Source organism: Sebastes umbrosus, chromosome 3 (genome assembly GCF_015220745.1).
Source record: "Sebastes umbrosus isolate fSebUmb1 chromosome 3, fSebUmb1.pri, whole genome shotgun sequence".
Classification (NCBI taxonomy): domain Eukaryota; kingdom Metazoa; phylum Chordata; class Actinopteri; order Perciformes; family Sebastidae; genus Sebastes; species Sebastes umbrosus.
In genome coordinates, this window is record NC_051271.1 from 10,863,892 (window position 1) to 11,138,162 (window position 274,271).

Consider the following 274,271-nt stretch of genomic DNA (forward strand, 5'->3'; position numbering starts at 1 on the left):
TAACCAAACTACCACAGTTTTAGACACAAAGGACACACGGTGTAATTAACTAACTAACTGACAGTGATTCAGTGATGTTGCTAGGTACGCGTCTCTGACGCATTAAAATCCGAAAGGACGCAGGAAACTCACTATCAACGCGTCCAGGTGACACACCCTATTTTTCCCCTGATAATGCTGCATTGTGAACAACAAATCTGAGTTAACATCATAGAAATAAACAAAAGTACGGAAGCCTTGAGAGGCAAGTGAGAAAGAAAAAAAAACTTCTGTTGATCTTAACTCCTGTTTATGATTTAAGAACAGGTGAGAAAAGGTTTTGCCAGGATAATCTTTTTAAGTTCCTTTTTTTTCATCTGTGAAACAGGTAGGAGAAAAAAAGTTTTCCAGGATTTTCTAAGTTGGGAAGAAAAAAAAAGAAAAACGTGTATATTTGAATATTTTCTACTAATACTATTTTAATACTTGTTTTTAGAAATATTACAAAAAAGCCCACATCAACAAAAATATGTAGGCTATTAATTAGCCCCTATTTTCTGGGTTGCCGAAGCATCACCCTAATAGTTAATAAGTAGATAGAGTTATCGTCAATTACTCCACCTTAAATTCATGAGGGAAAGTTGAAAAGACTATTCAGGTTTTTGGGGAATAACCTACAACATCATTTAGAGAAATAAAGTTTTTCTTTTAAGTGTGATATGCATAGCTTAATCTCAAAAACATATGTAGTTTCTGTGTGAGTGTATGAACACAATGATTGGTAGTGGAATTAACTGCGATGTAAGGGGTACCAGCTAAAATCTTGCCAATAGGGCACCAAATTGGTCAGGGTCGGCTCTGAAGCTGACTCGGGTTGTTAAGACAGCAGGGATGAAAGTAGGTCGCCAACAAAAGCCATTTGATGACCTCTACAGCACAGCTGTACATGGAAAGCCCTGTCAATCATTCAGTGACAAAACACATCCTCTCCACTCTGAGTTTGAGTTGCTCCCCTCAGGGCGATGCTGTAGAGAATACGCCTGGCAAAGAAAAATATCTACAAGGGATCTTTTTTCCCAAATGCGATTAATGTGGTCAACAAACTACAGTAAACATAAGAGTGTAGTCTGTACACTATGAATGCAATGACTGTGGTACAATTGAGCGATCTTTGTTCTGTTAATCTGATGGTTTTATCTTGTGGACATGTTTTGTGTTTATATTTTTCTGAGTCAGACCAAAGACAATTTTCCTGCCTTAGCTGGACAATAAAGTTTATTCTATTCTATGGGAATTGTAATTGTTTCAGTCACTATGTAAAGTCTGTTTTGTGGACCTCTGGAAGAACAGCTGATGCAATTCTGTAGCTCATGAGGATCCTAATAAACTAAACTGAACTTACCAATAAATATATATAAAAAGATAAAGTACGAGTGGGATATTTGGACACTTTAATATGATTATTATTCATATTTATGATATAGAATCGGATGCTGTTTATAGACAATTACAGTGTGATGCTTATTCTTAATCAGTCCTTCAGTTGACAGTTGAGGTAAGTAAGGTGTTATAAAGTATGACCCAAGTTATCCGAGCATATTGGAGCAGTGAGCCTTAGTTGATTTTGTTGGCAGATGAAAGTGCTCAGAGAGAAAATAAAAACAGTTGTTAGTCTACGCATAGCTGATCAGGTTTGAATTTCTCCCCAACAGTGTGTAGGTCTCATTCTGTCTTCTGTGAAACAAGACAGCATCATTCATATAGTCATAGCTGCTGTTGCACAAGTATTTTATTCATTAAATAAATAAACATAGCTTATTAAGCTTACATAGCCTCCACAGACTTTTACCTTACACCTCTATGACGGAAGTCTTGGACCCACAAGTCAAATGATGGACTTCCCTCTTGAATATTAAACAAACAGAAATGAGCTGCTGGCCTCTCGGGTGATTTAGATTTAGGTCTAAGTACCGATGGTTCCACTGTCAACTGAAGGACTGATTAAGAGTAAGCATTGCACTGTAATTGCAATATTCCAATATTCAATAAACAACATTCAATTCTATATCATAAATAGGAATAATAACCACATTCATTTAAATTGCCATAATCAAAATGCATCAAAAGAAAGAGAAATCATTAAATCTACAAAATGATCCTATTCCCTTAGTGTACAAATATCATACATTTTTTGTTGTTGTTTTAATCTTTATTGGTAAGTTTATTTTGATTAGTTTTGTGTTTGTGATAAATGTTTCACATAATTTCCGACTCAATTATTTTTTTATATCACATTTGATTTGTATAGGTTTTTGTAAATACTGTAAAGTTTTCAGATTTGGGATTTTATTTGTTTAATTTTCCAATACATTTTCAACATTCATGGATATAACCATAATTATAACCAAATAACGGCAAACATGAGTTTAACACTATAATTTGAAAAAATATATTTATATTGGAGACCCATTCAAACGCCCACCTGTGGGTCCCGGGGACTCACTACATTAAACATCAACATCACAGTGATTTTATTTTATTGACTTCAGTTTTGACTTATGTGTTTGCTTACAGAGAATCACCTATTTCCTTTGTGTGAAAGATCATAACTAAAAATAAATAAATACAATATAGTAAAGACATAACTGTCCATTTCCTTCACATGTTGTTTTGTTGTCTTAATAAATGTTGCTGACCTGAATCTTAATGGCCTCGCTATTAAAAGTAAAAGCCCTCTTGTTTATTGTTCCACATGAATCAGGTTCATTTAACTGTAGACCCCACTATTCCTCAACGCCCCCAGGATAAAGGTGACTTTGTGTATTTCATTTTTTGGGGTGTGCTCATAAATACGTGAAACACAATGGTCAAAAGCACTGACTTTATGAAGCTGAAGTTAATACATGGAATATGCAGTTAATCTGAACCTTTTAGTGTTTTCTTGGCGTACAGAAAGTATATTTATATGTTGAAACCTCCGACCAACCGCATGAAGTCACTTCTATATGAACTCCACATTACAGCGCAGCACATCGATCAGTTGAGAACAGGTATGAACAACGTTAAACAGTTTTCTTCTATTGTACATAATTTGCGAGGTGTCTTATTATCAGTTTCAGGCAGGAACATCTCAGAGAAAGTGTGCCACCTGTCACACGATGTGTTTCTCTCCTTTTTTGCTCACTTCCCTTGCTCCGCTGTGCCTCTGTGCTTTCCCACCCTCCCGAGCACAACAGCGGAATTACCACTTTGATCTTCTCACCTCGCGTCTCGGAAAGCACTCATTTTGTTCGAAAGATATTATTTAAATTTGATTGTATTTCAAACGTAATGTCAAAGTGTTATTTGTGTACTTCACAAAGTTACAAGTGCGATATGCCGTTGATGTGCTAAGGTTGTCATGCGAAGATGACAGCTAACTGGTTTGGTACTTTTTATATGTATATAGGTGAGGCATCGGGGACACTAGTCAGATACAGCGCATATACACAGACACAATGCTGCGCAACAGTGAATGCTGTAGGGAGGAGAGAAAAATGACTGATTGCTTAATTCTTTTTATCAGAGAAATTTTAGAGAGAGAGAAAGCGGGAGAAGAGAAGAGAAGCTGTCATCTCTCCTCTGCTGGTGACGGGATATAAATAGCAAGTAGGTTCTCTTAAAAGTCGAGATGAAAACATATGCTTTGTTTCCAGTGCGTAGCTGTAACGCGGCTTTGAAACCTGAAGCCGGGAGAAGACGCTCCTTCATGTCTCCCCTCAGTAAGCCAGAGAATAACGAACAAGAAGAAGGCTCCTCTGAAATGCCTGACCTAATATTTGACAGATAGTCAAGATGTATGTATCCAGGGACCAAAAAAGCAGATTTAAGGGAAAGATGAGCTCATATTGTATTTTATTGTAAAATTTTATTAGGTTTCTGTATCTCAAGCGCAACTTTCGAAAGGGAAACCATCTCCTTTCTTCTTCTATTATCAGAGGAAATTCCGGTACATAATCATTTATGCTGCCGTGTACTTGTGCGAAACCTGGTTAAGATAAAAATTATAGTGGAAAATGTCCTGTATACTCCACATGAAGAATGTTAATACTTCATAAGTGATGAGTATTGCGAGTATGCATCACAACTACGACATAAGATTTCCTCACTTGCTCAGAGGTACCCAAAGGCTGATTGACAACCTATCCGGTGCTCCCTATCCCAACTCAGACTGTGCGGTGTGTATGATCTGTCAAAAGTAGGGGGAACCCTCTCAAAAAGAACGAGCTGGTGGAGGACGTAATGAGGCATTATATTCATGAGATCCACCAGAGTTTTCTTATCATACTCCCTGTTGTGTAATTGACTAATCAACATCATCCAAAGTACACAGTCTTTGTTCTCTGGCTAATGCATTCTGATGGGTTCAAAGGCATGGAAAACAGAGACTGAGCAAGTGAGAGAGCACACATGTGAGTGTGTGTGTCTGTGTGCACCGGCATGTGTCAGGAGACCAATTACATTTCCGAGTTGTACTTCAAATGAGGCCCACCGAATCACTGCCCTTCCCTGATTTGGCTCCTGCAAAAATTAGAGCAAACCTTAGCTATACACACCCATGCATGCATACACACACACACACACACACACACACACACACGCACGTATTTTGTCTATACTGTTACATAAGGTCTTTTCCCTGCGATGGCAGCTGCTTTGCTTAGCAGGTGAGGATGTAACAAAAATATTGATTTTGGACAAACAAATAGCTACCGACTCACTGACGCGGCAGAACTGGCAAGTAAACAGAATAAAAAATACCAATATTGATTCTAACAAACAAATAGCCACCGACTGACTGACACGGGCACAGCTTGTAAGTAAACAACATGGCATGATTCAAATTTGAAATGGAGGAGGCGTACCTCAACAGTTTGTCATGTGTCGATTTAGATTTGCTGACTAATCTTCCCTCCATCGCTTTTCGAAAGGCTCAAAGTGCCTCAACTCTCTTTGGAGGTAATCTCACAGCAAGTAATCTTTAAGATGCATGAGCATGGAGGGAGAAAGCCCCTGGTTTCAAAGCACATATACATGCATAAATATACATGCTGTTGGAACATAAACCAACAGTGTATCCATGCATCCATTAATCCTTGGTAGTGAGTAATCCCAGTGTGTTTATGTACAGGGGCTAATCTCCCTCTCTACTGCTAGGGGACTGAGACTCCCACCCGCAGGTAAGCCTCATTCCCATACCTCGGCCACAACCGCTAATCCCACTTCCAGATACAGAGGAGATGAGCTAGAGAGAGAGCTTATGTGCAGTTGTGTCAGTTAGTTTGCATGACTGGCAAGTAGACACCACATTAAATTCATGATCGAATGGTTGCTGACTAATTTCTGTCAGCAGGTCAGGACCTGGGTGTTACCCAGATTCACCTCTAAACGTGCGTACTGTGACTAAAAACAATTGTGTCTACTTTTAAATCTAGTTAATATGAAACATACTGTATGTGAAAAGGTTTTGGTTTCCATCTTGTTGTTTATGCTATGAAAAATAAATAAAAAATCGGCTGTCAAAAGCTGTCAAAGAAAGTGCCAGTGTTGCTTACCCAATCAGAAAAAGTGGACTGAAACTTATTCTAAAACAAACTTTCAGAATTCAAACTGATGTCACATCTGCTTGTGCATTTAATTGATTGTGAGAATTTAAGTTTCCTGTAAAGTTAGGTGAGGATATATTTAAATTATAGAGAATATATTCTGCATAATTTTTTTTTTTTTTGTTGATTATATCACCGTTATCCATTTCAACCATATCTAACACCCCTTTTCTTAACTACCAATCTACCTGAAATGACATAAACATGATCAAATTTAATTTAGGTGTTAAAGAAACACTTAACAAAACCATACAGCCAACTTAATAGAAGTAAAATATAGAAATTAAACTATGAAAAAACTAATATTATAGAAAAATCAAACAACTATAACCATAATAGAAGATATTCACTACATACTGTATATCTGCCAAAGAAGTTATGTTATTTTGTCTGTCGTCTGTTTGTTGGCATATCACTGATCGCTATATGCAGATTCGGCATTCATGTGCAGAATCTGTAGGCAACAGTACAGGATTTTGGTATTCTGGTTCCCGTTTGTAGTCCGAGTAGTATTGATCGATCACATCTTTGGTTGAATGCAGGTAAACAGTCTGTGTGGAAAGCAAAAGAGGCGGAAATGCAATCTGGGAACACACCTGCTATCGTCTGACGATGATTTACCTTTTTATTGGTTTAAAATGAGCTCAATCTGGCTACTTCTGAAACAATACAGTCGTACATGTCGTCTCTGAACTCCAACTCCAGTCTTGTGTCTCCAGTCGTTCATCAGACTGTAAACAATAAGCAGCGCACGGAAAAGGAAGTCTTGCCCCGGATATCGGCTGGCTACATCAGAACCCTAGAAAAATAGCCCCTTATCCCCAGAGGCTTCTCTGTCGTCAGAGTGATAGCCGATGTGTTCTGAGATTGGCGTATCACAAAAACTTGTCAACAGATTTAAATAAAATTGTGCTAGACCATGGTCCAAAGAAGAAAGGATGAATTTATGCTGCAAATTTGTTAAGAATTAATTCTGGCTTTACTTGTTTTTACTTCACTAATACATGTAGAGGGGTTCCAACACGTTCTCATTCCAAGTCCAGTCACATACTGACACTTTGTCAGACCCCACGGCGTCACTTTTCGCTCACAGTAAACACATATACTTAATGTTGTGAATTAAACAAAAATTGTTTAGGATTAGGTAGCAAAACCACTTAGTTAGGTTCAGCTGATTGTAAAGTCACGCGATTGTGACACGATTGTAAACACACGGAACATGAACAGCGGTCTCCTGGATGAAAGCCTTGTGTTTGTAGGACCCATCCACCTCCCCTCCCGCCTTGTGTGCCTCTTTCGCTCTTTGAACTATGTCACCACAACACTTTCCCTGTGAGTTTACTGTTGCCGTGGCTGGGTTTACATTGTAGTTAATGGAAAGCCCGGTGAATCGCATACCGGGTGCTAAAAGGGTGCCTTATGCAGTGGTATCGAACACAGACGGCCGTGACAAAGCGTCAGTATTTGACGCCCTGGGGATTAGAACCGGCTGTAAGTTCTTATTTCTCTTGCCCTCCCTCCAGGGAAGAGGTCAGAGGTTAAGGTCAGACACAGAAAAGCCTGCAGCTGGTATACAGTAGGCCTTCGTGGTATTTCTTGCCCGGGGACATTTCAGCAGGGCGCATGTTTACTGTCAGTGGCCCCTGAACCTGGGTCCTCCAGGTGAAGGTTGTTACTGTAGCTACTTCTCTTATGTATCATATTTGAATACTGTTTTACCACTTTTACATCTTATTTTCATACCTTTTTTGCATCTTGAGCTGTAATTAATTAGTGTTCAATGTCTTCACTCTTAATGGAAATTTAATAGAAGATGGTCTATAAGGTATTATCATAATTATAATAAGCTTATAGAGATGGTTTATAGTTCATAGGTTTGCAGTCACAGTGGGTTTTTAGTCTTATCTTCTGTAAATCGTGTTCTCTTCCCTGAAACTGAATGATTGTATTTACTTGAAGTTTGCAAAGATTCATTTGGTTGTCAGGTTCTTTCTTTTTTGTTCACTTCCATGGCGATGCAGCCCCGCTGTGGGCTGTCAGCCATAAATTATGGTCATGGACACTATAGATGGTCTGTGCCTGTCAAGTTTGCATGTAAATGATGGTTAGTTTGTTGTCGAATCACACACTTGCATGCAAATTACAGTTGACTTAGTGGTGGCAGCGCATTGTCTAATCGCACGCTTTAATGCAAACAAATTTAAATGAAGTAAAATCACAATTTGCTTGTCATTCACACACACATACACACACATACACACACACACACACCAGTCACAGTGAGCCAGCGTGCGAGGTGCTGACCATCAGGACTACCACACTTTGACAATTGACAGGAAGAGCTGGGGGTCAAACCACCACAGCTAAAGTGACCTTTTGGTAAAACATATATTATTATTACATATTCGTAATAATATTGTATTTTTTTTTTTTTTTACAATTTACAGAAACAGTTCGACTTGTATAAAGAACTGTATGTTGTTCATTGTTGCTTTTTATATATGTATCTATTTTTCACCTATATACACCTGCATGTATATATCAGTTATGTTTATGTTTGCCAATCCTCGTTCAGCTCTGTTGTCCTTGTTTTTAGCTGTATGTCTATTTCTATCTTCCTGAAAACTGTTCTTGGAACTGAAACTGGAACTAAAAACCAGTCAAAATTCCTTGCACACATACTTGGCAAATAAAGCTGATTCTGATATTCCAGCAAAACACAACAAAAAACGTCTCTCTTTTTGTACGTGTATTCATGGCACTATGACTATACTAAAAGCAAAACAAATCTCCCTCTGGGGTATTAATTAGTAATAATAATATGTCCAAGTTGATGCCAGACAACGAGAGAGACAGAGAGGCCAGCCTTCCTGACTCTAGAGGCCCCGAGGTCTCTGACCTATTTCTGCCTCGGAGTAGCTGTTTCATCACAAGCAGACACCAGCCACTGCACCTGGATGGTGCACGTGTGTGTGTGTGTGTGTGTGTGTGTGTGTGTGTGTGTAGATGCACCCTGTGTCTCTCAGGTATTACTGCACAGCTCTGTTTGGTGCCCGCTGTCGTGAATACACACTCACACCCTCCTATCTTCTTTCTCCACTCTCCTTCTTTTCATGGAGCAGCATTTTCCCACCACACACACACACACACACACACGTTCCTTTCTCAATCTCTCTCAGGTGCTGCCCGCTGCGATGTCCAGTGCTGAGTGTTGCTGTATCTGCGTTCACAGCAGGACATGCGCACACGCGCGCACACTCACACGAACCCACACACACACCCACACAGATCCTGTTACACTAAATGTGTTCACAGCAGGGTAAACCTGATTCAAACAGCTCGCGAGAAGGTCTAATGATTGATGATAAGACCGGAATATCCGCAGCCACAGCAAAATCACACAAACAGGTTATCTGGGACCTCCAGGCACTGAGCTGCTTTCACATGGCAGTGGAAGAGGGGCTCGGGATCATTAGCCCACACACACGTGCACACACACACGCACACACACACACACACACACACACACACACACACACACACACACACACAGAGGTCTGTAACACCCCTCAATCCACATCCACATGCATGTACCAATAGACCTGGGCACAGAATTATGCACAAATGCCTGTACATGCCAGCGGATTCTCATGTGCACACACACCAACTCACACTCTGCTGCTGCCTCTTTTTCTCTCTCCCTTTCTCTCGTGTACTTTGAGACAACTTTCTGCTGAACTGCTGAGGAGGCAGGCAGGTAAGCAGGCACATCAGCAGTGGGGCAGAGGTGCTGTTAGTCTGATGAGCAGTAAAGCTGTCTAGAACACCAGAATAGCTATGAGGAGCTGCATTTGCTCTCATGTTTACCAACCTAAAAATCCACTCCGCCTCAGAACTTTCTCCTTTATGCTACAGCGTTATTAACATCTCCGGCGCGTGCAGTTCAACCTTCAAAAGCATGTAATGTGCAGTATGCGATGGTGTCAAAACCTCACTAAATGTCACACATCTTTCTGCAGTGTTAGGACTGTATTTGTTGTTGTGTTCTAGCATGATGAAGGTGTTGCTCCTGTACCAACAGTGTGATTGGAGTCTTTCCCACTGACGTAAGCCGGAGAGGAGTATTCTCATACAGAACAATGATGTAATGGACTGTGAAGGTACTAGTCAGGCTCCTTCTTTTCGCTCCCTCCTCCTCTCTGTCTCACTGTTTCACCCTCCCTCCCTCCCTCCCTCACTGTTCCCATCTCTACGTTTTTTTTTTCTTCCTCTTGGCAGGCTACTCCTTCTACTCCTCTGGGATCATTGAATTAAAACCCAACAGCTCCCTCGCTCGGTCACAAAAGCAAACTGCATCCTGAGACGTGGTTGCATGCTCCCCACTGCGTCTCCATCTCTCCATCTCCTTCAGTAAGTACGGTGCACACTCCTCCTCCTCCCTCTCTCCTCCATTTGCCTTGATGTTATCCCGCTCAGTCGCCGCTCTACGATACCCAGGTCGGTCCTTGAATGGTTTTGTCAGACACTTTCTAGACACAGACAGCTCTTTTGTCACATTAACTGTCAGAAACGTGAAACATTTATTAGACTCAAGTTCCCACTAAGGAGTCCCATACTAGTGCTCCTCCTCCCGTTCTTCTCTACTTTCCTTGTTCGCTGCCTTCATCAAAGGAGAACCACCAGCTCGGTCGGCTCCGGGGAGACACCACAACGTGGCAGACGAAACCTCCCAGCTCTCTACTCTACTTGACCATCCCAGTGTGAGGAGGAAAAACATATGCGCACGTAAATTCAATAATAGCAGCGCTGTTCCATCTGCACACACGAAGACGCACAGTCCAGCCTTCTTGAGTGTCTGTGGCAGGCCCTCCTTGACTTCCCATGTTACAAAGGGCTAGAACTACCACACAAATACACACACACATACATACACAAACAGTATGCATTTCTCTTTTGGAATGAATCCACTATTAAGACAACTGCTGTCATCTTCTTTCCAAGAAAACTGCAAAAGCAAAACGGCAGAAGAAACAAACACACACATACAAAAAAACAAATGCTCACACACACACACACTGCCACTATATATATATATACTATAAATACACACACATGCACAAATACCAAAGTGCAACAGGGGTTTTGAGAGAGGAAGCCCACAACATAAATATCCAATTACCAAACACATCAAACGCACAGAGGATGAAATATTGATAACTTCGAGACATTTATGTAATCCACAATGGTGCCTTATATAAGTGTTCCACTTTACAAGGAGAAACAGAAATGTGCAGGGAGGTATTGTTTTCTATTTTTTTTTTTTTTTACATCACAGAAAAAGAAAGAAACTGTTGTATGCTGGCAGACAATAGTGTGAGCATATGAGAGTAGTGGTTGAAAGCAGTGGGACAAATGGGCTCCCTCTCTAGCTCCCTCTCTAGCTCTCTCACATTAAGTGCTCCCATATAAGAATACATGCATACAAACACCTACTGTATAGCTAACATGCAACAGTGAGGCACGGTTACAGATCTGTCCCTGCGAAATCTTAACATATCATTATCATGTTATCTAAACACCACAAATGGAAATGAAAGCAAAACGAGTGATGACTTATCCGCTTCATTCTGGTGTTGGATGTACATTCATGAGGGGGAGTGACTGGGATGTCTTATTTGGCACTTCATATGCGGCTGTCAATCGCTCAGTGATAAAGGCTGTTCCAAGCATATGGAGCTGACGGGGGAGGTTTTTTGGGCTTCTGTATCCACTGCTCTGCTTTGAGCTGCAGATCATAGAGCCTTTGCAAAGCCATAAACAAGCAAGGGAAATATGGATTCTCTCTAATTAATTGTAAATTGTCGCTGCTTGAAGAGAGGATGCTGACTGATGTGTGCATGTAGAGTATGTGTTATCATGTGTGAGAGGAAACGAGAGGGGAAAAACAGAGAGGGGAAGACTGAATAATTTGACTTAACTTTCGTTGCCTTATCAACAAGCCACTCTTCATGGTTTTTCCTTTGAAACTGCTGTTCCCCACTAAGGCCGAATAAATTAGAACTCTAAATAGGAATAATAATGAGAGCATACATTATTTCTGTTGTTGGTACTGGTTGATGTTGTTGTTGTTTGTGTCGGCAGGAAGGCTCAGATCTCCATATATGCAAAAAAAGGTAACTTCTCTGCATGTTTTATAAGTTTGGAGGATCATTTTAATGGTGACCCAAAAAGATGTCCTAGATATTTGGGGAACATCCTTTTGAAAAATTCCTGAAACTACAGACGGAGAGACAGATAGCACAGAGGGGAAGAGAGAGAAGAGGAGGAAAGACAGAGAGAAGAGAGTAGAGGGAGAGTAGAGATAAAATGGAACGTCTTCCTGTATTGTGAATGACGCATCATTTCAAACAGCTCTCTGCTGAATCAATCATAAACACAGTTATCACTACAAAACCTCTTTTTTATTTTCAAATGTTTAAGTACTCAATGTGTTTGAGATTACTATGACTATGCCGTCATTATCAACGCCCATTTAAAGCTGATAGCCCCCCCTGCTGGCCTCTGGCAACGACCTCAACCTCAATAGTCTCTCACCCCCAGTGGGATGGTTTAACCAGCCCGTCCTCGGGGGAATCCCCACTGCCATTTTTTAAAACTGTTCCATTACTCTGGAAACTCAAGTGGTCTTTTGTGCGATCGACCCCTTCGATGTCTAATGCACACTCAAGAGACAAATCTTACCCAGAATCCACTATGAGCTTTCGCCAATGCCTCATATTGCACAACTGAAGATCAAGTGAGACACCTATGAGTAAACAAGTTGCTAATTCAGAGCTGCAATGATTAATCGTGTAATTGATTACTTGTCAAATGTTAAATTAATCACCAACTATTTTGATTGATTACTCGGTTTGAGTGCTGTTGAAGCAAAAAAAAAGTCTAAATTCCAGCTTCTTAAATGTGAATGTTTTCTGGTTTCTTTACTCCTCTATTACAGTAAACTGAATATCTTTGAGTTGTGGACAAAACAAGACATTTGTGGACGTCGTCTTGGACTTTGTGAAACACTGATCGACATTTTCACAATTTTCTGACATTTTATAGACCAAACAACTAATCGATTAATCGAGAAAATAATCGTCAGATTAATCGACAATGAAAATAATCGTTAATTGCAGCCATATGCTAATTTGTCCAACGTACCCACAATTTTCTTACTGTTCTTAATTATTAGGGCAAGTGGGTTCCATTTAAAATTCAATGCTCCCTTAGACCTTGCTCCTTCGCTCTGAAAATCGGTTCTATATAGTGCTATGTGTTACCCACAGGAACTGAAAAAGTACAAAAATATTATACTCCATTAAAAGCATTGTTACTTTAAAGACATTTTACTCAAGTAAAAGTTATTGTGTAGAAATGCATTTGGATAAAAGCAAAAAAATAATTGCATTAAATGTCAGCGCAGTGGAACAACATGAACCAACGTGACCCCTTATGTCCAAACCACCAATAAATTCCACTTCGACAGAGGGCAGCCTGCACATACAACTAATTATCAATTATAAATATACAACAGAAACCCTCAGTATAGCCTTACTAGAAGTAACCAGACAAGAGACAATTAAAACAAAAATGACGACAATAGATAGAAAATCTATGGACATCCCGGCAGGTGCAACAAGCGACTTTTAACTGCATACATTAAATAACCTGACACTTCTTATAGAATCAACAGCAGAATAAAACATCACCAAAGAGCCGTATAAACAACATAAATTCAACAGAATACTTCTCCGACTTGCTACTCACTCACAGGTACTACCTGGAGGCGAAAACCGTGCAGCGCATTCCCAAACATCAATACTGCTTCAAATAACACTGCAACCTAAAAAAAACAATATGTTAACATCAGTACTGATTTATTGATATTTCTTTTCTCGTCTTTATTTGCATATTTGGTATTGAGGTAATTCAAAAGTAACAGAAAGTAATCAAGTTACGTTACTTTAATATTGTGATACTTTGATACGTTTACTGACTAAATGTTTTAACAGGTAATTAGTAATTGTAACGGAATACATTTTTAAAGTAACCCTCCCAACTCTGCTTGCATGTGGCACGTGTAAAAACTGCAAAGGTGATTACTTTCCTTGCCTGTAGATGGTGCACATTAGCATGTCTACATCTGTTAAAAATGTTGTCATGATTGCCAATTCCTTCGTTATGCAACAGACTGCAACATGACAAAAGAGGGTATAAAGTACAAAATTTTGAAAAGAAAAACATTTGGAAGTCTACTTGTTCCTCATTTAAGTCTTAACTTGATAGGATGAAAGAAAATGTTTTGCTCAAATCACCGATGGAGCGTCACCTTAAAGCTGCAGTGGGTAGAAATGGAGCAAATATGATTTAAAAAAAAGTTATTTTTATAAAACGGTCATTATATTCTGACAGAAGTGCATGAGACAGATAATCTGAAAAAAATCATGTGCCTCTGTGTCCTCCGGTCTCCTAATGGCATCTGCAAGATTTCACACACTGGAGGAAAACCACCAATCAGAGCCGAGCTGGAGTCTTCCATCAATCACTCGCAAACTCCGATCAAACGGTCAAACTAGGCAGCGCTGATCAAATATGAATCAATATTCTGTTACTGTAACGCCTATTTCTCGCCTTAAATGTTTTCAGAAACATCTTGTAGTGTACTGTTTAGCTGTAAAATTAGAAAGTTTGTGACCCGGCAGCCATGTTGAGATCAGTTGAGGAAATACCAAGCACCGCCCACCAGCCGGAGCACAGCCAATAGGAACGCTCTCTCTGAAATGACCCGTGATTGAACAAAGTCTCCTGCCACGGCCTAGATTTTCTAAAACCTGAAAACAGAGCCATGAGGAGGTGCAGAAGTCCAGTTTTCTCTCAGAACACTTGAATTACAACATGCTGAAAGGTTATTATGGAATTTTTGCCCAATGATGTTAAAAACGTTCTGCCTACTGAAGTTTTAAACGGTGTGTAATGCCTGTAAATGCAAGTGTTCAAAGTGATTAGATGTGCATTATTTGTCAGTAGTTAGTGTTGGTGAGTTTGGACAGTGGACCAGGCTAGGGTAGAGGTTAGTGTTGGTTACTCACCTCCACCGCCCTCTTTTCATGGAGAGCACATCTGAAATACCAACATTGACATGTGAAATACAGACAGCAACTCCTATGGCCTCCCAGCGCTGCACAGCAGGCTGCTCCTCTCAGCTCTAAACATAGACCAGATCAGAAGCTACACAACCATCTACCAGCTTTGCTGTCACAATGACCATCTTGGTTTATTAAATGGCATGTAATTCCACCACTTAGGTGCTTTGGGAAAACCCATTACTTAGAGAGAGACGGTTGCGTTTACTGATGGTTTCTATATAGAAATATATGATTTAAGTTTGTTCCTACGTATCCTAATTAAATAAAGAAAGCACTTGAATGAAAGTATTTGTTTTAAAAAAAGTTTAAAAGCTAACGATAAACGCTAAAGAGTTGTGTGTGAAACTCACTTTAATTCAGCTTTCCAGTACTGTACAGTGTGTATACTAGTAAGTGTTCCTGAGTTTGTGTGCGATTGTATAGAGTATGTGTGTGTGTGTGTGTTGAGATATAGAGGTAAAGAGTGTAAAGGGGCCGCACGTACTATGTGTATGTAGACAATATACAGTATGCATCATTGTAATAATCCCCCTCTCCAGCCCAGTCACAAGCCAAGTATGAAGTGCTACTGCCTGGTAGCACAAAGCACAATGTGAAGCTCATGTGACTGTATTAACCTTTCAGTCCTAATCTCCTGCAGTCACGAATGAGAGAAAGCAAGAGAGAGAGAGAGAAAGAGAACAGAAAATATAAAGTAAGAGAGATTTCAAAAGAAAGCAACAAAAGTAAGCAGGGAAGAAAACAATTGAGATATGTTTGGTTGTTCCTCTGAAGCCCTCAAGACTCAGTTTCTATCTATGGTTTGTTTTGAGACGGAGAACAGAGACTCTTGATATACAGAAGTGCAGATTTGGCACTGAATTGTCAAATAAATCGAATTGAAGCCGAGATCACTGCGCAACACCCCCCGTGGCTTCAAAAGCAACGCAAAGACCACAGAGAATAACACTGACATGTTCTTATACCAACACTGACAGCAAAAAAGTCTCTGTTATTTCCGTAGTTAGTTTTATAGCTCGGAGCAGACTGTCAGTGTTCCTGCTGAGGGGCCAGCCAGATAATAAGCTGGCGGGTCTAGGAATCTCATTGGCTCCATGACACAAGTTTATAGTTTTGTCACGCTGGTCTTTTGGCATGAGAGTCAATGGAGCCTTTGGTCAGGATCAGCTGATTTCATTGAAAGGGAAGTTACATGAAAGCTTCCCAGAGGGGCTACTATTTATGGGCAGATCACAGGGAAACAATGTATGTGATGTAAAGGAGAAAGATATCAGACAGATGTCTAGACGGAATTGATATCTTTATTACACATCTCTGAAGCATTAACCTTTGTTTCCCACTGACATGGCCATCAATGAATAGAGCTATTTATGTTAAGTACAGTGGAAACCGCTTATAGTTTGTGGACTACCATATAGAAGCCTTGGGTTCAGTATTTTGGCCATAGCCATATTGGTATTTGGCAATAGCCTTGTTGTTTTTTCTGCAACCAGAAGTGACACAAAGGGCGTAGCTAAGCACAACCGAATGCTGAATAAGACATTTTTAGGTGACCAAAGAGGTTACCATTAACTTTCATTAACTGAAAACACACTGTGAAAGGGTTAAAGTTGTAAGAGGAAAACACGGACAACGCCGTGGTAGTGACATGTCAATCACAAAGTAGCCACGCCCTAATGCATACCCCGCTTTACTGTCTATTTTACTCTTAATGGCGATAGAGGAAGGGTCACAAAGATCATTAGGATTCATGTGGGAATCATCAGTTTTACGGCAATTCATTCAATAGTTGTTGAGATGGTTCAATCTGGACCACTGTGGTGAACCAAGACTCACAAAGCGAGCGTACAAAAAAACACAATCATAAACTTCATTGTATTTTTCAATGGACAAATTTGTGATTGCAAAACACATATGCTCAATTTCATGCTGCATCCACGCAGACAATTTAAACACTTCAGTCCAAGTGCTTTTTGTGTATACACTTGGGATGTGTCAATGATGCTAACCTGGATATGAATATAAATAAACTGCTGCACATAAACTCAGCTGGGGATTTTTCATTGCCTCCAGCGATACACTGGGGCTGACACTGTACCATTTACAGATACATCCCAATTAAAGTAACACCTACTTCCAATTTCCGTGTACTCCTACACTAACCATGCCACTGTGAGACTGAACAGGGACACGCTAGACATCCATATAACAATATTTGTGTTGCATAACATGATAGACATGGATGTCTTTGTTAGATAACCTAATAGTTGGAAACCATGAGGCCTCGCTGTGCCATTCTAACCCTTGCTATGCGCACAAGACTGGTGACATAGAAGTATAGTGTTATAGTAGAAAGAAAGGCCAAGTGATTAATAAAAACACCTGTAACACACACATAAGGGAAGGCATTTCACTAACACTAACTCAAGAGAATACACATTTTTTTGTCCGGTGCATTGTGATGGTATTATGAACTTTTGCTTACAGTATTTCTGTGCAGATCTACTTCCTCTAACTCTATGTCAAGCCCTGATGGGAGCATCACTCACGCCCCAAACTCACAGCCCACCTATAATTGCTCCTCCAGAGTTCACTGTGTGTGTGACATGCCGCCCAAGCTTCACCACAGCCCGTGTAAGGGTCTTAAAAGCATTTAACACTGAAGTGCTACTTTACCCCCACCAAAAAAATCCCATAGAGACACCTGGCGGTACGAAGACACCTCGGGGTGGCAATATTTAACATGGCGATGTTCGTTTTTTCACCCTCCCTCCTTTCAGCGTCACCTACAAGCATTACCCTCCCAATTTACTGTCCAACCGTCCAGAGTATACACACTTGTTGTACGTCTTAGCGCTGGTGTACATGCTCACGCTTTACATTTGAGCAAGATTGAAAGAACGAAAGGAAGTAAAGAGAGTTTTCCTCGGAGAGTCTGGGGATTGTTTTGGAGGATATTTTTGTATGTTTTCTCTGACAACATGGAGTACTGCTTTTTGAAAGGATTCCTAGTGGTTTTGTTGATACAACACAGCACATCTGAAGGTAAGGTGGCATTATGCAAATAGGTTTGATTATCTATGTCATTATCTTTGTATTTTGATGAAAAGAGTAACACCTACACACTGACACCAAATAGACTTGCACCTACACGTGAGGTGCGTACAACCATAACTGATCCTTCTGTCTTTGTAGTTTGAATCAATGAATAATGACATAATCAACCAATAACCAGTAAGGATACAGAATGCTGCTATGTTTCTCATGAAGTGATTTGCAGGGATTATGGTGCCACATATGGCATCCCTCCATAACTATAATCCTTGGACCTGTTCCTTCATCATCAGTATCAATATAACACACACCACTGATCATATATTCCAGATTTGTCTGATGTTTACAGCTGCTGCAAAACACCAAAAATATGTGATAATATCTCCCTAGGTCTGTCTACCTCCATCCAATCCTCCACAGCGGTCACCCTGCATGATGGCCAGGCCTTACCCCAGGAACCAGAGCTGCCCCCTGCAGAGGTGGTACCCGTGGTGGCCCCCCCTAGCCTGAAGGAGGTGCAGCAGGCCGTGCAGGAGGCCTCGGAGCAGGTAGAGGGTCGTGGAGCTGAGGAAGTGCTGAAGGAGCTGCTGGAGAGGGTGATGGAAGCAGCTCTGGGGCAGGTGGAAGGAGGAGGTGAAGCGAGAGCAGATGAGGCAGCAGTGCAGGAGGCGGTAGGGGAAGATGCCCTCGGGGCAGAGAAAGGAGAGACTGAAACTGACACAGAGGCAGAGGTGTTGGAGCAGGCAGTGGAGGAGGAGGAAGAGGTGGAGGGTGAAGTTATGGGCACCGAGGGGGGATATGCTGGCGTTGGAGAGGAGCAGGAGGTAGCAGAGGTGGATGCATTTGAAGATGTAGCCGAGGAGGGCAAAGGAGTTGTCGAGGGGGAGGGGGAGACTGCGGCTGGGTCTGTGGAGGAGACCACAGCAGGTGTAAAAAATGGAGGCAGCGAGGCAGAGGGAGTGGAGGTTATCGATGAGTCTCCAGACACCGGAGTCAGCCAGGGGATTGTGGAGGAAACTGTAGCTGCTTTGGAAGAGACAGGAGGGTATTTAGCAGTGGAGGAGGCCGGGGTGGAGGACAGCGAGGAGCAGGTCGTGTTGTCAGAAGATAAAGGGGCATCAGAAACACAGGAGGTGGAGGAAACTCCAGCTGCTGTGAAGGTGGCAGTAGGTGGAGAGCCGGAGCAGGAGATCGTGTTAGAGTCTGACCCTCGCGTGGCGGTGGCTGACGTGGAACAAATAGGGGATGTATGGGGAAATGAAGAAACTCAGGTAGATGAAATAGAAGGTGAGGCGATTGTTCCGCATTCTGATAATTACGAGATAGAGACCACACAAACTGTAGTAGGAGAGCCAGTAGAGGAGGAGGAGGAGGAGGTAAACATAGTGAAGGACGCCGAAGGACCGGATGTAGAGGACGAACAAGGCCATTTAGTGGTGGAGGGAGGGGCTGCTGAGGAGGTAGAAGCAGAAGGTGCAGAAGAGGGGGAAGCAGAAGGGGGTAAAGGACAGAGTGTCATCAAGGAAGAGTCAGTGGCATTGGTGAATGAGGGGGGCGACCAACAAGCAGGAGAAGAGGAGCAGATTGCCTTGGAGCCCTCACATGGCAGTGAAAAGGAGGATCAAGGTGAGACAAGGGTACTCTTTGGAAGATGGCACAAAAAAATTAGGCTTCAGCGCGGTGGTCTGAGACTGGCACCATGTCCCGTTCAACCTACGAACAAACTCAAAATTCATTCCATACACATATCCAATTCTTCTTGTCGACTTTCTTCCCACTTTATTAATAAGCTCCATATTTTGGCTGCCCCATTCCACTTCACTTCCAGTACATCCTTATCTAATAACTATCTGAAATGTTGAATATGTAAAACCTGTTCATAATTTGGGTCACAAAACCCTAAAACGGCACTGGTATTTGTCTTTAAATGTTCAGTTGCATTAGACTCAGCAGCTTTAGTTAAGCTTGCATTGTTTGCATCTTAACCTACTTTAAGAGAGGAAAGCTCTTAAATGAAGATTATAAGCCCCTTTAATACACTTTACAATAATATTGGTTACCAGCCCATGTTCTGAAAAACTGAGGCAAAACATTCAACATTAGCTGCTCTGGTTGGTTTTCAACAAGCTTTAGGAAGAAAGAAAAAAATATTTACTGACACGAACATTAATCATTTATCAGTCGAGACTTCTAAAACTCTCTTAAAGCCCAATCGTTAATGTAACGCATGCAGAAAGACTGGTATGTTAAATACACATTCTGCACTGTAAGGATACTGTGAGTGAGCTTACAAATGCATACAAATCATGCACCAACTTCCAATCTCAGCTGCAGCACATCTATGCATTATTCTACATTCCATAGGCCCACTCGACAAACCCTAAACCTTGACCTCTTGGCTTCATTTTCATGTGTGTGTCACATACCAAACCCCCCCTTCTAGAAGTGTTGGTGATCTCTGCCCCGGAGCCGGAGGACGGAGATGAAGTCCCCATAGAGCAGAGCTCCGAGAACCCGGAGGCTCCCACCCCCAGCCCATCCCTAGGTGGGGTGGAGACCGGAGAAAACACCCTCGGTGATGAGAAATCCAACAACGGCAATGAGATCATCACCCCTACTGACGACCTTTTGCCACGTGACCCCGTTGTGGCCAAACCTACGCTGGATAATTTTGTGAAGGATGTTGTAGCTGAACCCCCTCAGGCAGAAGGGGAGGAACCAGGAGAGGCCAATGAGCTGGTGGAAGATTCGCCCCGAAACACAGGTAAAATGGAATGGAAAAAGAAAAATGTGAGGGGGAACTGAACTTTAAAATTAAAAATAATACATGCTGTTCTCAAGTGCAATTTCAGGACTTGCGTATCCGGCTATAAATGCTGTTGGGTGTATACTAGAGCAGATTTTCTGCAGCTTAAAACTTGGGTAGAATAAAGAAGATGAAAACAGATCATCATCGTGATTCTGCCAGCAAAATATGCAGATGGCCAAGTTGATGTTGTTCCATTTGAATAAACAGTGGAGCAGGCTAACTACACACTGACTGGTGGGGGAAGACCAGAAAGTTGGGACCATCCTGTCACAATGAATGCTATTTACTGCCTCACTAAAATGTCTGAGAAGTATTTCCTTTATACTGTTTCTATGCATCACATACACGCCCCTTGGAGCTGACATAATTTAAAACAGCTGAAAGGTAGATTGTGTAAAATGACATGACAATAGAAAAACAGGTATTTTCTTTTTTTTCCTGGAAAACTGTAAGTGAAAGTGAGGTAAAAATAGATGTCTATAGCTTCCTTTATGTGCAGGGACAGTTGATTTAGTTGTAGCAAAGTGTAGTGTGCATCAGATGTCATGTTTCTTCCCCTTCTGCCCTCCCTTTTTTTGCTCTCCCTCTGCCTTAATGTATCCGTTCAGAGACAAGTGAGCTGGGCCTGGAGGCATGGAAGATTGGGGCTATTTCTGCTGCAGCCTTCTTGGTTTTGGAGACCGTTATCATCATCATCTATATCCTCAAATGTCGTAAGAAAAACAGGTAGGTAGCACCGGAGTCTGTGCACTTAATCTCAAGGAACACACAAAAAAGCTATCTCACAGCCCATCATTTTCTGGTGGACTGAAAGTACAATCCAAATGTCCTTCACTTAATACTACTCAACTTCTAGCCAATATCATTTCCTGCAGCCTGTCATCCACTAACATAGTTTGGGAAGGCTGAGCTACTTCATACATCCAACAGCCTCGTAGAAAAATAGATTTTCATTACAACCCTAATCTTACCGTACTGTAGTGTGACTTTTTGTTCTAGCTCGGTAAAACAGGCTCTTTACTTTTTATGAATGGTAATCAAAATAATACTTAGTCTACATTCGCACCACCAACCATATCCCAGTGCTTCTCCTCTAATAGCCGAAATAAGCCATCTGATTGCTAGCTGTAGTACCAACAGCGCTACAATCACAGATGGGACTTACAGCAGTGCTGGTACATGATTGCTTCTGATGTTGCCCAAGCTGCAGCTAACATTTCCACAGTGATAGATGATGGCATGAGGAGACGGTGCCCAGTATTGGTTCAGTATTTTCTCTCACAAAAAGAGAGAATGGCCTTTCAACAGTAATATCCTGTAATACTATTTTTATTACTGGCCCAATGCAGTATGTAGTTAATTTGTAGACGGGCAAGAGCCAGCAACAACAGTAATATCTGAGATTTTTGTGTGTTTGTTTGTGTATATGCAGTACCCCGGCCCTACAGCGGGCATGTGAGGAAGGGTGTGTTGAACCGGAGGCAGCGACGGGAGGCGACTGCAATGACGACACACTTCCTGCAGGCAATGGGGACGCTCAACAGTATGTTCACATATAAACATCTATCCAACATCTACAGTGGTTACATAGATATAGATACATGCAGATGGATTATAAATTAAAGGCGCTATATACGACGTTCAGAACCACTAGATGTCGCAATAGAGCACCGGTATCTCAGACCAAAACAAATGGGCGCGTTGCAATGAGATAAACAACAGAATTATGTCACCCTTTTGTGACCAATGTCAAACGATGTGCTATGTACACTGGGCAAGCAAGAGGATGTACATCTTGGCTATTATTTCGTTGGCTGGAATATTGATTTTTACAGTTATTTTAGTGACATTAGTAACAGATTCAGCTTGGCAAGGAGCTATTTCTTCCATCTGCTGAATGACCTAAATCCATGTAACGTGGCTTAGCTTGCTAGCTATCCTGCTAGTAACCTAAAACATAAAGTAAAATATGCTTTAGGTAGCTTGATGGGTTTTAATTGAATGCTTGGGACACTGCTAGCAAACGGCTATGACTACAGTAGCCTATATAAGAAGGTGTATTCTTTGGTGGTGATAAATCTGGAAGGTCGCCTTCAGCGGAACGCTTCAAACTGCATCCTGCCATCTCGCTTTTACAATGCAGTGTGGGAGGTCACTCTCTTAGTCTCTTTATAAATGCAGGGAGGGCCAACAGTTTCAAAGGGAGTGTGACTTCATTCTCTGCTCAGGAAACCATTACTCCACTATATCTTTACATAGCAAATAGTTGTTTGCTGCTACATTAATGTTTAAAATCTCTTATATAGCTCCTTTAAAAGGGAGAAACAACAGCTTAAACAGTCTCTTGGGCCACCACAAGCTGCCAGAACAGTTTCAATGCTCTTTGACATCGATTTTCCAATATTTGGAGGGATGGACACCATTCTTCCAAAAGATATTTCCTCATTTGCTGTTTTGATGATGGTGGTGGAGAGCACTGTCTAACATATCAGTCTAAAATCTCCAGTTTCAGTGGCCCCTTGTGCCATTCTTTTATTCTTTTTACATGTGCTGAATAAAAAACTGAAACTTAAAGGAACAGTACATTTACGGGATCTAACCTAACCCTAACCCAGGGCAGAAATGGAATATAATGTTAATAAGTATGTTTTCTTTAGTCTGTAATCACCAGAAAATAAGAATCATTGTGTTTTTGCTACCTTAGAATGAGACGTTTATATCTACATACGTAGACCGGGTCGTCTCCACGGAGCCGGCCGCCGTGTTTCTACGGTAGCACAGAACGGACAAACCAAACACTGGCTCTAGATATGGCCATTCGCGTTTTCTTGTCAACCACCATAGTTCTCCTACACATGGGAGAGTTTCAGCTGGTTGCAATCTACAACTTTGCAAAATGACGACAGATCCTAAACACTAAACCTTTAAGGTAAAAATCAGACGAAACATCTGCATACTAAAGGATCTCTAAACACTGCTATGCTGGATTGACTGGGCGCTGTGAGTACAGCATGCAGGTCTTTTGTCTGATTTAACTAATTTCAAGGTTTCATTTCCAGGTTTTCATGATCTCACTGAGCTCCTAGAGACTTATTTTCTGCTACCACCAAACTGACTTCTGCAGTATCAGTTGTCACCAACACTAGCCGGATGTCAGGCTTGCCCATTGTCAGCCGACTGAATGTTGTACATTGACCTGCAAACATGTGGTTCATATGAACCACCGTTGTGTGCTTCTCAGCTGATTCCCTCCTTAAGCTATGCGCTCAGGAGGCTGCTCACTGGGTCACATGAGAGTGTGAGTCCCGTGAACCCAAAGCATTACTGGTTAATACCACTATTCTTCCTAATCAGTCTAGCAGGCTTGGATCAATAATAAGCTAAAGGTGTGTGTGTGTGCGTGAGGAGTGACCATGTGAAAATACGGGGTGAGGATGTATGTGTAAAAAATGGGAAAGAACAAGACAGAGATTGAGAGGGTCTGTGCAAAGAAACAAAACTTATGTGCCCACATAAAGTTGTGTGTGCGTGCAAGAAACAGAAATCTGATGTGTGCCTCGCACAGACGATAACAAAGCAATGCTGAATTATTTAACAGTCAACAGAGTCATCTTGAAATGTGTCCTTGTTAAGAGATTTTATAGCAGCAGTGACAATCCAGTTGTCATTGAAAGATGGAATCACTAAAAAGGCTGCTAACAAACAACAAAAGTCACTTTTAGAATACTATCTAAGAGTCACAAATTTAGCAGCAGTATCATATACTCAACAATAAAGGCATAAAGTGCAGCTCCTTGTACACACAAGGATGCCAGAAGCCACAGTACAAAGTAAGCAAACTCAGTGAGTGCAGATGAACTGCGGAAGCCGGTCGTGTACATTTCAGAACCTGAAATCTTCTTCTTTAGCTTGATGTCTTTCTGCATATGCATTTCCAAAATGAAGGTGACCGTGGTTCGTAAGCACGTAAATGGTTGTAACAGAAGCCAAAGATATCAGTATTCAGACACTCTAAATTTTAATATATGCTCCCTCAGAATTCTATTGAACTTGGTATACAGCATTTGCAAAGGCAAAATGGTGGTTTTGCATCATGCAATCTAGCCATTTGGAAAGCAGAAAGGCAGGGTCTTTGGAGGAGGGGGTTTGAAATGGGAAATATTGGACATTTAGCAGGACTAATAATTGAAAATAAAGAAATGTGAGATCCACAAGTTAATTTAATTAAAATGTCTATATCTCCTCCTATCTCCTACCTCCTAAGTGATTGGTTGTTTTAGTAATGTGCCTTAAAGTTCTGCACTGGCCTAAATTTAAGACCAAAAACGGGCCGCTTCTTTGAGACAAGAACTGTCTCCAACTGACTGAACCAGTGCTTCCAAATTTGATGCAATTGATGAAATTTGATCGACCCCGACCTAGGAATCAAAGCTACTGTATATTTGTGCTTTATTTTATCCATTTCTGACCATTAACTTACCAAACTAAATTAGCAACACTGGCCTCTTTCCCTCTTCCCTCTCTCTATATGCAACACATTGGGTGTACATGCATTGATGCAGACAATTGTTACAGAAAGGAGATGGAAAAAAAGTGAACTTTCTTAATAAAACACATTTGAAAACAACAAAACCCAAACACGATCCGAGCCCAAAGCTATATATAACAAACCTGTCCCTAACCAAGCCACTTGGCCACTTAAGGTTCCGGCATGTTGCCGAATGCTATCGTGCACCATGCCAGATTACAGCAGAGGACCACAATGCATTCTGGGTAAGATGCAGCCCTTCAGCGTACATGATTTATACATCTGGAATGACACTTAAGATGGCGCTTTGGATACCCTTGAGGGCGAATCAACCAGGGCATTTTAAAACGCATGCAGCACTTTTAGAAATTCTTCCATCCAGGACACTGTCACCTGCAATTATTCAATAATGTCAACGGATCTATTTATATCTGGGTGTGTCATTACCTCCCAGCGTATCTCCTTCCACCACAGTTTGCAAGCTTCTCCATCTGGTGCGTCATTAAATAAACAGACCTTGCGGTGGAAATATTAGCATTCGCTCGCAGCGTATTCAACAGCAGTTCAACAGCCATTATGAAAACACCAAATTAAGTTGTGTGTGTATTTTACTGGTACCCCAGGTGTCCCATCAAACTGAGCCTGTCTTTGTTCTCATGTAAAGCAAAACCTATTTTATCCCCACTTGTGTCAAAAAGCCTCTATTGCGTGCACTCGGTCAATGAGTATTCCTGCTATCAAACAGCCCCGCTGTGCTATTTACTCAACTGTTCAATGGCTGACACACTGTCCTCTCTAACAGGATAGCAGCACTTGACCCATCTGATGTTGCTTCAACCCTGGTCCAAAACAAACAGCAGCACGAAGAGGAGCATGCGATAGCCATGTCCGACCTCCCTCCCAGCTCCGCAGAGGAGTCGGCCAACACTGGACCAAGACCAGACTCCTCACAAGACTTCAGGACTTCCATTCTCTAGGGGATCCAAATGATTTTGTCTGTTCCTACTGTATCTAAATAAAACCCAAAAAGCCACTCTCCATCCCTGCACCCAATCCCAATTCACCCAGACACCCAATGAACTACCCTAAATTCTCAAACCCTAACCAACCCAACACAGACTGCCTTGGATTCTAACTGAAATAACTACTGTATATGTAACACATTTGTATTTGGTGTTTATGACTGTATGCCTGTCTGAGTGTAAATTGAGAGAAAGAGATACAGTCACACATTTGGCATGTGTGAATGTAGGAGTGTGTGTGTTAACAGGTGAGCACACTTGTGGGAATGAGTGAACAGGAAGAGCATGTTTTAAAATACTCTGTGCATGTATGAGAGTGTGAGAGAGTGTGTACATGGGATGAAGGTGTTATGAGTCTAGTTTGATGTAAGCTCTTTAGGCTAGAATGAAATTGTTAAGAAATGTTTTTCATACTGACCTCATCAGTCATGCTGTACAAAGCTGATGTTGAAAACAATGTAAAAGGGGCAGTGGGTATATTCACAAAGAGTTTCACAGCTGCACAGTCTCATTAAAATGTACAACACTAGCCAACTAGCCATTGAAAAAAAAAAGATTTTTCATTATTATTGACATGACGTTTAAAACTTGATTTGATTTTTATTCTACATAACTCCTGGACTTTGTATCATCATTTGTGATTTGAACAGTACCAAATTAAAATGATAATGTTGAATTTGTGCTTTCGTTCTTACATCCTAAGCATGGATTTTTATTCTGTACTCTGCAGTTACTCCACAGTTTGAACATGTTGAGAATTTGAGCACACGCATTAAGTAATTAGAGGGAACAAATGACGGATTTGTGCGCACAAATGATCAAGAACCCCCCCCCAGACACCTGACTGCCTCCGCAGATACCAAACCATCATCATGTTGTTCAAGTTCCCATTTGAATCTTTTATTGTGCGAGTGACCACACAGACTGGCGTCATTTGGGTTATGATCACAAGGCATATGAATGAGTGCTTGAAAAAGCACTTGAACCCTCAAGTGTATCCATGTGTACTGTGTGTGTTCTCTATGTGTATGTGTGTGTGCGTGTGCTTACACGAGCTCCGGAGAGGTCTGGTCATGCGCTCGATAGCTATTTAAGCCAGGAGACTGAAATGGGCCGACTCTTGGGGGGCTACAGTTCTGCAGAAAGAGAGGAGCAGCATGCACAATCAGAGGTAGGGGAAACACATTACACTGACTCTTTTTCACATAATGAACTGTAGAATGCAATAAGTGTGAATGATTGCTTCAGCTCCATTTACAAACTGAAAGTGGATATGAGACTAATGTACAATTAAGCTATTGGCAAAACTAAAGAACGAAAAACCAAGTTTGGTTTCAGATGAGGATATACAACAGATTGCCACATAACAGCCCATGTTGCACTGGCTGCATATTATGATTGAGTAGTAGCATTAAATCATTCATAATACACAGTATCTCTACGGAAGTGCAACATGTAAAACACTTTTTTCCCAGTTTTTTTTTTTAGTTTTTTTAATTGGTAACTTTTCTTCAGTGGTTTCTATCAAAAATAATTGCTGCTGCCAACCTATTAGTCACTCCCTTCCTTCATTCCCAATCAACAAGCTTCAAAAGACAAGCAAATCTAACGACAAAAAAGGTTGTAGCAAATCATCTCTCTGCCGTCTGTTGTTGAAAGCATTTCTGAACTTGTAAGAGTTGAAAGCTAATGGCTTTGTGAATTATGAATAATGACTCACACTGCCTGCAGGGGCGTGTAAGAAGTGAAGTTTCGGAATAATGTTAAGACAATTGGCTTTAACAAGAGAACACAAACCGAGTGAGTTGTTCTTGAGCGTAATTGAAGTGTATGTCTGCAGCGCATTGGATTTTTTTTTGTCTTCAATTTACCAAAATGTGTGCTGGGAAAGGCTCCAGCCCCCCTTACAACCCTGAACACGATAAGTGGTTTAGAAAGAGATGGATGGATGTGTAACAACAACTCTCAACATGTAAAATGTGTCTACTCTCTTTGTGTTTCTAAAAGTACTGACCTACTTTATTCTTACCTAATTCTCCCAGCTAACTCACTTCATGTACCTAAAATATGCCTTTCCTTTTCTCTGTACTTTGGTAGTGTATGGAGAGTGGGTCTCCTGGTGGTGACCCTGTGTGTCACCCGAACGCTGGCCCAGTTCCCCCGGGAGTGCGTCACCCCTGCGGGGCTTCAGAGTGGCCAGTGCTGCCCGTCGCCTACAGGGGCGGCGGGGGACGAGTGTGGCTCCAGCACGGGAAGAGGGCAGTGTGTGGCCATCGCGGCAGACAGCCGGCGCCACGGACCCCAGTACCCTTATGCTGGGCGTGATGACAGAGAGCGGTGGCCGCTGAGGTTTTTCAACCGCACTTGCCAATGTAATGGGAATTTCAGTGGCTATAACTGTGGGCAGTGTCGACACGGGCTGACTGGACCAAACTGCGATCAGAGGATCTCTGTGGGTAAGAGAATGGATGCTGTCTAAACTCGGCATTGGCAACTTAAAAATTCTATCTCTGACTGTACCCTTTAAGATCTCAGTGGGCCTCAAAGACGTAGGAAAATTCAACAGACGAGGGAATGAGGGCAGCATTTATTGTTCGGGAAAGGCAATGTGTTAATTTTTAATAACATTTTTCTTTCCCCCTCTCTTCCTTCGTTCCTCCCACACCCCAACAACCCCTCATTCTCTCTCTCTCTTCCTGCCCTTCTGTCTTCCTTCACCCCATTAACCTCGCTCCAGTAAGGAGGAATATCATGCAGATGAGCACAGCTGACAAGCAGGCATTTGTGAACGCTTTGGACCAAGCTAAGAGGACCGTCCACCCTGACCTGGTCATCTGCACACGGAGGTACATATACATATATATATATATAAATATATATATATATATATATATACGTATTGTAATATTAAAATCATTCTGTATGGGCTTGATTATGAGAAAATTGATTTAATGAAGTAATTTGAAAGGGAAGATTGCGGAACAGACAGCCGAGCTTTGCACAAAGACCTGCGGGCTCCATCTAGCTGAGTCTGGCAGTTGAAAGCTCCGTAATATAGCTATGGGTGAACCCATGCTGCGTTTTGAAAATTATCAGTAAAATCGTAAAATTTCTCGTGGCAGCTTTCTGCTTAAGCAGCAGGTGGAAGTGCAAATTATCAGTTTAGGCAGGAAAAAAGGGATTTATAATCTTCTAAGTAACAGTACATAAATCTGTGAGTGACCTCCTTCTAAGTCAGTTGAGGATTATAGTAGATTAATTTTTGAAACAATTCTCAGCTGCAGGTAAAATAACCCTTTTAACCTCCTAATAAAAAAAATAAATGTCTCCTGTATTAATGGGCACGCCCACGAACTCAGCTACAGGCCTTATATTTCAACCCCCCGCCCTCGGCAGCAACACACTGAAAGAAAATGTACATGCAGTGCTTACCAATTTATAGTGCAACTAAAAGCGTATATTCTCTCATAGCAAATCAGTTTCTGCATTGTAAAACGAGAGGATAAACAGGCTATTTGAGAACAGTGTGTAGGAAAAAAAAAAACAAGGTGACATTTATCCTGCTGCTCCTCTCATCTATAGGTACCAGGAGGTGTATGGGCCCGATGGCAACACCCCGCAGTTCGAGAACATCACCATTTACAACTACTTTGTCTGGAGCCACTACTACTCTGTCAGTAAAACCTACCTGGGGCCGGGCCAGACCAGCTTTGGAGGCGTAGACTTCTCCCACGAGGGCCCCGGCTTTGTCACCTGGCACCGTTTTCATCTGCTGCAACTGGAGAGAGACATGCAGGTGAGAAGAGGGTAGGAAGGGAGGGAGAGAATGGGGGGATAAGGAAAGGGAAAAGGAAAAGGAAAAGGAGAAGGAGAGGTGGCTTTTGGGCTGACGGAGTGATATGAAGGAAGTGAGGATGAGAGAAAGGATGATAGGGAGGAGGAAGGAAAGGGTGTGGGGATTTGAGGTGATGGAGACAGAGCGGAAAGCTATTTGGGAGGAGAAAGGGGGCACAGGGAGAGAGGAGGACAGAGAAAAGAGAATCATATTAATGTAGAAAATGGTAAGAAGATGAGGGAAGAAGTGAAAAAATGGAATGAAAGTACAAAGACAGTGGAATACAAGGAAGGAAGGAGATTAAATGGCATGAAACAATTCGTGGAAAATTATATTTTTTAAAGCGAAAGTATCTATTGATCCACTTCTTTTGTTCCCTCTATGCAGGACATGCTGGGCGACCAAACCTTCGCCCTGCCCTACTGGAACTTTGCCATCGGAGGCAGCGAGTGCGACATCTGCACCGACGACCTGCTCGGAGCCAGGAGCTCCTTCGACATCAGCTCCATCAGCTCCAACTCCGTGTTCTCCCAGTGGAGGGTCATCTGCGAGAGCGTGGAAGACTACGACACTTTGGGCACCGTGTGCAACAGTAAGGGCAGTCGCAGAAACACACACACACACACACACACAAACACACTACACCGCACTGTGCAGGGGAGCGGCGTTGATATACAGCGTAGTCTCAGCTGCATCAGAAAAGAGGGCAAAGAGCTCATAAAGAGAGCATGTAGAACATAAGCTGCTATAAATAATACCTCAGTGCTGTTGTGCCACATTCGATATCGCTCGCTATTACTACAGTTTGTTTGAAACTAACAACTTCCTCTGAGTTGCTGCATCCAAAGTAAAACTGGATTTTGAAACGTTTATTTTTCACAGAGCCTAATTTCTCTATGGCAGACATCAGAACATACAGTGTTTCAAGTGTTAATTCCCAATGGGTCGAGCGGTTTAGACTAGAATAAGGCAACTCTGTGTAACACTGTAAGCTAGACTTTACGTGATCAGATTTGCAGGGATTGGATCTCATTCCACGCTGGCACCAGATTACAACCCTAAATCTACTTTTGCTTTACTTTTCAAATTCATACAATCATTTTTTTTTCATGTGGTATTGTGGAATAATAGAAGAATGTCAATCCTCTTTTAGCGTAGTGCTCTACTACAAATGCATTAAAGGGGAGAGGTCCTTTTTGAATAACTGCCTATGTATAAGAAAAAAAAGCGGAGGGAATTCGGTAACAGGTAGAACATGTGAGTGGCCAACGTGTGAGCGATCTGTCTCATTAATCCCCTTAGAGAGTCATGACAGGCCTGGTATTTCCTGCATCAACAAGCAACATCTCCTTAAATGGGTTAGGGGTGGGGGTGGCGGTTGGGGGGGGGTTGCCTCATTTGTGCGTGTGCTTGTTGAAGACAGAAATCTAGCAGTCTACTGGTTCCTTTGATCTGAGGGAATAATCTTCAAACAGACAGACAACTCAGTTATGTAGCCTTCTGTTTATGTGCTCGTGTGTGTGTGTGTGTGTGTGTGTGTTTGTGTGTGTGTGGGAGAGAAAGTACAAAAAAAAGAAAGAAAGAGAGAAAGAGATCATGCATGAGAGAAGAAAAAAAAGAAACTTGTGTTCAGTCACAGAGCTCCCACTCCCTACTGTTGACTTTTAGTGAATAATTAAAAAAGAAAACTGCCATCCTGTCATGTTAAAGACTGATCAAACTAGTCTAGTCGAGAATTAGAAAGCATTTCAATAATGCAACATGTCTAATCATCTGTCTTTCCACCTCTGTGGGGACTGCCGGCCTGAATCTGAACTACAATGCCCCAAAAAAACTATATTGTTCAAGTTATCTTTTTTGAGTGCAGATGAGTTAGATAATATCATCCCTGACCTTGGGTTTTGTCTTCATCACCCAGGCTCAGAGACCAGCCCCATCCAGAGGAACCCTGCAGGCAACGTGGCGCGGCCCATGGTGCAGAAGCTGCCAGAGCCCCAGGACGTGCTGGACTGTCTGGAGCTCAACGCCTTCGACACGCCGCCTTACTACTCCACCTCCTCCGAGAGCTTCAGGAACACCATTGAAGGTGCGCGGTTATGTGTCACGGGTTAGATTTAACATCCTCCCCATCAACTAGTGGAGGATATTCAGGTTTAGTCGAGCTGCTGAAGTACTGTGTGACTTCACAGATACACAAACAATAGACCATCCACTCACATATGGTTAGCTCCACCAACGCAGCATTTGTTGTTCCTAATTTTGGCAAATCAGAGCTCTGATTTATTGGCTTTGTTGTTTCATACTTTCTAGGCTACAGCGCCCCGCAGGGGATGTACGACCCAGTGGTCCGCAGCCTCCACAACTTGGCTCACCTCTTCCTCAACGGGACGGGCGGGCAGACTCACCTCTCGCCCAACGATCCCATCTTCGTCCTGCTGCACACATTCACCGACGCCATCTTCGACGAGTGGCTCGGCAGGCACCAGCCAGGTACTGATCTAGATGCAGATACAGAAGAAACTCACTCAGAAGGAAGAATAGATATGGATAAGCTTATGTTTTCTCACCCTGCAGGTGCAATAGTTTACCCCGAAGAGAACGCTCCTATTGGGCACAACCGGAGATTCAACATGGTTCCTTTTTGGCCTCCTGTCACCAACGCGGAGATGTTTGTCTCTGCCCCAGAAAACCTGGGATACTCCTATGAGGTCCAGTGGCCGGGTAAGTAGCAGACACACACATGCACACCAACACACACCTAATGCCCCTTTGTGACCTTCCCCCTCCTCTTCCACAGCTCGTGCCTACACCCTGTCTGAGATCATAACCATCGCCATTGTCGCGGCGGTGCTGGTGGTGGCAGTGGTGGGTGGCGTCATCGCCTGTGCCGTGCGCGCCCGCTCCTACCGCTCAGCCGAGGCCCTGGAGCCGCTGCTGGGAGAGACTTTCCGACGCTACTCAGGGGACGACCGGAGGTTGGACAAATCGCAGTCTGTTGTCTAAAACCTCACGCCTTTCTAGAGAGGCCTTAACAATTTTCAAGTGTTTGTTTTTGCTTTTTTTTTTTATTCCCCTACTTCTTCTAATAAAGTTGAACTGGTTTTGAACCCAGAGTCTTGAGCGTCTGTGTCAAATTATTTGCTATAAATTGTAGGGCTGACAAGAATCCGGCGGATCTTTTAGTTTGACACATACAGAGCAGATCAGACTGCAGCCTGGAGGTCAGACTGCCTGGAGCAGCTCAGCTTCTAATGAACGGGCAAATTGCTGTTGGTAGGGAGACAATATAGAGGACTATTTCTCTCGCCTATAGTGTCCCTATTTCAGCTCCCAAAATGCAGACAAAGGTCATCTATCTGTAAGATCAATGGCAACTGTCCTATTAGGGTTTGATGTTCCTATTCCATTCATTCAGCATTCAATCCAGGCCCATTACTCTGTGAGTAATATGCTGTTAGTGTATGGTATGAACAGACAGGTCTCAATACTAGGGGCCTTTGCTGCAGGCGTAAATGTGCTTGTCTGAAGCCTGAGGCAAACCAGCAAACCACTTAGATGTGATGTTGCTTCTCACTGGATGAGTCACATCAAGTCCATGCACATGTCCACGTGCTCATAACAGCACACACACCGCCCTCATGTGGAGATAACAACACATTACTGCCAAAGCATGAGACAACTCACTTTACAAGTCATATAGGCTACTTCCCCCCCACAGTAGTCATATATTAAACTCATATATTATAGAATAAGAGCTGCATGTAGGGAATAAGGTCAGAAAAAGAAAAACTGTAAGCATTTGGACATGTATTATGTGTTGTACTTGTGATAGCTCGATATAAATAAGGCCTTCCTACCAATTTACTTTAAACTCCTGATGGAATGTCAACAAAGTAAATTAGTACACCATTAATTACGATAAATGTCACTATGAAGCTGTGACATACCTGAGAAACAGTATTCATGCTTGTTTTAGTGGTGAAATCCTGCAGAGGAGCAGAAGGTCGGAGAAGATGCACACCTGTTAGTGACGACTTCTGAGTTAAGACAGGTCCTGTTTCGACACAGTTCTTGCAAGCAGGCCTGTACACGAGTTTGGCTCAATTCTGCTATTTTTCTTTTTACATTTTTTCCCATAAACCGTGTCTTTCCTTCATTAAAACTGATGTACTGTAATGTAGGGTAGTTTCTGAAGTGCACAATGCATAAAGAATGAATGCGTCCTGTGTCCTGTTAGGACCTTTTTCATCTGCAGCAGGGCAAGGCCACGTTGAAATTGCGGCCACCTGCCCCTCCTACGTCATTACGCACAAAAACGTACTATTTAAGATCCGAAGTTGTAATCACCTGACCAACATACTGTACCCAATACGATCAAACAGAAACAACATCATCCAACTATTTTCAGACTCAGACATTAAGAAATGGAGATCTAAATACATCACTTACCCTGTAAAGCCCCAAGACAAAAGAAGTCCATTTCAAAATAATGTTTAATATTTATCCATCCAATGAATTGCTAAGACTGAGATTTAATGCTGATCACCATAACTGCAACTTTTGTGAGACTTTGTGAGATTGAAACTACTGATCATCTGTTTTTCCACTGTATATATTCTGCGGCATTCTGGGAAGATTTGCAGGACCGGCTGTCAACCAAAATCCAACTACTTGCTCCTCTCAGAAGATATTGTGTTTGGTATTAACACGAAGGACAATAAGAATGACTTGATATTGAACAATCTGATACTGCTGGCAATTTTTTTCATCCATGCATCCAAATGGAGGAAAGTGCAACCTCTATTTTCCGTTTTCAAAAGCAACCTTGTGGACAATCATCCCAGTGCTTTAAGACTAATGAAAGGCCAACATGCAAAGTGTCTCCTCAGAGCTTATGAAGAACTGAACATACTGTATATGATGATGACCCCTAGAGCTACTATGGAAGAGTGCAGTCTTATTATTATTTATTTATTTATGCATTTCTTTTTTGTTCCTTGAATTATTTTCTACCCCCTCTTTTATTTTTGTTATTATATATATATATTTTTTATAATTTAAGTTATCTTTCCTATCCAATTGTGCCTTGTATGTTCGAAGTATTGAGTTTAGATTGCAATGCCTTCATGTTTGTAAATTAATTTTCTTCAATAAAAAAAAAAGATCCCATGTTGCCAGGTCTGTAGGCTGTAGCTAACATTGAGGACAGACAGATCCCACGTTGCCAGGTCTGTAGGTTGTAGCTACATTTTGGACAGAGAGGTCATGTCCTTGTATGTTTTTCTGAGTATAAAGTTATGCCAAGAAGTACTCAGATGTTTTACTTAAGTAAAAGTAGAAATACCATACTACATTTCAAGTAAAAGTCTTGAAATCAAAACGATACTTAGGCCTAAGTATTATCAGCAAAATGCAATTAAAGTATGAAAAGTAAAAGTAGTCATTATGCAGAATGGCTCCTTTCATTAGGATATATTATCATAGAATATATTGTTCTGTTTTTTATTAATAAGGAATACACCTAAGAACTTTTTAATGTTGTAGCTCGTCAACGTAGAGCCAATTTGATACTTTTATATGCTACTACTGGGTAGGTTAGAAGTACAGTAATGTGTCATATCATATAATCTGATCATTTAAAAAGTAACTAGTAACTTAAGTGTCAAGTAAATGTAGTGGAGTAAAAAGTATAATATTTATCTGAAATGTTATGAAGTAGAAGTGGAAAGTAGCATAAATGGAAATTATCAAGTAAAGTATGTAAAAAAAAATAGTGACATAGTGACATTTGAAATGGGAGATACCAATGTATTTTAGAAATAAGTGTCTTAAATTAACTTTGCGAGATACACCTGTTTTTTTTAATGAATTAAGAATTTCACACAAGAAATGAATGAATCAAAGAGGAAAAAGATATCAAAATTAATGGAGAAATCCTCAGCGGTTTTAAAACTCCTAACCGGATGATGTGGCATGTCATGCAGTGGTTTCTCTGCTTTAACTGCATGACGGTGTCTAATTATTTCTTGCTCCGGGCAATGCCACTGAATAAAACGGCGTGACACAAGCATGAATACTTCTCTGCACCAAATTTCCCATCAGTCCAGCTCATTTGCTTGTGACAGCCAAGACTTATAGTGGGAAATGAGAGCTGGTGGCACCTAAATGTTTAATTTACTGTAAACCTACAGTATGTACAGTGGCTACAGTAAGTCTCCCTGTCGGGATATTTTTATGTTTCTTTAAGGAAAGCAAAATTTTGAGACTCAGCACTGAACTGAATTGCTTAGGAATGGCATTTTTGCAGTGCATGCTGGTATCCTGAAAAATAATCTCATGGGGAATGGATGGAAAAGAGGAAGAGAGATTTATTTTGGATCCACCATTAGTTGGCTGTTCTCTCTGTACCAGCAGGTTACACTGACAGCAAAAAGACAATCCTGTCTGTGGATTCATCAATATGGGTAGATGTGACAGTCACACACGGAACAATCATTTGGCCACTGCTACCCTCCCGAGAGAGAGAGGATCATTAGTGCCTTTCATGACAAGTGGGCTCTCATGGAAGTCCTCTTATTCTCCACTGCAGAAAAATGCAGCCTCAGTGGATATAGGCCCCGCTGTAGGTTTTCTATATGATGGAAAAGAGGGTGAGAAGGGTCAAGTGGTGGAAAAGTTCCCGTTGCCTGTGGCCTGCTGACATATTCTTTATAAATGTTTGAGGAAGAGTGAATATGAGCCTGGTTGTGAAAACCAACAGATCAGTTTTTCTTGCTTGATGAAAGAGGAGAGAGGGAGATGTCAGTGCATCTCGACTCTCACAGGAGTTGTATGGAAATCCATTGAAGCTCGCATGATAAAAATGCAGTATTAAAAAAATATATAGATTTGTTTTTATATGCCAAACAAGTAGCAGATATAAAGCTTTTATCTTTCACAAAATAAGAACCATTATATTGTTGGAAACATTGCGGTTAAATGCACAAAACGCATTTAGCCATTTCCTCATCTTAAAACCCTCTCCACGCCAGCCTTTAGGCAAAGCAATTGTTCATCTGGAGAAGGATAAACCAGGCTGCGATGGCTGGGTTTCAATAAAGCTTGCAATGTGAACAGATGGCTTTGATTAATGCGGAGGCTCCAGACAGGATCTCCCTAGACGCCTCCTATTTCCTAAATGAGACATTTGTGTGCAAATGTATTGTTTGTCATGTTGTCACCAGTAAGTCCAGTAATTAAAGTGAAAGTTCTGTGCTTTTACTAAAAAAAAAAAAAAATGGCACAGGTCTCCCTTGGTGTTACTCTGACTCAGGTACTAACTTTAGATTCATTTCTTCAGCTTTCTCTACAATGTTGTACTCCTCTCCTCACTGGTGGAAAGTAACTAAGTACATTTACTCAAGTACTGTACTTAAAGGAACAGTTTGTAACATTTTGGGGGGAGGTGGGGAGGTGTATTAGCAGAAATGAAATATAATATTCTTATGTTTTCATTTGTTTATAATCACCTGAAACTAAGAATCGTTGTATTTTCGTTTGCGTAGAACGAGTCCTTCATGTCAACATAGGGATCGGTTTCTCTCCATGGTGTCTGCCATGTTGCTCTGCTGTTTCTACAGTAGCCCAGAACGGACAAACCAAACACAGGCGGCTCTAGCAAAGGCCTTTCGCGTTTTTACGTTACCTGAAGGCCACCGTAGTCCTCCGACACGCTTGTGAAACTGCGGTAACGTGAGCCGGAGAGTGTAAAACCGTGGTACCACCAGCTGCCGTCTGATTTCCGTTGCTCCTAAAGTAGCGTTATTATGGTAAGGATGACCTCTGAGCGAGTTAAACGGCATTACCACGGTTTTGCACTCCGCGGCTCACGTTAGCGCAATCTTGGAAAGGGAGGAGTGAGAAGGAGGGGTACTCAGTTGGTTGCAGTCTACAACCACACCACTAGATGTCGCCAAACCCTACACACTGTACCTTTAAGCACAATTTTTAAGTACTTGTCCTTTACTTGAGTATTTCCGTTTTCTGCTACTTTATACTTTACTCCACTCGCAAATATTGCACTTTTTACTTCAACACATTTATTTGATAGTTACTTTGCAGATTGAGATTAATGATACAAAATATAATCAGCAAATAAATTATGATGAATTATTACCTATTGTATTGTACTTCTACACTGTGGTATTGCTACTTTTACTGAAGTAAAAGACCTGAGTACCTCTTCCACCACTGTCTCTCCTGTTGTCGCTCTAGTACCTATACCCTACAGTATGTGATTTAGTGCTGCCCTGTCACTCCATGATGTACTGTGTAACACACACTTCACTAAACCTGAGTGATCGTGAATATGTATTCATGTTTGACAAAGACAGAGAGAAAGAGCAAGAGACAGAGACAAAGAGCATCGCCACGACAATAAAACACCCCCGAGGCAAAATTCAGTTCACTGGCTTAGAAATAGATGCAAAAATATGCAAAAAATTAAAAAAATCTTGCATCTATTCTTAAAAAATGGAACTGCAGGCACAGACGTCCTCATTAAACAGTTCAGGAATCTCAGATTATATCAAATACTTATTTGCTTTCTGGTCTGCATCTGTGGGATTTTGAAGTCAAACAAAGTTCTTATTATCCCACACAGTATTATTCAAGAGAGGCATCATAAAGCATCAAGACAGATGTATGTGTTGCTGTCATCGCTCATTAAAACATGACAATATTTAAGGTGACTGCTTGTCATTATACACAGACTGGTGCGTCAGGAAGGAAGGAAGCAGAACAATAGAAGTCTTGAACTATGCAAAGTTTTGTATACCAAACTCTAACAAATGAACATTTAATATGATCACTTACAGTACATTCAGTTATACAATGTTACACAATCGCAAAGGACTACTGACATAAATGAAATCAAATGAACGACTGTGAGGAAAGCATAAATATCAGAGTATAAATAAATCCATATAAAACAGGTACTAGGTTTCTAAATAAAGATTGCATATTCCACTATAACAATACTTCCTAAAGACAACTGATCAAGTTATAGATTATGAAAGCAGTAATAAATAATAAATAAATCACACTGATATTTAAAGTATTAAAGAAATGTAAAGTACATTGATTATTCAAGCAATCATGACACACTTTTTTTATTAGAATGTGAGAACGAAGGTAAAACAGTCTTCTAAAGCAAAATGTCCTAAAAGCTTATTGCCATACAAAAGATTGGCAGAAGCACTTGGCATGTTTTGGGTCCTAGGAGTTGATCGCAGTAGTTAACTCTGAATGAACAGCAGCCAGACGGTAGTAAATACATGTGACATGTATTGAGCAATGCTACTATTGTATGATGTATATCAACGCGTAATTATATTATAAATACCTTGAACTGGATAACTAAGACACAATATATCACAATCAGTTGGCTTATTTAATATATGCCTTTGGTGCTTTGATTTCTATGAGCATCACTTCTACAGTATGGTAACTTTAAAAATACTCTGTTTGTATGAATACAGATATATCCATTACTAAGATGTGAAGATTCGTATAACATAAACACATTAGTTCTGATAACACCTTCATAGGAATATGAGTTAATATTGGGAAAACTGTGCATGTAAAAGGGTAACTTCAGTATTTTTCAACCTGGACCCTATTTCCTCATGTTTTTGTGTCTAAGAGACTAATGGGGACAACAATTTCTGACATGGGTCCAGTATTGAGGGAGAGCGCTGTAGATGGCTGCCGCCATTGGTGCAATTGGGGCAAGCTTGCACCGTCATTTATGTCCACTAAAAGTGCAGTTTTGCAACCAACAGTCTCAGATTGTTATTATAAGTGTCTGACATTATGGAAAGAGTCTCGCTCAAGCCTGTTTTGAAATCTGGCAAGGTGACGTGTTGCCAGAAGACAACGGTGGAACAGTTGAATACATCCATGGTGGAAACGCGAGTGCCAGCCGGGCAGAGTTTGTTGTGTTGGAGTACAGAAAGCGTAGCTTAGTGCTATCTAAAATATTTTCAATGTCATGGCTGAATATTTAGATGATTTTGACAATGTGGATGTGATCTTTGAATTCGATGGCCACCCGTATTTATTTGAGTCAGAGTATACGGATATTCAGATTTCACAACGAGACTTCTCCTTGAGCGTGACTTGGACACAATAACAAACAGACCAGATCAAGTGAAAGGTAAGAAAAACGTTTCACTTCTCTGTAGCGACATTTCCATAATTTTGACAGACACGTATAATAATAATCTGAGCCTGTCAGCGGCAAAAGCAAGCACTTTTAGTGGACGTAACGTTACACTGACACTGATCACTTGCCCTAGCAGCGTTCTCCCTCAGTACTGGATTGTTGTCCCCAAAAGTCACTTAGATACAAAATTTGGACAAAATAGGGTGCGGGTTGAAATAAACCGTTACCCTTTAACACACCTAGTTGCAGTTAGAGGTAGCTTCCCCGAACTAAATTCAGATAACTAACAGTATCTACTCCTCTTATGATTTTTAACAAAACTATATCACTTTAACTGTCCACATTTGCCTTCTCAGGTGTGTGTGAGGCAGTGCTACGGGAGGCAGCTACATTACTTCACTACTTTGCTACTTTGTAAAAACATAATGTCAATCGGACACAATGGGCTGCGTCTCAAGAGAGTACCGTTAGGACTACAGTTCCCTTGGTCTTCTTGAGGATGTCCACGGCTTCAGCGTGAGTCACACCCTCCAGACAATGTCCATTCACGGCAATGATCTGATCTCCACCCTTCAGCCTGCCGTCCTCTATGGCCGCCCCCTGCAGAGGACAAAGACTAGTCAGTCACCATGCGCAGATCAGAGATCACAATCTGTTTACACCATTAGACCTATGTACTGTACACACAAAAGTCAAAATGAAAGGAAATGTCACAACTGATAACACTGAAATAAAATGTCTTTATAAATTAAATTCTGTTAAACATATCATATATAAATTAGATGTTTAACTTGATACATTGCTGGATGATGTATTAACAATAGAATTATTACTGTAGGATTTATTAGAGATGTGTCAGGACTTTTGAAATTTATCATATATGTATGTCAATTTTGGTTATTTCCCAATGTCTTAATGGTTAGTTGGGTTTATTTATTTATTTATAATTAATTTAATGTTCTTTAATTTTTTGTTTTTTATTTATTTCAAATGTTTTATTTACTTATTTGTAATTGATTATTTTAAGGTATTTATTTAGTATTTTTTAACTTTATTTAGATTTACATAATTTTATTTATTTACTTATTATTATTATTATTTAATATCTGACTTCCGTGGTTTTTGCTATTATTATTTTCTTGTGTAGTGGATATAGTTCTTGTGTTCTTGTCTCTTACTGTATATGATGAACACAGTATAACTGAACAACATGCTTTTCTGAGATTAGATCTCTGAACCAGGATCCCCATGACAGATCTCTGCCAGGAGGACGTTCACTCACCTTGTTGAAGATCGTTTTGATGTAGATGGGCAGGTCTCCATGAGGGCTGCTGAACCCTCCTACGATGCTGAAGCCCAGACCTGAGGAGCCTCTCTCTAGAGTGATGGTCTTATATGTGCGAGCACTGCGGGAATAGGATGTAAAACAATAGAAGTATGTTGCTGGTCGTGTTAGTGCTGCACTAGCTCTGCTCTATACCGTGTGTTTGTTTATGAAAGAAGTGTCTCATCTCACCAGGACGGACAATAGGTGAGAAAAGAGAGGTGACTTTCTAATGTGCTGTATGGTTAAATGTGATGAACTATTACAGAGTTTTGAGTGTCATATTCAAGAACACAATTTCTCAACCTTCTTGAATAATAAATGAATTAGGTTACAAATAATTACTTTTACAAGTAATTAATGTACTTCTTTCAATTAACCATTTCCTTGATTAAAATGTCAGTCAGTTTCTGAAGTTTTATAGCACATTCAAATGTATTATTTAGTTTGATAAGCTGTCATAAAAACCCTGTGTTATTTTCACAATGAATTGACACAAAGAAATTGACATTTTTAGCTGAAATTGCCTGGAAAAAAAAGTATTGAAAACAAAGCAAAATTCAAATCATGGGAAATATTCTGTCTTAGTGGCTGCACTTTCTCATTATTGTCAAGGGAACCGGGGTTTGCCATTGTCCTCATTCGGTGAATAAACCAGGAGGGAACCAAAGTAATATCATGAAGTACAACAGCAGGAGACTGTCAGGAAACTGATTCTTACCAGAGGTTGTTGTGAAAGCGGGGCAGGCTGCTGGGCTGGCCTGACGACCGCGCATGCACATCATTGTGCTCCTTTGTGCTGCACCCACCTGAACCCGCTGTCACCTACACACACACACACACACACACACACACACACACAATTTGACACTAATCTGATATCCCACTGCTGTTATAACACAGCCATGCCTGTCCCAATGTTAATACAGTGGAGTACAAATATAAAACCTTCTGATGTTTTTTTTTTTTACACACAATGTACTTGTCAAGAACTGAAATTCAGCTCCTTACAAACACCTCTTTTTCTCTCTTGCAACAAAAGTCTTTGCAGAGGCTTATTAACATGAAGACAAACAGCTAAATCAGTGTCAGAGTTACAAATTACAGTGTAGTGTTCACCAGCAAAACACTGATAACGAGGGGAATGACTGAAACTATCTCATTTTTATTCCTTGTTAAAGACTGGTTTAATGTATGTAATTATGTCTCGGAGAGTTTTATGAAAGTAATAATGACCTAGAGAGGAAGCAGGGTACGGTTCATTGAACAAAAAGTTGCTGACATTATCGCAACGTTGTGCCTCGTGGGCATTATACATTAACTACTGTTATGTCTCACTGTGACATTACCTGCAGACTGATGGGTCCGGTGGTGTTGTTCAGCATGTCTCCCGCTTGGACGTGAGTCATTCCCTCCATGGACACGTCATTGATACTGAGGATCCTGTCTCCTGTCTGATGGACACACGCAAACTTGTACTTCTACAGTAAATTTGCGAGAACATTTTATTGACTTGCGGAACATTCATTCCCTTGAGACATACCCTAATTTTAACCAACACCGCTACATAACTAACCCCAACCCTTCCCCAACCTTTAAATAAAGTCCTCCTTTCTTTTTGGGGGCTTTTAGTGAGCTACTATTCCTAATCTTGGAATGGCCTCTATATATATACTGAATGTATTCCTGATTTTTATAGTCTGTACTATACATTTTGTGTTTTGTACAGTACGTCTGTCTTTACGATGGCTTTGTCATGGCCGTCGGCGTGTGATACCAACGCACAGGGCACCCTTTAGCGGTGGCATGAAACGCACCGGGGCTTTCAATGAACTACAATGTAAACTGATCCGCGGCAACAGTAAATGCTCATAGATAGTGTTGTGGTGACGTAGTTTGAAGAGCGAAAGAGACACACAGGTTGGGCGCTGTACAAACTTTTTTAAGCTCAACTATGTTGTTTTTTCCTAAACCTAACTAAGTGGTTTTGTTGCCTGAACCTAAGCAAGTGTTTTTGTTTAATACACAACATTAAGCATGTGTTTACTGCGACCGGAAAGTGACGCCGAGGGGTCTGCCAAAGCGTCAGTATGTGACGAGTTGGGATGAGAACGTGTTGCACAGACATATGGTGTGACATTTTTAAACCCTGAGAAAAACATAATTCAAATCTTAACCCTAAAATCAAGTCATGTCACTTAAATGAACGTTTAACCCTGGTGAGGACTGACTTTTTGTCCTCAGACAGGAGGTGACATCTTACAATGTGATGATAACAGATCTGCCCCCCCCCGCACATTATGAATCCATAATACACAGACAGGCACACAGACATCGGCACTCACTCCCCACCTGTAATTGCTGCGTTTTGGCAGCCAGTCCATTGGTATCCATGGCAGCAATAAAAAGAGGTACGTTGTCATGGGGACTGCCCACTCCTCCTGCTACACTGATGCCCAGGGAGCCACATGGACCCTGTGGTGATACACACACACACACACACACACACACACACACACACACACACACACACACACACACACACACACACACACACACACGCGCACACACATTGTAGACCCTGTTAGACAGTACTGATGACTCACAAGGCAGATTCTGCACATGAGATAAACAGCTAATGTTATGTAAGCCCGGGGTCCAACCAGGTAAGGAGGATATATCTATATCTAATTTAGAGTTTGTCATTTGAAGTAAAAGAACAAAAGCTCTCAGGGGTCACAGCCAAATACCGACTTTCTGAAAATATACATAAAATGTTGAAAGTCGGTTTCTCCGAGACAGTATTGGGCACTAATAAAGAGAATTATTTATTATTATTTCACGATTTTATGCCTTACCTTTTGTATTATTACTTTTCTGGTCTCAGGGTAGTCTGGAAATGCTGTGGGAGAAGAAAGAGATGTGAGATCTGTTTGCATAATCAGCTTGAAGATGTTAACAGCACTCTCTCCACTCAAAGTAAATTGGATATGTATGCGTATATAGGTATGTATGTATGTATGTATGTATGTATGTATGTATGTATATGTGTGTGTGTGTGTGTGTGTGTGTATATATATACAGTATATACATATATATTTATGTGTATATGTAAATATACACATATAAATGTATGTGTATACTCTCTCTCTATATATATATGTGTATATATGTATGTGTATATACATTCTGTATATACATATACACATGTATATACATACATATACATGCATACATTTATATATATATAGATGCATATATATATACTGTATATATAAACACACACATATATAAATATATATATATAAATATACACATACACATATACATACATACATATATATATAGATATATATACAGAGAGCGAGAGAAAGAGAGAGAACAGGAGGGCGACTCACAGTAGCTCCCTGTCTTGTTATCTGTCTCCCTCTGGTGGCTGAAGGTAGCATCACATTCACTTGAGTGGGTCAGGGTGGAGCAGTCAGAGTCTTCGCTCTGGATGAAACACAACTTAAAGTACTCCTAGTTTCACAAAGTACTATTGTTAAAATACTGCAAACGAGCAATAGTTGAATTACAGAAAACAGTGAAATTACTGAGCTGATTCAGTCTGGACTCTCAATACAATACAGATCGTAGCTAAATCCAAAACAGGCAAATTCAACACCTGATGACATCATACATTTTCTTTGATAGCCTGTCATGGATTAGACACAGACATCAGTTTACCTGGCTCTGCTGTGAGTACTGTAGCCCAGCTTTAAACCGAGCCAACTCCAGGAGGACCGCTCCGCTGCAACTCTGAGAGCAAAGTGAGACATCTTGCATAAGATGATGAATCTGTAAAAAACAAAAAACGTATAACCCCCTACTAATTTGTTTATGGACTTGGTATGTGTAAGTGTGAATGTGTCCGACCTGCAGAAGTTTGTGTGCATGTTCCTGTGATGCTGCACGGACATCCTCCCCGTTGATTGACAGAATCTGGTCACCTAGCAGCAACCTGCCATCTGAATCCGCTACGCCTCCTTTGATGATATCTGACACAAAGATGCCCGTGTCATTACTGTTGAAAGAAAACTGAGGTCAAAAACGGTGTCTGTTCCGCACTCGTAGACTGAATTATGTGACCTGTACTCCTGCTGTTTTGCATAACGTCACACTCGATTGTGCAAATTATGCATCTATCACCTCTCTTTTTTATAATAACGATCCCTGTTGCTACAGACTCCCTGACCTCTGAGTGAAAGCCTCAGAAGTCTCCTCTTCTGATACTTACCTTTAGTACTGTTGTTGTGAAGGTAATTTCATTATAATACACCCTATACAAAACACTTCAAAAGACTCTATAGTACGGTTAATAATTGTTTTTTTCTCTCTGAAATTGGTAATTTAATAAAAGAGCGAAAAAATTTCAAAAATGCGTTGAAAAAAAGATCAACTTCAAACATTTATAAAAGCAAATAATACCATCCGATACTACATCAAAAAGAAGAAGAAATTGTAGATATGAATTTGGATATGAATTTTTTTCTTATCAAATGAAGGTAGATAACGGGGCTTGAAGTCTGTTTGATATTTTGAAATGAAGAACTCTCTCTTCATTCTCCTTTCTGTGTGAATGATGAACTTCAGTTCTGCTTCTTGTGTGTTTGTGCAGCCTGTCCTCTTTCCAAGTTACGTGGTGGAGAGGAGGTTGTGTGGCTCTAGCTGTTTGGCAACACCTGGAAGTTGCTTTACATGCTCCCGGATCCATTTTCTTTATTTATGTTCACATTTTGTCATACAGATTATCATGGATCTCTCCTCAGTTGCTCTCCCTGAGGTTTCGTCCATTTTTCCCCATTAAAGGGGATTTTGTTTGGGGAGTTTTTTTCTTATCCGAAGAAAGTTCAGAGGCTTTATCAATAGGTGTACATTAAAAGTACATTGTGGGCCATCTGATCAGCCGTAAACCAGGTGACAGAATATTGGCAAGTTTTATTTTTAACTGAAACATCAACATGATGAATCCTTCCTGTTTAAGTCCAATTGTTTCTGGATTTGCTGACTATAAAAACATTGCCACATTCTAGCAAAACCGCCATGCTGGAAAAAGCAAATGTCAACTGACTAACGAACCAACTAAAAGTGGATTCAGGTTAAATTTGATAAGAGAGAAATAGGCCATACATGTGCTTAATCACTTGTTTTTTTATATAGGTGCAAGAGTTGAATGGTGGTGTGTTTGCACTTACAGTATGTCACATATGAGAATGGTGATGATGACGTTACACTGCTTGTTGACGTCATCATCAACCTCTTCCATTGGCTTACAGTTGCCAGGCAAATTTGCGTTGACTGTTTTCTAAACTAATATCTCATAGCAGAGCTGGCCTTGTAAGATCCAGGCCGGCTTTAGGAGGCTACGTCTACAATGAACTTGAACTACAATGTCCCACGTCATTTAACCTATGGTACAGTCAAATCTGGTAAACTTTGATGTTCCTCATTTGTTAAACAACATCATGAATATACCTCTTCCCCACAGTGGTGAAACCCAGCCCCTCTCCAGGACGAGGCCTCAGCTCCAGGCTGAAGACGTCCCACAGGTCTTCCTCCCTGTAGGCCTCTTGGTGCCTGTAGACGCACAGGCGAATACGCTGGGTGGTGAGCCGCAGCACGCCAATGGCCTCGTCGTGAGTGGCCAGTCGCAGGTCTATACCGTTTACCTGGGAGGAAGTGAGAGAGATGCAGGAGGTTAGTAGTAACTGTATTTGTTTATCACAAACAGCAGATGGATTTTACAACAACTAATGACTAAGGAGTGCGTTATCGTGATTAACGGCTACATTGAGGGCCATGGCATCAAACTACAAGCAAGTTATTGCTTTGAACAATCAATGTTTTGCATGATTTTTGCACCATTATGTGCATTTCACCATCAGATTGTCTTATGACAAAATGTCTTAACCTGTCCCCTCATTGGCATCGGAACATCTTGCCAAAGGAATGCAGTTTAAACTTAGCCGACTGGCTACCACTGGCACATTTACAGAAATGTTGACTAATGTGTGTTGTCCTAACAAATAAAACAAATTTAAATAGAACAGCATTTACAATATGTTATATTGTTTAAATGGAGATACGTGGCATTCACTGGACAGTAATGCCATAAAGATATAAGCCTTGACTTTAATTTTGATCACCGAAATGAAACAATAAATAATTAAATTAGTTTTATTTTGTTGCATTATGCTTTATGATATAACTATAATGGAATGCCATCTAATCACAACCGATTTGGATGAACACTAAACACTGTCTCTGATTCAGCCAAATGAATAGATAAAGTTATGTTTGTGTGTCTATAATAATACCTCTAATATCTGGTCTCCAGCCTGTATCCTCCCGTCTCTCTGTGCTGCTCCTCCATCATTTATTTCATGGATTATTACTGCCCCCTAGTGGAAGAAACACAAAACACTTATTATTACAGATAATCCAATCCAGCTAAATTTAAATTAGCATTGAACTACTTAGTATTTCACAATACATCATCACCACTTTCACTGGCAATGCCTGAGAAGATGCATTGTATTGTGAAGGAAACATAAACCCATATTGTCAAATTATTTAGGATTATTAAGGACTGATAAAATGATGATTGATGTGTGTTAAATTAAATGTTGATATCAAATATCAATTGACTGCTCTCACCAGCAGAGTGTCACACCCTCCTACAATGCTGAGGCCCAGGCCTACACTTCCTTTACAAAACTCGATTGTGGTTTCTCTGCCAGCCACGACTGGGCAGCTCAGGAGGTCAGGAGATGTGGGAGCTGCTCCGAGCAAATCAGAGCACCCGCTGGGAGAGGTCTGCGTGGCATTGAGTGATGAAGAGGAGGAGACAGGGATGGAAGCAGGAGAGAGAGGGCAGGGATGGGAAAGAGATGTCGGGGGAGGTAGAGGAAAAGAAGAGGAGAGACTCTCACGGCTGATGGAGAGATTGACAGTGACCCGGTGTTTGAGGATCAAACTGGACACCTGAATACAGAGAAGACAGGTGAGTCATAAATCATTAAATCAGCTTGACCTTGTGTGTGTCTGTGTGTGTGTGTGTACCTGGGATATTGACAGTCCTGACAAAGGTTCATCACCCACTGCTATGATTATGTCTCCAACCTTTATCCTTGCGTCCTGCACCCAGACAGAAACATGAATAAAAAATGGAAGATAAGCAAAAAAAAATGTATGAAAGTGAATGCAACAGAAGGATAGAGAGGAAGTGAGATTAAAAATCAAACACAGCCTCTGGACAAATATCTGAATAACTGCTGCCCGGGGCCCTACATGAAAGCTTATCAGTAAATGACGACATCACTTTAAAACACGGCAACCATCATCTCAACGTTACTATAAATAGTTTAAATATTACCAGGAATACCAAGAGATTAGAGCAGTTCACAGCCGTGAGTATCGTAATGTAATGTGATGCTCATTCATGCCTCTTTTTCACGATTGATTATTATTGATTGCCAAAGTTACAGTCAGGCCATTGAGGCTCGTTAGATGCAGATTAAATTATGTGCAACCTGAAATAATTCTAAAGTCTGTGATGAAGCCTGAAATCACTGAGACGACACTGCTCATAAGAAAAAAACTAAAAACAGAGTACACAGAGAATAATCTAAAAAAAGTATATGTTATTCAGGAATTTATTCTGGACACTTTCGTGAGGTTATGATCAAATGCAGTGGTGGAATGTAACGAAGTACATTTAATCAACTACTTGTACTTTGCTTGAGTATTACCATTTTATGCTACAGTAGTTTATACTTCAACTCAAATACATCTCAGAGGTAAATATTGTACTTTTTACTCCACTTCCCTTTTGGGTAACACTTTATAACCATCATTAATAAATGGTAAATGAATAGTTAATTCAACATTAGTTAATAGTTGTTCTACTGTTAACAAACAATTAACTGATAATTAATAATGTTTACTTATTATTAGTGATGCTATAATTGATGTTATTTTATTACTAGTTTGTGTATTATGAAATAATTAGTTCATAAATTATATATTGTGTCATAGCTGATGATAACAATTACATTAGTAAAATATTAATTAACCGTTTATTGATGCACACATTATAGCATGTTATATACTATATTAAGTATTAGTTAATGATTACGAAATAATTTGTAAACATTTAAGAAATTGTTTGTAAAACATCTATAAACTTAACATAGATAGATGGACCAGAAACCAATTATTAACCATTGATAAAGTATCAACTATCTATCTAAATACTTTTTTTAGATGCTTTACAAAGTATTTATTATCCATTTAACAGGGTATTATAATCACCAATTGTAACTTTATAATAGCCATCTAAATAATGTTTTATAGACAGTTTACAAACCAATTATTAACCACTAACAATGTGTTACCAACATCTGGTCCATCTATTTATGTAATGCTTATATATGTTTTACAAGCTATTTTTTGATGGTTTGCAAATTATTTAGTAATCATTTACAAATACTTAGTATAGTATATAAAATGTCATACTGTGTGGAACAATTAACTGTTAAAATAACATAAATTATAGCATTACTAATAATACGTAAACATTATCATCATTTCATTGTTTGTTAATAGTAAAATAACTATTAACCAAAGTTTAATTAACTATATTTCCCTCTATTAATGATGGTGATTATAAAGTGTTTTTGTTTTTGATGAAGATGTTGAAGGTTATGATGGTGCTACTGATGATGTCACACCTTACTGGCAGTGCCGTGCTGGATCAGGGACCTGACCACCGCTCCTTCCTTGGACTCCCCCTGTGCCAGGCAGAGGCCAAGACCTGTGTGATCCTGGAGGGAGAAAAAAAACAAGAGTTAGTGAAGCAAATAGCTAATATCATATTTACAACGATGTGGGTAGGTCATCATATTCTCTCTAGTATCGAGACGTGTTTTTGCTACAATAAGAGTCTGCTATCACTCAACCGGTTTGCTTGAGCTGTGCAGCTGGAGAACTGACAACGGTTAATGCCAAGATTTACTGAAGGTATTTCACCTGAGGTAGGATGATGTGCTGGATGTCTCTGGATAATCCTCCACGCTCGGCAGAGTCCGTCTGGGAGTCGACTGTGTCCTCGCTCTCTGTTGTGGATCCCTGTGCCGTTTGACCTGCTTTATTCCTAGTAAAACAAAACCAAAGCTGATATAATCATCAAAAACAACCTATACTGTATATCCTGTGTTGTTTAAAGTTTAGGAGAACTGCAAATACAAGCAGAAAATTACCTGATGAGAATGATCTTGACTTTAGACGGAGCGTTATTGATGATAGTCGAGGCGTTTTGGTGACTCCGGCCGTACAAGATCTGACCGTTGATCTGAGAGAAAAATCACGTTACTGTCTCCTCACCAAACCTTTCCTTTATCTCATCCACCTCCACATAAATCTGCCATATTCTTCTGACTCCCCCTCTCAGCCGTCAGCCTCTCCTCTTCCTCATCATCTCTATTACACGGTTGCTCATCGCGAGAAAAACCAGCCCAGCACCAACCATCCTTCAAATGGTAATTTGTCTGATAAATCTACTGTGCAGGCACTCGACGCTCTCTACTCATCCATGCCTCCAACCCACAACCCACTGCTCTCTCTCTGCTGCTCTCAATTTTGACTCTGATATTTTGTCTCTCTCTAGGACTCCAACCCTTCTTGCCTCCCTAAAAACTCTCCCATCTGTTAATCTCAACCCTCCTGACTGATTGACCCTTTCTGTTCCCATTCCTCCTTACCTCTAGTAGCTCGTCTCCAACCCGGATCCTCCCGTCTAAACCAGCAGGTCCTTGAGGGTCTATGTCCGCCACGTGGACACTCATGCGGGCCCTGGAACCGTCCTTGTTCCCCGAGAGGCCGATTCCCAGGCCGTGAGCAGCAGGGTCCTTCTCCAGCTCAATCATATGGAGCTTCCCAGACAGGCTGCCATAACGCTGAAGCATCTTTTCTAGGAGAGACAAGAGTTAACAAGGAGGATATGACGGGTGAGCCAGAAAAAAAGTGTGGACTGCTACATGTTATGACTGACACTTCATGTGGAGAGGAAGCATTAAACCCCGGAGGAACTCGTGCGAGTGTGTGATGCCGCAATTTGTCTGTGTGCCTGTCTGTATCTATTTACATTGTCGTCTCCAACTAAATCTCAGCCTGTAGATTGAACAATTATCATTAACATGTTGGTTATTTACAGACAACACTTAGTAGGTTAAGTGTTTCAATCAAGTATGTATAGAAGTCTGGAAAGCAATATCCGGACACTGTGTACCCGTATGTGTCGGTCTGATGGTATACAGGCTTTTTAGAAAAATCTGCTCTCAAAATGTTTTATGATGAGTAAAAAAAATGTATTCAACACATTTGTTAGACCTCAAGGATACACACAATGCATTTCGATGAGCAATACTGAATGTAAACAGAATTACGCTGTTTGTTTATAAGAAAACTCCACAGGGTGCTTTTAATACCATAAGTGCATAAAGCAAACCAAAGCGGTATTGCGGAGGTGTGAAAGACTCTAATTAGCATATGAATAACAGTGAAACCGCCTCGCTCCGGCATTGAATGAAACCTCTTGGTGGCTTTCAAATAACGGACCTTTAAATACCAAAATTGTGATCATTCAAAGTATAATTTCAGAATGTGTGTGAGATGACATTTTTATTTGAGTATTACAGCTTTTTCTTTTTGTAATGGAAGTGTGTAGCACAAAGTCTCTCTGGGCCAGAGGGCATCACGTGATCTGCACTGTGTGAAGGTGGCCGCTCCACTAAAATCGCCACACAGCTCCTTATCCTGGGGGGCTTTAAAGGATCCCTGTGTGAGTCTGTGTGAAGTTTTTATGGTGCAGACTTACTCCTGCCAGTATCGCCCTCGTCTCCAGCTGCCGCTGTGATTGGTGTTGCGACGGTTATGGGGCTTCTCCTATCTGTTCTATTGGATGTCGGCGAAGGTACCTTGGGAGAAGTTTTGCATTATTGAACAGGCAGAGTTGGAGATGCCTCAGGGGTCCTTCAGGCATGAGTTGGACTACCCCTGAGGCTTGTTCAGTGTGCTTGATGTAGCAGTTGGGAAAACTGACGAACAGGGTGAATTAATGAACACAGTTTTAATGTCAGCTAAAAATAACATGAAAGATGACCAGAATCATGCATTATTTTGTAACCAACTTACAAGTGTATGGAAAAATAACTTCAAAAGAATGCACACTGTCTATTTAGGGAGTTATGCATCTCCACCAAAGAGAAAAACAAAGGGTTTAAACAAACAAGGTAGCTGCAAGGGACTTTGAACTACAAGGGTTCTATCTACAAATATGCACGTTAATTAAGTTTTTGGAAGTTGGCTTAGTGCAAATGCTAATGCAAGGCTGCTTTTAAGATGCTGCATACCCATGATAACACACGCAAACACACGCACACAACCGATGTACCAACCTTAAAGGGGGTGGGAGTGAAGGGGTTTGTAGGGGAGACACTAAGGAACAGACTGAGAGTCTCTGCTTCCTACGATCATGAGGGGAAACACAGATATAGTCCTATAACACAGCAATCTACCTCTCAAAAAAAACCTTCAAACCTCCTTCATGCTTTTTAGAAAACCATGTAGGTGTTAATGACTCATCCCTCCATATATATAATATAGTGTATATACATCACATTCTCTATACGCTACAGCCATACACAGCCAAACATCAGGAACTGTGTGGGAACAGAAACTGAGAAAATGATTTCACAGCTTGTCATCTGTGTAGCTTTGCAGGGCGGTACACACACACACACACACACACACACGCACACACACACACACACACACACACACACACACACATATATATATATATATAATTTGATATACTATACAATCTAAGGATGCACCGATTCCAAAACAGTTATCAGATATCAGGCCGATAAGGATTCAAATAGCTGGGTATCGCTGTAAATGGGGACGATCAATTAAATTCCATGTTTATATACTGTCCAAATTATATGGTAGAATTTGAATTCCTGTTAAGTTTTGACCTGTTTGTTGTTGCATTAAAAAGGTTTACACTTCTTGTAATTCCTGTTAATTTTGAAGATTTTTTTTACCTAGATGCTGGTGTACATGGATGTATAAATTAATTTGTTCATTCCTATATGAGTTGCTCAGTGGCGCATGAAGCCAAAATGGCTCAACTGCCGAGTGCTAAAGTACCCAGATCATCCGGCAATCTTCAGCATCCATTTGGCCCATAGAGCAGGCGCAGTAGCGTTTTCTTTAACCCCACCTCCCAGCCCTCGATCCAGCCTCGATCTGGAGCTCATTCACATGAACGGATGAAGGGAAATAACTCTGGATTCGGCTAAGAGTGCATTTTACAACTTTTAGGACCTAATGATTTAAATAAGGGCTATTCAAGTGTTCATACTCGGAAGCTGATTTACCTAAAAAAAAAAAATTATCCGCTGATTTACGGACGTCTCTTTCACAATGTAAGTCTATGGGAAAAAGTATTTTTGGGCCCGATGGCATCACGTGACTGACACGGAAGTTGCAATATCGCCGTTTGGCCTTTATGAAAATTTGCTTCACAATAACAATTCAGTAAGTTTATATTTTTGTATTTATTTATTACATTTTGTTTTAAGTTAGGAAAACAATGTTTAAGTCAAGCCTGATGTTTCCTTGCACATAAAAGAATGATCCCAGTCACTTCCACACAGTGAGGCATACAGCTTATTAATTAAACACTGGTATTGGATCGGTACTCGGTATCGGCCGATACCTAAAACCCAGGTATCGCTATCGCGTCATAAAAAGTCAGATCGGTGCATCCCTAATCATTATCTCAAAGCTGGAGTCTCTTTTTAAGAGCAAACAGCAGTGTGAAGCTCAAAGTATCTAGTAGAACAGTGTTACCTTGCTGCTGTGTGAGTTAGACTGCGGTGTTGGAGTTAGTCTCTCATGGTTGGTAAGCATAGGGGACTGTGGGCGAAACAAAAGGTGCAGAGAAGGAGGATAAACATCTATATAAATGTGAAACGTACCGCAGATGCTTCAAATGATGCATCCAGTATATACTAGATATCTGTCAAAGATAACTTTGTTCAATATGCTTTATATCCAGAGGACATCACACTGTAATGCTACAAACTCCCACGCTAAAACACTGCTGAAACTTCTGATGGAGTTGTCCAACAGAATATACACTGCACCTTTGCTTTGCATTTGCTGAGTATTGAGATTCAGTGCGAAATAATCTGGGGCATCAAGGGACTCGAACGCTACACAATGTAATGTATGCATACCTGGTTATACATTGCACAATGTATTTGTAAGCCAGTAGAAATGTGCTATTTTTCGGGCTGTTTTCTGCAGTACCTGAGATCTGTGTTGTCCAGACTGGACCAGGAAGATCACAGAGTCTCCGGCCCTGCGGATGGCCTCCACCGCCTGCTCATGGCTGGCATCTCGTAGGTCCACACCGCACACCTTGGCCGAGTCAACACACACACAAAGCAAATATTGAACCAAATGACATTAGGCTGATCCTGTGAAATTACCTGAAAAAGCAAGGAGTCGCAATCATGTGATAATTTACACCATAGTCTGCAGTGACCTAATACAGCCACAGATATTAAAGAGATGGCTACCTTGGTGGAAACAATGTGGCAAAATCTGATGTCTAATGATAAGTTTTCTAATATCTAATGGTCAAATAGTGCCAAAAAAAATGTTTCACGAGTTCTTTTGTCACAGATTTTAGATTAAATGAATCTCTTTTAACAGATTTTGCCATTATTGTAATTCAAATATACTGCACATAAGATATTTGTAGGCAAGACACAGTAAGGTGAATTGCCCAATTACAGTTTGCGCTAGTTTGTATGAGGAACTATTGCACCTAAAACACCTGTGTGTGTCTGTGTGTGTGTGTATGTCTGTGTGTGTGTGTGTGGCATGGAGGGGGTACAATTGCATTGCATTGTGCAATCCTGTATTGCATAACGACATTAAGGCTGAACAGTGGACCTGCAGTATGTAATGGGTTGGAGTGAATAGCATGTTATGGTTATTTAGGCAACAGGATTGTTCATTACTGTAACACATTATCATCAAATCATCATCTTTCTATACAACAGATGCCGCAATGCACGTACAGCCACAATACACACACAGTGTACATTATACAAGGTATGAACACGTGCAGCAAACACACACTACTTTTCAGTCTCTCTACCACTCACAGACTCTTATACAGTATATAAACACACACACACACACATACACACACACACACACCTCTAGTATCCTGTCTCCAGTCCGGAGGGTGCCATTATGTGCTGCCGGGCTGTCGGGGCTGATGTGCTTGATGAAGACTCCCCTCATCATCTCTCCACTGCTCAGTCTCCGGCCCATGCCTCTGCCTCCCATTATGCTGATACCCAGGGACTGGCCCGGCGCTCGAGTCAGCCGCACACTGGAACACAAAGCAGGATACAAGGAACATCCACACACACACATCGTAGAGCTGAAAATCCTCCTTACGCCATGGGTATGATGAATACATGTTCTCTGTGTTGCCTGATGAGGACCTACTTGGTATGAAACATTACTTCAGAAATGCACAAGAAGGAGAATTAATCCAATGGGCATGCTTTTTTATATTTCTTTCAGCCTCTTTCCGCTGCTTAGGGCTTCGGATAAGTCTCAAAACAATAGAATATTATACCTGCCAGGGAGACACACACACAGAAGCTGGTCTTTGCATGCATGCATGCAGTGCGGCTTATGTGATTTATCCAAGCGGGATGCAGTCATAAATGCGATAAATACAGGTTGTGAAAACAGTCGGTTTCTCTGGGCCTAAGAAATGTGAGCGTGTTGAGTCTGCGCTGTGCTGCTCTCCCCCTGCTGTGAACATAACCTGAGCACACTAGGATTTTGCTAAGCCTCTTCTGGCAGAGAGAGGATGAAGGGCATGATGGGCAGGGGTTTGAAAAAAGAAAGGGCAGAAAAAATGGAAAATCTGAATAAAATCTTAAGGGCATTGTTACACTGATTCACTAACCTTCTAGGTTGATCCCAAGAAACTGTGGTATGAGAATGAAGCTCCTCTTGTCCTTCATTTTTACCGTGCACCTCCAGCTGTGGTACTTTCCCATCTGCGCTACTCTGGTCCTTTTTCGACTCAACAATCTCTCCAACTTCTTTTCCGTTCTCCTTCTTCTTGTGAGCGAGAGACTTTGGAATCTGCCAACTGATGGCGAAAAAACATGCAAACAGAAATAATATCAATGTATGATGTTGAATGGAAAACCTGATGATTATGTATAGTCATCAGTGGGTCCCAACCTGGGGTCCGGGGCCCCCTTTGGGGGGCACCAAAGATCACAGGGGGAGCGCCAGGATTTGTCTAGTCTGACATTGTCAAACTTAGGTTTGCTCATATATAACTAACCATAATAACACACTTATTGGATAGTTTATACAAAAGTCTGTATATAACTAACTTTGTATGTAACTTTTTAAAAATATGTATTTTTTTGCTACTTAGTAGCAAAATCTAACGAAATATTCTGCTTCAATCCATATTTGTTGGAGTTTAGCCTTTCAAAAACAACATCAGTGGGAGGCCCACACCTGCATTAACGGGGCAGTCTAGCAGCAATCTAACAACACCATAAATTACATTCATTTAACCACAATAAAAAAACATCTATTTCTTATTATTAATTAAGTCATTACAAAAAAAAAAGATATAATCTATCTGCATTCATTTGGCGAATCCATCAGGATGTCATCACTTTATTTATGTTGACAAAACTGACAAGTTTTATTCATTAAAGAAAGATGATGTACATCATAGTCCAAATGTCATAATTTTCCTCAGGAGTTTAATCAATAAGTCTATTTAAAGAAAATTAACTGGCAATCATCTTTTAATCGCTGAAGTCAATTATCAATATGAAATGCCAAATATTTCTTCATTCTAGCTTCTCAGATGTGAGGATTTGATGCTTTTCTCTGTTTTCTGTCATTGTAAATTGAATGTCTTTGGGTTTCATAATTCAATTTTCATAATTAAAATTAAAAGATAATCTACAGATGAATCCTTAGTGAAAATAAGCGTTAATTGTGGCTCTTCCTCTGTGAGTTCAGTAGCATTCGCCTACATAACACTCACAGAACGGCTGCGGATAACAAGGTATCTTGGCGTACTTTGTTATTTTTTTTCTGACACACTGTGACACATGGCCAATAGCGATTTATATTGGCAGGCCTTGAGAAGTTACACTGCTTTAAGTGCAAATAGACCCGAAAAATACACATTTTCTGCCAGCGAGGTCACAGTAAGGTAGTGTCTTTACAGTATGTGTGTGTGTGTGTGTGTGTGTGTGTATATATCTACACAGTATCTCTGTATATATACACGGTATATGTGTATGTGTATGTGTGTGTGTGTGAGTGTGAAAGAAAGAGGTAGAGAAGGAGAGAGAATTTTTCATGAATATATTTAACGGTGGAGGGCTGTAATAAGCCCATGGAGGTGAGTGATAGTGGTGCTATCTGCGCAGCAGGAGCCTATAGCCAGTTCAGTTACAGAAGAGGGCAGAACAAATGGTTCCACCAGTGCTGAAAGAGAGCGGCCAGGAGAGGGGGGATAGGACCAAGCCAGGGAGGAGAGGGAAAATGAGGTAAAGGGAAAAAGACCAGAGAGAGAGAGAAAGAGAGAGAGAGAGATGAGAGACAGATGGAGACACAAAGAGTCAAGACAGAAGTATAGCAGAGGAAGAGACAAAGACAACGTACTGAAAGATAAGAGTGAAGAAAAGGCTGCGGAGAGAAATGGGAGTGAGGGAGGGAGGAGGCAAGAAGATGGAGCGAAAGCAGGGATAGACAGAAGCGAAACAATTCATTTTCGCTGACAGTCAGCACTGAGATCCATAAGCGAACAGCTAAATATAACTCAGAGATTCAACATTCAGAGAAGCTTTTGCCTTTACCACAGAGAAGAATGGAGAGGAGAAAATACGGACTGGAAGAGACTCAAACTGAGCTGGTGGCACACTGAGACACATTGTTTCCTTCATGGATACGGTTAATTAAAGTGTCATATAATAATTAGTAGGACTTAAGCTGCTGGGTAACTGAATTGTGTGATGTGTTGCAGTAATAAAACCCTAGTCTGCTGTAAAAACAAAAAGCCTGAGGGTTAAGACACAGAACCCACAACAGGCAGAATGTATAGAGTGTATTTCATAGTCCGAATCCTCTGCAGCAAACATATCAACATGTAATAAAGCTGGAGCCTTGAAGTCTAATAAACCCTGAGACAGGTTTATCTTGCACTCTGGGGCCTGAGTAGGGATTAGGTGGCCATAAATATTAGGCTGAGACCTCTGGGTCTTACATTACCTTGAGTCTGGGGCCGGGGTGATGGTAGGGACTAGGCCTCTGAATGGAGCTTTGGATGAAGCAGCGGCTCTGACTACCTCTGGATCTGGAGCTGCGGCTTTAAATTTGACTGAGGCAGAGGGTTTGAGGATGGATGAAGCTGGATCTGGAGCTGCAGCTCTGACTGGACCGGGGGATCTGGACGGTTCTGGAGAAGGAGTCAGTGGGGTAGGCGAGGAAGAGGCGCTGTCTGCTCCGATGGATGCCAGAGGGGGTAAACACAGACGGGTACGGTGGTCATCCACCTGATGGGCTGGGACATAGGTTATGCTGGGGGGTAGGGGGAATGTGGGAAAAGAAGCGTAGGGGCGGGGTGAAAACATTTGAAATGTTATTATGATTTCCCATCACTCTGTTTTCACATCTGCACATTTATTTAACTTTCAGCACCAAACAATGACTAATAGGATGACAAGGAACGAGACAAATGGCATGGCACTCAGTGAATGGTTTCTATACAGGACAGATGGATTATTACAGTATGTCAGTCAGTGAAGGAGGGAATAATGAAACGTTATGGTTTAAAGGAACAGTCTGACATTTTAGAAGATTCTCTTATTCACTTTCTTATTGAGAGCTAGATGAGATGAGCATATTTTAAAAAATGTCAAATTCTTATCTGTTTGGTAGTTAATATCTAAAAAAATGGTTTAAGTTAACTCCATGTAGTCAGACCAATCATGAGGCGATTTGATTTTGGTGACAATCTGGATTTCACATTTACATCATTATACAGTTTTTATCCATAGATTGTGTATAAAGATGGACGTCATGACAGCTCCCCAAAAGTGAAGCCAAGATATTTTGATTGCCCCCTGGTGGCTGGCTGCGGTATAGGTCATAAGTCCCGCCCCCTCCATGTTAGCAGATGGGACATGGGCCAAACTAAGAAGTCAAAGTACACATCAATGCATTTTTCCCAAAGATGGTTTCTGTCATTTCAGGTAGTTCTTATCACGCTGATGTATGTTCAAGTGTTCTGATAAGTTTGGTTTTAATTAGTTATTTGATGCTATAAAAAGGAGGTGAGACATCATGATTGACAGCTGCTCTGAGTGAAGTAATCGCAAAGCCAGAGGCTCGGGAATTGTACGAGAAAGGAGATGTAACTTTAACTTTCCTTAACCATCATGAGTCTGTGTAATAGAACATGCGCCAATTTGATCATAAATGTAGTTATAGAGATATTATGGTTAGTTGTTGTGTCTTTCTAGCCAAAAAGCTACCGTGGTGCTAATGTAGCAGCTAGGTGGCTCACGCTAGCAAGCTGCGGCCGTGCTCGACTCGTGATTGGCTTGGGCGGGTGTATGGGCGGGACCTCGATACAGCCCCCCCCCAAACACTACTGAGCGGACTCTGGCTCCAAATGATGTCAAAATCTCAATAAGGGAGCGCCCGCATCCGTATATTTTGGCTTCACTTTTGTACAGTGGGAGGAAGTGGAGACGCGTCCATCTATACATACACTCTATATTTTTAACCATAACAACTATGCACCAATTAATAAGAGAAGGGAAAGCTGAAAGCACCTGAGGCGGTGTTTAATAATGCAAAATAATTCTAATCATCATTAGTAATCAATTAGCAATTAATAATGCACTTGTTTCTTTATATATCGCAGACCTGAAAAACAATCAATAAACAACCACTTACTTTAAGGCTGCTGTCTTACATGTCAAATGTGTTTAAGTGCTCTGTATGTATAGCATAGACACCGTATATGTAGAATTTCTGAAACACAACATTTATAATAAAGAATGTGTTTTGCATAAGCAGGGATCTATTTAAGCTCTAACGTAAACACTGTCATTTAAATAAAGTGTCAAGGACGTCATTAAAGCCCCCCCACCCCCACCCCCGTCTTCCAACTTCCATTCTTGTGTGACGCTACCAGCAGACATGCTGTTTGAATCCGCCGAAAGAGCCAGTTCCTCTCATGGTGGCAGATTGAATATGGAGGTCTTCCACGCTAAGCTGTTGTGACTGAGCCATGTGGACAGCCTGTCGTGTCTCAACAGAGGCGGTTTGATAGTGACAAGCCCTCACCCTTCTATGTCTGTCTTATTCTGAGGCTGCCAAAGCAACTCATCTGCCTCCACTCTCTGTTAGTTTGTCTGCAGTGCTGTCAGGAGGAGGCAGTAAGAGCATGTGTGTGCGGCTGATAGGGAAAGACAGAATGCATGTGTATGTGTGTGTGTGTATTGTGGTGTGCATCTATGAGAGGCTCCTTAAAACACTCTTTTATTCAGAAGCGCACTGTTCAAGGTGAGATGAGCGATGAATTATTCAGAGATATTTCCCATAGCAGGAAAAAGGTGTTTTTGGAGGTTATACCATTGAAAGGCTGTGTATGTGTGTGCGTTAGTGTGTGTGTGTGTGTGCCTGTAAAACCAAAAGGGAGAGAGAGAAAGAGACAGCGAGGTTGAGAGCGAGTGAGTGGGTGTTTTGCAGGGCAGCACGGTGGTGGAGGTGGGGCACTTTTCCAATCAGCCAAACAAGCATTGTCAAATGTGGAGCCATAACTGCTGATGTTAGAACAAGTAATAATTTACCCAATTTCCCCTCAGGCAATCTTTAAAATTTCATCATCTAATCTAATTTAACATGACTGCAGCGCCTCAGTCAACTATGACTGCAGTGTCAAAAACAAGGTGGTAATGGAGATCCAAAGCGAGACAAGATCGTAAAATACATGATGATGCAGTGAAAGTGATGTTTGTGACTGCGGCGGGCACAGATTTATGTTTATGATATACATATACTCACTCATTCGAGTCACACAGACTGTCAAGATCTGCATGGGTAGATCTAGAAAATGTGAGCAGTATTCAATTACTTTTTTCCTCAGTGGTTGATTGTTCTCTAACTGCATACCCAAAGGACCTTTCTACATTCCCTCTAAACTAAGAACTAAAAAGGCTTTCTCGTTTTTCAAGCAAAGACGTGTTCAAACTACGACATGAGGGAAAGTGCTTATGAATGTAATATAAATAACTAACTGCCTAGAATCAGATTTAAATGTGCTACACATGTGTCCTACTTTGATGCTGTTACTGTAATGTTGTGTTTAAGTGCCCACTGAGCCTATTTTCAGGTCCCAAAGTTCTTACGACTCCAGATAGATGTTATGTGTTACATTTTAGCCAGCTACATTATTGCCTAGGTTGCAATTGAGCGATGTGCAGTTGTGTACACTTTCATACAAGTTTTTTAAAGGGCACATATCATGCTCATTTCCAGGTTGATACTTGTATTTTGGGTTTCTACTAGAACATGTTTACATGCTTTAATGTTCAAAAAACACATTATTTTTCTCATACTGTCTGTCTGAATATACCTGTATTCACCCTCTGTCTGAAACTCTCCATTTTAGAGCCTGTCTCTTTAAGCCCCCCTCCAGAAAAAGCCCAGTCTGCTCTGATTGGCTTGCGAGAAAGAATATGGTGCACCTTTGCAGAGGTAGTTCTCAAGCCGTTGGCGGAGATGCTCAGATGGGCGATATATTCTAATGATTCTGCATGTGAAAGGGAGCTTAAAAGGGATTACATACAGATCTAGTTATCCCATGTATTTTGTGCCAGGGGGGCTGCAGCACACCTGTGGCACAGTTAGAAATGCATTGGATTAAGAGGATCATCATATATGTGTGTGTAGGGGGATGGGAATCAAATCTGTTCTTCTAATTACCTTTGAAAGCAGTTCACTTCTTGTGATGGCTTAATGATAGTTTCTTAGTACAAATTCCCACTAATAAATGTGAGACCCTAAATATAAAACAATAACAAATATTTAGAATAGGGCAAGTTACAACCCCTGTTAAGATTAACTCACTATTCTAGAGATACTGAAGCCCCAGTCATGATGTGTTTTCTGTGTGTAATGTAGAGTTTTAGGTAACACTTCATTTTACATGTTGGCAAATTTCATGATAATTAGCAAGTAACCTATTTTCTTTGGAATTATTGCCAAATTACCCAACTATCTACCTCAAAATTGATTGAAAATGACTTTATTATAAACATTATTTAATAATTATATGCTGAAATAGCATATAATCGTTAAAATAAAGCCCGTAGGTTTGAGAAGCAGCTGTGCGCTGCTCTTCATCAAAAACCAAAACTAATAGAAGACACTTCTGATCAGGCCAAATCTCACCATTGTGTGACTTACTGTCTACACAAATGTAACCTGGTAGCTGATGTAATGATTCAGGGAGTTTTTTAAAGAAATTTAAAATAAGTTATTTGCTAATTATTATCGATTTACCAGCAGACATGGAAATAAAGCATATTAATGAACTTTGTATTCTTTTCCTGGTAATGTATTAAATAAATTACCAGCTATTGGGAAATAGCGGAATATAATTATTAAATTATGTTTATAATAAAGTAATTTTTGATACATTTTGATGTAAATATTGAGGTAATTTGGCAGTAATCCCAAAGAAATTTTATTTTCATTATTAACACCATAATAAAATGTGTTCCATATAATTAAACTCACTGTTTTGTGAGTTTCCTGTATACAGGCGTTTTCACTTATTGTGCTCCTTCTGAAGACTACGTGGACATGTACAGTAAAATCTGTGCTTGATCTAAATCTCTCGGACCCTCTTATTGGTTTTATCACACCTATTAGGGTTGGAGAGTTACACCGCCATCATTTACCTTTGTGATGTCGCATAAATCAAACAAAGTTCTGCCCAACTTCAGCCTGAGCAGACGTCTAATAAGCCAGAATAAGTGTGCATTCTGATATATCACAATAGGAAAAGCACAGATGAACAATTCACAATGAAATTAATGATGGCCAACTTCTATCTAGTTGCTTTTGTCACACTGTCATGACTTACTGGGACACGAGAATGAAGCCATCGTTCATGTTATTAGTAACAACTATGCTTTTACTATCATGACCATGACAGAGAAAAAGGCCTTGTAACAGCACTGCATACAGTAAAAACTCCCCATACTAATTATGTTAGAATTATGTTTTTGCTTTTAATTGTTTTGCAAAAAACAAAAAAAACAACTACAGAAATTCTGTCCTGCCACTGTCAAAATTAGCAAAACAAGCTGCTGTGACTGTACTTGATGATGTTCTGTGGCGCGTCAGAGGTCAGAGGTCGTTCTCTACAGCAATTAAGAAATGTGAAGCAGCACTTGAGCCATTGTAAAGAGGGTGACGCACACAGTGTTGAATACAGACTGAGGATTATTGAAAACTGGTGATTCAGTGATTCAGAGTGAAGAGAGAAAACTTTAAAATGTCCGTAAGGGTTGTGTGAGCAACATCATAATGTATTTATGTGTGTATTTTTCTTTACCCTGACTTGATCTTGTATTCTTTTCTTTCTTTTTGTGATGTACAGTATCAGTAAGCATCACCTGTTGTTGTTTTCAGCCCAGAAGAAAGCCCTCTACATATTGTACTAATGCTGTTGGACAGCGACTGGCTCCTCACCTTATCTCTGGCCCTATGACAGAGTGTCTGCGGAGCGTGGCTCTGGCCCTGGCGTTGGTCAGATTGGAAGTAGGCTCTCCGTTGATGGCCAAGATGGCGTCCCCCACCCCCAGCCTGCCATCCTGGCTAACAGAGCCCCCCTGGACCACACTGCGCACCAGCATGCCTGAGCCGTCCTTGATAGCACTCACCGACATCCCTGCCAACACGTAAACACACGTACACACACGCACACACAAACACACACATGGGCACAGGTGAGAGGAGGGTTGGCTATAAGGCTGCTTTGAATGCATGCCAAACAGACAGACAGTCGCCCAAACAAACACCTGACAGTGGCATAATCAGCATAATCAAGACAGACACTGGGCAGATTAGCACACAAACATGGCTACACATGCTTGACATTTACACGGCATCATCCCTCACAGTCACAATCACACACACTCACACCCACATAGGGCAAAGGGCACAGGTGGCACAGGGGTAACAAATGCCAGTCGCATCAACACCTGACTTTGGCATTATCAAACCGGACGCTAGGCGGATTACACAAACACTTCATTAATGCAAACAGGCAGAAGCAGGTAAATCGGGCGTCACACACACACATACGCGCACACTTTGTGCACACGCGTACACACGCGTACACACACTGTAGACGGGGAAGACAACAAATGAGGAAGTCTAGTCTGCGGCGCCTGCATGTTATCTAATGGAGGACTACGCACATCCACAACACTATGGTCGTACATAATTTGAAGTTGGTCAAAGAAATGACTTTGTGCTTATTTTTGATCAAATAAATAGTTTATTGTTTTTTGGTGTTACATTCAAATTACAATACAATCATAGTGCCTGGAATACAGTCGACTGGAGACACAGCTACCGACGCTGACAAGACAAACAGAAGTCACACATTTCAAAGACATGAGAGGAAGTCTGAAGTATTAATGATGAATGTCTCAGAGGGTGTTACTGTAAGTTACTCTAACACTGCATCAAAATACATTTTTCTATAACAAACTGCTGCAAAAACTTTTAATAATAATGAAAATTTCCATATGAAAACCTATTTGTTTTGATCTCAACAAAACGTATTTATGGTACCACAAACGTACAGTTAAGTGCAATAAATTCACACCATTCATGAATAAACAAAGACTTCTAACCAGGCTGCATATATTCATGTTTTTAGACGAGCAAGGCAAAAAAAAAAGACCTCATTATAATCCATTAAACCTTCTCCTTTAACAAACTGCTCTTGAAAGCCATACAGTCCTTGTAGTGCAAACCAACCATACGCTGTACGTACTGTACATGTCTCATCATCTCCAAAATTGGGCATTTAGTCAAAGTTGCACAATGGATAGAATTGTACATGGCACCTAATAATAGAACGAATGTAAAGTAGTGCAAATAGATATTGAACTACAATATTATTGCTCATAAAAGTTCTCCAGTATTCGGTCCTTACAGATACAGATCATAACTCAGCCCAAGCTGGAGCTTTTGCCTCAAATTCAAATACATTTAAATTCACCAAAAAAACACAGAACATCTGTAAACCCTCCACATTTGGATATCCAGAAAACCTTGCTACATTAAATATCTCAGCAAGAAGACCTACAATATTTGAAACAGATGAAAACCAAAGAATGCAGTGACACACAGACTGTAGGTTATGACCTTGATTTTCTCTACCTATGAACATTTACATAATTTTAAACTTTCACACACACACACAAGTAGTGCGGTGCCTTATTAGAGCATGTTGCCAGAATACAAATGAGTTTGTTTCTTTCTGCTTTACACAGTGCCCTGAGATGAAAGTGAAGGAGCGCCTTATACCCTGTTGCTTCCTCCCTGTCATGTTTGAATAACCAATGTACTCGCAACACTGGAGAATAAAAACTAGGGCTGTCAAAGTTAACACGATAATAACGCATTAACGCAAATCCGTTTTAATGCCACTCATTTCTATAACGCAATCGATCTTTTGGAGGCTGTATCGGGCTCAGTTTTAAAGCTAGAGTGGAGATACTGGTATCATATGAAATTAGAAAACCTAAGGAATCCATGTCATGTTAGCTTATTGCGAAGGAGGATAAATAACGCTCCAAACTTGCGCTAAGTTTTGGCGAGGAAAAACTGGCATTGCCATTTTCAAAGGGGTCCCTTGACCTCTGACCTCAAGATATGTGAATGAAAATGGGTTCTATGGGTACCCACGAGTCTCCCCTTTACAGACATGCCCACTTTATGATAATCACATGCAGTTTGGGGCAAGTCATAGTCAAGTCAACAGACTGACACACTTGACAGCTGTTGTTGCCTGTTGGGCTGCAGTTTGCCATGTTATGATTTGAGCATATTTTCTATGCTAAATGCAGTACCTGTGAGGGTTTCTGGACAATATTTGTCATTGTTTTGTGTTGTTAATTGATTTCCATTAATAAATATATACATATATTTGCATAAAGCAAGCATTTTTGTCCACTCCCATGTGGGAAAGAGTATTAAATACTTGACAAATCTCCCTTTAAAGCTGACGTAGGCGAGATTGGAGCAATTCTTTTTATAAAACGGTCGCTATATTGTGACAGTAGTACATGAAACAGGAAACCTGAAAAAAATCATGTGCCTCTGTGTCCTCCGGTGTCCTCCGGTGCTCCTAACAGCATCTGCAAGATTTCACAGACCGGGGGAAAACAAGCAGTCAGAGCTGATCTGGGATCTGCTGTCCAGCTACCGTCTATGAGATCTGACTGTCAATCACTCGCGAACTCCGATCAAGCGGTCAAACTAGGCAGCACTGATCAAATATGAATCAATATTATGTTACGTTTATGCCTATTTCTCGCCTCAAATGTTTTCACAATCATCTTGTAGTGTACTGTTTAGCTGTAAAATGAGAAAGTTTGTGACCCGGCCGCCATGTTGAGATCTCTTAGGGAATACCAAGCACCGCTTACATGACCGGAGCACCGCCAATAGGAACGCTTTCTCTCTAGATTTTTTAAAGCCTGAAAACAGAGCCATGAGGAGGTGCAGAGGTCTAGTTTTCTCTCAGAACACTTGAATTACAATATGCTGAAAGGTTATTATGGAATTTTTTGCCCAAGATGCCAAAAAATGTTGCCTACTGAAGCTTTAAGGTTCATTTTGAACAGATAAAAAATGTGCGATTAATTTGCGATTAATCATAGACAATCATGTGATTAACTGCGATTAAATATTTTAATCGAATGACAGCCCTTGTAAAAACGTTTATATAGATCAGCATTCAAATTAATATTACTCATTGGTTTTAATATTTCCTTCTTAATATTATTTCAGATTACTTCAACCATTCATGCATCCCCATACTAGCCTCTCGGACAAACACACACACACACACACACACACACACGCACGCATGCACACATGCACACATGCACACGCACACACACAGTCATCATCTCCCCTCTCAGGTACGAGGAGTACATCACTTCACCACTCCTCTTCAGGGCAGTCGTCATCACCACCGCTTATTAGCGTCATTATCGCCATGCCAGCGACGTACACACACCAAGACACCATCACCATGAGAAAGACGGAGAACATACCAAGGCTACGGTTGCCCCGGACAACAGTGATTGTCCTCTCAAAGCTGGTGCGGGGGGGCAGAGGCGGCGCTTGCTGCCTGCCGTCGTCCTCCATGATGTCGAAACGATGCCGCAGCCGGTTTTCCTATGAGAGAGACAACAGGGGGCATGAGTGACTAAGAGCATGAAGATGGGGTGACTAACACACAACTATTGGATGGCATGTCATGAAATGTTCTACCGAGTCCTGGTACCCAAAGGATAAATTCTAATGACTGTGGTGATCCTCTGACTTTTCTTCTAGCTCTACATGTTCGCCACGTAAGACGATAAGCATCAGCTTGTTAGCATTGTCATTGTAAGCATGTTAGCATACTGATGTTAACATCGGATCTAACTATAAATCCAGCCTGTCTGTGTCCGTCTGTGTGTCCTTCGTGTATCCCAAGAACTGTTCATCCGATCTACTTCACACTTGGTAGGTGTATTGCTGGGGACCCAAGGGAGTGCTGTGTCAAATTTGGTGCAATTTGGACATGTGACATGTAGAACACGCGATGAGTGTTTCTCGACAACACTGCAAGCAGCAATACAGGGAGCCAAGCAATCAGCGAGCCACGTGCCCCGAACGGGCACTGCACTAGTGTATCTCAAAGTGTATCGCAACGCACCATCTCTGGACAGCTTCAAAAGACTTCTCAAAACCCACCTCTTCATCAAGGCCTATGGCCGCTAGCTACTGCTATGTTCCGTTTGTTGTGTTTATTTATGTCTTTGTTAAGTGTCCTTGGGTTTCTTGAAAGGCGCTATATAAATCCAAGTTATTATTATTATTATTATTATTGTGTGTAAGGTTAGCCTCACAGAGCATGGCTGTAGAGTAGACTCTTGTTTTATCAAGATAGTTCACTCTGATCCTCAAATATCAACCTAATGGGGGCGCTGGAGGAAATTCATCTGATATTTGGGGAGGTATTTCATGTGTTGAGACATTTCAGTCTGGATCAAAGTGGTGGACCAACTGACCAACTGACCAACTGACCAACTGACCAACTGACCGACCGACAAACAGACAATGCCATCCCAAGAGCCATGCTACCTTTGCAGATTTCCAACAACACAAGCTTTGGTGCACATTACCTGGAGCAAATCTTACAACTTTGAGAAAAGTAACCCATACTGCAAAGATAACCTGGCACTAAAGTCCTGAGCTGCTATCATCACATCCAATCAGATATCTGATGTGACAAATATGATTTCAAACAACTGCTAACTCTCCGGGGCGAGGGCCTTTGGAGTAATTCTGAGATGTAAAACATGCAGAAAGGTAGACTTCTTCGGTCCCCCCGGGCACTTCACAAAGAAAAAGGGCAACGAGGAGATCGTCTTTGAACCTTCACAGAAAAGTACAAGCAGCACTGAAGTTCTGAAGCTACCTTTGCAACAAGCCTGTCTTTGATGAGAACACACTGACACTTGCTGCTCTGGGTCTCTTTGTGTGTGTGTACGTGTGGGATACATTAAGGCAGCGCTGCGTGCCCTTGTGCTAGACCAGGTGCCAATGTCGTGCATGCAGTAAGCACTTTTCATTGAGAGGCAATTGTTGGTAATTAAGCAAAAGCGAGAACAAAAGGCTGCCTCAATAGGATTGAGTTGAGGCCACAATGGAGGAACAAGTCTTTGACACTGAGCACTTTCTCTATACCTGATCCAGTGATACTGATACAGCCGCCTCTAAGCTCCCCGCTATAGAACGTGAACAGAGAGAACAAACACTGTCACCGTAATCTCCTTCAGAGCAGCTAAAATGGCTACCCACAGAATCTCAGGTGTGCATGGTAATGAGCAATGCTCTCTGTGTGATGGACTACAAGATGCAGACTGCTGCATTGTTACTGTAACTTCCGCTGCAAAGTTTCCTGCTGAGAAAATGCTCATTTGCAAGAATCCTGTTAGGTGATTATACAACATACGAGTGAGTTTATATTTATGAAGCAAATAGCATATTAAACTTTGTGACAGTTCTATTAATTTCAGATCTATGTTCTGCACACAGTATACACAGAACTGGTGCTGTAAACAAATAAATGGAAAAACTCTGCACCTAACCTAACTATCTGTCAGGCCAAATATAAGAGACAAACTCTGCCCTTTACTCTCCTCCGGACAAAAGTTACATTAGTTTTCTAAACCACAAAAAGTTAGTAGAAAGTATGCACACATAGCTGTTCAGCAATATCAATACATATATATATTGTTTTACTTATGTTCATTTTGTGTTGTATGACATACCGTTGTAGCGTAACACGGCTGGACGATGCTGTTGTCCTCAAAGTTGAAAGTGTTTCTGTTAGCCTCAGCTAGCAGGCTGATCTGAGCGTGGCTGTCAGTGTCATCGCAGGAAGCCCGCAAGCTCCTCTCTGAGATGGGCGTTAAGCCGCCACACAGTTCCAGCTGAGAATACAAAATCCCAAAATTGAAATCAAGGAGTTTGAAAGAAAAAAAACGGTCTACTATGTGCTTAGAAGTGAGTAAATTCACATGGAAGCAAACAGGCTAAAGGAGGTGACTGTAAACTAGACACCCTCTTCTCCTCTCTCCCCTTCTCTCTCCATCTGTAGTGTGGTCGAGCATTGTGTTCATCTCTCAGCCGCATTAAAAATTCAGACGGGCCTGTAACTGGACTCTCTGTTGCTTGTTACTAAGCCACAGTCCACAACAAAAAAAGGAGAAGAAATGCTGTACTCTCAAGAAAAAACACTTTTAAGTAATTGTCTTGCATATCTGTGGAAATAAATGTCTTGTTTTAAGAGTTTATTAATATAAAATATCATTTTAGTAAAGAATCCTGAAAAAAGAATCCGCTTTTAAAGGATATCATGATGTACAGTGTACTGTATGACAATATAAAAGTGTCTACTGTCAGACCCTTTGCCATACAGTACCATTTATACCATGGTGTGAATCCATTTGATAACTTTGAGTGTATTAGTCCATTTAATAAACAGGAATTCCTTGAAGCAGTGGAGAATTCATATAGAAGCACCTTCAATTGTTGGTTTTTAATTGGCTGTATTAGCAAAAAAACTGATATTTCTGTCATGTTATTTTATCACTAAACCATTTCTCATTTGATTTACTTTGCAACATAAAATAATATATATCATATAAGCCACTTCTAGTTGTGCTGATTATAATCTTTTGGGGAAAAAAATTCTGTCAAAACAAAATAAACTAAATTAACTCAAATGCACTACATAAAAAAATTAAATGTACTCCCTCCTCATTAAAATAAATTAGGTATTTAAATCTACATCTCTTTACATACCGGCAGTGGTTTGGCAACTCCAACGCGGACAGGGCCGTAGCCGGTGGACTTCAGGACGTGCACAGCATAATCCAGGCTGGAGCCTTCCAGCTCACTTTCATTAACGAACACGAGTCGGTCTCCAGGCAGCAGGCGACCATCCAGATCTGCTACGCCTCCAGGCACCAAGGACCGGATTACCAGGACTGTTTTAGTGGCATCTTCTGGATCCTAGAGTTATACATAAGGATGGACAATTTGAGGTAAATTAGATACATTGTGAACTGTATGCAAGATGAATGCAGGTATACAACAGAATAAAAGGGAACAGTGTAAAAGATGTGTTTTTAATAATAATTTTAGAGCACTTAGCACACATTTACTGTATACAGAATACAAGAAGTCCACAAGCTACTCTATTTTCTTCACCCTATCCAAACCGACACTGATATTCTTAGACTGCAGCCTATTCCAGTCTGTTCTATTTGTAGAAAGGCTCAGGGGCATGTCTCTGACCTGGTAGTCCAGGATACTGAAGCCCAGTCCCGACTCGCCTTTCTCCAGCTCGACCACCTGAGCCTCTCTCTCCCACATGGCCAGAGGAGGTGACATGGGGGGCACGCCACGCTTGGTGATGTCCTCAGCTGTAGGACAGGGGATGACACAACCCTGGTCCAACTGGGACCAGCAGAGAGGACAGAGAGGACACAGGGAAGGAGGTTGATTTACAAGAGAAGAGAAGAGCATTTTTGAGTGTCATTTCAAATGCAGAGGATGTGTAACAGATGTGGTTTATACTGGGGGAATAGATTTAAACACTCATCCCATCTTTCATCAATGTGTGCCCTCACCTTGTCATTGAACTCAGCCAGCAGCTCTTTCAGGGTGAGATGAGCATCATCGTCATCTTCCTCATCACTGTCGGGAATCGCAGGGGGTACAACGTGAGAGCACACCAGGCAAACACGCTTCGGCAGCTCCTTCAGAATATTGACCACTTCCTTATGTGTCTCTCCAATGAGAGGGATCCCATTCACCTGCCAGGAAGATACATAATATACATATACAGTATTTCTAAAATAGATATGGTCAGTGATTGGCTGAGTCATGCTTTTTAGCTTTTGAAAAATAACTGAGCAAACACAGCTGTGCTGACTATGAGAGTCTGTCTGTAACTCTCTTCCTGTGACTGTGTGTTTATGAGTGTTCATGACTAAATCTGCCCTAAAAGTTTATATTTTTAGTGATATTGCAGTTTGCGGTGTTGAGGAGCAATTAGTGGCCACAGCACATCGATTCACAGCAAGAACAATTAAAGCTGCGAGCGGTAACTAAACCGAGCGAGGCTCATTTAAAAAACAGAGCTGAACAATGGCGTTGCCACGCAGACGTCGTCTGGGGGAGATCAAAGGGTTGAGCTGCGACACAGATGTTTGATTGTACATTCAGAGACACGAACGGCATGAGCCGATTCGCTGTATTTTCTATATCGGCAAGCAAAGCTACTGTACACTGTCCGAGAGTTCATCAGAGTGCTCGTCGTGATGAATGCGCGTGGGTGCGTGAACTTGCCCCGGTGGAGGAGGAGGAGGGCAAGCTCTCCTTCTACAGTAAATGCACAGAGGCACACATACTCACACCCACCGTCTTAGGTTGTACTTGAAATTGTGTGGTGTTTATTGGTGCTGTTTCAGATAAACACTGATCAGCCATAACATTAGGACAGCATGGGCACCCTGAACGATCTGTGGCTACGCAGCCCCATACGCAAAGCTCATCTATTGGATCGGACAACACGGACAGTCTTCGCTCCCCACGTGCATCAATGAGCCCGTTGCCGGTTCACCAGTTTTTCTTCCTTGTCCTGACCACTGCAGACCGGGAACATCCCACAAGAGCTGCAGTTTTGGAAATACTCTGACCCAGTCGCATAGCCATCACAATTTGGCCCTTGTCAAAGTCGTCCCACATCATTACGCTTGCCCACTTTTTCTGCTTCCAACACAAAGTTCAAAGTTCAAAATGTTCACTTGCTGTCTAACTTATCCGACCCACTGCCAGGCGCCATTGTAACAAGATAATCAATGTTATTTACTTCACCTGTCAGTGGTCTTAATGTTATGGCTGATTGGTGTATGTGGAATTCTTTAAAATGCGATATGCCTCCAATTCCAGGTTATTCTAACCCCTTTAAAGAACACGCTATCATCGCTAACTGCTTGAATGAAAGAAACACATGACATGACAAAACACATGAAAAATGAAGAATAACTTTTTGTAAGATATCATAAGATCCGCTGTATGAGGATACATTAACCACAGATGTGTCAAAACAAACACAGATCATATCTTATTCCTCTTTACATGATCTCATAGCTTTATCAAATGGCTAAGGGGTGAGTTGCAGAGCAGTCGGTTACCTCCAATATCTGGTCTCCCGTGGAGATCTTGCCGTTTTGGCCAACGGGCCCCTCAGGTAAGACGGAGCACAAGTAGTGATGTCCCGCCCGAGCTTCCAGACTGATGCCGAGGCCGCTCGTCTCACCGAAACGCTCCAGCTGACACACCTAAAAGAAGAAAACGAAAGAAAGAAAATTAAAAGAAGTAAAGTTTGGTAGGTAAGAAAGGTGTGGAGGGTAGGTGTAGGCATCACACTGTGAAGCATAGACTGTATATAAAGATGGACGACATGACAGCTCCCCAAAAGTGAAGCCAAAACATCTCGATCGCCCCCTGGTGGCTGGCTGCGGTATAGGTCATAAATCCCGCCCCCTCCATGTTAACGGATGGGACATGAGTCAAACAAACAAAATTTTTCCCAAAGCTGGTTTCTGTCATTTTAGGTAGTTCTTATCACGCTGATATTTGTTCAAGTGTTCATTTTTCTTATAAGTTTGGTTTTAATTAGTTATTTGATGCTATAAAAAGGGATGAGACGTCATGATTGACAGCTGTGATTGACAGCTGCTACTACTACGCAGACTCTGGCTCCAAATGATGTAAAAATCGCAAGACGGCAGCTCCTGTATCCCGGATATTTTGGCTTCATTTTTATACAGTGGAGACACGTCGTCCATCTATATATACAGTCTACGCTGTGAAGTAGGTGGCTTTTCCTTCTTTGAATGGGCAATTACACGTTAATAAAATAATACTAATAGTTTTAGACAGCTTTTTTCTATGCACATCATATTGAATGCTAATTTTAATTACGTACAATAACTTCATATCGCTGTCCGACTGCATGCTGCCACCTCTTCCTCAGGTTTTCCTCCTCAGCCGGCGCCAGTTTCACACCTGTAAAATGTGCACAAGGACAATCACCCTCGTCTCACATACACACACATTCCCACTCACATTGTTCCTAGCTCTAGGTGATCCAATCAATACAGAATGGGATCCCATATGAAAACATCACTTCGGCTGTTTTATAGAGAGAAAACAACATAACTCTTCTTGTGGCAAAGCAGGATGTCAACCGCAACCACTCAGACAGGCACGCCCACTCCACAGGCAACACAAGTACACATATTCACACCCACCATCTCATGATTTCTTGGCAAACCACTGTTTTTCTCGTTCATCTATTAAAGCCTCACAGCAATCAGGGCTTATTTGGCTGTGCTCTCTAATCAAGCCTAAAAATCCTTGTCTAAATAAAGGCATACATGCAGGCGGGGCGTGAGACAAATCAACTGGAATGAGCTGAATGAGTTGGATAAACACATGACTGAACAACACTATAAATAGACTCCCATCAAAGAGCATGCTTCGCTGACACATTGCTGCTCCCGGAGTCGAATCAGCGTATCCGGCTTAGTCCCATGATCCAGTTCCAGACTGCAGTGCAGCATGGGAAAGGGAAGAGCTTACCGTTTCTGGAATTGTGTCGGGGACGTCCGTTGGCATACGCCGCTCGCCGGGAGATTTCACGCAGCGAGCAGATTCCTGGGAGATGGGGAATACACACGTTTTGAGCACACATGCAGGGATCTAAACACATGTGCACACAAATTCCCAGCAAGCATAGCTCTAGTTTGAACAGTTAATTCATTCATGATTTAACCAGACAGGGCAGGTAGCACCTGTGGATGATTACTTGCATATTAAGTTTATGTTAGTGCACGTTGTCAAATTACATGTTCTCCATTTGCTCAGTTACTTCGAAACCAATCCCCTTATTATGATGCCGCTGAGCCAATATGTTCCCATCTCTCATCACAAAGCACCTGTCTCTTGAATCTTGTTGAGGCCCCGTCTGTAGGGATTCCCCTCGTTGAAGCTGTGGGAGTGTCGGAGGGGCTGCAGGGGAGGAACCGGAGGCAGGATGTGACTCAGACGGACCGCCTTCCTCAGCAGCTTCAGTCTGACCAGAGGACTCGTCCTCCTCAGCACTTCCATTGCACGCTGCTCACTGCAGCCCTGCAGGCTCACCCCATCCACCTGAGGGACGGGACCAGAGAGGTATCAGCAGGGGAGTAGGATGAAAGCACAGTTACGATGGAGACAGAAGCAACATTTTTGTGGATGGAGTGGACGGTATGTGCAGCTAAATTAAATGGGAAAGTAAAAAGAAATCAATAGCAATCAAAAATAAAAAAAAAACAGAGCAGAATGGAAAGCACAGGTAAAAACAGGAGATGATGAAGAGATGGATGGAGGTAAAAGTAAAACTAGAAGAATTCCCCTTCATCAGCTTAAAAGGACCCTAATTGGTTTGTATAGAACTACTAAAAGTTGCAAACGGTGCAGATTTCAAGATGCTGAAATCGTAAAGATTCAGCAGAGAATATATTTGAGACAACAAGGTATTTGTCTTCAGTGGGCGCAATAAAAAAGAAGCCATCTGTTGTGTTTTTAGTGGAACTCACAGACAGGATGATGTCTCCGATGTTGATGCGTCCATCTTGATCGACAGTGCTGCCTTTCACTATGCTCTTCACTATCACACCGGCGCTGTAGACTGAGGAAAGCAAGATGAATTAAAGGAAAACTTAGCATTGATTGGGGAAAACGTAGCCTCAAACTCACACATCAATAATGCTTTACATTTTATGATTATTTATTATTCATTTAAATTATTATTTTCAAAGTTTGTTTCCCTTCAAATTGAATTGTGATAATGATAATTAGCTAATTTTGCACAAAGTTAAAACATGGTAGATGTTATTACCTGAGTTTAGGTCACCTATGTAGCTAGATATGGTGAATCCCAGCCCCCGACTGTTCTTAGTGAACTGCACACTGAACTCGTAGTCGTCATTCAAGTCATTGAGCTGGAAAGAAGTGCAGACAGTAAAACAACCTATGAACACTTTTTGGGAGTTACGGGAATACTGTTTTATACATTTCATGTCACCGATAAGCCAAATATTTTACATCAAATAACACACCTTGCCGTCCAAGCTGTCCTGGCTGAGGACAGGAGAGGAGAGGAATTTGTCCTTGATAATATCCCTGGCGATGAGCAGTTTCACTTTGGTGCCAGCATTTCGCAGTACCTGGGTCAGGTGGTCATTTGTGAACGGATGAAAAGTGATAGTGTGAGACGATTTCAGTAATAACATAAATAACAAAAAATGAAAAATGTGTTAAGAGACAGCTGCCCTAGAAAGACAGTTTGGCCTACAGTAGATTAGCCCCGTTTGTGACCGTCTCACCCACTGTATGGAAATAACTTTCTACGGGCTAACAGTGGATACACACAGTGACCGGGTCTTAGCTGTTATTTAAACACACATTATCATTACAGATGAAGACTCACCTGTGCAACCTGCTCGCTGTTCATGCCCGCCAGATCTGTATCTCCGATGCGCAGGATTTGATCTCCGCTACGCAGCCGCTTATCCTGGGGAGCCCCATTACAACGAAAACATTTAGTGTGAACTGTTAAAATCTTTAAGTATATTCTGCAGATTCTCCTAAACACACTTCACTTAAATACAACATTTGAGTATGTAGATTTCATTCATCAATAAGGAAGGAATAGATGGGGATTATTGCCTTCCTTGTTGAGAGTTAGATTGGTAGAATGATAGCACTCTGATTTCTGTCCATTAAATATGAAGCCACAGCCAGTAGACAGATGGCTACGTTGGAAATCACATACTATGCACTACATACCCAATATGTGAACGCGTACAACATACTTTTGTGTGAATAAACAGTAGTGTGTATCTTTTTGGACACACTAAGCAGTAATTTACGTCGTCACTTCCTGAGAACCTCCTTGCTAGTTGGAGACGCGTAACCATGGTAACCCGTGCCAACCCGTGCCAACCTCATGTGACCGAAACAACAGTTTGTGAGAATCAAAGTCTGAATTAATTTAAAAACTATATAACGCATACAAAAGTGAAATCTTATACTTTACACGTATACTGAAGCGTTATTGACGTTACGGAGCTGTCCGTCAACGTCTGTTATGAACGTTGTCGTCACTACCGCATTGCATTGTGGGATATTTATGCCGCCGTAGTGTCCAGCGTTGCATACTGTAATAGTTCACTGGAAATAGTATACAATTCTCGTACTACTAGTTTCATACTAAGGTTTTGGACATACTAATAATCTCAAATACTGTTTTAGCGTACTAAATAGGATGTCAGTTTAGAATTTGGAACGCAACCAGTTATCTTAGCTTAGATTAGTTATTCCTTTAACTGGCTATTGATAGTTTGGGAATGCAGTTGATTGGCAGGTGGTTTTACCCGTCCGGCAGCTCCACCAGGAAGGATGGTCTTGACCATGACTCCTGTGCTCCTCCCACCGATGATGCCAAAACCAAGCCCTTTCCCATCATTGATCAGCTCTATCATCTCCACGTGACGCCTCTAACATGGCAGAGGGTAGAAGAAGAGGGAGGGAGACCGACATAAGAGGGAGAGAGAAAATAAATTGAATTAAGGTGAGACACCCCAGGCAACAACGCTGTTTTCCAAGCACTGGTCAATTTTGAGATTTTGCCACCATAACATGTCTTCTCTCAGACTAGTGGAAAGAAAACATCCAAAATACACATTTAGGTGTTTATGTTACTACTTCGTCTATTTGCGTCTGTAGATTTCTTCTAAATTCACCAAAAGTTAGCATTAGATAATGCATATGTTGCATATATAAACATAACATTTCTGAAAACTATATAAAATAATTGTGTTAATGTAAGTAATCAACTGGAGAAGCTTCATGGTGATATCTATTAGTTATTTTTATACCCTATTCCCCTGTAGTGTATTCAAAATGTATGGAATTTTACAATTCATCTCTTTAAAGGCTGTTTGCTCAGAGTTTTTTTTCTCAGACTCTGAGCCAGAAATCTCCACTTCAGTAGCACTTACATCCACCAAACTTTCCAGTTCCATTCCTAATGATATTCTGAAGGCTTTTACTGAGGGCTTTGTCCATATATCATTCATAGCCGGATTTATAGAACATTTTATTCCTAAAAACACGGCCAAAATGGATTTTTTTATGACTGTTGACAATATTTTCTGATTTACGGAGTGATAAAAAGAGATATCCAAAATCCCCTCTGTAAAAACCTTTGACTCTGTGTCAACAAAATGAAACAAGAATTTTGAACCTGGCTTTATTCAATGTTCAGATTGCTGTTCTAGATATTTCTGTAAATTAGCACTTATCTGTAAGATAATGCATATTTAAACATACGCTTTCAGAAAACTTGTAATACAAAAAATAAGTGTCTTAATGTAAATAATCAACTGGGGAAGTTTCATGGTAAAATCTATTAGTTTATTTGTATTACCCTCTTCACATGGGGTGTCGCCCCTTAATAAACAGGTATATGAAAAAAAAACATTAACAGGTCGGAGTACTAAACATGTTTGATTCCCTTGTTTATCTACATCCACAGACACACATCTACCATCTCTACAGTAACACCTCACATTACAGCCAACTGTACCTCGTGAGCAATAGCAGACAGGTTTCTCCCCATCGACATGGTGCGGGAGATTCGAGGGGGAGTGCAGTACTAAAAAATAAATGTCATTGTGTAAAACAAAAGCAAACCTGAGATGACATCGAGTTAGCTGCGCTGCCTGTTACGATCAGCTGAACCCCTCAGACAATGTAATATCCAATTGTGCTGGAGTTTTATAACGTAATATTCTCAAATGTAAAAAGTGACATTTGGAAGGGTGAACAAAAAAAAAATATTTGGTTGGTTCATGAACTTTAAGAATAATTTGCTTCCTAAATGACGTCTCATTTACGAGGGGTATTTTACGTACTTGTGACTCAGTGTGGATGCAGTTCTCTGAATAGATTTCTGAGAAAGACAGATCCTGCGAGCCCAGAGAAGAGATGCTGTCGTCCCTGTGGATGTTTTTGCTGGGCCTCCGGTTCTCCATGGCCCAGGTGTAGGAGTCACTGTGGCTCAGCGTCTTTAGGCCCAGCATCAAGCCCTGGCAGGGGCCACAGTTCATGGACACCGATTTGGAAATCTTCCCCTGGTAGGATATAGAGAGAGCAATAAGGGGATGGATAGATATCACACGGTGAGATGGGGGGATAAAAGTGTAAAAATGGAGAGGGTGCAAGTAAAAACGATGGATTGGGTGGGATTGAGAGAGAGAGTAGATGAATGAGAGAAGGATTGAGCGGAGAAAGAAAGATTGGGAGGGAAATGGATGAGGGAGATAAAGAGATGGGGAAGGGGATTGATAGAGAGGTGGAGACATTAATTGAAGCAAGGAGATACGGAGAGAGAGAGGAATAGGATGACGGAGTGATAGAGGGAAATGGAAAGGATAAAGAAATTGAGAAAGGAGGGCATTGTGAAACAATGAGGAAAGATGTGGGAGGAAGGGGGGGAAATGTGTGTGAGCCAAAAGTACAGAAAGATAGGTTTAAAATGGAGCAGAGAGGGAAAAGATAGGAGAGCGGTAACACAAGGATGTGAGATAAAGGCTTCTGTTCAATACCACATAAGCACAAAACTGTTCCCTTTTGTCTTTTAGGTGTTATGTTTCAAAGAGAAGAGGGGAGTTTCGGTGGATGCTTATTTCTGATCTGCATGCTATTCCACTCTAACAACACCTGTTGAGATAGCAGTAGTAGAATAAAAGACAGCACACTATCACAATACTAAACTTCACACTGCTTTGATTTGCACTTCTTAATTCTTAACACTATATATAAAAAAGTGTGGATTTATAAGAAACTTGAACGAACAAAAACTGTGTCAGTGTCTGTCCTGATAAAAATCCAGAAGCCGCTGATGTGATCCAGTGCCAGGTTTTCCTGGAATGCAGAGATGCTAAATGGCTACAGGCTCACACCGCACAAAGCTAATGTAATCATCCTTGTGTGTGTAGACTTACAGGGTTAGCGTATTACAGTGCACCAAAACAGGCAATTACATGATCATTACTGCCGACAGCAGTGGTGGAGGGAGTACTCAGATCTTTTACTTATATGTACAAGTAGAAATATGCTGTTACAAGTAAAAGTCATGTATTCAAAATTTGACTTAAGTAAAAATATACAAAAGTATTAGCATCAAAATATACTTAAAGTACCAAAAGTACACATTATGAAGAATGGCCCATTTTAGAATAATGTATATTATTGTATTAGAAGTATTGATGCAGTCATGTGTCACTTTAATACAGAGTGTTCTCATTCACTGTTGGTATGTATAACCTAGGAAAAATAGTGTACTGTAATTCGTATATAACCCACGTAATTGTGAGCCAGGACGTGCAGGGCTGCCTCTAAAGAAGTCAGGTGATGTAGTGTAAAGAGTGATAAAGTCAGCATATAGGGAGGAGGTCGAGGTGGATAGACAAGTCAAACAAACACAGGACTTTCACCCAGAAGGCCGCTGTTTGTGTCCCATGTGAAACCGGAGTACTTATTTTACGTAACAAGCACAACCTTTTCCTAAACCTAAACCAAGTAGTTTTGCTGCTTAAACAACATAATTTTTTTTTCGTAAGATATCATACGAACCGTTGTATGAGGATATGTATATTTCAATTACAGTACTTTATATACTGCAAGGTAGCTTGTGAATTAACCCCAAGGAATCAATAAAATCTTATCTTAACCTATAATAATGCATCATAATTTATTTGATTATACTTTGTATCATTAATCTCAATCTGCAAAGTAATTAGTAACTTAAAAGCTACAACGAGGAACTTTCATATTGTCTTGATTTTGGCAGTCCATGTGGACAAAAGCCTTAGTGTTTCTGAGCACCAGAGTCCCTTTAGAAAACCTCTCATTTTACCGCAGCAGGGTGTGACAGTCTGCCCCTCTCTCAATCCTGATTCTGGTTACCCCATGCCTCCCTTCCCTCCAGTGGGCCCAGCAATACGGCCTGGACCCCCAGCAGTATGGTATCAGTGTTGGCTCCCAGCGGGTTCTGGGTCTGTCTGTGGCATGCTGGTTGCTGTTAGAGGCCCCCGCTGGAGTCTGAGCTGAAGGAATTTCTAGTGAACCAGCGTGACGTAAATCGTTTCTTCTGACTTCGCGGGGGAATTTGACCCGATGACAGGCATTAAGAATAACTATATAGAAATAGCCAATATTCTCGCTGACAATCTCGTTGTAGCTCAAAATACATAGAGGCATCTGTATTAGTTTAAAGTTCCTTGTGGTATCTTTGAGTTATCAAATAAATGTAGGAGAAATAAGTATATTGTTTGCCTCTGATATGTAGGAGTAGAAACATAAAGTATCAGAAAATGAAAACACTTAAGTAAAGTACTTACTTAAGTATGGTACTTTAGAAAATGTACTTAGTGACTTCCACCACTGGCTGACAGATAAGTCAGGGGTGTGTGTGGGCTACGATGAAGCAGAAAAAAAACTTATGACAATCTTCCAGATGACTTCTGCAAACTCCTCAACCTCATATATAGCCACTTCTTCCTCCCTCTCTCTCTCTCTCTCTCCCTCTCTCTCTCTCTTTCTCAGGGCTTTAGTGGTAAGCTTAGGTAAGCTGATTATTCATCCAGTTTGGTCCGTGCATTCAGTATTTTGGGAACGATTCCGGCTCCTTCCCCACCATTCAATATACACCAAACACCCACGCAGTCGTGCTCGCGCTGTACCTTTGCCGGGGGCTTCCGCTGAGCTTGCTGTAAGCTGAGTATATGATGGAACAGGGGACTCTGCAGGACGGTCTTTAGCAGGGAGAGTTTCTCCTGCGTGGGGGCCTCTCCTCTCTCCTTTAGTTTGGCTTGCAGTCTCTCCACAGCTTCCAAGGCACGCTGAGCATCTGCACAGAAATCGTACATCATTTGTGTCATTCGGGAACGGGGATTTCTCCACATGTTGTAGCAGCAGCTGCTGTCTGACCCCGACACAAACCCAGACCTCTGATAATAAGCTAGGAAATGTCAATATACTTAATAGGGACCGGTGGGAAGATAAAGATTTCTTTCAGCATGACTTTGTTAAAATACAACATCTGTGTTTGGAGTCCAGAATGACTTCCTCTGTCAGCACTGATCCACAGTGTGATAAGTATTAAAAACAGTTGTGTTTTGGAAGATTGAGTGAACAGGAACTGTGATTGTCTGGAAAAATATCCCTGAACCATGGCTGCTAGAACGTGAACTCTTTCCAACTCTTCTCAATCTCCTGGCAAAGTTTCAATCTGCAAATTTTGGGTCAAACCCTAGGCAAAATGTTCCTTAAGATAGTATTATGTGCTGTCCATTCTGCAACACTGAAAGGCAAAAGCTGAAACGTTACATCAGGTCATAACGCCCTTGTTTATCAAGTGGCGCTGGAGCTAATGAGCACCAGCCACAACTGCAGTAATTGTAAGTGGCAGAAGGTTAAGACCCTGTAAACTCTTCACCACCAAGTTTTGACTACCGACCAGACTGCGAGTCCTGTGCCACCTGCGCACGTTGTCTGGCTCCAGCAACCATCCCTGACACCTTAATTGTAAGCCTCTGACCACGGCTGAGGAGGCCAGTGTTACCGAGGTTACTGGAACGTGTTTGGCTTTAAACAGCACTCTACTCTACTGTACATCTGCAGCTCACTTACCCATGATTTCCATCCTATACACTTGACAGGTTGTTTGGATGAATGGCGTCTTCTTTGTGACTCCCTGTCTCAGTTACATGTCATTCTTTCTCTGTTTGGCACCTGAAACATGAATAACAACAAAGGTTTGACCTTGTACAGATAGAATATTTTTTTCCATTTCAGTGACAGTGTGGAGGTTGACAGTGTGGATTAAAAGCACCAAGGTGAGGTTTCTCCTTGAAGATACCTCTATACAATTATAGCAGAATGTTTTTTTTAGTCTCCCCCAAAGGAATAATTAGTGCACCAATTTATATTTTTTCTGTATAGCATGTATCATTTCACCTCTACATCCTCTCTCTTTAGTTCTGTGCCATGCTTGTTTGCAAGCGCCTTGCTTGTCAACTAATGCTCTTTAGCAGGATTTAAATCTCCTCCAAAAGGCTTTATCATCAGCCAGTGACGGTAATTAACAGCGACACATGGCCTCCCGACCATTCCGACTCGAGGGGAAGCCTGTATAACATCAAAAGCATGATACCAATGACATGATTTGATTTGCAAAACGATGGGCTGGAAATGACAACGTCTCATGTGAAATCTAATTAGAGGGCATTGATAGGCGCACTACTTCTATATGCCCTTCACGGCACACCTAATTAAATCTATATGTTATACCTGTTGATATGAAATACTGATGAGCATCAGAATAAAAAAAAAAAAAAATCACTACATATTTACAGCAATTATCCACGCAGGCCTATTAGGCTACTAATTTGATATGTAATCAACAAGACAGTCTGTTAATGCTTTTAGAAATGACCCGGGGTGCATTAGACCCACTGTGACGAACAGACGGACAGAAAGAAAGAAGAGCCTCCTCTCACCTCCATTGCAGCGCCGGTGGGCTATCAACAGGTCCACCACTGAGCTCCCAGCAAACAGACACATCCACCTCCTCCACCACCTCCACCTCCAGCAGTCAATCTACCAGTGCCGAAAACCAAACACTGACACTTTTCCTGATGGGACAGGTCATAACAGCTTGTCTTAGATAAAGGCAAGACATCAAGAAGCAAAGCTGCGCGCTTTATTTTCCCAGCATTGTGTCCTCGCGGCTTGTGAGCGCCTCGCGCGCAGTGCGCATGTCACCCTCTGATCTTCAGGCGCACTATAGGGCTCATCCTCAACCAGCCTCGAGGTAATCCTGCTGGCTGTAAGACATTTCACTGGGACACTGTGTAAATAACACTTATGGATATTGTGGTGACTTCAACACTCAAAGTTGGCCTACACAGTTCCTGCCCCACAACTGCCTTTATGAAATCATTAAAAACATTAATGCTTCAGTAGGCAGAAAGGTTTTTTGTATCATTGGGCAAAAATTCCATAATAACCTTTCAGGATTTTGTAATTCAGACAAAATTAGACTTCTGCACCTCCTTATGGTTCTGTTTTCAGGCTTTGAAAAAATCGAGAGACTTTGACCAATCACAGGTCATTTCAGAGAGAGAGAGTGTTCCTATTGGCTGGGCTCCGGCTGGTGGGCGGTGCTTGGTATTTCCTCAACTGATCTCAACATGGCTGCCAGGTCACAAACTCATTTTACAGCTAAACAGTACACTATAAGATGTTTCTGAAAACAATTGAGGCTAGAAATAGGCATTACAGTAACAGAATATTGATACATATTTGATCAGCGCTGTGTAGTTTGACCGTTTGATCGCAAGTGATTGACAGCTGCTCAGAGACAGCAGGCTCCAGATCAGCTCTGAATGGTTGTTTTCCTCTGGTCTGTGAAATCCTGCAGATGCCATTAGGAGGACACAGGAGGACACCGGAGGACACCAGAGGACACAGAGGCACATGATCTTTTTTCAGATTACCTGTCTCATGCACTATACTGTCAGGATATAGTGACCGTTTTATAAAAATAAACCTTTTTTAATCATATTTGCTCCAATTCTACACACTGCTGTTTTAAAAAATTATAGAAAAAACATGTGTCAAAGAATGTGAGTATATATGTCATAAGAATAAGTTATTAAATATGCTACTATATAAATATTAAAATATCAAGTTTCCACACAAAGACTTAAGTCTGAACCTCATAATACGCATGCCTGGAAGTAGGTTGCCATGGAAGGATATTATACACTTTGATTTAATTTATATATTTATTTATTTATTAGGCATTCATTGATTTACGCATATGGCCTGGGGTGAAACACAACATATTTTTAAATTCAATTAAGAGGCTAATTTATATGTAAGATTGTGGGTTTTTATTCTAATAGGCCAAAAATTTCCATTGCTGCTATGAATTTGTAATTTTCCACAGTAGACTCAAATCGCTTTAGGTTGAATTATTACAGTCCACCTTTTTATTTCTGGCTTTCTTATCCCCAAACTGGAGTCCAGGGACCATAAGAAGTCATTGAATGGGTTCCGGGAGGTTGCAAGTATAGCCTTAAAGGTCCCATATTATAAAAAAGTGAGATTTTCATGTTTCTTTTATTATAAAGCAGGCCTAAGTCGTATATAAATACTGTAGAAGTATTGAAACGCTCAATCCACAGAGAAATACACGCAGCCCGTATTCAGAAACTGAGCGTTTGAAACAAGCCGTTAGGATTTCTGTGCATTTGTGATGTCACAAATATACAATATTTACACCCTTTACACAGATTTAAACGTAAACATTCCAAATGTGTCCCAGTTTATTCCTGGTTGCAGTGTATGTAAATGACATCAGCTGACAGGAAGTAAACATGGACCCAAACTGTTGCCTATAAACGCAATTCTGTTGCAATTTCGTCACAATTTCGTCGAAATGCACTAAAACGGAGCGTTTCAGACAGAGGGTAAATACAGGCATATTCAGGCCAACAGTATGAGGAAAATAAAGTTTTTTTTAACATTACAGCATGTAAATATGTTCTAGTAGAAACACAAAATACAAGTATGAACCTGAAAATGAGCATGATATGGGACCTTTAATGAGGACTGTAACTTTATTTTTTATCCCCTTTTATTTAGCTGAGAATAAGACAATGAATGGAACTATTACAGTTGACACCCAAAAGGCACAATTACGCAATCATACCTGTTTAACAACAAAAAGCACCTCTGAGTTGTTGCTTCTTCTTGAGTCAATGTCATACACATCCAGGGTGGTGGTGGGTCTTGTGCTGGCAGTTTCTGTTAAAACAAGACACAAACCAAGGTCACAACTTGTCTTTCAAGTAATATTAATAAAAAAGCATCTATTAATAAGAAAAGCATCTGCAGATGGACCTGAGTGAGCTGTGGCAAGTGAGCCCCGAACACAAAAACAGTCAGGCCTTTATACTAATACAAAACACACAGATAAGTGCAAAGAAGAGAAAAATAGAAAGTGTATCATTACGTCAACACAGAACAGACAACAGAAGAGACAGATTGTAAAGTGAATCATTATCATTACGTCAGCACAGAACAGACAACAGAGCATCACAAGACATAACAAGTACTTCAGAACTGCTGTTTACAGTCACAGAAGATAAAACTGTCACTGGGTCACTGTTTTAATGCTTATGGTGATAAGATCTACTAACTGTGAGGCCCTGAGATTCTCTAAAGGTACATGGTTAACTTTTGCCTACTCAGATATGAACATTTCCATCACAGTCTCATGTGAAAAGTTTCTGGGAACCCCTGTGTGTGTCTTCACACGGCAGGTGGAGCCCTCGCTCCAGAGATTTAGGAGCCAGATCCAGTTCCACGTTTTCCACCAGACACCCCCAACTCCATCTCTCTCTCTCTCTCTCTCTCTCTCTGCATCCCCCAGGCAGGAATCATCACCCCCTCCTCTCCTCTCCTCTCCTCTCCTCCTCTCCTCTCCTCTCCTCCACCGCAACGCAACGCAACGCTCCTTTTCGCCGGGCTGCGCTCGATCAACCGAGCATCCACCACCGCGCCTCCAAATTGGTTTGTCATTTCTGACCCCTCTCTCTCTCTCTCTCTCTTTCTCTCTCTCTCTCTGTGTGTGTGTGTGTGTGTGTGTGTGTTGACCACGGTCCTCTGCTCCGCTGCGCTCTCTCTGCTCTGCGCCTGTGGACTTCGTTCAGAAGTCAGTAAGAACATAAAGGCAGCCGGGAAAGATAAAGCGAGAGAGGGAGGGAGGGAGGATACAGACAGACGGATAGAGAGAGAGAGAGAGAGAGAGAGAGAGAGAGAGAGAGATACGCCTCTGTCCTCCTCCTCCTCCTCCAGCTCTCCTCTGGACTCACAGTGCGTTTGGACGGACGCGGTAAAGCCTGAGCGCTCATCAGGATACTAAGCACGCAGCTATTTGGTTTATTATCCCCATCTCCATCCTCTCTTTCTTTCGGTAACATTGATGCGCGTTTTTTTTTTTTTTTTTTTTTTTTTTCTCAGCAAGAACTATATAACCACAGAGCCGAGGAGCCAAGCAGTGACATTATTTATCGACTGGAGGAAGATATATATATATATATATTTCTATCCAACATCCAACATCAACGCTCTGTGGACTGGATGAGAGAGAGAGAGCGCAGTAAAGGCTTATTATCCCTGACTCCTCTGTGCGCTGGATGTGGAGCCGCCTATATGCGCCTCTATACCGCTGCTGCTGCTGCTGCGCCTGCTGAGACGGTAAGAAAGACCCTGCACTCTTTTCTCCACGCACACATGATGATGATTTCGCTGGTTAAAGCTCTTGGCTGTGCGTGTGTCAACCGTCACTGACCTGCTCTGAAAGCTATATATACGACCAGCAGTGCTGACTTTGGTTCTCACGGATGCCCATGGGAATGTGGCCTGCGATTATTGGACTTTAACTGGCCCTAATGGACGGAGATGTAATATATAGTTTGCGTATAATTTGTCCAGATGATGGTGATGGTCCAGCAGCGACTTGTGGCTGGATGGGCGTCGCTCGGATGCTGAGATGTCGCTATAAGGCGAAGTAATATGATACCTATTATACCTCCAAAAGAATCAATGCCATCCTATTATCCCAGGCCAGGGTATACACATGATTATTATTCTGTGGCCGCGTGGATCTGCCTCACTGCAGGGTGCAGTGACAAATCACACAGCTTTTGGCATGATGGATGACAGATAGACTAGAGTGTTTCACCACAACCCCCCTCCTCCTTCTCCTGTTTTATATGGCTGTCATTTGAGTGTATTGGAATGCAGTTAGCTTATTGTGTATATACTGTGCCGGTCTGTGCTGCAGTCTCAAATCCAGAGCAAAAAATCCAGCTCCTGTGGAAGAAAAGGAGAGTATCAGGCAGGCCAGCCAGTGTGCACCCCCCCACCACCACCACCAGGATACTCAATCATGCGGATCCATGAGTGAAAGCTATGGCTCTTATTTACAGAGGAGGCAGATGACCTTGATGTGCTGCTGAAAAAACTACTGAAGGTTGCACAGTTCTTCGATCTTGACCCAAAGTGAAAAGAGCATCTCGCTTTCAGATGTGTGTGTGATCATATGGATGTGCAGTAAGCCTCTTTTTGTGCCTCCATACTGATGATGAATTATATGATTCATCACAAGTGGCCTGCCTTCACAAATAAATGCACACATCTGGCAAAGCAAAGCACCCCTCAATAGTCTCTAATTTGCCGTCTGCGTCTGCTTATAGGTGCCCCCCCCAGGGGTGGATTAAGGTGGTCAGGAGCCCCTATAGGCTATATACTCTTTGTGCGGGGCCCTTTTCTCATCATGTCATGTGTAAAAGTGTGCTAGGAATATTACTCGGCCCACAGGTACACATTCGCAGAGCATGCACACACACATCGAGACACACTCTAAGCCCTGAAATATCTAATATCTGGCAATTTAGGGATTTTCTTTAGTAGATCTTGGTCACGGTGGTGTTTCAGCCGTTGTGCTTTTTTTGTGCCCCGTGATCATATTTTCTTTCTGACATATTGCCGCTATTCTGTCCAGTAGCAGTGACGAAGCTTCATTTTTAAATGTTTCTTATGGGCCAATAGGGGTCAAGGTTGTTCTTTTTTTCTCTGAAGTACATTTAAATAATTAAAAATAATCTGGCCAATCTGGGGCCCTTGCAAACACGGAGCCCCCTAGGCTGCAGCCCATAGACCAGCCGGTGCATTAATCCACCCCAGGCTGCATGGCCCCCTTTTTTTTTAATCTCTACTCTCAACATCCAGCAAATATATAGTGTGCAAACTGTGTGTATAGAGCTCAATGTTCAGTAACATGTGACATAAAGGCTGGTTGTTGTAGGCACTATAGGGCTGGAGTGGTTGACAATGTGTTGACTCATCCGTCAGGTGCTGCAGGTAAGAAAAGTGACTCCCCTGAGCAGGTGGGAAAACGGTCAGTGTAGGCAGTTATCTGTGTGTGTATGTGTGTGTGTGTGTGTGTGTGTTGGAGAAATCTGACATAGATTTGCTTCGCTGCCATTTTGCCAGCATCTGTTAAAAGCACGGACCTGTCTCCAAGGAGATTATTATGTTTGTGGATGGGATGAATATCACTAAGTCATCTGTTATCGGTGCATCTGTTTGCGTCTAAGTGATCCTACACTTTCTTATTATAGTTATTTGTTTTAAAGATCCCCAAAACAATCTTGTAGTTTTGCTGTATTGTTTGTAGTCAGTGGTTGTAGGTATCTGACAAGTTGATTATTTGTGGAGAAAAATGTAGCCTCAATAGTATTTGTGTTTTCCTGTCCAAAACGCACATCTGCTACAGTGGGTGTTTACTTTTTCTGACAGGCTCGGATAGCCTCTCCGGAGAGCCACGGGATGTCTGTCAGACATCCCACCATGAACGCACGGTGTGTCAAAGAGCATCTTGGGTCACGTTAAGCAATGACACCCACACAGCACTGATGCCGTCAAAAGCACCTGAAGCTGCATAATGTGCAACAGCAGCAATCAAACATTCTGCTGACAGCAGGTCTATATGTCCTCCTTTAATTAGGTCACCGATTCATTTCGCTTGTTATGATGCACAAGAAGGAAAAAGCTCCTCGTTGGGGGAGATCTAGGGTGCGCATTACGATGGCTAATTTGAATTGTTCTGGCTGATTGACCGAGGGCTGACTTTTCTTTGTTTAGAGCTGTTGATGTAACACAATATTTGGTTTGGATTCGGACGTCTCCAAAAAAAATATCTGACCCTGCAGTGGGAGCAGCCTGGGATTTAAATAAGGGATCATATATTAAACATCGAGATAATGAAAATATAACTTGGCAGACAACGAGATCCACAATAACAGACACATATATACACACACTCGTATATTAAGACAAGCAGGCGTATAATCAGTTCTGGAACAAGTGTGACTGCTTGTTGCTGCAGTCTCTATTTCCATCGTCAAGGGTTACAAGAGAGTCCAACGTCAACACGTGTGCAATTAATTCTGTTTAGTGGGCACACAGAACCTAAGGGCTGATTTCCCCAGAACCATTTTAACAAGCGTTTCCTAAAGAATTTGCACTTCCTGGGATCCACTCCTCTATTTAGTTAATTTATGCACAGCGAGGTAAAGGTTTGTGTGTCAGAGAGCCTTGTAGATAAACAGAAGGTGGTGTTTATTGTGCTCGCCGAGACAACCAACCTTCCCGCATAAATAAATTGTCACTCTTGTGGATTAAGCCGCGAGGAAAAACCAAAACAAACCTTAAAGCTGCAATAATAATAGGAAGTTTCTATGGAAGCAGAGCTGCTGATTTTTGACGGTTTCCTAATGCGACGGTGATTCACATCCCCCGTCTCAAACCCTGCTTTGTGTGCCGAGTTTAACCTCATTCAAAAAGCCTTTTCCTGCGCTAGATGACATCTCTCTCCCGTATTGAAATAATGAGGCCAGATCCGTGCCCGTCTTCCTCATCCACCTAAAGCACTCGGTCATGTGTTAACACATCCTTCCTCCTTCCCTCAAAGAATGACCCTGGCTCTCATGCGTTTTTTCCACCATCGACTGGAGCTATCGGCTCAGTTCACCTCTCTTAATGTGTGAAGCTTGCCTCCGATATCATTCAACCCTATTAGAGGTTCAGACTGCGCAGTTACTTTGCTACCTGATTAGCTGTGTGCTTAGGAAAGGGGAAAACCAGTAGCAGACGACTGGCTGTCAGATCTCAGGGCATTCACTGACTCATTGCTCCTATGGCCTCGACTAGAATAGCCCTCCAGAGATAGATGTCTTACTCTGCCTAAATATGGAACTGTTGGAAGGCTTTCTGCTCCAACCACCACAGCCTATTATCTGTCTGCATTTTGGGGCCGATCGGAGGAAATGTTCACTGACTGCTCGCGCCGTCTGTTAACTGGGCTGTTTGTGTGTATCGCTGTGAAAGTGATACATGTTGTAATCCCGCTCAATGATTATTGCATTGTTTAGCAGCGAGTTGTAATCATACTATTAAACAACATTAGCAGCGCTGTGATGCTAAATCAGCGACGGCTCTGAATGAATGTGCAGGTCAAAAAAAAAGAAAGATGTTCCAGAGATGGTTCACTGTAGCCCACTGGCATGGGATTAAATCTAATAATTAGAGCTGGAACAGATAGTTTAGATTAGTGGACTGACAGAAAATTAATCAACAGTACTTTGATAAGCGATTCATTAAGTAATTCTTAAAGCAAAAAACATTACCTAGTCCCAGCTTCTAAATTAAATATGCTGCTTTTTGGGGCTGATTTGATAGTGAAATTGAATATATTTGGGTTTTGAAGTGTTTCGAAGATTTCACCTTTAGGAAACCGTGATGGTAATTTTTCACAAATGTCTGATAATAATAATTCTAATACAGTAATTAGGGCTGCAAGTGACGATTATTTTCATTGTCGATTATTCTGATGATTATTTTCTCGATTAATCGATTAGTTGTTTGGTCTATAAAATGGTGAAAAATGTCGATCGGTGTTTCCCAAATTCCAAGATGACGTCCTCAAATGTCTTGGTTTGTCCACAACTCAAAGATATTCAGTTTACTGTCATAGAGGAGTAAAGAAACTAGAACATATTCACATTTAAGAAGCAGGAGTCAGAGATTTTGGAACTTTTTTTTCTTAAAAAATGACTCAAACCGATTAATCGATAATTGAAATAGTTGGTGATTAATTTAATAGTTGACAACTAATCGATTAATCGTTGCAGCTCTAGATTAATTAAGTAATACTTAAAGCAAAAATGCTAAACATTACCTACTCCCAGCTTCTAATTTCTGAAAATATGCTGCTTTTTTGGGCTTATTTGATAGTAAATTGAATATATTTGTGTTTTGTAGAGTTAATAATAATAAAAAACAGCTACGAGTAGCAAAAAAAAATTGTTGAACAAGGTGAAAAGGGCTCAAACCTCACAGAGGTTTGACAGCATCTTGTTTTTAATCAGCGTTTTGTAACTGCCAAGTTGAAGACGCCTAAGGGCCTCAGGTTGTGATCCACCTCACATGAAAATCGCTGAGAAATCAATCAGTGTAAATTAATTCTGAAATTACCAGCCATCTATTAGGACATCATTATTGTGCCAATGTGGTGATGTCTAGTCCCAAAGAGAACAAATATTGAATAAAATGAATTGGTCATCGAAACACTAAACACACACTGATGGCTTGTGCTTCACAGTCTCGTTGCCTTTCCTTTGCAGTGATCAATCTGAGAGGCTTAGGCGGGTAAAATCAATGTCACATTGTACAATAATGTTTTTCTTATAAAGACAGACTTTGATTGGTTTTGCTTTGACCAGTTGACCAGTCGCAGTCTTTAATTTGTTTCTCACGCAGCCCTGAATATTTCATGTCCAGCTTTATGTCACCATTGACTTTTATTTATTGTGCCTTTATTGGTTGCAAAACACCTTGTAATACAGTTTTGAAGCGGGCCATATAAAGTGAAGATGAAGGTTATTATTGTGCCATTCTGAAGTGCCAGCGCACTCCTGGAGTGAGGAGGCTGTGAACGGGTACATTTATGCCATTTTTATACAATTATTCTTGGAAATAAATCTCAGAAATATGGCTGTATTGATTTTTAAACTGTTCATCTTAGTCTGCCTATGTAATTTTGACTTAAAGAGGGCATATCATGAAAAACTCACTTTTTCAGTGCATACATTTGGGTATTTGGAGTGCCTACCCACCCACAAACTGTGACATAAGACAACCCAGTCACTTTTGTGTGGGCTGCCTGGATCAGAAAACATATTATTCAACAAGCCATTCTGATTTGGCTCCCCTTCCTATGTCACATGCAGGCTCATTAGAATATGCCGCCCACGGCTTCAGAACTACCTTATCAAAGGGGCACCATATTTTTCTCGCAAGCCAATCAGAGCAGACTAGTGCTGTCACAAAACTGTAATTTCAAACACCTCGAAAAATATCGATATTTGATGCCATTTTCGATACCACGGGAAAATTGACACAACTTTGAGGGCATACAATTTTAGATTTTTATTAAAAGATAGTGTGTGTGTCAACTCACTGTCGGAGAGAAGAGAGAGCAGAAAGCATAGCTGGTACCAGTTCATTATCAATATGTTTCAATACTTTGATATTCTTGACAACACTAGAGCAGACTTGGCTTTTTCGGGAGAGGGTCTTAAAGAGACAGGCGCTAAAACGGAGCATTTCAGACAGAGGGCGCATACAGGTATATTCAGACAGACCGTATGAGAAATATAATGTGTTTTTACAACATTAAACCATGTAAACATGTTCTAGTAGAAACCCCAAACACAAGTATGAACCTGAAAATAAGCATGATATGTCCCCTTTAAACCATGCTGTGCACAGTTAACAATACATTTGTAAATGTTGCAAGTCATGAGATACAATAAAAAGTCTCAACGTTTATGTGTACGTCTACTGGCTTATTCTGTTATCCTGCAGATGGCCTTTACTATCAATGCTTGATTTGTCTCTGAATAACATGTTTAAGCAGCTGCTTTCTATGCTAGCTACTGTATTCACAGCGCATTGTTATTTTGAAACCTCTCACTCATTCAGTCGTATTTATCCCTCTTTCACAAAGAAAAAAAACACTTGTTCTTTCAGTCAACACATCTCCTGTCCACACTTCTCCTCTGTGCCCTTCACCTCCCTGCGCCCCAATCAAAGCTGTCATCACTCAATAGAAAACACACACACACACATGCATGTATTCCTTCCCACAGACACTCTGAACACACATCAATGCGGTACACATCAATTACCACAAGTCTCTCTCTCACACACGTTTGCACTTGTATGCTAACACACACACACACGTATGAGCTCACACACCCACGCAGAGCCACACGTAGACACTGCCTGCAGCTGTATATTTAGTGACACACACAGTGCCATTAGGGAGCTGAATGGAGAATCAGTGTACAAGGCCAGAGTGATTGTAAGAAGCTCACTCCAAGGTCTGCCGATTATTTTGGTCTCCGCAGGAAATCATTTACAATAGCACTCACCCCCTCCGCTCCCCTTCCCGGTTCAGTCCATTTAAACAGCGTGTTGCTGCGTGTGTGAGTGTGTGTGCGCGCGCCGTGCATAATGTGCATGTCTTAAGTCAGTCACCACAGTATTGATGGGGAAATTCTTTGCTGTGTTGTTTTCCGAGGTTCACTATGGCGTGCTCGCTTGTTTAGAGAACGGGGTGCTTGGAAATGAGTCATACACAATGTGATGCAACACAGCGGAGCAGATTTGAATTATGGGGCGATGAACAATGAGGTCATCACAGGGCTGGGGGCATAAATCTCCCAGTGCTGTGGTATAACACAGTGTTTCTTATCAATGGAGGAAACTGCAGCAGGATTTGAAAAAGGCAGTATTGTTTTAGGGACGGATTCAGTGTTGCAAATAAAGGACTGGGTTTTATTGAGACAATGGAAGGGGAATTCTGGTTTGACTGCGATGACATTGTGTTTTGAGTACCGTTTACTTCAACTAACAACAGTTGCATATAGCCCACCAAATTCTTTGCAGATTGTTAATTTGTTGTAATATTTCCTTCCCCCCCCGGCTTTTCAAGTGTTTGCACGCCTCTTATATCCACCATACTGCATCCGATGATATTTTCCATATCTTTCCCTTCTTCAGCAGATTGTCCACAATCAGCGTCTGCTGTAATACCATCATCCCCAGGCCCCTCTTAAATTTCCTGCTTACTGGGCTTTTACTTTAACTGCATTACATACATCTTCCACTCCCTGTTCATCTGCTTCCTTTCAGCATAAACCAGGCTGAAAGCGCTCTGATGCCACTGATCAATTTGATGGCGAATTAAAAAATAAAATAATAAATGTTGTCATTTATTGTGCCTGTTCAGTGGCACAGCTGTGATCTTGATTGATATCGAATGGCATTTTCATTCCAAGTCTTTCAGAGTGAGAATATGTGCCAGGGAGAATCGATCCGGAGCTTAGTTGATGGTGCAGTGTGATAGGCTGAAGGAAGGGGGCGAGGATGACTAGATGGTTATGCTTGATGGAACAAAGATATTAACAGATGTAGTAGTGATCAATGGCTTGATAATGTATGTTTACATCATGTGCGGCGTTTTGTGTTTTTCCCCTCATGTTATCGAGCTGTTGTCTAAAGTGTAAATAGGCCACCTAACTCTGCCTAAGGTTAAATCCCCTTTGACTGGCTGGTGAATAATTCTGTGTGAGCACGCTGCTGAAATCTGCCAGGGTTACTTAAAAAACGCGCGGCTCTAAAATAAGCCGTGTGGTTCGGCTTCTGCAGACGATGTTACAACTCATTTGAGATAAAAGCACCATGCCCCTTTGGCATGTATCAGCACCCGTCAATTTGTCCCCCGACGTATCTTTCACATTTTGCAATAAAACCATTTTACCACCTCTGTGTTTTTGCAAGGGGAGCCTGATAGTGTCACACACAAGACAGATGAGCAGCACTCTGGCCCGTGGGCCCGCAGCAATAACTTACGCGGACCACGTGTCTGTTTTCTAACCATGTAAGAAATTGTATTCCTGCTCTCCTGCGGTGTGCTTACGTGCGTTTTGAACCCCCTGATTGGCTCTCGCTCAGACGGTATGATAGATGAGACGGTATCCATCACATGTATCAAGATGAGAGGGAACTAGGCCGAGGACCTTTATTGTAGAGTATAAGGGTGTGCTGGAGCGAGCCTTTGATAAATGATATTTGGTATTTTAAAAACCAATCTTTGAGTAAAACCCATGTCAGGCAATTACTATTATATATAAGCTCTTTTTATGGGTGTAATGATGTATGTTGGTCTTTTTCTTTGTGTGTGCACGCATGTATTGAAACATCTCATTATCCAGGGTTGAGTACAGTTCAGCGGTTCACAATCAGCGGACAAATCAAACAGTTTTTTGTTTCATCATGTACACCTCCGTTCCTGATCCCCCCTCTCTTTTTCTCTCTCTCTCTCTCTCTCTTTCAAAGATTTATGTGGGGCACATACAGCAGACAAGAGTCTTTAATTTTACGCCTGGGTACACCATCTACACTACTGCTCCATATTCTTCATGCTTATATCGAATCTGTCTCAACCCAGGGGGAGCATTGTGGTTTTAACGTGCACATATAGGGTACTCCACCCTTTAAAAGGAAGGCAACGCGTTGCTTCATTTGGAAGCGCCATAAATCTCCACCAACAGGCATCAACACCAGTTCTGGTGTTTCATGGCACAATCTGTGGTTTGAAGCATAATTACAAAGGGATATACATGAGAAAGCATCATAAAAGCATACCGTGGAGTCATCGTAATTACATACAGCAGGCTCATGAGTAATGGGGGGTGACACGGGACATCAATACAACCACTGGCTCTCATAATAGAAAACACCATTGTTTTACTGTGAGAAAATGGTAGGCATCTATCATGTGGACGATATTTACGTTTTTTTCAGGAAGACATTGTGCTCATAGACTTTAAAAAAAAAACTCTTTCTTCTCCTCATCACGTCCATCCATTGTTCGGCAGGCTAAGCCGCTCGCCGTCCATAAACCCTCTCGGCCAGCGCCCCTCCCTCGCTCTTACGGCGGTGGAAGCTATAAGCATTTTCCTGTCTAAACCTCTCCGTCGTCCTCGTCTTTGCTCCACTGCTGGTCGCTCTCAGAGGGGCCTGCACACCTTCATCTGATCAAAAGCTTGCTTCTATCTTCTCTTATGAACTCAAACGGTGTTAAATCGTAAGCCTCCTCTCAAAATGGTATAGTCGGCTACTTATGGCTGCTGAAAAATGTGCTATAGTAGGGAAATTGACCGATTTGTTGATATCAATATAGACATTATTCAAATGTTGACATGGTTAGCAAAAAGATCACAGCAGCAGCAACAAAAAAAAGACATTTAGAGACAGAGCTGTGTCCTGTTTTTCCACCTTAGTTCTCAATTCTATCATCAGAAGGCAAAAAAAAGTTGACATGGGATGATTCTGAAAAATCCTGCATTACATTCAATGGAAACTATGGTTACGGCTGCTGTTAAGTAACTAAAATACTTGGTTAAGGTCAAGGAAAGATTGTGTTAAAAGAATAAATGCTACTAGAGGTGTGAATCTTCGCTTTAGAGCTGCAACACGCCAATGATTTTTGAGTAATTTTTTAAGAAAAAAAACAGTACAAATTCTTTGATTCCAGCTTCTTAAATATGAATATTTTCTGGTTTCTTTACTCCTCTATGACAGTAAACTGAATATCTTTGAGTTGTGGACAAAACAAGACATTTGAGGACGTCATCTTGAGCTTTGGGAAACACTTTTCAGACCAAACAACTAATAGATTAATTGAGAAAACAATCGACAATGAAATGAATCATTAGTTGCAGCACTACTTCACTGGCCTCACGTTTTTATCACAATTCACCTGTTAATGATTCAAATGAACAACAAGTCTCGATGCAACTCGATGTATCGCATCCTCAATCTTCTATATTAGTGCTCATGGCTACTTTTTCATCAATTAATATAAGCAGTCAGATAAATCTGAACTCCCTTTTTATTGAGCAAATGCGCAAAAAAAATCAGACTATGATAGTCTATAATATAAAAAGCTGTATCTTTTCATCACTATCTGTGTGACCCACCTCAGCACACAATCATTAATCATAAATCCTTCTGAAGTGCATTGCTGCAATCTATAAAAATAAAGGTTTGCTTATACGTCCATCTTCGTCCCGACTTTAATATCCTTACTTTCCACCTCGCTAAAGGGCACACTATGTTGGCACTGAATGTTAACACTGGACATAATCATCCAATATGAATGTAATTCCTATAGTGATACTGGGTTGGTGTGTCAGCCGGCAAAATAAAACACTTTGTTTCATTGAGTTGCAGCTTTCCAGACGGTTCCCTGGAAAGCTGTTGACCTGCGCCTTCTGACGGCAGAAAAGAGAACAAATTAGGATTTAATGAAGAATTCCTCCTCGGTGATGGAACAAAGAGACGGTGTACCGCTGATGTATGCATGGACTTTTGCAAACGGCTGCATCTTTAATCTCCTCTTTCCCCTTTTCCACTTCACGTAAATGAGTCCTAATGAAAAGGCTCATTCCCCGACTAGTTCCGCTCCTATTACAAACTTGTTCCTTCAGCCTGCGCATCCAAACCTGTTCCTTTTCCACCTCTCTTCCTCCATTCCTCATTCATTGATCCCTCCATTGTTGACCAGCCCCGTGCGAATAATGTATAGCGTGTTGTGAGAGAAGCAAGCGAGACATGACTGAAGATGCTGCATAGATTGGAGGGGGGAACTTAGCACCTAACTTATTTCTCGCCAATGCTCCGTTACTTCTGGCAATCCTCCTGCATATGACATACACTCATTCACATGCAAACACATGCATGTACACAAACACAGTACAGTGAATCCATCTTCTGTGGCAGTCTCTGCCCACCCAACCATATAGATATTGCTCATGGCCTCCTGTACTGGCTAATAGACCCAATTACTGCACAGCCCCCACCTCCTGAGAGCTCCACAGAGGTCCAGGCTCTGACACTCTGTGTGTGTGTGTGTGTGTGGGTAATACAGTATGTGGTTGCACTTGTTTTTCTGTGCCTATGAAAATCCTGCAAAGCACTCAGACAAAGACTGTGGAGGAGAAAATTCAAGGCCAAACAGATATACTGTATACGCCGTATCCTCGGCCTCACTCGCCCTCCCAGTAAACAGCACAACTACAGTTTGCATGCCAAGAGGAAGACACACAAACACACACCCAATGTCAGTCACGATACACGCACTCACACTGAGATTGACCCTGATGAGATGAGGCTGCAAAGTTTACCCCTCAAGAGAAGTAGGGTGGGGGTGAAGAGAGAGCTGGAGAGATAAAAGGGAGCCGGAGAGGGTGTCTCAAAAACTGAAGGAGAATATTGTGGAGAAAAAAAAAAAGTACATAGCGATGGAAAACAGGGGGAGATGAAGAGGGAGATAGGGAAAGGAGACAAGGCACAGATAGAAAAAGATATAAGAGACATTCTAACTGTGAATAACTGCCACTCCGATTTCTAGTAACAGAGCTAACAATTTCCCTTTCTGAAAAGTGTCTCTGGCATTTGGCAGCAAAATGCCACCCATATAAACCAGTTATCATGGCATGAGAGAGCTTTTTAGCTGTAAACTGCCAGCGAGCACAGAGATAGACCATTATAGACTTTGATACCCTGACACTTAAGGGGTCATTACGAGGCAGAGCACACACACACACCCATGTGTACGCACACGCAAACACTAAACAAGCAATCACGAGTGGAAGTGGCTTGTGAACTGCCTGGTTCTTGTGTTTGAGTGGGTTATGGCTATTCACACAATGCGGCGGGGGCCATTATTCACAGTGCACCCCACATTCACTACATATTACGTCTATCTGTCTCTATTGTGAGAAATGACAGGGACATCAGTTCACTGAGCTCGAATAACCCGCACCCTTCTCTCTCTCCCTTTCTCCTCCATGTTTCTCTCTGCAGGACTAGGACGTCCAGCTGCCATTGAGATGTGATTCTCTGGGGTTTCATTTCACTTTGACAAAGCAAAGTACACTATAACAGGTAAGAATATGTGTGCGTGCAAGTTTAAACACACAGCATCTCGTGCCCCCGTGATCATTTTAGACATATTTAACCAGGGCTGTTGACTCAGAATGCTTTCTTATTTACAGCAGGCTTATTTAGGCCTGGGGGATAGTCACGCAAATATATACACACACCTGGTGTGTTGTTTTTTTGCAGACTCTACAGTATGCGTTATGCTTTTTTAGAACCCAAATATGACCCGGCGTTCTCCCCGGAGATGTCTGGGTTCCATCTGTGCCAGGGAGTGCTCTAATTGGCCCGACAAATGTGTCCTCCCAAACTGCTAATCCAATCAGATGTGACCCACCGAGCTTCAAGAAGAACACAGAGCAGCATGCACTGTGCAGCGAATGCAGAATAGAGCTGAATAGAATAGGTATAGTGTTAAACCCCAGAGAGAACAAAACGCAGCACAAAACTGAAACAAACATCAAGTTAATTGCAATCAGCCAGCTGTTCCTTGAGCGCACCGACAGGAGTTAAACCACAAATCCAGGCCCTTCATTTGCCCATGAAGCCGCTCGCTACAACTTATTTACAGTGTATTTACAAGCTGAGCCGGGCCTGTAAAACGTTGAGTTTACGAGCTCCTTTTTAATTAGAAATACTGTCTCCTAGAGTCGGGCTGATGAATTGCACATTCAATTTATTGACGATAGAGGAGGGTGCAGTTCTTGAGTATTGACAGCTAGTCAGAGGTTGACATCAGTTTTTCAATGGGAGGAGAAATATGTTGCATCTTTGCTGTATAAAAGACCCGGAGGCCATGATTTCATGTGGCATCCTCTTCTTAATTGATTGAACTGGCTGAGAGAGTAACGTGAATGAGAGTGCTCTCTCTCTCTCTCTCTCTTTCTCTCTCTCTTTCTCGCTCCTTCTGAGGTGATTGGCAGGTTGCTATGGAGTTAGATAAGCTTTATCTATTTGATCGCCAAGGTTATTTCACACAAGTGTCCTTAAACTTTAGGAAAAATATTAAAAGAAATACTCAAGGACGTGTGTGGGACGAGTAATTTCAAAAGGTCGACTAGTTCGTAATTTTATGAATTTTATTGTTTTTCGGTTGTGTCAGTGTGGTTTGAGTGTTTTTTAGCTGAAAGTTTAAATATTTCTTTTATCTTTAATGTATTTAATTATACAACCTCACTGTGTGAACATGGTGTGTCCATTTGAAATGCACTTCCTGTCCAGTGTGTGTCACCCCGCATGCTTTCCTTCCTCGACTCTCGCATGACTCCCGAGTGCTCGCTTTGAAATCTAATTGTGTGATATCGTGGCTGCGTTTTGTCTTTATTTCACTGGAACAATGAGTTAAAAGAAAGAACAACAGGAAAGGGGATATATCATTCTTCATATGGGGGGCGGGGGGGAACAGGTGTTTCCCGCTCCGCACGCACAAACGCACAACCTTCATTTTCCACGTTGCTAATGAGAGCGCAGATTGAAATGCAATCCGGATCAGTTTCATTGGTTAAACAATGATTACATGTAAAGTGAGTCACACGGCAGTACGCCGCACATATGCATGGAGAGATACTGTAAGCAGATAAATGCTCATCTGGACATGGTGCATTTATGCCAAATGGAACATACTGCAACTGAAAACTGAATTTAAAAGACATCTTACTTGTAAAACCAACATCGTGTAAAATAAATTAATTTTCTGTCTCTTTGATTAAGTACAGGATAAAAAGAAAAGAGATTGAATTCTGGGCAAATCATTTTTAAAGTGATATTTTGGACATTATATAATTAAATTAATTGTATTCAAATGATTAAAATTCTAGCCCTTACTAGTAGCAGCCATCCCACACATTGTACCTGATGTCACACACTCGCTCTGCTTTGCCCCCCTGTCGCCACCCCCCCCATGAATACAGGCTTATTGTCTTCTAATGTGACCTTTGCCTGGAGTGGAGAGGCCTTTGTCCTAAGACAATAGAGTCCATATTGTAAACCATGCCAGTCAATGCCGTCCACACAGCTGCCAGAGAATGGCTGCAGATTGTTCAGGGTCCAAGTTGAAGGCTTTGAGGCAGGCACTTGTGGCGTGTGTGTTTGTGTGTGTCTGTGTATTTTTGTCTGCAATGTTTGTGTCTGTAAGATGCAGGCCTGTTTTCCAGAATCAGCAGATGGGCCTGTGCAATTAGACTCAGCCTTCTTCCCTTGTGAGCGCACACGTTCACGCGTGCACATAAACAGACATGCACACAAATCCACGCAGCCACAAGTACACACACACACACACTAACACACACACACACACACACACAAACACACCCAGGGTTGGGCATGAGGCAGATGTCTCTGAAACACTAGACCTGGAAGATACTGTAATGGAGGAGGAAATTGAGAAATGAGAATAGAGTCACCAGGGTAACCGCTAAACATCACTCAAAGAGTTGATCTGCCTATCTACAGTATCTATTAGGGCTGGGTGATAAATCAGTACTGTCATATACTAACTTTATATATCATGATGAAATGAACATATTGTGTTGTTCAAGTGAATTATTATGAACAAGCTATTATTAAAACCTATGGCTGGGCGATATGGCCAAAATCTTCTATCACGATATACAGTAGGTAATTTCATATCTCGATAATGATATATATCATGATATAGCATGTTTTCTGGTAATTGAATACATAAATATTCTATATGAAATATCCACATGGTAAAGCCAATTTTTGTATATTCCTGTGGGAATTCAATACATGACAAATTAAAAGTACTGTTTTATCATTTTAAGAACTTGAGTGCAAAATGAACAAAACAGTTTTAAGTGAAATTATAGAGAAGAAAATAATTAAATATAGGCCTAACCTATATCATGATAGAAACAATATAGAAAAATATATACGATAGACAATTTAGATTGTTTTGATGATACATATTGTCATATTGCCCAGCCCTATATTAAAAACTACTAAACTTTTGTTTTTTCACAAATGAAGCCCATCCTCAATGATATAAAGGGTGGACATATTAATAGAAACACTTAATAATGTACAATAATGTACACACTATAATGCAATATAATTCAACAGCACCGCAAATCCATCCCCCAGCACACGGTTTCGTCCACACCTCTCAAAAACAGTTTCAAACTGAACATTAGGGGTTATAGGCGTAACTAATAAACTGGAAACTGAGAGTGATTATATTTTTGTTGTTTTTTAGCAAATGTTTGTCATTGTCAAGGTTAATGATTCCAAACAAGCTAATTAAAATGACATTCATTATTGAGGTTTTTGTTTTACATGTGTAAAGGTGACAAAGGTGAACATTAGTTTGATCATTTAACATGTGATTTTGCATACATTTGCCATATTTTATGATATATATTGATATCTTTATCTAATAATGCAATAACGATTTAAAGTAAAGCTGAAATAATTATGAATTTGTTGTTGAACAGAAAATTAATAAGCAACTGTTTTGATTATTTTTCAATTAATCTGTTGATTATTTTCTCCATTAATTGATTAGCAAAGACACCAGAACATAATCACATTTAAGAAGATGGAATCAGAGAATTTAGACTTTTTTTTTCCTCAAAAAAATTACTAAATGCAATTAATCGATTAGCAAAATAGGTGGCGATTAATTTAATAGTTGACAACTAATGGATTAATCGTAGCAGCTCTGGATAATCTGATAATCATTTTTTTTTCTTTTACTTTTTTTTTGCCCGCCACCACCCCCAGGTGTTTTCATTCTTTTTCAAATTAATAGTGATAATACTAATAATAATCATAATCTTACGACATATAAACAAATAAACAACGACAAAAAACGTTCAAGAGTAGACATAGACACATACAGTATATGTAAACAGACAAATATCAACAATGACAGAAAACAACGAGCTGATAAACGTAGAACAGAGACAGAAAATATAGCCCCCCCCTTTTTTCTTTTTTTTTGTAAAATGAGTACATTTTCAAGGAAAAATGCCAAACAGCTTTTCAAAATGGGAGGACTTAAACCTTTTCCTTTGTCATATATTATTGTAAACCGATAGCTCTTGGGTTGAAACTGTTGGTCCATCTCTCTATCTTTCTTAAAGGGGGTACACATCTCTGTTCATAAACAATAGTAGAATATGACCCGACTATCTCCTCCACATTTAGCTTCACCAGTCATGTATTGACCTGCAGTAACAGATAGGCTCAGAGGAAACGAGCTTGTGACTGAAAGGTCACAGTTTAAAACCTGAGTAGTACAAGTAGCTGTGAAAATCCTGGCAGTTTAAATCCCAAAACAACTACCATCGGGGCTGCGACCTCTGGGCACTTAACCTTTAACTGTTCCAGTGGAGCAGCGCGGTGCCCAATAGCGCGAGACTGTGCGGCTGTGCAGCTCCCAGGTGTGACTGTGTTAATGTGTGAATACGGTCCGACCTTCCTTCCTCTCAGCTACTCCCCCTCAGCCATTCATGCACACATGAAATGTGTTCCTTCTTAGTCAATGAGCCAGTGCTAAATGAGGTTTCATAAGCCTCACAGCTTTGAGTGTTTTACTGCATCGGTGACAGTCGGGATAAATTCCTTGATCTTGGATTCGCTGTTTATTGTTGATACATGCAGTTTGACAATGTGTGCTGCCTGGTGGCTAAGTATCCTGTTGACTGTGCTAAAGATACCAGCCTGTCCCCTGTGCGCTCTCTTTTTCCCTCCTCGGATCGAGACGGGGCACCATGGGAGCGGACACACACACCTACACACAAACCTAATCAAACACACACACACAGTGACGTAAATGCACAAACAAAGACTCACACGTACACCGCTTACAAACACAAATACAGTGCCACCTGAGTGCAGCAGTCCACACCCTCCGCAACACACTACGCACACTTGACGATAGGGAGTAGCCCACAGAGATGCTCTCTGTCAACAACTTGGAAGAAAGCAGCTATTTAGGGCCACTGTATTCCTGGAAGGATAAGCCATCTTATTTGTGTGAAGCAAAACAAGTCACGGCAGTTACTATCACTCCTCCCCCCCCCACTGTGTCTTCTCATATTTGCGCTGTTCAGCTTGTGAACCGGTGCTAATTGTGTAAAGTAGAGTACGGTATATCACGAATGTAGATTTCCAGCGGGCTTGGCGCGGTGATGAGCAGATGCACTCACAGATGTTTTCCCTCCATGTGTCTGTTTACCAGTTCAATTATCCCTATCGCACACTGTAGAGATTTGTTGTTCTATTTAGGCGCTACAGCATAGATTCCAGGAAAAAACACTAGTTAGTGAAGTATTTACAAGCATTAACTTTATTCTCGCTGGCACTGGAAAGAAAGATACTCATAGTTTGTTTGATGCATTTGGGAGAGTGAAAAAGATAAAGAAATGTCAAAACTTAAATACATTTTATTTCACTCTGTTGCATTATGCAACATGTAGTTTAAGAAAAGAGGTCGGACTTGGTCAAAGATTATAATCTAATTGTTCTGGTAAATACTGTGAAAGCAAATGCATTGATGTGCCAACTTTTATGGGAGGTCGTTGGGCTCAGATTTTCACTTTTCAGTAAAAGATATACAAATAAATGATCCTACCCATTATATCAAAGAGGATCAAATAATGTGAATGTGCTCTTTGGTTGTTATTATAAAGAAATATTCAGACCCTGCTGGCATCCATATGACCCTTACATTCAACTCATGTTTTAGGAACTTGAATCAATGTTCAAGACTTCTAGCAACAACCTGAATATGAGATCTGAGCAGCATTTGATGAAAGTTTGATCAAATATTTCTCACCGTTTCAATTAAGCATTGATGAAACAAGGGGTGTACATACACTAGACTTGCACACTCCTGTTTGTTTGGACTTCTTCTTCTTTGTAACTTTATAAAAAATAAAGTATTTTCTCACAATTTCTGTACTTTCTAATATAAATACAAATATACTTCAATATAAAACACCCAATATTCAATTCAATTAAATTTTCAATTTATTTTTATATAGCGTCAAATCACAACAGAAGTTATCTCAAGACGCTTTATATATAGAGCAGGTCTTAGACCGTACACCATAATATATATATATGTCATTATAAAATACAAAAATTATTTGAAGCACATCAAATTGTGCTAAATGCCATGGCGATGTAAAATAATAAATATGTATACCAACCTCACGGTCTCACAGCACAACATTACACGGACATTCTGCATGTCATGAGGACCAATTTTTGCCGTTTTCTCGTGTCATCTGTACGCCGCGCAAAAAAACGACGGTAACGTCCGCAGTTAGGTTTAGGCAGCAAAACCCCTTAGTTTGGTTTAGGAAAAACGTCATGGTTGGGCTTAAAATAAGTACATAAACTTAAATATGTACGGAAACAACGTAAAAGAAGTACGGAAAATACGCTACAAACGTCACAAAAAACACTAATGTAGCTTATGAAACAAAACACTGGTCTCCAACACCAGTCTCTTGGTTGAAAGTCGTGTGTTTGTTGGACCCATCCACCTCCCAAACCTGCCCACCATAAACGGTCTTTCTTGCTTTTTATGCTACGTCTCCAACTCTGAGCGTGGCATATTTATGCGTTTCAGTTAGACTCAGTACTGACTACACAGTGTAAACATGTCAAGACAAAAGCCAGAAAGGTGTTTGTATTGCACGCTAGATGCCTTGCACATTATCGTTGCATTCATCCGCCTTTTCGTGCGAACAGTGATGAACGCCCTTTTTGGTATTATTGCAATAGCATTATATAAAGCAACTACAACATGTACTGTATATGAAGTATGGCATATTACGTGCACAACAGCATCAGATACAGGAAACGATAAACATTCAAAAATCTATTACAGAATGGAGACACATTTGCGGTCCACCCACTGCTCTTTTGAATGACTGTATTTCCAATGCATCTGGCTCCTCCTGTTTGCTGATTGGAATACATCTGCACACCGGGGATATGAAAGTGCAATAAGATCCAGACCTCTGCCGCGCGTGATTTGAATATGAAATGATTAGATTATTGATTTTGGTTATTTGGGTCTCCCGCCCCGAGATGATATTGTGGCAGCGCAATCACCATGGCTGACATTTAGCACTGTGTTTACCTTTGCTGTCTCCATTGATTGCTTCAAAATCACCACCCATACATCCTGCCGGAGCTCATTGTATCATCAGTTTTATGCTATTTCAGAAAAGTGATGGATGCAGCTTATCAAAAATGCAACAGTTGCGGTCTGTGCCGGTGCAGAAAATAACCACATTGCCTCGCAATCACGGAACAGTGGTTCTTACAGGCTTGCATTTCAAACACCATTGAATATCATTAAAAAGATAGTGGATACAGTGCATGGCGGGATGAGATGAATGACTCTAAAATAGGTCTGTAGCATATGTTTGATAACATAGGAATGATATTTATAGTTTTCTCCATGAGACTGATGAGGGTTTGAACCGAAATAAATCTTTTTTTTTACCCTGCACGCTGAAAACTAAAGCTCAGCCTCAACCCAGCAGGGATCAGTACTAAGTCCTGATTTTTTATATTTTAATGTCCCGGGTTCATTCCTTACACCAAATCACCACCGCTGCACCTCTTGAATCCCAGTAAGCTTAGAAGAAAATCTCTTCTTTAGTTTAGATTTTGGGTTCCGGAGAGAAGCGAAAATGTAATATCTAACACAAATTGTTTGCTGACAAATAGTCCCTTATCACTGTGGACATCTATCATGAGACATTTTACTCACATCATTGCTCAGCCACCAAAAATACTGTAATGTTTCTCCACTGTATCTGTGAAGGAAAATGTTTCTTTTTGTGTCCACCAGCGTATTTTTCTTACACGAGAGTCAAGGTGACAGTGTGCAAATGAATGTACTCTCCTCTTAGGTAGATCTCTCTGTATTTCCAAAGCCATTTTCTCAGCAGTTAGACAATCCAGCGTTAAGTGCCTCCTTTGATATATTTATATACCAGTGTTGGTGCTTATGCATTATTAAATTATGAACAGGGCCCAGTAAGCGCCCCAGAAAGGCCTTTTCTGAATAAATATTTCACGACTCTGATACACACAGTTCATATCTGCTCTGTAATGCAAGCGGCAAAGGTTTGGTCCTAATGTCTTATGCAGAAATCACTTTTTTTAATCTGAATCAGAGGAATCTGCATTCGGACTTTTTGAACTTTAATTTGCTGATTCGTAACAAATCTTTGAATGTTTCCATGTGTGCATTTCTGGGAAAGTATTGGGATCTATCTGGTGTTCGGGAAAGGAATAAAAAGCAAAACATACCGCCTTAGTAGGCGTCTCATTATCTAGGTCTTCTACTTTCCGAAGTCTTTAATGTGAGGTGTTGAAGTATGCACTTGTGATGGCCGAGACACACCTCACCCGAACCTCTAGCCAATACACCACAGAATTGGACCAATTAATGAATCAACTTTAAATAAACAAATGAAAAATTAAAGAAGTACTTGTTTCTTGTGAAGTAGTTGTTGTTTCTTGTGAAACTGCGGTGGACAGTTGAACTCTGCTACCGGAACAGAAAATGCTCGCTGGCAGCTGAAACAGGAAACAAGAAGTCATAAAAGGTTTCTGTGGTTTTCACACCTGACTGACACGTAATGCTGAAGTTTGCCAAAGATGAAACAAGATGTCAGGTCTGTAACCATAGTGACACTTCACCAATTAGGATCAAGAACAAGACCGTCATAAAAATAAAAGATATTACTTAGAAAGGATTATCCAATCATTTGCTGATGATACAGTTGTAACCATATATGGATCCAGAGATGAAGGATACTTGGAGGAATAGAGTATAAATAGAGAGAGAGAGAGACAACTTTAAACAAGGCTTTTTGTTTTTTTCCTTTTTGATCTAGAGAGACTTTTTTGAGGGAAACCTTTCCTGGAGAGTTTTTTTTTACTTTGTCATTAGAGCATTTTTTTTAATTGTTTTGACTTTTTGTTCTTATTTTGTATCCATTCTATTTTTGTATCTTGAAACCTTTTTATTATTGGTAAAAATCAATAAAACTTGAGTGTATTTTGTACATTTCCAACAAAAGTCCTTATTTTGCTCTTCCTCCGAGGGTGCCTTTCGGTCTCTAAAGAAAGGTAAGCTGACAGTAGATGTCAAATTTGTTGTAAATTCCTAGCAACAATGAGCTAAATATGTGTTGATGGTTAAAACTGAGTTGTTGTATTCTGACTTGTCTGACTGAAACAGGTTTGGCTTGGGTGTTTTGGTTGACCTCAGATTGAAGTGAACTTTAGGTGGCTTTCCTTGAACATGTTTTGGGGGTTTATTATATGGTTGATTGGCATTTCAATTAAATGAGTTTAGGGATAAAGGGTCTGAAGCTACCCTTAAACCAACGAGGTTCCAAGCCTTCACAGGGTTCCTCCTCTAGAGTGAGGGCTGACAGAAGCTCACACACGAGTACGATCAGTCCCCAGACTCCTATTAAACACACACTTCCGTTGCTATTCAGCTGTCGGACATACTGACGTGAGTAGCCTGAAATAAGAGATACGACGGCGGCTGGTGATTTGAAGCCACGCTGAACATATTCGCTGCTCTAAGCAGGTCAAGAGAGCCTCGCGTGTAGATTTTGAGGAGTTCGTTGGAAATCTAGGTCAGAGGTTACAGATGCCGTCCTCCAGTGTCTTGTCCGCATCTGGAGGTCGGTACCGGTAACACTACGCTAAATACCTTAACAGAGGTTATTTTGAAAATGGAGAACAATGAGTGTAGAGGACTAGGCTTGCCGCGGCAGTCGTTGTTACCGGTGTTACACGGTGGTAACACAGTGGAAACACAGTGGTGGTGTTTTCACAGAAATAAAACCCATTTAGTTAATTTTCGCATATCAGTGCCGTGTTATAATTACATAGTCAGATGACAGACAATACAAACTGAAAGTGAATGCATCTGCTCCGTACGGAGTCTCAGCTCAGAGCACCAGGTGTCATATTTCACACACACGGGACGAGAGAGAGTTGACAGACAAGACGATGGCGTAGGATTTGGTGTCAAAGCGAAAAGCAAAAGCGTCTATTTGGCAATATTTCAGATTTAAACCAAATGCTTTAAGAGAACCATAATGTTAACGAGGTAATCGCTGTGAGGAGGACAGAGCGGTCGCAGCCGGTGTGCGCGGTGGAGCGGCGCCAGGTAACCTGCAGGAAAGGCCAGACACACAGCCATCCAATGTTAAAAGATCAACGTAAGTGCGCTACACATATTGACCATCATCTTTTCTTGTAAAATGTCCGGTGTAATCGGTAACACAGGTGTTGTCACAAGTTTATTAACCGGTGGGAAAATGTCCTCACCGTCCCATCTCTATAGAGGACCTGAAGACGGCAGACATTTTTAATCTTCTTCACAGAGCAACAGAGGGAGCTGGGCTGACAGGGCGGACGAGAAGGGACAGAAGATGAGAGACATGAGAGAAAAGATGCGATGAATAAAAAGCAGACAGCTACGAGACAGTTAAAAGCAGAGAAGTAACTAGACTACATGGATGATAATAATAGAGGACGACAATAAATGGAGGAAGAGAACGGAACAGAAAAAAAATAACTGATCAATTGAAGAAAAAGCTAAAAAAAACCAACCAAGAGTAGGCTACATGTGAGCATTTGAGTGTATTCTCCTGCTAACCGAGCCCGGCCCTTTCATGAGGGTTTAAATCTAGGCCACGAGTGTCGTATCCTGCCTGTTTGTCTGCCTCCTCTTTGATGCAGCATCATTCACTGCTGAGGTGGCTGTTCTCTGTACTGTACAGGACAACTTTCTCTCTCTCTCCTTCCCTCTCCCAAACACAATCACGCACACACACAAACTTTGCCTCTCTCCGCCGCTGCCTTTAAGGCATGGCTTTGACGGATCCATTGTGACAGTACTGGGTTCAGAGCACAGTGACAGAGAGGGAGAGAGGGAGATGGCGATGGGGGAGAGAAAGGGTGGCGTGAAGGAGAAGACAGATGAATCAAAGGGAGGAAAACAACAGCGGTGGCAGCGGAATCAACATCACTGCGTCTCTAGCTGAAATAATTGATTGTATCAGAGGCAGTTTTGTAAACCATTAACTTCCTCCTTATGGGTTACTCGGCTGCACTGCCACGCGGTATTGAAAGGCTTGCCACATGCGTGTGTGTGTGGGCACATGTATGACTGTGTGGCACGGTTGTTTTGTTTTGTGCATTCATTTATTTATGTTTGTGCTTTTCTTGCTTAGTCATTAGCCAATGATTCTCGCATGAATCCAGCAACTCTAACATGACAAATGATAATTAGTACTTATAATTAGCTACAATGGAATTTGCTCAACCCGCATCCTACAAACCTATTTAACACACAAGGACTACCGACCGGGGTCCCTGGGGACCCGAGAATAAACTACTGTAAGAAACCACCAGAGCAAAATGTGAACTCATTTATTCTCAAAACATTATAAGTTAAGTAATTAATGTCATCTGAAAAAAAACAAAACAGGTTATTATTATTATTTTAAGAAAGGTACGGTTAATTTGCATATTGTGTAAAACAAAAATAGACAGAGTGCCCTTACCCCCCTGATAGTCTATGATACTTTAAATTAGGACCCATGGCAAACATCTTATCCATCTATTCTATTTTAAATATTCCAACTGCATAAGCTGCAATTGGGTGCTTTTGACATGGTTCCCCTAGGATCCCAATACATTGGTATTTTAATAAGCATTAATTAAAACAGAAATAGAAAACAGTGATCTGAAGTCATTACACATTGATTGACAAAGTCATGAAAAATTAATGATGGAATAAAGAACTTGTGAGATATGACGAAAAGTAGGCTTTACCTCTGGGGTCTGTGGGGACCAGAGTCGGTCTGATGAGGGCTGAATTCATAATAATGAAATATTATAGTGAAAGGCAGTAAAGTTGAGTAAAAAAGGGTGTGAAAGTGTGAAGACTACAAAAAGTTGTAGTTAAAATCAGATACTGTACTCTATGTTTGGACAATCTAAAGTGCACTGAAGCTAGGCTAGTTAGCATGACTAATTTATCTGGTGTTTGTTCTCCATTATGATTTATTATTAGGCTACTGCCTCATTTATGTGGTATAATAATTACTAAAATGATGATTTTACACTGAATGTAAACAGGTTGAGAAAAGCTAGCTGTGACTGCTCTTTGGCTAGCCTTAAAGGGCAACTACACCCATTTTCAAAATTCATGCATGTTATTCCCATGATCGAAGACAGTTAAAAATAATATTAATAAACATGAACAACTCTCTACTAATCCAATCCAGTGCTAAAACTCAAACGTGTGATATCATAGGGTATAAAGGGTGGAGCTGCTCCATAGACAATGAATGGGGAGATATGTTCTAGACAACACTTATAGAACCCAGGAGAATGATCTGAGTATATGGGAACTTTTTTCTGTTTCACAACTGACAACACTAGAATAGAATAAAGCTAATTGGTATAAAAACAAAAACAAACATTCGCTGGGTCCATAAAATCAGCCTCCCATTCATTGTCTATGAAGCAGCACCACTCTTTATACACTATGACATCACAAGTTTGAGACCTCCTTCTCTGGTTTCTGGCTTTGAGAGAGAGTAGCTCATGTTCACACATATTGATTGAACTTTCCTAAGACATGGGAATAACATATTGGAATTCTTAATTTAGGTGATGTTCCCCTTTAACTAGCTGGAATGCAGTCGCTGCTGTTTGGTTTGCTGTTTTGGTTTTACCTGTATTTTCACTAGAGGTGTAATGACACATCGATCTGGAATGAAATATCGATTCAATGATCGATGATCCAATATCAATGATGCAAAGTGAAAACCTCGATACATATCATCATCTTTAAAGCTTCAGTAGGCAACAATTGTTTGGCATCTTCGGGCACAAATTCCTGAATAACCTTTCGGCATATTGTAATTCAAGTGCTCAGAGAGAAAACTGGACTTCTGCACCTCCTCGTGGCTCTGTTTTCGGGCCTTAAAAAAATCCCGTGACAGAAGACTTTGACCAATCACAGGTCACTGACAGGCTGTGAAATCCTGCAGTTGCCATTAGGAGCACCGGAGTACACAGAGACACATGATTTCATTTTTCAGATTACCTGTCTCATGCACTACTCTCAGGACATAGTGACCGCTTCTTAAAAAATAACTTTTTTTAATCAAATTTGCTCCAATTCTACCCACTGCAGCTTTAAGATATGCCTTTATTTTGAAATTCCCATGGCGCGTCTATGTCACTATTTCCGTTGAAGCAGTCCCTCCTTCCCAGTAATAAAATTGCATAGCATATTTTAGTTGCTTTTTGTGAGTTGATATAAATGTAACTGATTGTGGTGAATGGACATTTAATATTGTCTCATAACGATCGCAGGCCCCTGAATTGAATCAAATCTAAATTGTATCGTGGCAGACTTTGTCATATCGGCAAATATCATGTCATTGTCCAAAGAATCGATATATCGTATCGTGATGAAACTTAATCCCTTAAACTCCCTTTTTTTTTTTTTTTTTTTTTTTTAATTGTACATTTCTATGGCATGATAATTTTTATATGAAGAAACAGATCAAAGAGTCAGATACAAATTCTTTACCAAGTTTTGAGCACATATAGGCCGATGTAGCTAGTTCCAGCTTTGTTATATAGTTTCGAGTTGTGCCATCTTTATTTACATATTTCTCCCGTTACAGTCAACACTTGATCTTTATAAACCACTATCTGACGGCTGCAGGTTTTGTTTTATGAAGCTCTGTTCGAGTATTTGATGGTGCCGAGGGTACAGGGAAGAAAAAGATAAATGCCTTCGGTTATTAACTTGCTTTAACATTCTCCTCAGCTCACTCTGATCGCTTTTGGCACTCCTTCTCTCTCCCGCTGCCTCCCTCCATCCACTCTGTCTCCATCCCTCTGTAACTCCTCCTTTATCCCATCTTTCCATCTCTATCATCCTCAGCCATTTTCCTTCCTGACCTCATCTATGTATCTCCTCCTTTATCTCCCCTCTACCCCCTCATATCCTTCATCTCCTCGCCCCTCCTCCCCCTCCACTTCTCCTCACCCCATTCTCCCTTGCACATCTCCGCCTTGTCTCATGAGGGAGGGAGGGCGCGTAGAGTTGATTAGACTGGAGCATTAGAAAGTTCAGAGCAGAGCAGAAGAGAGCGTGGTGTCTAGCCGCCAGGCGGTGAGGAATCAAAACAGCAGTACCTCACAGACGAGGTCGTCGGCGGTGGATTTTCAGGCTGGTTTCGGTGCTTTGGATTTCTGGGAGCGTCCTCAGAGCAGCCAGAGGCAGCCAGGCGGAAACAGCAGTGGTCCGGTCAAAGCCGGAGCCTCCTCAGACGTAATTTTCTGACGGGCATAGAATGTCTAACACGGAGGGAGAGGATGAGGTGCGCAGCCGAGAGCTTTGAACTATTTTAGTGTGGAAATGATTTTAAGGGGATAGATCTATTTAAAATAAGTGTTTCTCATGCAAAGGAAGAGAGAGATACAGCCTTGCTCGGCTCAGTCACAGTGCATCATACCCCGATCATCATGTTAAAACAGAATAAATCATTATAAAAAGGCGCAAATAGAACCAACAAACAGGGGGATTAAAAAAAATCAACCATTAAACTACATATGGCGAGACAGTGCTTAACTGCTGCCATTCACTTTCACTTAGAATTGAGAGGACAATGACCAAAACATGTCACGCTGATGTTGGGGGTGACCTATACCTTTAAGGCTTCACTCTGCAGTTCTTTGCTGTGAAGCCACACAAAGGATTTACAACCAGCGCTGTATGAAATAAATTGCCGGCCAGGCCACTTGTCTTCAGGGCACAGTGACAATACCGCACATTCCTACAGTGAACCAGCCCCTCACCCACCGTTGTGTGCAATCGCCTGTGCGTATATCCTGTACATGTCAGAAAAATAGCCGGTGGGAGCAGCCATACTGCATCTGGCTGCACCAGCCGAATGTATAGATTCACGATGAGAGGCACAAGCTGACGGGACTGTTTGTCTCGTTGAGTTAAGGTTTGGTCAGCACAAACATGTGACATTGACTCATTATTAATTGTGATTTTAATGTGGTCCGAGGGGGCTTGTATGCGAGCTCCCCCCCCGTTTCCCCAAAACACATGCAACAGTACGGATACATGTTGTGGCCGACATGTCAAGACATTCATATTGTTGGGAGCTGACAGTATGTTTTCCCCGAGCCTCTGGTCACACCGGGAGGTCACTCGCTGCTAAGTATCGGCGTCATCAGCGCGGGGCAATTACGAGGGCGGGCCTTCTTTTCAAAATCACTCATGTTTTAGTGTGTGTGTGTGTGTGTGCATTTTGTATGTGTGTGTCTTTGTTTGCATGTGTGTGCTTGCGTCTTATGTCTCTCATTATAGGCCACAGGCCAGACTCCCACCAGGTCCTATCCTGATTTAGTCATCTCTTCAGCTCCTTACTGACAAATTAGCTACCTGAGATGTGTGTTTGTGTGTGCACGGTCACTCTAATCAAAATTCTCCCAGCCTGTCTACCTGCGCTGATGATAATTTGCCACACTACCCATACCCACTCACACTCACCCACACAGCCTCATTCCAGCCCTCTCCATCTCTCAGTCACACACACACAAACACACACACACACACACACACACAGAAATGGTCCATGGTGGTTAAACCTACCCTAGCAAGCCAACTGGAGGTAATTTACCGTAGCTTGGCGGACACATGCCATTTTACTGAACACGTTGCATGGCCCCCTGAGCTTTGTTCCGCTCGGAGTTCTCTCCAGCAGAGCAAAGCATGAACAACTGAAGAGACTAAAGAGAGGGAGGAAAAGAACAGGTGGAGAAAAACTAAGTGAAGAAAAAATGGCGAGGGAAAAAAACCGAATGCATAAGATGCTGAGCTTCTTCCTGCATGCGCAGTTACTGCAAAACAAATTGGTATGACTAAATATATTTATTAGGGATGTCGCAGTATACCGGTATTGATGATAACCATGATGCTTAAAAATTAAATATTGATATTATGTTAATAATACACATAATGATAATATTGTGTAAATAATCCAGCGCCTCTTAAATCATTTTATAATCACAGTTATGATTACAGACTCTATCTCCAACCTCCCTACACTCGTCTTTTGAGTGCAATTAATAAAATGAATATTAATTAATTAAAAATTAATTTAAAATGTAATAAAAAAAGAGACAAAACACACAATAAACAAAGATAAACATGAATAAACTGATAAACTGATAGCATTATTATAATTTTTATTCAAATTTTCTATAGATATCATGATAATATTGTTATCGTGAATTATTTTGGTCACGATAATTGTGTAGTGAAATCTGATATCGTGACAGCCCTAACATATATGTATATAATACAACATTTGAAGATGCACCCTAGGCTGGGCAATATGAGGATATATGTCGTCAAAACAATATAATAATGTCTATCAAATATATTTTTCGATATCGTTTATATCGCAATATAGGCTAGGCCTATATTTATTTCTCTATAATTTCATTTAAAATTGTTATGTTAATTTTGCACTCAAGTTCTTAAAATGAGAAAACACTTTTCATTTGTCACGTATTGAATTCACACAGGAGTCTACAAAAATAGGCTTTACCATGTGGATATTTCCATATAGACTATTTATTTATTGAATTACCAGAAAACATGGTATATCGTGATATATATCGTTATTGAGATATGAAATTACCTATACCAGCCCTAGTTTTTAATTATGGCTTGTTCATAATAATTCACTTGAACAACACAGTATGTTCATATCATCATGATATATTTCTGTTGAAAGTTAGTATATGACAGTACTGATTTATCTCCCAGCCCTAATAGATACTGTAGGTAGGTAGATCAACTTTTTGAGTGATGTTCAGCGGTTACCCTGGCGACTCTATTCTCATTCCTCCTCCATTACAGTATCTTTCAAGTCTAGTGTTTCAGAGACATCTGCCTCATGCCCAACCCTGGGTGTGTTCGTGTGTGTGTATGAATGTGTATGAAGATATGAAATTACCTGTATCACGATAGAAGATTTTGGCCGTATCGCCAAGCCCTAATGCATCAGTGTATTTTGATTTCTTTTTGACAAACACATAAAATGCCTCCTCTGACTGTACTTCGTCAACAAATATTTTAACAACTAATTTGAACAAATTGAGGGGTTTAATTAATGATGAGCATGATGTCTTGTCTCATAACTGAAGAGTCCCACCTTGTGTGCTTCCACTCTTAATTAGCGAGAGCATGCAAATACAGTTACGGATGAAGTTAAAAATACTAGAATTTGTGTAGCATCTACATGTTTTTTTCTTTTTGTGACTTACACAGACGTGGTATTTCTTTTAGGCATACACACAGGGTAGACTACTAACGCAGCATGAGCACATTTGAGACTCTCTGCCTGGAGGCTGAGAGAGTAGGGCATCTGGTCTCCTAGTGATAAGCATGTGTGTGTGTGTGTGTGTGTGTGTTTGTGTGTGTGTGAGTGAGGGTGCATGCACGTTTATGTGCATGTGACGTGCGTTGACAAGGTAGCCCAGTCCGGTCAGCACTCATTAGTGAGAGAGAGAATCCCCGAATGAGGAGTGCTGTGTGACAGGCAGGACTCTCTCGTTAGGGGACTGTACACACACACACACACACACGCACACGCACACACACACACACACACACACTCATAGGGTCAGGCTCTCTCGGTGCACAGAATGAGCCCAACATCAATTAGTTCATGGATGCATGCAATATAGTCTGCGAGAGTAGTGGCCCCGGCAACAGCTCTGTTAATGCCAACCCTGTAGGAAATGAAGATTCAGGGCAGGGAAATATAGAACATAGAAACCAAGTCGTTTCTGGGGAGCAGATTGTCCTAGTGGTACACTAACGAATATGAGGAATAATTACCTCTATTTGATAAGATCACTAGAGCTGCAACGATTAATCAATTAGTTGTCAACTATTCAATTAATCGCAGACTATTTTGATAATGGATTAACCCCGAGTCCCACAATAGACCCGTTTTTGTCTGTTTTAGGGGGGTGCAGAGGGTCACAGCAGGTCAGCAGTAGATGTCACATAGAAGTGGTGTACATCATCTGAAAGCTGGTGTTCTTCTAGTCATAGATCAGAAATAAACATGAATTAAGTAATGAATTATTTAAAATCAATTGCAAAAGTGTATAAGGGCTTGGAACATTATGATCGAAGTATATGATGGTCATTCCCATGAACTATTATGTCTCATAAGCTGCTGCAGCAATTTTTGGGTTGATACCATTTGTTACACAGATTTGGTGCTAAATCTAACCATTTTTTACCAATCAAGAATTGATCAAAATTACCAATAATCCCTCCAAAATAACACACTAAGCTAGCATGACATGTTTGTACCAATGGATTCCTTAAGTTTTCTAGTTTCATATAATATCTGTAGCTAAAACTGAACCTACTAGAGCCTCTGAAAGACAGTAAAGTCAGTTGGGATCGGTTTCAGTAATTCATTAAGAAAAAAAAGTCTAAAATCTGTGAGTCCAGCTTCTTAAATGTGAATATTTTCTGGTTTCTTTACTCTTCTATGACAGTAAACTGAATATCTTTGAGTTATGGAGAAAACAAGACATTTGAGGACGTCATCTGGCGCTTTGGGAAACACTGATCCACATGTTTCACCATTTTATTGACCAAACAACTAATCGATTAATAAAGAAAATAATCCACAGATTAATCAACAATGAACATAATCATTAGTTGCATCCCAAAGATCAAACTAATATAAATTAGAAATCTTTTTTTTGTCACAGATGTTGTGATTTTTACATATAAACTTCGGTCAAAATAGTCTGAAAGGAACCAAAATGTATGTCTCTATATCTGGAATAATGAATAGAGGGAGCAGATTGAATATAACTGGGGCAGAGACGGATAGAAACAGCAGGTAAAAGACTTTGATCCAGGGACGGCTATTTGTTTTGGTCTGATCCTGCTTATTAGTTGATGTTTTGCTCAGTTTTATGCAGATGCTGCTTATCTGCCAGGGAGGGTCTCCGTCCAGTGGGATATAACTAGTAAACTCCGGATAGGAAATATTGAGTTCATTTTAAATATATGGCTCGATTATTTCATCATTTCAACCGTGAGCGGGTTCAGACGGGGCATATGATGTCTGCCGAACCTTATGCGCGCAATCATCTGATGAATACGGGGTGTAAACACATCACATATGTTCTGATAATTAGCACCATTACTGTCTGTTTATTCATTATATATGAACCAATCAACACATTACAATAATGGAAGGAAGCAGGTTAGAGAAACGTGGCAATGCTTTGGGCGATCACAATTGTGCATGCATCGTGGACTCTGTAGATAGAACATATTTTTATGTCATTATCTGAGCATATGGGAGCATGCAGCCCTGCTGAATTATGAAACATAACTTGACTGATTTGAGTTTAGATTAGCGCTGGACTGCTCGAGGCTGTCACACACGTCTATTGTCTGGTTAAGGCACCGTGAGCGTGGTGGGAATGAGAGGGTTAATTAACTGATGGGTGAGATGGCGGTGCAGCATACGGGGTGATGGAGTAGCTTTTGAATTATGGAACAGTGGAATGCTGTGGCTGGTGGCGTCCGGCCATATGTCAGTGTGTGCCTCCTGTGTCTAGCTGGGGACAGCTGGTCAGATTGCTCATGTTCGACCGAGTTAGGGACCAATCAATCAAAATGGGGCAGCTTGTTGAGTTGTTTAAGCGGGGAGAAGAATACAGAGTCTATTGTGATTCTATCACTTTGGTGCCATTATGGATTTGTCAGGAACGGTTAGCAGATGTGAAATCACTCTCCGTCGAATCTGTAGCACCACCTGATATTGAGAAAGTTTGAATATGTTTGCTACAGGGCTGCACGGCGGGGAAAAAATATCTAATTGTGATTATTTTGACTGATATTGCAATTGAGATATGATTTGCGATATTGGAGGGAATGATCATTTTTACATCCTTGTTCTCATTTTTATTGAAAAACATAACAAAATTATTATGGTATGATTTTTGCAGGGATCTGTACCAAATAAAGATTTTTCATTAAACCTGCAGTAGGCAGAATGTTTTTGGCATCATTGGGCAAAAACTCCATAATAACCTTTTTCAGCATATTGTAATTCAAGTGTTCTGAGAGAAAAGTAGACTTCTGCACCTCCTCTTGGCTGTTTTCAGGCTTTACATTTTTTTTAAAAAGCCTGTGACGGACGTCCCTGACCAATCACAGGTCATTTCAAAGAGAGAAAGTGTTCCTATTGGCTGTTCATTCAACAGAGGCAGCTGTCAATCACTTGCGTACTCTGATCAAACGGTCAAACTAGGCAGCGCTGATCAAATATGAATCAATATTCTGTGACTGTAATGCCTATTTCTCGCCTCAGATGTTTTCAGAAACATCTTGTAGTGAACTGTTTAGCTGTTAAATGAGAAAGTTTTCTCCGGTTGCTGGGCGGTGCTTGGTATCGCCTCAACTTTCTCATTTTACAGCTAAACAGTGCAGTACAAGATGTTTCTAAAAACATTTGAGGCGAGAAATATTCATTACAGTAACAGAATTTTGATTCATATTTGATCAGCGCTGCCTAGTTTGACCGTTTGATTGGAGTTCAAGAGTGATTGACAACTGCTCTGTCCAGCTCGGCTCTGATTGGTTGTTTTCCTTCGGTCTGTGAAATCTTGCAGATGCCATTAGGAGCGCCAGAGGACATCATAGGCACATGATTTTTTTTAGATTACCTGTCTCATGCAGGATATAGTGACTGTTTTATAAAAATAACTTTTTAAAATCATACTTGCTCCAATTCTACCCACTGCTGCTTTAAGTTTTCAGCATGACAATATTTAATTTAAAATGGTATTTTGACACACATTTCACCTTTAACAAATATTGTGATATTAACAAATACTGTGATTTGGAAATTGCAGTAGGCCGAGTTACAATTTTGATAAACTTTTGATTAATTGTGCAGCTCTAGTTTGAAAGAGCATCATTCAAGGTTATTTTGAAGAGGAGTTTGATAGAAAGCCTGAAGTGAGTCATGGGATTAAGACCTTACTCTTCCTTCTGTTGCTTCTGTTTCGGTTTGTGTAACAAAACTATGCTGCCATTTTGACCAGCAGTTTATTGGAAAATAGATTCCGACATCAAGAGTAGCCAAAAGAGGTCACAAAAAAACCCTTCAGATATTGAATAAGCGCAGCATCTCTATGGTATTTCTAATCACAGGTCAGTGTTGTTAGATTGTTAAACTCATGAAAAGAAATGGCAGATGAAATGTGTTTCTTCCTCTCAGCTGATGGCAAGCCTTTAAAGACTTGTCAAATGGAAATGTGGAAGTTGTATTCTGAACATGAACCGAAAGAATTTAGAAAAGTCTGGAAAATAAAAGTGAACCGATAAAAACAATTATTTGACTTTTTTACGCTGGAAGGCAAGTCAAATTTTCTCCTATGACCGCTCTGACTTTTTATCACAATCATTTTAAACAGATTTTCAATTTCGAGGATTTATTTTGACATCCTAAAAAGAACTTCTGGTGCTGTTTGTCTCTGGTATGGGTCTGTTCCCAGAGATTCAGATTGTGCAGCGGACATATGCCTCTGGGTATATCCGTATCTGTACTGCCATTGTAGATGTTCAGAAGATGCATTATGCATATCTTGGAAGTCTCTGGTGGTTATTATGGAAAGGTCTGTGTCATTCTGACAGTTTCTATAAATACAATCTGGTATTCTTATTGTAGCAGTTGTAGCTTTCCAAAAATATCCAAGGGGGGACAGTGTGCCAAAGCGGCTATTTGCCTTCACAGCATGGCATGATGGAGATAGCTGGCTATTGTCTCAGTCTCTGCTGGGCCAAAATGATACGGTCACACTGATCAATAGTCTCTGTTACACATGATGTATTTCCCATGGCTCTGGCTGTCAGCTTTACTCCATCTGTCCCCGGCTGTTGCAAATTTCTGCAGTCTCTCTCAGACACACACACACACACACACACACACACACACACACACACATGCTACATGGTTGTTTATCTGGAGCTGGGTATGCGTTCCCTTGAGAGCAGTGAACATTTAGGCACAAAACAGGACTGCTGTTACCTTTGAACTGCTCCCCATGAAAAAGGATGTTTATTCTGCATCAACTGGGACGATTGCATAATGACTAAATGTGATGACCATCTCTGCAGGCTCATAAAATATGATACAATTTAGGGGTGTAAGAAAACATCTAAAATAATGAATATCGCCATATTATGTTTTGTGATACTGTATCGATTCTCAAAAACACTGTATCGATAATATATGATTAAAAAATACAGTATATGCTTGTGCAACGTATCCTCATATAATTGTTTGCATATCTTATGAAAAGTTATGAAGTTTCTGTCTTTACAGGAAACAACTTGGTGAGGTTTAGGCAACAAAACAACTTAGTTAGGTTTAGGAAAAGATCGTGGTTTGGTTTAAAATAACACTGGAAGTGGCGTGACTTAAGTATGGAAGTTACAGGACAAATAAATGTCAACTTCTGGTTTCACAAGGGATACAAACTAGGGGTGTAAGAAAATGTAAAAAAATATAGAGTATCGCCATATAAGGTTATGTGATTGATTCTCAAAAACACTATTGATTTTTAATAGTTTACATGCAAACATTAACTGAGTCAATTCTTTATTTAATTTGCAAAGAGATGCGCCCTAACAGTGTATATGTCCTCTCAAAGATGCTGGATGTTACAGCGACTGTGACGAATGCAAATGCAGATCACACTGTTCAGATTGCATAAAAAAGCACTTATTTAACTTAAATGTTATGTATATGGTGGTGTGTTCTTTATACTATTATACTATATTTTCCTAAAATAAGATAAAAAAAAAAAGAAATCGCAAAATATCGCCTTGCTTACTGTATTGCACTATATCACAATATGTTGAATCCTAACACTTGCATCATGATACGTATTGTATTGCCAGATTCTCGCCAATCCACAGCCCTAATATAAGCACACAACTCTTACAGAGAAAAAAAAATAGTTAAAAATAGTTAAAAAGTAAATTTGGGGATGCAGAAGGAAAGTGAATTAATTGTCGATGAGCAAGTGATTGAACAATGCTGGTCAGCTTAATCAGTTTAGAAAAAAAAGGCGGAGAAATGATGCTTACCAGCCTGTCACTGCTATAACTAATCTCAGAGACCATCCTCTTATTAATTGTTTATCGCTGATAGACCATGAAATGAACAATTAGATTGGAACATCAATACATTTCACACTTTGATGCTGATGTGGAATTCCAAGTGAAGTGAAACCTAATACAGACAGCAGCAGCATCATTATGCAAACATTAAGCCCCGTTTTATTGTGTTTTTCCATTTTTTCCCCCTACAAGGTCGACATTTAGCGTCTAGTCTTGCATTTCCTTCACAGATCCATTGCTCACGGATTATTCGGCATATGCTCTGTTGTCTTGTGAAATATTCATTTATACAAATTTCCCTGTTCTTGTTAGTGTTTCATATTCAGTGTCATCTCAGCTGTATTGGAGCTTCAAAAATCACGACAGCTCTCGATTCCTTTAGAACCAGTTACGGCATAATGTGAGATAATTTGAGACTCTTGAGACAAAGACGATTTGAGAACAACTTAATGACAGATGAACTACTTGGTTGTATCTTAAACAAATGAAATTAAGGAATTAGAAATAGTTTCTCAGCTATTTTCAGTGACATAATGTACAGTGTTTGCCATCTAGCAGTGTCCATACATGCATTATTAAGGGGATCAGCTTAATGACTATTGACCTTATCTCGTATTTTTCATTGATTGACGTCTATTTATAGTAGGCTACACTTATAGTTTCTATAGGAATGCTTTATTCACCACCACCGCCAGCCCAAATCTAATTTAACTTTTCCTGATATTCTTTTTATTCTAGAAAGTTTGTTCATATTGTGTTAGGCGGCCAGGGTTTTGATAACAACCATATGCTTCTTAATCCTCCCATGCTCGCTGTATCTCTCTCAGCATCATTTAAGATACTTATTGATTACCGTCTAGTCTACTGTGACATGTCTACAGGAAGCTGCATTGACCTTAGTAAAGTACTGTTTGTTAAAGCATCAATCTGCCATGAGTAAATAGAGTAACAGGATGTCGGGGAAATATTTCCCTTTGCTGCATAAACTTTGCAAGTCTAATAACTGTTTGTTGTTTAAAGCAGTTTATCAGTAATGATCAGGAGGCTGATTTGTTGTTACGGGTACAATTTAAAAGAATGCTGCTGTTGGTTCTCTGTTGTAAGCGCTTGGTAAACTGTTGATGCATCTGAGCAATTTCTAGAAATTGTGAGAATTCACACTTTACTGGCAATACAATAATTAGAGGTCTAATGGTTGCTGATGATACTTGCATCAGCAGCTGAGAGATTTAGGGGTATAAATAGAGTGTGAGAGCACAGCCATCTGTAATGGTGTGTATATTAGGGCTGTCAATCGCATAAAATATTTAATCACGATTAATCGTAAATTAATCACCCATTTTTCATCTGTTCAAAATGCACCTTAAAGGGAGAATTGTCAAGTATTTAACACTCAAATGCTTGCTTTATACAAATGTATGGATATATGTATTAGTGGAAATCAATTAACAACACAAAAAAATGACAAATATTGTCCGGAAACCCTCACAGGTACTGCATTTAGCATAAACATATGCTCAAATCATAACATGGCAAACTCAAGCCCAACAACAGCTGTCAGTGTGTGACTATGACTATGTATTGACTATGACTTGCCCCAGACTGCATGTGATTATCGTAAAGTGGGCATGTCTGTAAAGGGGAGACTCGTGGGTATCCATAGAACCCATTTACATTCACATATCTTGAGGTCCTTATTATCAGGTTAACTTTGACAGCATATACTGTATATGTCCAATATACTGAGATAAGGCATCTTAACTGGTTTAGCTGTGGCGTCCAAGTGAACAAATCCTCTCTGTGTGTCATTTTTACAGGCCTGTATGGTGTCAGGAACACTGAGCTGTGAGAAAAACAGCTCACCACAAGACCGTCTGGGCTCAGCAGGAAGTACCTCCAGATTTACTTCCAGGTCAACCTCAGACGTCATGTGGACCAGATGCCTGCTCTTCGTCTCCACCTTGTTTGCTCCCATTGCCATTGGTAAGACAAGACAAGACCACATGCTGTACAGAAGTAAACACGCATTTACATCCAGGCTGCATTTTTGAGGATGCTGTTAGTGCTGCTGTTTTGTTGGACTGTACTATATTATACAGTGTTTATAATATTTTTGCTCCTTAATACATATAATCGGGTTTGATAAAATGTTAGTGTGGGCAAGTCCTCTGAAAACTGAAATCAATTACTCATTACATATTGAAAAGGTAATTACAACATAGTCAAACATCTTCTGAATTTAAGGCATGTTGAAACAGAAAATGAGATGTTGTGGTTTAACTTGTAGCAGCCTACGGTTTAGAGGTACAGTATATACTGACCATCAACATCTAACTTAATGTTAGCACTGGAAACTGCATGCAACACTCCCGTCCTCACAGTGAAGCTGTACAGGATTCACCCCATTATTCATGGAAGGGTTTTTGACATACAGAAAGAAAAGCACATCTGTAAATAATAAAATTAATCATGGCTGAATTCCATTTAGCTGCTTCAGTTTCACGGTCCTGGTATTGTCCGTGCTGGCTCACTTTCACTGTCATGACTTATAGAGCTCAACAGTGACCACCCATTCCAGAAAGGAGTTTCCCATTCATTTACTCCACTGACGTTTCAGAAAATCCTTGTTCAAAGAGTTTTAAGCATGGAACCGAGTCAACCAGCTACGAGATGAATCATGACCATAAAACATTTGATTAGGAGCAAAAGAAACATTGGAAAACAGAACAAAAAAGTACAAGAGTGAAGGAACTACTCATCCCATAAACCATATGCGAATGGCGAGTCTGGAAACTCCCGAAAAACATTTAAATTAACCGGTGTCGATCTAAAATGAAGACAGATTCAGCCACTGCGTGGCTTATTTCTCGCCTCAGATGTTTTCAGAAACACATTTCAGTGAACTATTTTCGTAATAAAAGAGAAAGTTTCCAAACGAGCCGCCGTTTGAAATCCAGGAGCAGACCACTTAGCAGCACGTAGGCACGCATACCCTCACACATTTCCATGGTAGCAGCGAGCTCCACCAATCAAAGACGTCGCTGTTACACTTAGGATTGCGGGTAGTGCAGTACTTCTCAATGACATCACGAATAAAACATGTATTTCTTAAAACAAGGTTGATAATCATACGGACTTGTGGCCTCTACAGGAGCATGTACCATCGTTTCACAATCTCGTAGCTCGTGGTAAGTCTATCTTGGATGGACGGACCTTCGACTCAGAATATGAATGGGATTTTCACTTCCTGAACCTCACTGTTGAGCTCTATTGGGATGCTTGAATAGAACAGAGCCATCATTAAAGTTATTAGTAACACATGTGCTTTTCCTACTATGAAAAGTCAAAATGTCTGCTAAGATAACGGCTTATTGCAGTAGTTTTTACAAAAAAAGAGTTACATTTCAGTTTTTGGTCACTTGGGATGAGTCTGCACACACTAGCATGCATACAGTATATCCTCTAGGGGTGGGGGAAAATAAATCGAGACAGCATTGTATCACGATATTTTGGCAATATTGTATCGATATACAGACATCAAGTATTGATCTTTTATTGTATAAACTATTAATATTGCAAAAACAATGTAGACTCTAATACAAACAGTTCAGTCTGTCTGACTGACAATCCCATTTTGCTGCGATAAAAACTCGGGTGAAAACTGTATCTTATTAGATAAAACAGATGTTGACAAACTGCATAATTTGCAGTCGAAAAAAAGTAATAAATCATATTGCAAAATGTTTAAAATCGCAATAAGATCATATCGGGACTGAAGTATCGTGATAATATCGTATCGTGGGGCCTCTGGTGATTCCCACCCATAATATCCTCCTATAGAAACACATTATAACATGCAGTGATTTACTATAAAGTTTGCTTCCACATGTTCGGATTCACTTCATATGCCCATAACCACAAATTGAAGTAATGACTGTACAGCTCTGACTCCTCAGCCACCCCCACACACCCGAGCACTTGCTAGAAACACTGCAGCCGCCACACCGAGGAAACACTTAACTCGCTTACTCTCGTTTACACATATCCTCTATCTTATTGCAGTGCACAGTCACTAGCTCTTCTACAGTAAGTTCCCTCTCACACACACATTTACACTGCACACAAACACACACACAGTGCAGATGCAACCCCAGTAGGCTGTCTGTGTGTTTCCTCCTCTCCCCTGCGACGGTGGGCTTTGAAGACTCCTACAGGGAGCTGTGGCCCACTTGGACTTAATCCTATTAATGGCTGCTGTCAATCATGCTGTTGTGAAGAGAAACTGCCGCACACGTGCAGACACATACAACACACACACTCAAGCATGTACTTGTTCACATGCCTGCTGACATGCATGTGCACAGATGATATACTTTAAACGGCGAAATACTGTACACCCACAGCGACACAGATCCTCCTTAAAAACACACACACACACAAGCACACACAGGAAGGGCTCACAGGCAGCCACTCAGACACACAAACACCAAGGGCTTTGCTTTAACACCCAGAGATGAGTTTCAGTCAAAGGTATTTGCATCAATGTCTAAAGAATAAGTCGACATATGCAAATCGTGCTGTTTATACTTAGCAAGGATTAGTTGAAACAAAGACAGTTTAGCTTGAGGACACACAGCAGCAAGCACTCCATCTTCTCCACCGAGCTGCGTCTTGTCATTATTTCAGGGTTATGTGAAGACAAATAAAAGAGAATGGGAATGCATGGAGTTTTGAACAAAAAAAAACACAGACAAATTTGTGTTTTTCTGGGGTTTAGAGTAGATTTCCGGCATGGACACTGTTTGTCCTGATAGGGTGGATTTGTTGATCATGTTGCCGCTGGAAAAATGCTACGATTGTGTTAAAAAGCGGAGGAACTCAAACAAACTGTGGACATTTCACAGTGTTAAAGGTAAGGCTGTTGTCTTTTCATGGTATTTGTTGACAAGGAAAATACAGAACAACAACCAACAATATATTTGACAGAGAAATGGACTGTGGCACTCAGCCCCAAGTCTATTTATTCCTACTAAAAACAAACTTTTTTTAATAAAAAAATAGTGCTGGGCACTTTAATTTTTTAGAAAATGTTACTCAACGAAGAGTAATGCTTGATTTGTCCATAAGGCCAAAGTGATGTCACACCATCCGACTAACCCTTCGTTACGGGAGTTCCGTGCGGCCGTTTTTCGCCTATCTGCAAACATCCAAATTCTTCTAATATGTGAACATGAGCGGCAAAAATTGAGAACTTTTAGGAGCTTTGAGAAAGTCTGTTTTCTACGAGGAGAAACCCGCACGGAGTATAAAAGATCCAAACGTCTCCTTGTCACGATTCAACGTCAGCTCATGTTCATGCGGCCGTCCTTGCGGAAAATAAAACTGAGGCTTAAATAGTGCATTTGTTGGGGACAATTTTTTGCTGTGAAATTATACATTTAAAATGAAAGTATAATGCTCATGGTCATCGGATAAAAGAAACCCCGTTCAATGGTGTAGCTCATTTATGTGTTTTTAACAGTTTTTTTCGACATTGATAGGAAAAACATCAGCCCACTCCAATCCGTGCAAAATTCATTTATTGAGGCAACTTTGTAGTCTGGAACCTTTTTCAATAGTCCCATGGGAAGTGGGTCCCTGACCAAAGGTTGGCCTCGATAAAACTGCACAGACTGTGAGTGTGCGGATGGTTTTCCAATCAGTCCAACAAGCCTTCATTTGGTGAGCAGTGACCTTTATATACTGGACATAAAGAGTTTCTGGTGGACAGTGGATCTGAAGCTTTATCAGGTTTTGGCTACACAGGCAGTATTTGTTAGTAGGATCAACTCATCATTGGTTAATTTTTTTTCATGGGATTTATTGACAGCAAGAAAAACTAAATATTGCCAGCTTTATCCTTTAAAATATATTTCGCCCTTCAAAAAATGTGGCGTTTTTTTTTTTTTTTTTAACTCTTAAGACCCACATTGCAGACACCAGCACTGGCCAAACGCTTTGACAATTCAAGTGAGAGATCACCTTTTAAATCTCTCTCCTTCCCTCTCACCCTCTCCTTCTTTCTATCTCTCCACCTCTTTCGCCACTCTCTTGTTCTTGGCCCAAATGTAAAAATCGATATCCTTTTGTTTCAGCCCCCTGAGGCAATGAGAGCGTCTGAATAAGATTGTCTGTACTGTTTGTGGCTGCCAACTTTCTGTCACCGATTACACAACTAATGACGGACACGTTAACATGCACTCGCCAGCTTACGCGTTATTTGCACGCGCGCAACGACATAGGGGATATACATTGGCGCATATGTGAGAGTTTATGTGTCTGTATCAAGAGGTGCACATGCTTGTTTGTAAAAAAAAAAGGACAGAATTAAACCTAGTGAATGTTTTATAGGTGAGGCAGCCGGTATAAATAGATGAAATAAACGATGACAGACGAGACAGGACTGTGTGTGCGAGTCAGAGCATTTACTGCGGCTTATGAAGCCAGAGTGGCTTTTAATTGGAATACAGATAGACCCCTTATTTGAATTGTGAGTGTGTGTTTGTGTCATAATGCTCTCTTTATGCCCAGCGGGGACCCTGTAAGGCAACACTGTAAGACATCTGATCTGAAGCCAGTCTAGACAGCTGCCTTACAATACGGAGTATTGATCCCCCTCGCGCTTCAATTAACCCTCTCTTCAAGATTTACATTCATGCTCACAAAGGCGGACACGACGCAGCCATTGAGAAACTAATAAACTAACACTCATATTAACAGAATAATGACCCACTGCCCTAAGCACTCCTCTCTCTCTCTCTCACACACACAGTCCTTCAAATCCTACACCACTACTGAGACACACATCCTATCTGAATGTGTGCTCAAAGCTTAATCACAGCCTGCGGTGATATACGTTTGTGTGTGTGTGTGTGCGTGTGTGTTCATTAGAAAGGACATTTCCAGTAAATGTCACTTATATATCAGTCTTATCTTTAAGCTAGCGCCTGTCATTATCAATGTAGTACCCTCAGGTACCAGCGCCTCCCAGATTTCTGCCTCTACATGTCATCACTCACAGAATTTGTATGTGTGTGTGTGTGTGTGTGTGTGTGTGTCGGTGTGTGTGTGTGTGTGTGTGTGTGTGTGATGTGGTGAAGGGCAGTATTAAGTAGAGCCCGGGCAGAGTGTCATTGAGCTCATTCAGATTCTTTGCTGCATTCGTGTAACCATGACGCTCCTCCAGCCAATGAGAGAGCCTAGGGAGGGAGGACAGGGTTGCTATGGTTATGGTGACAGGGAGAGCAAGGGGAGGTGGTGCTGCGCCTCGCTTTTCAGGGATGTTGCAGGTCTGTGTGTGTGTTTTGAATTGCGGGTGGTCGTCTGTTCACTGTTGGCGCACGTGTGTATGTGTGCATGTGCTTTTAAGAAATGATTTGGAAGGCCTTGACAAGATGAATTCTGCAATAAAAATAAAAAGTGACAGAACAACAAGCAGTCACGATGACTGTGTGACTGCAGCCACAAACTACACACTTCATATATTTTATTTGCTTATTCGACAGGGACAAAACTTATTATGTATATTGCACCACATATAGCTACAAAGTCTCAGATGAGGTCCTGAGCCGGTGACACAATATGAAGCTGCTTAAAAACAAATAAAATCTACATTAAAATTACAGTACAGTATGGGCTAGGTGACGACAAAACCAAACAACACAAGTGAACACCCGAGCTGATAAGCTATCTATCTATCAGGGGATGATGGCTGATGCTCCCAGGGCTCAATGCTCTCCAGAACAGAGAATAACAACATCCAAGCTACACCACAACAACCAAAGTCCCTGGGAACAACCAGCCCCACACCATCAATATCACAGCACCCTACTAGAATCACAAGACAATATGTATCTTAATGTGTTAATAAACACATCATTAAATGGATAAGGACACATAAAAGAGCCATATTTGTTTCATTTCTTTCATTGTGTTGAATATAGTCACAGCAGGTACCATCATTTTTTTTCCAGTTTTTGGATGACAATGGAGTTTTATGGCCTGGAAGAATATATATCAGGCTGTGACTACACAGACAATAATCGCTAGCAGGATAAGATAGGATACCAGGATGTTGATTCATAGGATTTGTTTTTGTTAGTTAATTAAGGGAATAATATATAACCGCTGTCGGTTCCAGCTCAACGAGCCGAGAGGGAGAGAGAGAGCAGCAATGGCCGAGCAAGCTATAGAGTGACTGAAGAGAGAGAGCGGCGTTAGTGAGAACAAAGCAGTGAATCAGAGAAATAAAACTTTATTTTCTGACTGTTTCATGGCGATTGCGTTCTAAAACACTAATAAATAGACAACTAACAAAAAAAAAAAAAAATCTGGTATCTGTGGCTGTCGCAGGACTGTAATAAGCCCGTCCAATCATTTCATTCGGCCCTGTGTGTACTTTGCCCGTGCACTCATTGCACACATTCCACAAGCTGCTGGCTTGACAGCTGTGAGTACTAACAATAGTCATGTTCTTTCTTTACGTTCATTATGATAATTTTGGGGGAGTGGCTTTGGAGGGAGGACTGACGTGACGGACTGTCAATATTGCCGACTAGACAACTTTCTCGCTAGATTTATGGAAAAAGTTTTTGGAGCTAGTGCTGCAAGCTACTTTCATTGGAAAAGAGTTGGCTACACCGAGTTGGGTTTTTCTGTTGGATCATTTTTTAAATCTAGTGTACTCTTGCTGGTTTCTCAACATTACCAACCCTAGCTTTAAATAACTTATTCTATCATTTATCATATACTATTCTAAGAATACCATTTGATCTTGTTCTTAAGAAAATATTCTAATAACAAAAGTACCACATACAGAAAAAACTTAACCACACATAATAATGATAATAATATCACATTATAGCTTTTCAAAGCAGATATTTTGACTTGTCAGGAATAGCACAGGTGTCACTGATAACATTAAAAATGGCTGCTTTGTGAGCTGGTTTCAGGGTCCAGGTATTTTGTGTGCTGGCTCAGTATCATGGCTTACTACTGGGACGCTTGATAGAACTGAGCCATCCTTAACAAAATTTGTGTCATCTGCGCTTTCCCTGATACAACGAGCCAAAAATGTCTGCCATGAAAAAGCTCTGAAGGGTGATAGCAGCACCTGCTGCAAGGTGAAGCATTCCAGAGGAAGAGCATATTGTTTTGAGGCACATTTCATTATTTATATATGCATTTTTTGGTTGCAGCGTGTGTTGTCTTCGAATGTGATGGGACTATTAAGAGTACGTTCATATCCCATGCCTCTTTGCACCACAGGTGAGAACTGTAGTGCAGAAGCTGCTGCCGTTTCCCTCTGTGAAGACATTTCATGTTATAAGATATAGACTTAATTAGTCAATGGCAGCTTGATTGCCGTTTGGTCTTGCAGATGTTTCATCATCCAAAAGCCTTCATCATTAAACAAGCAAGGAAGCAAAGCAGCAGCAGTAAAAAGATCTGGAAAAGATCAGTAGCTTCAACCTCACTGGAATTAATGACTTGTTAACTTTCCTTTTTCGGTACAATAAAAGTGGATGTATGCATCAAATTGGGAACTTCTGAGAATAATTAGGCATTGCCATCTTTGAATAATCTCTGCAGGAATAAATGCCTGTTGAAATTGCCAGGCAATTACTCTCTATCGAGAGTTATGTCTAAAACTGTGAACTGCACAACAGTAATTACCAAGTCGGTTCACATGCGACAGTGGACATGCCCTTATGAATAATCGACTGTGATGCTATTGTTTTCATATAGTGCGGATAATTAGTCTATATGACAAGGGTACAAATGCAGTCTTAGTTGAACACAGTCGGTGCTTGTACAATTTAGTCCTCCAGTGCACATATTTCAGAGACAGCCCCACAAATAAGTGTAGTATGTAAGTATTTCAGTAGGATGAAAGAGTACGGTGACCAGACGTCTCGGTTTGTCCGGGATTGTCCTGGTTTCAGGGTGTAACGAGCCCCGACAAATATCTGTAAAACACTCAAATGTCCCGGTTTTCAACAGTCACTACCAAATTGTCCCAGTTTTCACAACACAACACAATTACAATAATGATAACAACATTATACTTACACAGACATTTATCATGTTCTGCCACAATTACGCACGGACACGGCAGATCCGCTGGTTACATTTTGTGCAACCAGCATCAGACTGTTGAACCACAGAACCCCCCCATGCTTATGTGCACATCAAACGTGTCGTTTTTATTCATTATTTTACACAGTTCCTTCTGCAAAATTGTGAATCACTTCGCCTAAAACTTTTCGCTCCGCTTATAACTCCCTCAGGACCGTCCGTTACTGTTAGTCTTTCACCCGGTGTCTCCATCCTGGCCAAAATGTCGTCTGAGCTCCACATTTTTTATTATAATAGTCTGAGCCGGCTGTGGCGAGCAACATGATGTGATAGAGATTGTTTGGGTTCAAAACTAAAGTTGAAAAATCCCAGACAACTATAAGTTTCCTGTGAGGAAAACTCTCCACAGGACTCCCATTGTTATCCTCATGGAGGATAGCCCTGTGATTAAAGGGGATGAAAGTAGTGAATGTGATGAGTCATGATTGTCACTAATGCACCCACCTATAATAATGCCTTCTTTTTGATCCCACCCCGTGCTCAAATGCGCAACATGTGCGGTAAGTTAGCCATCCTGATGAAAACGCCTATGGTGCGTGCATATTAGTGCGTGTGCGGTACACTTAAGGGTCCCAGTTTTGGGGTTTGAAAATATGATCACCCTACTGAAGAGACAGTTATCATGAAATCCTATGTATCTGTATCATCAATGTGTGTGTCTGTGTGTCCAGCCTACGGCCGTGCCCCTATCCCCATGGCGGTGGTGCGGAGGGAGCTGTCCTGTGAGTCCTACCCCATCGAGCTGCGCTGTCCGGGCACAGATGTCATCATGATCGAGAGCGCCAACTACGGCCGCACCGATGACAAGATCTGTGACTCAGACCCCGCCCAGATGGAGAACACTCGGTGTTACCTGCCCGACGCGTACAAGATCATGTCACTCAGGTCAGTGTACAGTGTGTGTCTGATACTTCTACAGAGTGTATCTAAAGTGTGTTGGACTTGTAAAGGACTGCAGAACAAAATTGGACAATCCCAGTGAAAATTAATTAATTGGTTGCTTTGTTAATTACATTTGTCCCATGGTGTGCAAAAAGCACAAAGCTGATTCATGGCACAAAGAGCCTTAGCCAAAATCGAAGCGCTTTGAATTGTTTTACTTATTTGCACAGCAGAAGAGAGAGACACCTCTCAGTCCCAGAGATCCTAGCTACAGTAGGTGTGCGGTGTCAACTGTTCATTTAGTATTCATCCCGGTAAAGTATCAATGTCAGGTTCTGCATTACTCACACGTTAACCCACTCACAAAGTTGACAGCAAACAACAACAGCATGAAAACGACACAACAGTGCAGCACACCTGTCAGACGTAGTGTAACAGGGAAAAAAAGGGGAGAAAGGTGATGGAAAATCTGTGGAAACTAACCCGTGAGCCCCACCCGGTGCAGATCTGCTGCTCTCAGTTCCTGTACATGCAGTACAATGCCATACAACTGTAGAACCTTATCACACAATGGAAATTACTCAGGTAACACTTCCTCTACAGCTGGCCAGTGTGATAGCCTCCTCTCCTGACAGCGCTATTAGGAGCACAGGAACTGAAGCCAGAAGGAGTGCTCCACAGAATTAGCAGTGTATCACTGAACGAGGGTTACAATACATGCATCATAACTTTTGATTCTCTTTAATAGTATAACAATCCCTGAGATGTTCGCTGTGCCGCTGTGAGATGCCAACAAAGCCATTAAGACACAGATCTCACAAATTAAGCATGAGACTTGATAGACATGGGTAAGGTATCAGAGCTTTGTTTGCCAACTATATCCCGACTCCCACCCATGTTTAAAGGAACAGTGTGTGACATTTCAGGGGATCTATTATCAGAAATGGAATATTCATTATTATATTATATTAGTATATAATCACCTGAAACTAAGAATTGTGTTTTTGATAGCTTAGAATGAGCCCTTCATATCTACATAGGGAGCAGGTCCTCTTCACGGAGTCCGCCATGTTTCTACAGTAGCCCAGACACCTGAAGGTCACCCTAGTTCTCTGACATGCTTGTGAAACTGCGGTAACGTGAGCCGCAGAGTACAAAACCGTGGTACCACCTTATTATGGTAAGGATGGCATCTGAGTGAGGCGAGCGGCGTTACCACGGTTTTACACTGGACAGCTCACATTACTGCAGCCTTGGAAATGGAGGAGTGAGCAGAGTGGTAGTCAGTTGGTTGCAATCTGCAACCACAACACTAGATGTCGCTAAATCCTACACACTGTACCTTTAAGAGTGACTGGACAATTATGAGCTTGTAGAATATTTGACGTTAGGGTTGTGGATACCAGCATTTATACCTGATATAGACGTCTTATTTAACAAACATGATGAGCTATATTCAGACAAGCTAATTGAATAGCATAGCATACGTGCTTTAGGGAAATTATCGTCACTTACGAGCAAAGTAAAAATTAGCTTCAGAAAATAATTTTTCCACTAATCATCTCTCTTAATGAAAAATCTTTATTAACAGGAGGCTGAGCAATGTTTTACAGTACTTACTGCCTGAGTGATTTGAGTTTTTATGTGGACAAATATTCCGTTAAAGGTACAGTGTGTAGGACTTGGTGGCATCTAGTGGTTGCAGTTTGCAACCAACTGAGTACCCCTCCGCTGACTCCTCCCTTTCCAAGACTGTGGTAACGTGAGACACCGAATGCAAAACTGTGGAAACGCCGTTACGTCTCAGAGGCCATCTTTACCATAATAACACAACTTTAGGAGAAAAGGAAGTCAGACGGAAGCTCACGTTACCACAGTTTCACAAGCGTGTCGGAGAACTACGGTGGCCTTCAGGTAATGCAAAAAAGGCTCTTGCTAGAACCCGTGTTTGGTTTGAGCAACATGGCGCAGTCCGTGAAGAGGACCCGCTCCCTATGTAGCTATGAAGAGCTCATTCTCTTCTAACGAAAACACAATGATGACAATAATGAAAACGTAGTTATGAATATTATATTCTATTTTTGCTCCCCTGAAAGATCCCCTGAAATGTTACACACTGTTCCTTTAACACTTACTTTGTTCTATTGTTACCAGCTAGAATTATGAAGAATTGGTCTTTTGGATATTTGGTTAGTTGCACTGGTCTTTTATGCCGCTGTGGTCTCCACATACTACAGTGCCAACTTTTGGTGTCGGGCAGGTACGATGATGAGCACTAACTGGAAATAAAAATAGCAATGAGGGGAAAGCAATGCTCTGTGTAATGAGAATGTCGGGACATAAATAATTCATTAATGTCACCATTAGTATCTTAATTTTTCAGATCACGTGCTACCCTGACTTTGAGTGCTCTCTCCTTCCTGCTGTCCCATTATTTCCCCTCTCATCTTTTCTTCTGTCTCAATATTGCTGTCATCTTCCTACTCTCGCTCGCTCCTCTGTCTCTCTATCAAACCACCTGTCCGTGCCATGTGCCGGACCGGTGCTCTGATTGCGATTGCTTTGGCCTGGCTCGGTCTCTCTCTGCTCGCTCTGACAGCTGGAGCTTGTGTGGCCACTCTCCTACAGCCCTTGCCATCCATAATTTATACGCATGCGCACGCACACACACACACAGGCAGATACTCACAGCATGTGCCACACACAGCACACACTGCCCAGGGGCTACACCAGACTTTAAGCTCCAATTAGCAGAGCCAGAGGCCAAGCTTAATCTTGAGGGATCCTCTGTGGAGGTGACTCAGACCGGAAACAACTGTTTATCACATATATTTTCAGTGTGTGTTTGTCGCAAGAAGCTGCGAGTGAGCCTGTGTGTGCACGCAATACCGTAAAGACAACACACAGTGTGTTGCGTGAAAGCACCAGTGATACATTAATGCACACAGTGAATCTTAGAGTCTAATGTGTTGTTAATGCGTTTTGAAGGCTGTGCTGGGGTTTTTTTTGCGCACATTGCAGTGGTTCATTTGTGTGTTCATGCGTGCTTTTTCAGCTCTTTGCCGTACTCACACAGCCCTCTTCTTCAGTCTGTTTCAGCCTGTCTGGTTTCCACTCTCTCATTCCCTCTATGTCTGTATCGTCTCTGCTTTTCAAGCCCAGCTCAACTGGCTGATAAAATCAGAGCATGTTCCGCCTGCCCAGTGTTTCCTCAGTATCACATTCTCTCTTTGTTTTCCTCTCTACCACTCTCCAAGGCCAGTGATTGCGTGTGTGTATGTGTGTGTGCACGTATGTTTGTGTGTGTCTGTGTGCGCCCATACCACATAATTGGTCTTGATATCAAAGCCTCATATCTCCAGAGGGTCTCACAAGGCTTCTCAGGCAACCAAGAGAGGACCTGATATCGCTGCATTTCCCAGATTATCTCCCCATTGGGATACACTGGGTTGAAGGGGAAACGAAGCCGTGGCCATGAAAGTTACGCTTAATCTGTTTTTAGCGATATACTGGCCCCAGTTCAATGACTCACTCTGTTTTTATCGTGTTTTGAACTGAAATGCCTCTGTTTCAAAATGGCTACTGTTTTAAGGTCTGTTGCAGCTTTCTTCGATTTTATTTAGCTTTTTACATTTATTATTTCATTAAGAAAATGCACATATGTTTCCAATCTTCATTGTTTTATTAGGCTCACTCCACAGCACTCTATATGTGTTTTTCTAAAAAAAAAAAATCTGGATCAATTTCATTGTATTTTTCGAAGCAGGCGAGTTGGCTACAGCCGGGGTGTGGTTGGGTTTGAGTACACATTAAAGTGTCACTGGAGAGAGTTACGTATATCAAGACAATAGAAGCCCTGGAAGGTTTGGGTTGTTCAATTCTGCACAGGGAGAAAGCTGCAAGCCAAACTGGTGGGATGCCTGCAGGTTATAGCGGTCTATTGACATAAAAGCGACTTGATGGCTTCTACGGAGATGCTTCACAATACATTCCTTGTCCCTTACTGATACTTGAGTGCTTCATGGACCGAGTACCTTTCAGCGCACCCTCTCTCGATCTCACACATGCATTCAGGGCACTTGAGGCTGCAAGACACTCTGAAGAATGTGTAAACGGTGTACACAAACTCTGTTTTGCTACCTCTACCACAGCTTCCATGTTAGAAAATTACTTCTGGACTTCAAACAGACTTTTCCCTCCTGACACCTCTACACCGCCTCTCCCCACCTTGTCACCTTGTTTGCCCTTCTTTCTCTCTATTGCTCCCTCTTTTCTTCTCTCCCTCCCCATCCCGCTTGAAGACGTCCCTCAATACAAAAGGGAAACCACTTTGACAAGAAAGACAAGGGTAGGGAGTTGTTCCCCGTTCTGCTGCGCTCCCCTTCTCTTCCTTTCTTTTTTGGAAGCAACATGTTTTAATTTATTATTCTCCTATCTGTCACTCTCTTGATATCTCCATTTTTTTGGTCACGCCAGTTTTTTTCCTCCCCCCTTCTCATTCCTCAAATTGCTTCTCACACCCTACTTCTCACCCTCTCTGTCACTTTTCCTTTCTCCCTCGCCATCTGTTTTAGTTTTCACCGCCCTTTCCTGCTTTTTCCATTCACTTTTTTTCTTCCCCCCCAGCTTAAGGGGAAAGGTGAGGTTGCGGCTGAACTGCAGGGGCTTACGGGGGTGCAGCATGTTGCCTGTATTTTATAGTATGAATTCTATATTTTAGCTCCATACTTCACAGAACTTACAAGCCAGAGAAACATCCAAAGTCTCCAGATTAAACCCTAGCCTTCAGTGGCCCCGGGGAACCAAGGTGCACGATCGCTGTAAACACACAACTACGCACCAGCCCTGTGTGCACACACACCAATGAATGCATTCATGAACAGGCTTACTTGCTCACGCATGCATGCTCACACACACTTGCCCACACACACACACACACACAAACACACACTCGGAGAGAAATTGAGAGAGTTGCTCATCAGTTCCCGAGCCCGGTCAACTTCTTCTGGCAGCCTGTCTCTTTAGAACAGAGTCTCAGCCTTCAAAGCACCGGGCTATAGTGTGCTCGAGTGTGAACCCACTTGCACGTGTGCAAATGCATACATCTGTGGTTGTATGCTTTTGTATGTGAGTGTGTGTGTTGGCGAGCGCGCACCCGCACCTTTGAACCTTTCAGGCGGGAGAGAGAGTAAAGAAACCTCTGAAGTTCTTTTCCTTTGACTCTCTGAATTATAGAAAACCACTTGAATCATAGACTGCAATCTAGTGCTAGCCATGTGCTGCAGTCCAGGACTGTGTAACCAGTGAACTATGTCATACAGTCTGCCACTTCTTCTTTTTTTTCCCAGGCATACATACATTTCATCTGTCCTATCCATTTGAGTCTAATCCATCTCTGTAAACACAGAAGGAGAAGGAGAGAGAGCAGAACAGATAATGAATGCTCTAAACCTTACATAAATCTTACATTTCTGATCATTATTCCAGCCCAGTGACTCCAAGTACAATAACAATATTATCTGCTAAATTGAAGGTTTGCACCGAGGTTGTGAGGGAGGCTGTGACTTTTGTGTGTTTTGTGTGCGTGTGTGTTGTTTTGCAGAGGTGGATTCACCAGGATATTTACAATTATGTCTTGTTATAATATCTATCTCCGACTTTTTCTGTCTCAGTCTGTTCACTCTTCTTCTCTCCGCTCTCTGTTAACTACCCTGCTTCCCACTGAATGAGGTCATATCTGGAAATGTCCTACTTAATATGTGTGTGTGTGTGCGTGTGCGTGCGCTGCCACCCTCATATAGTCACCACGGTTACAGGAGATGCCCTGCGGCACCCTGGGGGCCCAACTGTCACCCATGCTCAGTGCGGTAATTAGGGCCCACACACATCCATGCATATGTACACACACACATACACACACACACACACAGATAGTTGCATATATCTAGAGAGAACTTAGACACACTTCAAGATGGACACATTCTGGCACACAAGTCAGTCCTGAAATGCGTATACAGAAACTTTCCTTCAGATATGTGACAGCAATGAACGCAAATGTTCCATTGTCGGCTCGTCATCACATAATATTATTGTCCCTTACACGCAGCTGCGTTCTCCATCCGCCCACTCGTGCACCAATATATATTCGGCCCTGACTGACAGCTGTGGTGCTCTGCTGAAACCTCTGTATTTCCACATGTCAAAGCCTTCACTGTCTGACCCTTTTTCTCTTGTCGCCCCAGCTCTGCTAACCTTAGTTATCATGCTTCACAGAGCACCTAAGCTACACGGCTGCTGCCTGAGAATGGTTTGAGAATGGTCTAGACATCACACTGTCTCCCACATGCACACACAAAGCCTGACACATCCACATCCAGAGACTAGCATGTGAATCAGTGCCTCAGACACGCCGGCGTGTAGACAGTGACTGACTTCTTCTTGACTGTCGTGATGCTTTGACATTGACAATGAAGAGCAAAACTAAACCAGGACACAAGCAACAGCCCTCCTGCCCATGCACACACATGCATATACACAACAGCATGCTTTTTTTTTTTTTTTGTGCACCATGAGGTGAGGCTGACTAAATCCTACAAGACAGCGTCTCGGTGTGGCGTGGCTCCGTCGTCTTGGCGGCGACGGTGTCTTACACGCTTCTCTGCTTTTCGCCAACCGAGAGCGACAGCTCGGCTGTCTGAAACGCTACTCGTCTTTTAGCTTTTAGGAAGATTTGTGCAAGCAGGTGGTCTTTGATTAAACAGTGGAGAAAGAGGTGTCACATAAAGGGAAATGCACAAACACAGATTTAAAACACAGGGATATCAGCACAGGAATGTTGCTAGGTGGAATCAGGAGGAAGACTCCCCGAGTGTGTCCTGGAATCGGACGACGTGGAAGTTGCCATGGTTACCAGTGGAAGAGGAGAGGGGAGGAGAGGAGAGATGGCGGAGCTCAAAAACTGTACTTGGCCGTGAGCCTGCTAGCAAGAAAGAGGCCATACTGTGTTTGTGTGTGCCTCAGAGTATGATAAGACATAAGATATTATTATTCATCACTTTTTTCTTGTAAAACATTTCAGAAGATAGTCTTCTGTAGATAAAAAAATTAATAAATATGATTCACTATCACCAAGAAATTAGGTCAATTTTAAAGGCTGGATTAACACGCGTCACATATCCAGTTTCTATCCAGTTATACTCAGTATATTCTCACCAGGTATACAGGGAGGTGCAGTTTGTTTGACAGAAGACAGTATATACAGTATTCACGGTATACACAGTGTACTGTATATTGCATGCTGTGTGTCAAAAATGACACCTGACATGCTCAGACAGAATGGGAGAAAAATGGGAGAGAATGCCATCCTCCAGCCAAATATTAATAATGTAACACGTTTCAAAGCCTTTTCCCAGTAGGGAAAACAACATTATTTTACCTGTGGCTTGTCAGACAGGCTGTTCGAGAGCTGACAGAAACGCATTGAGGGACCGCAGAGGAGTGCGCTAGTGTTTGTGTGTATGTATATGTATGTGTGTGTGCTCGCTAGTGTGTGGGAGAAAGAGAAGGAGAGAGACAGATCTGTCATTTCTTTATAAGCATGGTGGTGTGTGTGGTGGTGGTGATGCTGGCACAGGATGTGATGCGTCTGCTTCACTATACCCCCATGGTAGACAACATATACACAGATTTAACTCACACAAACACACACACACACACAGACACCTGTCTTTTTCTTCCCCTTCCTTTTACCTCCGTCAATCACAAGCCCTGCGTCGCTCTTCAATTACTTACTACATCCCAATTCCTCTGCATCCTTCCACGGTTTCCGTCACTCCATTTGTCCATCTCCAAACAGCCCTACTGTATAGGGGTGTGTGTATATAACCACATCAGGGAGCTAATAAAGCAGAAACGAGGCCAGTAGCAGCGGAATCTCATATGTGGTGTGTGAGTGTGAGAGAGAGAGAGAGAGGAAGTATGGCCAGCCTAACAGCTTTTTATCCTGTAGCGAGATACAGTAACTATGCTCTTTCTGCTGTCAAATGGGTTTCCTGAACTCCCGCAGGACATAAAGAGCCCCGTGAAATCATCTCCCCTCCTTCCTTTTGTTATTTTCACAAACTGTCTTTTATTTTATGTTTTTCCAGCTGCTCAACTCCCCTTGCTTAATTTTTCCCAGTTTGAGGATTTTAATTTAATTTCTTTTGGTAATGTGTTACAGCCTTATAAAATCCATCTTTTTTTTTTTTTTACCTTGGGAAATATTTTTTGGCTTATTACAAAACTGTATTCATTTTATTTTTATGGATAAATTGGACTACTGGTACAGTAATGCTATTATCTAGCAATAATTCTTGTCAAGGTTTGTTTTATTTGTGTCTAAATGTTGCCTAAAGGTATTTTTTTTATTTCCCATTAAACTGCAGCAACATTTGATGACCGTAAATACGAACAGAGGAGGACATTTATGTTATTTGCAAAGAAATAATCTCTCAAGGTCACCACATTTCAGACAGCAAAGAGAAAGAACACAATGTATTCTTGATTGAAAGGCAAACAAGTGAATATCGCTATTCAGTTTGACACCATCTCCCCTATCTTGCTCTCTTTATATTTTTGTCTGCAAATTATTTAATTCCGTGTTGAGCTATCCCAAATATCCCCACCATTTCCTCTGCCTCATTCTGGGTTCATGGATGAGTCACTGTCAACAGCAGAAAATGTTTTTTTCCCAGTCTGTTTTTTTCCAAGTTACCTCACAGTGTGGGTGAACAAGCCGAGCAAATTAAAATAGTCACATTATGCGCACCATTAGTCCGTGTTGCATGTTCCGACTGTTGCACAACTCTCCGAGGGAGCTTCACCGAGAGATTCCTCAATATTCTGAACCATCAATGTTCCTGCTGGTTTAGCTTCGTTCACGCTGCAACAAGCCTTAGTGTTTAATTCATTTTTATTGCTCGGATCCAATTCGGTTTTTTTTGGATGTTCATGTTATTTTTTAAATGTGGCAAATATCAGATTCCAGTGCGCAAAAGAACCATAGCAAAGACGTCACATGCACCACGCTGTCGTACAGTAGTAAATATGGAGGCCACTGAAGTGAGTTTCATTTATAAGTTGATGTGCAGTGGAATAATAATGATATACTATATAATAATAATACTCATTGTCCCTCCACTGACTACCTCCATCGCAGCTGTCTTCCATGTTAGTATTCACAGAGTGACTCCCTCCAGCACAGAATTGCAGAATGTGGATTGTAACGTGTGACGTAAAAGTCGCAAGAATTCCAATACGACTGTTCAGGCTGAGGTCAAAAAACAGACCTGTATCTGATTTATGATTATTATATAATCTATATAATAGACACTCAATAGAGTCACACAACTGTACTGTAATTGTCACATCTATAAAATGTGATGCATTGCATTGTGGGATTGTAAACAGAAATTTGTGTACATGGCATGGGCACTACTTTTGTGTTCCAATGTGGGAATTTATGAAGGCACTATTTAATGTATACATTTCACATTCAGAATTCTGACATTAAAATAGTGGAAGCTAAATATAGTGCACTATAATGGTAAACTGATTAAACTGTAATGTTTCACTGGAAATAGTATGCAATTTGCAAATTTCATACATACTAAAAAATCTCACATACTGTTTTAGTCTACTAAATAGCATGTTAGTATGTAACCTACTGTATGTGTATAATGTTTGTATGTTTTTAGAATGTTCTGTCTATTGAGTGTGTAGTCTATGTGCGATATTCAACATACCAGAAAGTTTGCATGTGTTAAGCATGTTCCCAGTGTTGTAGATGACTCAGACAGTGTTGCGGGAGCGGTTTGACTGTATGCGAATGTTGATTCCAGACTGTGCCGAGGCTTTGTGCATCACTCACTCCCAGACACCTCTTTCAACTCATGAGGATTAGTTCCCAGCTCTCACTTGCTCTGTAATTATATAGTTCTTCAACACATCTGCACTCGAGCACACACACACACACACACACACACACACACACACACACACACACGCACACACACACGCACGCACACTCGCAAATATTTATTCCAGCTTACATCTGCTCGCAAACACACGCATGTCGCTGGCACATATGCGCACGCATACCCACACACGCGCACACACTCCATCAGCCGGCGTCAGCCTCATCAAATCATCAATCAGTCAGTTATGTTTATATGAGGGATAGAGACAGAGACGGAGTGAAGGGAGGTCTGCCAAACAAAGTGAAAAACATCAGAGACAATAACAACAGCAGCACCCACTGCAGCATCGCAGCTTTCTCTCTCCCTGCCTGCCACAGCTCGGCTTTGTTAGTGAATAGTTTGTTTGTGTGTCTGTGTGCGTGTTGCACGTTGCAGGGAAGAAAGCCAGCAGGCAAGGCGGTATCCAGGCCACTGCCTTGTTTTGATGTGGTCATGCTAATTAAAAAAGGAGCATTTCTGCCAACACCAAGAAAAACCACACAAGAAAAAAAATATAGAGCGTTTGAAAAAATGTGGAAAAAAAAAAAGGTTGCAAAGGTGCGTGTGTGTGGGGCGTATGTGCATGTTCTGCATCTACATTCATCATGGGTCAGAATGCAGAGAGGACGTGAATTGGGATTTTTTTGCTGATGTTCTTCTGTTGGATAAACACATTGGCAGGGAGGGAACGCGAGTAAGAGAGAGTGAGAAAAAAAAAAGAGAAGGCGATGGAGGTACTGGGGACATAAGGGAGTCTTTTTTGGATCTGACTCAGACTACTGGCTCAGACAGAACGGTGACGTCAGCACAGGCTTTACTAAGGATGGAGGGATCGAGGGAGAAACAGAGGGAGGCTGGAGATGGCGCCCTGAGGGAGGCAGGAATGAGAAAGATATTAAAGGAGGGAGAGAGGACAAACAGAGAGAGAGAGAGAAAGAAGCAAGCAATAAGTGGCCTACCACATATATCTGGGTGTGACTTCGGAAACTGCAGCTATAAGTGGGTTTAAGACAGATAAACAGACAGCCGGAATGAGAGACAAAGAGGGAGGAACGGAGAGGAATAATTCCTTGGCGGGAAGGATGAAGACAAAGGCTGAGAAAGAAATTGGTTTATTATCTTGGCTTAGAGAGTGTGGGGTGAAGAAAAAAGAAAGGTAGTGCAGAACAGAAATAGACAGAGAAAGAGGGAGTGATAGCAGAGAGATAGAGCGCGCAAGAGATTATGTCAAATCTTTGCTCTATACCCTCTATTTAAAATACCAGTCAATAACCTTCAGTGCTTTATGACTCAGCCGTGAAAGTGCCAAAGAAATGAAGCTATTTTGCAGCAGCATAAAGTAGAAATAAACACACAAACAGCTAGTGCAAAACCTAAATGTTCTCCCTTTTGCTCTCTTCGAACACATTTGCATCTTTTCTTTCTTCTGCGCTGCCTGTTTCCTGCATCGGGGCTTTTTTTATGTATTGTATTTCACTTATTTATGCATTCTGTTGGCTTTGTGCAATGACTTTCTGATGTCATGTGGTTTCACTGCCCAGTTCCCTAGCATCCTTTTTCCCCCTTCTTCTTTAGGGATGAGACATTTTTATAAGCCCACCAAGAAACCCATTTTGGTGTTAACATTTTTTTTCCCCCTAAAAGTTTGTGTGTGAAAATAGTTAATCCTACACTTACACCTGTGGCAGCACTGGTGGACTTGGGGGGGCTGTGGGGACAGGGGGGCGACCGCCCTCCTCGGTGCCCCCATGCTTGAACAAACTGCAGCATTGCCCTCAGCATTGCCCCTAGATTAAATATCATAAATTGCCCTCTAGGGTGCCCTTCCAGTAGAGAAAACGCAATGAAGTGCCATCTAAGTTGCCCTTTCAGTAGAAGGGTCATTCCAGTAAGATAAGATAAAATATTCCTTTATTAGTCCCACAGTGGGGAAATTTGCAGTAGGGTGCCCATCCAGTAGATAAAACACGATGAAGTTCCCTGTAGGGTGCCCTTCCAGTAGAAAAAACGTGATGAAGTGCCCTCTAGGGTGCCCTTCCAGTAGAAATAACGTGACGAAGATCCCTCTAGGGTGCCCTTCCAGTAAAAAATAATGCAATGAAGTGCCCTCCATGGTGCCCTTCCAGTAGAAAAAACGCGATGAAGTTCCCTCTAGGGTGCCTTTCCAGTAAAAAACATGCAATGAAGTGCCCTCTAGGATACCTTCCAGTAGAAATAACGTGATGAAATTCCCTCTAGGGTGCCTTTCCAGTAGAAAAAACGCGATGAAGTTCCCTCTAGGGTGCCTTTCCAGTAAAAAACATGCAATGAAGTGCCCTCTAGGATACCTTCCAGTAGAAATAACGTGATGAAATTCCCTCTAGGGTGCCTTTCCAGTAGAAAAAACGCGATGAAGTTCCCTCTAGGGTGCCCTTCCAGTAAAAAACATGCAATGGAGTGCCCTCTAGGATGCCCTTTCAGTAGAGAAAACACGATTAAGTGCCCTCTAGGATGCCCTTCCAGTAGAGAAAACACGATTAAGTGCCCTCTAGGATGGCCTTAAAATTGCGAAAACATGATGCAGTACTAATTAAGCTGGCCCTACATGCTAGAAAACTTCCTATGTGCTGTTATTTTTTACGCCCCTGCCCCTCAGACAGCCCGAGTCCACCACTGCATGGCAGCACTTTATTTGAGTACGTTTTGAGTAAAACATGCAGCTCTAATCGCTTGTCTTCATCTCCCAGCCTGATGACATAACAACTACGGGATTTGCGCTATAGCGAATATGTGAGGTCATTAAATGGGGTTTTGCACTCTGATTCACGACTGTGGACCAGCGAGTCGTGTCCTTTGGTCGGCGTTGTGAGCAAAGTTGTGGCGGCGTGTCAGTTTGTGCCCCCCTACCCCCCCTGCCCCAGTCCACAACTTGCACTGATGACAGGTGACCGATGATGAAGGCACCGGGGCAAGAAATTAAAAAGCACAGAGGCGAGAAAAAAAAGCGGGGAGGGAGAGAGGAGAGAAGACTGGCGGGTATTGTTATTAGAATATGACAGACAGCGCAACACACAGAGTTTGAAACCTTTTAAACTTCAATAGCCCCTCACTTGACCGCAGACGCACCGGTCAGAAATAGACACAAACGGACGTCACAGCAAGTGGGTGTGTAGCCTACATTGGTTCCCTGTGTTATAAGTGAATATTGAACAAAAAATTAAATTAGCTCTCATGCATATTTCATTATGCAAATTGTTGAATGATACTGTAAGAAAGGAGACTTGAGGGGTTTGGCATGCTCATTAAAAATATCTCTATGGGAGAATCTGACTGTTTTTAATGTAAATGTCGCCTGTTTGACAGGTGCGCAGAGAGGGAAAGAGGGAGAGACAGAACAGTTGTACTAATTGAAAGAAAATATTCAGATGAGAAGAGAAATGGCTCGTCGGCCTTCTTAAAATAGACAATTTTTTCTCCTCATGTGTCCTTAGTCTTGCACATGTATATAATATTCATTCACGTTATTTCGATAATTCATTTCAACCAGGAGGAGTCATTGAGATAAAGTGGCGCTTCAGTGTGAGGTAACATTTTATGTTATTACATGTATCTATCATGATAAAATATGGGCTTCGAACATCCCCCGACAAATCATGTTTGGTTGTGAGGACTGTTAGCGTGTATAATTACTAACACTTGTGCGTAAATGTCACGTAGGCTATGCTTTTTTCTCGCCGCACGTCTACATGCCAACACAAACCCTCACAGACACACAGTAAATATACATGGTGTGCTGCCTTACATAGCCTTGCGTTAATAACAGTGAGGAATACTTACTTTTTGTGTGTCAGAGGAGGGGGCCCCCCTGATAATTAAAATTAATTATCTGGAGTCTGGGGCAAAATACTGTTAAAGCCATAGGTTATCGTTCTCACTGCTACACACCCACACACACACACACATACACACACACCAGAAGTGTCCTTGCACAACAGCTCTTCAGTAGCCATTGTGTGGACCATCTTGTGTACGAGTGAACTCAAGGATTCCATTAGTGTAATGTCCACTCCTGGTGTACCATTAAGGGGTATTATATTGTCTGCTCTTTTATCAATCTAAAGAGCCCTTAAACACAGATGACTCTTGAGTGTCAGGATGAATGTAGTGAATCGTATGAGAGGATATAATACATCCCAATGCATATAACATCGCATGTGTCTGTGTTCTGTATTTACAGAGTGTTTTGGCCTTCAAAAAAAATACTGTATCTGTGCATCTGGGTGTGTTTAACCAACATATCTGCCTCTTCCCCATGTAGATGCAACAACCGTACCCAGTGTGCGGTGGTGGCTGGGCCCGATGTCTTCCCTGACCCCTGTCCTGGCACATACAAATACCTGGAGGTCCAATATGAGTGTGTCCCATACAGTAAGTACCCTTTTTTCCAAGGTAATTTAACACTTTTTGACCTTGTATCTCTGTAATGGCGCTAGTACTAGTCATATGTTTGAGTATTACGGATGGAAAAAAAAAATTCTGACCGATAGCCGACCCTCATTAACCGGTCATTAACCGTTAACCGACAAGATTAGTGCCTCGCATGGGGTGCTGTGGTTGAAGTGCCGCCCAGCTGCAACAATAACCCGATTGCACATACAGGTTAAACCCATCATTTACCACCAGCTGCAGTGTATGCGCACACATCCGGGAGAGTTAGTAGCCAAGATGTTGGGTGCATTGTCGTGGAAGCATGCATCCACTTTCCCAGAAAGTCTCCATCGCATCATTTACTTTAGCTGTGAGGTTTATCAGCTGTGTGTCTGCCTGGCTACTCTGTTGGGGTTTCCAGCGTAACGTTAGCAAGTGTCCGACAGACCGTGTGTGTGACAATGAGTATGAAGTTATCAGTGACGTTATAGCTGTGAACGTAGCAGTGCAGTGTGTGTACAGTTTATTTGTCGTGAACAAATGCTACAACTCCTCAAGACCCAAGTCAAGCTCCTGCCAGTCACCTGCTGGTTAAAGTGAAGGGGGTTAGCCCCGGAGCATGAAACAACTCCGGCTCAGGCTCACTTAAGGTCGGCTGACCTTTAAGACGGACCAGCTATTCTCAAAATTCTTATTGTCGGTTAACAGATAAATGGTTAATTATTAACATCCCTATTAGGGCTGACCCGAATGCATCGAAGCTTTGACCGTTGCCATGGTAATCGAACCTCCAAATCACTATTCGAATGCTTTGTTTTTGTATTTTATTTTTTATATATAAGTATGTAATCAAAATGTAGAAATCCAAAAATTGCCCATGAAATAAGGAATAATCCCACAACATTATTCATATTCAACATTAATTATTATTAGTTATTCTCAGACGGATATCGCTGTTTGTTGTGTGTAGAGGTGCGTGTGTACAATAGTATGGCAGCGGCACTGAAACGGAGGAAATGGAGACAAACAGACAGAAGAACATGTCAGCCTGCTGCACCGCGAAGCTTTGAATACCTTCGAATGTTTCTCACCGAAGCTTCGGAGCCCAAAAAATGGTATTCGGGACAGCCCTAATCCCTATTGAGTATACTGTGCCTTCAGCAACAACATCCATCCACATATTGTGGATGTCAGTGAAATGTGTCTGAAATAATGACAGAGTTTTTAAAATAATCTAATTTTAAGATCTCAATACATAGTTGCTGTTTTCTAAAGTTAGATAGTGAAAAGCCTGCCGTTTTTCCTACTGATTTATCAGTCACTTTATATGGGAAACTATGATGACACCGCTCACTGGGAAACTCCAAGGGAGGAAGGATGTGAAAGAAAGATGGGCTCCAATGACGGCAGATGGTGATTTGACCTTTGACCACGTGGTAACAGACTGGGAGGTCGTATTCACTGGAGTGAAACATTCATGGGACACTGTCGCTAAATATAACAACAACTGTGAAACTTTTTTTAACCAGCGTAGTTTCCCCCCACAATCTAGGTTACAGCTCATTGCATAATAAATGCACAAGGGTTCAGGGTGGAGATTTACTGAATTAAAGACATCAGTTTGTCCTTGATGTTTATTTCATGCTGCATACCAGCTTAGAGGATTTGTCCAAAGGCAAAGCTAAAGTGCAACTTCTGTGTCTTTTTTATGATAAAAGCGAAAGTGATTCCCCTGATGCTGCCTCTCACTTCTCAGATTTTGTTCACATATCAGTTATATTTGATATTTACCACATGTCGTGCTGGAAAACCTTAACGGAAAACAGCTGCCAGGTGAACAGGTGAAAACTCTATTGCTGTTGTGAAAAAAATAATAATTCTTTATGCCAAAATTATAGAACATTTCAAATGCTATGAGAGATAAGTATTCAATAAGTAAAAAGTACAGGCACTGAATGTAGGAGAAAATACACAATGTTGAAGATACAACTTTCTCACTCCAATAACAGACCTACTGCGCCTTAAGTAGCAGATTCCAAACATAACCTTCAGATATAAATATTAATAATCAGTTTTTGTTATAAATATAATAAATAATTACCTCACACTACAGTACTCCATATATCATTGTACACGGTCTCCTTGCTAAAGCACACAGAAACGTAGTACGAGAGGCAGCGTGGGTTTGTGAAATGAAAACGTGTCTATTTTTGTACTCGTGAAGAACTGTGCATTTTATTGATGGCATTTTTTTGTTCGCTACGAACATCACCGCAGTGGAAGTCATAAAAAATAGGAAGACATAAGTTGAGATAAGATATAGTTTAATTTATTTACAGCAAAAAAAAAAGTCCATATCCAAAGTGGATTTAGTCTTGTCTGCAAATCTTGCTTTTGACAAATTTTAAGGGAAATCTTGTTATGAGTAAACTGCCTTGTTTCAAGTTGTTAAGTTATTGTCAGTTCTTTTTAAGAACAAAGTAAATTATCTTCTCGTTTAGGCAGAATTAGTTTTTAGTGTATTATGGAAACTTTTGAGTTCAAATATTCAACTTTTTTTCTTTGTCTTCTATTGTGTGCGACTTGTTGGAACAAATGTTTTGAACTTTAGCTTTTCAACCTTGGTGCTGCAAAAAATCCCAGCTACTTATTTCGAGTCTAACATCGTCTGAGTGAACATCCCTGGCACCACGGCCCATACAGACGGCCAAGGTGATCTCCCACACTGAAGCATTCAATTATGTCTGGCTAAACGGCTCTTGCCTGGCGTCTAGAATGACCAGCAGATTAAATAATAGGACTATCAGAGCCCTCTCTGGAGCAGATGGAAACACAACCTGATACCTGCTTAATGCCCCACCGAGTGCGCGCGCACACTCGCAAACCGCACACAGCGCAAGCACCAAAACAGGGTGTGTGTTTTCACTCTCGTCTCATCCATTCATTTGAAACTCGTCTTGCGTGTTCTGTCTTTATCCTTATTATACCTGCACGCCTGCTTGAAAATACAGCACTATGTATTTCATAGATTAATCAGTGAACAGAAGAAGAGTAGCTTAGGAACAACTGAGTGCAAAGGAAGATGAGTTGCATGCTGATCTGATAAACAATGGGTCCGTCAGGGTAACGTTTCCCCCCAGCAAAAATAGACAGCATCTGAAACCAAAGTCATCAGAGAGCTCAGCTAACAGAGGGAGGGACGTAGAGGGAGAGATGGAGCGTCGGAGGAAAGGATAGAGAAGGAGAAAGAGAGAGAGCCTTTGACAGTACATTAGCAGTTTTCGTGTACTGACTAAGTGTTCAGGCTGGATCAGGTAGCGCTGTGATACACTACCTGGCTCCTGTGGGTGTGTTTATCCGTGAGAAATGTTGCACAACGTTGCAGAGAAAAATATGATGGATAAAAGATGAAACTAGTCCTTGGATACCATGACTCCACACTTTATGTTTGTTGTGTCTGAGAATACCTCAAGCTTTTCGTGGTAAAGACCCTTCACAGAGCCCTCATATCGCATCCTTAAAATATTTATGAAATCAATTTTTCTTTGAAGGGGCGTAATTGTGTCCTTAGTGAACCTTAGAACAAGATACTTCTGCTCGCTGACATTCAGGCCGGAGATCTAGCCAGTCTGCGATCAAGCCGGCGTGCTTGACATAGCAAATCAATGCTGTCAGCTGCCTCGTTGTGAAAGATACATTTTGTAAAGACATTAAGCGGTGATATATCTCCAAAATGTTGCCGTAAATCAAGACGGATCAATAAAGGGAGGCTTGTTTTCTGAAATATATGAGAGTGTACTCAAACTGTCGCATTCCTAAAACACTCAACAACAAATCATCATATTTACATTCGAAGGCAGGGTTGGCTTTAGTGCACTCAAATGGCTGTAACATCATGGGGGCATCCATAACTCGAGTCCCTCGACATTAAAGCGGCAGTAGGCAAAACATTTTGTCATCATTGGGCAAACGTTCCATGATATCTTTCAGCATATTGTAATTCAAGTAGTCTGAGAGATACTTCTGCACCTCCTCATGGCTCTGTTTTCATTCAGGCTTTAAAAAATCTAGCCTGTGACAAGAGACCTTGACCAATCAGAGGTCATTTCAGAGAGTGCGTTCCAATTGAGTGTTCCTATTGGCTGTGCTCCGGCTGGTGGGCGGTGCTTGATGTTTCCTCAACTAGTCTCAACATGGCTGCCGGGTCACAAACTTTCTCATTTTACAGCTAAACAGTACACTACAAGATGTTTATGAAAACATTTGAGGCGAGAAATAAGCATTACAGTCACAGAATGTTGATTCATATTTGATCAGCGCTGCCTAGTTTGACCGTTTGATTGGAGTTTGCGAGTGATTGACAGCCGGCTCAGACTCCAGATCAGCTCTGATTGGTTGTTTTCCTCCGGTCTTTGAAATCTTGCAGATGCCATTAGGAGCACAGGAGGATACAGAGGCACATGATTATTTTTTCAGATTACCTGTCTCATGCACTACTGTCAGAATATAGTGACCGTTTTGTAAAAAATAAGTTTTTTTTATTCATATTTGCTCCATTTCTACCCAGTGCAGCTTTAAGCACACTGGTGGTGCTGGTTGCTGAGTGTAAACACCTGACCCCGAGTGATCGCCTCTGAGGCCGGGTGTTGCTAATCAGAAACTGATTGCACGGAAAGAAAATGAGACACCGCCTCATCCTTTAGATGTACTTTCCCTCAGCACTGATGTTTCCCACTACATAGATATTGTAAACAAATCTCAAAGTGGGTTGTAAAACAGGTAATTAAATTATGTACGGTTCAGTTTTCTGGGAAATTTTGCCCCTCCACCTCTTCTCCTTTTTTTTTCTTGAGAATTTTTTGGCTCACTCTACCTTCGCAGCTCTTCATCTCTCCTCCCCGCACTGCAGGTTTTTGGCTCTTTTCCAAAGCTAAAATCAAGTGCTCTCTCTCGCTTTCCCTCTCCGGCTCTCGGTGGTACGAGTGTGTGGCAGTCGTGTGCCAAACTAGCCAGCTAGCTTTGGCACTAATTAGCCACCTGTGTATACTTGTTCATAGCACTGCAGGCAGACTATAAATATCCATACATTAGCAGCGCACTACTGTACAGAGTAGTTCTCCGAGGCGGCTCTCACACATGGATACATTTAATCTCTACAAATGTGCTATTGCTGCAGAAAAAAAGATATATAATGATTTGTATTGTTATATTCGTGGTCATCCGTTAAGTAAAAAAAAAAAAAAAAAGCCGGGAACACTTGGGATTATGTCTATCCGTTTCCTCATCTTCATGCAGCAGACCCCGGCTCTCTAACTATGAAGCAATTAGCCTACTACCACATTTAGTGTATTAATCAGAAAAGCCAGTGATATGTTATGCAATACCCATGCAGTCTATTTTAGACAATAGACGTGGCTCAGTAGGAGAGCTAATTAAAAGATAAAATCACCTTCTTGTCTGTCCAATTAAAGACTTCTGTCAGATTGGACCCTTGGAATAACTTCATCGTGATAACATGAGAAGAGCCGGGAGTGTGTGTGTGTGTGTGTGTGTGTGTGTGTGTTGTCGCGGAAACTATTGCACACAGCCAGGATTCTGTCCTTGTGTGTGTGTATGTCTCAGTATGTGCATGTACAGTATACTGTATGTATGTGTGTTTGTGTGTACACACATGCAGGCAATTTTGTGTTTCCGGGAGAGAGCGAGGGAAGATGGAAAGGAACCAAAAGAGACAGAAGGAGAGAGACGGAGCGAGGGTGCGAGAGAGCGAGAGCGACAGCTGAAACGGAGATAGAGAGAAATAGGTTAGACGAGGCCAGCAGACGAGGAACAGAAAGAATGAATTAACTGATAAAAGACACAGTGTGAGAGGTGGACAGGGCTTGGGTTGTGGGGGGGTGGGTGTGGGGGAGTGGTGGAAATACAGAGGACGTAATGGAGAGAATGAGCGAGGAGAAAGGCACAGCGTGAAACGACGAGAGAGAGAATGGCAGCAGGTGAGGATGAGAGGACAGAGAGAAATAATAGAATAGCAGAGAGAGAGGAAGAAGAAAACTGTCTGTGTCCACAAATGACCTTGGGCTTTAGCCGGGCTGAGCTGATTGGAGATCAGAGATAGTAGTGGTAAGGCTGCTGTCGCCAATCGTCTGCAGGAACACGCACACGCCCAACGCAAACACGCATATTACACACACACACACTCATGAGCACACACTCTTTTTCCTCCTAGACGAATACCTCCTTAATAAACCGTATGCTTTCAATAAAAATGCTAATTATCTTTACACCGCACCACAGTCAGGTTAACACTGCTTCTGTGTGCAGATGAGAAATAGAAATGGAAAGAGAGAGAGAGAGAGAGAGAGAGAGAGAGAGAGAGAGACGGTACGGAGCGGTTCATGTGATTAAAAAAAAAAAGTTTTAAAAAAATTTAGAGGATACCAACGCAGCTATTAATGAATATTTAGATGTTTTTTTATGAATATGAAACTAGATAGGCGACACATTGTCACAACAGAGCATTTCTGTTAGTTGTTATTGTTCCGCTATTGTTTTCTAATATTCATCCAAAGCCTTGCTGGGAATAAATTAGCAGAATGAGGTTTTTTTTTGTAACTATTCAACAGCGCCGTCTAAGTGGTTATGCAAATGATTAGTCAAGGATACTCTCTTGTTGACGTTTTCCTGGAAGCAAGGACATTTTGTGTCATAGTTTTTTCTCTGCACTCTTGCCGCTAAATTAGCAGTAGCACAAAAGACCTCACCTTTTGCATGCTCACCTTGCGTGCTTGAGCTAACCTTGAGAAAACTTCCAACAAACATCTCGCCGACCTATATTCACTCTGTCACTGAAAGATGAACGATTTGTGGAAAAACTTTCATTTCTTAGCCTTGTCATGGAGATTAAAACCAGAGATGCCTCGAAAAAAAATAAAATCTTGCAATGAGGTCGCCGACGGGGCGTCTGCTAATCTAGTGAAACAACAAGCGGCGATACAAATTGAATGACATTTGTTTGACATTTTGGGTTGCCATTTGGTGTACTTGTTGCCGCCACACTTTTTCATTTGAAATCTATTAGTCGCTGTCAACCTTGAACTGCGTGTTTTCCTTTGTGTCTGGGTGGGTTGTATGAGACACTCAGGTGATGCGAAGTCCTTGTTGTTCTGTGTCATTAATCCCCGTCGTCTCAACCACAACGTGTCTCTTTGTATTGTTTAAATAGGTGTGTGTGCGCGTTTGGTACATCAATATCTGCCGTTCCATCGAGCACACACACTCTGCGCGGACACACTATCTGCTTTCTCTCCCAGCTTTTGTCACGAGGGAACTGCTTCTTTGTGGTGAACCATTTTATATCTTCACTAGTAACGGCACACACACACATACACACACTTGTTTTAGGTTTAACACGATCTCCTCCCAGAGATTGCTTATTTATCGGGAGTTGTGCTAAGCCGCACCAGTTACCATGCATTTTTCATGAGCCCCGGATTTAATGGTCGCTTGTGTGTTGAGTGTGCGTTCATGTTTGTGTGTGTCACACGTGTTTGTATATGTCTTGTGGTCGGTGATGAGCTTAGGCTTTAATGTGTTAAAAGAATTTATGCATGAACTGTGCAATATGTAGTGCACTTGTGCTATATATAAACATGTGCCATCCGGAAGTCCTTCTAAATGTTTTTTCCTTTGAGGACTCTGCCGGTCTCCTCTCGTATCCTCTCCTCTCCTCTCCTCTCCTCTCTCCTACCCTCCCCTCCTCTCCCTCTCTTCTCTCGGGGGACCAGTTCCATTCAGCAGGTCTCTAACGGTCTTGAAAGACACAAGGGCAGTGCCTGCAGGATTAGGTTTCTGCCATGTTCACATTCCACTCAGTCCCCCCAGGGAGCAAGGTGGAATGCAATTCGTATGTTTAAGACGCTTGGAGCAAGTGTGCACATTTCATTGCGGGGCGATGCGAGCAACCCTCCGCCGAAGCTCTGAGGATAACGGTTTGAATATAATAGACAGGGAATTGGTGTTGGGGCTGAAGCAAACCAGTGAATTCAGCACGCTCCCACCTCCACACACAGATGATTGTGCACTTGTACACAGAGTCGCACAGAGTAGGTGACATACACAAAGCGTCGGCTCACCCACTGTGCATCAGAAAGCGTTTTAATGTGGCAGCTTTGGCTGGTCCACTGAAATGCAATCCCATAATCAAATCAATTTTCTGGTTTTCATTGCTCTGTTGCTATTAGCATATATTAAAGAGCTCATTATCTCAGGTCGGTTTGCATAGCTGTGTTTAGTCGTGGACCGCCATACATACTATGAATCCGTGTGTGTTTTTCTACATCGTGTCATGCTCTTGTATGTGTGTGTGTTTGCCGTCAGCATCGCTCTTCCTCTCTCTATGTCTGCGTGGCACGTGTGTGTCTGCTCCCCCATATGTGTGTGTGTGTGACATACGCGAGATGCATTACTGTCAGATAGCTTCCCCCGTTGCAGTGCAGTCTCCTCAGACGCTTACGTAATGTTATTACCAATCACACATGGAGAGCATCCTGGCACTCTCACAAGGTTAGAATGAAATATGAGAATGATTATGAAGATCTGAGATTGTATTATCATGATTTCCTTATTATTGCATCATTAATCTATTTTTGTCTCTTGTCTCTTTCTCTCTCGTTTGCCTATGGCTCATGCAGAAGTGGAACAAAAAGGTGAGTCTGTGGAACAAGCACGCCCACGTTCACACATGCACACACGATAAAAATCCGGGGGTTGGGTGTCACTTTTGATGCCGGCGCCTGAAGCGTTTTGTACCTCATGGCAGAATGACATCTCTTTCAAAGTCACTGCTGCTATTTTAAGACAGCTTGATCTCAGCATATAGAGGCAATTTGGAAACACTGGTTCTCATTAGACACACTCTAGGCCCCGTATTATTTCATGGTATCGCGTAGAATGTCACTTGACAAACTCTCCACGGGTCGAGCACGTTTTTACGAGGAGCCAATGAAGAGAGAATTGCATTGACATTTAATATTTTAAAATGCTTCCCCATGATATGAAAACTGTGCCAGTGCTTTGAATAGCCAATGAAAATTCAATCAATATTCCCAGCTCTTTGCGTGGGATCTGAAATTGCTATTGGGAAGAATGGGAAAACCATAATGCACATCTGGCACGCCTCTGTGTGTATGTGTATGTGTGTGTGCGTATGTGACGACATTCCAGTTAAATTACAAAAGGTCCCCACGACTCCGGTCGCACTGGCTTCCCAGAATTTACTACGTGTCCCGCATCACTCATAAAACATGACCCCAGTATTCAAAGATGGGAATACAGAGGAACCGAGTGGGAAATGAATTATTGTAACAATTGCAGAAACAGCAGGCGATAAAAGACGTGTTCGGCGCTACAGTTGGTTGTTCCTGACAGAGATAGAAAGGGAGGGAAAGGAAGAAAGAGCTATGAGACTAATGAGGAGCCGGGGAGGGAGGAAGGGAGGGAGGGAGAAGTGGGAATTGAGGGAAAGAGGGAGGCGGGGGCGGGGGGGGGGAAGTAGAACAAAATGTGCCATTTTCTCTTTTTCTCTTAGCTGTGAGAGCAGGGTATTATCTGTTGAATGGGAGGCATGCTGTTGCTGTCCTTAAGAATGACAGTAACTATACAACATCCAAATCACAACACAGTAAGCCTATCGTGTCATCGTCATTCACTGGTGGTTAGGGTTGAGTTACAGCACAATTTAACATTCATGAAAAGAGGCAAACATTTCACAGGCACTGTTGGAAAATCTACAGAGAATAGTTGACATTTTACAGCGACTGCATAAAAATGCATCTAAGCCGAGAATTTTTTGTCATTTGCTCCTCAGTATTCCTCTGCCCCGGCATCCTGCGAGGAGTGTACCAAAGTGAACATCTATTTGAGTCGGATCACCAGTCCGGAGCGTGGTGCAAAGACCCGCTGCAGGCTTCAGACAAGATCTACTACATGCCGTGGACGCCGTACCGCACGGACACGCTGACAGAGTACTCATCGAAAGAGGACTTCATCGCGGGCCGTCCCACCACCACCTATAAACTCCCACATCGTGTGGATGGGACCGGTTTTGTCGTCTATGACGGCGCGCTGTTCTTCAACAAGGAGCGCACCCGCAACATTGTAAAGTTTGACCTGCGCACTCGCATCAAGAGCGGCGAGGCCATTATTGCCAACGCCAACTACCACGACACCTCGCCGTACCGCTGGGGGGGCAAGTCGGACATTGACCTAGCGGTGGACGAGAATGGACTGTGGGTGATCTATGCAACAGAGCAGAACAACGGGCGCATCGTGGTGAGCCAGCTCAACCCCTATACCCTGCGCATCGAAGGCTCCTGGGACACCACCTACGACAAACGCTCCGCGTCCAACGCTTTCATGATCTGCGGAGTCCTGTACGTGGTCAAAACCGTTTACGAAGACGACGACAATGAAGGAACGGGGAACAAAATCGACTACATGTACAACACCGATAAGAGCAAGGAGATGACGGTTAACATACCGTTCCCTAATTCCTACCAGTACATCGCTGCAGTGGATTACAACCCGAGAGACAACCTGCTGTACGTGTGGAATAACTACCACGTGGTCAAGTACTCGCTGGACTTCGGCAACAATGGTAGGTCCTTTTTCTCCACCTCTTCCTTGTCCTCCTCCTGCCATTCTTAATGTCTTTTGTTTTACTTAATACCATGTGTAATAAGAAGAAAAAAGCTCCAGGTTTGAGTACTTTATTGGACAGGCTGTGATGTGATGTTTTAAATCTTCACCTTGGCATATATACAATGCTTTTAATAGTCATTAATTTGAATATTCATAATGAGAAATGCTTTTTTTGTTGTGACATAAGGAATACTTACAGCCACTAATCTTCCTCTAATAATTAATTCTGCAAAATGACTTAAAAAGGAAGAAAAAGAATAAGCACCATCTGTGCTGTCACGGTTCTCAATTATGACTGTCCTCCCCCCACCCTTCCCATGATATCTGCTTGTTCTCAGAATTCAAAACAAACAAAAAAAACTTGAGAAGACTTTTAGAGCTGGCCATAGATATACCAATACCATTTTATATTGTAGGTGTCTGCAGAGTCGCAAATGTTTCTGCTTTAGTCAACCAAAGAATAACTCACAGAGACATCATAAAGAAAGACTACCCTGATCCGCACCTTTAGAGGAATACCTCTAATGGTGTTATGCGGAGCCTTACATACTGTAAATGCCTCTTGCCTTTTACTGTACCACTTGCCAGCCTTCGCTTTAGCTTCCCCAGCTGCGTTACAAACCGTAATGCATTCCTCAAGAATGAAGCCAGGAGTGTCTGGAGGGAGGAGGAACTGATACTGATTTCATACAGGACATCCACTACAGCCTGTTTTTGAATTTGTTTTATTATTATTATTGACCCATTCATTCTTGCTGTCAAAGGTTTATCTCTGGTTGTTGCGGCCCACAGAGACCCAAATATGCAAATGTAGTTACATAGTAGTTTACAGTTCAGCTGTTTTTAACAACAAACTTTGATAAACTGTCCGTCTGCTGTTTGGTGCCGTGCAGGTAGCATACAGACGAGGTTAACGACTAGCCAACCTTAAGGGGTTGGTAGAAACAGAGCTAAAAGGAGAGTGAATATTGAACAAACATTCATCTGCTCAATGTAGAAACAGGCAGCTGTTTGCTAACACATTTGCCACAGTAATTTTATAAGGTAGGTGGTAATGTGTTAATGTTGTGTTAACAGCTTGTTCTGCTGCCAAGTGGCCAAAAAATCAAGTAATGCTGTTTAAAGTGTAGCTTTTCAAATCCTTTGAGGAGCACAAACACAGCTCCATTCGTCTTCATTACTTTGGGGTAAGTAAAACAATAATAAGAGTAATCCGGGTGAACTGACTCCTTTACACTGGTATGGTCATGTATGAATCAGGAGATCAGGTCAAATGCAAATTAAAGGTTAAAAAATATATAGATATGCCTGTTTATCTAAGCTGTACAGTGTGTGACCCATTTTCAACCAAGGTCAGAGAGGTCATGAATCCAGTTTTGCTGGTCAACATCAGCATCGATGTGTCCGTCTGAAAAGGGCGAGGAATACTGTGTAAGCCAGAGTGACTCCTTCAACTGTGGTGTGAGGTTAGAGCCCACCCTCTCCTCCTTCCTTCCTTCCTTCCTTCCTTCTGGATGGAAGGGCTTAGGCCCCTAGAGCCTGAAGGGCTATTTGCCCAGCGTAATTGCCTTTCAACACCTTTCTATGGAGTGGTCAAGGCAGTCTGGCTGCGTGTCTTATTAAATGATGTCTGAATTAACGCATGCTCTTACACGCAGTTAGAAGGCGCAGTACAAGGAATTATAGAGAGAGGCAGCGTTAAACTTGGTTTCTACCGATCAGTGTGCGCGTGTGAAGGGGAGGCCTTGCTGCAACAAAAAAAAGCGTGTATGCGTGTGTTTATGTGTGCATAATGATGTGCATGAATAGGTGCTAATGTGTATGAGTTGTGTGGTTTTCTATTCATGAGTGTGCACATGTGTTTATTGGTGCACGCCTGAGAGTGTGATCACTCTCATAATGGAGCTCTGGGTGTCTCAGGAGGCTCTAAAGAGGAGATCAATGGGGATTCAATGTGGAGAATGACCTCCAGTGCACAGCAACAAGCCAGACTGCTGACCAGCGGGAGATAAATACATACAATCAATGCCGCCCCGCTCCTTTGCTCTCCTCCTCGCTCCGCTCCCTCACTCAATGAAGACAAGGCATAAATTAACTACCTTAACTGCATGATTTTCCCATTCTTCACAAAACGAGGCGACAGGTCGATTCATCCAAGTTTGATTTTGTTGTTGTGTGCAGAACGAACATTTCGCTCTTCATTCCCTCTAGACTTGTCTAGGACTTTCTGTTTAGGATCAGTATAAATATATTAAGCATATACTGTAAGGTACACTTTCCATGTTCCAGCCCTGGTGTGTTTTTTTCCCCTTTCTTTTCCATACTCAGTTCAGGAAACAGGCCAAGGAAAGGGGCCATTCTGAGGGTTTCCACTTATTACCGATGTAGCATAATGCTCGCCCTGTTTTTGTTTCGGCTCATATGGACTTCTTAAAAGATATAAAATGAGACAGGAAATGGGCCATGCAGTAAGAGTAGGCCACTGAGAGGACTGAGTGCAACTGGGGTACAACACAGAAAGCACCAATTACTGTGTTTTGTCTGTCTAACTGGCTAACAAAGGCAGCTCACTGCACACTTTAGAAGAGGTCGCTCTGAAGCATCTGCACTGTCTGGACTTATTCTGAAAAGTTTACATCTTTATCAGATATATCTTCATTGAATTTGCCAATTCTGTACTACTACAATTTAAAGGGGACCTATTATGCTTTTGTGCTGTTTCCCTTTTCGTTAGACAGTTTTGTCTTTTTTTTTTTAAAAGCGTTTAGAAAAAGTGTTTATATCCCTCAAAGCATAGGTAATTGAAAGAAGCATTGAATTAACCCCTGTATCAAAAAATTTAAACATCTAGCCTAGCCCTGTATATCACATGAGGTTTGCTTTAAGCATACGAATTTAAACATCACGGGGAAGAAATAAAAACAAAAGCCAAGTTTAGTTCACCTTGGGCCAACAGATAGTATAAAGGTTTACTCCCATGCATTCCATCACATCAGGCAGCAGAAAATGATCTTTTTGAAATGCACATTTTTCCTCCCTTGATACTTGAGAAGAAAGTGGACTGCCTTACTGCAAATACCCTTCTCTCCCCGTCTCTCACGCAAACACGTACTATTCACAATGGCAGGAATATCAATTTCCCCTTTTCGTGCATCATTCTTTAACTCCACTGTTTTCCTCTCTGTCGTCCTTATCTCCCGCTTAATCTGCAACCCTTTTTCTGCGCCCAACCCTTTCCCACATCCCACAAAGCCATTTCATCAAGTGTCCTTAGATGTATATATTATAGAGGCCTAGCGCGTGAATGCCTTGCACAGAGTCAGAGTCAAAGTCACTTGTCTCTGCATCACCCCTTCCTCCCGCCCCTCGCTCCCCAAACACTCTCTCACTCTCTACTGTTTATGGAGTTGTTTCATCATGTCTTCTTACATGCATATTATAGAGGCCTGCCCTACGCAAGCGGCATGGCTCCGATGAAACATTTGAATAATTTATCATCTCCAGTCTGCCTTGCCACACTTTAGAAAGTTTTCCCAACAAAGTCGCAAAATTATTCATGTTATCTGCATCTTGGGGAAGGGAGGGGCAAACTGGGATAAAACTAAATAGATTTTGTACACGCTGCTTTTCCCAGCTTTGTTTCACCCTTATTTTCTTTCTCCTCATTTCGGTCTCATTTTCTCCTGCTACCCCTTCTCCTTACTAAATGTCTTCCTCCTGGTGTTGTCTCACTTTAAAAGGTGACGATCTACTTACGTTCTTAAGTTCAGGCGAGACAACCGGATAGCATGTAGAACCAGCACCTTTACACCTTGGTGTAAGAGGAAAGACACATCATTATTAAAGTTTCCGGAGCAACCCTGGAGATATTTACAGGCCAAATATAGACGGTGTCAAAGGAGACAAAAATACACTGTTTTACAACATGTCTTTTATAATAATGACTACAACTTTTATCAAAATAACTTATCAAAGATTCACTGTAAGATCTTATCAATGCTTTAAAATACATGTGCAATATTCAATTTGCACAACTTTTAAAATCTGTTGCTACAGTACAAGTCAAACACCAAACCTTTGCACATCTACTGTTCGGCAAATTTTCCCAAACTCCAAATTATGCTGTACAAAACAATAATTAATAGTGGAAAAACAACTCAAACTTGACAGTTTGCTTCTTAACAATAGCTAAGTACAAGAAAATGAACAAAACAAGATTTTCAGAGGTCCGTTTGAGAGCTTGAGTGCAATTTGCTCAAGCATTATTTTAGTTCTGAAAAAGTCAAAACTCTGTAACTAAGTGTGACATCCATGTAACTACAAATAAAAACTCAATTATCCTAGCCCATTGCTTACTTCAATCAAATATTTAAAGTGTCCAAAGTGATATCCTCAATCTTAATCAGAGAGTAATCAAACGCTGGCATTCTCATCTAATCTATTAAATACAGTTATATGGAGATGACCTCGATTTGCCACTCTGTCAGTTTACGGAAACGTAAAGGTTCACCTTTGAACTCTTAATGGCTCGAATCACAGAGTTCCATTTCCTAAGGAAGTCAAGCATGGCATTTCTATTGTCTTTGTCCCCTCTCCACTTATTTACACCACCCACCCCTCTCTTCTCCTCCCCTCCCCCCTCCTCTCCCTTTTCGCCTTCCTTGACACCAGATTGCAATCAAGTGACATGGCTAAGCAGGGCAGGAAATGTTGGAAACATGCTAAAGTGGAGAGAATAACAGGAGTTAATGGTTGAAGTGGAGACCCTCTTTCACCAGATCACTGATTAGACTCACCCTCAGCACATTTCTGGCTTGTCACACACAAGTTGTGTGAGTGTGTTTGTGTGTGTGTGTGTGTGAGTGAATGAATGTGCATACTGTCTGTGTGTAAAGTCCTTGACAGACCTGATTGTTCACACCACTTGACATGATTCAGCTTTGTCAAAAAAAAAAAGGCAGGTTATGATTGTTTGCAAACCTTTGAATTCAAAATGTTAGTCTTCCAATTTTGGGATAGTATGTAAATACAAAAAAAAAAAAAGGTTTAAAATTAGGGCTGTCAATCGATTAAAATGTTAAATATTAAATGTGCAAATTAATCACATATTTTTTATGTGGTCAAAATGTACCTTAAAAGAGAGATTTTTCAAGTATTTAATGCTCTTATCAACATGGGAGTGGGCAAATATGCTGCTTTATGCAAATGTATGTATATCTTTATTATTGGAAATCAATTAACAACATAGAACAATGACAAATATTGTCTAAAAACCCTCACAGATACTGCATTTAGCATAACAAATATGCTCAAGTCATAACATGGCAAACTGCAGCCCAACAGGCAACAACAGCTGTCAGTGTGTCAGTGTGCTGACTTGACTATGACTTGCCCCAAAACTGCATGTGATTATCATAAAGTGGGCATGTTTGTAAAGGGGAGACTCGTGGGTACCCATTGAACCCATTTTCATTCACATATCTTGAGGTCAGAGGTCAAAGGAACCCTTAGAAAATGGCCATGACAGTTTTTCCCCGCCAAAATTTAGCGCAAGTTTGCAGCGTTATTTAACCAATTTGTACCAATGGATTCCTTAGGTTTTCTAGTTTCATATGATACATAGATGATATCTTCTCTCTAGCTTTAAAACTGAGCCCGTGACGAACTCCAAAAGATCGATGTGTTAATGCATTAAAGAAATTAGTGGCGTTACAACAAATTTGCATTAACATGTTATTATCGTGGTTACTTTGACAGCCCTAATTAAAAGCCATTCTGTAGTTGTTAATCCTAGAATCAGAACATTTCATACGTCTTATTGGATCTCATTTCTGAATGGTCCAAGTCATACTGCTACACAATAAAGGAGTCCACTATCCGGTGCACCAGTAAACAGTATTATACAAGGCAACATGACTACAGAGTGTCTTTCACACCTTAGTGTACACTCCCCCTCTCACTTCTCCCCTCTCCCTCCTTCGTCTTTTCCCTTCTGTCTTCTCCCTCCCCGCCTGCCTATCTCCCTCGTTCCCAAATAGATTACGACACAGCCGTCTCAGCAGAGACTGCTTCAGAGAGTCTGCTGCACCTGTTCCTTGACTGCAGTGTGTCCTTATCGATTGGATTGCCCCAGCCGGGTCCTCGGCGTGCATTTGGCCTACGCGCCGCTTCTCTTCTGCCAAAAAAGCACATGCCAAATTAAGCAGGCCCAGCCAGGACAACAGGGTGGAGGGGAAACCCACAGCCTCGCGGGACATAAATACAGAAGAGAGCAGCAGGCAGAGCGCGTCACCACGGCTGTGCTTTATTCGGATTTTTTAAATATATATATATTAAAAAAAGTGGATACAATCTTAATTTTCAAATGATGGGCCATGGTGATAAATTATGGGGAGGAAAATATTGAATAGCCACAGGGTCAGACGCCAGAGGCTACAGCTCTAACACAGTAATAGGATTGTGCTCAATACCTCTATATATTCATACCTGTTGTCCTCATAGAGTTGACATAAATTCAATGCATGTCTAGAATAGGAAAGGCCGCGGTATGGACTTTAAATGAATACGCTGATGTTTCCCTACATTATTAAACAGAAAAACAAAAAAGCGGTCGGTATCATTAGCTTTTTGCTTTGAACAAGGGAACTTCCCCCCGATTAAGAACGAAGCACGTAATTGGCAAACTTGCTGCAGGTGTCTCCGACCTCAGCAGAAGGATGACATGATTATGCAACGGGTATGAGCCAACAGGGCCGAGTGGTGATGTGTCTGCATGCGGGAACGTTCGCTGTGGAACGGGGTGGTGGTGGTGGTGGTGGTGGTGCCCGGCAGCCATTTTGAGGGAGGTTCTATTAGTTGAGGTTGTTTTCTATCTCCAAGTATCGCTGCTTTGAAGTGCTCCATTCTGTCTTATCAGCGAGCTCGAGCCACTCGCCACAAGCTCTGTGTGTGTGTGTAATGCGAGTGAGTGAAAAAGTAAATTTCTGCTCGGGTGTGTGTATCTGCGTGCATTTGCGTGTGTGTGTTGCTCGGTGCACAACTGAGCGAAAAGTGAGTGCGTGTACGTTTGTGTGTGTGTGTGTGTGCACTCCAGCCATAGGGGCAGTGCGTTATCGCAGTATGCAGCCCTATTCAATGTCGGTGCTACTATCCAGCCTAGAAAGCTTTGTGCCCTCCAGTCAGATTATCATTTTTGCTGTTACCCCTCTGGATCCATCCCTTCATACTGTTCAGGACGGTGTGTGTGTGTGTGTGTGTGTGTGTGTGTGTGTCTGTGGAGGCAAGGAGGCAGTAACTTTTAAGGAAAAACTGCAAGAAAGTAATCATCTTAGCATATTAAGAAGACCACACAAGTATAATAGACACTTCGTCTCAGTTCTGTGAAACTTCTGCCTTAATTCAAATCCCTCTTCTCTTTGCTTCTGTTCCACTCTTCCCCCGTCTCTCTCTCTCACTCACCGTCTGCCGCTTTTCTGACGATGTGGGAAACTTGCCAGGGGAAGTTCATTTTCCCTCTCCTCCTCCTCTCTCCTCGCTGCCTTCTACCTTTTGTGTTGTGGATTTACGATCCCTCTGTTTACCCAGTGAGAAGTCAACAAGAGCATTCTCGGCAACAGAGCAGAGGCGGAGACAGGCAGTCGTACCCACACAGAAAAACATCGCCACACACAGTCATACACACACCCACGTACACACACACACATCTGTCTGCAAGTCAGATGATCATGTGCAGACTGACAGCATCTCTGTGGCCCCTCCAGGGTGGTGACAGATAGACAACTCCAGGAACAAGTTTACTGCCAGCCTGCCATTGTCTCACCTTCCCCTGGGCCCGCTACAGGTCAGGAAAACAAACAGAATAGAATAGAATCCAATAGAATAGAACCATTCCAGCTGTTCCCGAGCTTTCAATCATACCGAACAATATTCCTCAGTAGATTGAGTTTACCATGTTGCCATGGAATCGTAGAAGTTCAAATTTACTGAGCATTTTCAGGACTTCTCATCCATGTTAGCAAGAGAAAGTTGAAAGTGAAAGATTATTCTTGACCTTGTAAACAGCAGAGGTCAAAGCAATCTCACCACAGAGCTCATCAGCTATTAGTGGTATTGTACCATTATGATATGCTCAAATTGTGTTATTATTGTACAAAAATATTGTCAAAATGAATTATTCCGAGCAAAATTGTAATGAAAAAAGGAGTTATTGAGGGACCACAGTTCATTCAATTCAACAATAATTATTAATTTCTTTAAGTTAAGTGGCAATCTTGAAGATTTTCAATTAAATAAATGTCAAGTCACTATCTATTGCCAAATGAGGTAACACAATGGTGATGGAGCTGATGGCCCACTGATGAAAGTATGCAATATTTATGTATTTGCAGTATTATGAACTGGGGCTTCATTCGAAATCACATACTATGCGCTACATACTCGATAGGTGTACTATCGTTCAACATACTTTTGTGTGAATAAACAGTAGTATGTATGTATTTATCTGCACTGAGCAGTAATTTATGTCGCCACTTCCTGAGAGCATCCTTTCCAGTTGGAGACGTGCAACCATGGTAACCCGTGCCAACCTCACGTAACCAAAACGACGGTTTGTGAGAATCAAAGTCTCAACTTTCCAATGTTCAATGAAAATTGAAGCAGTAAAACATTGGCATACAAGATTTCTTAAACGGAGTGAAGTAGCACATCTGGTCACCGCACACCACCATAGTCCAGCCCAGACAGCTGAGGCAGCGAGGCTCGAGGCTGCGCCAGCAGAGCAGAGCGGAGCTCCGGAGCCCAAAAATGTGTATTCGGGACAGCCATATCATAGTTAACGCTGCAAATTAGCTTTATCCTCAGGACAGAGTGCCAATGCAGCAACAGCGCAGAAAGAATATAAAGATTTCTTACATTCCTGCGGTGGAATGTGGCTGTTTAAAAGCCACGTTTATTATACTTCTACTGGTATGTGAAGGCAATGTAACATGAGATTTTTCCTATAACACATCTGTCAAAATGTGTCACCCACATGCATGTGCAGGGCATACACATAGAGCAAAAAAAATCGTAACCGAATTTGTAATTGTATTTTCGTTTTGTGTCACATACTTGTTCTTGTGGCATCAGTCTTGGCAAAGAGCACAACGTTTAGGTTAGCTGACATCATGAAGTTGTCACGGCGCATTTACTCAAAGCTTCCTGAGCTTAAACGCGGGAAGATATGTCAGTCCCCATGAGTACAACCTCTAGCCTTTTTCTCTATAAATGTTTCATGAAGCTGTTATGTCATGTTCCTGTAGTTCCCTACAGCATCTTTCACAGCGTCCTGAGTGACGCCAGTGATGAATTCATCACAAGATTTTTTTTTTTTTCCATCTAAACGCTGCAAAAGAGCAAGCAAAGGAGGACAAAATAAAGACACGGGCGAGCACACTTGACAGAGAGTGCTGGGAAATATAGAGATTGAAACAGGTAGAATAAAAGTGTGGCAGAGAGGGAAATGAGTGAGCGATCAAATCAGATGGAGAATGTCAAGAGAACAGCAGAGTAAGGATAGAGATGCATGGGTTGTGAAGTGCTGTGGCCCCTTGCTTATGATGCTAGCAGGCTTTTGTGTTACCTCACCCCAAGCTGCCAGCCCCTGTGTTTTCTGCCCCATACTCAAATGACAGCAGACATCAACCTCACACACACACACACTCTTCTATTGTTGTGGCAGAGCCCCTAATGGAGCTTCCCGTTTGAGTGCAGATAGACACACACACATACTCACACTGTTTCATAAGTACACACACGTAGATTGACAGCTAGTCCCTAGGCCACTGCTGCTACGCATGATTGATGGCAATGTTCCGTGGAGAATGCATGAGGCAGGGCGGCAGTGATTCAGGAACGGGGAGCAGCACAGTTTAGGTACGGAAACACTCCATTGGGTTGTGGAGGAAGAGAACAGAACGTACAGGAGGAGCGGGATGTTTCACGGCTGTCAGTCAACCAGACAGACAAGACAGAGGGAGAGAGAGAGAGAGAGAGAGAAGTACTGAGTCTTTGATTAAACTTAAAATCCACAGGAAAGGGGCGACTTCGGTTCACAGTAAATAATATAAACACCCACTCTCTCCTAAAACCCACACGTCCACACACTTCATTCGCCACACACACACATTCCCATCACCCCCAAAGGAACAAAAAAGCATTACAAAAATGACAAAATTTACCAAGGAAAGTAATTGTTTGCACATCACACCCCAAATTAAGCAGTATACAGTACACCAGTTACAAATACGAGCAGTTATGCAAGCCTGTACAATCACTAGGCGTGGATATAACCAATTTCATCACGATACGATGTTATATCGATTCTTTGGCCAACAATTCAATATTTGCTAATATCACAAAGTCTGTCACGGTACGATTTTGATTCGATTAAATTCAGGGGCCTGCGATCGATATGAGATGATATCATATGCCCATTCAAACCAATCAGTTACATTTAAACAAAAAGCAACTAAAATGTGATTTGACAATTTTATTACTGGGCTCTTCCAGACAATTAATGAAAAACAATCTATTCTTTTTAATAAAAAGAACAAAAATATACTTCCTGCTAACTTAGGGGCTAACCCCCTTCACTTTAACCAGCAGATAGCAAGCAAAACACAGGAACTTGGCTTGGGTCTTGAGTAGTTGTAGCATTTATTCACCAGCGAATAAACTGTAACTTACACACACTGCACTGCTATGTTCACAGCTATAACGTTACCGCTACTCAATGTCACACAAACGCTCTCTTTCTCGGCCGTTCTTACACAAGGATGCCGCTAGCGTCGCTCACTAACGTTGCGCCACCGTGCGTCCGTCCTTGCGTTAAGCATGCTGTAACTGATTCGGCGCTAACACTGTTTGGATGTTTAGGATTGAGGTGCGCTTGGACGGAAATGGTGAAACAGACGTGCCATGGGAATTTCAAAATATAGACTCACCTTAAAGATGATGTCATGTATCAATGTTTTCACTTTGCATCAATGATATTGGATCGTTGATCATCCAATCGATATATCGATCCAGATCGATGGATCATCACACCCTTAACAATCACACACTTTTCCTGACAAAAACACACAGCCTCATTGAGAGACGACAAACTTTACAACCCTTCAATGTCAGCATGTAGTACATACTATGGCCTTAGGCACACCAGCCCCTCAGACAGAAAAACACATGTGCCCGTGCTTTCCATTTGTGCTGAAAATCATGTAATCAAGAATTTTAACATCAGGGCAGACTTGAAGCGACACGAGGCAACTTCACACTTCTGCTACCCCGACTGGCAGCGAGCGATAGCTGCATTTCTGAGAGCCTGAAGGACTCCATCACCCAGAAATCATGTAGCGTGGTGTCGGTATATTGCACACCCTTCAGAGAAAAATAAATCTTATTCATAGTTGCTGGTCGGCATGGAGATGGTGAGGAAAATCTTTTTAGGCGAGTTCAGCCAGGTTCAGCTGTCCCTGGACAGAGCATTGCACCGTGTAGATAATGTTTTCAGCCAATGACTAAACACAGACCCTGAGATTATGAAATCTATATTTTTCTTGTTAAAATGGCATTACAGTAAATTGTGAGAATTCATATTTGAGTAGCTTTGTGGTCTAGGAGAGTTGCCTCTGTGTTTATGTCTGTTTGCGTGCTTGCCTTTATGCGTGCTTTAGGCAATCCACATATTATGGGTTTTTAATAGGAAAAAGAAGTGAAAAAAATGTTGTTATCAGCTGCATAAGCCTGCAAGCAAAGTCTATTTAGTGTGCTGTGTTGATTTGGCGTAATCACTCAGTTGTAGCTGTATAAAATGTAAAAATAAAGTTGTTTTCTGTCATTATAAATTTCTAAAGATATTCTCGCCTCAGCGGTGTAGTAAAAGTGTTTCACAGTGAGCGACAAAGCTATTCCTGCTTTGTTAAGGAATGTTTCCAATACAAATGTGGCTTTAGAAAATGGGCCCCACCTGTATGCAATATTACACATAATGGCTTCCAAATGATTTGAGGCCGATTAAATAATTCAAAGAGAAAGCAAGGGAGCGCTGTAAATAATTATTTCCCTCAGTTTCTGATCCTACAATATTGATTGTACCACGTGCAGATGAAAGCCACAGGAGGTTAGCAGATAGAGTGAGACACACGGGTATAGTATGTTCACAAGAGGACACTGTAATGCTTCACAAACAAGCGCCTCTCTCTTCTCATCCACCCGTTCTTTATTTCTGTCCCCCGAACAGGGTCAATGTGAATAATTGAGCCTTTTACAATGAAATATTGACAATAAAATGGTGTGTCATATGCATTTAAGCGCCCTTCCTGCCTCGCGTGATGTCATAGTGGTATGAATCATGTATAACAATGAATGAATGTTTTTTTTCTGCCAGGTTAGGCAGCAAGAGTCACTACTGTGTACCAGTCCCATAAGAAAGACTGGTAACCTTGTGCATGTTCGCAGGGCAAACCAGAGAGATTTTGCTTTTATACTAGAGCTGTCAATAGATTAAAATATTTAATCGTGATTAATCGCATGATAGTTCATAGTTAATCGAGATTGATCACAAATGAAGTGCACGTTTTTTATCTGTTCCTTAAAGGGAGATTTGTCAAGTATTTAATACTCTTATCAACATGGGAGTGGACAAATATGACTTGAACATGACTTGTCCCAAACTGCATGTGATTATCATAAAGTGGGCATGTCTGTAAAGGCGAAACTTGGTTTCATATGATACCAGTATATTCACTCTAGCTTTAAAACTGAGCCTGCTACAACCTCCGAAAGATGACGGCCCGTTGGATTTTTAAGAGTTTAATTAAAAATCCCAAGTTGCGTTAATGCGTTAAAGAAATCAGTGGCGTTAAAACAAATTCACGTTAACTTATTATTATTGCATTAACTTTTTTACAGCCCTAATTTATACATTATATTGTACCACTTTATTGCACACATTGTTGTTTGGAAACATGTCCTTAACTTGGGAGTAACTGATGAAGAACAATAAAGCAGCAGCAGAGGCATATCTGGCATGTGACTACACTGATGAGGGATGAAACACTAAGGTTGGGAAGTCATCAGAAACATGAGCTACTCCCTGTCACAGCTATTTAGTGCGGTGTAAATGAGTTCCTCAAATGTGTTTGCGTCCATCACTATAATATTATTTATGCTCGCAGGCCATTGATCACTTGGTGCAGATGACACAGATGGTTTGTGTCCTGGCATGAGGAGCTCAGAAAAACATCCGGACTCCAGTAACGTTGGAGCCCACAAATCTTCACAACACATTTTGGGTCCTGGCTCTTCGTTTAAGAACCAATGCGCTGTGTTTCAGTGAATTTAAAACCTCTCTCTTTCTCTCTAGACTATCGCCCACCACCCATGATGCCTCCTATCCGAGGAGGCGGCGGAGGAGGAGGCGGAGGTGGAGGAGGAGGAGGAGGAGGAGGAGGAGGAAGTCCAATTGGTGGTGGAGGTTCCTCCTCTTCATCTACCAGCCGCACCACCAGCACTCGTTCTCCTCCCTACTACACCACCCCGCGGCCTCTCCTCACCACCTCCCCCGGCCAGCGCTATCGCACCACCACCACGGTTCGCCAGCCCGTCCTGGTTCCTGGCGGTGGTTCGTCATCTGACACCAACCAGATTCCTGACACCAACCAGAAAGCTGGAGGACGCTCCCCTCCGGTGCAGGTCCCTCCAGCCGCCCCACAGCCTCCCGTCCTGCCTCCCCAAGACTTCTGCAGTCCAAGGCTGACAGCCGACATATCGTGGCCCCGGACACAACAAGGCCAGACAGCCAAGCAGCCCTGCCCTGTAGGGACTCTGGGTAAGGAAGCTGAATGGTTGGGTGAATAGCAGAATGTATAGAGGAGTTGACATGGTAGGGCCAGTGAGTGTTTGTGAAAGCTTTGCCCAGAGAAATAATGTATGTCTTAGTTCTCTTGGCAAACTGTTATAGAAATACAACTATAACCATGTTAGAGGTGTTTCAAATTCACTGGCAATTAAGGTTGTCATCGATTAAAATATTTAATTTTGCGATTAATTGCATGATTGTCCATAGTTAATTGCAATTAATCGCAAATGAATCATTTTTTATCTGTTTAAAATGTACCTTAAATGTAGATTTGTCAAGTATTTAATACTCTTATCAACATGGGAGTGGGCACATATGCTGCGAGAGGTACTGCATTTAGCATTAAAAAAATGGACAATGCTTCATCACCCATTGACTTTGACAGGGAGAGGAGTAAGATGTAATGGGTCTGAAAGTGGAAAAGGGGCTGTTACAAAAGTAAGACGTATACATTACAACATGTACAATGTACAATTAACGGACAAATTCTTCTATTTTAACCAATTAGCTCACATGACAAAGATGATTCTTCCATCCTCCTTCCATCCACACACACACTCACTAAACACACAAACTGCTTAGCGAACCCCAGGCACCTCAAGAGTCTCGGTGTCTCCTGGTGAATGTCAGCGCTGTCTCACCCTGTTTGTTTTGCTTGTCTTGCAGGCGTGGCCACATACGTGTGCATGGCCCATTTGGGCTACTGGAACCCCAAAGGCCCTGACCTGAGCAACTGCACGTCGCCCTGGGTCAACCACATCATGCAGAAAGTAAGTCTGAATGCTGCTGCTGGCCCTCGTAGCTCCCAGAGAGCCCTATGTGTTATGGATATAGTCCCAGAGCCATTTCTCACGCATGGAGACACGCTGACTACAGGGGAAGATTGTGGCCATGTATCCATCTTCATTTGTTAACCCTAACTCGTATTTGATATCTGAGAGCTTTTATACAGCTGTAGGGGAATGGAAATGTCCAATAAGGTCATCATAATATGCCAACATGCATCATGATAGGTTAATTTACATAGCCATTGCTTTTGCAAAGGAAAACATTATTGCTTCTTTAAGATCCTTTTATTCTGAAAAGTGCTGCAACCAGTTATATCTTTCAATTTATGGCTTTGTGTCTGTTCTCTCATGAGCCACAAGGCTTTAAGGGTTTGCTTTATAAGACTAAACAAGAAAAACATGGTCCCGGTGAAATCAGCATTGCAGCAGAGGTGCTAAAGTAGGAGTTGTCTCTGTAAAGTATTCTTAAATGTTTTTTTTTTATAACAGTTATAAGGTGCTGGAAACACAACGCTAACTTCCTCTTCCTCTCGCCCTTATAAATAACCTAATCACTCTATTCCTCCTGCCCCCCACCCCTCATCCCATCCTTGTTCTCGTCTTGCCCATTCGTACTCCTCTCACTCCATCTGTCCTTTACCTCTCTGCCCTTCATCTCTTGTCCTTTCATTTTTCCATCTGCCGTCCTGTCCTCTTCACGCTCTCACTAACTTTGTTCCAAACTTTCCCTTCACTTCTCACCTCATCTGACTTCTTTTTTTACTTCCATCCATCTCTTTCATTCTTTGACTTTATTTCCACTCTCTGCCCTCATCACCCTGTTTGGCTCCCAGCTCCGTTCGGGCGAGACAGCAGCGATTGTGGCCAGGGAGCTGGCGGAGCAGACCAAAGGGCTTCTGCGTCCTGGCGACGTGCCATCCACGGTGCGGGCCATGGCCCAACTGGTCGAACTGCTGGACGTCCAGCTCAGGAACCTCACCCCCGGGGGCAAGGACAGCGCCGCCCGCAGCCTCACCAAGGTATTACCCTCGAGAAACCCTTGTGTTCGGGAAGTCAATGTGTTGTTGAGTGATTGAGTGAGATGAATGATTTCCTTGCAGACACTGCTATGGGAAAGGATGTAAAGGTAAATGAAAGAATATTAAGCGAAAGAAGGATGAGGGAGAGACAAGGGAGCAGACTCAAGTTAACAGTAAGATGAATAGCATCAGTGGTTATAGGTTTTGTCTTACACTCATTCTTCAGGGGTTAGAAAAGTCTGCAGAGTTTGATGGAGAACCATAGATAACACTGTAGATTTCCAGATGATAAATAGCTGCTTTTAGGCATTATTTCATCCTCATCTGAAGGTCTTCGTAACAAGTTTTGCTCAACATTACGGGTGATAGATAACTGCTTTTAGTATTTGGCAACTCTTTTTCAGCTCAGGAATGAAATTTAATAAAACTCCTGTCTCGCCCAGGGAGTTATTCTCATTAAAACATGCAGTACTTGAGATGAAAACAGGCTTGGGACACACTTTACGTCATAGCTCATTGTTTAATGAACTTCAGCCTTTGAGCTACGGCTATGAAGATGCTGTCGACAAGCGGGCCTGAGTGCTTACTTCAGGATTACATTAATGGAAACTCGATCCCGAGTATGCGAAGGATCTGTTTTACTACTCTGGTAGACAAGGAAAGAATTTAGTTTTGTACTTCGTTCATGTAGGCATTCAATTAAATTGAGTTAAATCATTGGGGAACGGCTGACTGGCTGGCTTGTCGGGCTAATTGACTGACTGACTGGATGGGCGGACTGGTTCTTGATGGTCTCTGCTGAGGTCAACAGTGATAGGCGGGGTTTAGCAGCCAGATTGAGAGCTGCTGCCACATCTTATACAGTCGCTGGCTTTTTTTTCTTCAGCTACTGAGTCTGCTTTATTCATGTGGTCTACATTTTTTTCGTCTCACGTTACATTTCCTCTGCTCCCGCTAATTAATTCAGTAACACGTGTGGAGTGAATACATACCGCAGCATGTGTAAGTGGAATCAATTAATCTCTGTTTTGCTGTTGACCAAATGGCCTGTTAAAAGGTTGAATTTGTAGAAAAAAGTCCTCCACAGAAGAGGAAAAGCATTCCTCTTGTTTTCAATAATGGCCCAATTATATATACCTAATTGAGTAATATGCCAGTTTATTATGCTAATTTTTGTTAGGAAATCGAATGTGACCAATCACGCACGAGTGGCGTAGTAATTAATGCCATCAATTAGCTTGACAGTAGATGCAGAGAATGAGTAGAAAAAAAGGAACGGAGGAACAGAAAGTGATAAAAACGATCTGGAAGAAAAAGGGAGAGGAGTAGAAAGAGGATGAATGAACACACGGGGCGAGTGAGGAGAATAACAATATACACCAAAGTCTTTTTGTGCAATGTTAATGAAGTGGGTGTGACCGCCTTTGTGCACGTGAGTGTGTGTCTGTGTATGACTGAGGTGTTACATCGCTAACAGCTAAACTGTTTGAATTTGCAGCTTCAGAAGAGAGAGAGGTCCTGCAGGTTTTTCACACAGGTATTTCCGCTTCCTGGTATCGTTGATTACTTCGCCAATCACAGACCCACATGTTTTTGTTTCTCTTCACACTCAGCATGTAATCCGCCAAGCAAGCTTGCGTGTGTGTGATCACACATTACAACTTAGAATTAATTCCATTTCTGCAGCAGTTGTCTTTATGATTTGCATCCCAACCCTTTGAGGAGGGCGGTAATTTAACGGCTCTATTCTGATCCTGAACTACAGCGTGCATCAGAGTCACTGCTAAATAGGGGTGGGACAAAACAATCGATTCACCTATGTATCGCAATAGTTTTTTTGATCCCAGAATCAATACATTTGCTTCGTTTGAGTCTATGCAGAGGTAAAAGGAAGTAACTGTTTTTATTGTTGTAGTCATATCCATTCCGTATCCGTCAACCAAAACAAACCACAGCTGGCCGCAACAAGGAAGTACAAAATAACGGAGGGTCCGCGTGGATACGACTTGAACCCTCACATTTTAAATCTAGAGTGGTAAACACTACATATAGTAAAGTATGGGAACACTTTGGGTTTCACACATTGCCAGGAGAAGCAGAGCCAGCTGTCACTTGCATCTCCGTGGTCAAATCGGCCGACGCTACAACTGTAGAGCATCCATATACTGACATTTATGTTAAATACATTCAAACGGCCCGGATGGAGCTGACAATGGATGTATTAAGACAACAGAGCTGACGGGGAAAGCTAGCGACTGACTTGGCGAAGTTAACAGAAGTAAACACGTGTGACTACGTCTGGTTTTCAAAATAAGGTGTTAACAAAGGGAACTGTATATACAAAATACATATATGGAAATAAGATTGATTGGATTATATTAACCAGAAGTATAAAACATTACATGTCCCTTATAAATTAGAAAGAAAATACCACTAATTTGTGAGGGAAATGTCTTTTTTGGGTGGCTGGAAAGAAATTGATGAATAAATCCTGACAATGACTGATATATTTGACTTCAGGACATTTTTTACTACATACATGCTGAAAATCAACCATTTTAAGGATAAATTTAGATATTTTTCAAATTAAAAGTCCCTAGAAGTGTATGATTCAACTTTTTCCCATGGTCTAGTGTTAAAAAAAGTTAACAAAAATTGCAATAAATCATTATATCGAATCGCAATACTTGTAGAATCGCCTACTTAAAAATCTGCACTCAGTTGGTACCCATGTATCGTTTAAGTATTGAATCGGGAGATAGGTGAATCGTCCAAGCCCTACTGCTAACTGGTGTCTGCTAACAACATTTTTAATCTCCTCAAAGGGTTCACATTCTTTTGTTTTCAATTTCACTTTTCTTTCCACAATCAATAGTGCTGATAAAAGGCCATGATCAATATCAATAATAGCTCATCTATTTTGCAGTTCTGTGTGCAGAATTGTAAACAGGCCTGCCCGCGACCAAATGACTCGCTATCCATCTCCATTCAATGAAACGTCCTCTCTGCTGCTGCATCAGAGAGAAACGACTGAGTATGATTGATACTCCGTTGCATATTGCTTGGTCACGGCCTCAGTGCCTTAAAAATAATACCAGCTTGCATTTGTGGTTCAGTGTTAATTTATTTTCCGTCCTTGTTGGTCTGCTTTGTATTGATGTTTGTTCGTGTTGACGCCATGGGCTCCTCGCATCGAGAACGGAAAATCCAACAGCATTTAGTCATGTTCCTGATCAGCTAAAAATCACTATTCAGAACATCAAAAGGCTCCACCTTCCTCATCCATGTGCTGTAGATAGACTGCAGAGTCTCTCTTTCCCTCTCTACATCCTCCGACACACACACACACACACCCTTGATGGGCTAGCTCTTTTTCTCCTGATGCAGGCTTTTTCCCCCCACTCTCCCCTGAAAAGTCTTAACGTCAGCACCAGTCAGCAATGTCACATCATAGAACATGGCTTAGGACTATATGCAAGCCGACATGCACGCACACACACGCATGCACGCTGCAAATATATAAATATATTTTCAACAATGATCTCGTGCCGCCACATCAAAACAGTCAGACATTTCTGATGTGGTTTCTCCTTAATCCAACGAATGCTGAATTTTCAAGGAGTGACTGCTTTTCAGACAGGTTTAAATCAAAAACGCTCCACCACACACCTTGGGCACTGCAGGGGGCTGGGAGTGATCGATTATATAATTAGCCTTAGTAATGTGCAACAAAATTATACCAACAGTCCCTTACTCTGCCAGATAGAAATGTGCGTGATTAGGGATGTGGTGTGGTGCTGCCCTCTCCTCGTTAATTATCTACAGCACTAATTGCCAAGTGAGGAGAGTGGGCAGGAGGTTTGGGTTCTTAATAGAGACAAAAAATAATTGAATTCTCTCTTTCCTTCTCTCTCTCTTTCTCTCGCTCTCTCTCTCTCTCTCTCTCACTTCATCCCTCCTCCTCCTCTCTCGCTTCGTTTGGGGAACTGGGGACTCGTTTCATGTATACTAAATTGGCAATTTATTCATGATGAAGTTGCTGGTGTGGAGAGGCTTTCATGCTGTAGGGTGGATTGATGGAGGGAGGTAGAGTCTGCAAGGTAGACTGAGAAAAAGAGAGGAGTGGGGAGGGGGTAAAAATTACACAGAACGAGAGGAAAGAGAAACAGAAACAGAAATGGAATTTGAGAGAAAGAGAAAAACAATAAAGGGGGCAGCGAGGAGACAGTGATGCTCAATGACAATGTCTAATTTGCCCTCTATTTATGGATGGCGGGTCAGAACACGGCATGCTGTGAATTCAAAGCCTGATTTAGCTGCAAACTCATCCTGTCAGGGAAGACGAACCCCAACAACAACTGACAGATAAGCCTGCTTCTCTGATGAAAACATTTTCAAAACATGCACTTTCTCAGAGCTCAGCCAAGCGACTAAAAACAAGAAAAAAAAGAATCCGTTCTTTCCTCTCAACTCTCGCCCCCTTTTCCATCCATACTTCTTCTAACATCCCAACTCCGAAATTTTACAAAGTGTGTCCTACTGTGCGCGAGTGTGCACATACTGTACATCCCCTGCACATGTGCACACTTGTGCGTGTGCCCCATGCTACCCCCCCGTGTAGCTGGGAGTAGTAGAACGGTCCGGCTCTAGTCTGTCTTGCCGCTGCTGTTTACGCTGGATTACCCCAACGCTTCAAAGCATTTCACTTCTGCCCCATTTACTGGCGCGCGTATGTGTGTGTTTGCGTGCATGCTGTGGGTACGTGCACACGCATGCCTACCCTGTAGTCACACATATACACACACTCTCGCACACAAACGACACCCTTATCTGTCTCTGCAGAGTCTCTCCCCTCTTTGAAGACCTCTAAAAAAAAAAACCTGTCTCCATTTTAGCCCTCAAGTCCTCATACTTGATAGAAATGTCACCGACGGCACCAGAGCTTACAGGCACACCCACCCACCCACACACACACACACACACACACACACACACACAAACACTATCTTTGAGTTTCTGATGTGGAGATGTCTGGACCTCAAGGAAATCACACCCCTTCTTCTCCTTACCTATCTCTCTCCTCTACAGATCCAATCTCAAGCGCCAAGCGAATTAAATTTCAATGAAAAAATTATATGAAATTGAAAAATGTAAGATAATCAAAAGTTCAATAAAAAGCAATGAAAAGTTTAATGAGAGTAGAAAAGGGGGGTTATCTGAAACACATCAAAGTGAACGTTTGGGAGCAACACCACCAGCGTGAATGAGTGGAAAGCAGTGCCACTGCTGTCATATCTGCTGTGCCTACAGAGCATCCCTCTCCTCCGCCTCTCTCTCTCTCTCTTTCTCTCTGTTGCCTGGACTGCTACTGTACAGCAAGTGGAGCAGAATGATGCACTGCAATGCTTCTCCCAGCCCTTTATGCACACCCTCAGACACACACACTTTAATGCCAACACACATGCATCCCATACACTATCCAAACACACACACCTGCACATTAAACAAGTGAACCGCCTGTATATGTCACTGCATATGGACTCATTCATGCACACACAGCACTAGGACCACAGACAAAGCATTATCTCGTCAGCAAAAGCAGTGAACAGGAAATCCTGGTTTCAAACTATAGGCTCCTATTTCTGTATTTTTGGCCATCACTCCTATCAGTAATAAGTGTACTCGTCAAGTTATTATCAGAGATGTAGGTACGCAACAATATTGGTAAAGTCCAACAGGGCATGAAACACAAGCAGTCGGACAATAATACAGGTTTTAAACAAATCTCCAGATAGATAGATAGATAGACAGATAGACAGATAGATATAGATAGATAAATAGACAGATAGATACAGTAGATAGATGTACTTTATTGATCCCAAATTGCGAAATTATTGTGTTGCAGCAGCAGGTTATCCAAGAATGCACAGGAACAGATAAATAAAATGTACATATCAACGCTAGAGAAACATATCCATAGAATACAAAATATAAAGAATATTGGAATGCACTATACATATACCCGACTACTACAACGAGCATAAAAAAATCTAAATTATAAACATAGATAACCCACTATACACATTAGCAAAGTGTGCAATTTACAATGTTTTGTTTTTAGTTAAAAAATAATTGAGGTGGTAAATGTGTATAAGTAGCTGTGCAAAATTCAACATGATTAGACAATTTGGAGGATATTGCAAAGGGAAATTGTAAAATGAATGCTATATTGCTTGCTCGGTACAAGACATCCATCCCAACCATTTGACCTCAGGTACTTACGCTACATCCACTCAGTTTTCCTGCGCAATGTGGGATTATTACCAACGTTTTGGGCAGGGATGGAAAGCGTACTAAAATATTCTACTCAAGTAAAAGTACTGGTACTTTATAGAAAGGTTACTCAAGTAAATAAAATTACTGGTGCAAAAATATAGATAAAGTAAAAAAGTTGATCAGTTACAATGTACTCTAAGTAAACATTACTGCCTTATATTTCTTAAAAAAGGAAAAGGGGGTGGAGGGAGGGTAAAGAAAGCGTGATGATAATGTTATATGATAAACCCTATTGAATAAAATAACATTTAGGCTACAAAATAAAGTGCATTAACATGTACACACCCCACAGTCCAAACCAACAATGTATGCATTTTCTATACAGCCTGTACATGAAACTGTTTATCAATTACTCAGCCAGGAAAGAGGACAAAACCTACACAAAATGGACAATAAATAAAGTCCAAGGACACTGCAGCGGGTGTAAAAAGTTTTAGAAATTAAATAACCTGAGAATCAACAGTATAATATAACATCACCAAACAGAAAGCAGAGTTTTTGCGCACCGCGGAGCACACACAAGCAGGAACTCGCGTAACGCTGCATTGACGTCACCCTCTGGAGAATTACAACCACCTTAGTAAGTAGTGGGGTAGTCTGTTGTTGTACTCACCAGTTTGAACGTCATTCTGTGAGTCCTGTGCACCTCAGACGGTCCCACACAGGCACTGAAGGTAAAAGTTCCTGAATAAATGTAAAATAATCCGAGCATTTCAGCGTTTAGCATGCTAGCTAGCCAGACCTAGCATGCACCTGTGCATGCACTTGTGGGTGTGTTTGATTTGAATCACTCAAGTGCTGGTGTCACGCATTATGCTAAACCTTCACCCATTATGGTGCAGGCCTTTAACATGTGTATATATATCATATCATTGTATGTCCTGCCCTAAAGGGGTTCAGATAGTCTGAATAAAATGTTGGCTTGTTTCAACTATTATTATATTATTATTATTTTAATTATCAAATAATCTGTCAGTTATTAGGCCTACTTCCATATAAAATATCATAAAATAGTGTACAAAATGGCCATCAAATCTTAATAAACTGTTGGCTTGTTTCAGGGCTTCAACTTTGATCATATTATTATTTTAAATATCGATTAATCTGTCAGTTGTTAGACCTATTTCCATATAAAATGTCAGAAAATAGTGTAAAAAAAAATTACCATCATAATTGCCAAGTGCACAAGGAGATGTTTTCAAATTGCTTGTTTTATCTGACGGCAGCAATTAGAACCAGCGAATGTTTCTTTATACATGACTTAAATGATTATTATTGATTATTATGTCAATAATTTCCAAGATTAATCGAATACTCGTTTTGTCAATAAAATGTCAGAGAATATTGAAAAAATGCAGTGTAGAAAAGCAGAAAATCCTCACATTTTAGAAACTAGAACCAGAGAAAAGAATAGCTCAAATGATTAATTGATTATACCAATGATGGCTAAAACTACAAAAACACCAGGACTTTCCTTTTAAAGGAGTATCGAGTCTTGTAGTTTTCAGTCAATGAAAAGACGGAGACGGCAACACATTTGCTGGTGTGTGCATGTGTGTGCTGCTCCTGCTTATTCTGCTTGTTTGCTGAAGCAGTGGATTAATTAGTTTTTGTTTACATGTAGCTCTCCTAAACTCATCCGATATGCATCCCAGCTAATTAGCTACTACCGCTAAAAGAGGACATAATATTATCATATTAACTTGTTGGCTAAGCATCTGTTTCGTGCGTGTGATGTATACTGTATCTACGTGGATATCACACCCCCAAAATAAACAGGTGGGATTAGCTCTAATTCCAGGGGACAACTACACGTTTTGTAGCACATGCCATCAACACTCATATGAGTCATAGTTGACAGTGTTTCTCTATCTAGGACACTTCCCCTACTGTACACACAAACACACTCTTTACTTCTCGCTGTTGGTGTCTTCCCTCCTCCCTCCTATGGTCTCTCACTTCTCCATAACCCTGAGTGAAAGGGAGCAGGGAGGAAGTCAAATGGTTGATGTGTGAATGCCAATAAACTGGTGTCTCTCACAACTTCCTCCCTCGCCCTTTGCGATTCCCCACTGGACACCCTCTTTGCTTGTATAATGGGCACCGGCGTTCCCTTTTCCCACTTTTCCCATCCACCCTCCTCGAGAGGGAGAAGCGCTGAAAGAGCGAGAGATAAGTGAGGGATAGGGAGTGCGTCTGCGGAAACCGTGGTTTACAGTCGCAGAAAGAGAAAATAAAGAGACAGGCGGGAGTGTGAGATGTGTGTGTTTGATAGCACCTGGATTCGCTTTTCCGCCTCCCTTGTTCCCAGCGGACGCCTGTCACCATGGGCTCACTGGACTGTTTTATCGCTCTCCCATGGCTCTCCCCTTCTTCACCACCGGCTCTCTTTTCTCTCAGTTTCTTTATCTCTCCCAGGGTCTTTTAAGACATGTGTGTGTACGTGTGTGCGTGTGTGTGTGTGTGGTGTTCATGTCTGAAAATGAGGAGGTGAATTCTTAAGAGCATAAAGGAATGTGAGCCGGAGAACAAAATAAGTATTGTTTCACGGAGAGCGATTCATCTGAGCGAGCCAACTCTTCTCCGTTCGGTAATATTTTTGGATTCAAAACCGTTCCGCAGCGGCTGGATATGACCCAACAGACATTATCTGATAAAAACACTAATTTCTTCTCAGACCCTTCAAGCACAAGTTTTCCAACTCAAAGATAAGACTTGGGAAAAAAAAAAAAAAAAGAGAGAAATGAACCAGGTTTGGGGGGTGTAGACACATGGTGATTGCAATCAGCTAATTAGCTTAGCTTGATTTTTCACAACATCTGTGATGGATTTTCAGCCACAACATCCAACATCCTATTATAAAGAGAATTCTTGAGAAAAAAAAAAGGTGGCGACGAACATTAAAAAGTGTGCAAAAAGTGTGAAATGTACTTTTTATTTCACAGCTTCTGTGTTTTGTTGCCGTTGTTATGTGTCTGCATGGGAATGCCACATTTGCATCGCTAACATTTTTTTTGTTGTCGTCATGATTTATCAACATGATAAATGGAAAGCCACTGCATTCTCACTGTTGCATCCCACTGACTGCTGTCTCCAGTAGTTACGGTGTAGCAATGTTATCTGATTGGATTTGTATTAATTTCTACATTAGCATCACTGACTGACAAGGTATACAAGTGTCAGCACTGGCTTCCTCTATGTGACCTCCGTGTTTCTGCTCCAGGCTATGGTGGAGACTGTGAATAATTTGCTGCAGCCACGAGCCCAGGCGGCGTGGAGAGAGCTGCCCACCAGCGGGCAGCTGCATTCGGCCACTCTGCTCCTCGACACTGTGGAGACCGGGGCTTTTATGTTAGCTGACAACCTCCTCAAGACTGACACTGTGCAGGAGACCACTGACAACATCCGTGAGTACATCTTTTTTTTTTGTTCCGTCCCATCGTCCGAACTCAGTCGGACTCTACAAACTGTCAAGGAGCCTGTTGAGATGCCCTCAAGCAAGGCACTTAACCTCCATTTGCTCTGGTGGATCTACACAGTGGCCAAGTGTTGAAGGCTGTGGCTGTAATGGGCATGTCTCAGGTGTTGAGATGTAGGAGCGTATAGGGCTCGGCTGGAACAAAAGCAATTTTATGTTTTGTTGACTATACCTGAATGCAATGTAGAGGGGAGAATTTCTACAGCGTGCTCTTATTTTGGTAGAAATGTGGTTCTTAGATTACAGAGTTTTCTTTCTTTCTTCTTTTCTTTTTTTTTTTTCTTTTACAGATCTTCTAATAACGTAAACCAGCTCTGGCTGCTAAAGATCTAAGAATCTGATGTAATATCAAAGTAAGAGGCAACGCTGACAGAAGGCATTACTGAACGCACAGCCTCAGATCTATGTTTTATAATACAAACCAGAAACAAAGTATACCATCTAACTTCACAGTGCATCAATCATCGTCCTTCATGTATGCAAATCACACACACATGCACACACGCACACACACGCACACACACACACACACACACAGACACACACATTCTGTACATATGAATGGACACGAGTAGTCATGAATGGAAGTAGGGCATGAATAATGCAATTGTTTCACTGCTTAGAACATAAAAATAGAAACATTTGAAAGATTAGCTTGTTGTTTGTCCACATGAGCTAAACAGCGCCAGGATCATAGTATGACTGACTAAACATATAAACACGTGCATTATGTGTTTGTATGGTTCGTATTTTACATAAGAGATTTTCTTCTGACAGGAAGAAATTCAGACTGACTCCTTAATGTAAAATATTTCCTATTTGTTTTGTATGCGCTACTCGATAATTTACTCTGTCAAATTGATCATTTGTGTGTGTGAATAAACACAACACAAACAGAACAGAATATCCCTTAATACATTTTAATGGGATGTCAAAGAGAGCCATGTTTTTTTTTTTTTCATGTATCTCAGTCTTAAATCTGAATATAACTGTAAAACGTAGCTCAATTGGATTATGGAAACAACATCCAGTTTGATATCAGAATCGTATGATAAAGAGTTGCAAGGGCAAATGGAAAAAATACAATAAGATAGCCACAGGCATTTGAGGGAATGTATTGAGTAATGTCTCAGCACTTTAACTAAAACACATCCTCTAGCCTGCTGCCGTTAACTGGGTGGTCTGTCCCTGACTGGACTCAACACAATAACCTGTAACTTCAGCCGAAGAGGTTTATATTCACCACAATGACCCACACACTGTTCATTATCCCGCTTATCACACGGCTACTTACTTAAGAAATTAATAATTTGACACTAAAATGGTCCTTCAGAGTCTGAGATCAGAACTGCATCCATAGCAACGGTCTGTTATGCATGGTAACGGTCTGTTATACATAGCAACGGTCTGCTATAAAGAAATAACAGACTGTAAAATGCCGTCACTGACCAATCAGAATCGAGTATTCAACAAAGCCGTGTAATAAGAGATGTTAATTTTGAAGCTTTTACATGTCTTAAAAAGGCGGTTGTTAATAAGTGGCTAAATGAGACTACTAAACGTCATCACGCCGAACACTAGTCCGTCTTAAGCATAGCGATGGTGACGTGAAGTCATGTGACCATGGTGTAGTTGGTTTATAGCTTGACGTTAGTTTTTTTAATTCTGGCGATTGCATTCACACTTCAAAAATCAGAAAAGTGGTGTTTATTTGTGAAGTTTATCAGAACAAAACGTGTAAGTATCATAAATGTTTATTTGCCACAGAGCTTATTTTCTGCAGTGATCCAAAATCCAATGGAAAAATCCCACTGTCTTTTTGTCGAAGGAACAGTGCTTTGCTAACTTACAGATTGGCCTAAAAAAATACGTCATCCCTGCAGCACTCTTTGCTGTTACAACACTACTGAACAAATTACTCATTTTTGCAAAAATATCATACAAATTGCTACCCATGATACCTGTCTGGCTCCATAATTATCCATTTAGAAGCAAAACAACAAGAAACAAGAACTAATGACTCAAGTAAATATAGCCGTGATTGCATTTGCCAGAGATGATCAACTATTTGTACAGAAATTCAACATTTTGGGAGCATTCCCAAACAACATGACCAATAAACTAAATGTATTTACAGCTGTACAAGCCTGCTCTATTATGTAGAGCTCCATTATGTAGAGCAGGCTTGTAAAGCTGTCAAAGAGAGGTCGTAATGAAGAGGTCCAGGTTGTTGTGTGAGAGCTTTTGAAGAGTCAAATCCACAGAGATCCATCCTCATCTAACAAAAATCCAAGTGAAAAAAAAAACACTGGACTATGGCAGGGATGAATTGTTTGCTAGAGATAATCATAATTATTTATTTATTTTTCCCGTATTTTTCCCCCCTCCACTTGTAGGCGGAATTGACAAAGCAGAACAAAGCTAGTTATTATGGCGTCGTGCACATCACTCTCCTTCCATCGCTCCTCATCCTCCCTCACTGATCCTCTCATCATCATCGGGCCATAGAATAAGGCAGACGTACCGGAGAACAAAAGCCCTCTTTGCTTTTCATGCCTTTAGTTGATGATACATTCACTTAAGTTTCCTGTTTACTTAATATTTCAAAAGGGCCCCACAATTCATCTCCCCATTACTAGGATTCACTGAGCTTGTATATAACCCATTAAGAGATGAAAAGTCATGAAGGACCGAGGATGACGAGTGAAGAAGAAGAGTGGATGAGTGCATGCTTGAGGGTGATGGTGGCGGTGGAATGTCAAATGATGCTCAGAGGGGGTTGTTTTTTTTTACTCACTTCCACATCAGTAAGCAATGAAATCACATCTATTTAAGTCCCATATAACATTACAGCATGTTTTTTTTGACAGCAGAGACAGACTGCACAAAGTCAGTCCTTACAACATGACTCTGTCTTGTTCTCCCTTGAGTTTAAGCACAACAGTTCATTCCCAACATCCTACACAATTTCACCTTACATAATTTCAGACTTGTAACCCCTCCAATTTTTTTTCCCTCCCCTCCTGAACGCACCACATGAATATGGTTACATAAACAGTCATCGAGATGTAGGCTACCACATCTCTCTGCAGAACTTAAAACAGGAAATCATCTTTTTGTGGAATATTTAGTCTCTTAGCATTCCTCTCCTTTTTGTGCCGTTAATCTTCCCTCCCAGCTAATCCAGTGGGCAGATCCACCGTGATTATCTCTCCCTTTTATTCATAACCGCCTCTCATCTCTCTTCTTCCATCTTCACTTCCCTCTCTCTCTCCATCTCTCCGTCTCCTCCCTCTCCACTCTCCTCATTGCACTTTTTAAGCTCCCTATTTTTTTTTTTCTTACAGAGAAGGGTAGCGACAGGAATAAATTATTTGAATGACACATTTTAAAGACGCTACTGAAGGTGATATTATTGTGTTAGATTGTTTGTGTGACTATGCGGCGTGGTATTAGGCAGATGAATAAATAGTGTTATTATTAGAACCAAAACAGTGATTTGAACGGATAACACAGCGGTAACAGCGTGCGCGTGTGATAACGATAATGAACAAGTGTGTTTCTTGGGGAGGAGGATTGTCATGACAAGGATGCTTTAATTAGATTAGACTCAGCGTGTTTTGATACCCCGCCGCTGAGTGTGGACGTGTGTGTACATGCATGTGTGTGTGTGTGTGTACATAGCTTGGATGTTTAGTTTGGCTCCTGTGCAAGTAAGGGACACTTAACCAGTGTTTCTCTTTCTTTCTGCCAGTATTTGCATATCAGTGTCTGTGTTTATGTCTGCCTGCCTCCATTCCCTCTCCCCCAGACCTCACCCTCCCTCGCCTTTTGTGCCCTATCTATTGTACTAGAACATAGTCTTCGTTTCGCCTATCGCCACTCCAGTCCTCTCCTCTCAACCTGTCTGCTCGTTTCCCATCTCTCGTGCTCGCTGCGCTTCTTTTTCTACCTCTCTCCAGCACTTCTGACCCCCTTCAACCTCCTTTCCTTTCACCCTCTTCTCCTCCCACTCCTCCTCCTCCTCCTCTCTCCTCTCTCATTTCCATCCGAGCACGTCCTCCTTGTGTTGTTTATTTGATCAAGGCGCTGTTTTCACCCTGAAAGCGGTTGTCTAAATCACCAAATCACTCAGAAGCACAAGATAGCGATACAGCAAAGGTATAATTAGTCCTTAATTAGAAACTTTATCTAATACATTACACGGCCGTAATCGGGAGTGCGCTAACGAACCTGGATGGTGAAATTAGATTCCCACAATGCAAGAGAGAGGCTGGATTATCTACCTCTATATGTGTCAGACCGGTTGCCTGGAGACATTGTTGCCTTTTTTTAGTATAAAAAATCCAAGTTATTTCACTTTGATGCGTGTCAGCTTTTTTTTCATTTTCTTTGTTTAGAAGAAACCGCTTCAGGATTCATGCCTGCGTTCTGCTGTGAAGCACTTAGTGAGAAAACATAGTTATTACAAGAGGCTAGGGAAAAAAAAAGCCTGATGGATGTAACGTGCTATGCTATGACTTGACATTAGGCTCTGTGTGTGTGTGTGTTCATGTGTGTGTGTTGCAGAGCTGGAAGTGGCCAGGTTGAGCACGGATGGGGCCCTAGCAGACCTGACGTTCCCTCAGTCAGAGCTACATGGAAACTCCATCCAGCTGTCAGCCAGCACTCTCAAGCAGCACGGCAGAAACGGTAGAAGAGAAATCTCACATTCTCTCTCACTATGAGGTCTATGACCCCTCTCTCTCTGTCTCTCTCTTTCTCTGTCTAACCCACTTGCAATATTTTTTCCCCGCTCGCAATCTCTTTCTCACATCCACCGTCTATGTCTCTCATAACGGTTTAAGCCGACAGTTATCAAGTCCATGTTCTCGTGTGTCTCCTTACAGGTGAGATCAGGATGGCCTTTGTCCTGTACAGGAACTTGGGGGCCTACCTGTCTACAGAGAACGCAAGCGTTCAACTGAGCAGCGAGGCGGTCTACCCTAATTACTCCGTTATCGTCAACTCCCCGGTCATCACAGCGTCCATTAACAAGGAGAGCAATAAGGTGTACCTGTCTGAGCCCGTGGTCTTCATTGTCAAACACCTGCAGGTAAGAAAGGTGTAAGGTGATGGCTTCTTTTTTTTTTGTAAACATTAAAAGAATAATGAGATAATGGGACAGAAGTAGAGGTTAAAGGACACGGCTGATATTGTCTGTGTAGCCAAAGTTCTAAATACTTTATTCCTCTTCGCCAATGACCTCCAGTGACCATCCCAAAAACTTTCGAAAAACAGGGTCGAACCGGGTGACATGTCCCTTCATTAGGATGAACATGGGCACTGTAGTTTATTTTGATTCAGTTTCACACATATCGTTCTGGTGCTATAAATACTCACTAGAGCACCAAATGTGTGTTAGTTCACAGCTGAGAACAGTTCCCAGCAAATGTACTATTTGCTCCTGTTTGAGTAACTTTGCTAAAGTCTACAGTACCCAGCTGTTTTAGGAAATGATTTAGCCTTTTTAAAAAAAAAAAAAACGGAAACATATTTGTAACTCGTTTTTAAACATTTTCATCTTAATTAGGCTTGAGTGCCACAGACAGGCTGGGGAAAGTACAGAGTAATGGACTAATGCACTGTTGGTTTTCATAGAATTTCTTGACAATAAGACAAACATAGAACAGCGGAAGCCCTATGCTTTAATAGACTGTAGACTTGAAACTGTCAGACTCACAAAAAATATGAGTTGGTTTTGATAGCTGTGGGCTTGACTTACTTGAATATTTCATTATTATGCGCAAAGATTGAAAGTTCTTGGTCATAGTTATCTAAAAAAAGTTTTATCAAAATCTACAGATGGGGACCATTTGCACCAATAAAACCAGCATATTGTGTCCATTACACCCGCCCACTTACTGAAAATCAGTAAGTTTAAACATCTGGATTTATTAGGACTATGTCTTGCTACTGTAAAAATCAATTACTTGAAAAATATACTGTCAAGCTGAGTCCAAATGCAATTTGAAAAAAAAATCTCCCTCTGTTTAAAAGGTCTATAAGTGGTTTTAACATCCAATAACATTACAAATTTCCCCGCTGTGGGACTAATAAAGGAATATCTCATCTCATCTTAAAATGGTTCACATTGAAATGTGAAACTATGAAACCGGTCTGAAGTGTTAAGGTTGAAAGGTTTTAGAATACAAATAGTTCCAATGGCATCTAAGTGTACAAATGGTAGTAAGCTGTTACGATTAAGACGGGGTCCCTGGCACCAAAAGTCTGAAAACGCCTGGTTTAGAGATCTGAAAGTCTTTCAACTATAATTTGCTTGGCAAGACTTGTAAATTGCTTTGACAAGACTTGACTCGATTGACATTGACTTGCCCCAAATGACACAAGAACAGCTCTGGCACTGACAATAATCACAGACTGAATGGGGGGTATAATTCCCCCTGCTGCTTCATACTGTATGAATCGTGGTGCCCAATGCAACACTTTTATGTTCTGTTGCTCATTCAACAAGCAAATGTTGATCCAGTTGGTGATCCAGCTTGTTGGCAGCAAAGAAATCCTCACTGTATCACTTGCTCATTTTGAGAGTAACTTTACCAACCCAACACACACACACACACACACACACACACACACACACAGCTTCATCAGTTTACTCAACACGAGCAGCTCCTACACTTTAGACTCTCACACAGCAATCACGGACACGGCGCTGTCGCCTCCTGCCATGGCTCCATGTTTATTTGTTGCTGCACTCTCGCATTCTGTCCCTTCTGTTTGTTGTTTTGTTGTTGTTGTGTGTGTGCTTGACTCCCTCTCTGCGTTCCTTCCTCTCCATCCCTTTCTCCACCAATTCCTCCCACCATTTTCTCACTTTCCTTGGCTCTCCCAACGTTCCATCTTTCTACCTCCCACCTCCCCGTGACTAAGTATCTGTTCACTGCCTTTCCTGCCCCATCCCTCCTCCTTTTTGTCCCTCTCTTAATTTCTTCGTCCCTGTCTGGGTTTCTCTCTCACACTCTCTCCCTCTTCTTCTTCTTCCTCCTCCTCCCTTGCCCCTAGCATTCGGAAGAGAACTTCAATCCCAACTGTTCATTCTGGAGCTACTCCAAGCGCACCATGACGGGATTCTGGTCTACCCAGGACTGTCGTCTGCTGGGCACCAATCGCACACACACCAGCTGCTCCTGCACGCACCTCACCAGCTTCGCAGTGCTGATGGCCCACGTGGAGGTGAAGGTAGGCGTTTGTTCTGCGGTGCCTGCCAGGCGGGGATGGGCAGGATCAAAGGGTCAGTTGTTCATCATTTGATTAGCCGTCGCTGGCAAGACTGGTCAACAGATTTCTAAAACGGGGGGAAGGAAGGAAGGAAAAGAGAGAGACCACAACATCTGGAAAATAGATTAGACGTCTCCAGACTCTCCAGTACTGAGTAATCATACTTGGCAGGAGAAATTTTACAATTGATTCGTCAAGCCAGATGATGACGTTGAGTTGACGAAAAATATGCACTTCAAACATTCAGTCTTCGGAGTTGTGGATTACCAAAACATATGCATTTAATTAACCATAGAAACTTACACCAGAGGCTGCAGGTCCTATTTTATTGTAAAAATGATATTTGACTGATCAGCAAGTGAAAGTGGCTCCTTTATTTTGATATCCATGAGCCACCGTGGGCGGCGGATGAAAACCTTATTGTGCCGCTGTGTGTGGGATAAGTACTCTTTGTCTCCCTCTTTTGTTACGTTAAGACCGAGTTCCTCCTCACAAATCGGCTCTTGTAACTCGGGATATTGTGTGTGACACCCAATCTCTCCCTCCGGGCCGAAGGATGTGTGTTACTTCTAAAGGGGTCATGGTCAGAGCTAGCTTGGCAGCCCTTTGTGAACACAGTGTGAGGGTTTGAGCAGTAGATCCATCACAGCGGTGCTATGTTGAACATTGCTCTGCCTGCCAGGTTGCAGGACACTGATGGATAGAGCCAGCACACCTGTGCAACGCAGCGTAACGCAGTGGCCCTGAACGCTCAGCGACACACAGCCAGACTCGCATCAGTCAGTGGGGTGGGGTGGGAGGGGGGTGGTGTCTGTTCCTACAGTATGTCTCATGTTACAACAATATGACTCATGTATGTTTCTAGCAAACTGAAGCTAAACATAGTAGCTGTAAATGGATGATAAATATCAACTCAAGCTTGTGTCTTGTGCTTTTTTTGCGCCTCTTCCAGCAGAAAGCGGACAGCATGCACGACCTGCTCCTGGACGTCATCACATGGGTGGGGATCCTTTTGTCGCTGGTTTGCCTGCTTATCTGCATCTTCACCTTTTGCTTCTTCCGCGGGCTGCAGAGCGACCGCAACACCATCCACAAGAACCTCTGCATCAGCCTCTTCATCGCTGAGTCACTGTTCCTGGTGGGGATCAACAGGGCCGATCAACCGGTAAGAAGGGACAGATTTACTTTGTGTGTGTGTGTGTGTGTGGGTGTGTGTGTGTGTGTGTAACTCATGTTGTCATCACCATCATCACTCCTCATCATCCCCTATGGGACATAAGGCTTCAATGAGCTCTCTCCATTGCATTCTGTCCTTAGCAGCATGTTGGGCCTCTCCCCATGACAGGTTCATCTTGTCCAGCTCCTGTATGACAGTTCTGCGCCAGGTGGATTTGGGCCTCCCGGGTTTTCTTTTGCCTGGTGGTGTCCATCTTAAGGCGACTCTCGGGATCCGGTCCTGCTCCATTCTCAGCACATGGCCTAGCCATCTCAGACGTCTGTGTGTAATTTCTTTGAGGATGCTCCGGCTACCGGTTTTCTTGTACAGTTGGTGGTTGGAGATTTTATTTGGCCAAAAGATCTGGCATATCCGTCTGAGGCATCCATTGTGAAAAACTTCCACTCTCCTCATATCAGTTTTGATCACTCGCCAACTCTCTGAACCATATAGCAGAACAGACTTGACATTGCTGTTGTACAAACTCATGTTGTGGGGACATAAATTTGTTTACAAAGTCACATTGTGGGGACTCACCTTCCTTTTGGGCACAAAATGCACGTCCCCATAACGCATACTTGCCAACCCTCCCAATTTTCCTGGTAGACTCCCGTTTTTACATTGCCCTCTCCCGGTGAAAGTTCTCCTGCATATCTCCCAATTTATGGCAAATTTGCTTTTCATTATCGTAGCCTGTTTCTGGAACTGAACAGTGTGTAAAGTCCCTACTGTTTCCACCCAGACGACAATAGAGCTACACCAACTGTCGTTTCCCGGCAGAAGAGAGCAGTCTATGCTCGTGACACAGCTCAGTTTGAGCTTGTGTTTAAGCTGCGCCCGCCACAGCGTGCAGCGCCCAAAGTTGGGCTTTGCTCAATGCAGCGAAAAGGCATGGTGGTGCGGCGCAAGCCATTGAAAATAATAGGTTTCAGAGCGCAGTGGTGCCGTTGTCACATTCAGTCTGAAAGGACCTTCAGTGAGTGAGAGAAGGAGAGAGAAATGGAGAGTACTAAGAGAGAAAGAAATACTCAAACAGGAGCAAAATAAATAAAAATGAATGAATAATAGTTTATACCAGAGATTCAAACACCAAGTTCTCACCAGAGGGGCGAATTCTTCAGTTTTCTTTCCTGGAAGTTAAAGGTAAAATCAAAAGTTGAACATAAAAATCCTGCTGCAGTGTATTTATTATTTAGTTGTTTCACCAGAATGCAGGAAACAAAGTTTCTGAAACTCAAATTTTCCTTTTTTTAAGATCTCAAGGTTGGCAAGTATGCCATAATGTAAATCGTTACAGTTTAGGGTGAAGTCTTAGTTTAGGGTTAGGGTAAGGTCAGGTTTAGGTACTAAGTAGCGGTTATGGTTATGGTTAGGGTAAGTCTTCAGGAAATGAATGTAAGTCAATGTAATGTCCTCTAAAGTGATGGAAACATGTACGATATACAGCATGTGGGCAGGCATAATCTTCTGACTAGAAGCGATGGACTGTCCATCATTTCTGGAATAGATGAAAGAGATAAACAAAAACAAATATTTTGCACACAGGCTACATTTCAAAATGTTTTATTCATGCTGTGTTGGCATAGGCTTGGCATAACTGTCCACTGACCAGTGCCGATCATGCTGCATTGTTGGCAGAGTAAATTGTGAAATATTTACTAACTTGCTGTCAGTGGTTGACCACATTGCAGCTACATGAAGAAGAAACAAGCAGATTTGTTACATTCAGCGTTCCCGAAATAAATTGAAAACAGAAATCTTTCTGAGTGGCTGATAAACAAACCGTATCTTTTCATTTAAACCAGCCGGGATTAGGCAACTGTTTTTCTCCCAAAAATGCGAAGGGGAAAAACCAGCAAGTTTACTGCCATTGTTTGTACTGCACATGCTCAGCTTTCCATGACATCATAACTATCCTGAGCATTCCTCAGATTAATCGTTTATTTGTTAACTCAGAAAGGATTGCCAACAAAAGCTGAAAAGGGGACAAAAACATTGCTTTAATATTAGGCTACTAGCACAGTCAGGTTGTTATACTTCTTGAATGGCAAGTTAACCTGAATATAATAAAATGTAGGGCACGAAAAAAACTAATTTGCCTGTTCTTTGGTCTGTTCCAGTTGCAACGGAAGTGATTTACTATGCAAAGTGCATATTACACAGACTTGCTTATTGGCTAGATAACGTGTGTATTTGCTTTGTTTTAGCTTAGGTGATGTTTATGCTGTGCTTCAGTTCTCTGTTGCTTTTATTAGTCATCCCCCCCTCAGGCTACAGGAGCTGCAGTCTATCTCTTTTTGCCAGGGAATCCTGTTGGTTGTGAGGGGGATGTTAGTAGAACAATATAACTCTCACAAACAAAGCCCATATGAGGCAGGATAGTGAATTTGGGTTCAACCTGCATTTGACCGTTTCACACAAGACCCTAGTGTGCACACATCACTGCTAGACTGCAGAATTACCTTGTATAGTAAATCCAGGCCTGTGTGGTTGACAGCATTGTGGACTTTCATTTTTTTTAAAGCGATGTTGCAATTTTAACTCTGGATTTTGATCATGAAAGTGCTGCCACTTATTCTGTTTATTTTATCTTCTTATAATAAAGTTGATGCTATGCAGTCAATCATTTCCAAGTATCTCTGAGATTGAGAAGAGCAGAATTTAGGTTTGCGACATATATGCTGCTAATATATAATATATATATTTATAGTACAGTATAATAATATGTTTATAGAAATTTCAATAACACTTTCTATGACGCCCATGTCTGTAATGCATTATAAACTTAACTTATAATGCATTACAATCCGCTCATAAGCACGCTTAAATATTCATAAATATTCATAATGCTTTATAACAATAATCATAGCACATTATAAAGCATTTTATAATGACATATATGGTCATGTATAATAATACTGATATTTCTTTTGCAAGGATATATGGTCAATTATAATTCCCACAGTTGTAATGCATTATAATCTCTTATAATGAAAAGAATATTGATTCATATTTGATCAGCGCTGCCTAATTTGACTGTTTGATTCGAGTTTGCGAGTGATTGACAGCTGCTCAGAGACGGCAGGCTCCAGCTCGGCTCTGATTGATTGTTTTCCTCCGGTCTGTGAAATCTTGCAAATGCCATTAGGAGCACATGAGGACACTTGAGGACAGAGGCACATGCATGATTTTTTTCAGATGACCTATCTCATGCACTACTGTCAGGATATAGTGACCGTTTCATAAAAATAACTTTTGTATAATCATATTTGCTCCAATTCTACCCACTGCAGCTTTAAGTAAAAGTTGTTTTTACAATGTTTTGAGCATTGTTCTTGGATAGATTTAATACATGACCGCTTAGAGTAACTTATAATTACATTATAATGCATTATAAAAAAGATTATAATGTATTAATGAGAATTATAATACACTATGATCCTTGCCAAAAAATGTTAGTGACCAGCAATTATGAATAATTATGACCTTATAAGTCATTATTTAATGCTTTGTAATGTGCTATGATTATGATGGAAACACTAGTTCACATTAAACCTGACATTACTAGCCTATATACAGCTCTGTGTTGTGAACGGCTCATGAGCTGAGCCAGGCCAGGTCAGATAATGCATGTTGACATTCAGACCGACCCGGGTTTATTCTGGGTCACTGTGTCAGTCTGAACTGGCTGTGTGTCATTGTGTGCATCAAAATGTCAAGTCAGTAATACAGCGATCCTTATTATTCTGAGTCAGCTATGCATTCAAGCTCTACATCTCTCTGGACATGGCAGTCATTAGGCCCTCTGCTAATACCTTCTTTAGAGTAGCAGGTCGACTGGCTGGAGCAGACTCAATTTGATTTTTGAACAGTGGAGCCGCTCTCTGCAGCCACTGAGGCTAAAATAACTTCACTGGTTATAACCTAATTGCTCACTTTCTATTTTTCACTCCCACAACCCAAACCTTACCAGATTGGGTCTTTCTACATCACGGTTAATGATGCATGACCTCATGCTGCTCATGTGGAACCGCGCTCAGCTTTTTTACAATTTCAGAAGAGGAGGAACAACAACAAAATCTAAAGCTGGAAAAAGAACCACCCGATATCAAGCTCCATCACTAATGATGCACGGTGCAGTTTTTGGCTCGACCATCGGGGTCCACATGGTCTGCATTCTAGTCACAGCCCATGTTGTATAATCCATATGGTCCACATTCAATACGGCGATCATGGATTTAAGACTTTAAACCTCACTTGGATGCAAGCAAGCGCTTACACAAACATCCTATAGGTCAGATTCTGAGATGAGACGTTCTACTTTAATTCCTCTGGGCAAGGTGACCCAAATATAATCAACATATACTGTAATCTTACCAGACTTTGTGTGTACACAGTGCCGGATACCCTATGTTTTATTTTTTGAGCTGTTTGAATCATTGCTGAGGAGGAGGAAGTGCTCAAGGGCTGTATCCGTAGTATTCAAGAAGCCTCAGGCCTTAACATCCTGCTGAGCGCTCAATGAGAAAACATTATTTACTTGTTTTGACATTGAGATTTGTGTATTTCTCTTTGTCAGTGTGTAGCTTGTGTGTGTTTGTGTGGGAGGGATCATGTCGCTTCGCGCGGATATGCGCCGCCGTATTTGTGCACGGCGTTAATTACTGGTGACTATTTGTGACCTCCATTAACATCTTCAGCGTCACTTAGCTCGCAGCCGGTTAAGCCAGTAATTCCAGCAGGAAAAACTAAATGACTTTGCATAAGCAGACACTTTTTTCTTACCTGTGCGTGTGTGTGTGTCTGTGTGTGTGTGTAAGCTACACTGTGCGATCATTAGAAATGGAAATGAGTGACTCCCTCGCCCCCTAAACTCATTGTCTCTCAGACATTAGGCAATTGTCTCTCGCTGCCAGAAGCCCCTCCATTATAAAAGCCTGTCTGTTAGCTCTCCCGTTCAGTGATTTAGGAGTGACTCTTTAGATTAGGACATCGCCCGTGAACGTGACGGACCAGATCTCACCGCTCATTCTTTCCCCGTCTTCCTTTTTCTCAAGCACCCCTCTTCTCTTCCCCGTTCCTGTTGGCTAAATTGTTAATGCGGTTTTAGGTTTGATACCCCTCTTTCATTCTCTCTTTTACATTCACGAGACTCTCTCACAGGGCTTTCTAAGTATTTTATCATCTGCCTCTCTAACTCTTTTACATCCCTTTCATCCGTCACTTTTCACCGGCTACTAACAATGTGATTTAAAATCCATTTACTCACTTTCAATGTGAACGTTCAACCACCGGTTGCCGGGTACCAAATGTTATCGTTTTTATTTGATATTGGATAATTACCATTTCACAAGGAACTAAATTAAGAGCTCGCGCAGTATTTTGATCATGTAGTTCACTTAAAACATGCAGTTCAGCTCTAATAATGGCATAAAATCACCAACTATTCAGTAAACTGATGTTACTGCTGGCTTTTTCCAGAAATGTGTCAATTTTTATGTGCGCTTCGTCTCTTTCATACCAAGCGGCTGAGTCATTTTTGCAGTCGTTCTATTCATTTTGTTCACCGTTGGCATTGACAGAAATCATATTGTATTTTCAACAGTGTTGCCAAGTCGTTCGTCCTCCTCACCAGCCCCCCCCCTCCTCCTCCTCCTCTTCCTCCTTCTCCTCCTTCTCCCTCAGCCCCCTTTTCAAAGTGCTTTGCTATTTCTGTTTGAAATGTGGACAATCAGCAGCGGCTGCAGCACCAAGTTGTCACTTCTGTTTTCTCATTTATCTTCCGAGATGACTTGTAGATGTAGACGGGGAGTAAAATGTGAAGGAGGCTCAACTAATGTTGCTATCTTGAAGTGATTTTGGAGTCAGTCTGTTGCCTGTTATTGCTGTTATAGTATACTATGATTGTGAGTTCCCTTTCTATTTGCCTTATCCTCTCCCTCTCCTGTCTATTCCAGTATTGGCAGCCCGTTTGTTAATCCCTCACATTTCCTTCTTTATGTGATAAATGATTGCTTCCTAAGTCTGACTCATACCTTTATCGCCTGCACTGTTGGTATCTGTTTTCCACTTTCTAACTCATCCGTCCACCAGATTAAATATTTCCTGTCCATTATTGTGTTACTGTATTTTTAAATCCTCTCCATCTTTTCTTCCCCACAACAGATTGCCTGTGCAGTCTTCGCCGCGTTGCTCCATTTCTTCTTCTTGGCAGCCTTCACCTGGATGTTCCTGGAAGGGGTGCAGCTCTACATCATGCTGGTTGAGGTGTTTGAGAGCGAACACTCCAGGACTAAGTACTTCTACCTGGCAGGCTACGGAGTGCCTGCCGTCATAGTGGCCGTCTCCGCTGCAGTGGACTACAGGAGCTACGGCACCGACCGAGTGTAAGGATAGAGGGGGTGGCGAAAGAGAGCGTTAGCGTGAAGGGAGGATGGATGATGGGGCCAGGGAGGAAAAAGGGAGGGAGGCTGGAGTGCCTGCTGTCATTTTGGCTGCCGCGGTGGACTCTACAAGCTGTGGCACTTCTGAAGAGTCAATACAGCGAGGTTGAGAGGGGAGAGAGAGGCAGAGAAGAAGGAAGAGAAGGGAGGGAAGTACGGGGACAAGCAGGGGAGGATGCACCACAGAGTGCCTGCATGAGCACAGCAGCGACAATGTGTGAATATGGAAGGGTTTAACAAGGAGGGGGGGAGAGGGGTGCAGAGTGGAGCAGATTGAGGGAGAAGGGGAGGTGTGAGAGTGTGAGAATGGAGGGATGGAAGAGAGAGTGATGGAATAGCCTGTCAGGGAGAGTACACGTCCATACTAGTTTGCACTTGTGTGTGTGCTAAAAAAAAAAAAGAGAAAAGATGGCTTCCCCTGGAGGAAGTGCAGAGTAGTGAGTGGGATGAGGGCATACATTAAGAGCAGAGAAACGTATTCATGCATGCTTGACTTGTCCAACCCGAGACACATGGTGAATCCAAGAAAAGTCAGCCAGCATCTCATTCATATGAAGTATATGCATAATAGGCTACCTACAAATGTGAACACAATATGACTTACGCATGAACTGTCCACTCCATTCAGGCTCTGGGTTTTATTCATACAGCGCATATGCATATTACGTGCATAATGTATACGGTGCACTATACACGTCCGTGACCTCTGCTCTTTTCCGCGACTGTGAAATCATGAGGACTAAAGAGGACATTAACAAAGTGGACGTTGCATTTAGAAAGAGTGACTTATAAATGAGCGGCTCCTTATAGAAAGAGGAAAATGACAGGACACTATATACGACTGTTAAATCATTCACATGCTCAAATGCTCACGCTCTCCTGCTGCTCTTGGGGGGCCTTTTGTAGTTAAGACCTTGCAGCTTTCCACATCAGCTACACATCAAATCGTAGAGGGGTTGAAGACAGGGTGAAAAGGGGTTGAATTTACCGTTGTTTAACCATCAAGCTGCACCAATCCGTATGCCACTTAGATCAATATTTCATTGTGGGATGATCATTAAAACATGAGAGTCTGAATGCCAAGCTCTGGATGAATAATCAGACTGCATGCCATTAGCTGACAGACTAGAGAGACTTGCCTTTAGACAGAGATATAGTTTGATGTAACAAAACAAAATAACATGATACTTAGAGCCTAGATATATGTCACCAAACATATTTTAATATGTCACCCAAGCAATCAGTGTTTCTTCTTTTAATAGCTTCATGCCTCGTGGATTTGAAAAAGAAATTGACATAGAACATTTAATCAAAAGCATAAAATAAGTTATGTGACTCATTCATCAGTCCAGCCTTGAAAATGGCGCCGCTCATCACTTTTGACACATCACATTGAGACAAAAACCTCTGGAAATATCACCGGCCATCCCTGCTGTGTCACCTTGTCACATAACGCATCCCATTCTCCCACATATTAGCCGGTGGCACAGAGTCTCATTCACCTCCCGTAATGAAGGTGGCAATGACTTAGCAAAGGAGCCCTAATGGAGGATACAGTGACACAGTCAGGGACCCATAATGGAGGGCTCTCTAATGTGGTGGAAATTGAAAGATTAATAATTCAAAAGCAGCTGGTCATGAATCAGTCGGCCATTTTGCTCCAGCGGTTTCTCTCTGCATCGTTTTTTTTTCTGCATCCCGTCGGGTCTGACCTCAGTGGAGGGCATTCGGGGGCATTTTTTTTTTTTTTTCCTCCCTTGCTTGCCGCAATTGACGAGTGAATATGTTTGGGTAATATAATTTAGCATAGAGCAGTATATCTTTTACTACCAATACTAACCTTGTGGCCAGAAATGGATGTGTGTGTATATATATGTCTGTGTGTCCCTCCTCTCCTTTAACCTCACCGCAGCCATTCCCAGACTCCATAAATAGCCCGGTGTGACGGCTGCATCCATAACTCAGTATTCAAATGAACACAGCCATGTCATATTTTTGCGACCACCACAGGATGTGGTCGTGTCGTATATCTGTGCCCTGAGGGGGGAAGTAAAGGTGAATTTATCACAGGTGCTCATCCCCTCGCTGTCTCCCCCCTCTGTGTGTGATGTATGTTCGAGATGGGCGTTTAGTCTATTCCCTTCATCCTGCAACACTTTTCTCACTGTTCTCCATCTTTTTCGCTTTTTCACCCTCCTCCCCTCCTCCCCAATTCATTTTGTCCTCCCTCTATCTTGATGCATTTCATATACCGTATGTCACGTAATGTACTCCTTCTTTTCCCCTCCTTTCCTCCTTTGTGTGTGCGTGTGTGTGTGTAACTATGATGCATGTCCTGTCCTCTGATGGTAAATCCTTGCTACCCTACATCCATCTGAAGACTGGGGCATGTTTTTAATCCCTATGCGTCTTTCCTCTCTTGTTCTTCTTCCCTCTGTTTCTCATGCATGATGTCTCTCTCTCTCTCCCTCTCTCTTTGTCTGTCTCTATCTCTGTCTCTCTAGGTGCTGGCTGCGACTGGACACATACTTTATCTGGAGCTTTATAGGCCCTGCTACGCTCATAATTATGGTGAGATATACATACATACATGCATGCTCACACACACTTGAAATAGCGCTACATGTACATAGCAGAGTGGCTGCCACATGTTCGTTGCAGGAACGACAGGTCACATTAAGGTGTTCGTTAATCTTCCTACAAGTTTTGCCAGAGCTCCTCTCAGCAGTGGAAGTGGAAGCGGAAGGAACTTTTTTTATGTCAATGTAATAATTCCCACTCATGGATTAACTCCACAACACTGGAAATCTTCGGAAGGACATAGAGCACAAATCGCAGATTATGATAAGAACTCAACAAAGTTATGTTGCTCTTATTTGATGATCCAGGCGCTGCACTTCCTCCTGGCCTAGCTACTGTATTACAATGCAACCCATTATGCAGTAAAAAAAGGGGAATGCAGACTGCCAAAGAGCTCAGTTTGACCATTTTCTAGTCCTTTTTTCGTAGAGAAATGTCAATGAATGATGCTTCATCAGTCAGCAAACTGTCCTGAGGAGTGGGAACTGTCCTTATACCTTGAACGAGTAAACAGAGACAGAAATAGAGTCAGCGACTGGGCAGACACAGACAGAAAAAGCAAAATAAATATAAAAAAACAGTGTTTGGGAAAGAGAGAATGAAAGCAATGGGACATGTTCCCAATTAGGTGAATGTCAGCATGGCACACTGATGCTCTGTACTCATTTTAGAAATGTCAGGGAGGCTATCACAGATCTAACTGGGGCTGTAAGTGGGAGCGGTGCAGGTGGGACTGCTCTGTTATGACTCTACGCCCGTCGGTAACATATACAGCCTCGGAGACCCAGCACAACAGTCCAGACAGCCATTATTAAACCACCCTATCTTTGCATTACCAGGCCAATAGAATAGACGGCATCTGTGAGAATTGGATTTCTATTGTAACAATGATCCTCAATGGATGTAATGACTGCTGTATTTTCCCTGATGCTCAAGCTGCTGTGTTTTGAGCACATAAAGGGCTGTTGATTGTGGGCTGATACTGTGTCCCCAAGCCAATTACTGCTGGAAGGCAAAATGAAATGATATGCACTGTGTGTGTGAGTGAATTGTTGTGGTGACATTGTGTCTTTAATTAGGCTTGTTGCTGCAGAATATTAACTTGTGTGTGTGTTTCAGCTGAATGTAATCTTCCTCGGCATCGCTCTTTATAAGATGTTCCATCATACGGCCATTCTCAAACCAGACTCTGGATGTCTGGACAACATCAAGTAAGTACATATACTGTATACACACGGTCCTGCCATCACACCAGCGCACCTGGTTTTGAACGCTGGTGAGATTATGCATGCTTGTGTGTGGATTAAGTTAACGTAATAATTCACCATTTTGGGACATATTTGCTTCCTTGCAGAGAGTTAAATCAGAAGTTAGGTGACTCTCCTGTCTGTCTGTCCAGCTTAGTTTGGCATAAAGACTGGAAACAGGGGAAAACAGCTAGCCAAAGTCTGTCAGAAGCTAACAAAATTCTCCTACCAGCACCTCCAGAGCTCACTAATTAGCTTGTTATATCTTGTTTGTTTGATCTGTACAAAAACCAAAGTGTAAAAACAACCAGCGGTGGATTTGCAGGGGATTATGCGCCAGGGTGTTTCTTAGCCGGGAGAGAAATAGTCCTGCTCTCAACCTACTATAAAACAGCAAATTATTGCTTTTACACTTCAGATCAAACAAACAAGATACAACATGTTATTAGTAAGCTTTGGATTGTGTTACCTTTAAACACAGCCAGGCTAGCTGTTTCCAATTTTTATGATAAACTAAGCTGCTGGACTGCTGGCTCCAACTTCCTATACCAACACTTTCTCATCCCAACTCGTCACATATCGCCGCTTTGTCACGCCCCCTGGCATCATTTTAGTTTCAGCATCAAAACCACTTAGTTACCCTTGGCAACACTTTAGGATTAGGCAACACAATAGTTAGGTTTAGGAAAGAAATACATGGTTTGGCTTAAAACAAACTGGGGGCGTAACGAATAAACAACACAGAATTATTTTTTTTTTGCCATGTAATATTTGTGTTCTGTTTGAAAGTACTCATGACAAAAACAACAGTTCGAAAAAAATATATTGATGTGCACGAAATCGCACGAAAAAAAATGCCACCGGTGTGTAACGGCCTTAGTGTATTTCCTAAATGTGGAACTATTCCTTTAAATCTATTGTCCATCAGCCTTTTTTTGTAAGTTAGCAGCAATATGAAGCACACTTGCGTCTTACATTGTTTCAGGATGCTCCTCATTGAATCAATCATATTATTAATCCCAGTCATGTCATTACTCATATCACCCTTAGAGGATGTTACTGAAATATGACTTCATTTCTACTGAACACTGAGACTCCGTCTGCTAAGCTAACTAATCAGGATTGTGTTATTCCTCGTTCCACTGCAGCTCAAGACAAAAGGCTCAGTCTAATTCAAACAATATGCCATTCCTCGGAGCTCGACGCCTTACTGAGGCACCGCTCTGAATTCATAATGTAAATCACAAAATGGCTTACTCATTTGATTTATCATTTAAATATTACTGCCAATGTATGTTTCCAGACAGCGGTTTTAAGCAGGACTTCAAGCGGGAAGCGTTTTCAGAAATAAAAACCAGCTGATCTTTTTCTTCTGTGCAGTTCAGGGGAACGTCATCAAAAAGCCTGATGAAAGATGAAAATCAAAGAACGATTTAGAATAAGATGCTTTTGGATCTTTTTTTTTTCTTTTTCTTTTTAATGGCTTTCCTTCGTCTTTGTGAGCACACGAAAGGCTGAATAGATTTTAATCTATTTCACTTCATTAGTCATGTCTTATTGTGGTTCATTTGCTTGTTAATCATCATCATGCCCTTTTTGTCTTATGATTTTTTTTTCTTCCTTTTGTTTTCTTTGTCTCTTTAACTCCAAGCCATCATAAGTTGTCTTTGTTGTGGATTGGCTCCGGTAAGGCCACTCTCCAATCAGGATGCCTTTCGTCTTCACGGAGACATTTTGATTGGTTTGCTTGTCGTCTTTATTTGTCTGTAGAGTCTGTGCATATCCCTAAATTAACCATTAACCTGCCTTGTAAAAATGGATTACATGTTGACGTGTGATTTGTGAGCTCCTGTGACCTATATTGCTATTGAAATATTATAATGGTGAGATGTGAATGAGGGGAAACAGAGCTGAGAGAGAAACTCGAGGGAGCACTGGAGGAAGAGGTGGAACGAGGGGATGGAAAAGTGAGGGATGAGTGTACCCTTTATTGAAGAGGGTCGTCAGACGAGCTTTATTGGAGGTTCTGTCTCGCCTGAATGGTGCCACAGAGGGCAACATGGAATCAATCACCTCAGTCTCACTCACTTACTCTCCTCCTCTTTCTCTCTTCCTTCCTGCTAACTCTTCTAATATCTCAACCTCTTGTCTTTCCCCTCCCTCTCTCTCTTTCTTTCCTTACCCTCCTTTCTTTGTCTCCATGCCTCGCATGAGAGGTGATCACTGTCCAGTCAGCCAATCAAATTAACAGCCATCATCGCGGCTGTGGCCGACCAGAAACTGTGACCTTTAGTGGGAAATGTCATTTATAATGGCTGTAATGTCCCTCTACTTACTGCCCAGTGGAGCCGCTCGCATGGCCACGCGCACGCGCTCAGACGGACGAGGACTTACAATGCATACACATGCCTCGACACGACCACATTCCTCTGACATTTGGCACCTTATGACTCACTTCTGCATAGGCTTTATATGAAATGGAGGTTCACAGCCTCCAAAACTTGTATTAAAATTCCTTCCATTAAAGTGTTATAGTTCGCAATTGCGCTAACAGACTTCAGTACTTCCACTTCTGCCTGTGAAAACGTCTTTTACCCTCTGCCATGCTCTTTGAGTGATGGAGTTTGGACCTAACTTGGAGAAAGTCCTGTATGCTTGACCTTCTCCATACTTGTGGCTGACGTCAGCTCGCGTATATAACCTCCCCTCCTCTCTAAATCTAAATGTATCTAAATGAACAAATCCACTTTCCCTCTCTCTCACCATTTTCGTAAGAGTGTAATTCTTCTAGGCAAAACCTCCCACTGTTTTCTCCATCCCACTCCCACAGTGTTGGGACTCCGAATGAACCCTCTCTAACCCTGTTCTCCTGCCTCGTGATCCCACATGCATTAAACTTGGATGAATAGCTTTTCTGATCCAGGAAAAAAAAGACAAGCCTGTCATGCTACAATGAAACCTGAAATATAGACTATTCTCTATATACTCAATGATGTGCCCTCTTCTTCTAGGTCTTGGGTGATCGGGGCCATAGCCCTGCTGTGTCTGCTGGGACTGACCTGGGCTTTCGGCCTGATGTACATCAACGAGAGCACCGTCATCATGGCCTACCTTTTCACCATCTTCAACTCTCTGCAGGGCATGTTCATCTTCATCTTTCACTGCATACTGCAGAAGAAGGTGAGGGAGACAAAGCTGCACAGAAATAGACAGACACACACATGCTAGCATTGATCAGCAGGGATGCCAGAAATACCTGCCGAGCTGTCACAGCTTTGATTGGTCATTCAGTAACCCCACTGGCTGCTCAATTCTTTCACTCTTTCACACCGACTAGCTCGCTTTCTCTCTCTCTCTAACTGTCTGTCTCGCCTCGTGGCAGCAGGTAACAAACAGTGTTTCTGTCTTCCCCCAACAGAGAAGAACGTTTTTCATCATCAGACAGGGTCATCAAGCCTGAAATAGCGTGTTCAAAACTTTTATAATATTTAGCTCTCATTTGTTTTACATTTTGGACACACGCAGAGGAATTACATGTCTGTTTTGCTGTCTAAGTGTCAGTGGCATAGACTGTATATACAGACGCGTCTCCACTTTCTCCCACTTTACAAAAGTTAAGCCAAAATATCCACACAAATTGCAAAACTCTTGGGAGATGGTTAAGGTTAGGCATTGATTTAAAATGGTTCTGGATCTAAAACGGAAAGCGAGTCTCATGAGAGTTTTTGCACGTTTTTGCAATTTGCGGGTTACCTTCTAGACACAACCCTGGAACCATGGTATCGAGGTCCCGTCCACACACCCGCACCCAATCATGAGCTATGTTAGCACCACGATAGCTGTTTGGCTAGAAAGACACAACAACTAACCATAATATTTATATATATAACTACATTTATGATCAAATTGACACATGTTCTATTACACAGTTAGTTACATCTCCTCACTTACATACTATTCCCGAGCCCCTGGTTCCACAACTACTTCCCTCAGAGCAGCTGTCAATCATGACGTCTTATCCCCTTTTTATAGCATCAAATAACTAATTAAAACCAAACTTATCAGAAAAATGAACACTTGAACATTCATCAGTGTGATAAGAACTACCTAAAATGACAGAAACCATCTTTGGGAGAAATGTATTTGACGTGTACTTTGACTTTTTAGTTTGACCCATCCGTTAACACGGAGGGAGCGGGATTTATAATGTTTACTGCAGCCGGCCACCAGGGGGCGTTCGAGATGTTTTGGCTTCACTTTTGGGGCGCTGTCATGTCGTCCATCTTTATATACAGTCTATGGGCAATGGTTACAGATACACTCCTCTGATGATTTATGTGATTTAAAACAACAACTTCCCTCACATTGACACACAGCAGCTCCCCTCTCGATCCGCCTTTCATTTTGAAAAGATGACCTCGTTTATATGTGTTTTGGGTTTGGTTGGCCTCGAGGATTAGAGGCATTTGTGAGTACATATGTACTATTTGAATTATATGTGGCTTCCAGGAAGAGCCTACACATCCTGGGATATTTTTACAGAGTCTCCCACACACTGTCAGTGCCTGGGAGTACTAGAAGAGGAGTAGGATATAGAAAGAAAATTCATCAAATGCTTAATACTCTCGTCTGGCTGCAGTCCCGCGGAGAGTTTTTAGTTTTAAGTGTACGACCTGTAAACAAGTGCTGCGTGTGTGTATGCATGTGTGTGCGCAATGTACTTAAGTATGTGTTAGGCCATGGGATCAGGTATCCTGAGAGATGTCCTCAGAACAGTGCTGAGGTTTTCTTTGGCTGCGACCCAACGTGGTTTCTCCCAAGATGCATGGAGCAACTCACCACACAGCTGTTCAAACAGAGCATGTGGCAACACACGTCTACCAGTCCAACGAGCTTGTTAAAAAGCAATTACACTCCTATTTGTTCTAACTTGATTGGGATCTCAATGCAGATGTTCTGTGTGTACACGTGCATCATATGCCTCCCTCAGGAATATGTCCATTTCAGATGGATATGTGGCAGTAATAACATTTGGGGTGGATGTTGATGGGGGGGAAAAGTTAATCTGTTAATGTCTAAATTTTGATGGAGTTAGTGTTTTCACAAGGAATTTGAGTACAAGAAGTTAACAGGGACACTCTGTCAAGTTAAGCCAGTCTAGTCTGTTTCTCTCCTGGTATGTCATCTTAAAAATATGTTTCAATAAATGCAAGTTAAAAGTGGAACATCAGTCAATTCCTCCTCCTTTATGTGTGCTTTTGTTTTTTATATATCTGTGCATAGTGTGTCTGTGTTTAATTTTCTCCACCTCTCACCTTCCCTGTCCAGGTGCGTAAAGAGTACGGCAAATGTCTGCGTACTCACTGCTGCAGCGGCAAGAGCGTGGAGACCTCTATCTCCTCCTCCAGTAAGACCACCACCTCACGGACGCCTGGCCGCTACTCCACAGGCTCACAGGTGAGCTTACCTGCCTGCACACCTGGACGCTACAGCACAGCAGACTCTCAGGTGAGGCCGGAGCACGCCATGAGGGTTTTGGGTTATCGTTGTTCACTTTCAACTAGATTCAGCTCAGAGTTTCAATTTCATTGTAGGCAAATTCAAACAAAAACAAAAAAACACTTTAAAAGCTTCAGTTGGTAACTTTAAGCAAATTTGATAAAGAGTTTTTTTTTTTATTAAACTGTCATTATATCCTGACAGTAGTCGTGCATGAGACAGGTAATCTGTGAGAAAAATCTTGTTCCTGTGCTCCTAAAGGCATTTGCAAGATTTCAACATGCCCGAAGGAAAACAACCAATCAGAGCCGAGCAGTTTCTAAGGCAGCTGTCAATCACTGCTCGCAAAAATACTCTGTCAAACGGTCAAACTAGGCAGCGCTGATGGAATATGAATCAAGATTCTGTTACTGTAATGCCTATTTTTGGCCTCAAATGTTTTCAGAAACATATTTTAGTGTACTGTTTAGTTGTAGAATGAGAAAGGTTGTGACCATGTTTAAAACGGTCAAAATCAAGCACCACCTCATACCAACTCATTACATACCGCAGCTTTGTCACTCCCCTTGGCGTCACTTTATTTTTGGCATCAAAACCACCATAGGTACCCTTGCCATCACTTTAGGATTAGGCACCAAAACCATTATAGTTAGGTTTAGGAAAGAAATGCATGATATGCTTGAAACCACTACGTTTGTACAGTGAAAATTACACTTTGTGAACACGGGACACGAATGAACAGCTGATTTTAACGTGACGCATGGGAAGTGAATGGTAGTCTCCTGGATGAAAGCCTTGTGTTTGTTGGACCCATCCACCTCCCTCCCGCCCGCCATGTGTGTGTCTTTTCGCTCTTTAAATTAAGTGACCACACTCCCGCGCACTTTCTATGAGCGTTTACTGTTGCCAGGGATGGGTTTACATTACAGTTAATGAGATGCCCGGTGTGTTTCATACTGTCGCCAAAGGGTGCCTTGTGTGGCGGTAACACACACCGACGGCAGTGAGAAAGTGTCGGTATTTAACGCCCTGGGAATTAGAACGGGCTGATCGTCCGGATCAAACTTTCTCATTTTACATCTAAACAGCACACTACAAGATGTTTCTGAAAACATTTGAGGTGAGAAATAGGCATTACAGTAACAGAATCTTGATCCATATTTGACCAGCGCTGCCTAGCTCGACCGTTTGATCGGAGTTCACGAGTTTTGCGAGCAGTGATTGACAGCTGCTGTAGAGACTCCTCGGCTCTGATTGGCTGTTTTCCTTCGGGCTCGCTGGAATCTTGCAAATGCCATTAGAAGCACCGGAGGACACAGAGGAACATTAGCTTTTCCACAGAGTATCTGTCTCATGCACTACAATCAGCATATAGTGACAGTTTGAGCAAATATAACTTAGCATATTTGCTCAAAGTTACTGACTGCAGCTTTAATGTAGAACTTGTGAATATGTGACTAAGTTAGAGAATATTATATATGTGCAGAGTTAAAATGTGGAAAGTGAGATAGCCCAAACCCTGACTTACACCTTCGCATATTGATGCTGACACACAGGTAGATGGAGTATAAATGGCATTGACGGGTGATTATTCTTCCCCACCTGTTTCTCTCTTGCTGGTCGCTGCTTTGCTTTTTCCCTTACGGCCTCTCCTGCACTAATTTACCCTTTTTTTGCACATCATACTTTCATATATTACGTTTCTTACCATAATTTCTTTCCCTCTGTTGTCGTCATGTCGTCCCTCCCCTGACTTGCTCCCACTCCCTCCTTTTATTCCTTCTCACTCTCATTATCGCTACTCCTCTGTGTCTTTGTCCATACCTCCTTTTCCCCTCTTTTTCTCTCTCTTGCTTCTCGTCTCCTGTGTATAGAGTCGTATCAGGCGGATGTGGAACGACACTGTGAGGAAACAGGAGTCTTCCTTCATCACTGGAGACATCAACAGCTCTGCCACGCTCAACAGAGGTAACCACGGGATACCTACCATTTTCACCCTCATCACTGTCACCATATCTACTTTATTAATAGCAGGATGCTCAGGCGGCGTACGCTGTCATTTAGTAAAGTGGTAGGAGTCCAAACTTCTGATAATGGCACTGTGTTTTTGTAGAGAGGAAGATTAGGAGAATAGAGTGTAAATATCACTTCCTACTTTTTTGTTTTTGCTGCTTCAAAGGATGACTTTACAGGAGGGAGAGATAGGAGCCAAGTCTTGTCTAAACTGAAACATCAACCAGTTTGCGGTCCCATTATAAATCTACAGAGTGCAGAGTTGACTGTGCTACAGAGGGCTGCTATACTTCTTTTTCCAAGAGTAGTCATCCTTTGAGGCATTTCTGGGTGACAAATCTTTTAACTTTAAGTGCGTTTGCAAGTCTTGAGCTGAACACCAGTGGTCCTTTTATTATTGTACTGTACAAAGTTTTAGAATAATGCTTTATTATTAACCGAATGTGGTAGTGTGTCACTTCAGGGGAAGTTACTGATCCTGTAGAAGCAGACTTTCTGGCACAACTTCACCGACTTCCAAGCAGAGCTGTGTAATGGCGTGAATCTGGTAATTCGATACGTGTCATGACACTGGGGTAATGATTCAATATATTGCGACACTCTAAGCAAGGAGATATATTGGGATTTTTAAAATTTAATTCTAGGAAAAAATGTCATAGTAGAAAGACCACACCAGAAATACACCATTTTAGGATAGAATAAAAACAACAAATGAATACTGCATGCAAAAAACTACATGTTTTTTTGTCCTAAACTGCATAGGATTAGCATAGACTGGGCATGTCTGTAAAGGGGAGACTCGTGGGTACCCATAGAATCCATTTTCATTCACATATCTTGAGGTCAGAGGCCGATAGAGCCCTGTGAAAATCGTCACACCAGTTTTTCCTCGCCAAAATTTAGCATAATTTAGGAGCGTTATTTAGCCTCTTTCACGACAAACTAGTATGACATGGTTGGTACCACTGGATTCCTTATGTTTTCTAGTTTCATATGATGCAAGTAACTTAAAACTGAGGCTGCTACAACCTCCGAAAGATCGAATAGCGGTCGGGCGACACAGCGGGCCGTCAGATTTTTAAGAGGTTAATTAAAAATCAATACAGTGTTTTGGAGAATCAGTAACGCACAACATAATATCGCGATATACATGTGTATTGATATCTTCTCACATCTACTTCCAAGGTGCATGGAGAAGGGAAAAAGTTTGAATAGGTCATAACTCCAGCAACACTTAGAAGAACTTTATTGTTTAGACCAACGAGTTTCAGCTTATGGCAAAGTTTTGCATTGTAATATATGTCCATCTCATTATAAGAAGGCTACCGTAGTTACCAAGCTTTTAAATGTGTAGTAGGCTCAGTTCACTGTATTTCTACTGTATTCTGAGCTGTCTATTGTCGTCCCTATAGAGAAAGTCACTGCAAGAATGGATTCCATGAGTACAGCTGTCTGGGGGCTAGGGTAATGAGGACATAGACACCCAAATGGCTAGACATTTTGACACACGCGCACACACCGCCATTTGTTAGTCTCCAAGTCGAGGTGTGGCCCTCGCTTCCTTTAGGCCACTAATAAGCTGTTAGCATGACAGATTGATGCTAAAGCAGACACGGTGTGTGTCAGCGCCTGAATTATCACACACTTAGCGAGGCCGGGCTTAAGACACCGCCGCCCCCTCCTTCCCTCGCACCGTAAAGTGTGGCGCAGAGAGCTACTTAGCCAGTAGATTTCAAATGACTATGTACTGTGGCTTAGTGGTGAGTAAGGATGGGATGGAATAAATTGGATATTTTGATGGGAGATTGACTTGTTGAAATTAGCAGAGAGTAAGTTGGAGAAAGGAATGTGTTCATTTTAACTTTGAAGTTCAGTTTGAAGACATTATTATGACTATTATATATTATTACTTTTGTCTCTTTTCAAATTAGCCGTTTGGTCACCCTGATATATCTACCTTGGTATTTTTATAATGTCAGTATTGATTCATGTGTATTAACCCCTATAAATCAAAAAAATATATATATAAAGTTTATATTGGAGTAGTTTTACCAGAGAACGTACTCCGATGGCTTTTTCTCCAGTTCACTTTCTCCACTCTTTCTAATGTATTCTACCTGGAGCTCTTTTTTGTTCGGCCAAATTCAGGCTGCTGGCCAACTTCTCCTTTCTGAAATAGTAATGAAGTTTTACTAATATGAACTAAACCGTGGTATCCTAAAACATTAGATTTAGGAGTTAGATAAAATGTTGCGGTATTGTCTTTTAGCTAAACACCTCGACACGTTCCTCTCTACAAAAAAACAAAAACAAAAGTCACCACAGAGATGTTTCAGGTCAGGGGTCTCCAACCTTTTTCCCTTTGAGAGCTAATTTGACAAAATGAAAGTGGCTGCTCATAACACTAAGTTGTACATCGCCAAGAGCAGATATAATTTCTTTATAAAGTCTTTTTAATAACGTCTGAAGTCTGACTCCTGCTACTCTGAGCTGAGATTCTGTATGGAGCAGACACTTTCTGTTTGTAGCGTCCGTCATCCGACTATGTATTGATATCAGGCCGCGGATACACAGAAATTAACTAAATGGGTTTTAATTTCTGTAAAAATAAAAAGCAAAACGACGTTGGGGGTGGTGGGCAAGTAATGTAATCGGTGTGTGCCCGACCAATGTGTAACACCGGTAACACCTACAGTGTACCGCGGCAAGCCTAGTTGTCAGTACAGTACGGTAAACGGAGTCTGTCATCATGTAAGCGTTGTTTTCAGCTCCTTTACCTTCTCCGTTCGTAGACTGCTACCAGTCAGAAAGTCCCATGAAAAGTTGCTATAGACTTTGGTGAAGTGGCGCTCGATGTTACATCTTTTACCGATTGACATACTCCTACCGCAAAGGAGACACACGCATTTATCATTCACTTGTAAAAAACCTCTGATATCCATTCCTCATGAAAATAGTATGTTTTTCTGGTGTGCGCTTGCTAGCCTGCGAACATCACCTAATGTTACAGCATCACTGATGTAACCGAACTTGAAAGCAGCATAATCCGTTTAATTAGCAGCTGATTGGTGTCAGAAGGGGGGCGGTGTGCCTGTGAATTTGATTGGATAGAAACAGGTAAACAGGGTTTACAAAGTCACTTTGTGTTATGAATTTATGTACATATTCTTCAAACCTTGAGCTACTGGTAGCTACTTGTTGGAGACCCCTGTTTTAGTGTCTCGGGTTTTTTTTTCCCTCCAACCTGTGTTCGGATGCTATATGACACACATACACACTTAGGAGTAGTGATAGAGGTTCGTTTGATACAGTGGGGAGTACAACATGAGGATGGATGCGCAGTATAGGAGCTGCCGTGGTCATCCGTCTTCTGCCTTTCTGCAGCGTCTTTATGTGTACATGATCTGTCTCCCACCTAGGGAAGAAAATGCACTGAGAACACTTTTTTTGTGGCCCCGTTGTCCATTAACTATCCTGTAGTCATGCTGCTCTGCTCAAGCGTATTGAACTGCAGTACAATCTTCTCCAAGCCATGCTACTCTCTCTCTCTCTCTCTCTCTCTCTCGTCCCCTCCCTCGGCCCGTATGCAGTGGCTGCTGCAAGAATGACTTGTCAAGCTTTTTTCTTGGCTTTCACCTCAAACTATGTTTGCTTGTTTGATTTACTTGTCCTCTTCTCTCCCTCCTTCTTCCACACACTCACTTTCCATCTCGCTCTCCCTTCCTCTTTTTCCTTCTCGCTTGCCTCCACTCTGCAACGTCTCTACACGCTCCCTCTCCTTCAACCTCTCCCTCTCCGCTCTCTCTGCCCTTTTTTTTCCTCGAGTGCTTCTCTCTCTTCCTCTCTCGACTTTGGCTGTTGCTCTTCCTCTCTCTTTCTCTATCTGCCTGTACCAGGAGCCATGGCTAATCATCTTATAACTAATGCTCTCCTTCGTCCCCATGGTACTAACAATCCTTATAACACTCTCCTGGGGGACTCGGCAGTCTATAACAACCCAGCCGTGGGCATGTACAACACCCAAGGTGTGCCTGATGTTCCTATTATAAACATACAGCATTTGGAATGAGCTTTAGAGTTGTTGTTTTTCCCACTGCATAACATTTATTTTGCATGATTATTTCATTTTAAACGGTTTGCTACTGTGATGCACTTTTGGCTGCATATCTGATCTAGCCTTATTATGGCTCCCGAGTGAGGCGATCAATCACACTGCAATAATCTCTCACAAAGGACACCCACTGGGCAGTTCTCACAGCACAGAGATGTGGAGATGAAATTCTGGCGATGATTTATCAAAACATTATAACAAGTTCACAAGCTGATTTATCGTATACTATAGATGCACACTATATGTTACCGGTTGCAGACCCACTGTGTCTTTTATAAGCTACTTGGGAGCCATGAAATATTTGTACAATTTTGTGTTAAAGAGCTATTTTATAAAGTACGTGCTTCATTTTGAATGCCATTTTGTATGTGAGGCTTGTATTGCTTGTCTTAGTGCACGTCAGTATAAATGTAAGGTGTGTTTTTTTATGTTTTTTTCTGTGTTAAATAAATAATGAACCACCCGATAGCAGCCAATTAACAATAAGGCCTTGAAGAACAGACTTTGATATTGACTATCAGACAGGGTTTCTTTGTTCGACATGTTTCATCATGCCTCCAATTACTGTGCAACTGTTGATTCTGTAGCTGTTGAAAGTTGTTTTCTCTCGGTGTATGAACTCACGTCTGTTTGTTTTCTCTCTTCTCCCTCATGCTGTCCATTAGCACCGTACCGAGACACAAGTATGGGCTAAATTAATACTCAACTACTTCAATAACATCGACTTGTTTCTCTCTTTGCTTGCTTCCAAATCATTTTCAGTACAGTCTGCATCCAAACAGTAGTTTTGTTTGGTTAAAACTTTTTTTTGTCCAAATCATTAATCAGTAAAACGGTTGTCTTATTTGGTTTGTCACACATTTTTTGATTCCTTTTTCAAGGACAATATATCCATAGTATTAATAAAAAAAAAGAAGCATTTCCTTGAATCTTATTTAATTGAAATATTGTTTATGAAATAAGCAGATTGACATTTGAGTTATAATTGAGATGCACTAGGTTTGCCCTTAAAATGTCTTACAGTGTAATAACTTTAAATGTCAATGTCCAAAACATATTATATTTATATAACATACTTATTTAGCAGTCAAATTCTAACTCTTTTTTTGTGTATTGCTGTCGAGCTGGCAGGAATTGAGAGAAAAAAGTACTTCTGAGGTTTCCCTTAAATGAATTATGGACGCTTGAAGCATTTTTCCTTCCAAGAAAATTATCATTGCTACTTTTTAATCCTCAATTCACAGCACACGCTATGATATCAAACAATAATTAAAATCTCTCTTCTGAGAAATCCACTTGTTTTATTTAAGAATCCTAATAATTATGATTTTTTTTTTTTTTTATAAATCATTTGTTCCTCAGAGGGTATCCTGAACAACGCCAGAGACTCCAGTGTTATGGATACGCTCCCTCTTAATGGTAACCATGCCAACAACTACAGCATGGCCAGCAGCGAGTACTTGAGCGACTGCGTCCAGATTCTGGACCGGAGTGGCGGCTACAGCACCCACGGCAACCACAAGGAGACGACCCTGGAGAAGAAGATCCTCAAGGAGCTGACCTCCAATTACATCCCATCCTACCTCAACAACCACGAGAGGGCCACCACCGAGCGCAATCACAACCTGATGAACAAGCTGGTCAACAGCAGCATGGCCAACGGAGGTGACTGGTTTGATTTCAGTTATGTCAGGTTCAGACAGTCACACACATTTGGTTTATCTAGACAGGGACGCTACTTGTACTTTGACACTTTTGTGCCTCAAAATGTTCCAAACCAGGAGAGGGCGTCTAATGCCAGGCACACGAGAATCAAGCCAATTTTGGGCACGATTCCCCCTTCCGACAATTGTCAGCAAAGCACAGATTTTTGATGGTTCTAAAGATTATCTTTCCAGATATTCCTGTGGTGTGAGGTATGTTAAGAGTGATTTTTACATCCCCTGATCGGCTCGGAAGTCCATCCTGGCCGCACCAATCTCAAACCGTAATTATTACACATGCAATATTTACGATCGAATATCCTGTTGTGCATGGGGAACTCTGAGGACAGCCAATTACGTAGTCACATGGGAAAAAAAGATAGTCCAATTGGGAACCAAGTTGACTGAAGCGGAAGGACAACCACCGCCGTCACGGGGGCCGCGGCTAATGCATGAGCTAATGCAAAACGCAAAGCAAAAAGTAGTAGTAAGATGGACCTCAGAAATGCAACGCAAGTGTTTATTTAACATGTCTCCATAACTTCATCCATCTATCCTTTGGGAATTTTCAGTACAAAGTAGTGCAAAAATGAACATCGATAATTCTTCCTGCCCGTCATCCGCCGTGTTTGTTTACACTAAAGTCACATTTGATCACGAGAGATGTCCTGAGATTTCCGTTTCTTTAGTCGGGACTCATGTTGTTCATGAATGAATCTGTTAGTGTGTGATGTGCTGTTTTGGCCCAATCGTTGCTCTCCACACACTAAAGGAACTAAACTGTTAAATTTAACATAACATGTCGTTATGTGTGGGGTCTCTCACATTTTGAAAATCTGTTAAGATTTGAAAAACCTTCTAGTGTGGGCCAGCCTCATCGTTGCTTTGTATGTGCTTTGTATGCGTTTTGCTGGCAACATTTACTGACTGATCGACATACACATCTGTTTCAAATGAGTGTGTGAAAGCCTCTGAACACCCACACAGGTGTTTTCAGTTAATCTGGCTGATTAGACCTCTGCTCAGAACTGTGTGGGCGTGTATAGACTGTAATTGATTGACGTCTTCCTCAGTCTCCTGTTAGCTTTGTTGCACCTGTTAGGGCGGGACAAATTACAGCTTTATCACTCTTATTGGTAGATGGAGATTTGAGACCTCATAAATTCCCATCAATGCTTCAACCTTAGCAGAGATCTAATCAGCCACAATAACTGAAAACACCTGTGTGGGTGTTCACAGGCTTTAAACCTATAATAACTGGTTTGTTTTTTTGCCCACTTAAGGGGCAGCTGACACACTTTATTTTATTTTTTATTTAACCTTCATTTATCTAGGATATTCCCATTGAGATTTAAAATCTCTTTTCCAAGGGAGTCCTTGACTCTTGGCAGCTTAAAAGTTTGGTAACTATAACAACTATAGGCAGCGTGCACACAGAAATGACAGCTAATCTTTTTCACTTCCAACTGAGCCAAAGAAAACACCCCAAAAATTCTGCAGAGGTACTTTTAGCAGAGCAGAGATGTGTTACTATGCAGATATCGGACACATTGCAGCAGCCCACTGCTCCTACAATGCTTAGGATGGGTTAAAAAAAGGTTGATTTGCATGTATGCAACAATTAAAATAAAGTTTGACTTGTTTTTCTTTTAACATGGGATGCATGCAATGAATGTACCTAATTATTCACATCTGAATACTGAGAGACAGAGACATGTATAGAAGAGGGAAACTAAGTTTTAGATAACTGTGGAGCTGTGGGTGGAGGCTATACTACCTTAAGTTTAAAACTGCAGCAAACACCTCAGCAAGGGACACCTTGCCTCTCGGCATCATAAAAGTTTCACACACGAACGCACAAATAACAGAGTTAAAAGCAAAACAGCTCAAATTTTAAAACAACATAGAAATTTCACATATGAGAGACGAGTAACAGACTTAAAAACAAACGGCAAATTACTAAACTTGAGTGCAGCTGCCTATTTACAATCCAGCAGACTCTGAGAAACATTTATTTGAAGTCTTGTTTCTGGCCACCTGGCGAATGCAAGTCCAATATTCACTCTTCTTTTTTAGCTGATCTCCACCAACTCCAAAAGGAGATATCTGGCTCTCTTAAGCTTTCCAAATGCTCCACTATGTTTACCAGCTAGTCGCTCAATTAGCCTGTCTGCTGTTTGGTGCTGGGCAGGGAGCGTGCAGTGGTTGTGTAACAGCTGCCTGCTGCTACCGAAAAACAATGCTGATGAGAGCGGTGAGCTGAACCCAAACCGTAAAACAATGAGATCAAAGATGTAAAGCTGAGAAGGAAGATTTTCTGTGGGTTTGTACGAGCAATCCCTTACAAACACCAAACACTGAAATCTCCACTGTGAAGTGCTGAAATCATCACCGTGTCACCATACTAGCCATAGCGCTGCTCCTCGTAAACCTGCTCTAACTGTTATCCCTGCTTGTCTTTCAGGGAGCATGGCGGGAGGCAGCAGCAGCAGCAGCAGCAGTGGAGTTGGCGGGTGTGTGGGCAACGGTAAAGAGGACAATGGAACCATGGTGCTGGACAACCCTGCAGCCTTCCCCCATGAGGAGAACCTGGGTTTGGAGATTATCAGAGAGGAGTCCAACGCTCCGCTCCTGCCGCCGCGGCCTCCTCCGCCAGATAGCCACCCCCCGCCTCCGCCACCCCCTCACAGCTTCTCCCGGCCACGGCGCATTCCACAAGAGACCAGCGAGAGCTTCTTCCCCCTGCTGACCAACGAGCACACCGACGAGCACACGCATTCGCCCAACCACAGAGACTCGCTGTACACCAGCATGCCGGTGCTGACGGACCTTCCGGACGGGCAGATGAACGGTTTAACAGACGGCGAGGAGGAAAGCTCCGGGGAGCTGCAGCCCTGTAAGAGTGCCACGGCTCCGGAGCTGGATGACGTCTATTATAAGAGCATGCCAAACCTGGGCTCCAGGAATCACCTTCACGAGCTACAGACCTACTACCACATGGGCCGTGGTGGCAGCGATGGATACATGGGGTCCGGCAACAAGGAGGAGTCCGATTCGTCGCCCGAGGAGCCGCCCGTAGACCCTTCCCACCTGGTTACCAGTCTATAGAGCCAATCAAGAGACTCCTATCCCTCCCCGGCCCATTTTCACACTTCCAACCTTCCAATGAAAACATTCTGTGTTGTTGACCGACAGACTGAGCTGGCCCACCCCTGGATCGATGTACTGTGTGTGACACTAACTGTGGTTCATGACAATATGGTTGAGAATTCACCGGTCTAATGAAAGCAGGGACTGAATGTATTGTCACAAATGGTGCGGGACTGAAAGGGCGGTCTTGTGAGAGACTTTTTCCGAAACATCAAACAGAAATGGAACTTTTAATCTGGAAAGGAGAGGAAGGGGGAGGGATACTGTAATTTCACCCTACCTGTTACTTTAATATGGAATCTTGGATTGACCGTAGCCCTACAAGTTCCCCAATATGGACCTCTAGCAGATCATAGCATATAGTCTCCACTACCACCACAACAGGGGCGCGGACCCCCAGCCCTGGTTCAAGGAGCTGCCTGTCTGTTTGTCTGTATGTCTGTCTCTCTGTCTCACTCTTAAAGACACGTACTGGGATGACGTTTCCAACTCTCCGAAAGGGCAGAGCAGGATATTGACCTCCGGTGTTCACAACATAAACTGGCCTTAAAGAGGCCCCGCCCCACTACCTGCCAATCAAGTGGAGGATGTATGATATATGCCCTCACTACCGATCATCCCCCAAAAACTATTTTATTGGGCGAAACCGAACTGTAACCATATCACGCTGATGTTCTGACTTCTCTTCCTGTTTCGTATCTGCTAAACTGGAGTTGTGTCTGGGCTGGTGTAACATTCCTGCAAGTTGTAGTGACTGCGGCTACTGTGTATTTCACTGAAAACAAAGAAGGAAGATCATATTACAACAGACTGAATTAAAAAAAAAAAGAAAAAAAGAATGGGTTCCGTTTCTTCTCCTTTCTTCTGTAAAAGTTTTCAGTTATCAAAAGGATTATAAAGAAATCACAAACTGTTTCTATGTATTGTACAGAATACGGATACAGATACAAATGTTGCATATGACCAAGTCTTTTATTTTTTTAATTTTTTAATTTGCAAACCTTTTGTCTGTGGAACTGTACTGAAACGTCATGATGAGTTCTGGTCACGTGTAGATGACAGGACGGAGCAAAGGAACAATCTGTCATGTCATTCTTTCGTAAAGACGGTTAAGCACTCCTTAATTAATACTCATATACCCCACACACACTTCATTCTGGTCCTTTTTATAGCAACACCACTGTCACTTACATTTTGCAAATCAATTGTTACTATATACTTTACCACTGTGTAGATTTAAAGCTAAAGGGGGGAAGTGAAGCGGCTAAGTTATGAAAGAGGCGGTTGCTATGGAAATGCCACCATTTAGTTTTTGCTGGAAGTGGGTCTCATCTCATTTGTTCTTGAATAAAGCGTTTCCTTCCTTAAGGCACAAGTGACATTTTTTACAAAGATATCAGATATTTGGAGCAACACAAAGATGGTTTATGAAGCATATCCTCTCTATTGCCAAATGTCCTACCAATTGATATTACATTGCTGCGCTGGTTGAGATTGTACAGAAAAAGAATGCTAATAAATGTCAAACTAAAAAGAAAGCAAATGTCCACTATTTGAAAAAGGATGGGTCTCACCTGTGAAATGCCATGACGACACCGTATATGTGTACTGAAGATGTGAAAACTCTGCACACATCTGCACTGTCCAATGTGGAAAAGCCAATGTTTACTTATTTAGGAGAGAAAAAAATCATAAGTGTATGAAGTGTAGCTTGCACATGTATCCCACAAGCCCCCCCACCCTCCATGTCCCCAAGAAAGAAATTATTTATTTATCTGTTTATTGGTTTGAAGACAGCAAAACAAGCTTGGAGGAAAGAACGCTGGCTTTAGGCAGGAGTAAATAAAATGGCACTGGGTTTGTTTTATGGTTCTTTTTTTAAATTATTATGATCATGGTTATTATTACAATATTATTGCTAATTATTTATTCTTTTTGTATGGGTTCCAAGTTGAATGATCTCATAACTAATATTTGTTGTAACAGTGAAAGTTGTTTGCCAACAAATAAATTACTGACATAGCTTTGCGGTTTTCCGCCTCTTGAGTGTTATCAGTTATTGCATCGAAATGAAATGCAAACACAGAGTTAAACCCAACTCACTTTAAATATTCATTTCTAGTCATTTCGGGAGATTACATGCTGTTGGCATGCCAACATGTTGCTACATTTCTGTTTCACTCTGGGATGAAATTCTGTAAAAGCTTTTCAGTATCCTGGCTCTATGTATTCGGAGGCAAATGTTTACTAAATAATATTAAAGAAACAGTGTGTAACATTTCAGGGGATCTATTAGCAGAAATGGAATATAATATTCATAACTATATCAGAAGCTGCATGTTGGTGCAGTGGTTAGCACTGTCGCCTCACAGTAAGAGGGTCTCAGGTTCCAACCTGGATTGGGCCCTTCTGGAGTTTGCATGTTCTCTCCGTGTTGGCGTGGGTTTTCTCCAGGTTCTCCGGCTTCCTCCCACAAAGACATGCAGGTTAGGTTCATTGTTGACTCTAAATTGCCCGTAGATGTGAATGTGAGCATGAATGGTTGTCTGTCTCTATGTCGGCCCTGTGATAGTCTGGCGACCTGTCCAGGGTGTACCCTGCCTTCGCCCAATGTCAGCTGGGATCGGCTCCAGCCATATCTACATAGGGAGCGGGTCCTCTTCACAGAGGCCATGTTTCTACAGTAGCCCAGAATGGACAAACCAAACACTGGCTCTAGAGAGAGAGTTTGCGTTTTTAAGTTACCTGAAGGCCACCGTAGTTCTCCGACACGCTTGTCTGACTTCCGTTGCTCCTAAAGTAGTGTTATTATGGTAAGAATGGCCTCTGAGGCAGGCGATCGACGTTACCACGGTTTTGCACTCGGCGGCTCGTGTTACAGCAGTCTTGGAAAAGGAGAAGTGAGCGAAGGGGTATTTAGTTGGTTGCAATCTGCAACCCTTGTCCTGGCTCTCCACCCATTTACATATTGCATATGTATGGAGGACTGACCCCAAGGATCAGGTGATGAGAATAATTACTTTCAGACGAACCACCTGTGAAGTGACTACGCACAGTTAAAGCACCTGTGTGCCTAACCTTTATTTGGTCATTTGAGGGTTTGGTTGAGAGAAGGTTGTGGTAATAGATTGTATGTTTGTGTTATAGTAGAGGGCAGCCTTTACTACTTAGGACAAATACCTGCTGTAAGATCTTTCATCTGAAACAATGTCCTTTGCAGAATGTAATTTATACCTTAATAGGACACAAAAAAAGGAGATACAAGCAAGGTGTATCACAATACAAGATTCAGATGATGGGTATGATCTTTGTCTATTTTTCCAGTCACCTAAGGGTGACAAAAGTCAGTAAAGGTATAGCATAGTGGTTTGGGAACCTGGATAGTGTAGAACGAGGGTCAAATCCCCAGCTGTGTGTGTATCTAACATCAACAGGAAGGATAGTTTATATCTCTGAGGGTGGTCCATGTGGAGGGACAATCCAGCAGTCCAAGGAAGGAACAGACCACTGTCAGCCGTCCTTCTCTCTGGGGAACAAATCCATTCGCCTTGGAATGTAAGCCACAGCTCATCAATGGTCTCAGTCTCAGCTGTATGCCTTTCCTTACTCCCTCCAGTGCAGAGATGAGGTGAGCTCTGTATAGACTACACATGCCGTGGTTCTCAGAAAACCTGAGAACATGTGGGGGCTCCCAGCTTGGTGAGACTTTTTTACAGATACAAAGCAAGTTGAACACGCTGGACTCTGAGTGTTGTCCAGGTAGAGGTGGAGGTGGAGACATAGCAGGGTCCTTGGGCACATTCAGCAACCTTCATCATAGGTGAAAGTTTTCTGAGACATATTGCAGCTAACACATCAGACACATCATCTCACTGGCTCAGCTCCTGGGTCCCTAGACTCTGGGATGTCCCGTTCTACACTCAAGGAAGTGCTGGGTAAAAATAAAGATGCTAGAATTGCAAAAAGTATCAGTTATATGAGGCTGCTCTCTTGCTGTTGCTGGCTTGCTCCTAAATTGAGGCAACACCGAGACTAGAGCAGACTTCTGCCGAAAGGTGCAAAGTGTGGTCCTGCAACCAAATCCTGCAGTCAGTCCTGTCAGCGCTCTAATAGTGTGTGCTGTACATCAGAAATCTGACCATTTTATCACTGTCTAGGCATCTCCATTGGATGTTATACAACAGGTTTATTCCTTATGTTACTTACCATGAGTTGTTCTGTCCCTAGCATCATGGCGTCATGGGCATCGTGGCGTAGAAACATGTGCCTCTTTCCACTTGGTCTGTGGACTCTACATTTACACACTACTACCTGCCTAATGCACTGTAGCAGTAGGCACCTCCTTTGGGGAGCAGATGCTTAGCGTTGCCCGGCAATACCCATTTTTAATGATTCCCCCGGGTGGCCTGTGGTAACTCCCACATGAGGGATGACTAGTTACCTTTTCCAGTCGTTTCTGCCTCTGGAGGGGAGAACCGAGCAGCCTATACGCTCCTTCCATTTGGCCGTATAGTGTCTCGCAAGACAGACTGGCAAGACCTTGGTAGTATCTGACACATGTGCTTAAAGCAGCAGTGCTTGTGTGTGTCAGTACCAGCTGGCCTAAGGGTGTTTATGTAGTAGTAGATTTGTAAATAACGTGTTTGCAGCGGGCTGGAGTCCTGCATGCACATTTGCACATAATTGGTATTTTCTTAGGAGTACAAACAGGTTTTTAAAACTAACTGGAGCCACCTAACACTCACGCTCCCCCCTAACCCTCCTTCACTCCCTCTCTCTCTCTCTTTTCCCCGCCACGCTGCCAGGAGCAGGCTGATTGAACGAGCATCGGTCTATGTGGGTCATATCTCTGCTGGAGTGCTCTGATCGGTTAGTGCTGCCTGGCTGTGTTATCTTCCCGCTCTCTCTGTTTCCCTCCTTCAAGGGAAGGCATTCAGTATGTCTTACAAGGTGACATGTCTCTCAGACTAGGCTCACAAACCGAAAGGCAGAAGGCTGCCGCGAGGATGAGCGGGGCTATAAATTAAAGGGAATCAATCTGTTTATTGTATATGATTAATTAATGACTGTGGCAGGCGGAAGGAATCTAAATGTGGCACCTATAATGCAGAGACTACAAAAAGCTAGACAGAGCCAGAAGTGCACAATAACAAATCCTTCCTGGAAAGCTGCTCGTAGCTTAAAATAGTGCTGAGGAAAAGTACACGTTCTAGCGATTCTTTAGACTATGCTGAGAAATAGCTAAATGAAAATTCAACTCAAGCAAGCCAGGATGTCCTAGAATGCAATTAGAAGACAACTATTAAAATCCAATCAGTAATTGAGGGATAATATTATGTATTCATTTATTTATTATGTATTAATATGTATTAACATATAATACAGATTTTGACAAATATATCAAGGTCCACCAACTCGCCACATACTGACGCTTTGTCAGACCCATTGGCGTCACTTTTTGGTCGAAGTAAACACGTGCTTAATGTTGTGAATTAAACAAAAACACTTGCTTAGGTTTGGAGAAAAAAACACTTAGTTAGGTTTAGGAAAAAAACACATGGTTGGGCTTAAAATTACAACATTTTTACAGTGCAAATGTGACTTGACGTTGTGAACACGAGACACGAATGATCAGCTGATCATAACGTGAAAGTGAAACGTATCACACGGTACACGAACAACGGTCTCCTGGATGACAGCCTTGTGTTTGTTGGGCCCATTCCTCTTTATAACATGTCACTACAGCACATTCCCTTTGCAATTACTGTTGCCGCGGATGGGTTTACATTGTCTGTTAGAAAGTGCTTCATGTCTGCCATAACCTTAATGAGCTCAGAGAGGAGCCACAGGCTCACCTGTGCTGTTTAGAGGCAACTAGACACAGGTGAGCTTAGTCAGTGCTCCTAGAACTAGTAAGGGAGGAAGAACATTACTGTTTGCCTGTCTGCTCCCAGCCAGACCTTTTCCCCTGTCCTTATCAAGTGCGTCGTCTTAATGCCATGTGTTCCTTTGTTCACCTAGCTAATTAGTGACTGTGTTCAAATGTTATCTGACTTTGATTTGATAATTAAGATGATTGAGTAGATGCATGTGCAATACGATATGATACAATACAACTTTATTGTCAGTTTGCACTGAAATTCAATGTTGTTTTCTGACATGCATCTCCCTCTTTTCTGTATTTACTGCAGACCCGACACTTGATGACATTAAAGGTGAAGTTCATCTAAAATTAAATCCCTTTTAGGTGGAATTTCCTGGTTCTCCGTTCCTAATTCTGGTTCATTAAATCACTTACTGTTTGCTTTTTTTTTTTTTTTTATCCCTGGGCTTTTAACCGCACCTCACAGTCTTCATCAGTGGATGGAGTTTGCTCATATTATATCATACTGAAGTTTTTATTTTGTTTATAGACGCAAAGGTTTGATTGACTTCAAAGATGATCTCTTTTCTCCCAGCGAGTCAGTCCCTAAATGCAAATGCAAGCCAAGTGGAATCCAGCGTCAGCGGTGAATGTGAATGAATGGCACAGTACCAAGCAGCCCCCATTGTGAAACCGATATTGCATTGTGGTCTCTGTTAATCAAGGCAACTATGACATTTAAGGCCGACTTTGAATTTGATTAAATGCGGAAAATCAGCCCATCCATATACAGTATGACATTTCAACATTTCCATCCCATTTCCTTCTTCTGCACTGTTGAGCATTATAAAGCACAAGAGGCATATTTCCCCGGCCATTCCAGTATCCAGTTTAAAGATCTGATGGAACAGAATGGAATGGAACATGAGACCTCACATTCTAGAATTCCTGTCATTGGAATTTATTGTATCAAATTACACAATTTTAATTGTATTGTCCGGAAATTCCATCCATCACTATGTGGCCATTCCTGAGTTGATTAGAAGCGTGCTGTGAGAGATAGCTAATTAGTCTTTCTCCATATTAGCGTCTGAATGGCTAGCCTTGCCCTGACCTCTCTGGAAACACATCAAAATGCGCAGGGGTCCCTCCGCTGACCTATATGTGTGTGCACGCTAGTGTGTGTGTGTATGCATAGCCATGTCTACGCTCAGCTCATCTGCTTGCGCTGCCCGGCCCGTGTGTGCTGCAGCGTATGCACTCTTGCTCATCGTCTCCTCACCTCAATTTACCGTGAGAGTGCTCATTGGGAGAAAAACACTTAACAGGTACATACAAGACACCCTGAATAATTCACTCTAATTGGCAAAAAGAGGAAAAGAAGCAAAGAGTGACAGAGGGTGAGCTATAGAGTGGGAAAGATGGGGGAGAGAGTGGCCATCCATCTACTGGCTTTTTTTTTTTTTTGCTTTTTTTTGAGGTCACATACACCCCCATGCATGTTTAATTGGCTTTGGGATGGCATGGTGTTTCTGCTGCCTCTGCTGTGAGTCAGACTCACTATGCCTTTTCACGGAGGCTCAGCAATGGAGATACTATTTTAGGAACACATTAGGAGCCCGGAAAACACTGACATTTAGACTATCGCCGGGATGGCTGGGAGAGGGAGAGGGCTAGTCACTAGTGTATATGACAGATAGACACTGGGTTATTGCCAGCGTGCTTTTGTGGAGAGCCAGTACAGTAGGGCAGACCCATGTCAAATTACTTTCTGAAATGGTTTCATTCGCTTCTTTTAAATGGATCGAGCTTCACCAGCAAAAGGACTGATTAGATCGTCCCGAATGTGCAAATCACACATAATTCTAGCTGCACAATAGAGCAAAGGTTGGAATGAGGAAACACTTTCAATTAATAATGTATCGTGGTCACACAGGACGAAGGTCGGTGCAAGTGGAGAGATGTACTGTCAACCCTCATGGCACTCGTGAACATTTTTCCTGTAGCAAGGTATTAGAGTGCATTTTAAACCTTTTAAATCTTGAGAACTATCATTTAGTTGAACATTTGAGCCCTTTTTAGGTAAGCATAAAGTGACTTTACAGTAGAGGCATATTGTGACTTTATGTCCATAGGGTATTTTCAATGTTCTATCTACCTAATATAAACAATGCACTGAGTTATTGGCCTGTTGCGATGTATTTTCAGGCTCAGACTAGAGACCAAAGTCTAGCCTGCCTCTTCTTGATACAGAGAAAAGAGAAGCCAAAGCAGTGTTTCCTTTCACAGTTTCATCATTTCTACTGGATGCTAAATGGAACCAGTGTGTGCTATGGCTTTTCCACCTTGCTCTCAATCTCTTACACCGGTATAATGAAATTAAATTACATATAATTAGTATGATTTAAACATCAATACTAGGTAATTGCATGCATTACTAAGCTGTAATAGGGATTGTAGCTGATGACATAAACGTTAGGTCTGGTCTAAAGTTAATTCATATGGGAATATTTCCAGAAAAGCAGAGAGGCAAAAGAAAAGCAAGAGTGTTTCTGTCCACCTATTCTCTATTGTAGTACAGAGTCTGTTGAAGAGCACGCACAAGCACCTTGCGCTGTTGCCAAGATAACCTCTACTTTTATTTTCTAACCTCACTTTTCTTTATCTTTCAAGGTGTTAATTTGGAAATCTTTGAAAGCTATAACTCGCTCCGTCTTCAGTGTGTGATAGTTTGAGTACTTCTGCACAGAATTACACCTTTAACTTTCCTTTGACTAAGTATTGTTGCTTATGTAGTCAGTATACCTCAAGGTCTGAAAAGTGAAGTCAATGCAGAAGTGCCTTCAACTTGCATTCTTTCTAATAGCCAGCAGGGGGCGACTCCTCTGGTTACAAAAAGAAGTCTGATTGTATAAAGTCATGAGAAAATGAGCCTACTTCTCACTTGATTTATTACCTCAGTAAACATTGTAAACATGAGTTTATGGTCTCAATCGCTAGTGTCAAGTCTTCTTCAATACAGCATGATGTTCATTTAGTAAATTATGGTCCCATTTAGAGTCAAATAGACCATAAAGCAGGGTATGCTTTAGGGCGTGGCTACCTTGTGATTGACAGGTCGGTACCACGGCGTTGTTCGGTCTAGGAGTTGTCCGTGTTTTCATCTTACAACTTTAACCCTTTCACAGTGTATTTTCAGTTCACGAAAGTTAATTCTAACCTTTTTGGTCGCCTAAAAAACATCTCCTAGTTGTACTTAGCTCCACCCTCTCGTATCACTTCTGGTTGCAAAGAACCAACATGGCGACGGCCAAAATGCCAAACTCAAGGCTTCAAAACGGCAGTCCACAAACCAATGGGTGACGTCACAGTGACTATGTCCACTTCTTATACACCGTGTATGTATGTAGCTCATGTGCACTACTTTAAAATACATGCACAAAAATCATTTATCTAATAAGCTCACAGTTTGTTGGGTTCATTGCACCAGACTCAAAAGTGGACGTACTAAATTAACATCCATGGCACGTAAGCTGCTCTGTCTATCTTAAACAGCATAAATACAAAAGCAAGGAGAGAAGCAAAGATAAGCCATGAAACGGGTGTCAGAAGCATTTGACATGAGTAATAAAATAATGATAATAATAATAAATAATTCATAATACACACTTTTAGGAAGTGATTTGAAATGCGATGTTGCCTATAATTTTTAATTTACTAAGTTTTTAAAATTGGAACCTTCATTTGAACCCCAGGCTCTCTTCCCATCATGTTCACCACAATGTATTACATCATGGTAAAGCAGCAATGTGACTGTGTGCCTTGTTGTAATGTATTTTTTAAATTAAGTGCGATGTAGAGCATATCTGCAATAGAGCAGACAGAAGTAGCTTCTCATTGTGGCAGATACATTTTTTTTTTTTCAGGGCAACAATAGCGATGGGAAAAGGAAAATGAACAGCAAAATCTGTAGACAAGAATGCAGAAAAGGTAATGTGAAGAAACAAGAGAGAGCAAAGCATGGGAAAGCTACCTAGCAACACAGCAGCAAAACAAGTAATGTGTGAATAACGTGCAGATAGAGAACACACGAGACAAACAGGAGAGAGGAAGAGCATCCTCTATACACGTTATCTCCACATACTGTTGCACCGCAGTCCAAACTGGTGTCTCCCAGGGGCCATGTCACCCTTTTTTTCCTTCTGATTGGTATTGGTAATGAGGCACAGCTGCCTTATAGTGGGCCCAGCAGGCAGGGCCTTGATTGCAGCCTCTCACTTGTGCAGGCGAAATGTGGCAAAGCCGACTGGATCGCAATGCGAGGATGTAAAACGGGGGACTTTTGGTAATGAAGAGATCCCAATCTAGGTTATTATGATTCCGAACGGTATTCTCTGCTCGATGCCAAATGTGGTTTACAAGTAGCTTTTGGCTTGCTTATTATGTTTTCATTGGCAGTGAATGTGGTGGGGGGGAATTTTTGTGTGTGAAGGCTGTAAACGTGGCTGTTCTCTCTGGATAATGGTTTTGCAGCAAATATAGAAAGTTGCACTGCTGCGAGTGAAACAGCTGTAATTGCATGTTGTATATTTGCATGTTTTTTTTTGTACAAGAACATGAAAGTGTGGCATAGGAATTTTGCTGACAGTTATTCTTTTTGAATGGTGTAAATAATTATCTCTGATTGATATAAAACTCATCATATCCTCTTAATTTATCCATTTCCTCAACTGGTGAATGGAAAAATCATCTGAGTTTTAGTTTTAAACCTGTAGTAGGCAGAATATTTTTGGCATCATTGGGTAAAAATTCCATCCAGAATAACCTTTCAGCATATTGTAATTCAAGTGTTCTGAGACATAACTAGACTTCTGCACCTCCTCATGGCTCTGTTTTCAGGCTTTAAAAAATCTAGTCAAGGACAGGACCCTTTGGCCAATCACAGGTCATTTCAGAGAGAGAAGGTTCCTATTGGCTGTTCGTTCAACGGAGGCAGCTGTCAATCACTCGAGAACTTCGATCAAACGGTCAAACTAGGCAGCGCTGATCAAATATGAATCAATATTCTGTTACTGTAATGCCTATTTCTCGCCTCAAATGTTTTCAGCAACATCTTGTAGTGTACTGTTTAGCTGTAAAATGAGAAGGTTTGCTCCAGCTGCTTGGTATTTCCTCAACTTATCTCAACATGGCTGCCAGGTCACGGGTCAACTTTCTCATTTTACAGCTAAACAGTAGGCTACACTACAAGATGTTTCTGAAAACATTTGAGGCCAGAAATAAGCATTACAGTAACAGAATATTGATTCATAGATCAGCGCTGCCTAGTCTGACTGTTTATCAGAGACGGCAGGCTCCAGCTCGGCTCTGATTAGTTGTTTTCGTCCAATCTGTGAAATCTTGCAGATGCCATTAGGAGCACCGGAGGACACAGAGGAACATGATTTTTTTTCAGATTACCTATCTCATGCACTGCTCTCAGGATATTTGCTCCATTTCTTCCCACTGCAGCTTTAAATCTGCCAGTCTACTTTATTCCATCCTGCTGGCATGAAAAAGTTATTACTTCTTACCATCATGCAGTTTGTCAGTACGAGTCAACACGGCCGAGATCACAAGAGGCAAACAGAAAACAATGACCACAAAGTGATGCGCTTATAGGATGAAGCGAACGGAGGATGATAGTGATTGTTTTTGTTTATTTGTTTTCTGCTTGGCCCCTCCTCCTCACAGCTGTCAGCTTGACTGTCTGGGGGTGGCAGTTTACCTCAGTATATTTGGATTCTCAGGCTGTTGTTGTTTGGATATGAATCATGGATCCTTTTCGCATTCCCTTCAGGAGATGCTGGGCGCCAGTTGCTATGGCTACAGTACATCGCGGCTCAGAGAGACACCTTGTGAGATAAATTTGACCAGTGAGACTTATTTCTTTTGTCTGTCTTTCTCTCCTTTCACGGATGCTGCTCCAGTTGGCCCGTAACCTCATCCACTCTTCAGCGCCACATGAATAAACTTTGTATTAAGTGAGGATGTATTGTAAAACTTGAAGGTTCAAGCGCTGGGTTGAGTAGGTCACATTTTCAAGGTTTTTCTTTTTTATTTATTTATTTTTCTGTTGTAAAAACTTGAAGTTAGATGGAGTTCGTCCTAGAAAAGATTTGAAGAATCACTTAAGACGGAGCATGCATCTTTCTTTACATGGAATATAAGAGCTCTTCTTTTATATATATACATATATATATAAAAGAAGAGAATATATATATGAACTATATCAGAGCCATGGTGCTGCATATATATATATATATATATATGCGGCACCATGGCTCTGAATCTCAAACTCCAGTCAGGTTTCAGGAGATTTATGTGAGCTAAAGTTAGTTCACATAAATCAGTGAATGCAAGAATACTGAGCGCACCTACACAAAAATCCTGAAAACAAAGTGTTTGGCTTTGGATGCACTGCCGGTGAAGTATGTGGGTGGAATTTTGGGTGCAAACATTTACAGGCTCATATCTCCATCCTGCGTGTACCTGCATTATTTGCATAGATCATAGATATTTGCATACAGTCAGTGGGGGAGCCGGGTTGGTACAGTAGACTATTGACAATAACCAATAGGTGTTTTGTGTGAGAAGGGGCTGTGCAAATGTCAGAGTTTACAGAAGAAATTGGAGAAGCATCATCAAACATTCAATTTGATTATATTTCTGCTAGCATGATTACCTGCTATAATGGATGTGCCTGATTGAAAGACTGTTAATTAATTTCCACAGCCCAAAGACTTAACACAACACAGGCACATGCAGTGTGCAGAAAAACCGATGCGTTGTGCATTTTGATTGGCTGCTTGGTCCTTCCCTGAACTGCCTCTGTAGGAGCTGGATGCCCCGAGCCCTCCCTCAGCGAACAGGACAACACATTTGTCAGCTAACTGAAACAGCTCATCTAAATTTAAAATGTAATTTAAGAACCATTCAAATGTATAAGCCGCAATGCACCTCACAATATGAACAATTTACCAACACGCTCTCAGCGTGAATGCCGGTCACCTGGGAAGATGAGTGCGTCTGGGTTACATTGTGTATGTCACTACATCCATATTTGTGTGTGTTTTGATGAACTGCAGCACTTGTTTAACATCCTCCTGAGATCTGGCCCGACTCAAACCTTGATGCTACTATGAGTTGGTAGATATTCAACCCTCAGAGGCAGCAAAGGGATTAAAAAGCTGACTGTTTGCAGCAGCATCCAAGGACTCTTCATTATGTATCTCCTGCCTCTTTTCAAATCACTGATGCAAGAAGTACGCTCTCATATGACAGAGAGAGAGAGAGAGTATGTGTGTGTGTTGTGTGGAGGAATGAAGATCCTTGTACTGTTATGTTCAAACAAAGGTTTCCAAGGCAACCACATGCACCATTAGTCCCCTTATCAAAACTCAGGGATGAAGCGCCTCAATTACCCCTCATTCGGATGCACGCACACACATAACGCGCGCACACGGACTCTTAACCCTCAGATCTACAAGGGTATCTCAACCTTTGATTGAGCGTCGCTTTGTACAAATGGTACCGCTGTATGTCGAGGGACAATATAGCGCTGGGTTTTGATCTTTTGGCTGTTTGACTGAGAAGAGACTCTCAAGGACGGGCGACAGGGGTTGTTTTATTGGAAAACAACGTCGTAAGAAGACAGTCTCTGTTAAACTCCAGGGCCACCTAACAATGGTTTTGTTGGAGTCTCGTTTGAAAACGTTCAGGAATCCAGCGCCAAACATCAGCTCAAGTACATGAAACAAAGCTGGAATAATGGACGGAAAAAGAGAAGGGAATTCAGTTTAAGAAGAGAATATTATTGGCGAAACTTTCAAATTAAAAGCTCCAGCAACAGGTCTCCAGCTTACTGCTGTGCCTATGCCAGTTCCCAAGACTTTAACTTTATTATTAAAGGTGCTAAATACGGGATTGGGAGCATTTCTATTGCCTCTCAACGGCTCTCAACATGGGGATGGAGAGCCAGTTAACAAACATGCATTAAAAGCAGGCGCGGTCGCCCCAGCTATGTAAACAAAGCACGGAGAAACTCGGATTACAACACACACAAAGGGAGAGCGACTTCATTCTCTGCTCAGGTAGACATTACTCCTCTATATCTTTACATAACAAATAGTTGTTGGCTGCTATATTAATGCTCTAGATATTGAATTTAGCACCTTTTAAGCTTACAATCAGGAAGTACACAACAAATTACAGATGCACTACATTAACTGGATTTAAATTTAAATACTGTTGATGTGAAAATACCCAGTCATTTATCTAGCATGAGCTAAGCCACTAAAAATAATGAGGAATTAAATTATTCCCTTTTAATTAACTTGCTTAATCTTGATGTAATAATGATGCATATCGTGGTTATATTAAACTTTGGATTTGGCACGAATAGGTGATTATCTGTTTTTGTTATTTACCCATTATTCCCTCCAACTCTAGTTTTAACTTTTCGTTTGATTCTGTGTTCCTTCGGTGAAGCATATGGTGTAAAAAAAAAAAAGAAGTTTAAACCCTGTCTACAAGCTCAATTTCCCAACCAAAAATCAAATGTATATTCTGTTTTAAATGTGATTCCAAGGCAGTCTATTTTATTCTATTCTTTTTTATGCTATCTTTGGGAAAGAAAAAGAATGAAAGAAAACTGTTAAACACCAAAAAGGAAGAAGAAACAGCAGGGGAAACATGAGGGTCAACATTTTTACTTTCAGGTCATACTCAAACTCACACAGGCACACCGGAGGAGACACACACACACACACACGCACACACTCCCTCATCTATGCCTGCTGATCCAATCATAGGGCCTGGCACAGGATGACAATCTGGGGATTGCACCGTCATCAGAACAAATCCAACCCAAAGGATCCGAGCTCTCATCTGGACAGACAGCCGTCTCAGCTCATCAGGTCGCGGGCAGCAGACTGCTGGGCTGAGTACCGATACCCTGAATTCACACTGCTGGGCTGAATACCAATAGTCATCCTGTGCAATGTATCCGTCTGAGTAGATTGGGCTGAATAACAATGAGAAGGAAACAGGTGCTTTTACATCATTGTGACCTGTTTATGGGGAAAATTACCTACAGCAGAAAGCCAATTACTAATGTCTTCTTTGTCTTATCGGTGTCATATAAACGCTGCTTCTGTGATGTCTTGTCCTTTCTGTACTGTCACAACTTTATTTTTTTTAATTGCCTTTTTACTACCTACATATTGCTCTCTGATGGGGGTCTCTCTTTTAATTGCCTCCCCTGAGGTTTGTTCCCTTTTTAGCCACATTAGCAATGTGGCTCAAGGGAGGGACGTGTCAGTCTGTCAATCTATATCACAAATATGGGATGGATTGAAATGTTGTACAGACATTCATGGTCTCCAGACGCTTTGTTTATCACCTGATTTTTCCACCATGTTTGGTGAGTTTTTGGTTTTAGTAAATGAGCTTTGGTACAGATCTCCACAGTGCCCACATGACCAACCCTGTCTCCTACAAAATTATGTTCCCATAAAACTAAACTGCATTCTCTCTTTCATTTCGAGATAAACTTATTTTCTCCCAGATTACAGTCGCAGATTTAAAAAGTTTTAAACACGTGGTTTTTGTCGTAAATTGAAAGAAAACTAAACTAAAAATGCAACAACACTACTTAGCTAGGTTTAGGCAACGAAACTACTGGGTTAGGTTTAGCAAAAATAACATCATGGTTTGAATTAAAATGACTACGTTTCACACGGGACACAAACAGCGGTCTCCTGGGGAAAAGTCTGATGTCAGTTTGACCGATCCATCACCCCTTCTGCCATCCTGTAGTGGACTTTCTTGCTAGTTATAGCCTACTCATTATTAAAACACATAACTTTCATTAAAGGTCACTTGACATATTACATTACCTGCTCTGTGCGTTGCGTGTTGTACTACGTCACTTGCTGCAGCCGCCCGTGGACTTACAAACGTATTTGTGATACATCAAACACAATCCGCAACAAAATATGTTTCCTTCCAAACATAACTGAGAATGCAGTTTAGTTGTACGGGAATGTAATTTTTAGGAGACGGAGCTGACATGACGAATCCGAATGACTTTAGTGATCTCCTGTCTTTCCCTCCAGCTCCACCGGCAGGTTGACAGTTTTGGCTCGGGCTGAAATATCTTGACAGTATTGGATGGGCTGCCGTGAAATCTGGCACAAACATTCATGTCCCCCTCAGGATGAATAGTAATAACTTTGGTGATCCCCTCTTGCTGTTACGGTTCGGAGAGCAGAACAGGCAGGACGGACTCAGACTCAGAGATGGGCAGATACAACGAAGATAGTTTAATAACACAAAAGTCTACCAAAAGGTAGGCAGGTAGCTTTGGCAGATACCAGAAAAAACAAAACTACAAGCAGAAACGACAACGAACCGACATAGAACAAGAGAACTGGGCAGGTATTAATAGTGAGTGATTAATGTGGAAGTGGGACCAGGTGAGCAGGAGGTCTGGTGGCTGCAGGGCTAACGAGGGACAGGTGAAACTAATTATTTATTTATTTATTTATTGTCCTTTATTTAACCAGGTTAATCCGGGGGGGGGGAAACAATTAAAACTGGCGGGAAAACACACAAAGGCAGGAAGTGATCTGAAACAAGAGGAAAGGTGAGTAATACATATAAACAAGAAACACTAAACCTGATTGAATAAATTACATAAAAAACCTGGCTGGACTTTCAGATGGCGCTAGATAATAACAATAAATACAAAACAACCACACTGAAGCAATGCTCATAGTGTCCGTAATGAGATAGTGTAGGTGGACAATTTACCTCTCGCTAAGTCCCGCCCCTTGAACGCAAACTGTCGAATCATAACGTAGCATCAGCCAGCTCCGACCAGGGTCCGACAACTATGCGGCTGTGCTCCATAGACTCTCATGCAATCGTTTCAGATTTCTTCATTTTCAGGCTGGTTTTGTGGATTTCGAGTTAGTCATGGTTAAACGCTGTGCCTGGGGCACCTGTGATAGCGATACTTGTTACCTGGAGAGGTTGGAAGGAGATATACGTTTCTAAACATTTCCATGTAAAAACCTGTGGAGCAAACATTAGCTGAGTACATAAGCACATCATTAACTATGTGTTACCACTATGCTACGCTAGCTACTGAAGTTATACTGAATGTATACACATGCTGCTTTTGCTTTGTAATGATTGTAACACTGCATAAGGTTACCTGACAGCTTTACAGGAACAGTGTTGTTCCTTAATTTCATTGTCTTCTGTCTCCAGGTGATGTGGTGCTTCACTTTTACTCTGTGATCTGTAGGCTCTGGCTTCTATATTTATCTTTTTAACCTGTTTTCAATGCTGAATCAGTTTGACATCCTGATATGTCTTTCAAATGCATGAGGACCTTTCTGTCTGCTTCTGTCTGATATTGCTTTTTTTTTTTTTTTTTCAAAAATTAGATCATATTTATTCAGGGAGTGCAGTTAGTGACAGTGTGGGCTCAACGGTGATGTTAGGCTCTGACAGCTTGACTTGAGTAGCAGCAGGGGGCGGGGCTTAGCGAAGGGGTCAACAGCCTTAAAGGAAGCAGCCAATACGGCACAATGACCCAGCTGTGTGACCTGTTGACCTGATGGCATCGTTGACCTTCCTCTGAAGATTTGCAATTCCACAAAGTGGCCTTGTTCACATAAGGATCACTCAGGTAGTACAAGGACACAAAGACTGTAAGACCTCGCAGATATGTGTGTCAGAAGCGAAGTCTCATAGGGGCCGTGTCCACCAAAGCGTTTTTTTTTACTGGCTAAAAGTGGCAGGCGCTCTTCTGAAAACGCTCAGCTGGGAGTGCTTGAGAGCGCTTTGGAGGCGCATCGTTTTCTTCAGCTTTGGTTGCGCCTCGTTGCTATACGGAATATCAACGGAAGTTATCATGTCGGCACATGGTACAGTATTTGCTCTTGTCCTTGCTATGGATGAAGGGAAGGCTGAAGAACGTACTGTGGGGAGAGAGGACGGACCGGATTTATGTGGGTTCATGAGATTTGATGAGATCAGATCCACTTTATTATCCCACACAGGGAAATTTGTTTGGTCCAGTGCTCATAAAGTCCACAGTAAAAACAAAAAAAAACAATAGCATAACATACACAACAAGACCACCACATACTAAAACAATAAACACATTTGATCACGTCGTTGTGGTAGGCTATTTGTCCCGCCCCTCCTCCACTGTGATTGGACAGCTGGATAAAAAGCAACAGTGACGACTCGCATTTTACCCAAAGTTGAGCATTTTTCTCGGCGACCTGCAGTGCTCGGAGCAGAACAGATGCTCAGTGCCTCGTCACACTGCTGCCATTTTTAGCAAAGGGTAAATACGCGGCGCTCCCGTTGCAAAGCATTAAAAAAAATTTGCTGGCCTCAGGAAAAAACGCTTTAGTGGACACAAACTTAAGGCTAAATTTGCCGTCAGTGACTGGCACATCATACAGTAGTATACTGCACAAAGACATCGAAACATGCATTTGTAAACTGTCTCTTTAACTGACACACACAAACATGACATGACATGAACCCACAACACCAACACACACAAACACACAGTATCACCATGGAATCTACAGTTTGATTGATGGGCTTACAGATCTGCTGCGCTAAGCTTCAAATATTTATCATACACTTTTGTGGTCTCTCATCTTCTGCCACATGTTCATCGACCCAGTGCCCCTGCTGTCATTCATGTGTGTGTGTGTGTGTCTGTGTTCTTGTACTTGCTACATAGTGAGGACCGAAACATGTTTTTAATCGACAGTGTGAGGACATATTTGGAAAGTGAGGGCATTTTGGCCGGTCCTCACTTCTTCAAAGGCCTGTTTGAGGTTAAGACTTTGTTTTTAGTTCAGGTTATAATTAGGATTAGGTTAGGGTTATAGGGTAAGGGGTTGGGGTTAGGCATTTAGTTGTGATGGTTAAGGTAAGGTTTAGGGGCTAGGGAATGCATTATGTCAATGAGGGTCCTTACAAAGATAGGAATACAGGGATGTGTGTGTGTTTGTGTCAACTTCATCGTCATCATGCTCTTATGGATATTAAGGTAGAGGCCGAAGTTGCTGCTTTGCTGTATGTGTAAAATAATTGTATTAAAGCTTCATGTAGCATTTTACCATCAATAAATGATTGATTCTGAGACGAGACATAAACAAATGAGATCATCAACAAGAGGGATGAGAACCTCACTGGGTCCCCATGGATTGGATTTTATAGGAAACTGATTGTTTTACAGTATGTCATGGATTGCATTAGGAACACATGAACTCAATTTGCTTTGTAATTAATGCAGAATGTCATTATGAGCCTTCTAGTTTCACCATAATTCAAACTCATATTTACTTCTATAGAAGGTTAGGGGGCAAGAAACAAACTCTTAAGAAAAGAGTGTTTTTTTTTGTGGACGAAATAATAACTATTGCACCTTTAACCCACAACCAACTGTGTATGAATGAAACTGTTCAATGGATTTGACCCTGCGCTTTCATCACCTCCCTGTGCTTTCATCACCTGTGACCTTGTTATACAATACAGTGGGATAGACATGGTTCACTACTCTGGTGTATGCACATATACTGTAAGAGCATGCATGTGTATGAGAATGTACTGTATATGTGTATTTGGTGGGTTTGCTTCAGTGCCAGCTTTAGGGGCTCCATGCTGGTGGAGGCCTGTGGGTCCAACATCTGCTCACTGCTGGTGAGAGACGTGCAGAAAAAGAAACAGCCACTTCTCTCATCTTCCATCCACTCGCACCACGGCATCTCCTCCTCCTTTTTTTTTTATCCCATCTCTTCTTTTAATCCCAGATCTCCTCCTCCTTGCTTCAAAACTCTGTCCCCCTCTCTCCTCTTCGTTATCCCTTCTTGAGCTCCCAAACTGCACATTTTATTTCAAATGAATCCATAGAGAAAAAAGAGATTGGAACATGGCATTAAAATTTAAATGAAATAAAAAGGCACTCCAGTAATATTAACATAGGAAGCTCCAGGATTCTGTAGAAATGGCAAACTGGTTTTCTATTTTTACAGATTAGATCAGTAAATATCGCTAATAAAATTATAAAGAAGGCCCAGGTATAGCTAGCTATTCAGTGAGAAATATATAAATAACAAAGCTCTTCTCCCCTTTGCATTTGTATCTTTTTGCACTTACTGTCTGGCAGGCAGAATAGACAATTAATCTAATGTGGAAAGTAAATACAGCACACTATGGATGCAAAAGGGAGTCATTTGGTGCTGGTGAGGGAGGAAAGAGCAAGGGGAGTTGTTGATGCTGGCAAGGCCACCAACACCAATGTAATTGTAAATTTAAGATTAGCATTAACTTAAACACAACAGCTTTTGGAAAGTCATCTGAAAATCCATTCACTGGAAACGGAAGTGAGTCTGGCTATAGCTTTCGGCCAAAGCAAGTGTCAATCCAAACTGATACTACAGTGCCCAACTGGCCGCTTGTCAGCTGGCTGAGACTTTCTATCTATCTGTATCGTGTAATACATTCATCTTTTATCTTACTTTACCTGCATTGTCTCTTTCTGGCATTTTTTTCTGTCTTTACACATTGCCTCAACCCACTTTATTGAAATGTTCCACTTTGTATTTTGTTATTTCCACTTAAATGGCATGACCTTGGAAAGCAGAGCCTCCTATCAAAGACATGCCAAGCTAAAACTGGCAAGCTAGACTTGTCACTGGTGCCACATGCCTGAAGGGATATTTTTCTAAAATAACTGGTTGGGTCTGACCACTTAATCAGTCTTACTCTCTTATGCGATGCAAATGTCTGTCAGTAACATTCATAATGGATCCTGGAAGAGTCACATACGTTTTCGACAGAATGTTCTGTATATCCTGCTCAAATCTTGTTTGAACGTTAATTTAATTGAGTCTTAGTCATTGATGCTATTGCAAACTATTACTCTGACATACCTGTTTACAATTTGAACCCAAGCAGATGGAGTGCAGCGCCACGATTAAAGCAAGTTTTCGCCACACATAGCATAAGTAGGCTAACAGTCCAGGTGGCCAGCACAATGCAAAAGTCATTTAAATTCAGACTTTTTCCAACACAAGACATTGTTGTCTGCCCACATATTCATTTTATATCACACTTTCTTTAAGTCGGAGAGTCCACCAACACACACAAAACAACACCTCAGGCCTGAAAGAGTCACGCCTACAGACACCACGGATCCCAGCAGGCGCACGTGCATTTTAAAAAACTAACATTTAACTTCTATAAATAGAGAAAGGATAGATTGAGATGTGCTACTGCCACCTGCCGTTCTCAGCAGAAATACCAGAGATGGGTTTATTTTTTATTATTTTTTTTACAAATTGGTAACGTCCTGATTTACTGGCACCATAAAACATACCAACAAGTCCTCCGAATTAAATTACAAAATATGTTGTCTGAATACTACTTTCCTAGATGGCATCCCATTCAATACTATGTAAGTTGCTCAATGGACACATATAGCATGATTTATGCTTGCTGCATCCGCGAGGGTCGCGAGTGTCCGAACGGCCAAAGTGGCGTCACACCATCAGACACGGCCCTTCGCGGGGGGTTCCGTGCATCAGGTTAGACACTGTTCCCTCCATGTTACCCATCATAGGGTTTTTATTAATGATCTTCCGGAAAGGTGGAGACTCTATCTTGATGTTGGTAACATCTCCTCCACCACGTAACCAGCGACAAGCTCATTAATTTCCCTCGGAGTGACACCTGAAAGTTGCTGCTGTTTCGGAGCTGGAGCTGTAGAGTTCTCGACAGGTGACTGATGCTTAATGTTGCCCAGGCACAATTTGCATTTCACTGTGACATTATTGTAATGGATTGCTTATTTGAAAACGTAACTAAATAACTGATTACTTGAAATGCAAACTAACGCGTTACGTTACAACCAAAAAGGAAATCTCAGTACTCAACACTGCTTTCCACACACATTAATGATATAAAATAATTTACTGATACTGCTCTTCTAGACTCAATTTAAATTTTTGCTGGACCTAATGGATCAAATAATAATACAAAGAGTCATCCGGGGGTGTTAATTACACTGAGAAAATGTATTCACCATTGTACAGTACAGCTGCTCCTAATGTAATGTGTATGCTAAAAGTCTTTTTTGGTCCAGTTTGCATCAAATGATGCCGTGATACAGGTGCTGGTCACTAACGCCAAAACCGCATGACAGCCCAGCGCTGGGTCGTGTCTAGAAGGTAACTCTCAAATTGTGAAAACATGTAAAAACTTGCAAAAACTTGCAAAAAAACACTCACAATATTTGCTGCCCAATGACCTATCATAACCTTAACCATTCGAGGTCAATGCCTGACCTTAACAATCAAGGTCGATCCCTAACCTTAACCATCTAGGGAGAGTTTCGCAATTGGCATGTTACCTTTTAGATACAACCCCAGCTATGTTCCTGAGGGCTTCAGCAACTAGCCCTGCGAGTATGGAATACATCGAATACAAATATGCCGAAGCCTTACCTCAATTTACATGATTATGTGAAAACTAATTTGGAGTCATGAAAATTTTGGGACCTGTACGTCAAAAATAGAGACATGCTGCACTAAAAGCTTCCCTAGAATTAGTGTTGATTATAATGAGATTATTTTAATCTTAAAACACTCCCTATGCTGTTAATATCTAAATTTAAAGGTGTAAAATGCTGCATACACAATGTACCATTGTAAAGAGGACACACGTGTGCACACAGAATCTCTCTCTTTCTCTCTCTAACTCTATCCATCCCTCCTGCCCTCTCTTTCTGTCTCTATCTCTACCTCTCTCTTTTCTCCTGCTCCATCTTTTCTATCCATCCCTCTTAAACACCCACGTAGAACCACACTCTCCCTCCTACCCTGAGTTATCTGTACCACACCACATAAATGTACTGCATAGTTAAAGAGAGAAGGAGGGAACATACAGAGAGAGGGAGAGAGAGAGAGAGAGAGAGAGAATGCAGGTAAGAAGATCTGAACGCCTACAGAACATGCATACATAAAGGAACCAGCTCAGGCTGAGATATTGACACCCACATCCCATCTGTCACATGAGAACCTTACACCGATAATGACATTTTTCTCTTTAAATGACACGTTTCTCTTAATCCTTAGCAAGAAAAGTTTTGTTCCACCGTGACCAGTGCAGCACAGACACACAAACACACACCAACACACCCACTAACAGGAAGTTTAATAATGAAAGCACTGCTTTCACTGGCATTGATCTCAGTGCAGTAAATATCTCGTAGCAGTTACATCTATATATCTATCTATCCAAATCTGTGTACAACTATTTTGCTAAAACTGTGACAAAAACGGGAGACACCCAGGTATATGTAACAAATAAAGTGATTTATTAGCCAGAAAGTAAGTCAACATAAGTCAAACGAATGGATGGGAGGAATCTGTACAGTCAGTAGTGTGGGGAGTGGATGCGTGAAATTGTGTTGCATGGATGTTGTGCGGTAAAAACGAGAAACGGAAACCAAAAGTCCCAACACAGAGGTATGGGGTGAGAGGAGAACTGCTGCTCAGGCTTTAATGCATGGGGCACACCGGCCAAGGTGTGTCCCATGCCGCTGATTACACTCAATCAGGTTTGCAGCCCTCCAGATAGGAAGCACAGAAACAGCAGAGGAGCAGTGTGAATTAAAATCAACATGCTTTTCCTGTTTCTGTCTTCAAATTGGCAATTGGAATACAACATACCTACATTTAAGTACCAGTAGGAACCGATGCAGCTGCACAGCGGCCCAAAAGCTGTCAGGGACCCATGTATGTAGGAAGGCAATCTTATGCTGCTTTACTATTGTATAGGTGCATCAATGATCTTCATGACTTTGCTGAGCGCAAGGCCCGTAGGATGAACGTCTAATTGGTGATTACAGGTTTGTCTCTGTTATTATGGAGTGCAGGATCAGGGATTTAAATCTATAGCAATGTAATTGTTACCTCTCATATGTTGGAGAATGTGCACCTACTATAATCTGTGTCTGTGATAACATTGTGCCACTGAGAAGGCTGTTAAATTAGCGTTGATCTATCTATCTATCTATCTATCTATCTATCTATCTATATATCTATCTATCTATCTATCTATCTATGACAATGTTTTTGAAAGGATACAGTAGGGGCAGATAATATCGATATAACAATAACCGCAAAAACCAAGTAGTTTTCTGGTTTTTCAAATGAAAAATTAAAAAACAAAAATATGTGCATAATGCATTGTATATTTGTTTATCTTGTTATTAAACAAGTTGACCACAGCTTTGGACGGGTGGTGACCGGGTCACACGGACCCTTTGGGGCCACAGTTTGGTATGTTTTTGGTACAGCAGGGAAAACAAAGAAATGCAAATTAAAACAATTCTGTTATTTATTTTATTAAGGCAGTCAAGCGTGAGCACATGGTCAGATAATAATCTAAAAGAAAACAAAAGGCAAAATGTCTGTATTTCTCCAACTTTATATGAACCCATGAATTATAGCTGGGCTCAAGCACTTTCAGTATGATACTTAAATCCAGTGCTGTGACTCGTATCTGTACTGACAAACACCAGAGATGTTAGTGTTCACTCAGCTGGTCTGCGAAGGGGGAAAAGTGTTGTGAATGTTACGATGCGTGTAAATGTATTACCATAAGGTACATTTTCTGCAGAGTCCTCCATCTGCCTGCTCTTCTTTTTCTCTCTGGTTTTGGTGTGTTCATCACGGCTGAAGATAATCTCGCGGTGAAGTACACCGCCTCCAGAATCTCAGTAGAACATGGTGAACATGGATCGAATCCCAGTGGAGTTAAAAGCAGCAAGCACACAAGGTGAAGTGACTAATAACAAAAACAGACAGGTGATAAATCTTTCCTGAACAAACAATAAGACTAAAAAACCCTCTAAAAACGTGCTATTCAGTCTCACAAAAACCAAAACAAATAAAAAAATACAACAACAAATATTACAAATAACCAAGATGTTTGAAAAAAAAATACCATAATAAGCCACCAAGAAATTAATAACAAAAAAAATCAAAACCCCTACCCAAAACAAATATATCTCACCGCTAACATGCAGAAAACTTTTATTCCAAGATTATTTGTGTTGACTGACTTTGGAAGTTTATGACAGTTAAACATTTGTTTTAATCAAAAACCAGATCGTCATCTTTCAATGACTGTTTGTGTTTCAACAAGTCAATAAGGCTAGTGAAGGAGCAATCATCAGCTATCGGTCTGACGACGGATAAGCCTCTGGGGGCAAGGGGCTATATTTCTGGGGTTCTGGTGTAGCCAGCGGCCAAGACTTCCTTTTCTGTGCGCTGCTCATTGTTTACAGTCCTATTAGCAACTTGAGATACGAGACTGGAGTTGGAGTTCAGAGACAACGTCTACGACCGGATTGTTTCACAAGTAGCCAGTTTACAAGCTAATTTTAAAACAATAAAAAGCTAAATCATCGCCGGAGGATACCCGGTGGGTTCCCAGATTCCTGCTCTTGCTCTCCACATGGACTGTTTACCTGCATTCACTCAAAGCCTGCTCGAACGTGATTAATCAATACTACTCAGATTACAAACGGAAACCAGAACACTTCCGATACCAACATCTTGTCCTGTTGCCTACAGATTCTATATGTGAATGTAGAATCTGTTTATAGAGATTAGTGAAGAAGCAGATAACTCAAACTTTATTTCAATTGTCACAAACATACAGTTACATAGGTCTACATGAAATTTGATCTCTGCATCCTAAATATTTATGTACAAATTTAATATCACAAATGTTGCATCTTGGATCTTTTTAACAACTCAACAAAAAACAACATTTTTCTCAAACCTACCTCTGTGAGTACCCCCTGTGGAAAGTGGAGGCAGTTTAACTGGACTGGGGTGTGTTTGATTAAAAAAGAGGAATAGTGGGAGTAGAGGGGATGCAGGAAAAACGATTGATGAGAGAAAGAGAAGCAGCGCCCACGTTGCACCTCATTAAAGTTCTGAAAGAGAGCGATCAAAAGGCAGGAAAACAAAAATAAAATCAAGTTGTTGTTTTTTTAGACAAATTGTTTATCTGCTCAAGTATTTAAATGTCTGAAGCAATTTTATTGAAAAAGGCTTCTTTGTTTCCCAAGTAGACGGAGCTCCTACCTGCTATTACCTGGAGCTCAACTTTTTCCATGACAACTGAATGATATTGTTGACTCACTCGTGTTCAGGTTATTGCATCTGAATAGGATTTGCATATTGTAACACACATGTTGTGTCCTGTATTATAAACCAACACCGAGATGTTATAATGTTATGTCATTTGCCTTCCTCCGTGTGTGTGTGAACAGGAGATGTCCTGTGTGTTCCAGGGAGCAACAGTGATGGTTTATTAAGGCTGATGTTCAAAAAATTAAAAAAAAAAAGTTCTGTTTGTGAAGAGCCACTTCATCACCTCAAACCAGGAGACAATCAGTAGCATATTTGCATCACAGAGTGCCGACTGGAATTCAGAAAAATCAACATAATCCGGTGCTGTGTTTGTGTGTGTTTGCATGTTTGAGTCTACATGCAAGAGTGTGTGTATTAACATTAAGTGGGATTCACAGTGTGTTGTTTCCCCTGACAAATCCCCCAGGTCGACAGATTTATTACTCTCTCTCTTTCCCCGTCACACACACAAACACACACACAGTCGCACGCACTCGCAAATGCGCTCAAACACACACAGCATGGCGATACTTGACTCACTGATCTTCCCTGCTCTTTTGTTCCTGATACACCTGCTCAATTTACCACCTCCCACACACATGCACGCACCAACACACACACACAAACCGGTAAACACTAGCAGCACCTCAAAACAGCTAAAGCAACTCAAAACTTGGTTCCCATGAGAGCAGCAGTGGGGGAGAGAAATAGAAAGAGAGATTGAATGAAAGTGAGAGAAAATGAGATCCCGAAAAAAAAAAATCCTTTGCTCTGCTGTGTTTCTCTTATCCGCTTCCTCTCCTCTGTTTTTGTTCCCTCCTCCTCTCCTCTCCTCTCCTTCCCTCCTCACTATTCCCATCTACCTTACATACAGTTTCTTTCTGCTCTAATATCTTGTCGTCTTTATTCCTGAACAGCCTATTTTCAGCTCCTATCGTTGCTTTTTCACCTCTACCTTTTTTCTCCTGCTCATCCTCCGTACTATTTGTCTTCAGGTGATATTAATACGCTCTTCCATGACGGAGATTTTGTTTACCTCTGGATCACGAGGAGTCATGCCAGATTTAGCCACTTCTCCCTCCATTTCTCAGGCTAATAGGACAAACGTGAACACAGTGGGAGAACCTTGCTATAGTCAGATGTCATCGATTTCACATCTGCCACTGTGGCCTCCTACTATATAATACGCACATGCTAGCCCGCCCGTTCGCTTCGTTGGCTGCCAAACAGTTAGATTTGCTCTCTGAGCACAGACGTTTTCCCCTGCCAGAACAGTTTGTCCCAATTTCCCACTGAGAAACTCTTATAGACTTTTTGTTGGGAAACGTGTGCACGCGTGTGGGCACGTACAGACATTTTGAATATCTGTATATATATGATTTAGATGGATGTACACTGAGGTGTTGCTGTATTTCTCTATGTGTGAATGATGTCAGGTCTTGTGTCCCAGGGGGATCAGGCAGAGAAGGCACGAGGCGTTGCTTGCATATAGATTAAAAAAAAAAACTCTCTGAGGCGCACAACATAAGCGCTGCTTGGCGTCCGTGGTTTCAGGGCTGTCTGGAAGGTTTGTAATTATGATAGGCTTCAGTCCATATGAATCCCATCCTCTGACACTCTCTCACGCTTGCACACACACACTTCTCTATACCGCACTTTATCGTGCTTGTTATATTCCCTGCATACCATCCAAACTTGCCCCCAAGCTCAACTCATTACAGATCTGATTCAGTGTTACGTCAACTGGACAGGAATGCAATGGCGACACCTCTAAGCCATGTCATTAATGTAATTAACTACTGTTTTCTCAGTAGTAGAGCAATGTAGGGCATTTTGTTATTTCCAGTAAAAGCTATTTCCATTTGATTAAAACCTGTTTTAATATATATCAAGGAAAATCAATTTGGCTTAGCTCCGTGTCCTTACTGCCAGGAAAAAAAAAAAAGTGGAGATCTTGTCATTATTTGAATTCGTCCCCGTAAAGAAAAAGAATATTAAACATAAGCTGGATCCAGTCTAGCATTCTGGTGGCATTGGGGTTTAAGATGCTGATCATGTAACCGCAGCCGTGCATGGTTCAAATCCCTCCTCATTTCCTGTCATCTTTTTCTCCTGTCAGTATCAAAATGCAAAAATACCTGTCCAGTTGAGAATCTTCTTTCCACTGAAGCAAACTCGGCGACCAATCTGTTGACGCACCTCGTCAGAAAAGAATGTCAAACAGGTGGCAAAGAACAGTGACAACTTCTCTTCCTCTACCAAACACGCTCAGATTAGTTTTCGACAGGCAGAGCAGCCGCAACACGGAGAGAAACCATGCCTTGTGTCAGCTTGCGTGATGGAGGGACTGCTGCCCATGTCTACATCGTCTGTCAAATTCTGGACAAGATACCAGTGACAGGTGATTGGTATGACTTTTAGAGGGAAAGATAAGGTAGAGCAATGCAGAAATAAAGTAAAGAGTATATTTACAACAGTTCGTAATGGGAAAGATGAACACACATCAATGAACATAACAATAACAGTAGCAGGAAAAAATGCCTCATTTTGCCTTCAAAAACTTCAACAAACATCACAAGTCTCTCGGGGCTTCCGGTAACTATAACGTCTGGCACTCCCAGGCAGTTCCTCTGATTGGTCATAGTCCACCCACAGAATGGAAGCAATGCGTTGACTGTCCCTGGTCTGCCGGATATGCCAGATGTACTGATAGTTGCCTTTACATCTATTTTCATCGGGTGTCCATCTGTCAGCATTGACTAATTTGATAGTCTAAGCGAAGGAGATGTGATAAATAGAAATAGAAATAGAGGCCATTAGGCATAAGTGAGCGATTGATTTCCCTCAGACGCATATTACTGAATAATACATACATCTAGTTTAAATGCAGAGAATGCGTTAACTTCACACAGAAAGTTCCAGGACGTTAGAGAGTAGGGGCACTTTCACAGGCCAACATTTCACTTTTATCGAACTCTGGTGTGGTTCGTTTGGGCGGTTGTGAACGCAGTAATCGACGTAATTCGACTGGTGCAGACCAAAACAACCGGACCAAAACAACCGGACCGAGACCGCTCACAAGAGGTGATCTCGGGCCGTTTCCAAGCGATGATATGATTATTATACCCCTTTTTCAAACTTGATAACATAAACATTGTAAATGACCCATTTTTTATTTCCTGTTGCAATGTTTATTAAAGGTCCCATATTGTAAAAAGTGAGATTTTCATGTCTTTTATATTATAAAGCAGGTTTAAGTGCTATATAAATACTGTTAAACTATTCAAACGTTCAATACATGGAGAAATACACACAGCCCGTATTCAGAAATTGTGCGTTTGAAACAAGCCGTTAGGATTTCTGTCCATTTGTGATGTCACAAATATACAATATATAGATCATCACATGGTTTTAAACGTAAACATTCTAAATGTGTTCCAGTTTATTTCCTGTTGCAGTGAATGTAAATAACATCAGCTGACAGGAAGTAAACATGAACACACACCGTTGCCTAGCAACGCAATTCTGTTGCAATTCCGTTGAAATGCGCTAAAACGGAGCGTTTCAGACAGAGGGTAAATACAGGCATATTCAAGCAGACCGTATGAGGAAAGGTTTTTTTGAACATTATAGCATGTAAACATGTTCTAGTAGAAACATAAAATACAAGTATGAACCTGAAAATGAGCATGATATGGGACCTTTAATGTAGTAGCTGACAGGAAGTCAACTTGGACAAAAGCTGTTGCCCTAGCAACCTAATGGTGATGAAAAGGTCTAAACAAATTAATTCATATCATAAATGTTCCTAATATAGAGAAATTTCTCTTTGTTTTTCTGACTGTTGCTGGAGATTAGTAACCGTTACCAATTGGTCGTAAAGCAACACGACAGAATTCACTGGAAAAATAATCATTTGTAGCTGCAGTCGCCACCAAAATGTAACTGTGAAATGTGAAAAACGTGACTGCAGAAGAAGATGCTTCATTAAAACCGTCTTAATAGAAACCTTGTAAGCAACTCGCCTCTCCTCGACAAACACACATCCCTCTAAATTAGTTTCTCACACCTTTAGTATGTGATGCACTTTCCCAAACTCTAAAACGGGATGTGAAATAGTCGGAAAAAAAGACAATGAAAATGTCACAAAGTGACAAAAATACACACCGTACACACACACAGACATGATAAAAACTCAATAGACTGATGCTGTTATTAGGCTGACAACGTGTGCATCTCTGAGCAATACTCTTTTGTTTTCTACAGCCGTCCTCACTAAACATAACTGAACCACCTTGTGGGTATCTGATAGTTGCCATGGAGATGAACTTGAATGACCCTATCAAAAAGAGCCCTAACCTTAGTCAGCCAAGCCCAGCTGGCAAAGAATAACAACATCAGCGGCTCCAATCCCCTACCCTAACACACACATGCCCTCAAAGACACACACTGATAAATTGCGTATGCAGAAAGGGAGAGAGAAAATGCTATGTGTGTTTATTCATCCCCCCATACGGCTGCAGCATAAAGAAATCACTCCCCAACATCCCTGCACCTGACCTTCAGTGTTATTAAGGAGCCTTCTTTATTCCTGACACTCTCACAGCTCTTCCCTGAAGAAAGCAATTCATCCATTTTCCAATAACTTACCACCCCAGGCAATTATGTCTGTTTTTCTGCCACCTCTCTGCTTCTCAATAAAGTGCTCATAAATGGGGAGGGCAAAGATGTGAATCAAGGAAGTGATTTTGAAAAGATTGCTGGGTGTGTGAGGAAATGAGACAGTGAGAGTGTGTGTGGCGCGGGGAGAGTGAGAGAGATGGTTGCGTTAAAAGATTCGTGAAGATAGCAAAAGTGAAAGTGATATTAAAAAGCGGGAGTTAAAAGGAGGTTGGGTGGCAGAAGTTGTGAATCTGATATGTGTGAAGAACAGAGGCTGTGTTCAGCTCAGCTGGATCAGAAATTGCTTTAACAAAACGCAGGCAGTCGCAGAAAAAGTGTTACGAGAGAATAAAATAATAGCTGCACACCATATGGAACTTTTATTGGCTTACACGCACATTATCATTTAGTTTAGTTATTAATAACTTAAGTCATAAATGATTTAACTTAAAGTTAACAACTTTGCTATAACAATCAATTACGTAATTTTTCCATAATACAATATCAAACAATGTACTTTATAATATGCAGTAGCACAGACAAATAAATGCATAATGATGATGTTCAATTCACTCACAACTAATTTAATTTTATTGGCCACTAATGATACGAAATGCCATCGATTTAACAGACATTACAGTAAATATGCATTTTTTTGGCTTGCTATTTCTTATTTAATAGACGTAAGAGACAACAATGAGTAAGTGCTTTATGCCAGACTACATTTCTAAACCTGAATCTATCAATTTATATATCATCATAAACTAAGGATGCTCCAATCAATCAATTACGATTTAATTTTTCTGGCATTACAGAGAAACACGTTCATATTTTGGAGTCCCACATGTATGATACAATTTGTATGACAACATATAACACAGGGTCTCTAATGCAGGAGCTTTGTGTAAAAATGTGACAAAGACAGAACAGTTTACTAAATCTGTTAAAGCCAGAAAAATAGAAAAAAATAGAAAAATAAAAAAAGCATAACGTGATATAGTATAGTAAAGCTAGCGTGGTAAATGTATTTTAGAAACATTTTTTGTTATATTTGTTGAAATTCTCTTTACAGCAATCAATAAATCAAATGCTATGCCAAAAAAAAAGAGAAAAGAATCTGGTATCTGTGGCTGTCACAGGACTGTAATAAATCTGTCCAATCATTTCATTAATCCCGAATAATATTATGCATTTACATGTCTATATTTGGATGTAGGTATGTCTTAAAGGCAAAGAAAGTGCAAAAAAAGCAAATGAGAATTAAATGAATTCAATTAGTTTCAATTAAACAGTTTAAATCATCATCGAAACGATTAGTGGCTACAGACACATAAATTCAGTTCGATTTTTTTTTTTTTAAAGGTCCAGTGTGTCGGATTATGGGGATCTATTAGCAGAAATGGAATATAATATTCATAACTATGTCTTCATTAGTGTATAATCACCTGAAACTAAGAATCGTTGTGTTTTCGTTAGCTTAGAATGAGCCCTTCATATCTACATAGGGAGCGGGTCCTCTTCACAGAGTCCACCATGTTTCTACAGTAGCCCAGAACGGACAAACCAAACCCGTTTCTACGTTACCTGAAGGCCACCGACACACTTGTGAAACTGCAGTGACATGAGCTGCAGAGTGCAAAACCGTCTTGATTTCTTTTACTCCTAAAGTAGTGTACCACGGTTTTGCACTTGGCGGCTCACGTTACCGCAGTCTTGGAAAGGGAGGAGTGATCGGAGGGGTACTCAGTTGGTTGCAATCTGCAACCACACCACTAGATGCCACCAAATCCTACACACTGTACCTTTAAAGTGTCACGAAAAAAAGATTAAAATCAGTCCTATTGCAATGGACTAAAAAGTGATAGAGAACCAAGCTGCCGAGGCTGATTTGCAGCATCAACAATGAGACCCCCACACATAGGCGCATGGACAAACACACACATACTCGCAGCCACAGTGTTGTTTCAGTTCTCTGTTCTCTCAGTGACCAGGAACAATCCTGTTCAATACCACCTTTGTCTCCGATAACAGCTGCCACATGTTGTGCCAGTGACTCAATAAGAGACCTGTAGCCTCCAGCTGTTAAAGCTGACCACGCAGACACCAGTGCTTCAGATGGCCAAGGTTAATTACATTCGGTACAATTCAATATATCTTTTATATCCCTCGGGGCCAATTTGTATAGAGGCTTACGTGTGCCACTGAAATAATTATAGACTTTTTCAGCGCTTAATTATAATTGATTGATTAATTGATTCATTGAAACAAGTTATTAAGTGATTAATTAAATTTGCATTTGAATTGTGCAATTAAAAAATAATTAGTAAAAAAAGTTTTAAACTATCTTTACATGTGCCAATTAATAACTTCACTTCATCATTCTGTCTTTAAATTATATATTAATTAATTAATTTTAGATGGATTTTTTAAAAGCCTTTTAAATTTTACATTGTGTAGTTCCTTTTACTAATGTATTAACGTAATAACCCAAGCTTTAAAGTTTCTATTTCATCCACATTTTCTTTTTTTTTGCTTTATTCAAGTGTTGAACAGTCCTTGACAGAGGGCATTTATCTTTTTCTTTTTTTCTTTTTCATTTTTTATTTCATTCCTTTTTCCCTTTCAGAGTATATCTGTCCACATTCTAACATTTAGATAATCCAGTACGACATAACTGGAGTCTATCTTTGTTGAAAAATGTCCATCTCCATTTACAATTTGCTGTCATATATTCCAATTTGTAGACTCAGACTCTGAGTCCATTGGGTGTGCGTCGGCGACAGCGCTTTCCTCCAATTTACAGTTATCATCTTTCCAGCAATCAGTAGAAGTATGCGTAGTATATATCTTTGGTCTTTACCCTTTAGATTTTTGGATGGTTCTCCAAGTAAAAACAAAACAGGATCTATTAGGATAGCAATTTTAATTATTTTTTCAATCTCCTTTTTTATATCTTGCCAAAATCCCTGCAGTACTGAACAGTCCCAGAATACATGTGAAAGATCTCCAGTCCTCCTACACCCACACTTTAATTTAAAGTAAAGTTTATGTGACACACTAACAAATAAAGGACATTTTTCAACAGGTGATCAAACATTAGACTGCAATTGAGGGCTCTGTGTGTGCTCATAACACTAGTATGTAACTATTGTTACCCATTAGATTGACTGTGTTCATATTTTAAAGGACTGCGACAGCCCGTCAATAATGTTTAGGATTCATTTGGAATGCCATGTGAACTTCTCAGAGAATAAACAATATCAACTCATCTGTAGAAAATCTACTCATTCAGCACATATTTACATTTGATCCCTCCTTTGTTCCATAAAAATATTGTAAAATAAACCAATCAGCAACATCCTCATATCCTGCACATAATCATAATCAACAGACTGCATCACAGACTGAACTAAAACTTAGTAGGATTCCTGGTTAGAGTGATTTTTCAGAAATGGATCCAAATTTGTAGACTTCTGCTGCAAATGTTTTGATAAAGCGTTTCATTATAGGAGCAGTAATTAATACAAAATGCCAATATTTTGGGTGATGTATTCCTTTGAATAGTGCAGTGCCCTTTCGAAGCGGGCCGATTGCTTGGTCCCAGGAAGTGCTTCTTGCAGCGTTGTGGAGAGCCCAAAAAAACAGGAAGAGCGCCGGGCTTTGAAGCAAATTTTCATCGTGATGGTAAATGGTGGTACAACAACTTCCGTGTCCGTCATGTGATGCCATTTGGCCCAAAAATACTTTTCCCCCTAGACTTACATTGTGAAAGAGAAGTCTGTAAATCAGCGGATAATTTTTCTTTAGGTAAATCAACTCCAGTATGAACACTCGAATAGCCCTTATTTAAATCATTAGGTCCTAAAAGTTGTAAAATGCACTAATAGCTGAATCCAGAGATATTTTCGTGCTTCTGTTCATGTGAATGAGACCCAGACCGAGGCTGGAGCGAGGGCTGGGAGGCAGAGTTAAAGGAAAAACTACTGTACCTGCTCTATTGGCCCAATGGATACGGAAGATTGCGGGATGATACAGGTATTTTAGTGCTTGGCAGTTGAACCATTTTGGCTTCATGCGCCACTGAGCAACTCTCATCGGAATGAACAGGAGCCTGCCTACAACGCTTTATCCAGTTGTCTTCATACATCCATGGGAGAGCCGCTTATTGCTCGTTGACTCCAGGGAAGTGAAGGAGAGTTCGGTTGTAATGTTGAAGCCCCTCAAGCCCCACCCCTGCTGTATTGCTTGTTTATTCAAAGTATATTAGCATTATATTGTCCAAATTGAACCAACTTCATTGCGTCCCCAGTAATACACCCGCTCAAGTGTCAAGTAGATTGCAAGGACGGTTCTCGAGATATGCAAAGGACATACGCACAGACAGACAGACAGCTTTATAGTTGGATATTAATCTCTGTCTTCTCTGTGGTTATCTTCTCATTAATGTGCTACACCCACTGCATCCCACCCACTGCTGTCCATGTCTCGCAGTTGGTTTCACCTCCTTCCCTGACAATGGTGTGACTTGTTTACAGGTGGAACTCTCCAGAGAGACTAATAATACCCACAGCTTAAATATCACTGCTGCCTACACCACAGAGTGAGACGGCAAGAGAAAGAGAGAGAGAGAGAGAGAGAGAGAGAGAGAGAGAGAGAGAAAAGCATTTGAAGTGTTAACTTTGCAACAAGAGAGGAAGTAGAAAAGTGTGAGACGCACAAAGAATGAAGTGAGTTTTAGTACCACGCTCGAATAAACATCTGGTATGTGTCATCAAGCTGTAAGAGGAGAGATCTTCACAAACATATAAGCTGAACACATTTTATAATGTAATACTGATTTCCTCAATTTGCTGATTGATCGCAAAAGGAAAATCATCACAAACACATCACTTTCACTGGGATTTAGCTGGATTGATATACTGCGTATATGCGTGTCTGTGTACAGCGTTGGTGTGTGGATGCCTGGTTCACACGCTTACACACACACACATACAGGACAGATATACCCAGCAGTGAATGAGCAGTTATTGCAGCGTCTTCTGAAGGATCTGCGGCTGCATGTGCTCGACGCGCTGCGGAAGCTCCAGTAAAGAGGGAGATGAAGGGGAGTGTGGGAGGAGGAAAGAACGCTGGACAGAGGCAATCATCTCCTCATAATGACTATTAAAATATCACCCAAAATGGAAGAGAGCTCGTTGCTCCACATGTTTATCCTCCAAGGCCAGAACACCAACTTTAGATGATTGTCTTCATTATGCAACAGCATGCACTATGTTACCGTTCTCCGGGTGATCAAAATATTACAGCTTTTAGTCATGACTCTGGCCGTGTTGCAATCAGTATCCTCCCAGCATATAAATGACTTAAAGCTGCACTCAATCAATAGTTTTTACAACACTAGCAGCGTGGCAATTTTGGTCTGTCCACCACTTTGGTTTAGACTGAAATATCTCAACAAATATCGGACGGATTGCCGTGACGTTTTGTACATAAAGTATATTCATGGTTCCCAGAGGATGAATTCTACTGACTTTGGTGACCCCCTGACTTTTTCTCTAGTGCCCCCGTGAGTTGAGATTTCTGGTGTTGAGTGAAATGTCTCGATAACTATCGGACGGACTGTCATTATATTTGTTTAACTTTTCCTCTAGCGCCCTCATCAGGTCAATATTTAAATTTTAGAAAAAGGGAAGCCCCTGGCCTAGGCACTGGCACTGGGTCCTCCTCAGAGTGTGGCTGGAAAAAGGAATCCTAATATTTTAATTTGTTTAGTACTGCTGGTCAAATACCTGAACAAATAACATTCCCATATGCCACACATGTACTTTATGTGTAGTACTAATTAGCAAATGTAAGCATGCTAACACGCTAAACTAAGTTGGTGAACATTGGTCATGTCTAGAAGGTATCACGCAAATTGAGAAAGTTCTCGCGAGATGGTCAAGGTTAGGCATTAAACCTTGAATGGTAAACGTTAGAATAGGTCGTCGTTGCAAGTTTCGCAATTTGCGGATCACCTTCTAGACACCATCGTAAACATTACGCTAATCATCAACGTGTTAGCATTGTTATTTGGTGGCTTCAAATGAAGCTCGTGAGCTCGTGTTTACAACATGGGAAGTCACAATAAGTACACAATATGCTTGGTGTTCAAGTGGTCAAGTCGTGAGAACATCGCTGCCAAGCAACGGCAATATTGACGTTACTGTTGGCGTCTAGAAGCCACAGAGGCTAACACTTTAGCAAGCTAGCAAGCGGGTAACATAATGCAGGAAATGCAATGGCATAATGAAAGAGGAGAAAGATGAGGCCGTTGAGAATATTTACATTTTCCTCAGACATATTGTAAAATTATGAAGAAAAACAATATACGACTAAAACTACAATATATTAACTTATTATGTGCTGAAAAATTAACTTCCATGGCTTCCGCCTTTTCTGACAACAGACTCTTGGTTTTATCACATTTATTACAATAGATCAAATGACCGTGTATAATGTTAAGTGTGCCACTTGTAGTGACAAACTTACTGATATCACCAAACTCAGTATTTTTCCTCAAACTCTATGGAGTTTTCTTTCTTTTTTTTAGCTTCAGTAGCTATTTGTTTAGCCTTCCAGCCGACAAACTCCCCTTTTAGCTATCTTTCCCAGCAGCCACTGTTCACTACCTGCCCTGCACCAAATGACGTACAGAGAAAGTTAGCAACCAGCTGGTGAACACAGTGGAGCATCTAGCAAGCTTAACGGACATAACATAACATAACTTAACATAACATATATTAGTGTATAATCACCTGAAAATAAGAATTGTTTTGTTTTTCGTCAGCTTAGAATGAGCATTTATATCTACATAGGGACCGCCATGTTTCAACAGTAGCCCATAACCGCTTGGTTCGGAGTCAGTAACATTACTCACTCCCGTCGCCTCCGCTCTCCCTCTCTTGCTTCACCACTCACTTCCCACGTACAAACACACTCTACGCACTTGCTCCGCTCCAAATGACCTATATGCTACTCTTACAACCACTGACTCTAGGCAGGGCCATTCGCATACACACTGTTCCTTTAAGAGACAGATATTTTTCTCAGTAGTTGGTGGAAACAGCGTAAACAGAGAGTGAATATTGGACTTAAATTCATCACATGGACAGAAACACGACTCTAAATGAATGCTAATGTGCCATAACAACTTTATAAGGTGATAATGTCAGATGTTGTGTTTTACAGCTTGTTCCGCTGCCCCCAACTGGCCAAGCAAATCAATTAATGCAGCTTTAAAAGGACATGATTCTTTATTTTGTGATCAAAAAACATTATAACAAAAGGACAGACAACACAACAAATAAGAGGGCAATAGATTATATAAACATACGGAGGCCTATGAAAAGACCTCCAGACACAAAAATACTGTAGATCACTGTCCTTGACAGCACTAAGTGTTTTTTAGCTCTTCTGCTATATAAAGCTTAAAATGTCTCCGGAGAAGGAATGCCAGGCCTCAGTTGCAGAGGATTGAGCATTATTCAGTCTCGCTGTCATAGCTACATTCCAGATATACCACATCCAGTATAGATTATGTAATCAAGGCCTTTTATTAACGGTCATTTGACAAAACGTATGGTGATCTGATATAAATAATGATAATGATAAAATATTGTGCTGAGGTACTAAGGTTTAAAGAGGCTGAAATTCTACTGGCACATGAGTGTTTATTCCAAATGAGAATATAGGCTGGAATATGAATTTTGTGGATATATATTATACTCATTTTGTGCAAGTAGTACAGTAAAAATGTTACCTATTACACAGTTGAATATAATTTAAACAAGCAGAGAGATACGGCATAGAACATGAATCTCTTTTTCTGTTTCCTAAAGGGATGGCCTTTAAATTATCCATAATGTCCAACCTAAACAGCCTATTAAGCTATAGCCTGTTTGGCTCATTAGTGGAGACGATAGGAGGGGAAATATGCGAAGTATCAGATTGTACTTCATTATTCAATTGGTTTTCCATTTTGGTCGGGAAACACTTACGGAAAGGGAAGAGGATTATGAGAGAGGCTGGGAAAGTAATGTTTGCCAGCTGATAACACGTGAATTCCTGAATAAATCCAGAACATAAACACACACACACACACACACACGCACACACACACACACACACACACACATACATGCATACATATGCAGGCACGTAAACAATCAACCAAATGACTGACCTTTGCTGTTCTTCCCACGATATCTTGCCTAGTTGGTCGAGTGGGAAAGCCACAATGATCCATCCCGGAACACAAGAGGAATTCACAAAAACATGAGTGAGTTGGCCCTGAACGGAAATAGATGAGTGGATATGAGTGGCTTTAGTGAAACGGTGCCATTTTTGTCATCTTATTAGCGAGTGATTAGCAGTACTCCTAATGTAGTAATACTAGTGATATGCCATGAATGACCCAATCATTCTCACTTTATTAAATACCTCACTGGTGAGTCATTTAAAGCATAGGTGTGGTCTTTCTCTATTGATTTCTGATTATTGTCAACAAATCCGATGAAGAAACAAACAGACAATAATGTGTTAGTCAGTCTCTCAATACTCACGACTTACCCACCCTGTCTGCACTCCCACATCCACTTCCTACTGACGATCCTGTCTCCTAGAGTTTGTGTTTGTATATTTCTAAATTTGTTTCCCAATGTGTTGCAGGCAAACGGTGATCAGGTTAGATGGTGGGCGTACAAAACTCTGAGCTCGGACACCAGAGACTCCTGAGTCCCATCAGTGATGAAGTTCAGGCAAAGGTTAGTTAGGGAAACATAACGGCAATACTTGTTAGTAAGATTTTGCTCTTTTCGTGGGATTAGTTGACAATAAGAAACAACCGTATCCTTTAACTATTCTGTATCTTGAAGGAACACAAGCGAGAGAAGTAATACAGTATTTCTTTAAAGTTGTTTTGCTTTTAACATACACAAAACCATTAGTGCCGTATCCGTTTCTTTAATGATGTGACAACATCACTGTGAAGTCATTTTATCCTTTGGAAAACTTAAAAGTTGCGCTGCCTCTAATAGCAATGTGGCAGTTGCACTCTGTTGGGAGTTTTGTTGCTCTAATAATGACAGTATTTTGCAGAATTCAAACACCATCATTATGGGTTCTGCCCATGAGTAAGACAACCCGTCGTGTTATGATTGTCATAGAAACTGTTTTATAAACTGCACTTTGCTTTCTTTGTGCGGCCCCCTACCATCGGTACCACCACTACTCCCAGTCTCCCGCAGAGTTTGACTCTAAAAGCTGTAAATATACACCTTTCATCAGGATGCACTAATGAAATATAGAAGCACTGAATGCATTTGTTTTTCATGATATTTTTGCAAATTAAAGCTTATAAACACACCTCAGATGCTTCTCAATATGAGACACGCAGTTTCATGTGCTGTGCTATTCAGATTGTTCAATTATTCTGGCTAAAATACACTGAAAATAGCGCTTTAGAGTGGTGGCAAAAAAGCATGACCACTCTTTTAATATACCTGTAATTCTAGACAGCTTAATCACTGTTTGTAACACAAAACATCACTCTCTCTCAAATGTAGAAAGCAACCAAATAAAGCAATGGAAGAAATTTAAAATGAGGCACAGGCAGTGAAAAGAGCAGAGAAGGAATACATCAAACATTGCCTGTTTGCAGTCGTTCATTGTCTCATGTTTTGCACACTCCCAGCTGGCAAAAAATGATGTCCCCATGAAAAAACACAAACATTAGCATCATAAAGCAATGGTTGACACATACGTTTTCTGTTTCTCTTTGGCAATGTTGGTCAACAATTATCAAGCAAACACTGCTAATTGTTTTTCATGCCGCAAGGAATAGATTAGGACCGACTGGTGACAGACTGTAGGCGGACAATGCTAGCCTGGATCGAGCACCACGGAGCACTCGTTTTTGTTTTCACCCACATTAGTCACATGGGTAAAGAATAAATAAGAGTGAATACATAACTGGGGATTCGTGCAGCCAAGCCAGGCTGGTGGATTGTTCATGTTGAATCCTGCAATGTTTTTATACATGTGTGAACCAATTATTTTTCATAGTAGGGCAATTTCTGCTTCGCAAATCCTTGAAATATCTAGTTAGTGTGACATGGCAGCATGAAAAAAGTGGGCCTCCATCCACTTAATAAAGTGACACTTGAAAGCCTGACAGCAGAGTGCATTGACTTTCTTATTTCTAACTTTAGGAGAGTTGTTCATGAATATAAATCAAGACTTAACTATAAAACACTTGGGAAAAAGACGTGAAAATCCATTTTGAAATTTTGTGGTAAGCAGATGTTGTTCTGAGGACTTTTGTTTGTGCAGTACTGCGCTGTACTGTGGACGGCGGTTATTAAAGATGCAATAAGAGAATAGAGAATGGGATGCAGAAGAGAAAGTTACACACAAACAAGTGCTTACACTTTCTTGTCCACACACACACACACACGCGCAAACATCAGTGGAAATGATGCGTTTGAAGGGCTTAATAGTGGAGATTATCATGACACACACACACATAATGTGTGGGCCCACATTACGGGCCCGCTCCTCAGGAGTTGGCTCTTCTGTGACATTTGGAAAGGGCAAGAGGAGCATCACTCACACACACACACACACACACACACACACACGCACACACACACACACACACACACACATACAATTTTGACCTCCACACCATCAGGTGTCAGCATGGCCCCCCCATGCAGGAGCTCAATACTCAGATTAACATCAGGAACCAGGATTAGCTTGCCCCTGCAGGTTTTGGACAGCACACACTCGTCTCACCTGGCTGGTCCTGTAGCGCTCGGTGCCACCCACGCAACCACACAGCACACCAACACACACACATGCATCTGGTATAGCAGCACACACGCATGGATAGGTTAAGAGTTATTGTTGGCAATTACTGATTAAGACTGACATTAAGGGAATGAAGATAATTATTGAAAATCCTCAGAAGTATTGTAATTAGGGCTGTCAATCAATTAAAATATTTAATCTTGATTAATCGTGTGATTGTTGCAACTTAATAATCGCACAACAATCAATATTTACCTTAAAGGGAGATTTGCCAAGTATTTAATACTCTTGGGAGTGTGCAAATATGCTGCTTTATGCAAATGTATGTATAAATGTATTAACGGGAATCAATTAACAACACAAAATAATGACAAATATTGTCCAGAAACCCTCACAGGTACTGCATTTAGCATAGAAAATATGCTCAAATCATAACATGGCTAACTCAAGTCCAACAAGCATCAACAGCTGTCAGTGTGCCAGTGTGCTGACTTGACTATGACTTGACCAAAACTGCATGTGATTATCATAAAGTAGGCATGTATGTAAAGGGGAGACTTGTGGGTACCCATAAAACCCAATTTCATTCACATATCTTGAGGTCAGAGGTCAAGGGACACCTTTGAAAATGGCCATGCCAGTTTTTCCTCACCAAAATTTAGCATAAGGTTGGAGCGTTATTTAGCTTCCTTGGCGACAAGCTAGTATGACATCATTGGTACAAATGGATTCCTTAGGTGTAGTTTCATATGATACCAGTATTTTCACTATAGCTTTAAAACTGAGCCCGCTACAACCTACAAATTGCAAGTTGCATTAATGTGTTAAAGAAATTAGCGGCTTTAAAACAAATTTGCATTAACGCGTTATTATTGCGTTAACGTTGACAGCCCTAATAGTACATGCACGTGTATATCAGAGAAAAACAGTGGAAAGGGGAGGGAGAGCCTTTAACCCTTGCTGTATAATCATGAAATCCTCCCTTCTCCAGTTACATAAACAGCAGAATAATGCATTTATGCTGTTCGTCATCTCACATTCACGAGCCTGTAAGACTCATTCTGGGACATTATTTCTGCTACAAAGTACAGAAGAGTTGAAAAACTGCCTCGGCAACAAAACTCTGCCCCATCCTTGAGAGTCTGTGCCGTCTTACATAACGATGCCTCACCAGCCACCTCACAGCAAGTGAGCTTGTTCAAAATCCTCAAGGAGGCGTCTCTTCCGTCTCTTAAATTGTCAGATTTAGCAAAGGATTGCCTGGCTTGTCCAGCGCTCTTCACACCAGTCAGTCAAAATGAGATCATTGATTTCTCTGATGCAAGGTTTGAAGAAAGGGCACACTAGAAAGTGCCTGAGCAAAGCCACAGACTGGCTGGCCTGGTTTAGATCGTGGCAGCGTGTCAGACCTCTACGTCTCCTCCATTAGAGATGTTTTGTTCCGTGATCGTCTCTATTTATATTTAACAAGGAAATGTGGATGCTTCTGCAGCCGCGGTGTGGTTTTCACTCGGAGAGGTTAGCAGATGAGCTACAGCCTTGAGACTGGGGTCAATACAGCAGGTTTGGCTGTTTTCATCTTCTTCTGTCTGTCTGAGAGGCTGCAGCTCCTCTGGTTCGATGAGTCACTCACCAGGCTGCAGCAGGAAGTAATGCTGTTCCACTGCCACCTTGTGGTTACTGTAAATGTAAAAGTTTGATTCCACTCCTCACAAAAATGATCTCATAACAGTAAAAGAGGCACTTGCACTTTTCAAGGTGAAAACATAAAATAGGCTATTAATTAATATTATGCATAAATATGCTTTCTAATAATGTGTTCACAAAATGAATACACCTTGAATCTACTTTAATGTCAAAATTTAATAAAAATAACCCAGAATTACTGTTTTATTGGCACACACACATCACACTTAGCCTACATAAGATGAAGCTGATATGATTAATGGAGTGAACACTATGTGGCCAAAAGTATGAGGACACATACACATGTGTACCTTTTGGTCTGAGGCTGTGTTTCATGGATTGAACTTTAATTCTTATTCAGACAACATCATATAATAGATCAGGGGTCGGCAACCTCTTTGAAAGGAAGTGCCGTTTTAAAATGTTTTAGTTAATCAGTGTGCCATATCAACATTACGGTTAACATTAAGTTTAATTATGACAACACATGAAAATTTAAATCTCCGGATCTGTCATTTTATTCCATCCATATAGGAAACATACTCAGCAACTTTTTTTAAAAACATTTTTCTACCATATTCAGGACATGTTTGTAATTATATATGAGAGCACCATACAAGATATCTGCCATCCTTATGAAAACATCCATATATCAAATCCATAAAATATCCCACTAGCCAATCAGAGGCAGAGTAGGGCGGGTCTTCGTGGAATATGGGTGGGAAAAAAAAACGATCAAAGTATCGTAAATAACAGACCGCACAACCGCCAATGGCTGTGAAAGAAGTAATTTGGATGAGAGGGCACACAACATTTCCAAAAGACTCTTTTGCACACTAATTGCTAGTGTGCTATTGGTTAAGGTTGCCTACCCCTGCAAGAGATGGATACAATATATATTTATAACAATAGTGTGTGTTTTCAAGCCCCCATGCACACGGTTAGGTCCACAAAGAAATGGGTAACACTTCATTTTATAAAAAGAAATTTCAAATAGGTTACTTGCTAATTATCAACTAATTACTGTGAAATTTACGGACCTGTAAAATGAAGTGTTAACCAAGAAATGATTTTCAGAGCTTGGAGGGTATAAGAGCCTGACTGGTCTGCACAGAGCCCTGACCACGACCTCATCCGACATTTCTGAGATGAAGTGGAACGCCGACTGCGAGCCAGGCCTTATCGCCCAACATCACTGCCTGACTTCACTAATGCTCTTGTGGCTGAATGGGAGCAAATCCTTCTAGCCAGGTTCTAAAACCTTGTGGAAAGGCTTCCCAGAAGAGTGAAGACTATTATAGCAGCAGACAAATCCCCATGGTGTTGGGGTGATATGGGTGTAATGTTTGTGTGTCCACACACTTTTCTTTTTCTTTTCTTTTTTTAGTAGTTTCACACATATAAAAAGACCGTCATCATTTTTGTCCAAATCAAATGTTTTTGTCAGCAGAGCATTTCTAAGTCTCTTTTATACATAGACAATGACACAGAGGAATACATGAAATGGACATGTTCATTCCATAAGATAGCTCCATGAAATCTGAAAGAAAACTGACCACTGGATGTTTTATACAAAGGCAGATGAAGATTGTCAGCCTGTCTGGTAATTATGGAACTACGGAAGAGTTGTTAACAATAATAATATCTAAAACAATGAGGTAAATCTGCATCCTTATTTCTCGCCTTAAAGACAAATGCACAGGTTTGAAGAATGTTGATGTCAAATTATAGTCAATAACTTTAATTTAAAATAAAAATAAAATGTGGTGTACTTGGTATTACAGCATTCGAAAAAGTTGCTAATCTAATAAACTGTTTCTATAGCAGCAATATTTTGTTCAGATGAGATGGAAAAGTAGTTGCCAAACAATATTAAAGTACATTAAATATGGATAAATTAAACTATAATATAATGTTGTGCATTGTGTACAAAAGCTCTTATTTTTCTCAGAATACCTAGAGATTTGGTGACCTTATTGCAGACAAAACCAACCTGATTTCTCCAACCGACGTGAGACTTTGGCTGTATTCGAAACCTAATACTATACTAGTGGTACGTACTGATTTGGCTAAACTGTAGCATGTAGTATGCAGTATGCGAACAAAAGCAAAATCTACAGTGTGCCAAAAGTACCTGGATGTCGTACTGATTTGGAAAAAATCTCCAGTATGCATCGGACCAGTCTATCTCGCATACTGTATCCCACAATGCAAAGCACTGGACCGCTACAGGCAATGGTTACAACAACAGCAGCCAAAAACAACGAACATTTGCTTCGACGTTTTCGGAGTTTAGAAGGGAAATATTGCAATAGTGGTACGAGGTTTTTTTTTTTTTTATCCAGTGCTTTAAGAGCTGGTTTAAAGGCTAAAGCCTGGTCTAGCATACTGCAAAATACATCGCTTTAACCGGTGCATACTGCATACTACTCAGGAACGCAGTGTGCAGTATGTACTGTATACTGTATACTGCATACTGCGTTCGTCAGTAGTATGTAGTAGATGGTTTCGAACACAGCCCCTGTTCACATGGAAGCCTAACCAGGAACAGGGGATGCTGCAAATTAGATAGATGCCCTCTATACATGTTGCATTTCTGTTTCCTGTTTAACAATGTTCATGTATAGTGTCTCTATTGACTGAACTAATAGTAATAATGTAAAAGTCTTTGCTGCCCCTCAGTAAAGCCTGCAAAACACAATCTATATCCATCACATACTCTCAAACACTCCCAGGCACAGATTACATACACCTACACAGAAGGTTCAGCAGTACACAGAGTTCCAGTGTGCAGTACCTGCCTCTTCGCTCTTTGGTTTTAGGTCCAACAGCAGTTCGACTGAGACACCTGAGAATACAGGACCGACAAATGTGAGAACAACACAGAGAGAAAGCAAAAGGAAAGGAGAGGGAAACAGTGTATGTGTGTGTGTGTGTGTGTCCATTTGTGTGTACATGAGGTACTTTCAATTCAGAAGATGTGACATGGAACTGTCAGAGAAGCCAGAAGTGCTGACAGGTAGTACACACACACACTAGCACACACACGCTTTCTCATACTGTTGTAATTGAAAGCTGTCACTTTGAGATTTTCTCCTCCACAGGGATTTGCACTGGTTGGCTGCAGCTCCAGGATTTCACTCGTCTCTTCTCTTTGATATTACTCCTCACCTCTAGATTACAGTGCTGACTCTCTCTCTCTCTCTGTGTTACTGTACTACATGATACACCAGCTCCCTCTCATTCCTCTCGCACAGAGACCTGCTAATAAATGACCGTCTCTCACCATTTTAGCTGTGAAAAACAACAACACTCTAAACCTCTACAGATGAATAAAGAGAGCTCCTAAAATGAATCCAATTCAGTTCACTCCATAGTGACAGCAGCGATCTAATTGGTTATACCTTGACTTGCCCAGGTTGCTGCGGCTTAAAGTGACTGCAGTCGGCGTAATGGTGAGGTTGAGCCTTCCGAAGCAGAATAATTTATGTTTGTCACTTCACAAGTCTCGCTATTCTCTGATGTCTAAATCTTCTCCCTTCGCTCCTCCATTCTCTCTCTGCTATGACTAAACAGTGTAATTCATTCATTATGGATTAGGCCCTAAATTAGGTTAGCACATATTTAATCATTCATGTGGGCTCACTTCTTTGACTGGCCTGCTGAATCATTAATTAGGAGTTTTGGAGATGCTAATTTGTTCTATGATCCGCATGAGCATCTGAAAGTTGGATGAACAGATGTCTGTTTTTATGTCCTGTTCTGCACCTGCACACAAAGACAGTGGTGTTCATAGGGGGTGGCCAGAGGGGGGCACTGGAAATCTCAGGGTGGCACACCAAAACCAACAGCCATAACTGAGTTTTAGGAAATCTATTATGCTGGTGTAGTATATAGGCTAGTTGAAAACTATGTCGATATGAGAGTTAAAGGTCCAGTGTGTGGAATTTAGCAACATCTAGCGGTGTTTGGCAGAAATGATATACAATATTCTTATTACACGACTTTGTTGAATACTTTATTCTAAATGGTCAATTACCGCGTTCTACGGTCTGTTATTTCTTTATAGCAGACTGTTGCTATGTATAACAGACCGTTGCTATGGACGCAGTTCTGATCTCAGACTCTGGATGACCATTTTTGTGCCAAATTATTGATTTCTTAAGTAAGTAGTCGTGTAATAAGCTGGATAATGTACAGCGAGCCGGTTGTTGTTGCGAAATAAACCCCTTCAGGGCGATCCACTTTGACCTTCCACCCAGACACGAAGTGGAGGGGTCCTGCAGCATCACCCTATCGGGGTTTATTTTGCAACAATGACCAACTCGCTGTACATTATGCCTTACATAACTATGTGTTAATTGGTGTATAATCCCATGAAAGTAAGAATCGTTGTGTTTTCGTTAGCTTAATGAGCCCTTCATATCTGGAGCAGGTTCACGGAGTCTGCCATGTTTCTACAGTAACCCAGAACGGACAAAACAATCACTGGCTCTAGAGAGAGCATTTCGAGTTCTTTCGTGAGTTTCGTGGCCACCGTAGGTTCTCCTACATGCATGAAAGGGAAGGGTGAGGGGAGGGGTATTCATTTGGTTGCAGTCTGCAACCTCACCACTAGATGCCACTAAATTTTACACACTGGTCCTATAAGGAATCACATACTGATTGGCTTCTTATTTCACAGTTACTTATTATCTAGTCTGACTCGCCAGATGTAGACTGTGGGTATAAGTCTGCCATTGGCCGCGTAGCTCCTCCCCTTCCGCTATCTATTTTGCAAGGGCACCGCTGCTGCATTCTGTGCTTAGCGCCGCACCAAGACGATTGTGATTGGTTTAAAGAAATACAAACAAGCAAAAGCATTTTTTCCCCTTGTACCACAAAGATAATGGGTGTAGCCAGAACTTTCTTTAGCGCTGACCCACCCTTTGGAGATGGGTCTGGCTATGCGAGACTACTAATTAGCTGATGTGCAGATTAATACGGGTAGAGTTAACATTTTGAGTTCCACAACAATCCTGCTTAAGTTATGTATCTCATGTATAAAACAATTCATTATTCTTCAAATAGGCTAGTTGTCCCACGGGGGGGGTCAGTGATCGGCCACCCCTTGGCAGCGCAAATAAATAAATAGTTTTCTGCAATATTAGTTATCTGAGGACGGAGCAAACACACCAGAGGTCATACTGATTTATTTATTTTTATATCGACATCTCAGGCTTTTGATACCGAGGCACAGAAACAGAGCGAAAATACATGATAAGATGAGTCTAGACCAGAATATCCAACTAATGTGCACAAATATGCACAAACGCTCCTATTCAAATTTTCATATCCCTATGGAGTTGCTAATAATACACTATGTGCTACAGTGTGTTGTGAAGTGTAAAAAAAAACTCTGGCAAGGCTTTTAAAACTGAGAATACAATACACATCAAAAGTAATCAGAGAGCTGTTGCGCCCTGCTTACTTTACAGGCTAACATCCTTATAACAAATACATCAGGGATAACCAGACCGCGTACAGTCTGAACAAAGGAAAGCAAACTCACTTTCAATTTTGGGCCATTCTCTCTCACCGTGTGGCTTGTTCAGTGAGTATGTACAGTATCTGTGTATGTGTGTGTATTAACGGATAATTAATACAAATAGTGAAATTGTTAGCTTTTCACCAATTTTCTATTTGATTTGTTATTTTACCCATTTCTGAATCACACACCATACTTCATAGCTAGGGTTGTGTGTTCATATAGATCTGCAGACTGCTGAACAAAAGGTGAGATGTGCAAGTGAGTCATATCATTTCCAGAATGATTATATTGAATGTATCTGTAAAAGTGTCCTTCAGATTTCTTTAACAGTTCTGACAATCATTTCCTCAATGAGCTTTTTACTATGAGTAATTAGGTCATTTTTATTTTCTGCTCATTTGTGGTTATTTCACATTTATTTCTGTCTTTTTCTCAGTGGTTTTGAAATAGGTAGGAAATGATGTCTCATACTGTCTTGTTCCAATCAGGATGTAGTCATTTAAATCACTTAATCACTTTAATTAGAATCTGATTGGGTTGAATCTTGTGGGTTGTTTAGTCATTGTCAAATCAATTCTGATCACCACACAGTTTAAGCAGATTAGCTGAGTTTTTGAATGTTAAACAAGAGAAATACTTAAAGGGGACCTATTATGCGTTGCACTTTTTCCCTTTCCTTTAGTGTGTTATATAGCTATCTGTGCATGTAAAAGGTCTGCAAAGTTACAAAGCCCAAAGTCCATGCCAAAAGAAGTTACTCTCCCACACAGAAACACTGCTCCTGAACTGCCTGAAACGCCTCGCTTGAAGTCCTGCCTTTTCAACTGTGATGTCACCAAGTAACACATTTGCATAATACCTGCCAAGTGGGTAGTTTGGCACGCCCTTAAACAAAGCCAGTTAGAGCAGAGCTGGAGCGAAGTCCGAAGAGTTTGGTTCGGTTGACCAATCACAACAGAGCAGGCCAGCTGACCAGTCAGAGCAGACTGGGCTTTTCGGGGGGGTATGGTGTGGAGGGGGACCAGGAGCAGGAGCTCAAACAGAGCGTTTCAGACAGAGGGTGAAAAAAGGTGCTGAAGCACAGCCAGTATGAGAAAAATAAAGCCTTTTTTGAACATTAAAGCATGTTAACATGTTCTAGTACAAACCCAAAATACAAGTACGCACCTGAAAATAAGCATAATAGGTCCTCTTTAAACGTTGAAGCCAAGTTTCCAGTGGCTTTAATATGACAGCAGACCAAATGTGACAGTCCGACTCAGAAATACTATGGAACAAAAGTTCGATCACCTCACAAAGCAATTGAATTCACAAAAAAAAAAAAAAAACACTATGTTCAAACCAATCACACCAAATGTGAAATGCTTCTTTTATGTTAATATCTAAGGAGCTTTCACAATGAAACAAGCTTCTGCATATTGCTTGAATAACATAAGGCAGTATCTTTTATGTTAAATCCCTTGCCAATTAATCAGTGCGTGACAGCTTATGCATGTGCAGGACTTGAGAACTAATTTGGGAAAAATGCCCTTTATTCCCCTCGTACAGTTTGAGCTGAACGCCACAGTCCAGCTCTGTATCTTATATTCCACGCTCTGCTGCTCCTGGGTGCTTAGCTCTCTATTTGCTTTGGTGGCCTGGTTATACTGCGGCCTTATCTCACCTCTCCTCTCACTTGATTACCCAGTGGCGGGGGTTGCCTTCCCTCTTCAGTCAGCAAAGCCCAGCTTCAGTTGGATGAACTGATGTACTCAGTTTCATAACAACCGTCTCTGTAGTGCGGATATGATGGCCTTTTTAAACTTTCACCAGCTCCAGCCTCCCATATGGCTCATCTTTGGATGCAGTGAGTAGTGACAAGTAGGGCTGAATCATATTTATTGATCAATGTGCAGAATAGATTATAGCCTCAGCTGCGGCCAAAGTTGCACTATAGGCACATAATAATAGTCAATTCCTTTAGGGGGAGGATTTTTTTCTTTGAAAGGATGCCAGAGGACGAGTGCTGTAGGGCCTCACATCTAAACTCTATACATTAAACCCCAGAAGAAAGCCACAGCATTCCTTCTAACGCAGTGGATGCCACGGTTTTCATCACCGCACTATCTCACACAACCAAACTGCAGATGTCATGTTAGTACTTTATTTGAACAAACACTTATCTCTTATTGCACTTTATTTGGTGTACTTTAGATGTTTTATTTTTGTCTTGATGCTTTTATGTTTTTTTCTAATGTTTTGTACTCTGGTCCTGATGAAACATAATTTCATTTTAACAGTATTTCTAACAGTTGAAACAACAAATAAACAAAAAGCTGAACCTTGGGCTTGTTTGTGAAGTTGTTTCACCAGTTTGTTTGTGCTATGTAGAGAATATTACTGACCAGGCAGTTGTCATCTGAGTTTGATAAATGTAGCAGCACATCAACACTCAATTTGTTCCTTTCTTTCTTTGTTGCCTTGTTCCTGAAAGTAGGCTATGTCCGTCACATGTTTTTCTCTCTCATCGCCCTGCATTGAAAAAAAGGCATTTGTGTTGAGCTTAGAAATACAGTATTTGTTTATTGTCAACTTGAGAGTCAGAATAGAGGGCCCCACTCCATACTACTACTCCATACTTAAAAAAATATCCACTTTTAGTCAGTCAAATCTGTTTTTGTGGAAGTACAAAACTGGGTTGAATACCATTATCCCTGGAAGCCAGTGATGATTTACTGTAAAACTGTTGCATGTGTGCGTGTGTATGTGAGGGAGAGCAAAAACAAACCAGTAAGAGGCGCCCTTGTGCCATTTACTTCCTGGAAATAACCATTATTTGTCAGGGTTTGTGGATGCTTTCAAATTCATGTACAAGACTCTGGTCACAAGTCAAGAGGTGTAATAATCAACACATGAAACTGTACTGAGCTCCTTCAAAATCTGCCCCTCTTTTATAATATCTTCTTTCTTCAGCGGTTCTTACCATTACCATTCATTTTAATTCAATTTGTGAAGTATATCTCTTCATATTTTTGTTATATATTTTCCAATAATTGCTTTTCTTTTGTTGTACTATACTTGTGTAATATAGTTCCGCATACCATTTGTTGTCTTTTTTTGTTGTTGAATATTTTTTTTCATTAGACTTTATTTTAGATTTGAAAACAAAACATATAAAAGAAATAAAGGAATAAATACAAAAAATAATAATAACATAAAACACAAAACATGCCAGGGATTAATATAAATGATATAATAGTAACTTAAGTAAAAACATTAAAATGGGAGCACAAACTCATCGTTTTACTAGCCTTTTTGTTTTTTGCAGAGGATATACTGTAGTCTTAATATATAGTTCCATTTCTTTATTTAAAATTAGGTTTAACTCTTGCAAATTTTACATTTATGAATATACATGATAATGAGACTGATTACAAAATATTCTCTCTCATATACTGTGTTGAACCTTAAAAAAACAAAAAAATAATTTTCCAGTAGAAGTTCAAAGTCACAGATAATAATTTTCAAGATAAATCTACAAATTATTTGCCGCAGTTTATGGATGTCTGTACATTTCCAGAACAGATAGACAATAGTTTTAGTGGTGTTGTTGAATATATATATATATATATATATATATATATATTTTTTTATTTCAAAATGGCAGTATACATAGTAACAGCAGAAAACATTAAAAACATTTACATACAGAAGAAGCATAGCGAAAACATAAACAAAGAGCTGTGCCAAACATAAAAGAACAACAGAAATTAAACAAAACCAACATAAAAAAAAGACAACGCGAGAGTATGACAATAATTTCACTTAAAAACTTTAAAGATATTGCATACATTCATTGCTTTTTTGTTTTGTGAAGAAGAAATTGTTGACAGATATAGATCCATTTCTTTCATAAATACAAAGAAATTAGGCTTTTTTGGGGGGTAAATTTACACTTGTGAATGTGGAACTTCGCGAGAATTAAAATTAAATTAATAAGAAAAAAATGTATTACTGTCTTTGCCACTGTAATCATAGAAACCAAATATAATATTTCTATAGTACAGTGCAAAATCTGAGAAAATGTTAACAAGTATAAAATTATTGACATCTTTCCACAATTCACATGTTAAATTTACAGGACCAGAATAAATGAGAGCAAGTTTCAGGATGTGATTCGCAGAAGGAACAATTTACATCTATGTCACTCTTTAACTTTTCTAAGTAATGTTTCACTGGATATTGTTGTTTTATATCATGTTTATTTTTATTTTTATTTTTGATTATATTTTTATTTTTGTTTATAGCTTATTTTGTATATTGTATATTCTTAAAATTTAAATTTTTTTATTTTATTTTATTCTAACGTTTTTATTTATTCTTTTGTTATTATACTGTTTGACTTGCACCAACATAACCAAAGCAAATTCCTAGTGTAAATATCTTACACCTGGCAATAAACACAATTCTGATTCTGATTCTGATTCTTCTTGTTGAATATTTTTTTATTTTATTTTTATTTTTTTCTAAATTACAGTATACATAGTAACAGCAGAAAACATTAAAAACATTTACATACAGAAGAAGCATAGCGAAAACATAAACAAAGAAATTGAAACAAAACCAACATAAAATAAAAAAAAAACATTCTTCTTTTTATTATTAATAATAATA

The 274,271-nt window shown here is 41.3% G+C and overlaps 3 protein-coding genes and 3 long non-coding RNA genes across 24 annotated transcripts; 3 read left to right on the forward strand and 3 right to left on the reverse strand.

The window, feature by feature from the left end:
• The first annotated feature begins 27,350 nt into the window (after positions 1-27,350).
• On the forward strand, positions 27,351-33,174 carry tyrp1b (tyrosinase-related protein 1b). Its single transcript, XM_037765193.1, has 9 exons — positions 27,351-27,396; positions 28,323-28,681; positions 28,963-29,071; positions 29,808-30,021; positions 30,448-30,652; positions 31,979-32,146; positions 32,371-32,550; positions 32,635-32,781; positions 32,858-33,174. The coding sequence occupies exons 1-9, from the start codon at positions 27,383-27,385 to the stop codon at positions 33,061-33,063; spliced, it is 1,602 nt and encodes a 533-aa protein (XP_037621121.1). The 5' UTR covers positions 27,351-27,382; the 3' UTR covers positions 33,064-33,174.
• A 7,023-nt stretch (positions 33,175-40,197) lies between these two features.
• si:dkey-92j12.5 (multiple PDZ domain protein) lies at positions 40,198-84,744 on the reverse strand. Of its 7 annotated transcripts, none has more exons than XM_037765185.1 (45): positions 84,350-84,744; positions 83,481-83,582; positions 82,532-82,698; positions 79,700-79,918; positions 79,372-79,440; positions 78,158-78,280; positions 77,212-77,295; positions 76,841-76,948; positions 76,621-76,723; positions 76,319-76,410; positions 75,677-75,890; positions 75,321-75,395; positions 74,665-74,744; positions 73,868-74,014; positions 72,299-72,484; positions 71,964-72,125; positions 71,469-71,678; positions 70,433-70,594; positions 68,162-68,285; positions 64,554-64,752; positions 61,857-61,898; positions 59,052-59,360; positions 56,704-56,892; positions 55,935-56,112; positions 55,014-55,124; positions 54,552-54,617; positions 53,087-53,155; positions 52,507-52,606; positions 51,392-51,600; positions 50,891-50,982; positions 50,661-50,784; positions 50,363-50,455; positions 48,693-48,767; positions 48,288-48,614; positions 47,948-48,031; positions 47,106-47,299; positions 45,507-45,654; positions 45,318-45,389; positions 44,987-45,110; positions 44,447-44,490; positions 43,941-44,063; positions 42,938-43,042; positions 42,310-42,413; positions 41,547-41,670; positions 40,198-40,864 (listed from the first exon to the last, which is right to left on the reverse strand). In XM_037765185.1, the coding sequence occupies exons 2-45, from the start codon at positions 83,491-83,493 to the stop codon at positions 40,718-40,720; spliced, it is 5,790 nt and encodes a 1,929-aa protein (XP_037621113.1). In that variant the 5' UTR covers positions 83,494-83,582; positions 84,350-84,744; the 3' UTR covers positions 40,198-40,717. The 7 variants fall into 7 exon arrangements, with proteins under 7 accessions (XP_037621113.1, XP_037621116.1, XP_037621114.1 ...); XM_037765188.1 differs by having other exon boundaries at positions 44,987-45,083; positions 84,350-84,743; XM_037765186.1 differs by lacking the exon at positions 84,350-84,744 and adding an exon at positions 83,808-83,881.
• A 2,581-nt stretch (positions 84,745-87,325) lies between these two features.
• adgrl3.1 (adhesion G protein-coupled receptor L3.1) lies at positions 87,326-222,758 on the forward strand. Of its 13 annotated transcripts, none has more exons than XM_037761904.1 (26): positions 87,326-88,118; positions 100,425-100,505; positions 125,628-125,793; positions 134,658-134,871; positions 149,164-149,273; positions 157,967-157,981; positions 159,142-159,930; positions 173,377-173,841; positions 174,538-174,641; positions 175,493-175,678; positions 177,177-177,215; positions 185,238-185,421; positions 190,062-190,184; positions 190,382-190,587; positions 192,558-192,734; positions 193,726-193,938; positions 200,155-200,375; positions 202,937-203,003; positions 204,132-204,223; positions 207,271-207,439; positions 209,588-209,767; positions 211,633-211,726; positions 215,668-215,796; positions 216,548-216,565; positions 217,245-217,547; positions 220,050-222,758. In XM_037761904.1, exons 3-26 carry the CDS (start codon positions 125,634-125,636, stop codon positions 220,691-220,693), a joined length of 4,902 nt encoding a protein of 1,633 aa, XP_037617832.1. In that variant the 5' UTR covers positions 87,326-88,118; positions 100,425-100,505; positions 125,628-125,633; the 3' UTR covers positions 220,694-222,758. The 13 variants fall into 13 exon arrangements, with proteins under 13 accessions (XP_037617832.1, XP_037617854.1, XP_037617893.1 ...); XM_037761926.1 differs by having other exon boundaries at positions 209,588-209,716; XM_037761965.1 differs by having other exon boundaries at positions 87,327-88,118; positions 209,588-209,716; positions 215,758-215,796.
• On the reverse strand, positions 162,797-167,900 carry LOC119483677. The gene is made up of 2 exons (XR_005205774.1): positions 167,433-167,900; positions 162,797-163,785 (listed from the first exon to the last, which is right to left on the reverse strand). It is a non-coding gene; the product is annotated as an uncharacterized LOC119483677 (long non-coding RNA).
• On the reverse strand, positions 203,438-209,759 carry LOC119483669. The gene is made up of 3 exons (XR_005205769.1): positions 209,624-209,759; positions 207,371-207,454; positions 203,438-203,509 (listed from the first exon to the last, which is right to left on the reverse strand). It is a non-coding gene; the product is annotated as an uncharacterized LOC119483669 (long non-coding RNA).
• A 4,799-nt stretch (positions 222,759-227,557) lies between the features above and the next one.
• On the forward strand, positions 227,558-229,366 carry LOC119483786. The gene is made up of 3 exons (XR_005205795.1): positions 227,558-227,926; positions 228,535-228,608; positions 229,272-229,366. It is a non-coding gene; the product is annotated as an uncharacterized LOC119483786 (long non-coding RNA).
• The last annotated feature ends 44,905 nt before the right edge of the window (positions 229,367-274,271 follow it).

Excerpts from the sequence above, each read along its gene's own strand:
- tyrp1b (XM_037765193.1), top strand. Across the intron at positions 30,022-30,447 it reads AACTGGAGAGAGACATGCAG|GACATGCTGGGCGACCAAAC; the intron begins GTGAGAAGAGGG and ends CCCTCTATGCAG. Across the intron at positions 32,147-32,370 it reads CTTCAGGAACACCATTGAAG|GCTACAGCGCCCCGCAGGGG; the intron begins GTGCGCGGTTAT and ends CATACTTTCTAG.
- si:dkey-92j12.5 (XM_037765185.1), bottom strand. Across the intron at positions 48,615-48,692 it reads CAGGACTGTCAATATCCCAG|GTGTCCAGTTTGATCCTCAA; the intron begins GTACACACACAC and ends CTCTGTATTCAG. Across the intron at positions 44,491-44,986 it reads TAACAAGACAGGGAGCTACT|CATTTCCAGACTACCCTGAG; the intron begins GTGAGTCGCCCT and ends CTTCTCCCACAG.
- adgrl3.1 (XM_037761904.1), top strand. The coding sequence starts at position 125,634 with ATGGTGTCAGGAACACTGAGCTGTGAGAAAAACAGCTCACCACAAGAC. Across the intron at positions 175,679-177,176 it reads CCGCCCGCAGCCTCACCAAG|CTTCAGAAGAGAGAGAGGTC; the intron begins GTATTACCCTCG and ends TTGAATTTGCAG. Across the intron at positions 211,727-215,667 it reads CTCTGCCACGCTCAACAGAG|GAGCCATGGCTAATCATCTT; the intron begins GTAACCACGGGA and ends TGCCTGTACCAG.